The 251,125-nt window shown below is 40.6% G+C and overlaps 6 protein-coding genes and 2 long non-coding RNA genes across 11 annotated transcripts in view; 5 read left to right on the forward strand and 3 right to left on the reverse strand.

The window, feature by feature from the left end:
• si:dkey-32e6.6 (extracellular matrix protein 2) overlaps nucleotides 1-24,388 on the forward strand; it is a 25,658-nt gene extending 1,270 nt beyond the window's left edge. Inside the window, exons 3-7 of the mRNA XM_034695227.1 lie at nucleotides 13,087-13,219; nucleotides 13,304-13,461; nucleotides 13,579-13,718; nucleotides 22,606-22,932; nucleotides 24,060-24,388. Of these exons, the coding sequence (XP_034551118.1) occupies nucleotides 13,174-13,219; nucleotides 13,304-13,461; nucleotides 13,579-13,718; nucleotides 22,606-22,932; nucleotides 24,060-24,228 (840 nt within the window). The 5' untranslated portion in view covers nucleotides 13,087-13,173 and the 3' untranslated portion in view covers nucleotides 24,229-24,388. The remainder of the gene's footprint in view (nucleotides 1-13,086; nucleotides 13,220-13,303; nucleotides 13,462-13,578; nucleotides 13,719-22,605; nucleotides 22,933-24,059) is intronic.
• A 7,542-nt stretch (nucleotides 24,389-31,930) lies between these two features.
• On the forward strand, nucleotides 31,931-49,102 carry bgnb (biglycan b). Of its 2 annotated transcripts, none has more exons than XM_034696344.1 (8): nucleotides 31,931-32,197; nucleotides 41,069-41,331; nucleotides 43,984-44,096; nucleotides 44,727-44,940; nucleotides 45,097-45,207; nucleotides 46,866-46,959; nucleotides 47,456-47,594; nucleotides 47,675-49,102. In XM_034696344.1, the coding sequence occupies exons 2-8, from the start codon at nucleotides 41,082-41,084 to the stop codon at nucleotides 47,870-47,872; spliced, it is 1,119 nt and encodes a 372-aa protein (XP_034552235.1). In that variant the 5' UTR covers nucleotides 31,931-32,197; nucleotides 41,069-41,081; the 3' UTR covers nucleotides 47,873-49,102. The 2 variants fall into 2 exon arrangements, with proteins under 2 accessions (XP_034552235.1, XP_034552236.1); XM_034696345.1 differs by lacking the exon at nucleotides 31,931-32,197 and adding an exon at nucleotides 40,301-40,372.
• A 1,944-nt stretch (nucleotides 49,103-51,046) lies between these two features.
• b4galt3 (UDP-Gal:betaGlcNAc beta 1,4- galactosyltransferase, polypeptide 3) lies at nucleotides 51,047-59,543 on the forward strand. 2 transcript variants are annotated; one of them, XM_034696342.1, is made up of 8 exons: nucleotides 51,047-51,381; nucleotides 51,950-52,043; nucleotides 52,143-52,701; nucleotides 52,787-53,022; nucleotides 53,142-53,332; nucleotides 53,413-53,535; nucleotides 54,327-54,431; nucleotides 55,330-59,543. In XM_034696342.1, the coding sequence occupies exons 3-8, from the start codon at nucleotides 52,419-52,421 to the stop codon at nucleotides 55,679-55,681; spliced, it is 1,290 nt and encodes a 429-aa protein (XP_034552233.1). In that variant the 5' UTR covers nucleotides 51,047-51,381; nucleotides 51,950-52,043; nucleotides 52,143-52,418; the 3' UTR covers nucleotides 55,682-59,543. The 2 variants fall into 2 exon arrangements, with proteins under 2 accessions (XP_034552233.1, XP_034552234.1); XM_034696343.1 differs by having other exon boundaries at nucleotides 52,148-52,701.
• A 4,904-nt stretch (nucleotides 59,544-64,447) lies between these two features.
• On the forward strand, nucleotides 64,448-79,248 carry atp6ap1lb (ATPase H+ transporting accessory protein 1 like b). The gene is made up of 7 exons (XM_034695102.1): nucleotides 64,448-64,670; nucleotides 74,015-74,052; nucleotides 74,722-74,804; nucleotides 76,016-76,254; nucleotides 76,355-76,405; nucleotides 76,522-76,765; nucleotides 77,105-79,248. Exons 1-7 carry the CDS (start codon nucleotides 64,537-64,539, stop codon nucleotides 77,339-77,341), a joined length of 1,026 nt encoding a protein of 341 aa, XP_034550993.1. The 5' UTR covers nucleotides 64,448-64,536; the 3' UTR covers nucleotides 77,342-79,248.
• Nucleotides 79,249-99,148: 19,900 nt separating this feature from the next.
• Nucleotides 99,149-241,844, forward strand: cacna2d3a (calcium channel, voltage-dependent, alpha 2/delta subunit 3a). 2 transcript variants are annotated; one of them, XM_034696830.1, is made up of 36 exons: nucleotides 99,149-99,571; nucleotides 99,870-99,951; nucleotides 125,814-125,930; nucleotides 140,911-140,970; nucleotides 158,413-158,575; nucleotides 166,072-166,203; nucleotides 167,087-167,298; nucleotides 168,472-168,546; nucleotides 172,480-172,569; nucleotides 177,595-177,708; nucleotides 185,217-185,295; nucleotides 189,390-189,523; nucleotides 195,782-195,853; nucleotides 196,196-196,276; nucleotides 197,559-197,633; nucleotides 201,144-201,227; nucleotides 201,302-201,373; nucleotides 202,132-202,193; nucleotides 202,321-202,388; nucleotides 204,386-204,431; nucleotides 204,848-204,945; nucleotides 205,051-205,144; nucleotides 205,353-205,448; nucleotides 205,571-205,692; nucleotides 206,481-206,558; nucleotides 223,379-223,440; nucleotides 224,187-224,231; nucleotides 224,328-224,390; nucleotides 226,959-227,029; nucleotides 229,171-229,246; nucleotides 229,348-229,400; nucleotides 230,853-230,908; nucleotides 233,397-233,511; nucleotides 239,580-239,692; nucleotides 240,764-240,846; nucleotides 240,963-241,844. In XM_034696830.1, the coding sequence occupies exons 1-36, from the start codon at nucleotides 99,456-99,458 to the stop codon at nucleotides 241,053-241,055; spliced, it is 3,252 nt and encodes a 1,083-aa protein (XP_034552721.1). In that variant the 5' UTR covers nucleotides 99,149-99,455; the 3' UTR covers nucleotides 241,056-241,844. The 2 variants fall into 2 exon arrangements, with proteins under 2 accessions (XP_034552721.1, XP_034552722.1); XM_034696831.1 differs by lacking the exons at nucleotides 239,580-239,692; nucleotides 240,764-240,846; nucleotides 240,963-241,844 and adding an exon at nucleotides 234,725-235,087.
• On the reverse strand, nucleotides 127,952-130,103 carry LOC117822161. Its single transcript, XR_004633134.1, has 2 exons — nucleotides 130,015-130,103; nucleotides 127,952-128,141 (listed from the first exon to the last, which is right to left on the reverse strand). It is a non-coding gene; the product is annotated as an uncharacterized LOC117822161 (long non-coding RNA).
• Nucleotides 130,103-134,318, reverse strand: LOC117822160. The gene is made up of 3 exons (XR_004633133.1): nucleotides 134,187-134,318; nucleotides 133,758-133,857; nucleotides 130,103-130,180 (listed from the first exon to the last, which is right to left on the reverse strand). It is a non-coding gene; the product is annotated as an uncharacterized LOC117822160 (long non-coding RNA).
• On the reverse strand, nucleotides 211,629-217,634 carry LOC117822159 (leucine-rich repeat and transmembrane domain-containing protein 1). Its single transcript, XM_034696832.1, has 4 exons — nucleotides 217,598-217,634; nucleotides 214,992-215,376; nucleotides 214,686-214,891; nucleotides 211,629-213,004 (listed from the first exon to the last, which is right to left on the reverse strand). Exons 1-4 carry the CDS (start codon nucleotides 217,632-217,634, stop codon nucleotides 212,451-212,453), a joined length of 1,182 nt encoding a protein of 393 aa, XP_034552723.1. The 3' UTR covers nucleotides 211,629-212,450.
• Nucleotides 241,845-251,125: the final 9,281 nt, after the last annotated feature.

The following is a 251,125-nucleotide window of genomic DNA, read 5'->3' on the forward strand; positions in this document are numbered from 1 at the left end:
GTAATTTTAATCCAATAGCATAATTGAAAAAATAATCTTAACCAGAGCTTTGAATTGTTCCATTAGAAATGCATAATGACCTTCTGTGACCTTTTTTCATGACCCTGTTCTTCTGGGACTGATTCTTCCCATGACTTTTATAAAGCTCTGAAATCTAAGCTCATTTATTATGATCTGACTGCAGAGCTGCTGTGATGGTAACATTCTCAAACCTAAAGCCAAACCTGTAAGACTGTTCCAGCAGGCTCTACCTGCAGGCAACAATCCTCACTGTAGTTTATTTCTAATTTGTGTGTGTATTGTGCCTATATATATATATATTTTTTACTCTATACAAGCTAACTGTAGAGTATACTTTAAAAAAAAGAATTATGATGAAACCAGATGAAGTATTATCAAGAGGTTGTATTTTCCCATTGTACTAGTGCAAAGAGGAAGTAATAGTCGGCATTGCCTTTATTTGTCTTAAAAAGAAAAAAAAAGTAGGAGCGGTAGAGCCAGGAGGAACACAAATAACACAAACAAAAATTTGCATTTCAGTTACTAAGTTCTAACTGACTGTAACAATACACCCAGTATAGTAAAAAAACTAGTTAAACCTTAATCTACAAGAGGATTAGATAATATGTTGATTTATACACCAACGCAGCTGCGCTCCTAATTTCATTGTATGCAAGTCACGCAATGACAATAAAGGCATTCTATTCTATTCTATTCTATTCTATAAACTTCACTACTTATACGGGATGTTTGACTGATTAACCCTCCTCTAATGTTTGTTTTTCTGGAACAGCAATAATCTTCCTGGGTCAATTTGACCCAGGGCATATTCAATTATCCAAAAGTGTCAGAACCCCAAAAAATCCAAATACACATTTTTTTAAATCTAACTTTTAACTCCATTACTAACCATTTAAATCAAGATTTGGTCCATTGGTGTTCTTTAACTCTCACAGATCATGGTTCAATGAGGATAACTCACTCATTTTTCATTAAAATTCATGTTAAAACTTTTTTAATGTACGTTGGAAAGCCTTAAATATAAATACATTACTTTGACATGACATTGATTTTTGTTTATTTTATTTTGAATTTTGAATTTATGAAGTTATGTTGATAAATTAACATGACTCCCTTTCTGTCACATGCTGCCCAGATTTTTATGCTGCATTTAGCTGGTTTGGAAGGCATATATCTCCTAAAATAGACTTTTAAAAGGGTCAATTTGACCAGCAACATAACAGGAGGGTTAAAAAAAGCATCACTGAGTAATTCAGCATGCAAAACAGGCTAAATGATGGAGCAAACAGAATAAAATGATCACTGTAGTAACTATCACTGCCTGCAGGTGGTGCTAATGTTTTAATTACAAAGCTCTTTTTCAGAAGGAGGCAACACCCACAACCCTAAACCAGCAGGTTCAAACTGCAGCAAATCATTTCATATCCAATGTAGGGCACAGATGATCATGTGAAAATTGGTATGATATTGAAGTATCTCATGTTTACTCAATTTTGTCCAACAGAATGTGTTACGACACAGTGGCTCCGGGTGTCTCTAAGGAGGGCTTAAAAAAAGATCACCTTTGACCTAGGCAAATATATGGTTGACAATGACAGCTGACTTCTCTGTCAAATACTCAGAACAAGGCGCTCATAAAAAGAGTCAAATAGCAGCTAATGTTAAACTTGTGTTGAAGAGTCCATATTTAGGGGTGTTAGGAAAACACCCTCATTCTAATTTGAGTACACCTTCATAGTATTTAAGCCAGCACGTGAAGATAGAAGCGAGGCGACTTCATCTGGCCCGGTCGTCCTCCAAGCAGTCGCGATGCTTGTTACTGATGCTGATGCTGTTTGATTGTAATAAATCTGATTACTATCCAAGATGGCCAGTGTCACGAAGTTCATTCTACATCTACACATCACGGGCTGTTAAGATACGACAAATTGGCGTCATGAGACAGGATCAGTTGTGACCTCCAGGCGGATGCTGCAATTCCAGCACTGACAGGTAAATGTTTTTCATTTCTGGTCTTGGTGCTGGGGCTGTTGTATTCAACTGTTTGGTTGCACTGCAAAAATTACCTTGTGTAGACATACTGTGATGTGTTGATGTTTGAAGAATAACTTCGTCTAAATTATTTAAATAAGGAAATAAAGAAAGAATAGATGTAATGATAAAATATCAAAAGAATAAGAGAAATAAAGAAGAAGTTATAAGGATAATAAAGAGAATAAAGAAAGGAAAAATGATTGTAGCATAAAAACTAGTAATTAATAGTTGACTAAGAAACAATGCAAAGTTAATTGAAGACAGGGCCCAAGTCTTATTAATAGTAAGTCATGTGTATAGTAGCAATGAAAAGGTGAACGTTTAAGCTACAAAAGAGTCTAATTAGTGATTAAAAATTAAAAAAGGAATTATAACCTTGAGCTCAAGGAAATTGACAGACTAACCGGTAGGAAAAGAGATAAAAGAGAAACTAGTGAAATGACCATCCAGCCTTTGGCCTTTGGAAAGGCTGGACCAAAGTAACTATGTTTTGTAAAAGAGATAAGGATAAAGAGTAAAAAGAGAATAGGCTGAGTATGCCTAAGAAACAAGTGAAATGTTCACCCAGCCTTTGGCCTTTGGAAAGGCTGGGCCAAAGTAACTATGTTTTGTAAAAGGGAAATAGAGAAAAAAAAGTTAACTTAAACAGTAGAATATTATAATATAAGGTAAGAGATAGATATAATTCACGTGAAAAGGATCCAAGAAGAAGCATGCTAGGAATTTTGTTTGTGCACATATATCATGGGTGTTTGTTAGTCGTAAAACGACGTAAAATCTCTCTCTCTCTCTCTCTCTCCCTCTCTCTCTCTCTCTCTCTCTCTCCCTCTCTCTCTCTCTCTCTCTCTCTCTCCCACTCTCCTAGTGTCTTGTGTAAAATTAAGAAATTGTTGTGTTAAAGTTAGAATTAGATTGTATATGAATGTTTAAATTTAGGAAAGTTACCCAGGATTTTTGTCTCTAAATAAGTCATTATTCAAGGAAGAAAAAAAAAAGGGAAAGTTTGTCCTATGTGTGTTTGTGTTGAGTATAAATGTTGGGAAATGTTTTTGAATGAATGTAATTGATACATTGATATCTTATTAAATAATACATATAGATTATGATTACATATAAGACATAATTAATAGTTGATGAAGAGAGACATATTTGCCTCTTTAATATTAAAATATATAAGCCTCTAAGAATGAAGAGGACGTTTTTAAAGTTTAAACAAAATGAGCCTCCTATAAGTCAGAGGACGTTTGTATACTTTAAATAAGTCTTTACTAAAGAATAAGGAATAAAGAGATAAGCATAGAAACACTTTCTGTTTACATAAACATGAATAAAGATGTGTAAGTAAGAATGGGAAGAAATTTCTTTGCTGAATAATGTTTCTCGTTCTAAAACTACGAAGAGATTTGCAGGGTTGGTGTGTGGTTCACTCCCCCACCCCCCCTTTTTTCTTTTCTTCTCCATGCCTGTGAAGTGCATGTGTGCTCCCCTCAGCTGAATGACAGAAGGGAGGGCATTTGAGTGCCCACTTTAAAATAACCTTTTTTAGATTTTGAAAAGATAAATCATTCGTAGAAAAATAAAAAAATAAAGTATAATAAAATAAATAAAATAAAAAAGAAACTAAGAAATATAAGGAGAGTAATATCATAGATTTGTTTCTGTTTTAATACAGAAAAAATATCAAATATAAATAATATGTGAAATTTTTCATAAAATTGTTTAATGATCTAGATGATAATAATTTGCTGAACTTTTGTTTTGTCTTGTTCTGTGATGTATGAGAATTGGGGACGATTCAGGAGATGGGATCTGGATCCTCAAACAACAGACGAAAAGAGAGTTGACTGTGCTTCACACTGCAGGGGCTTGCGGATGAAAGGCTCATCGCGTCCGGAATTCAACTAAACAGGCTAGTGCGGTTTTGTCTACAAACTCTTGCAAACACATGTCTGCGTTACCTATTTGTGCATACACTCATTAATAGTTGATACACATTTGGCCTATTTTGCGCAGATGGGCTATAGGTGTCTTTTTCTGTTTGATGTTGCAATAAGTGGGATCCTTTCTTTGCTTTGAGTCAATAAAATGTGTTTGTATCACTTAAAGAGGAAGCTTGGCAATGGACTGATCGATTAAATTGTTTGATTGATTGATAAAGCAATATCGACCTAATTGATCATTTATGGTTTGTTGTGGTGTTGGTTTAGTCTGATTTTAGTTGACTTGGATTTGAACGTTAGAGTTGTTTGTTATGTCTAGAGTGATCTGATTTTCTTTAAAGTTGGCAAATTTATTAGGTTCTTGATTGTTTGTGACTTTATAGTGATTTATAAATAAATTGTGTTGATTTATAAAGGGGGGTATAAGGGAAGTAATATTAAGTCAAAAATGGACTCTAAAATCTCAAAAATCATTACCCCAGTTGATGTAGTTCAGAAAAACAATCCTCTTATAAAAGACATTGTAAAGATCTCTAAAAAATGGAGTAAGCGCTGGCCTGACATAGACCAGCCATGGCCAGTGGAAGGTACTCTCAATCCAGATGTAGTTAGAACCATGCATGTACTTGTGTCTACTTACAGGACAGGACAAAGAACAGGCAAAAAGGGACAGAAACGCAAGGAAAAAAGACAAATAGAACTAGGCATTCTACAATTGTTTGAACAAGAGGGACAGAAATTACTTAAAGCTCAAAAGGAACGCAGGGAAAGAACCAAAGAAGAAATAGCAAAAAATCTCAAGGAAACGGAAAAATTAATGGATAAAGTAAATACACCCTTCTCGCATACAGCTCCAGTAAAAGGACCCCCACCTTATGAAAAAGAGTTAAATTTTGCTGATGTTTATCCCCAGCTTCCAGTGATTTTACAGGAAGGAGATTATCACATTAGAGATGAGGACGAGCGCGTAATAGAGACAGGGAAAGCTAGAACAACCATAAGAATGTACCCAAGCTCTAAAAGTAAAAAGAAAACATCTCGTCTGACTAGTAAAAGCGAACAAAACTATAGAAAAATAACAATGGGAGATAGTCGGAATAAACAGGCTGAAGCCTGTGGAGGTTATGACCCAACAGTTAGACAGATAATCGCCAATGCGGAGAAAAAAGGAGATTACTCACGGAGCGGGAACGATACTGAAGAAAGCGAAAATGGAGACAGTGATTCAGACTCTGAGAGTGAGGGCCGTTCATATTCTGATCCAGTAGCATTCAGTACTGATATTAAGCATAAAAAATGGAAGGTTCTGAGTGAAATTGATGCAACTATAGATAAATATTCTACAGAAATGGATGAATCTACCTCTCAAGAACGACGCAGTGAATTATGGGAAAAAATAGAAACATTACAGTTAGAGAGACACAACATGAAGGGTAAAAAATTAGAAAAACCAGACACCTCAGAATATGCATTACGCTCAAGAAAGGAAGGAAAAGCACCCAGTAAGACGTGTCCAGTAATTGTCCGAGGACAAAATTTGGAGTATAAACCTTTGCAGAGCACTGATATGTCAGATATCCTTGAAAAATTACCCACTCTCCAGGATGGAGCACATCCTTGGATATCAAAATTAGAAGAAATCATGATTGGTTGGCAGCCAGCTATGGGAGATATTAAGAGACTTTTAGCTAACCTCTTAGGGGTTCCAGCTATGGAAGAGATTCTACAGAGGGCAGGACTTCATCGATATATATTAACAGCAGTAAATGATCCAGAATTGTTTGCTGCAAGCAGAGGTAGAATGTGGAGATCATTGAGGGATACCTTCCCAACAAATGTACATCCTGATAACATTTTCATTGAGCCATTAGGGCCACAGGAGAACCCAAGAGCTTATGTGTCAAGAGCTCATCAAGTGTGGAGAAACGTTACAGGAAATGATCCAGGTCTGCATCAAATGGAACAATCAATTTTGCGAGCAAAAATACAGAAGGGACTGCCACAGCCAGTGAGAAGTAAACTGGCAGAGGTGGTTGGTCTAGGAAGCATGACAACAAGCATATACACAGATCACATAGCTCACCAAGTTGAACTATATAGGAAAAAGGAGAATGATCAAAAGGAACAGGATCAGGAAACCCTTAGAAAACTTAATCAAATACAACTGGTAGATAACAGAAAGAAAGAAAAGAAACAGGCTGTAGTTATGCAGAGTCAACCGCAACCTAATCAATCAGTTCCACAACTACAGCAGGAACAGAATCAGATTCAACCACCTCAGCTAATATCAGTTCCCACTACTACTCCCTACACACAACCAGTTTTTGATAGATGGCAAACATGGAGAGGAAGAGGTCAAGGAAATTTGGGAAGAGGCAGAGGAATGAATCTTAATCCAAATTATCAACAATCTTCAGAGGTGTGTTATAATTGTGGACAGCTGGGCCATTTTGCTCGTGAATGTTACAGGTCAGGAGGGAATTTTGTCAGGGGAAATTTCAGAGGAGGTTTCAGAGGAGACTCTAGAGGGACATTCAGGGGACAGTCATGCCCACCCAGGGGACCGTTAAACCCTTACCGGGGCCCGGAAGTAGGATACTAGGGGTGCCCAGAAAACCTAGAAGGGGGGTGTCAGCTGGTAGTGTCAGGGCCAGAGCAAGATCCAACATTAATGGTAAAAATAAATGATAAACCATTAAAAGTGATGGCAGATTGTGGAGCTGCTTTCACCTGTGTTCGGCCTGATGATGCTATACATCTCCCCATGTCTGACCAATTGGTGCGGACTATAGGGTTCGAGGGCATAAAACAGCTGATTCCTCTCACAAAACCAATTGAGCTCAGTTATAAACACCGGAAGATTACATTACCTATATTAGTATCAGAACATACGCCCATTGCACTTATGGGAAGGGATGCCTTGTGTAAATTAAACTGTACAATACGGTGTACACCAGACGGCTGTCTGGTGGACGTACCAAGAGATAGTTTGCATCAACTATTTATGACAGCAGAGACTGAAGCTTCTGCAGTGTTTTGGATTGGAAACATCAGTCCGGAACTTTTGAAACCAGCAAAGCTTTGGGAAAAGTTCATCATAGCAAACATGCCTGATGCTAAGCTCCCTGATTATCCACTCCATTGTACGCTAAAATATTTTGAGAATGCTGTTCAGTCAAATTCAACAGAATGGTTGAAGCATCAACCAGAGCAAGTACAGCTTAGCTCAAGCTGTATAATTTTGGGACCTCAAGGAGTAGCTATAAAGCTAAACAATAATGAGTATTTTGAAAAAGAACGTGATATCAAAACTAGTATTCCACACATAACATTAATGATAGCTGAGGATTATGAGCAACAGCATGTGGGGTCAATGATGTTAGAAGCAGAAAAAGCAGTTTTTGCACCAATACAGGGTAACCTCGCCATCTGGAAGAGCGAGGATCAGCGGTTTTTAAAAATAATGATCTCAGCTCAAGGACAAGGACGACCACAAACTGTTCAAATGACACACGAATCAATTCTTAGTGTTGAGTTGAGCCCAGATAGTGCAAAAGAGGAGATGCTGCGACAGGTTCCAGACTGTTTGTGGTCCCAACATAGTACTGATATTGGACTTGTAAAATCAGCTCAACCAGTGAGGGTTGATCTTCGACCAGGATCCAAACTTCCCTGGAAGAATCAGTACCCATTAAAGCAGGAGGCCATCCAAGGGATTGGTCCACAAATTGAAGGATTGTTGCAAGCAGGTGTTTTGGGGATAAGTTTGAATCCCCAGTGCAACACACCTTTGTTGCCTGTAAAGAAGCCAGATGATACTTATCGCCTGGTACATGATTTAAGAGCAGTAAATGAAGTAGTGGCTGATTTTCCAGCCGACGTACCCGATCCCCATACCTTGTTAGCTCAAATTCCACCTGATGCTACTCACTTTACGGTGCTGGATTTGTGTGGAGCTTTTTTCAGTGTTCCACTCAGCTCAGAAAGTCGAGGCTTATTTGGGTTTACATATAAAGGACAATCTTATAAATACAAGAGACTACCACAAGGATTCAAACACAGCCCTCACATTTTCAATAAAGTATTGAAAGATGATTTGGCAGGAATAGACCAGATTTTGAATAGTATTGTGGTCCAATATGTTGACGACATTATCATTTGTTCACCTGATAAAGAAACATGTCATGCAGACTCAATTAAATTATTGCAGATCTTGGCAGATAAAGGACATAAAGCTTCACAGAAAAAGTTGCAGTATTGTCAGGAGAAGGTAGTGTATCTGGGTCAGATAATAACTCAGGGACACAGAAGTATCTCTGACAGTCACTTAGAAGCTATTCAAAAGGCTCCAAAGCCTAGAACAGTTAGGGAAATGATGACATTTTTAGGAATCACTGGGTATTCTTCAGCATGGGTTGAGAATTATGCTAGTCTAACAGGACCCTTGAGAGCTATGATTAAAGACACTGAGAATGCCAACCTCCATTGTAATCTTACCTGGACGCAGGAAGGTTTGATGGCATTTGAAACAATTAAGCAACGACTACAGGAGTCTCCGGCGCTGACGCTCCCGGACTACTCAAAAAACTTTTTGTTGTATGTTTCCACTTCCATAGGAGGTAAATATGCGTGTGCAGTTCTTTGTCAACCAACAGGCACGGGAACGGGTCCTCAACCCATTTCCTATTATTCTACTGCCTACTCAGACGTAGAATTGGGGTTACCACTGTGCTTTAGAGCAATGGTGGGAGTTTATTTAATGTATGACAAGGCATCATCTGTAACCATGGGATATCCAGTGACAATTCTTACTCATCATAGTCTCAGAAATCTTTTGAACTATGGTAAATATACATTGACTATGCCAAGACTTAGAGACTATCATAGGCTCTTGGAACAAGAAGATGTTACTTTGGCTAAATGTAATACAATAAATCCAGCTGAGAATTTACCAACTCCAGAAGACGGAGAGCCACACGACTGCGTAATGGAAGCTGAGAAATATTCAAGACTCAGGTCTGATTTGCAAGCCCTTCCGTTGCGGGAATCAGACTTGGAGTATTGGACCGACGGATCCTGTTATCGGATAGGAGACAAATTGAGTGCGGGATATGCAGTGGTGAAAGCCCAAGATGGTGATTTTGTTGTTGAAAAAGCAGAAATAATACCACAGCCTGCATCTGCTCAGCTTGCTGAACTTGTAGGGCTGACTGAAGCATGTTTGTTGGCTAAAGGTATGCGAGTAACCATATATACAGACTCTGCTTACGCACATAATGTTTGTCACTTGTTCGGATCGGTGTGGAAAAATCGAGGATTTAAAAAAGCAGATGGTTCACCTATACAACATCATGCCCAGATAATGAAGTTGTTACATGCAATGATGCAGCCTAAGGAAATAGCAATAGCTAAATGTGCAGCACACAAAGTAGACATGTCAAGAGTTACATTAGGTAACAGAGCGGCCGACGAGGCTGCAAAAGCCGTCACAGGAGCAGACAAACCAGGAAAGGTTCTTCTAGTCACCCATGAAGTGGAATTGGAAGACAAAATCACTTTTAGAGACGTGATCTCAATGCAAGAAGCTGCTTCTACAATGGATAAACAGTTATGGCAAAATCGAGGTGCCACTCAGGATTCTACGGGTCTGTGGCGCAATCATGAAGGATTGATGATTGCACCCCCAGACTTGTTGGGTCTGATGATACAAGAAGCTCATGGTCTAGCCCATGTAGCAAGGGGGGAGGTTAAGAGAAAAATCACGGAGGAATATGGCTTTTGGGCACCGTATTTGCTTGAACAAATTGATTATGTCATAGGCAGATGCATAATCTGTCTAAAAAACAATGTTCGGAGAGGTGTAATGGTTCCTCCTGGTTATATTCCAACTCCAACAGGTCCTATGCGTGAGTTAGTCGTGGATTTTGTCGATATGATAAGACCAATTGGAGGCAAAAGATACTTGTTGGTCGTAGTAGACAGGTTTTCAAGATGGCCTGAAGCTTGTCCAACCAAGCGGAAGGATGCTCAGTCTGTTGCCAAGTTTTTGTGTTGTGAAGTCATAAGCAGGTGGGGACTTCCAGATCGTATATCCTCGGATAATGGAAAAGAGTTTGTGGATAAAACGGTTAGATTGATCTTACAAAAATTAGGAATTAAACAACGTCTAGGAGCCGTGTATCATCCGCAGAGCCAAGGTATTTGTGAAAAAATGAATGGCGTAATAAAAAATCGACTTGTAAAAATCTGTCAGCATACAGGTTTAAACTGGGTAGCGGCACTTCCATTGGCTTTAATGGCATGTCGTTCAAGCGAACTACGTGATCTACGTTTGACACCTCATGAGTTGGCTACAGGTAGGCGAATGCCTACACCTTGCCTGCGAACAAGCGGAAAGGGCCCAAGTTTAGCCCTTTTGGAAGATGAAATGCGAGCATATATCAAATATATGGTTGCTTTACACAAAAGAATATCTACATATATTTCTGACAGACAAAAGCAGGAAGAAGAAGAAGAAAGACGTGCTGAACAAAACCGGAATACAGTACAACCTGGAGACAAGGTGTTCGTGAAGGTGTTTAGGAGAAAATGGTTTAACGAACGCCGCCAAGGACCATTTGAAGTTGTTCGCAGTACTGGAACTGCGGTTCAAGTTAAAGGGTCTCCAACGTGGTATCATTTATCACATTGCGTTAAAGCACCAATAGAAGGAGCGCCACGCTCACAAAACAGATATGATGAAACTTCTGGAGAACCAGAAGAAACAGCGGAAGAAGCAGAAGTACCAGAGTACCTCAGAGATAAAAATGAAAAAAAAGGGTTTGACTATGATGTGGACAGTCATGATGATTTTGAGCACACTTTTAATGATGCCGGAGATGACTTCCCAATCAATGAACAAGAAAGAACATTCGGAAATGTTGACTTACAACACGTCCCAGAAACAGAAGAGTCTGTTTCCTTGGAGCGTGAGTCATCCAAGACCCCAGAGAGATGTGATGTCTCTCCAAAAGGATTCACAGACCAGACCGGACCAAGGGATCCAAGACCAGTCAGAAAGAAAGCCAAACCAACACGGTATGACAGCATTTGAAAATTGTTGTTTTTGCAAAGATACTGGTTGTTGATTTGTCTTTCCAGGAAAGCATCTGACGAGGAGGCCTACTTGTCCAGGGGTCCTACAACATACATGAACCCAGATATTCGATCATGGATGGCGGACCCCGAACAACAGTCAAAATGGACAAGAGGACCCTCCATGAGAACATTGTGTGTGACCCTTTGTTTTGAAATATCATTAAGGGCACGCAACTAGTAGCTCATGTTGTTGAGGAGTAATGAGTTTAGGTTTTTGTGTTAAATATTATGCATGGAAAAAGTACTTTTTATGGACTTTTTGGTTATATTTTTTGCAAGATGTGTTATCTTGGTTTTATTTAAACTTGCATTAGCCATACTTTGGTTTTTCTAACGGGGGAATATGGATAGTAAAAAGTAAATATATTGGGATCTTAGGTTTTGTTTCTTTCTCGGTGCCTAGGGCCAGTACTGCTAGGCAGGGCAAGGTCCATTGAAAGGTCAGATGGGATGACCAGCCTGACTTTGGACATGTTTTATTTTTATTTTTGAAGGTCCCACCTATATTTGCCTTTGTCTTGTTCCCCGTAGTCTTAGATTTCTTTTCTTTTCTTTTCTGATCAAATGGAGTACCATGTGTGGTTGCCTAAGGCAGAGGGGCCGTGAGTGACTTTTTCCTGTCTTGATTGATTGATGGATATTGACGAATTGTTTACTGTCTGACAGGTTTTTCAGCTCTCACACTCCATGACTTGGCCGCAGTGCCAAGATGTGTTGAATCAGAAGTTTGCATTGAATTATTTTTGTGTATGTTGTTAAGTTTCTTTATGCATCCCTTTGGTATCATCATTTTTTTGGAGACTCTGTGTCGTCTCCAAGGGGGGAATATGAAGTATCTCATGTTTACTCAATTTTGTCCAACAGAATGTGTTACGACACAGTGGCTCCGGGTGTCTCTAAGGAGGGCTTAAAAAAAGATCACCTTTGACCTAGGCAAATATATGGTTGACAATGACAGCTGACTTCTCTGTCAAATACTCAGAACAAGGCGCTCATAAAAAGAGTCAAATAGCAGCTAATGTTAAACTTGTGTTGAAGAGTCCATATTTAGGGGTGTTAGGAAAACACCCTCATTCTAATTTGAGTACACCTTCATAGTATTTAAGCCAGCACGTGAAGATAGAAGCGAGGCGACTTCATCTGGCCCGGTCGTCCTCCAAGCAGTCGCGATGCTTGTTACTGATGCTGATGCTGTTTGATTGTAATAAATCTGATTACTATCCAAGATGGCCAGTGTCACGAAGTTCATTCTACATCTACACATCACGGGCTGTTAAGATACGACAATATGAACCTGAAAAGCTTCAGTTTGTGACAAAACTGCAACCAGCTTCATGTGAATGAGTGAGATGGAGAGTTACAAGGAAGTTTTATAACTTACTTTGCATCTAATTAAGACAAAAAGCTGGCGGCATCCTGTATCATTACGGTAATAAAAGAGCACAGAGGTTGCATTAACTAATCCCTCCTAAGAATAACCTCCTGGTCTAACCTCTAAATGACCACACACATATTTCAGATCCTTAACCAGACTGTGACCAATCATTACTCCCCACCATTGGCATGCTCGCACGGGATTGGTAGGCTGAACCTGTTGGAAAGAAGCTGAAACCAATGGCGTGTAAAATAAAAGGAGGTTATTTATAGTGGAAGATTTGTCCTTACTTTCTGCTAAATTCTCAGTAATAACAGAGGGCTGATGGACTGGTTTGATGGATACTGCACAAGATTCAGTCCACTGCTTTTACTTTACACACATCAACCACTCCAGCTTTCAATGAGGAGCCTCGCAAAGCAGCTTCAATTCAATTATAGCATGATAGATGGCATTAAAGAGATGGACACATCTGACATCCTCTAATTTCTTGTATTTCTGTGAATCTAAAAAAATGGAAGAAGACATGTTTCCACACTGTTTATTTTATCTTTACTTCTTTTTATGCTGCACTTGTAGAACTTGATCTTCCTGAAGAAGCTGAACTTGGATGACAACCAGCTTACAAGGGTCCCAGCTCTGCCTCCATCCTTGGAGGAGCTCAAGATGAACAAGAACAAAATCACTACACTCACACCTCTTTGTTTCCAAGGTAGGACTTCATCTACAGTTTGTCCATGGAAGAGAGTTATGTTGTGTGAAAGTACTTCTAATACCCAAAACGTATCTCTTTAAGGATTGATACATCTGTTGAATCTGGAGCTTGAGGAGAACATACTACATGAGGGGAGCTTGTCACCACTTGCCTTCAAACCACTGCAGAGTCTTGTTGACCTCCAGCTGGATAACAACCGCTTCCGTACCCTCCCAGCAGGCCTTCCTCCCTCTCTTCAGGTGCACTGATTTTATATAATTAGCAAAGAGGCCAAGTGTGATCCATTGCTACTGATGTGAAGACAAGAACAAAGCACTAAATCAGTCCCTCTTGTCTGTGATTTTATTTTCATAAAGGAGCTGGAGATGAAGGAAAATCAGATCATGGAGGTGACATCAGAGGCACTGAGGAGTTGTGTTCATCTGAGACTGCTGGACCTGAGTCACAACCTGCTGCATGAGCAACGCATTGAAACAAACGCATGGACCCGCCTCAAGTATGTCCATCCATCCCTCTGTTTATCCATCCATCTGCCTGTTTATTCATCCATCCATCCCTCTGTTTATCCATCCATCCCTCTGTTTATCCATCCATCCATCCCTCTGTTTATCCATCCACCCACCTGTTTATCCATCCATCCATCCCTCTGTTTATCCATACATACGCCTGTTTATCCATCCAGTCGTCTGTTTATCCATATATCAATCAATCTGTTTATCTGTTTATCTGTCCATCAATATAACAAAATAACTATACCCATCCATCCATCCATCCATCCATCCATCCATCCATCCATCCATCCATCCATCCATCCATCCATCCATCCATCCATCCGTCCGTCCGTCCATCCATCCATCCATCCATCCATCCATCCATCCTTATGTTTATCCATCCATCCATCCATCCTTATGTTTATCCATCCATTAATCTGTTTATCCATCCATCCATCCATATATCCAACATAAATTAATCCATCCATCCATCCATCCATCCACCCGTCCATATGTTTATCCATCCATCAATCTGTTCATCCATCCATCCATATATCCAACATAAATTAATCCATCCATCCATCCATCCATCCATCCATCCACCCGTCCATGTTTATCCATCCATCCTTATGCTTATCCATCCATCAATCTGTTCATCCATCCATCCATATATCCAACATAAATGAATCCATCCATCCATCCATCCATCCATCCATCCATCCATCCATCCATCCATCCATCCATCCATCCATATATCCAACATAAATGAATCCATCCATCCATCCATCCATCCATCCATCCATCCATCCATCCATCCATCCATCCATCCATTCATTGATGTTTATTCATCCCATTCATTCATTCATTCATTCATTCATTCATTCATTCATTCATTCATTCATTCATTCATTCATTCATTCACTCATTCATTCATTCATCCATCCATCCATCCATCCATCCATCAGTCCATCCATCTGTTTATCCATCCATCTGTTTATCCATCAGCCAGCCAGTGCTTTGAACCAAAAATATACACGTTGTCCAGTTCCATCCATCTGCCACAAGAGGGCAGACTGGAGGTCTTTGACATTTTGAGATGTTTCTATGTTCAAGCAAATATTGTATCTGTCAAAAGATGGTAGCACTTAAAATATTTCAAATAACATACCTCCAATAGTTGATTGATATTGTGAGAGATAAGGTTGTATCGATATCAACAGATTAGCTGAGTGCTTTAATTTACTCCTGAAAATTCACACTAAGGCACACGTACGACCCACATCAGTTCTTTTTGTTACTTTACTGTTTCTCACTTTTTAAGTCTTAAATGTATGATCTGACTGATTCACAGAGAGAGGGATTCATATTTTCTTCTCTTATTTCTTCTTTCTCACACATTCACACACGTCGCATGCATCAACATATCAAAGAAGTTATGACAGCTGACATTGTTTACTTAGATGAGCGGGCGTGTGAGGGACGTGCCTGCATGTGTGTTTATGTAAGTCTCTATGATATGTGTGTGTGTGTGTGTGTGTGTGTGTGTGTGTGTGTGTGTGTGTGTGTGTGTGTGTGTTGTTTAAATACAGTGAATTCCAGTGGGTTTTTCTTTGCTCCCTGGGATCCTTGTGAACCACGGTGGTAGCTTCAGGGAGAACGGAGGAGAGGGAAGTACTATAGAAAGAAAGAAAGACAGGACAGGGCAATCTGAGAGACTTTAGATTATATTTGGAAACTGAATGATAACATTAAAAAGTAAAGTTTCCAATTGAGAAAATATTTAAGATAAATTTCTACAGCTATCAAGAGGATGCAGGGGAGGGACAGTTTTGAATGAATCTAAAATGGAGAAAATTAACCAAGGATTGCACTCGGAGCCTTCTTTTGACCTCTGACCCCAATGTATTTGACTCCTGACACCTGACCTCATTAGTGGTGAGAGCAGCACTCTTCCCATCGGCACAGCAGGATTATTAGCTGCTCCTCTATTTTAAAAGCCCTCTTCAGCATTGCATGGGCACCATAGTGAGAACAAATTCAACTTGAACTTAAGCCCACCTACACGGCGGGAGCTGAACCCTTTAGGGCAGAGGTCTGAAACAAGAGCCCTTCCTGTAGTTGGATGTTAGGTTGGTCTGAAGCCTATTGTAATTACATCAACCTTGACGTAGTCATGGAGGAAAGTAATAATCATGTCAAATTTGCTGTCGTGTGTGGATAAATAGACAAAGAGGGATTGATAAAAAATTGGAAAACAGAATCAAAAATATAAATTGCTTCATATTAAAACAAAGTATACCATGCTGGTTCTGATTAGTGGAGCGCCTCTGCTCCATGTCATGTAGTCAGAGTAATTGGTGAGTCCAGTGGGAGGCTCAGTGATTGGAGGCTACTGTGTAGAAACTTGAGGGAGGTTACAAGAAGCTGGGGAGGGTGGTTTGGATCTGGGATCAGTCCAAGGCTGACCAGACTGAGTGCCAGCACCTTTCCTCATTATCTACTTGTTAATACATCTTGTCTATGGTCAGTATAAACAGCATTTATATTGACACTGCCTGTTCTCACACCCAATTTGTTATCCGGTTTATTAATCCCAGAACTGTCTCTTGTTTGTGTCATTAGTTTCAATGTTTTGACAACACTTTAAGTATCCACAAATGGTTACCAGCCACTGTTGGAAATGATTAGACTTATCTAACAAAAACTGTTGACAGACTGTTTTATTTTAGTTAAGCATTAAATTATGCAATATTTTTGCTCATGCTACATTTCAGGGGAATCATTTAATCTATTATTATCTTTACCATACTTCTGATTTGGTTATTAGTGTCAAAGATATAGATTAGGAGGTTGGCAGTTCAGTCTCCAGATCCTCTTGTGCAGGAGTGTGTCAAGACCTTCTGACTGCGGTGGCCCAACTCACACAGGGGGGGCATGAAGTATGAACTCTTTCTATCCCCTTTAACCATATCAGCATAACTATCGACATTAACATTTTACACAGAAGTTGTATTACTTAAAAAGGCCCCAAAAAGGAGAGTGTAAGCATGTAAATCTGTCTCGTTTAATTCCTCAGGGAATAAAAAAGAAAATCGATTTCCAAAGCCACTTTTTAGTACTAACAAATAGAAATGTGCTACTTTAAAGTGTAACTAAACCCCAAACCACTTCTTTTTTTTTTTTAGCTGAGAACATATTTATATAGGGATTGTGTAGTGCTGTTAATCAATGTGGGTCTTGATCCCAGCAGTTAAGCACAAAGTATTAAAATTCCTCAAATTGTGTTGAAAATGTGTGTAGAGACTGCCATCTGCAGGATGCCTGACTACTGCAATGGAGTTTTTCTAATGGCTGGCTGAGTTCACAGTGACATCATTTGGTACTTGAGTCTGTCACCATACCCTATATAAACTACCTCACCACATTCCACAAACTCCAGCCCTGTCCAAATTTATACATTGACGTTCCAATGGCATTTTTTGAAATTCCTGGGTAGATGCTCTTCAGCCGAAACTCGGGGTTTAGTTAACCTTTAAAATGAAAAGACATCAGCTAATAGCCAATCGCCACATAACCTAGATAATTCATTTTAACATAGATCCTGCATCGGTTAAGGCAATTAGCCAGTCATATAGTTTCGGACTTTGGGGTGCCACCAAGCGGCAACCTCCGGTCTAAAAATATGAGTCAATGCGGAAGTGTTAAAAGCTGCAGTTCATCGAGGATCCGCTTGAGGCTGGCTCCGGAAGTACCGGAAGTCACATACACATGAATGGGGAAAAGACGATCTTTGCAGCATTAATAAACATGTTTACAGCCTGGTACAAAAGATGAGTGTAGTCTGAATAGCTAATTTCTCGACGTCCTCTCACTGTGAGGGGGGTGAATTTTTTTCTAATTCAGCAATTTTGAAGATATTGAGATTACCAGTCTTCCAATGAGAGGCACAGCTGCCTGTGGGAACACTGCAGCTGTTGGCTAGGAGGCTCAAAGCCCGCCTCTTTACGTCACACTGGCTCGACAGAAGCAATATGGCTGCCGCAGCCGATTGGTCTCAAAACAGCTCTTCAGAAACAGATGGGTGACGTCACGGATACTACGTCCATATTTTTTACAGTCTATGGGTGCCACCAAACGTGACCTTTCATATCAAAGAAGGGGGTGGGGCTTCCCTCTTACCACTTAATTTGTAATTTCAGATTTTGAGTACAAAGAAAAACTATTTGGAATAAAGTCTAACATATGAAAAAATACTCTATGCATTGGAAGTGATTAAGTAATACCTTGTCTACCTTGTCAGGACACACACACACACACACACACACACACACACACACACACACACACAAACACAGACACGGACACACGCTTGCTTTTCAGGAATCTGTCACCTCAAATCACATCCTTAATTGCCTCCATATCCACTCTTCCTGTAGTCGATCAAAACTCGGAGCTGCCGGCAAACCTGACCTGACTCCAAGCTCTAAATGTTCACTGACAGACCATGACAAGTTCTAAATTATTCCCACAGATTAAAGCTACATAAACATGACTCATTCCAAAAATCCCCAACAATAGAGTAATCTGTTTTCAATCGCAGTTTTATTAAGTGCCATCAAACATTTTCATTGGGAACATGATCATTATCTGGAGTTTCCTTTTGAAATATTGCTTAACACTACAGGGCGTTCTGCAGCTGAGCGAGATAGATACATTTTCCAGAAATGCTACACTTGAAGAAATATGTCACAACAAAGAAGTGTTGTCTTATTCTATTTTATTGAATAAGCACAGAGTTGTTTTGTAATCTGCTTGCATAAATGGGAAAACAACACGCACACATGCACACACCACCAAACAAAAACACAACAGCTGTGTTAAAGCATTACAGATGTCTAAAAAACTCCTCTTGAGTAGTTTTTGGTTCTTATATAAAGTTTTTCTTTCCATTCGCTAAATGTATTTAGTTTTAATTAAATGTCTGAAAAGTATTTATACTACACATACATACAAATATTTGAAATATATGAACAGCATACATTCAAACGTGCACACTCATGGTCCCTTTCTGTAAATAATTAGAGCCATATTCTATATTTAAGTGAATCCAAATGTGCCTCAGTCTGGTTTCAGCAGATGTGACAAATGGCTCAAAATGCTCCCAGAGATCAGCTGCACAGAAGCCTGCAAGTTACTGACATTTGTAGTTGAAGCCATGTGCTGCCATCATCCATCCATCCATCAAACTATGTCTTTAAGCCTGGTTTTAAATCTATCAGGCCTGCTGGTCACAGCTGTTTCGCCTGGCTGCATGATGTATCGTGGTTAGATAGCCAAAGTTTGAAAGCCAGATTTTTTTCCCCGCTTTGCATGGGCAGGGCTGGCAGTGCATAGTTTGACAGTATATATTGAAGTATTGCACTTTTTACGTGTGTTTCTGCATCTGAATGTGTTGAAGGGAGGGGAATGAGCCCCCCTCTGCGTGCTGGTTCTCATTAAAACCAAACTCCCAGAGGAAGAGCAGACCTTCAGATTGATTTCTCCTGGATATGTTTGTGGTAAAACTTGGACACACACTTTTATGCACACAAACACATTTGGTTTTATGTAAGTGCTGTGTGCCACTCTATAAATACTAGTAAAAGAAGTAATGAAATTGGGTCAAGTGGGCATGCTTTCAAGTGTTTGAATACTTATATAGTATTTAATGCCAGCATTTTCAAAATCATAGATTCATGCTAAAAGATGGATTTTCTTGGTTGAAGCATCTTTATTTTTTTGTCTGTTTATTAGTGTTTCTTATCAACATCATGTCATATCAACGCTTGCTTACGTGTTAGTGTATGTGTCTTTGTGTAGGTGCCAGTGGGTGGGAGTGTGTGTGTGTATGTGTAGAGGGAGGAAGACTCCAAGAAGAGAGGACTGTGTGTCCCTCCACTCATTAATACCATGTGGAGCTCCGAGCAGCAGCGGACTGCTGCTGGGCTTCCTGGCAAAGATTTAGAATACAAATTAGCAGTGCACAACTGGTCTGAACTGGAACACAGAAATGTGATATAAATATAAGAGGGTTTAACTATCAAAGATAAATTATGTTTTCATAGTGATCCGTAACTGACACAGCAAATATAAGTTAAAAAGAAAGCCTGCCATGTGTTGGCTGGTGTTTCTGTGTTATGTGACAGTACTTGGTTTTCAGAAAAATTTAGATTGTCTTATAAATGTGATTTCTAATTACACTTCTGATGATCAAAAAGCATGAGTGTCTTTAAATGAGCTAACTACAGAAAAATCATCAAAAGTGTCAAAGTTTTAACTGACACTTGCAGTATTTTACCCACTTTTACTTCTTACCCATAATCTATCTTAGAGAGGCCATAACCACTACCCTTGTTCTCCACATAACAAACTCTCATAGTAACCAGTAAGTTGTAAAGTCCAAGGGGAGAGAGATAATGCAGTCACCTTTATGAGAAGCAGATATATTGAGGCACTGAACATCAGTCAGACAGATGCCAGGCCAAAAGTCTCCCACTCTCCACTCTCATTCTCCTCATTGGTCCCCATTTCCCTCCACTGTGTGGTCATCAGTCTGGACCCATTTGCTGTTGAGTGGGTTCTATGAACGGTGGCAGGACAGGAAATGAGGTTCTCCTCCTGCTGGGAGCAGTTCTGTAAACTCACAACAGCTGTGCAGGATTTTCTAACAAAAACACAGAACCCCTGTACTACATTTTTGCTTAAGAACCCCCCAAAAATGTATTCTTCTCCTTCTATGGCTGTCCATTCTTTCCTGCAAAACGAACATTTTCATCTCCTTTATCTCCCAATCAAGCACAAAATTTCCCTCATGTGCCACGCTCTCTCACGCTGTACCCCCCTGGCCCCATTAATTTCTCCCTCCCGCTGCTGCCCATATATCCCCAGCAGTCTACCCTCCCACTCTGCACTCCTGCCTCCCCAACAGCGCTTTGTAGGAGTCCAGTAACTATAAAATACAAAATCTGCAGGGAAAAGCCTTGCAATGGGGGAGGAAATAGGCATCCATCAACCTATTAAATCTAGAGCTCTATAAAACATCAGCAAAGTTAGCAATGATGTTAAGTTTGACGTGTCCACGGGTCAGCATTTGTCACTTGGCACCAACTACAAAGTACATCTAACGCTGATGGGAATGGATTAGATCATCCCTTTGCCATTAACCCAATAATGGGACAAATGTGAATTCAGTCACTCCCATCAAAAGGATGTATTATTTGCATGCATAAATTATATTTAGCAGTATTGCTATATTCTGGGAGCTCCCTGCCCTTCCATGTGCCCACATGGAATGCCAAAGCCTGTGATGGGGAGCGCACACCTCCCCTCTCTTTCTTGTGCATGAAAAGCCAAGGCAGGGAGAGCAGCAAAGGCCTCCTTGGGCACAAAGCAGAACAGAGTAGGAATCAGTGACAATACACATGACACTGGTACAATTAGAAACAGCATAAAGGAGGAGCTGGGGTGGTGGTGGGTTGCAAAGAGGTTTGAGGGGAAGCAGAAAGAATAGGCAGGCTAAAGCATTTTAAATAGATCGTTCATTTTGCTATTTGCTAATTGGGTGCGTAGATGTAATTAGCTGAGCTGTCAGCTGATGGGGCTGGCATAAAGAGCAGCTGATGTACAGTGGGCCGAGCTTGACTTCCTGGCTTGCCTGAACTAACGCTCTGCTCAATTAGATGAAAATCCAGGGGAGCAACAAACTTGTTATACTTTATCCTGACGGGTATATAACTGGGTGGGCATCCATCAATGAGTTGTTGAGAAAATTCACAAAACCAAAAAGTTCACTGGACAACCCACATCACTCCGATTCTATCTTCCCTACATTGGCTTCCAGTTAAATTTAGAATTCATTTTAAGGTTCTTGTTTTTGTGTATAGAGCTCTGGCAGGTCAGGCTCCTGAATATATTGCTGACCTGCTCCACCCCTACCTCACCAGTAGGTCACTCAGGTCTTCTGACCAGGGCTTGCTGGTTGTCCCTCGAGCTTGTCTAAGGACAAAAAGTGACCATGCTTTTAAAGTGGTGGCACCAACATTGTGGAACGCTCTTCCTGTAAATATTCATTCAGCTGTCTCTGTTGTCACCTGTAAAAAACTCTTAGAGACACATTTATTTAAACAGACCTTCGACTCACTTTGTACGGACTAATGTTTTAATTATGCTATTATCTGTTTCTTTTAATGTTTTATGATTTTCTGTGAAGCACTTTGTGATTTTGAAAGGTGCTATACTTAATAAAATTGACTTACTTACTTACTTACTTACTTACTTACTTACTTACTTACTTACTTACTTACTTACTTACTTACTTACCTTATGTTTTGGTAAAAGAAAAAAAGAAAAGTGGAGATCACTGAAGTCTTCAAGATACTAGAAGCACATCTAACCCAAATAATCCATCAGGGTATCACAAAAGTTGTCACAATTCATCCAGACAGGTACATGAATGGGCATGCCAAAGGTCATAGCAATCCATCGAATATTCTTTGAGATATTTCAATCCAACCACATCATTCATTCTCATGTTAGCTAGAATGCTGTCAAATGTCAAATGTTGTGCTTGTCCGTCAAGTAGATTTTTATAGGGTTGGTCAACAAATGCTATCCTGTTGGTTCTAGAAGAAAAGTAATTGGATCAACAAATATATTAAAAGATCAAACCAGGACTTTCAAGAGAAAATTTCATGGTCCTCCATCAAAAAGTTGTTGATAAGTTTCAGTCTGGACCAAAATAGATTTCCCATCAACAACATCTTGGTTCTTTGGATGGTTGTTTTACTATTGACTCTAAAATAAGTTCTTCAAAATATCTGATAGAGATTCATGGTTCTTCATCTTGTTTCTCAGATCACTGGAAGCCTTGGACCTGTCCCACAACCAATTCACCACTGTCCCAATGAATCTGCCTCGCCCTCTCCGGAAGCTTGACCTCCAACACAACAGCATCAGTCACGTCCCAGCCTTAGCGTTCCGGCACCTGAAGCCCGGCCTGCAGTCCCTCCGTCTATCCCACAATGCATTGAGCAATGAGGGGACAGAAAGAGCCTCTTTTGTTGGGACATACCGATCACTAAGTGAGCTCCTGTTGGACAATAATCGTCTGAAGGAGGTTCCTCGAAGCGTTCGACAGTTCAAGAGCTTGCAGGCGCTCAGATTAGACAACAACCAGATCAGGTAGGACTTAAAGTTTTTGGTTTTAGAGTCAATAAGTACCAAATTGGGTTTCCATAACTATTAACAATAACAGTTGTTTGTTTGTTAACCAGTCCTATTCTACTACAATCAGTTCTACTGCAACTCCCTTTGCTCTAAGGTGCTCGACTGTCCCCAGTGGCATAAAAGAGAAGACAATAACTCTTGTTGTCACAACAATTTCTTGTCTCTATCTATGAACAGTACCAGATTGTGTATCCTATTTTATCCAACAAGGTATCACTGTAGACCAAAGCGACAAACCAGTACATCAGTCAAAACTGATCATGGTCACCAGCCAGACCAAATGCATATACCTACTCTAGAACAGTGTCAGTGTTTTGAGTTCTTCAAAAAATTGTCCAAAGTTGTGAAAGACAAATCACTTTGCAAAGTTGAATGTCGGAAGTCTTATTTTTCATATCAGCAAGGATGTACATATTGAGCTAATTGCATAATTACTGAAATATCATGCCTATACTCTCTCTCTTCATCTCACTCTATCCTTCTTTCAAACACGGTCTCAGCAGATGTGTGTCTAACATGAGTCTGGTCCTGCTGGAGGTTTCTGCCTGTTTAAAGGAAGTTTGTCCTTGCCACTGAAATTTGCTAAACGGTGCAAAGTGCTCTGCTAATGGTGGATTAAGATGAGATGAGACTAAGTCTTGCCTTTAATATTAGACTGGATCTTATACTGTCTTGATGTCGGGTCTTTGTTAATAATAGAACATAGACGTGCTCTGTCTGTCTTGGGACAACATTTGCTGTGATTTGGCGCTATATAAATAAAGATTGACTGTTTGATGGAGTGTTCGCTATCAAAAAATGCTAGAATGATTTTCATGGTTATCATAGCAAAACAAGTTAGCATCCAGACATTCAGTAATTGGCACAAAAAATATAACATGTGACCGTTGAGATGAGAGAACACTGTGGCTCTACTAGAGTCTTAACTATTAGGGTATCAGGGTATTCTATGCCATTAATTTACCATGTTTCTGGGTTATAACAGGGCGTAATGGACAACAACAAATAAACATGATGTTGATGGCTGCAGAATCAGTTGTTGAAGATCTTAATTTAATAGTTTGTGTATGTTGTGTTTGCAGGTTTGTGAGGCAGTGGGGGGTGTGCCATCCCCGTAACTCTGGCTCTGCTCTGGCTTCGGTCCACTTGGAAAACAATCTGTTGGAGGTGGACAGGATTCCCCCGAATGCTTTCTCCTGTCTCGTCGATGCTCAGGGACTCATCCTCTATCCACAGCAGCAGCATTCATAGAGCAGCTGGACCACATTGTGGGACAGACATACTGTACATGAACAGATACATACCCACAGAACACACATGTGTATTATCATCACATACAGCCACTTATTTCTGTCTGGGGTTTTTCAGTATCATGTAGTTTGCTTAGTCAGTCATTTCAACAACTCTAAAGCCACCCTTTCCTTCATATGTAGTTTTTATTGAAGAACATAAATGAAATGGTTTTGTTTGTAAGAGAGTAAATGTGAAATGCTCATATTAATAACATAAAATATTATCGCTCAAAAGAAAATGTACATAGTATTACAGATGTAACAGCTCCTCTTTTACTTTGAGTGTTTGCAGGGCTTGCACAGAGACAGGTGGATATAAAAAAGGTAAATCAGATGTGACTCGGATACCAAGCTACAGGGGTCATGAAGCACTCAAATATTTTCCCTGCTGCATGGAGGTCCCTAAGGGAGAGGGAAAATGTCTGGTGACACAGTGTGAACCTAAGCGGCCAATTAGGAAGGGAAACATAAACATCACGCAGGTTTTCTATCACCAGACCAGTTCCAACATAAACATCCACCACCAGCCAGGCAGCAAAATATAAAGAGTGAGTCTGCCTGTGGGCCTGTGGACTGGGGCCCACAGTCAGGGCCTCCATACGTGTAACAGGTGACGTCAGTCTCTGTAGGATTATACACAGTTATTGCGGTGCAGGTATTTGTGTGCGTGAGAGAAGTGGGGCACCCATTATTTGGGTTAGCAATTTGAAAAAATGCAACAAGCTTGGACAAAACAAAAGCTGACTGTAGGATACAATAGAGAGATTATTCTAAGAAAGAGTCTAAGGTGGTCAGTGAAAGATGATAGGAGCTGGAGTTCAGTCCAGTTGAATCTAATAAGACTTGGTTAAACGGAGATTCAAAACAGAGAAGGGTCGAGGGCCGAAAGCTGGGGCACATTTCCACACGTTTCCCCATCCGGGATCTTAAGCCACAGGAGCTCTGGCGGCCTGCCAATCTCACAGACAGTGACTTCCAGGATCTTAATGTTCTCTTTTTCTCTTTTCTTATGTATCAATGTCCTCTGTATCACAGTCTGTCTCCTGCCATTTCTCCATCTCCCTAAGCCTTTTTCTCTCTCATCTCCTCCCGCACAGTAAAATACAAAAAAAGCTAACAATGCCCCATTCTTCTTTCAGAGTTGCTTTAAAGTCTGTGACGTGAATAAGAGCCTTGCTCTGAACATTTCTGGACTGGGGACCCATAAAGTGGTCTTGGTGAGAACATTGCACAGCCAGAGGAAAAAGCACAACCCCGGTTGCACTTGGTTTTGTTTTCTCTGAGGCAAATACTCTCACCCTTTCAATCCTATCACCCTGTTTTATTATCCGAACTAAGTTCAGGAACACAGTCTGACTCACAGAAAGATAGCGAACTAAACATTTGATGATGTCTTTATGAGTAACTAATATCATTAAAACAATAAAATGTGGATTTGTCTCGGTGTATGAAGTCGTTATTTACTGGAAGTGCACTTGCTGCGGCTCCTGGTGTAACTTTTCAGCAGAGAGCCGCGTTTCTGCAGCTCTAAATGAAGACCAGAAGGTCCCCTGCAGACGCTAGGGTTACATGAGAGAGAGAGAATGAGAGAGGGAGGGAGAGTTAATCAGAGAGAGAATGAGGCTGGGTTATTCAGAGGCAAACAGATGACAAAGATAACAAGATTATGAAAGCAGAGTACATGCATGGTCTGAATACTCAATACGGATACACACAAATACACACATTTTCACTCTCTCAGCCTGGGCATGTAATCACACGTTACATTTCTGCTTTCAGTCTTGCGCATGTGGTGCAGTCTCCATAATTGTACAGTCATTTTACAAACAGCACATTACTGTCTAAGAAACTACACATTCCCATTATACTGCAGTTCCTACACGTACAGGCAGAGCCGAAGCTTTGCTTAAAAAACCCAAACTGCGTCAGCTCTCTTTCAGCAGTTTGTCCATCTTTGTAGTTTTGCACAGATGGATGCCTCAGCTTTGATCTTAAATCCTTAAAGCTTCCCTCCATGCAAAGCTTATCACATGGGGTTGCTTTTAAATTTGACAGGCTTGCCACTTCAGTGCCGTCCGTCACGTTGCGTGTGACACGACTACACTGTTAAACCGACATGCCATCACGCCCAACAGATGTTTCGCATCCCGCCGAGCCGAGGCCAGAGCCTGTTGACCATAGAGCGGAGAATTGCTTTTCTTCTCCCATGCTCTGTCTGTTCTACCCGGCGACAGCAGCTTCCTGTGTTTGTTATTGGAGGAGTGGGGGATTGCTGGCTGATAAAATAAAAAGCACAGTGCACACAGAGAGAAGCAGCCAAAGAATCCCTTTTTCCTCAACTTTCCTGTCAGAAACAAGCCGATAAAGCGAGGATGGCTGAGTAAGGAATGATGTTTGCTTGAACATGAGATTGGGTTGCAGTGTTAAAGGGTCAACTATTTGGGGTCAACAAGAATGTGCTTACTGCTGCATGCAGGACAAGTAATTGCTCTGCCTTCATCCTCGATGAGATACCCAGAAATATTAATGACTATGAAGTAAACATTCATAGATCTGAATTCCAAAACTAGTGATATAGAATCAACACTTTGCTGTACAATTCACCATTTGCACACTGTGGCCATTTTTTGCAATAAAGTCACACTTTAAAAGTCTAAAATGTTACAGTAAGTCGTTTGCTCTGTTCAAGGTCTGCGTATCATACAAATATAGGAACTAACAAATTATTATTCAGAGTTGATCACCATCTGAAAAGTCAATCGCTCATGAAAGTCTGGAGGGACACTGGGCCATATGAGAGTCCTCACCCAGGAACATTTTGAGCATTGAAGACTTTATTCCTTGTGTTCTTGTGAATATTTGTGTGACCATTTGTGTTGGAGAATAAATTATGTTTGATGTGTTATTTTTCACATGTTCATTTTAAAACTGAGCAGTTTCATAAAATCAAATAGTACTGTTGAAACGCTGAAATGAAAAAAGACCTCCTGAGCTGTTAAACTGAACTCACAACCTGCACATGACAACCATACATGTAAAGTAATGGTGCATTACCAGTAGAGCCCATTATCACATTTATCATCTAAAAGGGAATCCAGACATTACTTTTTGTGACTCCAATGGAAAGACATCCAGAGGGCAGGTTTTTGTATTCAATCCACTTGAATGACACCCAGAGGGCACTTTTAAATATTGTATCCACTGGAAGGACAACCAGAGGGCATTTTTAAATATTTGATCCACTGGAAGGGCATCAAGAGGTCAGTTTTAAATATTTGATCCACTGGAATGACACCCAGAGGGCACTTTTAAATATTGTATCCACTTGAATGACACCCAGAGGGCACTTTTAAATATTGTATCCACTGGAAGGACAACCAGAGGGCACTTATAAATATTGTATCCACTTGAATGACACCCAGAGGTCACTTTCAAATATTGTATCCACTTGAAGGACACCCAGAAGTCACTTTCAAATATTGTATCCACTTGAAGGACACCCAGAGGGCACTTTTAAATATTGAATCCACTAGAAGGGCACTCAGAGGGTACTTTTTTTTTTTTTTACATTCAACTCACTGAGGGTACTTCATTACATTTTTCCACTTGAAGGGGACCAGAAAAGGCATTCTGTAATGTTTTATTTACCAAGACGCAGCCTGTTTTTGGTGTTTCCCAGAGGGAGAAAAGGTTTTAACAGTCTCCCTACGTGTTGATTGTGTTCATAACAGTTGAAGGTAAAGTGTGTTTTCAACCTGTTCTTTCTAGCACCATCTGTTTTCACAATGTGGAGTTTGCAATCTTGCTAGCGACCAGTGCAACAAGTCAGCCAATGGTAACATGAATTGTGCCACCCAGCTTCATTTGTCTCACATATCATCTTAAATTAAGGAGTCTTTTTAATCAAACCAACACTCCTACAAGGTTTGTGTACTTAATTATACCACTGTTGTATTTGAATGCATGATTGTGACCTAAAGATGGGGGGGGAAAAAAGCTGTAAAAAAGAATGCTACTGTCAGAGTAACATACTGTGAAACAATAATAGCCTCTCTCTGCATTGCTCTCAGGTAAATTGGTCTCACTGGTGTATAGGACAGAACACAATTTTTGGATGACAAGTGAGCTGCAATTAAAACTGAATTTTACGGCAGCTTAAGAGTAATGCATTTTAGCCACTGTTGTGTCGGTTATGTGGCTTTAAGTATATCAACAGCAGTGCAAAACAGCTCACAGTATGTTAGCTAACAAAAATACAATTAAGCTTGAAGTAAAGTTAGCTAGGAATTGGTTGAATGCAAACAAAAGCTGTGTGGCTAATAGTAGTATTCTCAACTCTGGATAAAAATGCATTAAATTAAAACATTTGTGCTTCTCCACTCGAGAGGAAAATAGCCACTGTGTGAATATGGTGAATATATCTCTCTCCTCCACACTCACTCACTCACTGCATGGCAGCACCCATGCAAGAGCTAACAAGTGGGTGCGCTAATCTCTGGAGACACGTTAGCTGAACACTGGTAGGACAAAAAGAGTTTAATTTGGATGCCAAGCCCTCGAGCTACAGACCAACACCATAATCAAGTAAACCACAGTGAGAGGGAGAGAGAGAGAGGCAGGCAGACAGGGAAATGAAGAGTGAGAAACAGAGAGAGACTGAATCTACAAAACAAGGGAGAGAGAGATAGAGAGAGAGAGGAAGCAGAGAAAAGAGGTATGTTATGTGCAAAGACCTTTATCAAAACTCTGTCCCCTGCCAACATCCCTGCAGGGCATTGATCTAGTCTGGGAGACTTTCACAGCAGTGTGGAGGCTGCTGAGAGCTATTTCTCCAACACAAATACAGACAGTATAGTCAGTCTGCTTCTGCTGAAATGGATGAAGAAGAAAATTACTTTGATTTGATACTTGTAGTCCTGAAAATTGAGCTCATGGATATTGTGATAATTATTATATCTCTGTGTGGCCAACTCTGCATGAGGTGGGAACAGTTCCCACATGGTGTGGCTTGCAAAAATTGCTGCCTCTTTCTGGGCGCTGGTGATTTGTCGAGGTAATCAGATATTCAGTGAGAAAACACTTCATCCTGTCAGTGGAAATTTTAAAGGAAAGCGTGAGAAGACACAAAATCATATGTTTTATAAACACAGTCCTAGAAATACTTTCTCTACGTGATTTTGGTGGGGCCCGTGTGCTCTCAGTACTAATCAAGGAGAAATGTGTTAACCAGTGTTGGGCAGTTATGGAGTTGATTTATAAGAAACAAGTTAACGATGACTCAGCAAAGTTTATACAAATCTTGAGATGTTCTAATGAAATGTTTTCCTGCCAGACAGTGATTCTAGTTTCTGGACTCGAGTATCGTGTGATAAAAGTAGACAAAATATTGGTGAAAAACTAGTGACTGCTGACATTTTGTTTGCTTTATGCTGGATGTTTTATCAGCTTAATGACAACCTCTGTTACACTACTGAGGTTTATTACTGAAACACAATAACATGAAACCAATGTATCTATGTATTGAGTAACTGGCTATGGTATCAGATTAGTACATTAACCCTCCTGTTATGTTACGGGTCAAATTGACCCTTTTTAAAAGTGTATTTTAGGCAAAATATGCCTCCCAAAGCAGCTAAATGCAGCATAAAAATCTGGGCAGCATATGACAGAAGAGGAGTCATGTTAATCTATTAACATCACTTCTTAAAAATATATATATATATATATATATTTCTTTTTTTTAAATAAAATAAACAAAATCTATGTCATGCAAAATTGTTGTATTTATATTTAGGGCTACCCAGTGTACATTAAAAAAAAAGTTTTAACATTAATTTTAATGTAGAACAAGTGAGTTATCCTCATTGAACTATGATCTGTGAGAATTGAAGAACAGCATTGCACCAAATCTTGATTTAAATGGTTAGTAATGGAGTTAAAAATTAGATTTAAAAAAATGTGTATTGGGATTTTTGGGGTTCTGTCACTTTTGGATAATTGAATATGCCCCGGGTCAAATTGACCCAGGTACATTATTGTCGTTTCAGAGAAACGAACATAACAGGAGGGTTAAGGGGAACACTCACCCATACCTAGTACCACATTCGATACAATATTATAGGCCGATACAGATTGTGGTACAGATACTGGTCCTGTCCATATCAGAACATCTTTACAAAAAACACCTAACATTGTCAGATTGATGATAAGAGCTAAAATGTGACTTTACCAAACAACATAAGAATAAAAGACAAGAAATTATATTTCAACACAATTAAAGTTTTCTGACATTTTTCTTGAAATAATGATGGTGTTAAGGTAAACTTTTCGTGGTTCAAATTCAAATTCAAATTCAAAACCTTTATTTATTCTCAAAAAGACATTGAGGTTTCCCTCATTCCCAATGTTGTCGAGATCACAGGCACATTAGAAACAGCAAACAAACACACACAATCATGATAATGAATCATAATAATATATTAATTAAAACAGATACAGTTTGAGACACAGTGGTCAGAGATCAAAGTCTTAAATTCTGCAAAAGAGGGAATGGATGTCAGCTTTAAAGTCTGTTGGAGGGTATTCCATGATTTAGGGGCATCAATGGAAAATGCTGATCGACCCAGTTCAGAGTTAACTCGAGGGACTTTCAGAATGAGCCAGTCAATCAGAAGAGTGAGTCCCGTAGGATACATAATTCTATTCCAACAAGTCTGTAAGGTAGGCGGGGAGCTTTCCAACAAGCGCTTTAAAAATATACAAAAGCCAGTGTTTGTTTGTTTGTTCATTTAAGTATTTGCTCAATAGAGGGCCAACCAACCTTCTCATACAGGACACAGTGATGGGTATAATATCTGTCACCAGTGATGAATCTGAGAGCAGAGTGGTAAACAGAGACCAAGGGTTTTAGTGTTGCAGCTGCAGCATGTTTATAAATCACATCACCATAATCTAAAACAGATAAAAACACTGCTTCAACAACTCTCTTTCTACAAGACAGGGGGAAGCTGGATTTATTTCTGTATAACAAACCAACTTTCTGTCTTAACTTGGTGGAAAGAGTGTTTATATGGCTTTTGAATGTTAGAGTCTCATCACGCCATATTCCAAGGTATTTAAAATCAGTGACTCTTTCAACTTTAACAGTATTTAAAGTGGACGTGCACATTCTCATAGTCTATGTTAACCGCCATGAAACTTCTTTTATGAACAACTTGTTTTATGACTGCATAAAGACACATTTCTGTCATTCTTTACTTTTATATTTCATGCAAGAGACACAATAACATCTCATTGTTGTAATTTTGAAGTCTGAGACTTTTCAGACAATGCCAGGTTCTAACTTGTGTTTTAAGTGGCAGTTTTACAATTACTGTCTTTTATTTAAATTACCTACAAAAGCAATTAATTACAGACCTCAGACACAAAGTTCAAACCCAATACAGTGTTTCCTTCACCTTTCCTTTTTTTTCTCCAAGTTTTTTCATTGTTATTTTTTTATATAGCCTATTTATTTTTGGTGCCAGTTGTCATAATGGCACAGAATTACTTTATTCAAGCCTCCCACTCCTCCTCCTCCTGCTCCTTCCTCCATCCAAAAAGGGGAGAAAGGAGGCTGGCTTGTTAACTTTTATGGGCCTGACCCCCCTTGCTCTCCTCAGTCATTTCCTCGGTCTGGGCTGAGAGGAGCCCACACGGTGCCCTGACACAGTTTGCATCGCAGTGGCACAGGGTGCAGGCGGAGGAGCTGCGGCTGGATGTTAAAGGGGCGCGGGGAAATACTGCAATAATCCCTCAATGTGATGAAAATATAGAACAACTGTTTTAAAAATTATCTCCAGGATAATCTGACGCACTGAGGGAAAAACTGCCATCGAGCAATTTTTTTGTTTGGAATTCGGAATTAATATCTATTTCCGTCAAACAAGGTAGGGAGATTGGTTACTTGATTAAATGCGCAGTTTTAAGAAATTGTCACATTTCCCCTCCTGGGCTGATTTTCACCTGATAAATGTTTAATTACAGATACTGGGCTTGCATGAGGAATTATAAAGTTTAAGTGATTTATGAATAGTTTGTAAATGTAGCCTTCTTTTAACTAGTAACATCAAGACTTGTCCATTTGCTTTGAAACTTATCTTCTGTAATCTTTCTTTTACTATTTACACATTTCTTATTCTACTTTTTTATTATCAATACAGATATATCTGCATGCCGTTTATTGTCAGCACCACAAACTGTATCAAATGTGTATCATTTTTCCCTCTCACTGTTATCATACCAAGCATAGTCAAATCAAATCCAACCTGTTGCACGACGCTCCTGATGCTCTTACTTTCCTGACAGCTGTTACTCTAGACTTCCACTAGATGGCGCAGCGAGTCTCTAAAGACTTCTCAAAAAGAGCAGTCATTACAGTGGACGCTTTAATAATGAAGTTTCTTCTCTTTCCACTCACTGAACCCTCGAATCTGTGAACTCTTATTCTATATTAAGAACGTGAACGTAGCACAGAGCAATTAAAGCGGCTCACTTCATTCCGCTCCTGCATCGTCATTTAGGGAGAACAATTATAGTGAAACGTGCCAATCAAGTCACCCAGTTTGGTGAACATAAGCCTGCACTGCCCTCAAATCTCTGCTCTGTGTACTCACAGTGTTCTGATTAAAATGTGTTGAGGGGACTTTATGTTGCTGGGAGGTGATTATAGCTTACTCTTTCCTCGTTTTATTTTGGCACAAAGTAATATACAAACAAGTGTGCAGTCCTGGAAACACTCATCTGTTGTCGGGTTCTGTCCAAGCAGCAACATCCGGTCTCAAATTATGAAGCCCATGCAGAAGTGTTAAAAACTGCAATTCATCGAGCATCCGCTTGAGGCTGGCTGCAGAAACACCAGAAACCACATAGACACCAATTCAAATAAGACGATCTTTGCAGCATTAATAAATATGTTTACAGCCTGGTACAAAAAACGGCTTGGCTCTACGTAGTTAATTTCTCTATCAGCACACACTGTACGGGGGGTGAATGTTTTTGTAACACAACGGTTCAGAAGATATTAAGATTACAAGTTTTTGCCCAAATAAGGACATAACTGACTTGACTGACAGGCGGGAACCATAGACTACAAATTAAAATGGACAGCGTTGCTCCGCCTCTTCTCGTTGTACGGTTCTGAAGCCAAAAAATCCTGCTCCTGGGCGCAGCCATTGTGCAGCCAGAGCCTGTGAAGCCACTGTAACAAGCTCCGCCCTACAGCGTAGGGTCACAAGACGCTGTGTGTCCTGTGAAGTTTCGTTCTACGGCGGCTGTGAATCAAAGCAAACCTGGAAGTAAAACCCCATTTTTTAAACTTTAATAACTAACGAAAAAGAAACTTTTCAGAAAAAAAGAGGCCTTGAACACAAAACAGTCAAATACTAACTACATATCACCACAGCATACGGATGTGAGAAACGTTCGTACAACGTGTATTTATTTTTTAAAGTTTGACTGCTCCTCCATTCAAATGAAAGGGGGAGACGGATTTTTTGACTAATACTGCAGCCAGCCACCAGGGGGCAGACACACTGCTGAAAGCTTCACCACCTTGACGGGAACCATAGACTGTATAAAATATGGACGTATTATCCGTGACGTCACCAGCTGCAGCCAGCCTCAAGCGGATTTTTGATGTATTGCAGTTTATAGCACTTCCGCATGGGCTTCATTGTTTGAGACCAGAGGTTGCCGCTTGGCGGGAACACATAGCTGTTGGCTACGATGCTCAAACCCCGCCTATTTAAGTCAAACTATGACTGGTTGGCTGTTTTCAAAACCTGCTACATACTACCTACCAATGTAGCAGGCAGTAGCTACAGCCTGCTACACTGCATTTGAATTTAGTATGTAGCATGACTGTTCTGTTCATCTGTTCTGCAGTATGCTGATCCAGACGTCACTGAATTTCCGGTTTCGGAAAGCAGAAGTAAACAACAGCCAAGCTGAAAGAGAAACTACTTCTTTAGCATCACTTATGATTTAAAAAGTTAGGAAGTGGTTTATATGGAATTTAATAATTTTCACAGCACCTAAAAACTGAGTGCCCCCCGTCGAAGAAAGAAAAGAGAGAAAAAGTGGAACGAGCGCCGTGCATTGTGGGAAACAGTACGCGAGGCAGACTGGTCCGATGCATACTGTGAAATTTTCCCAAATCAGTCAACATCCTGGGAGTTTTGGCATACTGCAGATTTTGCTCTTTTTCACATACTCCATACTACATACTGAATTTTGGCCAAATAAGAACATACTGCTAGTATAGTAGGCGGTTTGGAAAACAGCCGTTGAGTTCAGCATGACCAATATGGCTGCCGCCGATGATTGGCTTCCAAAGAGCATTCAGCTTCAACGCCATGTCCTGCCATGGTTGACTATTGTGCATGAGACATTTGTACTGGGCAAAGCTTGCTGTACACAGACAAACAAAGCAGTGCTCGGCTGTGGAGTCTAAATGATGGTCTGAATCAGACTGTAACCTGACTTTATGGCCTGAGTGCCTATTAGCTGGCCAGTGGGCTGACCACCCCGGACCTGCTACACTGTCTGCTCTGCCTGTCTCTGCAGCACTCTGTGTTTAATGTTAGCCTATAGTCACATCTCTGTGGCTTCATACTTTCTTCTATCTTCTACCCTACTCAAAGTTAATGCAAAATCACTGATGTATTGTTTCCAGTCTCTATTCATAGCTCACTTAAAACTGGACAAAACCTTGGAATAGTCCACATACTTTGAATGAGGCTCCTCTGCCCGCAGGCATGGATGTTCAGGTCAGCTGTCCCCCTGCTGTTGATTGATTTTGCCCTTTTTTTTGTCTTCCTGTATCGTTCTGCTCTCTGTGTTTCTCGGCTAGGCCCTCGTCTTCTGCACGGTCGAGCAGCTTGCCACCACATCCAAGCTTGGCGGCAACAGAGAAGCTGCCAAACAGTTCCTTTTTTTAGGGATAGCAGTCACCAAATTACAGCCGCTGGGGCAGTTAACTCCACCCGAGCCCTCCTACCAGACCCGCCTAGCATCAACTAGAACACATGAATTTGTGTGCGTGTGCGTGCATGTGTGTGTTTGTGTTCGTGTGTGCGTGTGTGTTTGTGTGCATGTGTGCATGTGTGTGTGTGTGTGTGTGTTTGTGTGCATGTGCCAGTCTGTGTGTTTTCATGTGTGTGGAGGGAAGGAGACATAGGCATAAGGAAATGAGGGAGGTCAGGCAAATGACCAGATCAATCTGGAGTTGGGTTTTGGATTTTGGGAGCAAAATACATAGTTCAGTATGTCTATGGGTAAGTGTGTGTGTGTGTGTGTGTGTGGGTGTGTGTGTGTGTGTGTGCATCATACCTTGGTCAGTGTGTGTGTGTGTGTGTGTGTGTGGGTCAGCTTGCTGTCCCACAAACAAACATTTATGTGAGTTTAACATGGTGGGTTGTTTGTAGGTCTAAGATTTTATTACAGCTTGAAAAAACACAAAACTTAACTTTATTTTAGTGAATAACAAAAAAACTTCCTATGAAGAAAAAATACATTTATTTTTATCCTCTGCCACACAATCCTAAGACAATTCAGATATTTAACTCTCTGTCAGCACTCTGATCTCTTTTAGGGACCACGTTTAGTTAATGAGAACTGAGTGTTGACGTGGCGGCAGCCAATACACCAGCGATGTGGCGCCAGCTGGCACACTTGTTGAGCTCTGTGCCCCACCTTAGCTCTGCTGACACTCTGCCAGGAGAGACCAAGGAGCAGAGCTGTTGCTCTTATGTAGACAAAGTTAAATGAGCCAGCACTTTACGAATTGATTGATAATGTGAGCCATGATGGATTTTGTAGGTTTATGGGGATGCCAAATGGACCTTCTTGAAGACATAAACAGGAACAACATCCTGTTAGTGTATACAATGTGATGATTTTAATGCCATTTAATTGTATCTCTCTCTGATGGTTGCATGCATCACTGGATGGGAGGATAAAGTGGTGCCTTCTCGCCTGTGGTCATGGGAGACAAACTTGAGAGTTGTTTCTTTGGTGCACAATTATTCTTGGCAACCCAAAGAGCATAAGCTTAAACATACGTTTGTTTAGCTTGACAAGGACGAAGGCCGCCTCGTGGGAACTCTCCTCACATCAAAGTAATTGCGGTGGATGTGAGGCCTGACAAGCACCCAGCACTTGATGGATAGAGCATATAGGAAATGTAAAGCTAATCTCCAACAAAGGCTGTGGGAAAATCAAACAACTGATGCTCTTTGGTTGATTGTCACCAGATGGTGCGTTCAGGAACACCACAGCACTGAATTTTCAGCTGGCATCTATTTATCCATACATCAATCTCAGAATGTTGTCTGATATCTCCTCTGGTTTTCTGTCTCCCTTTTTCACCTTGAGTAAAAGTAAACCACTGGAATTCACTTTTTTACAAAGGTGTCTGTCTTTTAGTGCCTGTTATGACAGATTTAACTACCTTTGGGAGTTTATTATAAGTGTGTGTGTGTGTGTGTGTGTGTGTGTGTGTGTGTGAGTGTGAGTGTGTGTGCATGAACCAACACACCTTAGACATAGAACGGGAATTTCCTTCTGTGTTCTTTGTTTGCCGCAGAGGCGAAAAACTTAATCTTGTTACATTTCAAATTCAAGGAAAGGCAGCTTTTTGTAGGATTTTCTTCAACTTGGCTGCATTGAATTATTCCCTTTTGGATCCTCAGTAGAGCAGAGCAATAATAATAAGTGATATGGCTTTCAAAATTATACAAACGCTAACAGATACTTTACTTAAACAATTTCAGTTGGTCTAAACAACACAAACAGGGACAAAGGCAGTGAACGAGACAAGAATAGTCGCCTGTCCAGCCGTCCTCTTAACCACCCTTGGCTTTTGGATGCAGCCAAGGAAACAACAATTAAGATTTGAGCCCTTGTTTGTCTTTGTCTCAGACCGGATGTGTGACTGCTCACAGCTTAACTAGAAGGAGAGTAATTCAAACATACACACACACACACGAGGGCCTGATAAAAGTAGTTGTTACAGCCAGAGAGGGAGCTTTATTGAGGGATATAGTTCAGTCTTATCGTCAAGTTGTGTTTAGAGAAGCCTTACACGCTTTTCCAGGATGAAGTTAGTCTGCCCCTGTTCCTGTCTACCTCTTTTTTTAACATCATCTCCATCTGCCACATCTCTGTGGCTGGCTGACAGAGCATCGGTTTGACCGATAAAAAATGGCCCCACAGATTGGAGCATGGGTGCCACATTTTTAGATTTACGATGAATGTTTACCTCCCACATTGTCGCAAAAGCACAGTTTTCAGAAATTGTAGGTGTATAAATACGCCCCGGTGGTGTCCCCTGTGTATATCCAGCTCATTTGTGTGTTTGCATGTCATTGTGTGAAGCTGACTATATATGCCCTCGCTGTGTCCTTTTGGCTGCATTCTTCTGGCCAAGCCAAGGCCAGTGGTGTTTTTTCTTCTGTGCAAAAATGGTATAATTTGGCAGCTATTTTTGTTGCAGAGAGCAGACTGCAGGGGCCAGTTTTTCATGCTCCCAGGACAGGTCCACCATGCAAGGGCTCTTTGTTTTGCTGATTTTAATTTCCCTGAATAATCAGACTTTAATGTCACTGAGTAGACTCAAACAGCCTGGAGTTGCACTGGATTGCATAAGCAACCTCACATAAGAGACAACCATAGAGAAATACTTTTTTTTTTTCATGCTGTCTTTTATGATTCAGAACATTTTGTGTATAACATGTGTGGTTATATAAAAAAATATCTGACAGTGTCAAAGTTGAACTGATAAGATCCGCCCCCTCATGCTGGGATGTACATTCTTTGCTCTCATACTGGGACTTTTCTGTGTTTTTGTTTAGGCTCTACTTTTGTAATTTAAAGGATCAGTATCCGTTTAGAGAACATTTTTCATGGATTGTGGAATGAGAAGCATTTCCTCTGGCATTAAAAAACCCTTAAAACTTTATTTTTGCAGCCTCCCTTTAAGCCATCCAAAGCCTTGTGAACAGTCAGTGAGTCTAGAAATACCCCAGGATACAAAGTGAAGGCCAAAGATAAAGGGAACTGTTTAAACGTATTGACTCACTGTAAGATTTACTGTAAGTTTCTCTAAGTACAAAATTCTCCCTGAACCTTCCCTCCTTTTATTTGTTATTCATTCCTCTCCTCCTCATTTTTCAACTTCTTCTTTTGATCAATCTCCAGGTCCTGTTAATGCTAACAGCCAAGATTTTACTTTCTTATCCAAGGAAAAACACAGTATTGTTCCTCTAGGATCCTTCAACTTCCCTGGAAATTGTATTTGCACGTTAAACGTTGGCATCATGACTTGCTAGCTTCAGGGTTATGGAGCTGGAGTCACAGAAGGATTTAACACAAGGTTAGAGATTACAAGGTTTTAGGTCACCCTAGGGTCCTGTGTAGAAATGGGCTGCAGTTCATAAGATTAGTTGCAGGTTAAGGGTCACAGCTTCCTGCAGTAATGATCAATTAGCCTAGTGATAATTTGTTTTTGTTGGAGTGAGATATTAGGTTGAGCAGCTGAAGCGTTAGTCAGGTCAGTTCATGCAGGATTAAGAAAGAAAACAAACAGACACGCACATGCTAGCATGTCTGGTGACCTCAATTAGCAGCTATGACATCATGGAGTCTGTGTTTCATGACATGCAGGCACATGTACATGAAACACAGACGTGCTCCCACAACCAGTTTTTTCCTCTAAATGAATGGTGGCTTTGTGTGAATGCTCAGCTGCAGGAATAAAGTTTTCCAGCGCTGAGGTGATGGTCTCGACACTATCTGATTGGCCGGTGAGGAGGGACTCACTCTCCTGGGGTGTGCAGGAAGCAGACAGTGACATTTTGTCACTTGTGGTTTAAGTGACTTTCTTTCCCACAGTTGGATCCTGGAAAGTTTCCTCAGGGGGAATGAGTCCATTTCTCCTCCTCACAGGCCTGCAGCTCCTGCTCTGCCTGTGAGAGAGCCGTGGTTTATACAGTAGGGCTGTGGAATCGAGAGGAGGCAGACCGTTTCATAATATTCCAATGTCAAATTATCACTGACCACTAGCCTAAACTCATTTCTCATGCACGTGGCTAGACTAACCTGTCAGGGAGTCCATGTAGGGGCAGAAGTTTGCTGTTATGTCCCGACGCTCTTCCTTCTATGCTTGACCACCTGCTCTCAGGCTGTTTGAGTACCTGTCAGTATGCCGCCATTTAAATCACTCCATGGACTGTACATAACAACTGATGTCACACAACTGGGAACCCTTTTTTTGATGCCACACGTTTAGCATTTTAGCCTTTGCCATCTTAGATCTTTGGTAATAGAATCAAACATTTTGATGACCATGTTAAAGCTTCCTTACGTCGCTATTGTTGTTGACAGCGAGCCAAAGTTATGGCGCCCTGAGTCATAGCCTTTTTTTTTTACTTGTAGCTGAATTTAAAGGAAAGATTATTGTCAAAATGAACATCACAGTGTTGAGGAACACCTCAGGAATCACCTGAGAAGTTGGGTATTTTGGTCAAATGGTTTCATACAATCAGACTGATTTTTGCAACTAGTGGAGTGTACCCCATTTACTTATAAACATGGATGTAGCCTCTGTAACGTCATCCATCGGTTTCTGTAGAGGCATTCTGAAGCCATGAGACGGCAGTCGCCATATTGACAATGTTGACCCAAATCAAACTTTGGATAAATCTTGACACTTCAAAGAGACCTCCTGGCAAGCAGCTACAACAGGCCCACCTGCACGTCAGTCAGCCTACCATGCCTTGAAATATGTTCATTTATGCACAACTCTATACCTTCATGTAATACAAAAAAAAAGAGTAACAAATTAAAATTCCTAAAATTAATGTAATTAAAATTAATGTTTTTATGAATGAAGAAATGATCTGCTGACACCAAAGTTGTTTTTTATACCAGGCTTTAAACATGTTTAATCTTGCTGTGTATTTTAACTTGGGGCTTAATGGGGACTCCTTGGCTTTTGGAGACAGCTTCAAGTGGACACTCGAGGAACTGCAGGTTTTTTGCACATCTACTGGCTTCTCTTTTTCGTAAGTTGCCGTTTAGTGTACCCCTACTGGTCATCAGAGAGACTGCAGGTTTAAGACACTCCCAATTGACTTCACCTTTAAAACTAGAGGCATCATCCAATTTTTATAATATGAATATAGTGCATGGATTGAACACAACTTGAACAGGGATACGCACCATTATAAACTACTTTGTATAGTAGTAAAGCTCTAAAAATAAGTTCCACACTGCCCACTGTTGTTGTTGTTAATCCAAAAATCGTAGTACTTAATGACAGTCATAGTGGAGCCTTGGTTCTGGGCTCAGAGCAGTCACATACTTTGTCTGAATTTTGCTTTCCCATTTTTTGCCGAACTTGAAATGGGGAGAACGGATGTTAAAATTCTCTCACTGTGACACAACTCAAAGTGAAAAATATGAGCTGGCCCACAAGGGAAATCATACTGAAATGGCCTTGAAGATATATATGAGAAAAAATGGCCTTCAACTTGAAGAAGGAAACAAGTTCAGAAACAAATAAAATCCATATCCACTTAATCACAATGGAAGTTTTCAGGCCCAACTGTGTTTTTGTCAGTGCCTTCTCCAACTAACATTATAATAATCTTTCTGTAGAATTTAATGCCCTTTATTCATTTTTTCTCATCTTGTAAAATGGCTGTTGATTAAATGCATGTATAACTAATCAAACAGAGCTGTCCTTGTTGTGTTCGCAGGTGTGTATTCAAGATGTTACCACACTGTTGCTTCCTGTTGTTGCTCTGCGTGGCCCGGCTGCTCTCCCCTTCCTCGGCCTTACCCTTCGAGCAGAGAGGCTTCTGGGATTTTGCCATGGACAGTATGGACAGCGATAAGATGATGACGATGATGAGGGACGAGGAAGAAGGCTCGGCCGTGGAGGAGATCTTACCCCCTGACGTACACATGTGCCCCTTCGGCTGCCACTGTCAGCTCCGGGTCGTCCAGTGCTCCGACCTCGGTCAGTCAGAGTGTCTGATGCTTTGTCATCATTTCAAAGTTTGAGTGTGTGTGTGTGTCAAGAGGTTCTGACAGGAAAGCAAATGAGTGAGCATGACCCGAGCTTTGCGTGACTCTCATAGCTCGGGGGAATAAAGTCCCCCTTTTGGGGAGAGAGAAATTTCTATCTTGAGATAATGCTGGTGTGTTTTGACAGGGAAAGGCATGCCTTTGAGGGATTTTGTGTTCCAGACTTTGTGTGTAGATACTACGAAGGAGAGGGGAGATGGTCTTAGAAGACAAGAGACCCAGGAGAATGAAGGTGGGAGAGAAAAACAAAGAGACCAAAGGGGACAAGAGGATGGCAGGAGGGACGATAGAGAAGGATACAGTAGCAAACAAACAGAGAGACTATTTAGTAGAAGGGGATGTAAAGTTAATCATTTCCAAGCTGTCTTTAAGGAGCTGTTTCATGTTGCTTTGGGACGCGGTCAGGATGTTGGAAACCCAAAACAGGAAGGCAGGATGGAGGAATGAATGAGTTAGTTTGAAGGGGTTTTACGATGAAGGAGAGGATTAAAAGTAAAGGATATAATTTATGTTAACCTGTACGGCTGTCTTTTTTATGTCAGGATAAGGAAGGAGGGATTATAGACACAAGATTTTCAGTTCAAGTTGAAATTCTAGTAAAAATGATAAATGTTAAAAATCAAGTAACAAAGTGCTTTATATTCTCTCTAAAATTAAACCATCCAATGTGTTTTAAAAATGTTTTTACTGTCTGCCTTGAACTTAATTTTATCAATTTTTCCATATGAGTAGACGCTATAATTTCCCCACTGTGTGGGTATTAAAAGTGCTTGCTACCTCAGTCTGATTCAACAGGACCAACAGAAACAGGCATTCAGTCATATTTATGGATCTACATCTTCACATCATACTGCCTGTATGACTCTAATAGGCTGTCTGTGTTTAGACATATTGGTTTTGTCGAATCATCATTTTACAAGCTCTATATATTTACTGTCTCTGGTCTTACTGCAGTGGGTAAATGTGGAAGCATATAATTTCCGCGATGTCAAGTGCTTATTTAGAACAGATGTATTTTAGCAGTGGCGTCTGTCTCCTCTCAGTGTACATCCCTGCATTATGTTGGGTTTATGTGTTGAGGGGTGCTGGGGTTATGGAGGGTGCTTGTTTTCTCAGTTTGTGGTACAGGCTTTAAGATTTGTGGCAGATACGGTTGAAGTGCTGTGGTTTTGGGGTTTTAGCGGGTTAAGAGATTCAGATAATCAGGGTGTTGGTGGACGTTCTTGCAGGTTTCTTTTCATGTGTGCTGCAGGGGTACAAATTTGAAAACTGGCAGGATGCATGTGGAAAGCTGCAGCTGTTGGCTGCCAGGTGAATATTTCCTACCACATGAATGCACCTGGTAACATCCTGGAGCTCTCACAGCAGCTGTAATAACTTTATTACTTGGAGGAGGAAATCATAGTGATGATAGAGAGTATGGTTTATAATTTTCAAAATTATACCTAAGATTAAACCTTTCATCTACAACTTTAATTAATTCATAGCTGCTCCCAGACAGCATAATCCGGCCTCATATCTCAGTTAAAGTTCCTCTTCAGCACTGTGTGGACGTGGTTTGGACAGAATGTCACAGCGAGTTGCTAAGGGTCTGATCCTGTGTGGTGACATGGAGGGTGTGGCCCAGTACAGCCAAAGCCATATATCTAAACTTAACTCTGGATGGACAGCTCTGGGTAGAGTCCTGCGGGTCAGATGTGGTTTGGTGGCAAACTGGATCCCAGTGGGACAGCTGGCGCTTTCTCTCTCACCAGAGGCTCTGGTTGCATCATGGTCGCAGTCCAGATGAGGTTACGGGATTCGCTTACAGTGGCCTGTCTGCTCCAGTGACCACTTCAAATACACTGGTCCACGTGGCTCTGTGATGTGGTGTCGTTAATGATCTCTGGTTTCTGGGTCAGTGCGTGTGCTGAGTCACTTTTTCAGAGAGAGTGGAACAACGCAGGTGGATTTCTTAGCATTGTGCCTTTTTTCACCCCATCGGCAAATTCTCACTAATTTACTTTTATGTCAAAATACAAAATTAAGACACTTGCACTTCTTAGAAGCAAGTGTACGCTTCAGCACTCACAATTACACACACAGCTTGTGTTTCTCTGTATTGTACAGTATGTGTCAGCGTTGTGCCAGACTCCCTTCATTTAATGTGTGATTTTGCCCGTGGTATTTAACGCACATCCTTTGTGACTTCTGTGTAATAGAAACCAGATGGAAAACATCTGGTGTCCCCATCTGTGAGTGGAATTTGTGAGTGTGTATATGTGTGTCTGTGTGTCCTTGTCAGTGACAAACCCGCCATGCTGGTTATGTGCCGCTTTGACGTCTCTTTGTGACCTCCACAGTTGTGTGTACATCCACCTCTCATTAAAATAATAGATGTGGAAGCCCACAGTGCTCATTTGAGACTGTGTGGGAGTGTGATTCGGTCGATTTTTAGACCTCGATGACGGTTTTAAAACACACACTGACTATTTATTTTCCAACGTCTATGTGTGACGAAGATATCCCGAAGTGTTCCCATTCAGGGTGTTGGTTCACAGTCACCCATGCAGTCATTTCATGGAGTATGATTCCTTTTCTTCAGGTCTGACTGAGGTGCCGAAGAATATTCCTCTGGACACCAAGTTCCTGGACCTGCAGAACAACCGTATCACCGAGCTGAAAGAGAATGACTTCAAAGGCCTCACTAACCTATATGTAAGAGACACACACACTCTCTCTGGTCACATTTATAATGTCGCTCTCAGCATTAAATCAGCACCTCTTAAGAGTGTGTTAGCTCAGCTTGTATTGGCTGAAGTAGTGTGAAATATCATTATGACTCCCCGTTTCCTCTGGAGGTTTATTTCCTTTCTTTTTTCTCCATCCACCGCCCAGCGCTCTGAGAGCTTTAATTGTATTAAGTGAGAGCCTGAGGCCAAAAGGGAGTATTCAAGCTCACATCCTCGCCTCACTTAGTCAGAAAGGCTTTTCTCACTCTTGACCTGCATTCAAGAGTGCTGACCAAGAGCAATATTAAGTCTGGCAGCTGAGGAAACTCAGGCATGACATTAGACAACAACACCTCTATTGATGGCTGTTTATTTTAGCTTACGTCTGTCTCCATTTCTCATTCGGCACAGGTGAACAGACAGCTTGTTTTTGCAGAATCTGTTTTATTTCACTCAAACACATCCAGTAGAGACAGAGGATGCAAAAACAAACTCTTGTCTGTTTGTGTATGGCTTTATTTCTTTCCTTTTTCCAAATATATAGTTGACATGCTTTCAAATAAATCAAATTAAGTGGACGCTGAATTTTGCCTCTCCATGTTTACTTTTCTTTCAGGGTCTGTCTCTTAGGAATAACCATATTTCTAAAGTCCACCCCAGAACATTTGCGCCTCTGAAGCACTTGCAAAAGCTTTACTTCTCTAAAAACCAGCTCACCACTATCCCCAAGAACTTGCCTTCCTCTCTGGTCGAGATGAGGATCCACGAGAACCGCATCAAAAAGGTGGCAGCTGGGACGTTCGCAGGACTGGGCAGCATGAACTGCATAGGTTAGAAATTCTGATGACTTCATCAAATCCATCACATCCAGGCTTTTATAATGTGGTGCTCACCACTGCCTTTGCCTCTGTACACGCCTGGCATTTCAGCTTGAAGATTAAAGAGACTGTTTATTTCATGCCACAAATATCTCCTTCATCTTGCAGAAATGGGAGCAAACCCCATCCAGAACAGTGGTTTTGAGCCTGGTGCCTTCAAGGGACTGAAACTGAACTATCTGCGTATATCAGAGGCCAAACTGACAGGAGTGCCAAAAGGTAACAAGTCAAGACAAGTACATCACACTGATATCTTATCTGTCTGTATGGATTAGTGTGCCATCTTAGCCAAGTTCTGATTCACTTCATCAAGTCTACACATTCAATATGAAACCAGCAGCCAATTAGCTTTTGTAGAAACGAAGAGTTCATTTGCAAAAACAGATATCTCCATTTTTGTGAATTTTCAAATCAAATTCCTTTTTATATAAATGTTTAATAAAGATAGATTTTTAAGATACCGCTAACTAGTAATGTCATTTTGACTTCGTGAAAGCCACCAAACACCAATAGATTGATAATACCTAAAGCTAGTAATAGAAAAAATATGTTTTTTGAAACATTTTTTTAATTTATTAAAAGTGAGTTATCTGTTTTTGCAAATGAAGTCTTCAAAAATCTAGCAGGGCTCTGTCCCAAGGAAAAATAATCTGCCTACTCACATGAAAATTGTAGTTTCTTTTCAAGGGGATTATCTAATGTGACAATTTAAAATACAAAAAATTTAATCATGCATAATTTGGAGCATGCCATCTTTGAGAGACCAGTAATTTCTGCTAGCTCACGTGAATTTTTACTTTCAATCCAATCCAATCCATTTTGTTTATATAGCACATTTTAAAAACAACAAGGTTACCAAAGTGCCGCACAACAAATAAAAACAGTAGAAATAAATAATAGTAAAATTTAAAATACAGTAAATTAAAAGACAAACAGAGACCAACATAAACTCTCATGCTGTATTAAAAGCCAAGGAGTAACAATGGGTTTTAAGACGTGATTTAAAAGTATCCAGGGTGGGGGCCATTTTGACTTGGGTGGGTAGCTCAATACAAAGTTTAGGAGCTACCACTGAAAAAGCTTGGTCACCCCTCGTGTTTTGTCGGCTTTTTGTCACGACGAGACACATCTGATGAGCAAACCTCAGTACTCTGGAGGGGGTGTAGATGTTTATGAGGTCAGAGATGTACTGAGGTGCCAGACCATGTAGTGATACCTGTAAGCGAGCGAGGGAGGCCTGGTTAATGCCCGTGTAAAGTGCATTGCAGTAGTCCAAACGGGTCGAGATACATGCATCATGATGGCTGATATTTTACAGTAAGGTCTGTTTATTTTGGATTATTACAGCTGCATTAGGCTAGACTTGCTCGATAAAATGAAGGCACCACTCACAGCAGACTGATGGACAGGCGCACTACAGCTGAAATGCAGCACATGTTGTTGGAGTCCATTCAAGAAATTCTGGAACTGGTCTGAGCCTTACCTCACCGAGCTAACATCAAACAGTCAAATGACAACTTGTCAGTGACAAGTAGCTGCAGTGACAGTGGAGTTTATCCAGACACAGTCCCCTGTAGGGGACAGTTTAAGTTTCTGCCTCCTGGTAATGATGGTTGTCCAACATCATGGAAAGGAGGAGTAAGCATAAAGCGCCTTCAACCCATATGAGGCTGTTTTCTTCATTTTTGGATTATGCCTCACCTTAAGAGAACTTCTAAAGTCATGTCATAAAATGTTGAACTACTCCTTTAGGTGCCTCCATGAAATAAATTAGAGGACAGAAAAAAAGTAATGTTAAAACCATACCTTCATCAGGTATGACACTAGAGGAAATCAGATTCAAGTGAAGCCTTATGGATATTGTGTTTGAATTTCAGATCTCCCAGACAGTCTCCATGAGCTTCATCTGGACCACAACCAGATCCAGGCTGTGGAACTGGAGGACCTGAGCCGTTACAAAAACCTGTACAGGTACAGCAGGTTTCACATATCATTATTATACTCATTTCTTGCACCCCAGGGAGATTTTCTTCCATATTTGTGAGGAATTATTCTTTGGTTTTACAGAATAAATCCCAAGTCAGCAGTGCCCCTCAGGGGTAATGATGTGAATTTCAATGACATATCACAGAAAAGCAGGATAACTGTTATTTTATGCTTACTCCAGTCTCTACTTGTGTACCTTTCTCTTAATAGGTCTTCACCACACAGACCTCTTTCCTCCTCTGTTCCTTTATTTAACTCCAGTCTATGTTTAACGTCTTTTAACACCTCTTGAAGGATAATTTATTGTCACAGGCGAGTTGCCAGGCTACTTTGGATTTAAATCTCACTCCTTTAATATTTCTTTCTTATAAACATATTTATCACGGAATTTGCAGTTTAGTTTAAAAGCTTAATGTACCATGCAGTGGCCTGTTTTCTGCCTATTTGACGTCTCTCTCCTCATTCTCCTCACTTTTTCCAGGTTGGGCCTTGGCTTTAATCACATTCGTAACATTGAGAACGGCAGCCTGTCCTTCCTCCCCAGGCTGAGAGAGCTGCATCTGGACAACAATCGCCTCACACGTGTTCCCAAAGGCCTCCCAGAAATGAAATACTTGCAGGTGAGTCTAATAACATTTTGTCTGACATTTTACACTTACTGCTCTAGTTACCGCTTACTTCATCACTTCTGCTTTCCAAGGTGGTGTATCTCCACTCCAACAACATCAACCAGGTGAGTGTGGACGACTTCTGCCCTCGAGGATTTGGGATGAAGAGGACTTTCTATAACGGCATCAGCCTGTTCGGAAACCCCGTCAACTACTGGGAGGTGCAGCCTGCGACGTTCCGCTGTGTCAACGATCGGCTGGCCATTCAGTTCGGCAACTACAAAAAGTAAAGACGGGGGGGAAACTGAGTGATGAAGAGAGTGGTGGGGCATGTTGGAGGGGGAGATAATTTAAATAATTAATAGAACCGGGGAGAGTTTTTGGATATAGCTTGAGTAGGACTGATGAAAAAGAAAGAGAAGTGAATTTTACAATCACATGACTTGAAGGGAGTGGAAAGCAAAGCGCTTGCAGTACTTTGCCTGAGTTTTCACATTCTTGAATTTTTAAAGTCTTGAAAGTTTTGGTAACAGAAATGGATCAAACAGACGAGACAGTCTGACAAGAATGTTTTCCCCAGGCTATAATCGACAAAAAAAACGAGTGCTGAAAACTTGTGAAGCATTTCATTCCAAATTTTATACACACATAGCGCTTTACTTGATAGAAATCCTTTTTTGTTTCATTAACATATTTTAGATTACAAGTAAGAAGATAGAAAAAAAATGCATTATAGATTTTTTTATATATACATAAAAAGGTGTTCTGTATGACTTTATGTGTGTGTTCATTTGGGAGGTACGTCACATTGTGCCTGTTTGGCCCTCAAACTGTGATTAAACTCACTTTTTAAAAAAACTACTCACAGATTTGGGGCCAGAATTTACAAACATATAAATGGTATAAAACATTGAATCAATTATACAAGTTTTGCAGTTTGGAAACATTTTGTATATACCATGACAGTTGAGTGATTAAAATTGCAATATGTACATTTGTTTAAATTCCCCTCATCCGTGCTGAACATCTCTTTTTTCTTTATTGATCTGAGGAAAGTGAACCACCGGCGTGCCTTTGTAAGGATTCTGTTCTGTGTCTGTACTAATGCTGCCTGTATGATACTCAATGCAGTATTCCTTGAGGGGACACTGAGTTAGTGGGGGTTTGCCCCAGTTAGAGAAAACACACAACTGCATCGCTTTGACACAATGAAGGCAGTGTGTTTACATAGTGCTACATACTAAAGTAGTGTTGTTGCATTGTTTTGCACAGATTTTCAGCTATGCTTTATCTGCTTCAGGGTTATTGGAGGGTTAGTCTGTTTACATTAGTAAATCTATGAGGATCTGTTTTAGCCATTTCTGTTTTAGTACTCTGTCCTGTCTCTGTTCTCTAATCGGACCAGCTACTGCTGCATGTGAATTAAGACTTTTTCTTAAAGCCTGCTGCATAAAGCCAGAGAACAAATAATGCCCTTAGGTTGGATGCTGTGTGAGAAATAAAGAAATTTCACTTGTATAGAGAAATTTTGAGTCCACGCTTTATGATGCAAACACAAGAAGCTCACATACATTCCATGAATAAAAACTGATTCTGTGAACAATCTGGAGAATATTGGAGAAAGAGGGGGTTTTGTGGAAAGGTCATCAGGTCATGAAAAGGCCTTAAAGTGTCTCAAATCAAATCAACTGATATCTGAAGCCATGAATTTGAATTAAATATGATTCCACATGCTGGTTTCAACTGGAACATTTCATCTGATACCATCTGAAGGAAAATAAAGTCAGAATAGGGATTTTTTTTCTGGGTCAGTGTGGCATTTTTGCACTAGAGTACACATATGCTACTTCAAAACACTTATTTCATTGATGAAAAGAATGACATGAACTGTGTGTTTTACTGATGTTCTGTAGATTATATAGTTTTGTGTCTGATTTTATTTCCACAAATATTATTTGACTTGTTCTTACCCCACTGTGAGAATTATTTGTCTATTCAATCCCTCATTTTCATGCCCTTCCAGAGTCCAAGCACATTCCCACTAGACATACTTGAGCACTAAAATGTACAACAATACAAACAGATACTAATACAAGGAAGAATAAAGGTAAAGGGGAAATCTATCAAACTTTACTATAATATATCTTTATGAGGCCCACTGTATCCTGTATAAGCCACCTTTTTTTTAATTCCACTGTGACAAAATGACACAACCAGAGCAATATTGGGTCGTATATGAACTGATGTATGATGTAACTTTTAACTACCATACCTTAACTAATGATGTATTAAACACGTTGTCAATACATGAAGTCATAGGGTCATTAGTTCATGGTGAACAACAGGAATTATTTTATTAATTCATACAGAAATTCATCAGGAGTCATGCATTACTTCAACATGAATTAAGCATTATTTCGCTAAGAAAACTGTTCCATTATTGTAAAGTGTAATCCAATATTGTTTCAGCTGAGCTTCTATGTCCTCCATGACCTCCATAACACACGGTTATATATTTGAAATGTATGGGTTTAAATGCTGTGTAGTTTCCAGTGGTGGACAGTAACAAAGTAAATTTACTTGAGTACTGTACTTAAGTACATTTTTAGAGTATCTGTACTTCACTTGAGTATTCTTTTTTGGGGGAACTTATTACTTTTACTCCACTACATTTGAAAGACAAATATTATATTTTTTGACTCCACTACATTTCTATCAGTGCTCTAGTTATTTCTCATTACTTTTGCTTTGAAGTCAGCTGAAGAATTCTCTTTTCTGAAATCAAATCTAAAAGACAGTAAACTTTGCAGGTACTTGCATGTAGTTTGTCCAATTGCAAACGTTATTCACATCAGTCCGTTCATTTAGTCGTGGTGATGATGGCTATGGCTGAGAAGGATTCTGATTCTCTACCTGACCACCACCATATTTCAAACCCACGTTTGATGTTTTTGAAATAAAGAAAGATTGGTATTGTTGTCAATTTCTGATCTGTTTACCACACAATTCATCACAGCCTACAAAACATCACCACCTGAGAAAGCATGTGGAGCTAACACGCTTGTTTTATTCCAGATGAACATTTTAAACTTTTCTGTGCTTATATTTCATGGTATACTTTTTAGATATGAAATAATGTTTTTTATATACACATAACATAGCAGAATGTACACCCATGTATTCTTGACTGCACTCATGCTTTGTGAAAATAAATAGTGTTGAGATATTTTTTTAAAAGTACTTTGAATACCAAAGTATTTTTAAAAGCAAGTGCTCCAGTACTTTAACTCAAGTAATAATCTGACAGAGCAACTTTCACTTGTATTGGAGTAATATTTGACCTGGAGTATCTATACTTTCATTTAAGTCAGAAAGCTGTTTACTTTGTCCACCACTGCAGATATCAAAATTACGCATTTTAAATAGACCGCTCTTGGCGTCACCGCGGTGCGCCGCAGCCCCTCTGAATCCACGCTTCAGTGACAGCTGATGAGGCAGAGACTCGCACTTGCCTGTGTTGACACTGGACCGATATGCGGCGATGCTCTTGCGTGTGAAAGCGTTTGCAGCGGTCTCTAAGCAGCTACAGAGAGATTTCGCCTCGGATGAGAGATTAGGAGCTGGTGGTGGTGGAGGAGGAGAAAAGGGAGGAGGAGGAAGAGGAGGAAAAGCAACCAGCAGCATCAGGAGGAAAAAACACTGGTATCTTTTGGTCCACCGCGTCTCTTCTGTGGCAGCAGGCCCGTCGACTGTGAGAGGAAGCCGGGGGCTGGATTTAAAATGTCGCAGGGATGTGCTGGTGAGTCGGCTGGTGCTGCACAGCTTACATGATGACAAGGAAAAAATACAAATGAAGAATCATGGGATGTGGTCGACAGGAGGTTGCATGCAGGGGTGTATTGTCGAATAATGTTACTGAGACATTTGATCGCTTATACTGTACTTGGTGCTTGCACAGGCCTTTTCGATAGATGCAGATAGGCTAATCAGCTGCACCTGCTATCTGGAGGCTACTGATAATAACCACGGCGCTATTTCTGCTGCTTATCCATCCAACAACAAAAACAGCGATGCATTCTTCCTGTTTCAGTAAATTGTATCAACTTCTTGCAATGAACTCTGTAATTGTATTTTTTTGTGTTTACCAGGGCACCACTGTGTTATTTTGATCAACAAATGTGCAAGCACTCATCTCTCCCCATTAACGCCCCATTGAAATGTCACAGCTGAGAATAGGCCATTCTAAATAAAGAAGCTTGCATGGTATTGTTTGTAGCTGCTTATTTTAGCTTACAGTAGACTGCTACTGAGATAAATCCGCTGCTGATGCTTTTTTTTATCACTCTTGTTTTTTTTTAATTTGGTAGAAGGCTTGATGATGAAAGGAGGAAGAGGAGGAGAGAGTGGAGTGACCGCTTCCTGGTTCAACACAGGTTGTAATTAGACCCCTTGCAAAGCCAGGTACCGCAATTCTACAGTATTCAATGTTATTATTTAAAAAAAATAAGAAAGAAATGTCATCAACTCATAATTTTCTTGTTTTTTCTTGTGTTTTCTTAGCACAGTCTGTGGTCAGGAGGTGATGGCAGTGCTCACTGAGCCTCACCACCACTACAACCCATTCCTAAAGATGGACACCCCCCTCCTTCTCGCCTGAGCCTGACCTCAGCGCTGCCTCCTTCCCCTCCTTTCCTTCTGCCTCCCCTCATTCATTTCCCTCCTTCCTCTATCTCCTCATCCTAAAGCACTTGCCCCCTTAAATGCACCTACCCCTTCCCTCCATCTATTACCCCCTCATTGAATACACATTGAGTACCTCCACGATCTCTCTTGATAATGGCGTGCTTTGGTCGCTCTCTGGACTCCCCGTGCACACTGGCCTTGCTGGTGGGCTTTCAGTTTGCCTTTGTTCTCTACTTCTCCCTCGGGGGCTTCAGAGGCTTGGTGTCGGTATTGGTGCACACCACAGAGCCGGAGTTTGATTACTCTCGACCTCACGACGTCTATACAAACCTCAGTCATCTGGGAGTACCTCCTCCCCCACCCCGCAACTCTGGCACTGGACCACCTGCTACAGGACCACCACTGAAAGACTGCCAGATCCCTTCCCCGCTGCTCGGTAAAGGAGTGTGAAGGGTTATATATGAACTGAAATATGTAAATGCCAAGATTATCAATAAGACTTTCTTATTTCTTTCCTCTAGTGGGACCTGTTTCAGTCCATCTTGCAGCCCCTCTTTCTATGGAGGAGATCAGACAGAGGAACCCCTTAGTGTCTCTAGGCGGACACTACCGTCCTCCAGACTGTGAACCCCGCCACCACACAGCGATAGTGGTACCATATCGGAATCGGCAGACTCACCTGCGTGCCCTCCTCTACCACCTGCACCCCTTCCTGCAACGACAGCAGATCCACTACAGCATCTATATTGTACAGCAGGTCAGGACATGTACAACTTGGGTATTTTAAAATGAAGCAAATACAGGTGAGCAGAGTGCTGGAGACGTGCTGTTTGTTTTAGACTGCTAACATTTCTGTCTCTGTGTCTGACCTTAAAGTGGGGGAACGGTACCTTTAACCGAGCCAAGCTGCTGAACGTTGGGGTGCGGGAGGCCCTCAGAGATGAAGACTGGAGCTGCATCTTCCTGCATGATGTAGACCTGCTGCCTGAGAACGACCACAACACCTACACCTGCCACAAGCAGTTCCCCACACACCTGTCTGTGGCCATGGACAAGTTCAGATACAGGTATTAAAAAGCAGCGTCTCATGTATGCGTGCGTGGCACTTCTATATAAGATGTTTCAATTGGTGATGTGTTCTTCTCAGGCTGCCATACCCACAGTATTTTGGTGGGGTGTCTGCGGTGACACCAGACCAGTACATGAAGATGAACGGCTTTCCTAACCAGTACTGGGGATGGGGTGGAGAGGATGATGACATCGCTGCAAGGTGAGGATGGTGAAAGAGGCAGAGGTCCATGTCCCACATAATGACGGAGTGAACTGTGTGTTTACACGTGTGTTCAGCATCAGAACTACATGCATGGCTATTTCAGCCTCTCCGCCTTTTGTACTTTTGCTCCACTCATTCATCTTTTTCTTTTATATTTACATTTCCATACCACATGTTTTCTTTTTCTTTTCTTTTCTGCCTTCTAACGTCATCTTTCATCTTCACCTCCCCTCCCTCTTCTGTGGCTTTGCTGTGTATCTCTCTTGCAGTGGGCTCAGTGAGTATGTTCACATGGAGTAGCTTGCAGATTTAGGCTGGACTGCGTGTTTTGAGAGTTTACAGGCTCATCTCCTTTTTTCTACGCTTGCGGTACCCTCTCTCCACTCTTTTTTCCCATTCTGGTTTACAACTTAAAATAAATATCATATACTGGACATCCACAACATTACTTACTCCATTTCTGAGATAGCTGGGGTGGTACAGCAGCACCAGAGATGGAAAGAGGGAACCGCAGTGTTTTCCACCGCCTGTAGACCATAAAAGTGTGTTATTCCCATACGTCACCCACAATTCTATGTTTCCTTTCCTTATTTCCTGCCTTTAAATGTATCCCTCAAAGACTGGACGTTCTCTTTCTGTTGTTATGAATTATAGAAAATAGCGTGAGGGTAAAGTTCCAGGCTGCGTAGATCTTATGTTATCCTAACTCTGAGATGCAGTACCCCACTTTTACGCTTCTAAATGAGAATCCGCTGTTCCTGTTGACCCCTGCTGTGCTGTCTATCCAGAGTGCGCCTGTCTGGCATGAAGATCATGCGCCCCCCAGTGGCCATTGGTCATTACAAGATGATCAAGCATAAAGGAGACAGAGGCAATGAGCAAAACCCACGCAGGTAGGAATGTAAAAACACATATCTCACAGGGCTGTTTGTATGATTTAAACGAAGTACTTTCACTATCTTTTCTTTGTGCCATTGTTATTTATCACGGCTTCATTGCTCGGGATAGGAATCTGAATTATGCTATCTTCTGTTTTATTATCCCTTTTCCTTGTCATGTTGAGTTTGAACAAAAATGGCAGTTTCATTTTTGTAGACACACTGCTTTGTGTGGCGTTGGCATTTTTCTCTGCTCGCTCCGTTGAGCCAACTATTTCTGCTGCCTCAGGCAGCATTCTCATTTGTTTTCCAATTTAAAAAGAACATTTCCTTTTTCTAGCCCATGATGCTCCAGAAAGATTTTCTTCATTATAGAAACAAGTCCCTGCAAATTTGCTGTAAAGCCACAAGACATATTCACCTATATTGCCTCAAACATAAATTAGAGAAATCGCTTTGCATCAGGAGTACTTTATTATACCTAATTACCTTTTATTGTGACAAGGATGTTTTGATGATACATGATTTGATGGTTTCTTGCAGAGGATTACAGGGAGAGATTGATGACACTCTCATATCCAAGGGTTAAATATAAAGCTGAGGCAAGTGGGTATTTAGCCTAGCTTTGTGTCAAGACTTGACAGAGTTTGGAAACAGCTGGCCTAGCTCTGTCCAAAGGTAACACTTGCCAACACCTTTAGGGCTCCACTTATATCTCTATAATGAATCTGTTCAAAACTGGAGTGTTTTGATTACAAGTTGAGGTTTTACATGGAGAAACTATTTCTCTCCAGGTTCCTCTCTGTCTGTCTATTCATCTGAATTTAACTAAAACACCTGTGATGTTAAACTATTCCCCCAAGTTTGACCCCAAGACGTATCCAACCTTGCAATTCTGTATTCACTTTTCTAGATTTGACCTCCTGAAAAGGACCAGACTCAACTGGCGCTCCGATGGCCTCAACTCTCTGACCTACGAGCTTCTTTCTAGACAGCTGGAGCCTCTCTACACCAACCTCACTGTCAACATTGGAGAGGATCCCCGTCTCCCACTGGGGAAAGCACCTCTCCTTTTGAAAGAAACAACCCCGGTTCACCAACGTAGCATCATCAGCAGCAAGAGCGGGAGCCCGGCCAAACAGGAAAACAGAGAGGTGGAGGCAGCGAATGTGACCGCGCTCAAGTCAGTTGGTGACAAGACAGAACCTGCTCAGTCAAAGACAGAAAATCAAACACACCGGGAGAAGACAGGTGTGATGAAGTAGGATGAGGTGTGTCAAACAGGGGCTGCATCACATCTGTAGCGTAAAGCAGTGTTGGGTTTGTGGAACTCAGAATACACCAGCTTTTTGTGCTCAGAGCAGGTTATGCAATGGGTGGAAGGAAGAAGCTACTACAGGGATGCATTCAGCAACGCCACTGAGTCATCTCTTGGTTTATCATCTACTGAATGTGACTCTACTGACTGACATGAGTCTTCCGCTCCGGAGCCAAAGAGAACAGTGGCGCAGGACTCGGTCAAACCACGCAGAGGTCCAAAAGCAGCTGAATGAAAATGAGACAGCGCATATATAAATCTCTGCTCTTTTCCAGACATCGCAAACTGTAAGCAACCCATCTGCTGTCATTCGCAGACCTGCAGTTTCATCCAGTTTGCTCCTGAAAAACTGCTGCTGTCAGTCCATCCCACTTCATGGTGGGTTTGTGTTTCTGTGCCTTCTCTCTTTTAATGCGCATTTTATAGACTGGTAGAGTTGCTTCTAGACGCTGATCTGGGGTTCATTTTTTCCTTCTCCTGCAAATGTTAGAAAAGCAGGGAGGCTCGAGCTGATCCTAGACCAGAACCAATGATTTGTTCCAGGACTGCCGTTTTATATTTGTGTGCATCGATCTAGCGCTGACCGAGCCGAGTCAAACATAGTTATCGGACAATTCTAGAGTTTATATTTATATCCAGAGACTTCTTTATTTATTTGTTTACTGATTTGTCCCCTTCCCTTACTGTCTGGTGCCTCTCTGACATTTAGTTTCTAGACAATCAAATCAAATGGGAAGATAATTATGTATCCAAACATACACTCATAACAAAGTGAGGAAATATTATCATGACTATCTTTACATAAACGTGGCATGATAGTTGTTGTCTAGCTTGACTATACTCTCGATACATGGATAGACCTGTGCTTCTGATATTATCCGTACTTCAGTATTTTCTTTTAGAATATAGTCAGAAATGGAAAAAAGTAAGTGCAGACAATATTGTAGGCCCGTGGCTGCACATTTGCCAATGTCAGATAGTATGTCCAAAAATTACAAATAGTTACAATAAAGCACTGTGTGTAGAGCTTGGTTGGCTAAAACAGCCTGACATCTTCAGAGTGGGTCTTTTGGTGTATTATGAAAGACCGTGGTAACTCTAACAAATAGAAACAAGCCTCTCCTTGTTCTTTTTTTGCTAGATGAAGCTTCTGTGGACACAAGGAGAGGAAATGCGTGTTAGGCAGAGGATTAAATAGTTTCACTTTTAGGCCTGCCCAAATTAGGACGTGCATGTAAGTTATTTGTGTAAACAAATCCACTACTATCATCTTTTTTCTCTGTAGTCAAAGCCACTACATCTCTTAGATCCTGTTTGTTTTCCATATCAGCCATGTGGAATGTATGGTCTAAGTCGTCATCAGGTGAGCTTATTTCGAGGACAGGGACTTCAATTTGAGAACTCACAAGGTTTAGGATTTCTTGCTGCTATTTGACTAGAGAAAAGGTGACTTGTATTATTAACCACTCGTTTTGGGACTGTGTTTTATCATAACAACAGGTAATGTATTGCTCATGTGTTGAAGTTGAATGTATTTAATTTATTGTTTTATTTATTGACTCACTGGTAGAGCTAAACTCTGACTTCTACTGCTGTAGGGGTCTCCATTGTCACCATATTTATACAATATCTCCATGTTCCTTATGTTAACATTGTGCCTCATACTACTGGGGGGGATCCAAGACATTTTTCTGGGTTACATGTGAGCGCCCTCAAGTGGCTCAGTCTGGCATAGCGCCAGCCAAGAGGAACCAAGGACTGAATGAAACTGCAATGTTGTGACTTGAATGTGAAATATTAACGTCCGCCATTCACAGGTTTCAGCCAATCAAATCTTTGCATCGCTCTGTTTGGAGGGTTTCTCGTGTGCGTGGTATCACATGATTGATCCTGCTGAGCTTAAAGGTGTAGAGCAACTCTCCCCTAATTTTGCTGGTTAATGGAACCAAAAAAACGTACATTCTAAGTGTTTTATGAATGGATCTAGTTTTATAGAAGGAGTCTATGTTTATATATGTCCAGACAATACAAAGAGTGCAGTACAAGCAGATTATACTGACACACGGAGATGTAATGAGGCCTAATTTCCAAGCTTTATACTACATAAGAGTTTAGTTGCATAACAATAGATAATATATCCTCCATTTATTATATTGCCTGTGACGATGCCTGTATGACATGATGCAGTGACACACTGAAAGCTTTGAAGGACGTTATGTAATCTCAGAGTAATCGGCAAACTGTGTGCATACCTGGAGATTGTTCTATATTTAATAAATAGGCTAGTTTTTATAAAGGTTAAGTGTTGGAAATATATACAGTGTAGTTGAATGCAAATTCAGTGAACTGGCTTTGGGATTTCTTGGTAAGACTTTTTATTTAAAGGGGTCATTATATCACAAGTTGGTTTTGCCCATAAACAAACACGTGTGAGAAGAGCTGTTGAGAACATTCAAATGAGACATATCTAATACATCACACCATTTATTATGAAGAAGCCTGATTGCATAACTACTGAAGCGTATTGCATTCACATGAGGAAATAAATTCTGCTCTGTTTTTCTGAATTAATGAGTTAATTATCTCGGAATTACATGAAGAGTGTTTTGTACAGTGTTCCCGCCTGTCAATCAGGTCAGCTGTGCCTCTCATTGGAAGACTTGTAATCTCAATATGTTTGAAATTGCCACGTTAGAAAAATTCACCCCCCTACAGTGTGTGCTGATTGAGAAATGAGCTATCCAGACTACACTTGTCTTTTGTACCAGGCTGTAAACATGTTTATTTCTGCTGTAAAGATCGTCGTCTTTGAATTGGTGTGTATGTGGTTTCCGGTGCTCCCGGAGCCAGCCTCAAGCGGATCCTCGATTAACTGCAGTTTTTAGCACTTCTGCATTGGACTCATATTTTTAGATTGGAGGTTGCTGCTTGATTGAACCATGACGTTTTCCACTATCGTTCTTAACTGAAATTAGTCAGTGGAAACTGGTATTTTTAAAATTCACCAACACAGATTTTAAATTTTCTGAATAAATGATAATTTTAGATATTTTCAAAGAGAGATTATTTTAAAAATGCAAGTTTCCACTGACTAATTTCAGCTCCGACCAATAGTGGGAAAACATCATGGTTTAATCCTGTCAATCACAACTAGATCTGATGTTTCATTTCAAAATAAGACACTTGAAATTTAGCATAATTGCAAAGATTTATATTTTTAAATTATTTTAAAATTCCAGTTTCCATAGACTAATTTCAGTTCCAAAATTGTAAAATCTGTGTTTCCGCGCTATTACTGTAATGCCTGTTCTAAATGCACACAACAGAATACAGTGGAGGCTAGCTTGACTGCATAAAGCTTAGAGCTTTTGTTGACGTTCAGGTAGGCCACCCAACAACTTGTTAATTCGGAAAAACAGAGCGAATTTTCTTTTTAATTCACAAAAAAAGAACATGTTTCTCATAATTCTGAGATGATTAACTTGTTAATTCAGAAATTCCAAGATAACTTGTTCATTCAGAAAAACAGAGCAGAATTTTTTTTCCCAGGTGAATGCAATACGCTTCAGTACATAACGCAACGCAATGTACCTGTGGTTTTCTTAGGTCGCCTTATTTACTGACCTTGTTCTCAAGATGAGTAAGAGTGCCAGTGTGTGTGCTTGTGTGTGTGTGTGTGTGAGAGAGAGAGAGTGTGTGTGCTGGGTGTTTGTGAGCGAGGTCTCTAAAAAAGGCAACCGCAGCAGCCTGCTTTGATTGACTGTGTTTTGACAGAAAGCAAATGTCCATCAATAAAAACTCATCGTCAATTAAAGTGTCCCTTTCTATATTTTTTATCAAAACTCACCAAACACACTTATGCAATGCCTTACATGTGGAGCAGAGAAGACACTTAAATAAACACTGTACTATAAATACATTTAAATACTCACAATGATGCACTTACTCCCCCACAACACCCCAGGCCTTTTAATGAACACAAGCTTTAGCATTTTGATTAATGCTGCTACAACGTTGAAGAGATCAGATGTCCATGCTATCTGGCAGATTAAACAGTAATATATCATCATCAACACATACTGAAGAGTTATCTAAAACAGCACAAACCTGTTACATCACCCTTGTGTGTCGCAGGCCTGGCTGTTCTATGTGGGCATAAAGAGCAGGATTAAAAAGTTGGATATGAGATCATACCTATAAATAGACAGTAACCCCCAGCGCTGTATGTTCGATCTGTTTCATAATCTAAAATGCTGCATGACTCACTAGGAGAGGGAAAACAAAACCTCAAGAACTGGGTGGCCAAAAAGAGAGCACCTTGTAACCAATCACAGCACAACACCAGAATAGACTCCAGCCTCACATGGGACCATGGAGTCAAAACAGCTGATAGTGTCAGCAGTATTACAGCCGTATCAAAAATGTGGCATGCTGCTGTTTTTGCTTAGCCTTTGTAGTTGGTAAAACTTCAACAGGTTTTGTTTTGTTTTGTCCACCTGACTGCATAATACAAGATGTTACTTGCAGGTAAACTTTAGGTTAGTTTTTATTATCAGATCAACTTTTCATTTCTGAGAAGAAGACTACGTTATATTTTCAAGTAACATTGTCCCATAATAATGAATAATGAGGCTGATTTCTTGCAAAACATTGTACCATACGTACATACAGTTGTGCTCATAAGTTCACATACCCTGGCAGAATTTGTGATTTTTTTTGGCAATTTTTCAGAGAATATGAATGATAAGAGAAAACCTTTTTTTCTCTCATGGTTAGGGGTTGGGTGAAGCCATTTATTGTCAAACAACTATGTTTACTCTTTTTATATCATAATGACAACAGAAACTACCTAAGAAACATGTCACACCCCCTCCAGGAGACCATAACAACACTAAGTAGCTCGTTCAGTGACAGACTTCGTCACCTGCGGTGTCTCACGGAGAGATATCGCAGGTCTTTTCTTCCTGCAGTGGTCAGACTATATAACCATACATGTTGTAAGATATGCTTATTTTTTACCTCTTTAATTTTAATTTTAATTGCTATTAACTTTTTAATAATTGATACTTGATAGGCTATTGTTTGCTTTATATATATATACATTTTTTATTTTTATTTTTTTTTATATATTTTTTTTTTGCACGGTCTACTTTGCTACTGTGACACTTGAATTTCCCCATTGTGGGACGAGTAAAGAACTATCTATCTATCTATCTATCTATCTATCTATCTATCTATCTATCTATCTATCTATCTATCTATCTATCTATCTATCTATCTATCTATCTAAATCATAAATTCTGCCAGGGTATGTAAACTTATGAGCACAACTGTATGTAGCATTTTTCTTACGTCTGGACTTCAATTTGCTGGTTTTAATTAAGTTAACTTTCTTCATATTGTACCTCTCACTCACAGACCAAGGTGTGTCATACAGGAACAAACAAAGACCTAAAACATCATAATAAACAATAAATAGAGAGAAATCAATACATGAAAATCTGCTTAATGTTAATAAAAGTAACACCAGGGATAAAGGTCACAGATGCATGGGTAAAGCTTGGATTAACATTACATTAGGGGTGCTGGTGGCCTGGCGGTCTAAGCGCCCCACATACATACAGTAAGTGCCACAGTCCGTGTCATAGGGGTCGCCGGTTCGATTCTCGGCTGGTCGACCATTTCCTGCATGTCTCCCCCGCTCTCTACTCCCCACGTTTCCTGTCTCTCTTCAGCTGTCCTATCAAATAAAGGCAAAAAGGACAAAAATATAATAATAATAAAAAAAAAACCAGTACATTATTACTCAGCATGTTATTGTTTGGTCTGACAATTTTTTTTTTTAAATGCTTTAAAAAAACAAACCTCAAAAAGAATATCCAAACAGAAACAAACAGATTTTTTTGTAACTACCCATAATGGCTTTTATGTATATCTCTTGCATTAATGTCATGACACAATATTGCAATGTACTGGCCTTTTTTAACAACACCTGAACATTTCTCTGTGGGACATTCTGTGATGCTGTCACTCTGGGATGGCAGCAGTGACAGGCTACTTTGCACTTTCCCTCCAGCAGACTGACACACTGGCCCGCTGCAGTGAGTGTGGCAGGCAGACGCAGAGGGCTGAGGCAGCCTTTAGTCACCTCAAGTTACTGTATGGCCCTACAAGACATAGCTGACCTCTCACACCCTCAGCGATGCTTACGCCCTCTTAGCAAACACACAAACACATGCAGACAGACTGATATTCCACGAGTGATTGCACAAGGATGCTCGTTATAACTGTGGTGCTTCGTCAAACAAAAATAGATGCACAGAAAAACAGGGAAAGAAGAGAAAGTTGCCCGATGGTGTTTCGTGTGCATTACATTAGAGAATAAAATGCACCTGTCCCACAGGCAGGTGAACATTAGAAAGGCATATTTTGGAGTGGGCTAGCAGGATATGCGCTTTCACAAGCATCTGCATTCATTTCAAAACAAAGAAAGAAGTGATACTAGATAACAGAACAACACATGCAGCATTTTAATAAAGTAGTGTCGGAGGCTTTACATTATACATGTAACAAAACTTAATGATATGATACAATGCAATGTGAAGACGATAAGATAACGATTAAAAAACAAAATGATACGATATGATGCGATACAAATGATACAATACCATTGGATACAATATGATAACATTTATACAATTATACAATACCATACTATACCATACCCCTGATATGATATGATATGATATGATATGATATATGATATAAAATTAAACGGTATGATACAATACTAAATTGTAGGATAAGATATGATAAGTTATGAAATGAAATTATACCATATGTTATGGTACGATACGATACGATACAATATGAAATGATAAAATATGCTACACTATGAAATAATAATAACACAAATAATAATAATAATAATAATGATATTATTATTCATAATAACAATAATAATAATAATTATTATTATTATAATAATAACAATTATGACAATAATAATAATAATAATAATAATAAATACAATAATGACAATCATAATGTTAATAGTAATAATAATAATAATAATAATAATAATGACTATAATAATAGTAATAACAATAATGACAATAATAATAATAATGATGATGATGATGATGATGATGATGATGATGATGATATTGATAATACTTATAAAGCACTTTTCTGGGTACTCAAAGTCATTTTACAGAAAGTGCGAAAAATAAAGTGAATCAATAACAGAGCATAGACAGAGGTTATTTGTTGTAGGCTGTTTTGATATTATACAATACAGCACGAAACAATATGATACAACAGTATATGATGTGATATAAATGATACAATACTGTACAATATAACATAATAAGATACAAAACAATACGCATTTTTTTTTCATACAGTACCATAAGATAAAATGCAACACAGTATGATACAATACCATATGATACTATACTATACAAGGCAATGTAATTCCATACTGTACAGTAATGTTTCTTATGGGAAGACAAAACAATATAAACAAGTTTGCACAACCCAAATGGCCTAAAGTAAAGTGTATTTTAAGTACTAAAACAAATTAAAATGGTCTGTGGGGTGGAAACTTTATGTCCAATTTATCAAAAAAATGAAAGAAATCTCAGATTTAGCATCCATTTAGGTCACAAGAACTTATAAGAAATGTCAAGCTGGAAAGAAGTGACTCTTTTTCTTTGGCTTCAGTATGTATCTCGAAAGAAAAGTTATGATATGAGTTCAAAAGTGTCTTTGTAGAGACAAAGAACTGACAGGAGGAATCTAAAATATTGTCTCTGCAGTCACTCTTTTAGTTTATATAGCTGCCATGCATCCATGTGAATATCCATGATAGTAGGTCAAAACATTCGGTTATATAACCACTCATGGTGTTCTGCTCTAAAAATCATCAAATCATCTGATATGGGGGCAAGAAAGATCTGAGAGGATGTATCAAGATCCTGAGGCATCACACGCATGGGGGGCTAAATAATGAGAAGGAAACGGGATCAGCCGTCAGGGTCATCAGGGTTGGGCTCTCGTTCCTGTCTCATCCCACGGCTGCTCAGCTGTTCCTGTCATCCATATTTGCAGCCTCAGTGGACAATTTCCTCAGCCGCGGGCCCTCTCAGTGCTCACAACAACACATAGATCAAGTGAATTAATTCTGCTTTTGTGGCAGCGGGCTGGAGATCTAGGTCACACAGTCATGGCTCTTTTTTTGTTGCCACCTAAAGTCATGTCAATATCTTCCTATCCTCCTACACAATCTGACCTTGACTTTCCCAGGTGATTTTCCACAGAGGTGTGTGTGTCTGTGAGAGACAGTCTGCTTGTGTGTCCAGGCTGGTGTGTCATTGTGTCTGAGGCTACATGTATGTGTGTGTAAGCAGACCTGTGTGTACTCATACTATTCATAGGTAACATAGGTATGATGGGACGTGCTATGAAAAAAAAAAGCCCCACTGTCTATACTTAGGGCTGGCCTGCGGCTATGTGTGCATGTAGGAGACGATAGAGAGAGCACAGGAGTGGATGTGGGAGGGTGAGCGGAGTGAGAGAAGCAGAGGGAGGATGACAGAGAAGGGAGTAGGGTGGGAGGGAGGGGAGAAGAGGAGAGAAGAAGAGGAGGGAGGGGGGGACTGTGACGCACGCTGATCGCCTCTGCTCGCTGCCGATTGGCCACTGCCGCTGCCAGTTAGAAGGAGCTGTGAGTCAGGCAATGCTAGGAGAGCAGATTATGAAGCGGAGCTCAACCAGCGGCAGTCTCCTTTCATTGTCTCAATGGCTGCACACGCATTCCTCCTCTGCTCCCTCGCCTTGCTGTCTGTCCTCAGCCGGCCTGGGCTCTCCTTAATGGAGGAAGAGTTGCAGGTGGGACTCACCTATGACGAAGTGCCTGAAATCCTGGACCGAAGGTAAAAAATTCTGCTCACAGTGGAAATGGGGTGTAGAGGAGGAGGGGGGGAGGGGTAAGGGGGAGATGCAGGCAAGGATGCTGGGATGCTGATGTGTTCTCTGGGGGTCTTTCTTTCCTCCCTTTCTTCTGTCTCTCCATCTCACCTTGGCTGTAGCATGTGCGGTGTATGCAGGCAGTGTTGGTGTATCAGACAGAGGGCTAAGCTGCAAGGCTTTGTTTGTCTCAGTGTTGGGGACTGCATCAGACGCTGCTCATCGATCATGGATGGGGCTGTTGTCTCTATACAGTAGTGTTGGTCTGGCAGGAGGGAGCTGAATAAAGCTGGGGCAGTGGGCCTGCAGAAGAGGAACAGAGAGAGAGGAGAGGAGAGGGGAGAGGAAAGGAGAAGGTATGAGGTAAGGTAAACAAGGATGGGACGTGGAGAAGAGGAGAGGATGCATCAGGGATGGTCTGCTGGGGTCTGTTTACTGATGCAGTCATTGAGAGAGAGAGAGAGAGAGAGGGAGGGAGAGAGGGAGGAAAAAAGAGAGAGGGGAGAGAGGGAATTCTAGCCGTCCATGTCTGCATAATGCACATGCAGTCCTGCAGGTCAAATCTGGATAAAATATTCAGTGCTCAAACCTGGAGGTGCTCACAGCAGTGTCACAGGGGGACAGGACTGAGCAGGCAGCCAGGACCTTTGCCTCAGCACCAGTTTCTGCCTGCTTACAGAGACATCAGGGCAAAGAGCAGTGATACTGTGCCAAAGCCATGTAAGGCTCTTGAAACTGTGCCATGCATGGCAGCTCACACAATCCTCCATAGGGCAAATGGTTCAAAGCTATAGTGTGCTGCAGTATCTGACACAATGTCCCTTAATCACTGTCAAACAATTTGCTTGTTGTGGCACTTTCAGGACAGTCCCACACTCTTGGGAATGACAGATTATTACTGTCATGCTTTCATTTGTTACACAAACAATCCTATCTGTGTGTAAGACACAGATAACTTGGATTTACAATTCAATATACAAAGTCTCATAGGACTTCTCTCAATTCCAGCTCAATCTTGTGTTGGTAGATCCCTGACAGATCCCTATCTTAACTTTTCACCGCAGTCACTCCAACACAGAACGGCAACGGTAATTTCTCTGGGGAGCTTCGAGCCTATATCCCCTGGATCAAACTTTGCACGTAAGTCTGCAACGTAACAGTTGCAGTCCCCAGTCACAGCGCCTGTTCTCAGCTCTGACACACTCCAAGATGCTGTTATATAAGAGCAGTCTTTCATTTGAGAGGCCTTACTGGGTGCATATCACGTAGAAGGAAAGGTATAAGTGAGTTACAAGCCTCTGGTGCCAATAGGCATGTGATCAGGGGAAGATAATGACAGTCAGATGTCAGAAATTGTGACTCTCTTTTCTGTGCTCTGACAGTTAATGCAGCTGGACAAATATTAAAAGCTGAAAGTTGTGCAAAATTATTAAAAACAGTAGTCAGAAAGGTTCAAAAGTTCAGTTATGTATTCCCCTGCCTTAGTATCTCCATTTGGCTTTATCCAACTACTTTCTAGGAAATGTGTTAGAAGTACTTAGATGTCTTTCCAGGAAAATTTTGCCAGGTTAAAAACTAAAAAATTGCAGCTCAAGAGGTCGTGAATAACACATTTTTATGTAATCGTTATAATCTGCATAGTTGTAACATTTATAAAACTATCAAAGCGTAACACATTTCTGCTGATGAATAGAAACATGATCCAAAAAAAGGGCACAGATTAGAAGCCCTAAGTCTGAGTTGTCATTTTGGAAATGACCTCTTCAATCATCCGCTCTGAGACTATCAACAGGAAAAGATAGATAATCAGAGGAACAGAGTTTAGGGTTGTTTTCAAATGAAAAATGTCGATGTTGTGGGGAAGTTTTTTTCTACTTTTTTATATAAGACTGAACGGCAACAAAAACAAAATGGATATTATGCAAAGCTGTTTACAAATGTTGTAATGAGTTGCATGAATATTCAAAAGCCTAGATGGCAAAGATTCAGGGGCCAGGATTACTGGATAACATAGTGACACACACAGCTTTTGATGTAACACTTCAGAACATGTCAGTCCAATAAAACGAATCAGGGGCAGAAATCTAGAAATCAGAACAAAATCTCAAAATATCCTTTTAGGGTTCTAATAGCAATAAAATCTGTAACCAGCTACCAGTATCCACTTAACCTTATAGGGTACATTTCTCACATAATTTTACTAAATTAAATGTTGGAATTTCTAGAATCACATACAAGGCATGCAAACTGAGACCTAAAGAGGTCAAACCTGTGCTCAACCATCAGTAAAAAATGTTTTAAGGCCACAAACAGGATTACAAGACAAGCACGATTGTCTTTGTTTATGATAAGCAGTGTGAGATAGTGACACAGGGCTAAGTCAAGTGTCTGTTTAATTGAGCATTTTGTTTGTAGCTTTAGAGGTCTAGCAGTCACAGTGTGTTGTCAACCTGTTCATATATTTACCCCCTTAAAACTGTTAAACACAGACAGAAATAACCAAATATAGACACAGATTAGAGGTCAAGTATTGGATTTCCAGTAGACGATTGATGAGTGATCCCCTTACAAAGAAAGCTTAAAGGGTTAAAAGACAGCTGCTTTAACAGCCTTCTATGAAATATACATGTGCAGTTGTTTTCTTTAAAAGAGAGGACAGATCAAGTCAAAGGAAAATCATAATGATTAGAAACAAGTGTGCAATTCCCTGTTTGACTGTGGTTATGTTAGGGTGCACAAACCACCACTGATGCATCTGATCTCAGAGGAAAAGAAAGACTCAGACGACTCCAGCACTTGACCTGAGGTCAGACACGCTGAAGATTCTCTGGAATGGCAGCAGGGCTCTGAGCAGCATCTTAGTAAACTCCTAGAGCTTAATCTGCACTAATAAATCTATTAATAGGCTAGCACCTGCAGAGCGTGGGATAAGGACACGTTTACCTGCCTTGTCAGGGATGCAATAATTTAGCTAACCATTCAGTACTTTTAAATGGAGGGAATTAGAAAATACTACCTAAACAACTCCCAAAATTACACTCTAAGATTAACGTTAATGCACAGTAGGAGTTCAAACTGTTTCATGAAATACTATTATAGCTGAGTTGAATTACAAGTAAGCATATTGCAAAGAAACATGAGCACAGGAGCACATCAGTGTAGTCACTCTATTGATAAGTACAATGACTGTGGTTCTGCACCTCAAAACACCCCATTTTTAGACGCCTTTTTTTGTTACTTTTTTGAGGAAATATTTTAAAAGCACAGCAGACTACAAGAAACTAGTTTTGCATTTTACTCCGTGAAAATGAAAACGTCGTTATTTCTCATGCATACTATTTGTAGTAGTATGTAGAGGCTTGGACGTGGTGTACAGAGTCTGAGTGCAGTGGCTCAGCACTCTGTGGAAGCAGAGGCGAAGAGGATTTGTTTACAAGTTTAGAGTGCAGGAACCACACCTTCTCTCTGCGCAGCAGCACCGTCACAGATGACGGACAATAAACAGCCATCCATTCACTGGCTTGAATAACGAGGTCCAGTGGATTTGTATTGATCCACATACCATAAGTAGCATAAATGATTCCCATTAGTTAATATTTAAAGGCAGTCTGATACTCTTACAAGACTAATTGTAATCATAATAGAAAAAAAATCAACATTCAAGATAATCATGTTCCAGTACTTTGAATACATGCTGTTTGCAAACTAGCATGCATACATATTTAAGAAGAATACATGCAGAGAGAGTGAGGTGAGCCAAGGAGGGGCTCTGGCATGGCTTTGATTATATAAAGGGCCTGTTCAGCACCAAGGCTCCGTGTGACAGGCTGAACCAATGATGGGGCCGCAGCAGTCCTGGGTTGCTGACCTCGCGAAACTGGCACAGGAATAAACGGCTGGGCTTTAGTTAGCACTCACACACTCATGCTTGCACTGACTCCTCTGGCTCCTTTTCGTCCAGATGAGGCCTGGGAAGGTGCAGAGGAAGGAGTGCTAATTCACTAGCATTTGGGGATGGGCTGTGGTGCAAATGTAGCCTGATTGCAATGACACAGGACGACTGTTGCTGTGCACATGTACAGTAATGTATAGATATGTAAATCAGAAGAAAAAGGATCTTGAAGTTGACGCTTGTTAACCTTTCTGCAGCAATTTCACATATCAGTGCAGTTAATAAGTGAGCAGCAGCCAAGTAACTTTTATGCTACTGAGGTTTCAGTCACAGCTGCCAGCTGCCAAAGCTGTAGTGCTTTCTGCAGCTCTTTCATATACAGCATGCTTACCCAGCATTCACCTGGGCGAATGTAAATATTGAGTAAACTGTCATTTTGTTACCCATGAAACAATGAGAGCAGACATTACATAAAAGTCAGCTCATTGGAAGGTCTGGATGCTTGATAGCGTGGTTTACATAGACACAAAGACACACCGCTGTCCCAGGAAGTCTAATTTAGCCAATTATGATGCTGACCTGGACAAATGCACCAGAATGTAGGTTGTGGAGCTGGTACACAGGAAGAGACAGCATGGTAGCTCCCTGTTAATCATATAGATGCTTAAACTCTGCAGACAATATCATGCATTCATCATTAATTGTTTAGCCGCACAGAAGCTGCACTCATTTCATTAGGTTTAATGGGAAAACCCTGCTGATTACTCTACAGCTGGTGATCAGTCAAAATCAATGCTGTGCAACGTAATAGAAGCCTGCTTCTACTATTGCATACCATCAGCTTCTCTTACTGCAGAATCTGATCCTGTGGATGACACCATCTTTTCCTTACCTCCTTCTTTGTCTTACTCACTCACTGAGAACATTTTGTACTTTTACCAAAGAAAAATCCCAGCAACTGATTATTAACAATCTATAGGAAGAAAGAGGAGAATGTTGTAACTGTATAAACTAATGCTGCATATCATTTTGACATGATGAGATTATTCTGATATCCAAGAATATAGATCAAAGGTTTTATTTATGGCAGGATAACATTCACACTAATTTAATCCGGTACTGTCAATCTGCCCCATTGGTCTGTCAAAGTTCAAAATTACTGGATAGGTATGCAGTAATCCAGGATGTGGAGGGTTAGTTCAAATATATTAATTAGCATTTGAACTGTCCAAAGCACTGTCAGCTGTGACATCACGCCTTAATCCCTTCATCTCGTTCAGGGACTACGTCTCTCCATATTTAGGCTCCAAACAGACCTGGCCGGTGCTTACTGCTAATCCTAATCCATTTGGCACTAAACTAAATAATATTACCCAGGTGGGAACCGCACCAGATGGGTAGATAACTACTGCAGACTGCTAGGAATGATATGTCTGGCAGCCTACCCTAAACCTATCAGACACAGGACCTCCTAATACCTTATTATGTGTTTGCTGCCACCAAAGTCTGCTGACAATGTTTGGGTGTTTGGACCATTGAGGAAAAATGAGTTACATTTTAAAACAGGTAGAAAGGACCAGAAAAAAGGTGCTTAATTTCAACTAATATGAAAAAAAGATGTAGACAGCTGTGTCAGAAATATTGTGCATGGCATCCATAAATGGCACGGATGAACGAGCCAACAATACAGCCCTTGAGCCAATCAGGGAAAATGTCACAGTGACGTGATACATCGTCTCCTTGAATCTGGCAAAAATCCAGTCCAACAGTTTGAGATTTTGAGCATGAAAGCCCCATACTCTTGTCACATCATGGAAAAATGGACATGAGAATAATGGCTGCTTCCCACACCAAAAATGACTTCCATGCAACACGCAACTTTGCATCACTAATTAAAATCAAGAGTCCACTCTGTGGCATGAAAAGGTAGTATAGTGTAGTTTTTCACTGATTGTAAAGCTACTATAAGGAAATATTAAGATGCTATAAAACAGGCTGAAACTGAAAAAGATGCTTTTTAATGAGCTACAAAAGCAAAAAGAGAACATGATTGATTAGATCATTTTTTTCTACATTGTCATTATTGATGTCTGGATTTTAATTATTACTGAGAGATGAGGCAACTAACACCACCAAACAGAAACAGCCTTTTGAAACTTTTTTCCATTACAAATATTCACATTGGTTGAGACGCTTGACTGCCATCTTTTAAAATCAATAAACACAACTCACTCATGGAAAGGAGCCTTTGAAATTTAAACACATTAAATGCAGCCAGTGGTTGTGTTTACACATAAATTCTCTTATAGGCAAGTTAAACTCCTTAAGTCAAGACTCTTAACACCTCATGTCCAATTAGACATGTCAGGTTAGGGAGGAGGTGCATTATTTTCACCTGATATAACTGTTAGCTAGCTTTGTCTTATAACTGTTAGCTGTATTTTATATAAAAATAATAAAGACAGTCTGAGTGCATAACCATAGCAGAGTAACATTACTCAGACACAAGTTATTTCTAACCATACAAACTCACTTTAAAATCAACATGCAACTGTTAGCTAGCTTTACAGAAGCTAAACTCCTTAAGTAAAGATTCTTAACACCTCGTGTCCAATTAGATGTTGGGTTAGGAAGGAGGTGCATTATTTTCAGCTGGATAAAAACCTGATTAAAACGAACTGCAGACATGGAGAAGAGGATAGTTTTGTCTGATAACTGTGAGCTGTAATTTATATGAAACTAATAAAGACAGTCTGAATGTATAACCCTATATTAAATAGTTAGAGGAGAGAGGTTAAAAAAAAGTACTGCTTTGACCACAGTGGGTGCCAACATTAGCATAATCCATACGTTTCTTGCACAAGCTTTAAGCAGCTAGAATTTCCTTATCTAGCCTTTTTACTTCCAACCATTTCAGCTTACACCTTGTTTCCAATTACAAATGTAATTGGAGGTGGATATGATATCAAGTGTACCTATAAAACTCCTCTCCTCTGCAATAGCTCGGTCTAGAATTTTGTGCGGTGGATTTTGGAGAGAGCATGTGATAGTGTGCTAGCTTAGCTAAAAGGCAGCTCACTAGCTAACATTTGCATGTTGATTTTAAAGTGAGTTTGTATGATTAGAAATAACTTGTTTATTTAGTTTTGTGTGTCTGAGTAATGTTACTCTGCTATGGTTATACACTCAGACTGTCTTTATTATTTTTATATATAATACAGCTCACAGTTATCAGTCAAAATGCAGCCAGTAGTTGTGTTTACACATGGTTTCTCTTATAGGCAAGTTGAACTCCTTAAGTAAAGACTCTTAACACCTTGTGTCCAATTAGGCATGTCAGGTTAGTGAGGAGGTGCATTATTTTCACCTGATTAAAAACTAGCTAGCTTTGCCTGATAACTGTTAGCTGTATTTTATGTAAACATAATAAAGACAGTCTGAGTATAACCATAGCAGAGTAACATTACTCAGACACAAGTTATTTCTAATCATACAAACTCACTTTAAAATCAACATGCAAATGTTAGATAGTGAGCTGCCTTTTAGCTAAGCTAGCACACTATCACATGCTCTCTCCAAAATCCACCGCACAAAATTCTGGACCGAGATATTACAGAGGAGAGGAGTTTCCTAGGCACACTTGATATCATATCCATCTCCAATTACATATGTAAGTGGAAACAAGGTGTAAGCTGAAATGGTTGGAAGTAAAATGGCTAGATAAGGAAAATTCTAGCTGCTTAAAGCTTGTGCGCGAAACGTATGGATTATGCTAATTTTGGCACCCACTGTGGTCAAAGCAGTATTTTTTTTAAATCTCTATTCTGTAACTAACTAAAATAGGCCAGGGTTATACATTCTTTATTATTTTTATATAAAATACAGCTAACGGTTATCAGACAAAACTAGCTAGTTTTTATCAGGCTCTTATCCAGCTGAATATAATGCACCTCCTCGCTCACCCGACATATCTAATTGGACACAAGGTGTTAAGAGTCTTTACTTAAGGAGTTTAACTTGCCTATAAGAGAAACCATGTGTAAACACAACTACTGGCTGCATTTAGTGTGTTTAAATTTCATAGGCTGCATGTTCAGGTCATTCTCAGTCTACCCAGTGTATCTCCCCAAAAAGGCTTTTCCTACCAGAGCACAGCTTTTCAACTCAAGTAAAGAAAACAAACACAGTATCAATCACGGATGAAGGCCACACAGACACTGGCTTTTGTTGTGCTGCTTTTCCTAAAGTGAATGAAACAAACAGACTGAAATAATACATGGTGATGTCTCACAAAAGCAGATGTCGTGCTTGCTCTCACAGATCTTAGGATTTGCCTTCAACAAGCCCATTATAAGTGGCTATTGTGTGGAGATTAGTGAGCCAACCACCAAGATCATTACAGACAGAGGAAGACAGCCCGCACAGTCAGAACTCTGGATTTGACCACCACAACAAGCAAAACTGGCCATGTCAGCACCGCTAAGTAAGCCCATTGCTAGAGTATTATGTCTCTGATTAGACGGTTAAAGGGATCAGGATTAGCTTAAAGAAGTCCAAGGCTACCTAAGGTTTGGTTAGACAGAGAGGTTGACGGCTAGAACACGTGGAGGAAAAGAAAATGGTCTGTCATCTGTCTCTTGTGCACTATGTAGGCCAGTCCTACATTAAGGATCAGCCATTTAGTAAAAGCACCACACCATACAAAGACTGAAACACTGCAATGCAAAACCTATTTACTAGAAAAATCTGGGGGTAGAAATTTCTGAGTATTCTGAATATGTGCAATGTGCTGTCCAGACTCTGGATTAAATTTATTAAAGCGTGTTGTATGTATTGAAAAATTATAAATACTTTCATACATATTTCATACAGAATATACTGAAATAGCTTTACATGTCAAAAATGGTTGGTATACTTGGGTTTAATTGCACATTAGTGAACTATAATGATATGTAAATATATGTTATGAAGTGGGCATCATCATTTTTTTTTTTTTAAGTTATATTTTTGGCCCTTTTGCCTTTATTTTATAGGACAGCTGAAGAGAGACAGGATATGTGGGGAGTGGAGAGTGGGGGAAGACATGCAGGAGATGGTTGACCGGCCGGGAATCGAGCCGGCGACCCCTGCGACGAGGACTGTGGTCTCTGTATATGGGGCGCTAAGACCGCTAGGCCACCAGCGCCCCTTGGGCATTATCATTTTTTGCATTTTGTTGGATTACGAAAAAAATATGGTCACTTTTAATGTACCTAAACCTGTTTGCTTCATGGTCCCTGTGTTTGTTGCAGCTGCATTAGTATACAGTATAATGATTCTATATAAGCATCCTGTACACGTTTAAAAACCCTTTAACATTCTTCTGCTTTCCTGCAATCACAACACCTTTTTTTGTCTTCTCTTTTTTTTTCTCCACAGCAAAGCGAACCCCAAACATGCAACAAGAGTCACATCAAGTAAGTAACAAACGTGGTGTGACACCAGGCCTGATTCAATCAAACCTGCCATGGTCATTTTGATGCTGATGTGCTGGATAGATGCTCCTGACAACTGCTTTTTCCGCTCTTAATGCAGGAGACATCTTAGCCACATTTTAACACAAACAGATTTTGAAGTGTGGCGTGTGTGTGATGCAAACACCTCAGTGGCAGTTCGGAAGCGTGTGTGTGTGTGTGTGTGTGTGTGTGTGTGTGTGTGTGTGTGTGTTTGTGGCTATATTTAGTCCCTCTAACAAAAAGGCAGACAAAAAAGATGGAGACGTTCCTTTAATTTATATGGCAGCAAATTATATGTTGCTGGAACAAGATAAGGAGTATTTGTAAACACTGAATAATGCTACCTTAACCGGGAAATAAACTGCTGATGAGTCACTGTGATGACGCAAAACAACTGGAAATAGAGAGGAGCCTGAGCACCGAGGTGTATGCAGAATCGAGTTGTGCTTTTTTTGTGTGTGTGTGTGTGTGTGTGTGTGTGTGCGCGTGTCTCTGGCGTGTGTGGAATGGGCTGAACTTCATGATTATGTTGCAATCTGCAATGCAGCATTGCAATCAGCTTAAAATGTACACTGATATAATCTTTCATGGTGCAGTAAGTAATGTATGTATGTATGCATGTGTTTCCAGGTCAAGATGGTGGGTACGGATTACAGAGTGAAGAGGTTATTTTGACGCCTGAAGATGAAAACCCTCTCAGGAGAATACTGCAGGTACACACACACACTCTTTGTCTTTCCCTAACTATATCCAACACTGGGCTTCTATCTTTATCTGCACAAACACACACACACTCACACAAACACACACACTAGCAAAACAGAGCACTCAGCTGTGCTGCTTGACCTTGGTTGAGGGAATAGAGTTGGTCTCACATTCACATGAGGTTAAACATACTTACCACTCACACATACAGGGCCCACTGGAATGGAAAATTCACCTTATTATGTTGTACCAGCTGATGCATCCAGGCACAGTTACATCTGTTTCATAGAGATTAAGTCATTCCTTGCAACAACCTCTGCTGAACTAGAGTAGCCAGTTAGTGCAACCTAATAATAAACACGAAAATATATCATCTGTTAAATCGAACTCTACATTTCAAATAATTAATAACGTACACAAAAGAATAAATGTGCAATCCGTTTCATAGCTGCTGTACATTTCTTGTAAAACAGTGCTGGATTAGCCCAAATTCTCTCCAATGAGATACTGCCCTTTGAGCACAGAGATTAGAAAGCTTGAGGGGGCTGTTTGTATCTACATAGTGCAGAAATGCAGTCAGCTACAACACTTTTATGCAAATGTAGAAAGCTCCAGAGTTTCAGAGAGAAGATAAAAAAGCTGCCTGCTTGTTTGAGATTCAACAAGGGTTAATGCACTGGTATATTCAAATGTATTTTATGGTAAAAATGAGTAGCTTACTTTAAAATAAATAAATAAAAAGCTTCAGAGGGAGGCCTAGGAGGAAGTGCACCAAAGCAAGCTTGTGTTGAATGCAGATCTTATGTTGTAGAATATCTGACTGAAATGGTTGATGGTTATTGAGGCACTGGATTACTTGAATGTTGGCTCTACCGCCTTGTCCCAGTTCAGCGGCTGCATCTGAGACACGCACGCTAGTTTACCAGTGTACCACTCTTTTAAGTCGACTGGCCGTAACACAGTTTGGCTACATTTTGAGGTCAACTTCCTGGTGATTAACAGCCGATGAGACAGCACACGTGCACTATTTGTTTTGGCCGGGGAGCTCTGCTGGAACGGGGCACAGCTTATGATTTGTCTTTGTATAAAAAATCTGATATCCCCCCAAGAGGACAGAGCCACAGAATGCAAACCTATTTCTGCTCAGTCTTTGTTTGCTCAGTAACTACAGGTTCTTTATTTCTCCTTCACTGAAATCTTTGTCTTTGTCTGTTTACAGCCTTTTAAATGGCATCATGCAGGGATGTCTCACAGTAAGAGGAAGCTGCTGCAGTCTCTGATGGGGCCTTATGGGCCGCTAAGCGTGTCTTATAATGGGAAGACCTGCATTCTGTTTAAGGCGAAGCGTCTGGCAATCCGGTATAGGAACCATACCTTTATTGACTTGACTGAGAGGGTCTTCAACCCCAACTCACCTGTAGACACTAAAGGCTCTGTCTGCACCAAAGAGAAAGCGACGTAAGTCAATGTGTGAACAGAAAGCATGTTTTTGCATGGACAGAGAATTTATCTAGGTGATCAGACGTGTAATTTTATATGTGGTTTTGCTTTGCTACAGGCTTTCATTAAAGTTTGGTGATGTGGAGGATCTGCGAGGTCTAGTAATCAGGTAAAATGTATTACTTTCTTTTTATATTCATCACTTATAGCAGTCCATAATAGCATCAGAATATTGACTAAGCAGGTTTGTGAACTGTGTGCATCTAACACTGTCTCCTCTGCCAGGCTTCAGATGTCCAACACCTTTTACGAGGCAGCTGGTCAGAACTGGTTCACACTAGACAGCGTTCACATCCACTACAACTGGACGCAGGAGGCTACGTTCAACGCCAGCGAGGTCTACGCTCCTGCCACATCATCCTACCATTGCCAGCACGTCAGCAGCCTGCACAAATATGACACCCTGCTAGTGCCCAGCTCCCACACTGACACATCAGCGAACTGGCACATCACTTTCACTGATTTCCAGGTACGCTATCGCACAACTGGCCGCAGCCTTTCTTGTGCATATTTACTGTGGTATCATTGTCCAGTCTCTCCCTGTGTCCTTTGTGTGTGCATGTCTCTGTATGTTAGCCAGCCATTTCCTTTTGTGTTCCTTCTGTTTGCCTGTCTGTCTCTCTGTCTGTCTCTTACCGTCTGTTTGGCAGCCTGTCAATCTGTCTGCACACTCTGTTTAGCCATCTGCTAGGCTTTCTCAACCTGTCCATCTGCCCAGTGTCTCTGTGCTTGGTAAGCCCAATAAGAGCCAGTTGTCCTCTTTACTTCAACCTAATCTCATCTTTCCGCCTTCTCTGTGCCCTTTCAGATCCAGGCCTTCAATGTGCAGTCTGATAAGTTTGCGTCGGCCAGTGACTGTGCTACTTTCCTGACGCCGGCCATCCTGATGGGCTTGGTGACCTCTCTGATCCTGCTCCTAGTCTTAGCCTACGCCCTGCATATGGTGGTACACCTCAAGCACATCGACCGCTATGAGGAGCACAAAGCCACCGTCTACTTCCCCCGCAGTCCGGAGGCTGAGTTGCCTGACAAAAACAGCCTGTGAAGGAGAAGAAGAGCAGGAGGACAACAGGGGGGAGAGAGGGAGAGAGAGGAAGAGACAGACAAAGAGAGAGAGAGAAAGAAAGCTGTGAAGCAAAGATGGGGGGATTGCAAGTGACGACAAGAGTAAAAAAGTATCCTCCACAGAATATTTGTTCAACAAAAGACAACTTTGCCTGTTCGTATGAAAACCTTTTAAGTCTAAACTACTTTAAGTAAATGCAGACTTTGGTTGGATACTTTTTCTTCTTCTTTCCTCATTGATCTGCATCTTGGCATCCATATTTATAATAAGGCCTTTGGATGTTCAAGCCCCTCCCAGAGAGATGTCAAATGTCAAAGGTCAAGTGCGGCCCCAGGGCCCTGAGGGGCAACAGCATTTACAGGCCTTTACCCCAGTCAGCCATTAAAACCACAAAAGACTAGCACTTGTAGCTAATACAGCTAACATTAGATGCTCCTGATAATATGTATGTATTACACTGCTCTCAAGTGTCAAATTACAAGCGTCTATCACACACATTGTCTTTTCAGCTTTCATTACAGTGTACTTTGTCTAATACTGCTGCAAGAAATATACGCTTCAAACGGCCAGCTTCATAGCTGAAATAGCCGTATTAGCTGCATGCTATAAAAGGCTGGTCTATCTTGGCTAGCACAGTGTTTCCTGATGAACTGGACTATAGAGGGTTTTGCATGAGTTGCAGTTTAAAACAAAACTATGGAGCACAGTGGAAGGAGCTTGAAAAGCTTTGGAAGATGAAAAAAAAGGAAAATATTGGGAACCACTGCGCTAGCATCTGGCTGGAGTGAATGGACTCGCTCGCACTTCTGGCCCTTCAGAGCCTCTGGTGTCTCTCACCCCACCCCTGAATAAGACTGCTGCTTGGGACTTAACTGTGAAACGGCCTTTTTACAGACCAGCCAGACAAAGGGGGTTCTACAAACTAGCACAACATTGGTTAGCTGCGAAAGCACTAACAAACAAACTATCAAAGACTTAAACAAGGAACTATGCTGCACATGACTGCCCGAGTCTGAGGGCATGGCAGGAATGAGAGTCTTGTGATGACTGGTCTCTCTGAGAGTCAAGTGTTGGGACAAGAGGAGGCCGTGGGTCTTCCATCCACACCACTGGGTTTGACTGCCAAAGTGAAGCTTCACAGGAGTTGCCATAAAATATGGTGAGAGACGGAGTGAGACAATGTGAAAATGAGAGCTAACCGTTACAGCTATGTACAAAACAAAAACACATACATGTACAGAAGTGTCACTCTGCGGAGGTCTTTTTTTATATACAATGTAATCATAAAATACTATTAGGTACAGGATGACTATGCTAATCCTCATAACCAAAAGGATATTCAAAGCTGTAGATACCATTAAGATCTCTATACGATCATAGCTGTTTACTATCTTCAAATATTGCACAACTAAAAAACATAGGTACAAGTAAGACATTGTTCTATGAGGATTGGTGAAAGTATCAATGCATATGATTTTTTCTACAAAGTATTAACGTATTTCACTGTCTGTCTATTTGTTTTAACCTGGGCCAGACAATGTGCGGTCCAGTTCCATCTAACTGTAAATTACAGTACAAATTCCTACCATAGAAGGACAATACTATGGAATGCCGTCCACCCATTGGGACTTATAGATGCCATTATTATGCCAGAAGCCACACTAGCAGCAGTAACAGCATCAGTAAGTCACTACTACTGATAAAAACACTCAGCATGACAGTAAATAGATATCTTAACATTCGATATGGCAGTTCTGTCAATCTGTAGCAGTGTGAAATGTGTTCTTTGGTCATAAATGTATCCTACAAACTATGAAATGAGTGGAGGCGGTTTGTCCAAGGACGGACTGATGTAGATTGAACAATAAATGATATTCAGAGGAAAAGGAGTGCTGTGTTTATATGTTAACTGAATGTATTGTACTGAATTAAGGACCACATGAATCCCATTGCCTACTTTGCCTCGGGTTTCCTTTTAGTAAGTACAATCAAACCAACATCAAACCTGCCAAACCTAACCTCTGCAGCCAGCTCTATGTCCCCTCCTGAGTGCCATCTGCTCTGTCCTCTCACCTCTCTCTGACCTAAAATGTCTGTGCCCCTTACTAGGACAGTTTACCTTCCACACCTATCAAGTCAACAATTTCATACTTCACAGGCTATTATGATACTTTGAAAAATTGTCGGCCAAATCTCAAACCAGAGATCCAGTATCTTCTTTTTTTATAAGTCATAACTTATCATTCCAAGACCCTGACAAATATGACTTCTATCTATGCATTGCCATACAGTTCTTGCTCCAGCTGAAGTAATAGCAAACACTATTTATTGATAGTATAAACTCTGCAGGTGAACTTTGCCTGGCTGAAACATCAAACAAACCAAAATGTCATTAAGGTTTGAAACCCTCAAATAACATTTTCAGCCTCAAGTTTATAGAGTTTTTTCTAAATCACAGAGGTTAATTGAATGAAATTGAAAGTATATATAGACAGTGTCTTCAATACCCAGGGAAGTTCAAGATAGCAGGTTCATTTCTGAATGCCCTTGTTATCCCAGTTAGTTATCAGGTCTGTGGGGCCATATCTGTGTACTTTGCTGACATCTAGTGGTCACTGTTAGTCCCAGCAACTGATACTGGGCAGTATTTGGCTAGCAGCTATTACTTTTGCAAGGGATTGAAATTCAAAGGCAAGGCAAGGTAACTTTATTTGTATAGCGCATTTCATACACGGTGGCAACTCAATGTGCTTTACATTAAAACATTAAAAGCTCTGGAAAAATTCAGACAAGCATAAAAGAGCACAATTAAAATGACAAATATAACAAAACAAAGAAAAGAAAAGGAAAATTACAAATATATTCAGGATAAAATTTAAATTTGTATTTAAAGCAAGTTAAAATAAGCTAAGATAGGAAGGCAGTGGCAAATAAAAAAAGTCTTAATCTTTGATTCAAAAGAGGTGAGAGTTGGAGCGGATCCACAGCTTTCAGGGAGTTTGTTCCAGATATGTGGTTCATAATGACTGAACGCTGCTTCACCATGTTTCATTCTGACTCGGGACTGAAAGCAGACCGGTTCCTGATAACCTCAGAGGTTGAGATGGTTCATAAAGTAGCAGCAGATCAGCAGTGTATGTTGGGCCTGAACCATTCAGTGCTTTATAACCCATCAGCAGGATTTTAAAGTATCTTTGACTAGTAATGGGAAGTTCGGCTCTTTTTAGAGAGCCGGCTCTGTTGACTCGGCTCTCAAAGAAGAGCCGGCTCTTTCGACTCCCAAACAGCTCTTAATTTAGGATCTTTTGTAGCTGTATATTTTACCCTAACTTTGCAAAAACTAATGGTTTGTCTGTTAAAAACCCTTTTACATACACTGTCTTTATGAGAAGCCTTATAATTGCCTAGTTTTGTGAATTTTTTCTGTTACGAAACCATTCTTACCCTAACCCTAGGGTTAGGGTTGGGGTTAGGGTTAGGATTAGGGTTAGGGATAGGGTTAGGGTTAGGATTAGGATTAGGGTTAGGGATAGGGTTAGGGTTAGGATTAAGGTTAGGGTTAGGGATAGGGTTAGGATTAGGGTTATGATTGGGGTTAGGGTTAGGGTTAGGATTAGGGTTAGGGTTAGGGTCAGGGTTAGGATTAGGATTAGGGTTAGGGTTAGGATTAGGGTTAGGGTTAGGGTTAAGATTAGGGTTAGGGATAGGGTTAGGATTAGGGTTAGGGTTAGGGTCAGGGTCAGGGTCAGGGTTAGGATTAGGATTAGGGTTAGGGTTAGGATTGGGGTTAGGGTTAAGATTAGGGTTAGGGATAGGGATAGGGATAGGGTTATGATTAGGGTTAGGGTTAGTGTTATGATTAGGGTTAGGATTAGGGTTAGGGTTAGGATTAGGGTTATTATTAGGGTTAGGATTAGGGTTAGGGTTAAGATTAGGGTTAGGGTTAGGGTTATGATTTAGGGTTAGGGTTAGGGTTAAGATTAGGGTTAGGGTTAAGATTAGGGTTAGGGTTAGGGTTATGATTAGGGTTAGGGTTAGGGTTAAGATTAGGGTTATGATTAGGGTTAGGGTTATGATTAGGGTTAGGGTTAGGATTAGGGTTAGGATTAGGGTTAGGGTTAGGATTAGGGTTAGGGCTAAGATTAGGGTTAGGGTTAAGATAAGGGTTAGGGTTAAGATTAGGGTTAGGATTAGGGTTAGGGTTAAGATTAGGGTTAGGTTTAAGATTAGGGTTAGGGTTAAGATTAGGGTTAGGGTTAAGATTAGGGTTAGGGTTAGGATTAGGGTTAGGGTTAAGATTAGGATTAGGGTTAGGGTTAGGTTTAAGATTAGGGTTAGGGTTAGGGTTAGGGTTAAGATTAGGGTTAGGGTTAAGATTAGGGTTAGGGTTAGGGTTATGATTAGGGTTAGGATTAGGGTTAGGGTTAAGATTAGGGTTAGGGTTAGGGTTATGATTAGGGTTAGGGTTAAGATTAGGGTTAGGGTTAAGATTAGGGTTAGGGTTAGGGTTAGGGTTAGGATTAGGGTTAGGGTTAAGATTAGGGTTAGGGTTAAGATTAGGGTTAGGGTTATGATTAGGGTTAGGGTTAGGGTTAAGATTAGGGTTAGGGTTAAGATTAGGGTTAGGGTTATGATTAGGGTTAGGGTTAGGATTAGGGTTATGATTAGGGTTAGGGTTATGATTAGGGTTAGGGTTAGGGTTAGGGTTATAATTAGGGTTAGGGTTAGGGTTAGGGTTATGATTAGGGTTAGGGTTAGGGTTATGATTAGGCTAAGGGTTAGGGTTAGGGTTATGATTAGGGTTAGGGTTAGGGTTAGGTTCTTGGGTTAGAACCAGAACCAAACTCAAGCAAACAGAACCAGAAACAAACTCAAGCAAACAGAACCAGAACCAAACCAGAACCAGAACCGAACCAGAACCAAACCTGAACCGATCCAGTACCGAACCAGAACCGAACCAGAACCGAATCGGAACCGAACCGGAACCAGAACCAAACTCAAGCAAACAGAACCAAAACCAAACTCAAGCAAACAGAACCAGAACCGAACCAGAACCAGAACCTGAACCGACCCGGAAACCGAAGCAGAACCGAACCAGAACCGAATCGGAACCGAACCAGAACCGACCCGGAACCGAACCGGAACCGAACTCAAGCAAACAGAACCAGAACCGAACCAGAACCAAAGCAGAACCGAACCTGAACCGATCCAGAACCGAATCGAAACCGAACCGGAACCGAATCGGAACTGAACCGGAACCAGAACTGAACTCAAGCAAACAGAACCAGAACCAGAACCAAACTCAAGCAAACAGAACCAGGAACAAACTCAAGAAAACAGAACCAGGAACAAACTCAAGCAAACATTATTAATGTCCTCAGTGCGGGTTGGCATTGCGAAAAATCAGATGCCTCAGCTTGGATGGGCTGAACCGATTTTTCCCCTCAGAGAGTATTTGCCCTGTCTTTGATAAAACTCTGTCTGAAGGAACAGATGTAGCCTCGATACACACCCTCCCCTCCATCACCTATAAACTATATCCTCATATTTGATTGGCCTCATGGCCGCCATGCTGACCAATCAAAACAAAGTTCTGTCGTGAGGCTGAGCTGGGGCTGAGCACTGTGAGAGCTATGCGAAACGAAAAAACTGCGAGCCGCCTCTTCTGATTCACTGTAAAGCATCGTCTCTCAGAGCCCCAGCTTTTGATCATGACACATGACAGACAGGAAGCCAGTGTGAGGATCTAAGAACTGGAGTGATATGATCTACTTTTTTGGTCCTTGTTAGGACTCGAGCAGCAGCATTGTGTGACCTGCGGTAGTCTGATGGACTTTTTAGGGAGTCCTGTAAAGACAGTGTTACAGTAGTCTGCTAAAGATAAATGCATGGACTAGTTTGCTGCATCCTGCTGAGACATAAGATCTTTAAACCTTGATATATTCTTAAGAATATACTCAGAATCAATTTCAAAATCCTCCTTTACACATTCAAGGCCATCCACAACCTCTCCCCCCCGTATCTGTCTGATCTCCTCCACATCGTGACCCCCTCTCGCTCCCTCAGGTCTTCCTCCTCTCTCCACCTCTTTGTGCCCCCTGCCCGTCTCAGCACCATGGGGAGCAGAGCTTTCAGTCGCTCTGCTCCCCAACTCTGGAACTCACTCCCACCAGACATCCGAAACTCTGACTCACTACCCCTCTTCAAATCAAAACTCAAAACCCATCTGTTTCAAACTGCATTCTCTGTTTAATTTCCACTGCTTCATTTTTAACTTGGTGTTACTTTGCTTGTTGTTTTTATTTATTTTATCGTGTTGTTTTATTTATTGTGTTTTAATCTGTCTGTAAAGCGACCTTGAGTGATTTGAAAGGCGCTTCATAATAAAATGTATTACTATTATTATTATTATTATTAAGGTGATAGTAGGCTGACTTTGTAATTGTCTCAATGTGGCTGCTGAAATAAGGCCCGAGTGAAAAATGAAATTATACTTTGCCAATTCCAGTATCCTCTGAATCTCGACGTAAGTCACGGTTATTTGCCTTGCACTGTGTCACGCTGGCAGCTGCTGATCAATGACTGGAAATGAAAGCAGTGACAGCTTCAACTCTTTGATGACGCAGACCGGAAGTACGAACACCAGAACGCGGGAAACGTCTACAGGTAACTAGAATTGATCAGCTGCCTGCTACTGCTGTCCAAGAAAGAGTTATTTAACATTTAAAGAAAAGCTTCTACTTATCATCAGAGTTATCTGTAAACTGCGGGTTTCCCTGTGATAAGAGACTATCATTACTGTTAGACTCATACTACCCCACCCCAAGCTACATTTGGTGGGACCAGGGTCTGAAGGGTTTCTGGAGACGCGTACCTTAGAAAACTAGAGACAGAATGCTGACAACTTTATTTATATAGCATTTTTTATACATATAAACATGCAGCCCAAAGTGCTTCACAAAATAACAAAAGGACAGGAAACATCAGCAATGGTAAAATTAAAAAAGGCAGGATTATAAATAAATTACTTAAAGATAAAATAAAACAAAATCAATACAGTAAAGTTATTAAAATAAGTAAGAGTGGATAGAAAAGTTAAAAATAAGTTAGCGTTAACAAGATCAGAAGAATACAAGAAATAAATAGATAAATACAAAATTAAATAAGATAAATACATGTTAAAGCAATGATTAAAATAATAATGCAGTCCAGGGGTAAAAATGAATTACTCCAAATTAAAAGCCAGATTAAAAAGGTAAGTCTCAAGTTTACGTTTAAAAACACTCAGAGAGCTTGTGGTTTTGATGTCCAGAGGCAGAGTTCCACAGTTTAGGGGCATAAAAACAGAAAGCTGTCTGGCCGGTGCTTGTGTGAGACACACATGGAACATTTAAAAGGGAAGCATTCGGACCTCAGTAAAACCACTCCCAGGTTTGTGACCTAATAAGCAAAATTCATAAAAATGTGGTCATCAATGTTTGCTTGCTTGTGAATCTCACAGTGATAGTGCATGCACAACATATCACAAATGTTCATATTTGTAGCTACTATTGAAATAGTGGGGGTTCATACAAATATTATTGATCCTATAGAGACCATGATATCCATTTTTGTCTGGTTAACACATTGATGGTTGAAATACATTGCTGTAAATTTGCAGCAGACACACAAGCCCAAGCAGATAACAACATACATGAATCACAAGCTTCAACTGCATCAATTTGACTTTAAAATTATACTCAGAATTAGAATAAAGGGAGCATACCTACCTGAATGGAAAAGACATCTTTTAGACACTGTTAGATGCATCTCTTTATTTAAAAGGTGTTCCATTGCAAACAGACATGTCATATTGACTGCTGCCACAGAAGTGCAGGGTTCTGCTGTGATAACTTGTTTGACGCTAATAGATGCATTGGAATGTAATTTAATTATACATCCACTAGAGGTCAGGATAGTTTTAATGAGTAATGTTCTATGCAGTGATGACTATAACTTGAGGGGGTGTAGCTATTTTGCTTACAGGTGGTCATATATGGTGGCATTTCCCTTATAAAGCATGGCCAGGTGTCTTTTGTGATTTCATTTACTGACATAGCACCTGTGAAAAAATGCAGAAAAATAATTGTAGTAGCACTTTGGTGTCAGATTTAATACAAAAGCCATACACACAACTCGGACACAAATTGTGCTATTTAAGAATGCCATGTGTTGTATTGTTGTCAGAGGTTTATGGATCCTTAAAAGGCTGAGAAGTACGGTGGCCCTGAAGGACAAAACAAATTTACAAAAGATGAAACACTTTTATAAAGTTGGAGACAAATTTACATTTTGGAGAACATTTTTACATTTTATAAAACAAAATTACATCAGCAAAACACTTTTACCAATGCCAAAACATATTTACATTTAAGGAAACAATTTTACAAACGACGGAACACTTTTACCGTTTAGTCTGACTCCGTTTAGACTGAGGCTATGTGGTCTGAGGCTATTTCATCTGAATTCTGACACACGATGAAGCTTTTCCGGAGACATGATGCTTTTTCATCTGAGGTCTGACACCTCTCTCTGAGACCCGAGGATGTCCTAATATGTAACCCATGTCCATCTCCGTTTGGTTTCTCTCCATCAAAACAAACGAAATGACCCCTCACTCGATCACTTCCAGATCACTTCCGGTATTTGGTACATTCCCTTTCCGTAAAAATGAAATGTTAATTTGTTTAAGAAATGGTAAAAGTGTTCCGTCGTTTGTAAAATTGTTTTCTTAAATGTAAATTTCTTTTGTTCTTGGTAAAAGTTTTGCTGACGTAGTTTTTTTTTTTTTTTATAAAATGTAAAAATATTTTCCAAAATGATATTGAAAATGAAAATAAGTTTGTCTCCAACTTTGTAAAAGTGTGTCATCTTGTGTAAATTTGTTTTGTCCTTCGGGGCCACCGTAGAGAAGAGTTCAATCTTATAATGAAAAAGCCACGTTTTGTAGGCCTGAATGTGCCTTAAGAAGTTATCTTCAGCTTTGCCTTACATTTGTTCATAATTGTTGTACCTTCACTTATCATGCTCTAGATGGCAGTATTTACTTGGTCACTTTTTTGCTGCCACTGGATGTGCTGTAAATCCCTATAAATTCATAATTAATCATTAAGAACTGCACACACTGACAAATTATGAGAGCCAAAGTAGTGACAAAATAGTAAATGGTGTTGAAGTGTTTCATAGGGTTTCATGGGCAGTGTTGGTGACCGACTGCTGTAAAAGTAACTGGAATCATGGCAGCATCAGAGCATCATAAATAACTGAATGGATGAAAGATTTATAAAGAATAAAGGAGGTTTCACAAAAGCTTAGATTAACAGGGTTAAAGATTCTTTGTGTTGGCTTTGAAGATGGAGATATTTGTGTGACCAAACTTTCCTCAGTGGTCCATAATTTTCCCTCCTTCCGAGACACGAACAGAAGAGTTATGTTTAGTGTTTGTTGTTCATCTCTCCCTGTGCAGAACTCTAGAGCGAGGATCCTCTGAGTGTTCCAAGCTGGGGATTCGGACTTTGTGGCCGCAGCCTGTGCAGAGACAGATAGGCCCGCCTGTTTTATATGTAAAGCTTCCAGCCAGAAAGCGCAGGCCCGCAGGGTTCTCCGCACAACTCCTTTGTTGCAGCCAAACTGTCACGGGGTCCCACTGTCTAAGCTGCTTTGCATTCTGGGAGCACAAGAGATGGGAAGGACAGGAAGCATGTAAGGTGGGTAAAAGCTGGACCTTTTCAGGAATACATGTTCACATGATTTTAGACAAAGTTGGCCTGGGCCTGGATGACAGCATTGTGTTCAATGGGAATCCTTCGAAAGACAAGACCTTAATCTTCCTCTAACAGGCTTCAACCTCTTTCAACCTCTTCGCTCCTTCAGTTCCTCTTTTTTGACTCCTTGTTTGGTGTGACCACTGTGGTAAACAGTTAAGAGATAATGTTGCTCAGCTCTTCAGTTGCTGGGGATTATTTGGCACTGTCAATCATCGATTTGGCCCAATGGTGCACTTTGATGTACGTGTGGACTCGCTGAGTCGACTATTAATTGAAGCTCACAGTCAAGCCAATCACAGGCTCCCAGCTCCTCATCCTCTATCAGCAGAGCCGCAGTGAGCGGCCTCATTTTAGCCTCTTGGGTATGTTATCATTGCAAATGAGCTGGTTATCAACAAGACAGCATAGACTACACAAATAAACAGTGCAAGAGTGGATTAGAGGAGTTTCCTTGTGTGCTTCTCTACTGTAGTTCAGTCATTTTGTTTAAAGATGTCTGGGTCGTTTTATGAATATGTTTAGCTTGTCTTTTTTTCACAGAATGGATTGAATGACATAGAAACATGTTTGGTGTTATAAAAAGATTGAAAAAAAGTTCTTGTGCTTTGGCTGCATTTCTGTATATTGTAAAACAATTGATTATTTATTGTAATGTCTGGAGTAAACAGAGTGGGGTCTCTTGATTTGCAGCTGTTGTCAGACTAATACAATACTGAGACTGCAAGAAAGAGAGGTGGACTATCTGCTTGTGCTCAGTCTCGCTGTAATTTCCTGTAACATGGGGCACGGCTGTGGTTCTTTCAGCAAACAGTTCGCCTTTGAAGAATGATTTGAAAATATACATTTTAATAAGGTGCACTGAGGCCCAGCCAACGAGACACAAGAAAAAGATAAAAAGGAGATTGCATATGGAAGATGAGGAACATGGGAGAGAGGAAGGGAGGAGAAAAATAAAGGCTAGACGGAAAATAATGGGGGTAAGGAGAGGACTTGTAACAGTAAGGTGCTTTTTCTTTAATTGAAGTGGCTGGGGAATGTAAAATGGGATTGCATGCTCTGGGCAAAGCAATTTGAACATGTTGTGAATTTAGAGTGCTTTAGCTGCATTTTTAATCTGCTGCACAAAATAATGCAAATATGACAGACGTCTTTGCCGGCTGCCTGTTATTCCTCCACATAATGAAGCCACCTCTTCCATCAAGTTTTTTACTTTCAGGCAATCAGGCAGCTGCTCCAGTCATTTCACTCTGTTTGTTTGAAGATAGACAGCAAAATTGACAAGTTTACTCATAATATAAAAGTCAGACATCCCCTCATCCCTCTGTAACTCCCCTCTGCCTTTCTCCCATTTCTCACTCATCTCTTGTTTCCGTTCTCTCTCAGTCCAACCCGTCTATTTTTAGGAGGAGTGTCTTTAATTATGCATGTTGTCATTGTGCTTTTAGCATTAGTGTCAGTTAAAAAGATGTGTGTCTGTGCATAAATCTTACACAGATACAGAGCACTGTCCCTGCTTCCTGGAGATTTACCTGGCTTGCTTTGCATCTGATAGCAACCTTTAGATTCCAACCTACGGCCCTTTACCACATGTCATTCCCTGATCACTCCACCAGTGTGTCACTCTATTCACTGGCCTGTCCTCCCAAGAATTTGTTCATGATCAGAATCAGAAATACTTTATTTATCCCAGGGGGAAATTCAGTCATTACAGTTGCTCCTATACACAATAAGTAAGAATATCAAATAATATTAATAGAATAAATTAATTAATAATCTATAAATGGAATACGATGAAATAATGATAATAAAAGTATGTACAAAAGACATGATAAGCTATGTAGAAAATACATGGTTGAAGTCCCCGGAGATCAAGAAGAGGGCACTCTGGTGGTCTGTCTGGAGTCTGGCTATGGCAGCGTTGAGAACGTTGGACGCCGTAGTCGGGTTGGCAGAGGGGGGATGTAAACAGCTATCAGCACGACATGTGAGATCTCCCAGCGCAGACAACATGGTCGGAGGTCCACAGCGCTCTCGTGCTGTCCCGGTCCATCAGACAGTCAGGAGACGTGGTCGGGAAAATCCAGATGCGGCCACGTTTCTGTGAAGCACACCATGCTAAATTCACGAAACTCCATCTGACTCCTGGCTAGTCCTGTAAGGCCTGGGTAGCAGTTTGTCCACAGGGGGCGCCAAAATCAACAAACTGCCAAAGTTCCTCATTGTAGCTTTATGGTACATCCGATTCTTTAATGTTCAACCCTGATTCACCTTGAAATGCATTTTTCAATGACAAGAAAAGCATGAGTGTGGTCACATGATGCCAATGTTAGAGAAGTCATCACCCAATTTTTAAATTTATATGCGAAATATTTGCGTATAGGATTAAGTGTGCGCCTTGCGACAGACAAGGTATTTTATTTATTCCACAACCAAAAATCATGTAGACCCATTTTGATTTGACACTAGAGTGACACCCACTTATTGCCAACAAGACACACTCTAAACATCAAATTATAAGGCCTCTCTTTCTATACCTCTGTCACACCGCGCTCCAGTTGCTTTCAATTTACTGGCCTGTCTCTCTGTCGCACCGTCTTCTTTCTTTCATTAATGCTTTGGCCTTTTAAGAGCACATGGCTTCCTCCTGTCTCTTCCAGTCTCAGGCTGTGTCATCCTTACACCGTGTTCTCCGGTTCAATTGTTTTTTTCATCTCCTCGTCCGTCCTCGATTCCCCCCTTTTTCTTAGTTAAACTCTACCCAACCCTCATCTCCTCATGCTTCTTTCATCTCCTCTCCGACCATCTCCGTCCCCGCTCGCCCGAGTGCTTCTTTGTTTTGATATATGACCTAATTACTCAGCTAATTGAGGTTCTTGTAGCTGCTACACTGTTGGTGGAGGGGAATTGTATCTGGTTGCCTTTACAGTACATGTAAAGGTCAGAGCCGGTGTGATCAGTCGCCAAACACCCTCTCTTCCTGCTCACCCAAAGGTACTAATACTGTCTGAGCACACAGGGAAATACTTTGGAATAACATAAAAGGCACACAGATTATCCTGAACATGGCTGTATTTTTTGGTTTCATGCTGTTCTTTTGTCAACTACTACACAGAGGGTCATTAATACCACTGTTACCCCGGTCACAATGGGACTTGCAGTCTTCCATCAGCTAATTTCCCTTTCCTAAATGGCTTTAACTTCTGATTCTTATCTCCTTGCAAAGAAATTGACTGCTGTAAAATTGCTTTTAAAGACAATTAGGTTCACTAATATGCATCCCATTTTGCAGATTCTTTCAATGACAAATTAATCTCTGGTGTCCTTTTAAAAGAACCAGGAGCTCTCATTCCTCTCTCTCCTCCTTTCCACTTTCTCTTTTTCATTGGATATTTTCCACTCTATTTCCAACTCTTTTCTTTTGCTGAACAAGCTGTTTCTTTCTTTCACTGTATTGACTTCTCGTTGAACACTGCAGCTGTCAGACTGTATCTCCTCCTCATCTGACTGCTGTGCGGAGGCATTTCTTTACTAACTTAGCTTAACTTACTGATTAAGCTGATCAAAACAGTCTTGATGATCTTTAAAACTTACCCTTGTAGTTATAGCGATCTTGAAGTTCTTCCAATTTCAAAACTCATCAGCTATCATCTGACAATAATAAAGCCTCTGGGAATGTCAACTTTATAGACATTACAGCGTATCCAGTGGTTAGCAACATGACTTCATTTCCCATGCCTGGCACTGTTTACAGTCCAGTTTGCAACTTAAGAAGTGGCAATGTGTTCAGATCAAGCGGCAACCTCCAGTCTCAGAAGATATTGAGATTACGAGTTTTTGCCCAAATAAGGACATGACTGACTTGACACCCGGGCGGGAACACAGCTGTTGGCTAGGAGGCTCAAACTCCGCCTCTTTACATCACACTATGCCTGGTTGAGTTCTGCATTTCCAATATGGCTGCCGCCGTCAATTGGCTTCAAAACAGAACTCAGGAACAGATGGGTGATGTCACGGATACTACATCTATATTTTATACAGTCTATGGTTCAGATGAAGTAAAATAAACACATACAGATGAGTGCAAAAAAAAAGACATTTTTTTTTATTAATTACATTCCCCGGAGCAATATCCATTTGTCAATTTCTGGTGAGTCTCAGTTTTACTCAGTTTTAAATAGTAAGTCGAGGCTTCACTCTGGCTTACTTCAGATGTTCAAAAACAAAAAAAATTTTTAGGATTTGCTTGCTTAATGGTTTTGTAAAAAATAGAAATTCAAGCTTTGTCCTCAGGAGGAGAGGAAAACAATTTTTTAAATCTTTGTTTGTTGAATTGATATCTGATCAATATTTTTTAATGCATTCCTGGTCATTTGGAAAAGCTAAACACCGATTGACTTTTGAGTAGCATCAAGCTAATTTTGCTGTGATTAAAATGTGTAAACTAGGACAGATTTGTAGTTGCACTTGCATGCAACTAACTGTGTACAGAGATTGATAAATCATCCCAAGATTAACATCAATGGGAGCCAGGATGTCATTGCAACAGATTGCGCTCCTGTTTTGCCCTCAGACTATTTCTCCTGCATACACTGCAACCAGCTGATACATGATGGGTGAATACTTGACTGCAAACTTTCCACAAAAGCAAACCAGAATGCTTTCATACTAAAATCCAGACTCCAACCTACTGATTCTTTACCTTCATTTAAAGTCTCTGAATAGAGATTAAATTTATTGAGATGTAGCACAGCCTTCAAAGTAAGTGCTGCTGTCACCCCTGCTTGACTTCCGATCTAAAACAATATCTGTTTTGTGAAGTTCACAAAAGTGCAAACATACATATTAAAAAAAAAGGATTATTAATTCAAATGCTTTAATTATTTAAAAACCTAAGTAGATTATTTTAAGTTTATGATTTACTCCTGCAGGCCTTGAAGCCCTACAGCAGCTGCTAACTGTATCCTGGCTCTGCCTTACACCAGCTGTGCAGATAATCTCAGGTGAAAGTTTGAGGGAAAATGGGAACATTAGCTTTTATTGATAGTCCCTTGTTCCATGTTTCAAGGAGGAATTGTTAAACTTTTACCGCCAAGGAACTACTTTTTGCCTTAGAAACCAGAATGCCTATTAAATGCATTTTTTACAGATAAGGTTATTAAATATTGCTGAGTTGTAGATGTTAGATTCCATGTGAAAAGTACTGAGCAGTTTGTGCAGTATGACTGGATGGTGTCATGTGGGGAAAAACTTTCTCTCTTTTTTCAAAAATGCGTTGAAATGGCATCAAAACATCCTAAGCAATTTTGACAAGAAGTGATGCCAGCCTGTAAAAAAATTAGGCTACCTTTCAGCAGCACCGGAGGAATCTCTCAAGAGTCCAAGCAAATCTCTGAGCGTTAGCTTTTTTAATCAGCTATTCAATCTAGTCTAGTGTGTACTGACTGCTACTATTGAAGATGATTTCTCCCAAAAGCCTTTCGTTCACTTTCCATCTGCTTTAACATTCCTTTTCAAAGAACTTCCGCGTACAATCACAGCCCCTGCCAACATTAGAGATCAAATGTTTGGTTCAAGGACACAGTTGCCAGTAAAGGAGGACAGCCCAGTAATCATTTATTTTCCCTATCCTGATTTCAAAGGTGACACACACGGGATAAGCTCACCTCCATCACATCGAGGCTTCCACCGCCCCCTGCTGTTCATCCTGGCAAAGCTTGCTGCCGTTTGTCCTTGTTCTCTGAAGCCATGAATCCTGCATGGGATGGATATTTTGATCCATGACAGTGCATCTTTCACAGACTGCAAGCCGTGTTCCATCTCATCAAACACAGTCGTCTGTTTCTCTGCCGGTGCTGATGGAGGAAAAGTCTTTGGCATCTCATTATTAATTGAATTAAGGGAAGTATTTCGGGCGCAAGGTGAATTCTGGGCATAGTAACAAAGAATTATTTATAGTGTGCTTTGAAAATTCCCATACTCTAATGGGACTTAGACCATCACTGTCTTTGTGGATAAGAACATTGGTGCTCACACATGGAAACAAATCTCCTGCCTTCTAATACGAACCAGCCTGGGCAGAGATGCTTTGGCTCTGGGATAGCTCCATAAAACCTGACAATAAAATCACATTATTTTCACATCAAATGGATGATAAATGCCTCGACATTTTACAGGAACTGAATAGATCTATTATTTGGTACTGTCTGGACAAAACCTGTATTGTTGAGAAGCAACCAAGATCTAGAAATTAAGCTCATTTGAGTTATCAGCACATTAAGTTGTATCATGCCACTACACTGCCTACTTTCCACTAGTCCGTCATTCTTTTTCACTATGCAGAGTTGACCTTGATAGCTCTTAGCCCCCGCCCTTTTAAAACTAGAGGCAACGGGAAAGGAAACATGACCAAGATGATGAAGCTTTCACACTGAGAGTATCATGTATCATCATATTTCTTAGAATTTCAAGATTTTTCCTTTTATTTTTAAGAAAAACTCTTTGTAGTGTAACCATGAACAGTCTTCCGCATTTCAGCCCCAATGGTTGAGCTTGTTGACTGTATGCTTGGATGAATTATGCATCTCCACCTCCTCCTGCTGTTCAAAAGATCTTACTGACATCTTGTGCTAGAGATGACACTGGAGCCAGAGTCTGCGCAGTAAGGATTAGATAGTGGAGCCAAGGTATTGACGTCCCCATCCCTCCCTTGAACCAGATCACAAATGACAAAGATCCTTCAGGTCAGTCTAGTGCATGGCAGATTCTTGAGGCACTCACGGTTATGGAAGGTTGAATGACTCTTTTAAAAATGTTTTGACCCATATCTCATGTTAACATGGAGGGGGCAGGTTTTATGACCATGGCCAGTCAATAGGTGGAGCTCCGGATGTCTTGGCTTTAGTTTTGGAGAACTGTCATGTCGTCTCTTACTGTGACATGCTTATAACTGACTGATATGTGCATTAGATACTCCTCTTTGCACAGAGCCTTATTTTGCCTGCAGATAACCACAAATACAAAAGATGACCAATTTCTAGGAATAAGATCTGCAAACTTTCACTTTCTCAGAATTAGAAGAATATTTATAGTTAATGTACCACAATAGAAGCATAAGAAAAATTATAACCTCCACAGTTTCTGACTTATTTATGCAGCTTGGTAAGACAAGGCATCAGGGACCATTGTGAATTAGAAGGTATTAAAATGTAGAAACAAAAAACTCAAGTGTAACTGACAAAACTGCATCGCTACCTGGAGTCCTGGCTTACACGTGTCTCCCTGTTGCATCGAGAGCAAACATCCACTCGTGAGCCATTATGTTGTAAAAACTAAAACAACTTTATTTTGATTCTCCATCAGTGTCACAAATTCAAAAATGTAGCAGATGATGCAGGATTCCATGATAATAAACAAAATTCTAGCAGACACGGTAAAAAAAAAACGTGTGACTGACTCCAAACCAGTCTAGATTCCAATGACTCCTCCTACTGTCTGTGCCACACACAAACCTATATTAAAGATACAGTGTCTTCTCATCAAAAAAGGAACTGAAATAGCATAAAGAACAACCAATTCCAATTATACTTTTTACATGCTTTACCACAACAATTTTCAACTATATATACTTACGTTAAATAAATCTATAAATAGTCATTAATAACCTAAAACACTACTTTGCCCCATACATCAGTAAACAGTAAACATGTTGGAAGAAATTAGTTTAGAAAAAGATTTTTGTCATGTATAAAAACTACAGGTTTTACAGGAGAGAGACATGAGAGAAGCTGAAAGCTACCTATATTGGATGTAAAAAGAGAGTTCTCCCTTTAGATATGATAATGTTTCTTCTTCTCTCATGGCTGGTACAGCCCAGCTACCACCAGCTTAGGTACACTCTGCTCTCCAAAATCAAATGTGATTACAGCACTGAGAATGGATGAAATGGAGGGTTAGTGGAGAAACAAGAGGGGTTGTAGGCGTGTGAAGATGGAGAGGAGTACTGGGTCATTAGTCTTTGATGTTTTTTTTCCCCCTCTGATGTGACCCATGACTAATTCTCCTCCACATGTTTCACATGTAGGGTGTCTGTGCAGGACTTTGTTATCTATGAATATATTAATAAAAGTGATTTATTAGTGCATTATTTTGTTTATGTCCTCAAGTCTTCCTTCGGGTCTTGCTCACCCAAATTAAAAATCCTTCACCCCAATGGGAACTGCATGCTAAGCACTGGTTTCAAGGTTTACTATACTGTGTAGAAATCCCTTGCTAATCCAGACTTTAGCTTCTTCCCTCAACCCTCATCCATCTACAAAATCTCTTGGGACATGCCTTCACCTTGTGTGCTTGAATCTATCATTCCATTTTATGTAGAAAAGTGCTCAGCTCCGTGCGATGAACCAGAACTCATACTTTTTATGTCTATGAATTATATCAGTGGAGCAATGTCATTCTCTAACTAGCTGTGTTTTGGGACATGGCTACAAGCTATTATAACAATAAAACAGAGATCATGAGGGACTAATGGGATGGTACATTGGGTCTCATGGGACTTGCTGGGTAATGCACTGGGAATGTAATACAAAGCCTAGGGTGTAGATAAGGAATAAGTGCACCGTATGTTCAAAATCCCTATTATAATCTCACTTTTGTTTACTTCGAATGTCAAGTATTTGTTCAGCTTAGAAATCAGCTACATACAAATGTTTGCAAGTAGATAAATAGTGATCCAGTGCAGATGCCTTTATTCTATAACTTTGTATGTAATAGACATTACCTCTTTGTGAAAACAGTGGATAATTCCCTGATTTTAAAGCGGAAATATAGAGTGAACATCTGCAAAAGCACTAGGAGGGCATGTGACAAATGATTCAGTTAGAATTCACAAAATAACTCCTTCTAATCCTACCATGCTTGAAGCCAAAGATTGCACATTTCCCCTGACTGCAAAGATATTTGTCTCAACATTGGCTTTTATTGGGCCATTCACTCCTAAGTGTTTCTATTTAAACCAGAAAGTGCTGTCAGTAATAAAACCTCATATTCAGTTCTTCTGCCAATGCTGATCATTTTTTTTTTCCATTTTGTGGGTTCCCAGAAGTAAATAGTCTACATGCAGAATGTTTGCTGTATGTCATCTCTTTACCTCAGGGAAGATGATGTGCAACCAGTAGTTGACTCTGCAGTCCTTTCATCATACCGTCTGGCTGCCATCAGGCAACAGCAGATACAGCAGAAACATGCTGAAACAGAAAAAAGAAGGTAACATCGTAAAAGTTGTTCATTTCACTTGGAACTTTTTTAATATTACTAAACCCTGTCGACATGTTTGTGTACTCCAGCATGATCACAGCATATTTTACTTCCTTTGCCTTTTCTCTGCTGACATGTTATTAAAAGTTCAAACCACCAAGATACCAGCATATACAGAGCATTCTCTTTGACCTTTGGTTATTTTCAAGGTTGAGCCCCACATTGTGTGAAACTCCTGTAGCACAGACTAGATATTTAATTAATTACTAAGTGTCCTACTCTACGTAAATAGAAATTACATTTTGAATCGTTATACCAAGTGGCAACCTCTGGTCTGAAACTATGAGTCCAATGCGGAAGTGCTAAAAACTGCAGTTCATCAAGGATCCACTAGAGGCTGGCTCTGGAAGTACCGGAAACCACATACACACCAATTCAAAAAAGCAGATCTTTACAGCAGAAATAAACATGTTTACAGCCTGGTACAAAAAACGAGTGTAGTCTGGATAGCTTTTCTCGATCGGCAAACACTGTAAGGGGGGTGAATTTTTTTCTAACGCAGCAATTTCGAAGATATTTAGATTATGAGTCTTCCAATGAGAGGCACAGCTGACTTGATTGGCAGGCGAGAACACTGTAGCTGTTGACTAGGAGGCTCAAAGACCGCCTCTTTATGTCACAATATGGCTGCCGCTGCCGACTGGCCACAAAACAGCGCTTCAGAAACAGATGGGTGACGTCACGGATACTACGTCCATATTTTATACAGTCTATGGGTTATACTTAATAACTGCACTGTTTGTTTAAATCAGCAGAAAGTGAATTGTTGGCAATGTTTCACGTTAATAACAGATTACTGAAGAAGTGCCAAAGTATTTTGCCAATTAAAAGTGAAAAACATGTATTTACACTGACATGGACCAAGTTCACAGTGCCCCTTTTTAGCAGCTTCTCACCCTGATTGTGTCACAATCATCCATCTTAATCTAACTGTGATATGCTGTTATGTAATGCAATCTTGCAGGGAGGAGTTTGAAATGACAAGGTGATAAATTGCATGCAGTGGGTCCACATAGAAGGACTTTTTTATGTTAAAAATAACCCCATTATTACAACTCAATAGATTAATTGTATCTCTGTTTTATTTTAGTGTGCTTCATTATTTTTGTGCTTCAATATACATTTTTACTTAGTTTGTAAGCAGGTTTGTCAGTTCTTCCGTGAGTCTTTAATGTGATTTTGACTCTGTAGTTGCCGAAAGACTCTTGTAACAGGTCAAACTCTTGTTCTGCAGACTTGACAAGACTATTGATGACTTCAAGTTGGGCCTGTCATCAACTTGGCACCACTTCTGCTGCAGTACAGAGATAATCTATTCAGTCCATGTTGATCCCTTCCAGTGTTTTTCCAGAATCCTTCATAGCTCTCTGTGAAAGGCGATCCATCGCATGGGGTCTTCGCCTGGAGCCTCTCATCCTCTTTCACATCCCATATGCCCACCCACTGCCAGTGCCACATCACAAAGTGCATTTAATTGACATGCTTTTATGCAGCATAACTGACTTATCATCTGGCCTTCCCCTCCCTCCTCCCATTTACACTTTCTTTCCTCTCCTCTCTGTTTTCTGTCTTTTGTTAACCCTTTAGCTGTAATTCCTGCTTCACTGGACTTGGGATAAAGTGCATGATTTGATCCGACATGACAGCTAAAGGCTAACTATTAGAGATGTGACGTTCGCGAACCAGTCGGTCTTTTGAGTGAACGATGAGAACTGATTTGCATTTGCGAGCCGTTCATTTGGGAGCCGTTTTTATATGCAGGTTGCCCATGCTGCCTTCACATGTCACCTGCGTGCCCCATGAATCTTCTGTTCACATTTATTGTCTACACTTTGTTATTGTTTACATTGATTTGATGTGGATTCGAGTCAAGAAGCTGAGCTCCTGTTTGTAAAGTAGTTCAGGTGTAGAAACACCAGGTGGGGTAGTACCATTTTGCATTCACATTTTTATAAAGTCCTAATTTTTATTCTAGTTGTATTTATATATTTTTATTTACATATATATTTATTCTTATTCATTATTTTAATATTTTTTTCTTTATTGTTAAAATGTTTTTGCGTGGAACATTTTACAGTAAAGTTGTTTTGCATGGAAGTTATCTGTAGCCTGTGTAGTTTTTATAGTGCCACAAAGTTTTTTGGGTGAGGGAAAATTCAAAATATGATCTCACTGTCGAAGCATGGGGACATGGCACCATCTTATAGAATGTTTACAATGCCAAATTAAATTATAATCAATATTTCAGAATAATTCCCACCAATAGAGTATATATATATTGGTCGGATGTGTAAGTTTGAAATATTCTGATCCAAAGAGCCAGTCTTTTGAACGGCTCTTTGAAACGAACGGCTCCTCAAGATCCGGTTCCCTTCAAAGAGCCATAAATCCCATCTCTACTAACTATTGAAGCCTATAAGAGGGGGAAAAGAGAGAGAAAGAGGGGTGCAGAAGTATGGTGTAATTCAACAACAATAACAGCATCCTCAGTAGCCTATCCTCAGCTTCTTAGAGTGAGGAGGAGAGAAAGTGAGGGAGAGAGACTGAGGGAGAGAGAAAGTGAGGGAGAGGGAGAGAGGGAGGGTGTGAGAGAGGAGGCTAGTCGCATCACTCGCGGGGACTAGGCGTGCTCTTCACTCGGTGCTCTCGGTGGGAGAGGTCTGTAAAAATCAAAGACAAGGCGACTAACGGGCGGACTTTCCCTGCCTGGAGGGGTCGAGCCCAGCTGAGCCGTGAACGTCGCACCGGTGAGCGGGACCACGCAGCGGCACTTTGGAGAAGTAACACAGCTGAGGAAGGAACCTGCTGTTTTTCCAACACATTACCATGAATGACTTAGTCAGCCAGCACAGGTGACTTTTTTATTCCCACCCTTTCATTTCCTTCTCTGGTGGGGAAATTTCACGGTGGCAGCATAAAGCCCAAACTCGCACTGTGCCCGTGAGGAGGGTCTTTTTAAATTTTTTTCGCGCAAGATGCAGGTGGATCGGAGCTGTGTGGTTTCCAGCGTGTGCTTTCTCTTACTTTTCTCAACTCTCAGCACCAGGATCACCGGAGTGGGAGGAACCCATCAGAGCATCCCTCCGTCCGTGTAAGTAGACGAGTGTTTCTTTATTCTGTCAATTACAAATCAGAACTTTATCCATACAAATCCCACCTGTGTGGATGTCACAAAAAATACTTGAAGACGTCTATGCATTCAACTGCTGGTTATTAAGGGTGCATTGTATTCATTATGTCTCTTTACTTACCCCAAAATTTAAATTCGCAGGGTTGCAAAATCAGCTTCACACATAATTATTAAGTCACTGTTTAAACTGCTTGCTGTTCTTGAAGGCTGTATGTGCATTAGTTATATTTTCTCATACATGTCTGTCTAATGTCTGCAGGGTGAAGCTTTGGGCTTCAGCTTTTGGAGGGGAGATGAAGTCCATCTCTGCAAAGTACTCTGGCTCCCAGCTGCTGCAGAAGGTGAGCAGTTTTACTGTCAACCGTCCAAAACTGTTTAAATACTATTCAAATGTCCACATAACCGACCTGGAACTGAGTTTTCATGTGGGTGGTTTGACTCTCACAAAATATTTAGGAGAGGAGAGGAGAGGAGAGGAGAAAAAGAGCTCTCCTGTACTTGAAAAGTGTGTTGTTTTTTTAGATTTTTTATTTTACCAGCCTGCCGTGTAAGTACACTCTTTGACACACACATTTTTACACTTTTTTTCCCCCGCAAAGCTGAAATGATTTGATACCGTGAGTAAAGAAACAGTTTAATTAAAGGTGTGAATATACCCTTTTGAGAGACTTTCACAAATTGCAGTGTGGATGCAAAAGACAGGCTTATGAGATGCAATGACTGCTGCTGAGTTATTTTTTAGAGTTGAGAGAAATGTCACTCTTCATCTCTCACTCTGCAGGACCAGCGCTTTTTAGCCACTTGAGAATCAGTAATGCATGTCGACTAGGTAGGCACCGATTTAAAAGCTTATTCCAAACATGTGCCTTTTAAATGGCTGTCCAATTGTAAAGCACTCTTACAGATACGTTCACTCACACACATACACACACATACACATGCACTCTGGGAAGTGCTTTTTTAACTGTATGTTCCTCACATTTCGAACAACCCCTTACTTCCTCCTTCTCCTCTCTGATTTGTGTTATTAATGCAGGAATTGAGTGTGATGGAATGCAAATTTTCCTAATGGAGGGTCAGTTGATGAAGCAGGAGTTAAAAGTTGCTAATGGATGGCGGGTGGAGAAAAGGCCAGGCTGATGCTAACCTCTCAGCGGGTGCACACACACAATGTTGTGCTCGGGGCTCTGGCGGTTTGCAGACACCAACTGTGGTGTGCCTGCAGGTGTCACACAAGCCACATTAGAGATGTGTTGTGACACGCAACCGGAACCTGAAACAGACTCCTGCACAAACTGGCTCTCACAGAAAGCTAGTAACGCACGCGACCACAGAGTGCATATTCACGTGCGCTCACATAGACACACACGGGCCTATGGCGTGGATTTCATCAAGAGCTCAGAAGCCAGAGCTGCAGTGTTATCTCTCTAACAGGATAAAAACTGTTCCCCCTTCTCATCTTTTTCTGCCTCCAAAAAGCAGATAACCCTCCCACGGAGCGACGACCTCTTTATGAAATGCAAATGAAGGCCGCAGGGTTAATTGTGCAAAGGAAAAGACTGGAGACCTCTTTTGTTGGAAAAGTGCATCTTTCACAGCAAACTGGTGTGTTGCAGGATCACAAGGATATCCCCAGATGTCAGGGGTGTTTCAATGCACACATGGACTGGGTTGTCCTGGTTGCTGTGCTTTAGAGTGGATCTGGAACAGTCTATGTACCTCTTGTCCAGAGAAGCTGAGGAGGGACCACAGCTCCCCTTAGGGCACATATGCTTTTAAATGGGCTGAAAGAATAAGGATGCACACTGTTGTTCATAGAGAGAGAGGAGGATGGTGCTGAAGAGAAAGGACCCAGGCATTTGTGTTTGTGCTTGTGTGTTTGTGTGTGTGTGTATGTGTGTGTTCCCCCTGGGCAGGGAACAGATGGACTCAGTCTCTCTCTTAAGTTATCTCTCTGACCCTAGCGTAACAAAACTCCTCTGGAAACAGTGATACCTCTGTATCAATCTTACGCACACACACATACACACAAATACACAAAAATGCAGGTTAGCCTGAGTCATGCAGCACTGAGAATTTCTTTGAAAGTACAGCTGCTTTTTTTTGATGTGATATATTTAAAAAATGTTTTGCACCATCACACCAAAACACTAAGTAACACAATTCATATGCATCGCCCCCTTTTTTTTTACACGCATTCTTTTGCTCAAACTTAATTGCATATCTCTTATGGTAACCTTAAGAGTTGAGAAACAGAACCAAGCATGCTGTGAGTTACACTTCAGAGCTGCCTGACGTTGATACAGTGAGCAAAACCACAGAAGTACCATCAGGACATAACACTGCTCATTGTGTTTAAATGATTTTAAAGTTCTAATGTTGCTCATGCTGCTGCTCCGCGTTCCACATTCAAATGTTGCAGTCTAAATTTGATACACCATGTGTGTTAACACTGCTATAATTTGATGCCTGATTTGATTTCAAATTTAATCATCTTCAGAGTTAGTCATAAAAAGTGCAGATTTGTGGTAAATCATAATTATGAACATAAAAGCATGCTGTTAATTGACTTTAGTTGAATTGATTTACCGCCTTAATCCTAAGACATTAGTAGATGAGTTCTGTTTATTCATTTGAATATATTATTTATTAATGTGGTTTTAGTCATTTCAGAAAATAGAACAGTTTGTAGAGTCAAGTTGGACAGATTATGACTTTTAATAGTCAGTGAAATCACTGTGTTGCAGTAATACTTATTTGGGGAACTCCTGAAAGGTCCAAATGTTCAGGTATTCTGTTATTATTTCAAATCAAATAAACAGATGTGTTCCTGTTTTCAGACACATAAATCAAAATCTTGCACCTTTTCAAAAATCTAGGTAAGATGGGTCTAGTTTTATTATTCCTTATTTTATTTAGTGTATTCCAGATAGTATTGAACCAGTTGGACGTGTTTAGTTCTGTTCTCCATCCCCCAGTCCTCTTTCTACTCCTGTCCTACCCACGCCAGGGCCTGCTTCCTGTATCCATCGGAAACAGCTCCTGTTTCAAGGTTATACCAGTCAGGGCATAAGTGTGTGTGTGTGTGTGTGTGTGTGTGTGTGTGTGTGTGTGTGTGTGTGTGTGTGTGTGTGTGTGTATGTGTGTGTGTATGTATGTGTGTGTGTGTGTACTTGTGTGTGCCCCTGAAGAAGAAGGAGAAGGAAGCGTGATCAAAAATGTCTTCAAATTGTTACACAAACCAGATGTTAGCTGTATTTTCACCACTGTAGATATGATTACATGCAAAGTTATGTTGCTGCAAACGGCTTACACACAATGTACAGTGTGTGTTTGTGCAGTGATTGTGTATATACACACACACGCACACACACACACACCATACAAAGGAAAGGAGACTTGTGGTTGAGACACATTAGCCATCTCCCACTGATAGTTGGAATTAGCTCTGTGTGTTTTACCCTCTTCGCTGCTATTCTGTTGAAATCTTTAATTTCATGTATCATTGAGCAACCTGTCTATATGAGCCAGACTGGCTGTTATGGCTCTGTGTGCTTGTGTGTGTGTGTGTGTTTGTGTCGATGGCTGGACTAGTTTTCACCTTACTGATGTTATGGTTCTCTGGAATAAAGGTAAATGGGACATTATTCTCCATAGATATGACTTCTTGTGATAGAAGTCATAAGATGAATGATGTTCCTGCAAGAAAGTCTGAAAGTTGACCCCGCACGTCGGATTTTCTATTTTGAAAAGCGTAAGCAGGACCTCAGGTTGAGGACCTGGCAGCAGGTGTATGTGTGTTAAGTTTGCATACCAAGTTATAGCATGCCCAGTCATACACAGACCCTGCTTCCTGCTAACTCAGGGGTGCATATAGAGCAGAGGATGATAGGAAGGTGTAATGATGTGTGACAGGTGTATGCTGGAATCGATTTGCCGGGGTGGGGAGGAGAAGGCTGTGTCAGAGTGCCGTGCATGAGAGTGCTGGCATACCGCTCTGCTTTACTGCAGCAGGACACTGACATGTCTGCAGACAATGTATTGTTAAAGTTAGAGCCAATGAAGACAAAGTACGGAGGTTCTTTGAACATGGCAGTAAATTAAAAATATACAACAGAATTAAAGTTGTTCAGTGAAATGAGGAGGTAAAAGCTGAGACGGATGCAACATGTGCACGCTGAGTTTATGGAGGAAAGAGGAAAGAGTAAGGGAGCAGAAGAGGAGATGTGCTTCATTTGAACCCTGTGATCAAGCTAGAATTGCAATTTTATCAATGGATAACTTACATCAAATACAAGTATCACGTAATATATGGTTATTCGTCTTTCCCTCTTCATTTCTCTATCTTAATACACCTTACAGATTATGCAGGGTATCTTATCACAGTGAGAAAGATAACTGAAACATGGGATCACCTTTTTCAAAACAACCTTATTTCCTCAGTCAGAGATTTTAGTGCAAATATCTTATTTTTGTGGGCTGCCAGCAGTTGGCTTGATACTCCTTTAAATTGAATTATCCAATTGGCTCTCTTCAAGAATCTTATAGCCTGAAGAGATCAGTGAATTCTTTTGCTTCCTATATGTTCAGTGATTTACACTCCACTAGACTACTCTAACAGAGAAAAAAACATGAAATAAATCTACTAAAAGCAGTTTCATGTTGGTCTTTTTATGTTTAAAAAAAGATCTATTTTTGTTCTGAATATGTATTTTAGTCACGCCAACCAGATTTAAGAGCATGACTAATTATCTAATTTTCAAGTGAAAGCAATTATGCATTTCAGTTTTTCCACGTTCATTTAAAATTAATTACATATTTGGATGACAACAGTTGAAGAATGAGTCATGCTATGTGTTTAGAACTGCGGTATGAGTTTTTATCCACAGAGGACACTAATTAAACAGCACTTTAAATGTTAATTTGATTTAACATTTCTTTTTTTGATTTGGAAATGTTACATGTTCATACTCGTCGAAAATAAATGAATGTAAGTGAGTTATTTCTAACACAGAGGACCCTAAAAAATGTGTTAAGACAATCTTTTGATCAAGTTAGCCTCATCTTATGTGTTCACATTGTTTTTTACCAACTTAAAGCTCCTGTCAGGGATTTGTATCCAGTTGAAGAACTGACTGAAATTGAAATAGATGCCTCTTCATGACCGACATGAGCAACACAGATCATCAGCATAACAACTGACCATTGCAGCACACCTGTTGTTAATTGTAACGTCTTAAGCTGCTAGCAGGGGTCGGTGTTGGTCGATATTGATAAACTGCACACAACCAAAACAGCCTTTCACATTTTGTATGGCAGATACTTCAAATTAGTGATATATTTAAGTTTTAAAATAAAGCAAAGTAAGATTTTTCATTCAAAAACACTATTTCGTGGAATACAGGACGAAAGCAGCAAGGACAAAAGAGGTACCCCCTTTGTCCACAAGGGGGCGTCCAAATCAACACAAACACAAGTTGCTCACAGGAGCTTTAAAAGTAGATTTCCATTTTCAGAACAAATATAAAACATCCACCTACACTGCTATGGCGGTCCCACAGAGAGAAAATATATTTCCTGTTTGCCTGTTTCTTTTGGTCTTTGCTTCCTTATCCTCCATCGGACATCGACAATGGACATGATCCCTCTCTCCTGTACTCTTCTTTTTGTTGTTTGTGTAAACTTTGCTTTGGTTTTTTGGATGTCTCTGTTGTACAAAATTATAATAAAAAATGTATCACGAAAAAAACTAAAAACATCCACCTACACAAACAGGTACTTAGTAGTGTCTGGGATAATAATGTAACTTTTTATAGGGATGTAAAAAAAAATCGACAAACAATTTAATATTGCTCAACAAATATTGATTTTAGCACTAGGACAGCTCTGGTGACTATTTTGGGTCCAAAGAGAATTTTGTTGATCTCAGTGTTTCTAACTTCCTGAGACAGTTTCTGTGTTACAGCCTGGTGGAAGAAAAACATGGTATATATATAAGAGCTTTAGTATCAATGAAGCCTTTGACCAAAATAATTTAAACAAATTCAGTTTTTTCCCCGTCATTTTAAAATTTAAAATTCATTTTTTTTAAACTCATCTGAAAGTAGTTTTACCTATTCCCGTGTCGCCCTCTATTTGCCTTTCTTGCCCCATGAATCACATTTGTGTATATTTGGTTCTCTGTGTGTATATGTGTGTGTGTGTCTTGAGTGTGTATATATGAGGAAGTGCAGGGGGAAAGTATGTGTTATGGTGCCAATCTGCTGCCAGGGGTGTGTGATGGTTGAGGCGTTCCAGTGTAACAGTGTGTCAGTGCGGGGGAGACTGCTGCAGATTAGATTTAGCTTTGGGAAAATTGAATAGCTGTCAGGTTCGGTTCAGCACGGCTGACGATGAGGTGGGGTGGTGGTGGTGAGGGGTGTGGAGGGGTGTGTACTGACGACTGTCCCTCTTCCTCCTAACCTCCCCTTCACCCTCCCATCTCTTCTCCTACTTCCTGTTCCCGCCCCTCTCTTGTTCTCATTGTGCTGAATTTAATTCCTGTGCTACACATGGAAGAGAGAGAGAGAAGTGTGTGTTTGCAAGAGACAGGGAAAGAGAGGAAAATACAGGAGGGATGTAGTGTCACAGAGTTAATTACAGCTTTTGCAAGCGGGAGTTTGCAGCCTGTACTGCTCTCCTTTAATGTTCTCGCAGGCCAGCTTTAGCCAACACAGCCACTCACTCATACTGCAATTAGTGCTTTGTTGGTGAAAAAAAGCATGAGAAAAGCCACTGTGAATCAAACACCCCGCCTTTGCTGCGAAGGGCTCAGGAGCAAGGAGCGCGGACCCTTTGCTACCGGATTAAAGAACTTAAATTCTTAAAGAGCACAACTGCTGACGCTGTGTTTGTGGGCTTAGAAAATCAAGTGTCTTTTGATGATTTGTAGTGCGGCTCACCTCTTTGATTCATCCCCTGTAAGTCCAATTTCCAGCCAGAAAAACGTTCGATTTAGTAGCTAATTCATGCTTATAAGGAAGTACATTTTTCTTTGCTGTTTCTAAACTTCCAGCAGACATGCGCACACAGAAAAGTGTGTGTAACACCGTCTGCTTTGTGCTGTTTGGATGATAAATGTGAACACTGAAGAAAAATATCCACTGTCATCTGTCATCGGCTGCTCAGGTCTGACTCTGCCTCTGTTGGCCTGCAGATAAAGAGCACCTTACTGAAGCTGCATCGGACATTAATAGACACGCATTTGAGCATTAACACACACACACCGACACACACACAGACACACTCTTACAGATTCCTGTAATTATGACAGATTGTTCGCCCGATGTGCTCCAGACTCGACTGCATGCAGAGAGTAAACATTCGGCAACTCGCAAAAGGGGCGGGTCTAGTGCTATTAAGCACATTAACGTGTGCGGTATTGTGTGAAGGACTGTCTGTGACTTGATGATGTCCACATCAATCATCCTGCAGCTTGTCTGGGTCCAGACTGTGTGTGCTGTAGGTAAAGATGGCTGACATAGAGCAAAACACTGACTAGAAGACAGGTGACCAGAACCCTTACAGCCAATCCATCAATCACATACCTGAAAATATGACCTGAACCTCTTCACGCTCCAAAATTAAATTAATTTTTCTTTAGTTTTCACTTTCTTCCTTTTCCCTTATTCACTCTTCCCTCTGTCAATTGTTTCATCCAGGTGTTTTGGCACTGTGTGCCTCACCCAAATTATGTTTCTCTCCTTCCCCCCTTCCCTCTTACATCTTCTCTCTAAGTTTCTCCTCCTCCCCTTCCTTCCCTCGGCTTAAATAATGGATAGGATGCAGCTAGGGCACTGAAGAATACATGGGAGGGGATCCTGGGACATGCCCAGTGTTGGTGCCTAAACCTTCAAAAAAAAAAAAAAGTGTTCTCGCACGAAGTTGTGCACTCCCTGCACTCTTGGACGCCCTCAATACTTGTCCCAAGTCACCCCGTCTGCCTCTGCATCAACTCTGCCAACTTTCACACACACACACACACACACACACACACACACACACACACACACACACACACACACACACACACACACACGCACACACACACACGCACACTCACACACGCGCACGGTTTGGCTGACTTTATGGAGTCCTGCACTGCGCCTCATTTGCACAACTCTTCACACAGACTGAGAGAGTGCTGCCAAAATCCAGCTGAGAGGGACAGCAGTGACCCCTCCCCTTGACGACCTTCACCTGCACTTGCCATCACACACACACACACACACACACACACACACACACACACACACACACACACACACACACACACACACACACACACACACACACACACACACACACACACTTCCCAAGACAATGTGAAGGGGTTCATTCTCACTAAACACACACTACAGCACATTATCACAATCTATCAGTGTTGATTTATTTCAGATACTTAAAAAACAAATCTCCTTTAAGTGCTGTGTACAACATTTGTTGGCTAATGTGCAGATGACACTGTGGTAATCCTGAGCACTGAGTAAGTGACAGATGATTACTTAGACACCGAGGATCAGTATGGATCAATGCTAAGCTGTATCGATTACATGGTGTTGTCAGGATGTGCAGTTACAAAGACAGATACTGTGTGCAAAGTGGGAGCTCTGCATCAAGTCGACACAGAACAGGTTGACATTTATTGTACCCATGTAGCCTAGCTTCCAACTTCAGAATGATCATTGTCAATTTTATGTTACGTTATGTTAAAGTATGGGGGCCGGGATGTCTATGACCTATATAATGGTCACAACATGGTGTTGTAGGTTGATCAGTCAATCCCCTTTAAAAAATCATTACTGGTATCCATCTACGTTGTATGAGTGTGTGGAGAAGATTTGAGTTATTCCAGATCAAATTTTTTCATTTGAAGCAGTTGTAAGCCTTGACAGTTGGACTCATGTAAAAAGCAAGAGGTGTGAAGGTAACACATATAGGATGGGATGGTTCATATCAGTGAGATGAGTCAATTAATCAATCTTTACTTATATAGCGCCAAATCGCATAAAATGTTTTCTCAAGACGCTTCACAAATGGAGCAGGTCACAACTATCTTCTATGTTCTATTATTAACAAAGACCCTACATCAAGACAGGATAAGATCCAGTCCCATCCTACAGACAGGACTCAGTCTGATCTCATCTTAATCCACCATGAGCAGAGCACTTTGCATCATTTAGCAAGTTACAGTGGCAAGACAGACTTCCTTTAACAGGCACAAACCTCCAGCAGGACCAGACTCATGTTAGACACACATCTGCTGAGACCTAGTTGGGGTTGGAAAGAGGGATAGAGGGAGATGAAGTTGTAGTCGCTTGAATCTGGCTATCAACTGCAGCAATCTAGAGGAACCTACGGGACAAGGGAGCTCAGGGACTCTAAAGATCTATGGTTCGTAACTTTAATGGGACAAGAAGACTCAAAGTAAGCGACAGGCAGACAGAGAGGAGAGAGGGAAAGACATGATACCAGTGTGCCTGTTCCCCCGGCAGTCTAAGCCTATAGCAGCATAAGTCTAAACCTGACCCGGCCCTAACTATAAGCTTTGTCACTAGTTGACAGTCCTTCTTCTATCAATTCCTGGGTAGGTAACAAAGAGGGAGTCAGGGAGAGGTAACAGACAGAGCTAATACCTTTATCTAAAGGATCATTTTCAGTGAGAGGGTGTTTATGGGAAATAGAATCCCAAAGAGGGAAACATGACCCCGACATGAAGCAGAGGTCTGTCCATCCTGAGGATGTTTTGGTTTTCGCCCATATCTTTGCAATCATGCAGAAGTAGCTCTTACATACTTTCAAAACAAGAAGACATTTGTTACCAAAACAGGAAGTAAAGTAAGTAGGTATAGGGCAGTAAAAATAATATTTTTAGAGAGAGACAGGAAATGTGGGGAGTAGAGAGTGGGAGAGGACATGCAGCAAACGACCAGGGTCGGGAGTCAAGCTAGCGTCGAGGACCATACCCTCTGTACATGAGACATGTGGTTAAACTGCTTGGCCAACCAGCGCCCCATCATACGCCAGTTTAACCAGACACAGTTTTCCTACAAATTTATCTCCAGTTTTTAGATCAAGATATTTCCAAACCTCACTATGGGCTGTGGATAGAGTGTGAAACAGTGTGCAAAGGACCAAATTAGGAGTGGAGACGACAGCCGCTCTTTACATAAGGTGCAATTTTACCATTAAGCCAAACCGACCCCACTGTGAAACTTACAGACGCTGTTTATCCTAAGTTGAGTATACTAAGCTTTATTTTGAGTTTACTTGAATGCCATTATCTGGACTTGTTTCTTGCATTCATAAGTTTAGCTCAACTTCACAAAGTCTTCTGATGAATGTTTTGCAGATCTCAAAAGTGCTCTCCATCTCTTTTGTTGAGTTTTCAAAGCAAACTTAAATGAAATTGCATCCCCCCCAAAAGTGCAACTTCCCCTAATAAATCTCCGCTTGCAAAGGATGAATTTTAGCTTTATACTGCAGCCACCACAATGTTTTGCTCTCTCCTTCTACTTTCACACTGGCTGCTGCTAGAATCAATTTGAGACTGTGAGAATGTATGGCGGGGAATGGGGAAGCAGCGGGGCTGCATTGTGCGTGCTGCTAAGCATGAAAAATGTTTCCCACAACTCTGCTAAAACCAACTGAATGCAGGCAACTACAGATAGAGTGTGGACTATTAATCAGTTCCGTGTCAACAGATTAGACCTGCTCTTGGTGCCATTATGTTTTTAAAAGTGAATTATAGCTGTACGAATGAAAAAGTGGAGGGAGGCTACTTCATGTTCCAGCTTCTTAACTTTTGAAAGGGAAAGTCTGCTTTTAGTGTGGATTGCTTCTCATGCTGGCTTACATGATGTCAGCCTCATCCCTTTAAAAGTTTGTGTTTGTGTGTGTGTGTATGTGTAGGTGGGGGGCACAACATGATGGCGAGGCATGCGAGGACATTGAAAGATGGCGGTCATTAGACAGAGCAGGGATTTGGCACCCACTCTGAGGGGCAATGGTGCATACCCAACAGACGCAGTGCACCCTGGGACAAACTCCTGAGTGTGGCCACCAGCTATGCCATAAGGGCCCTCTATGTGTGTGTGTGCGTGTGTATGTGTGTGTGTGTATGTGTGTGTGTATGTGTGTGTGTACAGCTGTTATTTCACTGTTCCTCTCAATAGCCCTCAGGCAGCCTTTAAACACTCGATCACTGCAGAAGCACTTTCACACACTCACACACTCACACACTCACACACACACTCACAGACACATGCACACGCTCTCACACAGTTATGAGCTGTGGGTGGATGAGTAGAGTTGAGGAGCGAAATGATTGAGGTGTGAAAGTGATTTGCATACTTCTGTGCAGCACGGCTTGTAAGGGGTTAAATGGTTGTCGGCAGTAATGTTTCATTAAGTGACGAACACTGACAGAAGAAATGACCGTAAAATTCAGTGGAAAGATGCAATTTTGACACTATTTTTCAATCTAAAGAGTAGGTTGCCTCCATACCAATGAGACCAATATGCCTGTTCAATATGCAGAGAGGGGTATCTTTTTGTTCTGTGCTATTTTACACAGATGGCGCTATACTAGCTAAAGCTTCGTCACAGACATGTGACTCTAAGTGCTGCCACCACCCATAGCATAGGACCTCAAACACATATGAAGTTTCACCCCCCACTCATTATGTACTGCAAGCTGCTTCGCTGTGTAAAGCATGCTGGGAGACGTAGCAACATGGATCAGGCTGGCAACACAGCTTTTCCTCCGTGGTATATTAAATTATGCATTTAAAGAAAATGGTGTAATACTATGATGTACGTACATAAACTGAAAAGACCCGTCAAGTTAAGACAAAAAGCAACCAGTGGAGATACGTGGTGCATATATAATCTATTTAGTTGCAAGTGGTGTGTCCATACTTCCCAACATTCAAAGCTGCCATTGGCTGAGATCAGCTACTGCACTGGAAGCCAGCAGCATTGCAAACTCTGCATGGTGAAAACAGATGGTACTAAAAAACAGCTCCACATCTGCACTGTAACTGCATGTTGTGGACCACTAATGTGGTTTACATAACTTTTTAAAGTGGCCAAAATGATGTGGTACTCATTGCCCTGTCTGCAGATGTACATAGCTTAGCTTCTCTGTAAGAACTGTGGCCAGCTTCTCCTAACAGGTGCCATGCTGATCATATCTACAGTACACTTATGGCCCTTTTCTACCGGCCCGTCTTAGCCCTACTCTACTCGACTTGACTCGACTCTACTCAGTTTGTGTTGCGTTTCCACGGGCGCGGTATCTCGTGTCAGATACCAGTTTTTCATACCTGCTCTGCTCTGCTTCCAAGTGAGCTGAGCCGATACTAAAAGGCGACATCGACAGACTACCAGCCACTGATTGGTCAGAGAATGTCGTCACCGAAGAGTCATGAGCATGACGCCAAACACATGAATCAAACCCGCCATTTAAAAAACAACAACATCGGCACTGTATAATGTCTGCACGCAAAGTTTCTCCGTGGCCCGTTGACGAGGTTAGGGTTAGCAAGTACACCATTGCCTCCATGTCCTCCATTGTTTGTGATTGTTGTGTTTGTGTCGCGTTCAAAATGACTTGAACGCAGTTTCGCGCAGCAGTTTCGCGCAGCTGTGTTATGATGACCCACCATGAGCTGGTACTCGGGCCGGTGGAAAAGGTAACCAAACCGATTAGAGTCCAGTCAAGTAGAGCTGGAGCTGTGTAGTGGAAAAGGGCCATTAGACTCAGTAAGTACCTCAAACAACCCCTCTTCAAAAAATCAGAGCAACCCTTTCAAGGCTCAAAAGTTGAGAAGTGGATGTGGGATTGAAGTCAGTTTCAAAATCTTCTCATTGCAATTGAACAATCAGTGTCTGATTGAGTTCTGTGTATACAGGGGAGTAGTTGTGTTATTGAAAAGCTTCCCTCCCAAAGATTATGAATGTGTTTTTTTCATTCTCTCCCAGACTCCCTGCTAAGTCCCACATTTACTTGCAAATGAAACTATTTACTCTTTTCAACAGTCACTTTTGATTTGAGCTTATCTGATGATAACAGATTTACAGCTGCTGTCACTGCTGTCAACACAGTAAAGAATGGGGAAAGCAGCATGTAACAGTGATGATAAAGAAAGACTGGGAGGGTCATTACTTAGCTGTTGTTATCTGTCTGTGCTTTGTGGAGTGCTAATCAATCAAGAGCCAAGACATAACAGATCCTAAAAGATAGTTATTATGCTTGACACAAGGCAGAATTAACTTATCATTCATTGAAATCTATCTTCCTTTGGTAATGAGTATTCATAAAAATACAATACTGTGCATTCAACAGGTGTTTTATGACGCCTTCAGATGTGAGAAGAAAAAAATGAGGTATTTTATAAGCATTAAACTGAGGAAGAATCTGCATTCTTGATTGTTGCACTTTCCTCACCCTCAGACACTGACTCACTTTTTACGACACAGTCTATTTCCTGGAGCTGCCCTCTTCAAATGGTATGATTGAGTGGTCTGTCAAAGCTTTGTGTGCGCGCATGTGTTCTCACGGTCCTCCCCATCCATTCAGCGAGCATTGATCTGTCCATGAGATGCCCTGTGTTATGATCAATACTACGCCCAACTGATAGATTACATTGTGGTGAATGGAGCGGTGATGAAGGTGTGGCTGGTCAGGCTGGGAGAGTTTATGATCCTTGAGGTTGAAGATGTCTTGTTTTTACAGCAGTGTGATTAGCATTTACCAAAGTGTTTGATTTACATTTTGTCAGAGTGTGTGTGTGTGTGTTTGTGAGCGTGTGTGTGTTTGTGTGTGTGTTTGGTGTGTGTGTGCGTGTACAATCGGCAAGGAGTGTCTCTATGCCACCAGATACTGGACTCAGACCAACATGCTTTTGAGGAAGGGAGGACAAGCGTGAAATTAATTGTTCCACTTCATCTCCGGCCAGCGCTGCTCTTTTGAGGGAACAATTTGTCGGCTGGCATACAACAGGAGGGTATGAAAAGTGGAGGGCATGGCGTGATTTTTGCATTTCTAGGAGATTGTGTAATCCAGCTGTGATTTCCTGTTGCCGATTTGGGCTGATGCTGCTGTCCCCTTACCCAAGGATCTCACTCTGAGTGTTTCACAGTCAGTAGAACGCAAGATCAGTCAGAGGGCAGTTTTTTCCAGGCAGTACCTCACCCTCATTCTCTGTTCCTTTCCTTCATTACACGTATATGCAGTATTGGCCCAGTGACATTATGGCAGGAAGCAGAATTAACTTCATCCACGTGATGCCCCTGGGTGCTCCCTCTTCTCTTTCTCCTTCCTCACCACCTCTCTGGTCTCTCATCTCTACACCTCTGCTCCTCTTGTCCTCCATCAGCCTGGTTGTCTGTAATTACAAACATGGCTTTGGGGAATCTAAGGCCCTTTTTTGTGAAATGATGACACTGCAAGACATTTATTCACCTACACGTTTTAAGAGAATATGAGCCTTCACTCTGCAGACTCAATGATGTGGCTTGCATTATAGAACACTTCCAAAGCAAGTACACACATACACAGAGCACAGAAGGAAAAGACTCTGGATTAGGTTAAGAAATTATTCAGGGTCTATCACCGAGATGTTTAATGATTTTTTATATCATGGTCTTGTCAGAAAGGGTGGAAATATTCTCAATCCTTGTCATGACATCCTCAGCACTCCAAAAATACTCAGAGCTAAAAATCTATCTAAAAAAAAAATCATGCTTGAGTAAACATACTGTACATTGTACTGTAAAATAATTAAGTTTTTATTACCGAATGAGGCATAAAACAGTGTTGTTGTCCATCATTCAAGTGTTATGTTAACTACTTGACTCTGATTGGTCAATACTCCATAGCAACAGTCTGTTATTTCCATAGACTGTATAAATAATGGATGTAGTATCCGTGACGTCGCTCATCTGTTCCTGAGCGCAGCCATATTGGAAATGCGGAACTCAATCAGGCAGAGTGTGATGTAAAGAGGCGGAGTTTGAGCCTCCTAGCCAACAGCTATGTGTTCCCGCCCGGGAGTCAAGTCAGTCATGTCCTTATTTGGGCAAAAACATGTAATCTTAATATCTTCTGAACCGTCGCGTTAGACAATAATTCCACCCCCCCTACAGTGTGTGCTGATAGATAAATTAGCTACGTAGACCCAAGCCATTTTTTGAACCAGGCTGTAAACATGTTTATTAATGCTGCAAAGATCGTCTCTTTTGAATTGGTGTGTATGTGGTTTCTGATGTTTCTGCAGCCAGCCTCAAGCTGATCCTCAATGAATTGCAGTTTATAACACTTCCGCATGGGCTTCATATTTTGAGACCGGAGGTGGCTGCTTGGTTATTTCTCAATAGTACACCATGGCAACAGAAATTATGAAAACCCTTCAGCTTTGTGTTAAAGTGTTGCTCACCCTGTCAGGATTTTAATGCGGTTAATAATCATGCCGTGTAAAATACTTGATTCTGATTGGTCAGAACTCCATAACAATAATCATTCATTCTCATCAGCAAAAGTAATGCTAGGAACATATCGAATCAATCCGCAGATAGCCTGTTTTGCCTGTTAACACTGTGGCAAAAATGACAGTTTTCGTCTCAGGTCGGTCTTGACAGTCGGAAATTAATGACAGTAGCTGGGTGCAGATGTGGGAGGAGCTACTTTGATTGAATTGGTTGCTGGGTAATGAGTGGGATAGTGTATAGTGAGCTTGGGGTTATGCAAACTAGAACCACTTTAGGGTCAAATTAGACCCCTCTTTTACATGTCGAGGTCCTGCTCACCTTCCAATTCACTATAACAACCCGCTCACTATACATTGTCCCTTAACAAAACTGTATTATTGGATTGTTACTTCTATGGAATACATGTGTTTGAAGTATTATGTTCTTTCTGGTTTGGCTAACTTTAATTCCTGACCACACTTGTTTTCTTTCTATAAATACTGTTGTAAACAACTGCTTAATTGTGGTTTTGAAAATACACTTTTCTACAGAATAATTACAGAATCCTCATCATGCTTTTAGTGGTTAACATGTATTTTTTGCTTGACCTTGTTTACCACGTTTTATTCAGTATCATAAAAATATCAGATGCTTACCCTTGATATTGATCGCCAATAGTGGGTACTGAATTGAGCATCATGTTTCATTCTCCCGCTCTCTGTTGTTCGAGGTTGTCATCTACTTCAAATGCAAATTGTTTTTTCAAGTTCTAATATAAAAGCTTTTCATGCATTCCAGGAACATTCCTGTGTGTGCCTCATGCTCATTTCAGGGTCTCAGCACGCAAGAGAGACTTCTTTTTGGCTTACTTATTTCTCCCTGTGATGTCTCTCTCTCAATCACAAACACCCGTAAAGTCGCTCAAACTTCTGTGCTGTGTCTGGCAGCGGAAGACACAACAAACAAGGCAGCTTGTTGTGAAAGAAAACCAAACAACCCACACTTTAAAGTTATATTTTTGGGTGATTTGCCTTTATGATGGGACAGCTGAAGAGAGACGTGGGGAGAGAGGGGGAAGACATGCAGTACATGGTGGCGGTCGGGAGTTGAACCGGCAACCTCTGCGACAAGGACTATAGCCTCTGTATGTGGGGCGCTTAGACTGCTAGGCCACCAGTGTCCCAACCCACACTTAAAATGAGACAGGATATCATAACACAGAGACTTTTAATGTCTGAGAGTAGTATGCTTTGCGTTTGACTCCGCTGTCTCCTGTGACTTTTTAGTTTCATCAAGTATGCCTGAGAACAAGCTAACTAAATCAATGGCACCATTTATTTTTGTCTTCCAGTCATTAACTTTCTGATTGCTTGTTTCGTGATTTCATGAAGGAAGGTATGAATCAAAATTTGTTGCTTTGCAATTTTACAGTCTTTCACACATTTTTTAGAAGAGAAAAAAAAAGAAATCAATACTTTTTGGTTTGTGTTTGAACAACCCGATGGTGTGTGTGTGTGTGTGTGTGTGTGTGTGTGTGTGTGTGTGTGTGTGTGTGTGTATGTGTGTCTGTGTGTGTGTGTGTGTGTGTGTGTGTGTGTGTGAGGGAGAGAAATAGGAACGAGAGAGAGGAGGGATTCAAACAGCTGTGAGATTGTGTGAGAGTGGGCCAAGGCAAAAGTGGGCTCTGCTGGTGCGTAAAATGAGCTGGGATTTGGGGGATTGGGGTTCGGTCTTGGTGTGAAATGAAGTTTCTCCTCTTCATTAATCACTTTATTGTCAAACCCAAAGGAAATAATAATACATAGATACTTACAAATACAGAAATATGTCATCCAAACTACACTCAAATACACCCGGATAAAGAACAACCAACAAAAACAAACAGTGCCCAGACACCTGTAATGTTGTCTATGGAAAATGCAAGAACTTTCTTCCTCTTTATTAAGCTTTTAATTTCCTTATTAATTGGGATTGTGAGTGAAACCTGTAAGCTTGCATGTGTTTTTTGTTTGTTTGCTGAAGTGCAGTCTGGACATGCAGCCTGTGGCCTCTGGTTGTCATCCCACAGCCAGAGTGCTCTGTGTAGGAGAGAGATTAGCTGCATCGACTCATTCATGTGATGCAGCACAGCAGAGGGGTGAGGGAGGAGAGAAAGAGAGGGATTGAGCTACCACAGACCGTAGAATATGTGTCACCAGCACTGGTCTCTGTCTCCACCATAGCTGAGACTACACTTGTTAGCTTTAGTAGCCCATTATTTATGTGCAAAGGGAGAAATGTATTACTAACATTTGAGTACTTCCCTCTTAATCTGTTGTCAATCACCTACTGTGATAAAATAATATAAAATAAACCATCTACCAATGGTCAGCAAGCTGTTATAAAAAAGTGAAGTAATAAATCACAAGCATTGGCTGTATATTAAATGGAGGGTGTGCTTCAATCTTCCCATTGTGACAAGTGAAGCCAAAATATTGCTTCAATGGGCGCTGATATACTGCACTGAAGTCAGCCTTTTGTTTTTTGCACAGAGCTAACTGAGGAAAAATACGTTCACATGTATTTTAATTTTCAAGTTTGACCCATGTTTCATGTTATAGTAGGCTGACTTTAAGACCTTTACAGCAGCCAGTCACCAGGGGAAGCTCAAAAGTTTTGGCTTCACTTTGAATAGCTAATGTTCCTCCATGTTTTTATACAGTCCATAGTCACAATTTGTGTTTGTAATACCCATGGGCCCCCTACAGTGTGTGCTGATCGAGAAATGAGCTGTCCAGACTACACTCATTTTTTGTACCAGGCTGTGAACATGTTTATTTCTGCTGTAAGTATAGGCTTTTTTGAATTGGTGTGTATGTGGTTTCTGGTACTTCCGGAGCCAGCCTCAAGCGGATCCTCGATGAACTGCAGTTTTTAGCACTTCTGGATTGGACTCATATTTTTAGACCAGAGGTTGCCGCTTGGTGTAAATAGATAAAATAAATATATGGATCAGTAAAAGAGGTTTTCAGAGTAAGAGGACGACATCACATCCAGAAAATTAGTAAAAGTGAAAATGATAAATTAGGAACATTAAAATAATAAATGAGAAATATAACAATAATAATAAATTGAAACAATAAATAATAAAATAACTAATGTAAGACAATTAATTAGTTTGATAAAAACTAAAATTAATAATAAAATAGAAGTAAAAGCGGTTAGAAAGATGAAGTCACGTAAAAGCAAGTTTGTAAAAATGGGTTTTAAGAAGAGATTTAAAAGATGTCCCTGATACGCCTTATCTCCGCAGGGAGGTGGTTCCAAAGTCTAGGGGCTCTGACGGAGAAAGCACGATCCCCTTTGGATTTGAGCCTCGACTTTGGATTGACCAAAAATGCCACACCTGATGATGTAAGGCCGCGAGATGGCTCATAATTTATTAGCATTTCTGCATTGTAGCCCGGGGCAAGACACAGGCGAGCTTTAAAAGTGGTCAGTAAAATCTTAAAATCTTAAACACACAGGAAGCCAGTGGAGAGAAGCGAGGACAGGAGTGATGTGATGTCGTCTGTTAAAACCATAGACTGTAAATAAAAATGGACAGCGTTGCTCCGCCTCTTCCTGTTGTCCTGAAGCCAAAAAATCCCTCTCCTGGGCGCCGCCATTGTGCAGCCAGAGCCTGTGAAGCCACTTTAATAAGCTCCGCCCTACAGCGTAGCGTCATAAGAGTGTGTGTGTCCCATAGACTGTATAAATTATGGACGTAGTATCCGTGACGTCACCCATCTGTTCCTGAAAGCTGTTTGGAAGCAAATCGACGGCAGCAGCCATATTGGTAATGCGGAACTCAACTAGGCAGAGTGTGACGTAGTGTGAGCCTCTTAGCCAATGGCTGTGTGTTCTCGACCGGGAGTCACGTCAGTCATGTCCTTATTTGGGCAAAACTCGTAATCTTAATATCTTCTTAACCGTCATGTTAGAAAAAAATTCACCCCCCCGTACAGTGTGTGCCGATAGAGAGATTAGCTTTGTAGGGCCAAGCCGTTTTTTGAACCAGGCTGTAAACATGTTTATTAATGCTGCAAAGATCGTCTTTTTCCCATTCATATCTATGTGGTTTCTGATGTTTCTGCAGCCAGCCTCAAGCGGAATTTCGATGTATTGCAGTTTATAGCACTTCCGCATGGGCTTCATCGTTTGAGACCAGAGTTTGCCGCTTGCTGTGTCCTTTGAAGTTTCATTCTACGGCAGCTGTGAATCAAAGGAAACCCGGAAGTAAAACCCCGTTTTTCAAACTCTAATAACTAACAAAAAATAAACTTTTCAGAAAAAAGAGGACTTGAACACAAAACAGTCAAATACTAACTACATATCACCACAGCATACGGATGTGAGAAACATTCGTACAACGTGTATTTATTTATAAGTTTGACTGCTCCCCCATTCAAATTAATGGGGGAGACGGATTCTTTGACCTATACTGCAGCCAGCCACCAGGGGGCAGTCACACTGCTGAAAGCCTCACCACCAGGGCCGTGTCTGGCACACTTGGTTAAAACCAGTTAGAAGCCGAGCTGCTGCGTTCTGGACCAGTTGGAGGCGAGAGAGTGATTTATTGGTAATACCGGGGAGGAGGGATGAGTAGGTGAATGACTTTTTCCAGGTTGGCTTGTGACAGAATTGATTTCATTTTGGAGATGGATCTTAAATGAAGGAAACGGGACTGGACAGTTTCCTTGATGTGGTGATTGAAAGTTAATTCTGAGTGGAAAATAACTCCTAGGTTTCTGGCAGTTGGTGTGATGTTTGATGACAGTGGGCCAAGGGCGCTTTCAGTCTGAGCAGTGTGAGAGTGTGGACAGTTGAACTGTATGATTTCTGATTTGGAGTCGTTGAGTTGCAAGGACACTCCAACAGGAACATATAAAAGCAGGAATCCTCTGCTTGTCTTCGTCATCCATCCTCCTGTTCGAGTTGTAGAAGCTGACTTCTCCTGGGAAATGTAGGTTCTGGATGTATGTCAGTTGGCCTCCCTGTGAAGATGATGTGATGTGAGGGAGGATAGCTTTGGGCTAATTAGGCTTGCTCTGCCGTGGTCAGCCTGACTGAACAAAGCGCTGCGGACAGCCTGTGGTCAGCTGGACGCTCCTAGCCTTTCACCGACCACACAGACGTGATCGCAAACACATAAACACTTCGATTCAGGCCGTGGGCACAAACTGCTTTCCTTCTGCCATGTTGAATTAGCTGTCAGTTCTGCGCCAGTTTCATGGACGAGGATTTAGTGGAGCTGTAGACAAAAATATACTGGATTCAGTAGAAAAGACTTAGGAACTGTCATTAGAGAGAATAATTCTTAGCTATGACTGTGTCCATGAAGTCAGCTCATTCATTTTTATAATTAGAAAAGAAGTGGGTGCAGGGGAAAAGAAGACAGAGGAGCGAGGAAAGCAGATTGGGAGACAAATGCAGTGGAGAAAGAAAGAAAGAAAGAATTGATGAGGAAACCAGTCAATCCAGTTCAGGTTTGAGCCACCACTGACCTGTCCGCTTAACAGCCAAACGCCTCCTGGATCTGGGTTTTCTGTCCCTCTGACGAACTGCTGTTGTCAGTCAGCCAGTGGGATTAGTGCTGTGATTTTTGTATGGTTCCGGTTGCTGTGATTTGGCTTCTGAGTCATCAGCCAGTCACTTTGATTTGCCACAGAGAAGGCTATATGAGGCTGCAATTAATTAGAAGAGAAGAAGAAGGTTTTTTAAAAATAACAGGTATAAGTTTCGAAGGAAGTTGTTCTGAAAAGTTCCAAGAAAGAATTTATTATTAAGAATGAAATCAAAGTTCACTCAGGTGCTCCAACATATTGACAATATCGTTTTCTTTCTTTCTTTCTTTCTTTCTTTCTTTCTTTCTTTCTTTCTTTCTTTCTTTCTTTCTTTCTTTCTTTCTCTCATCCTTTCTTTCCTCCTTTCTTTCATCCTTTTCTACATAAAACAGGTGGTCTCTGTTCTTTAGTGTGGACGACTCAGTGTTCGTGATTTCTAAAAGGAAAGTCACATTTTCAATAATTGGACCCCAGGACAGTTTTCCACCTCAGTCCGTCAGAAACGGGCTCAGGCTGAGGTCACTAGCGTTTTTGAATAATGGTTATAAATATGAACATTTCCATTTCTAATGAAGTGAGGGCGTGAACAGGGATGAAAGAATCACTACAGTACCTGGTTGAGGTTTTCTGCTGTGACACTGTCAGAGCCTGTTGACATTACATATAGATATATCAGCCTCTAAACACGTCTGTAGCTCATGTAGAGTTATTTTTTTCCTACAGTAAAAATGCTGATATCAGGTGTACTGGATGTCTTTTGTTTAGTAATGCTGCGATCAGAAATGAATATTCAACCCAGATGTGTAATTAAAACAACATAAATGATATTCTGTACAAGGCAAAGTGTGCATGTATTCAGACCAGTTAGTTCTGAGTGGAATTCTTTCTTTCTTTCTTTCTTTCTTTCTTTCTTTCTTTCTTTCTTTCTTTCTTTCTTTCTTTCTTTCTTTCTTTCTTTCTTTCCTTTCTTTTTTTCTTCCTTCTGTAGTACATTGTTTGTTCTTTCATCCTTCCATCCCTCTTTTTCTTCCTTCCTTCTTTCCTTCCTTGGTTCATTCCTCTTTTGTCTTTATTTTCATCATTTTCTTTCTTTCTTTCTTTCTTTCTTTCTTTCTTTCTTTCTTTCTTTCTTTCTTTCTTTCTTTCTTCTATCTTTCTTGAACTTCCTTACATTCCCCTGACATTTCCTTCCGTCCTTCGTACCTTCCTTCCTTCCTTCCTTCCTGCCTTCTTCCATCCCTTTTTTTCTTGTCTTCTGCATTCCTTCCTTTCATCTGTTATTTCCTTCCTTCCTTCCTTCCTTCCTTCCTTCCTTCCTTCCTTCCTTCCTTCCTTCCTTCCTTCCTTCCTTCCTTCCTTCCTTCCTTCCTTCCTTCCTTCCTTCCTTCCTTCCTTCCTTCCTTCCTTCCTTCCTTCCTTCCTTCCTTCCTTCCTTCCTTCCTTCCTTCCTTCCTTCCCTTCTGTCATATTTTCATTCTTTCTTCCTTCCTTCCTTCCTTCCTTCCTTCCTTCCTTCCTTCCTTCCTTACTATCTTTCATTCCATCTTTCTTTCTTTCTTTCTTTCCTTCTTTCGTTCCTTCTTTCTTTCCCTATTTTGCTCATCCTGCAGATTTCTGGGTCTTCCTATCCTCCATCATACATGTTTGTTTGCCTTCTTAAATTTGTTTTCCCCTTTTTCTTTCCTTCCCCCTTTATGTTTCCATCTTCTCTTCTTTTTGTTTGTTTGTCTGTCATTTTCTCTTTCTTTTGTTGTTTATTTTTTTCTGTATTCCCATCCTCGTATCTTTTTTTCAATGTTTGCCAAACAGACGCTCTCTTTGGACAGCTGCTTTAGGTTTTTAGGAGAATTTTGATTCTCCAAACTGTTTCGCCGGGACATGCAAATGAACCTGGCAGTGAAGGCACCGCATCGGCATCATTTCAAAGACACACTTACAGCTCAGTGTTGTGTCTGTGAACGCAGCACTGATGCTGTGATATGGAGAAAAGAATGACACAGCAAGTGTTTTTCTATAGGAGGGTTATTTTGATTCCACATTCTCTGGCCTCTTCCTGTCTGTGGCTCTTTTCTGTTTCTCTCCCTGCTTGTTGACTTTGAGTCTCTCTCCTGGCTTCTGAGAGAAGTTGAAGAACTTTTCCACTTTTCATTTCCGCAAATTAACACACTCAATTTTGGTCACTCGTCTCTTCAAAAAGTACCTTGATGAATCAGTCCCTCTTTCCTCTAATCACTTTGATTGCTATAAAAAAAATAGCAAATCCTTTTAACCTCAGCTCTTATTTCAGTTCTTTCCCGAGCTCTTACACACTCATTCTGCCTTCACAGGAGGTTTGTACCTGAAGGCTCTGGCCCTTGAACTCCTTATAATTGGTTGCTTGCGATGATGCATGCAGTAATCAACAGATCTGAAGTTAATATACTGCCTTGTACAATCTTTATGCTTTTTATTTATGGCCCAAAATATCAAGTTGAATGTTAGCGATTTAAACCTGCATCTCTCTGTTTTTGCCTACCTGCTGCTCTGCAAACACAGACGGCATTTTACGCCCTACTCTGACCTCCCACTTCTGTATCATCTTTGCATACTCTTTCTATTCATCCATCATCCTATTCCTCCGCTTTCTACCTTCACTTTTCACCTTAAATAATCCCCTCACCCTCCCTTTTTCTTCTTCTTCCCACCTGTTTTTGCATCTCATAAATCCCTTTGCACCCACACAGTGTTGCTCTGCCTCTTACACTCTTATCTCTCTGTCTCCCTTTATTTCTCTTTTTTCCTCTCTTTCGTTTCTTATCTGTCCGGCTTTGTCTTTCCTCTGAGATAAAAGGAATGCAAGAAGGCTGTATTGTCTTACACACTCAGGTGGAGAAAGCAATGAACCTTTTTTATTGTAACAAGATTACGATCAAGGATCAAGTCCAGTTTCCCTGTTTCCCGTTATTATGAATGATTCCTTTTCAGTGGACTTACAATAAAGTGACTCGGTTACCACTGAAGAATTCTCCCTTATCAAAAGTTTTAAGCAAGGGAAAATGTTCCTCCCTGTTTGACGATGTCCTGCAGTTCTTCAGATGATTGCCTAAATCCAAAAGCTGCTGCCTGAGTGTCTGAATCCGTCCCTGTTCCTCCTCCCACAGTGTCCCCCCCACACCTCTCTCTTTCTATCTCTCTATATCTCTCTCCCCCTTCTCTCTCGTGTGTTGCTGTACAGGAGCAGCTAAGAGCATGCGTCTCAGCAGGTTGGCATAACATTAGAGAGGGCATGCTATTTGATATGGCGGTAATCTTCTGTTAAATCCCCCCAGAGTGAAACACAGCCGCCTGCAGCTTTGCACTGATTCCAAAAATGGTTTTCTTTCTTCCTCTTTTTATTTATTTCTCTCTCTACAAGTATACCCACTTGCTAAGATCAGCTCTGCATATATATATATATATATATATATATATATATATATATATATATATATATATATAAATATATAAATGTGTGTGTGATAGTGCGTGTTTGTGTGTGTGTGGCATGTATGGGTGTGGAATTAGCGAGACTTAATGTCACTGTCCCCGGTTAAGGCGCTGGTTAAGCTGAGCTGCCTGGTATTGGTTTAAACAGAATAATGTGATTTAGTGTTGTGCAGACACTGAGGGCAGCTGTGTGTCATCGATGGAATAATGTGCGGTTGGTGAAACTCAAAGGTGGCTGATTATACTCTTGGCTGAGCTGATCGGTTTTGTCTATATAAGATTACTTTGAAGAAGTAACTTCTAAGCTCTTTCCACGTTTGAACCTGCGATAAAGAACTCTTAATACCTTGTAGCATTGCGATGGGGCCTTGTTATATGTTGTTATGTTTCACCTCAATGTATTACACCAGCACCACTGTTACAAAAAGCTACTTAGTATACTTATCTTCATGTTTCCTCCATATATATTAATCAGAACCAGTGGTGCCTACCCCAGATATGTAAGCTACCCATGCCATGGGTGCTAATGTATCCCTCTATTCATTTTTAAATTTGGAACAAAGTTCATGGTACAAAAAAATGAACTTTTTCAAATTCACCCTCGGTAACTCTTGCTGCCTCCAGAGTCAAGGACGTTCCCGTTCATGAGCTACGAACTGAGCGGTTCAAATCATCACGAGCAGTGCCCATCCCTCTTTCCTCCCTTCCGTCCTCCCTTCCTTCATTCCTTTGTCAATCCCTCTTTCCTTTCTTCCTCCCTTCTTTCATTCCTTTGTCAATCCCTATTTCCTTCCTTCCTTCCCTTCCTTCCTATTTTTTATTCTTTCCTTTCACCCTTTCTTTCACCCTTTCTTTCATCCTTTGTCCATCACTCTCCTTTCTTTCTTTCTTTCTTTCTTTCTTTCTTTCTTTCTTTCTTTCTTTCTTTCTTTCTTTCTTTTTTCTTTCTTTCTGTCTTTCTTTCTTCTTTCTTTCTCACTTTCTTTCTTTCTCTCATCCTTTCTTTCAATCTACTTTTCTTTCTTTCATCCTTTCTTTCCGTCTTTCCTCCTTTCTTTCATCCTTTTCTACATAAAACAGGTGGTCTCTGTTCTTTAGTGTGGACGACTCAGTGTTCGTGATTTCTAAAAGGAAAGTCACATTTTCAATAATTGGACCCCAGGACAGTTTTCCACCTCAGTCCGTCAGAAACGGGCTCAGGCTGAGGTCACTAACGTTTTTGAATCATGGTTATAAATATGAACATTTCCATTTCTAATGAAGTGAGGGCGTGAACAGGGATGAAAGAATCACTACAGTACCTGGTTGAGGTTTTCTGCTGTGACACTGTCAGAGCCTGTTGACATTACATATAGATATATCAGCCTCTAAACACGTCTGTAGCTCATGTAGAGTTATTTTTTTCCTACAGTAAAAATGCTGATATCAGGTGTACTGGATGTCTTTTGTTTAGTAATGCTGCGATCAGAAATGAATATTCAACCCAGATGTGTAATTAAAACAACATAAATGATATTCTCTACAAGGCAAAGTGTGCATGTATTCAGACCAGTTAGTTCTGAGTGGAATTAAACACATTGTGAAGTGATTAAACTGTAGCAATATTTGTAATCTGATAACATGTACTTGTGGTTTTCTTTCAGAAATACAAGGAGTTTGAGCGGGCGGTGCGGGTGGAGGAGATTGATGGGCTGCGGCTGGTAAAGAGGCTGGCAGAGGACATGGAGGAGATGTTTCACAAGAAAGCCGAGGCCATGAAGGTACCTGTTTGAACTTCAATCTTCATCACTATCACATAAACCTCAACCTTCCCTTTAAATGTTACCAAAAACAGTCACATTCGAATGATACTGAATCTAATGAAAAGTTTTCTAAATGAATCAGGACATCGATTCCTGGCAGATTCTGGAAATGAAAAAACAGAGTGAGCTCAGTGAACTACCTCTCAGTAAAGTATTTATTTCTGACCACTCTGCTGACCGGATTGAATGTCTGAAGATGTGCTGTGGTGTTACATTACAGCAGTGATACCGGACACATCGTAGGTCTGCTGTGTGTGTGATGGATATGTGCTGTGAAAGGTTGTAGGTGTGGTCACAGACGAGGAGGCTGTCGTCTCTGTGTCACCTTATTGATCTGCTCAGACCAAACGTCAGAATCTCCTGTAGGAGGTCACTTCAGGACAGAGCTCGAAACTTTGAGTCTGACTTCTGAATATTTTGGGTGTAGAGGGTGCCTTCTGTTTTTTCAACACACTTTGATTGGATAGGGATTCTTTAATACAACAGTACTTGACAATAGTTCACTAGCAGATCTCCCTGCATAGCACATGATGTGCTCATTAAATATGCATTTAATGTTTCAGTTGTGGATACAGTCATGGTCAGAGCAGAGGCAGAATGTTTTTGAAACATTAATCCAACCCAATCGGTGAAGGCAATACCTCTGGAACAACTGGAAAGAATCATATCTAGAGAAAACATCCACTTCCAGCCAATGGTGACTGATTTGTATGTGGTAGTGAAAGGATGGCGTCACTGTGATCTCACTAAACAACTGAAAACGTCTGTAAATAGAATGATCAGGTGATCACTTTTTACATCAAAAAGTTTTAAAGGTACGATGTGTAGAAATGGGAATATTCAGCGATATCTAGCCATCAGATTCTGAATTTAAAACCACAGACTGTATAATTAATGGAAGTAATATCTGTGGCGTCACTTGTCATCTGTTTCTGAAGCGGTGTTTTGAAGCCAATCGCCGGTGGTAGCCATATTGGAAACGCTGAACTCAACCTAACTGCTGTCGAGCTAGTGTGACGTAAAGAGGCAGGCTTTTAGCCTCCGAGCCAACAGCTACAGTGTTCCCGCCTGTCAATCAAGTTAGCTGTGCCTCTCATAATGGAAAACTGGTATGTGGTTTCCAGAGCTGGACACTCGAGAAACTGCAGTTTTCAACACTTCTGCATTGGCTTCAATTCTCGCGGCCTCTTCCGTCGCTGAAGCGATAGTGGCCTTTGAGGACATGAAGATGCTGTAATGCATGATAAATGTGATCCTCCATTTATCATCCATTTTACCCTCTAAAACGTATACCACTACAAATTCTCTAGCGCACAATCACACTCTTCTTCTTCATCTTACAACCGATGCATTACATTCGGCCACACACTAAATAAAAAAACGCATATCTTTCTTCTTTGTCTGTTCTGTGCTACAGTATTTTACAGTTTAGGCTATTTCTCAGGACTGTGTGGGCGTGTCCGCTAACTCTTTGATTGACAGCTTAAGAGAGAGTTCACAGCCTGCATGTTTGAGCCGTCTGACTCTGAATCTAAAGACATAAAAACTCCAGAATCTGAAATGTATTCATTTCAAATGGTCTCTGATTGCTGAGTTACAAAATACTTCAGAATCAGAAATTCAAAAAAATCAAAATTCTATATACTGTACCTTTAAGTAACTACAAGCCTTTCTGTGTATCCTCTCTTATTCGACATAAGAAGAGCCTTCCACGGAGTAAAGCTAGAATGTAAAAAAAAAGAATAGCTATGAAGCTCCTCTCTTCGCCCCCTCTTCTGTTTTCTAAGGGACTCATCCAGCCCCACCAATGTGTCAGTGAGTGTCCATGTGTTTGTGGCTAACATTTTTCTGGTTTGACATTTTCAAAATCCTGTTTTCTGTAGCTGTTTTTTCTTTCTCCGTAGCTTCATGTACCAGTGTTACCCCCTCTTCTGTATGGTGTGAACACTTATGTCTTCATAACTGCGAGGTCACTCCTATAAAGCCATGAATACATTTATGTGTGTGTGTGTTGTCAGTGTTGTAACAGATGCAGTTCATGATGTGTCCGCCATGCTCTGCCTCTCTCTGGCTGCAGCTCTAGCTCCAGGTGATAGATCCTATCAGGACAACATGGTGCTGTTAACAGAAATTGGATTTCTCTCTGAGAGTCTGGTCCAGGGATACAAGCTGCAAGGAAAGCATGAGAGAGAGAGAGTCAGAGAGAGAGAGAGAGAGAGAGAGAGAGAGAGAGAGAGAGAGAGAGAGAGAGAGAGAGAGAGAGAGAGGTGCACAGACAATTACAAACCATTTCCATGCTCTAGCTTTACTTGTACATGTGTTATTATGCTTTTGCATGATACCTTTGCCTGGTTGGATTGCGTGACCATGCCCACTTCGGAGCGTTATATTCACTTTGAAAGCTTTTACATTCCCAGTGCAGCACATGCACAACAGAGGAGATACAGTATGCAATGCCTATGTGACTCATCTGGCATTTCCGAAATATAACTCCTACTCTTGTACAATGATTGTTGACATTAAAGCGAGGTTCTAATTGAATTAAAGTTGCCTGTTATGTTAGCAGCTCACTGAGCAGGAAACAGTGGACTCAATCAGTACCGAACACTGTTTTGGAACTAAGCCAATGATGTTTTAACAGCTTAATGCTGTCGTTGCAGAGTGTTTTCTAAACTAGTTATCAGGTTGAAGAGTAGTTCTTGTTAATCTATGAGAGTGGATTTATTGAACTTACATATGTGTGTGTGTTATACCCTCCTGAGTGTGTTGAACCCCTGGAGGATACTAGGTTAGGTAGTATCTTCTCCTGAGCAGCTTGGTGCCTGATAATTGTTGATCTTATAAGGGGTTTGTGTGCCATTGAGTGTTCATATGTGTGGAGTTCAGGTGATAACAGGTGTATTAGAAGGAGTACTGTCCACTTGGCTGATGGAGTTATGAATGAGAGCCGTCATGAAAAGCAGAGGATTGAAAAATGAAGACCTCCCTGCACACATCCAGGAAGAATTCAACCCTCAGCAGCTGCCAGCACTTCACCACCACCTTCTCATTCTGAACACTGACAGCCTGCTCTGTGATGAATTGTTAGTTTTGAACATACAATGGCACCTTTTCCCCTCCTCTCCTTCTCCATCTCTCTTTGCTTTTATTACCTAAACTCTCATCTGTCTTCTTTCTCTGCCATCCCGCTGCCTTTCCTATCATCCCATGCTCCTTTGTCTGTCTCTCCGCTCTCCCCCTCCTCCGCCTCTTCCCATCTTTCTGCCTTTTGCCAAAGTATACGCAGCGCTTCAGCGATTCAATTTCCGTGCAGACGCCCTCCCCTGTCCGTCAGCGCGGTTTTATCTCATCGTCTCCATGTTGATTCCCCCTCTTTATCGCTCACCGCACCTGCAGGGAGACATGGGTGCTGCTACTGCTGTAAAAGGGTGCACCTGTACATATAAATATGTGTTTACTCGCTGATGTCATCCTTTTAGGAGTGTTTGAGTGAGAGAGGGTCTGTGCTGTCATTTGTGTGTTAAGATAATGGTTTGATTTGGAAGAAGAAGATGACATGGTATGAGAACAAGCTTAATTTATAGAATTAAAGCTTTTGCATGTTGAGTGTGAAGTGTTTTTGTGTGCAGGTTAAAGGTGAGTGACAAAGTAGGTATGTGTGTTATTGCACTTAGAGGAATTATTGCAATGAAACGCCAACTCTATCTACTCCCTCTTATCACCTCTACATTATACATACTTATTTTTCAGGCTCAGTCGCCTTATTGTCTGACAAAAAAATAAATTTTGTGCTGGATAATTTTTTTCTTTTCAGCTGCATCAGCTAATTTGATTGCAACTCCAATAATGGAGATACGGTTTAAAAACGATGTTGCAATGTAAACTGGAGCTGAGGACAGTGTGTGGGGCTGTATGTGTTTGTTTGTGTGTCCTTGTTTGTCATATTTTTGTGAGTTTTGTGGATCTATATGTGTATTGTTGTGCTTATTCCTAGACGAAGCAAGCCTCTTAGCTTGTCATTGTTGTTTTTAATTGCTATTACCTTCATCAGTGTCTGAGATGATGGGATATTATCATCGTCTAGCAGCTCCTTCTCTTCCCTACTCCTCTCCTCTCCTCTCCTCTCCTCTCCTCTCCTCTCCTCTCCTCTCCTCTCCTCTCCTCTCCTCTCCTTATCTCAATTCAAGAAAGTTTTGTCTGCTGGCTTGCTGAAAAAAAAAAGGGTGGCAACAGCCGTCGGTTAAAGAAACAGTGTGTTCGTGTTGTTATCAAAGTTGAAAGGCGTGGAGCTATTGTAATGCCCTCTTTGAAGTCAAGCACGGCTGTGTTTCATGTGACAAATGCACTTCAAAGCAGAGTGGATGCGTGCTGCTAGGGCTGTTTCTCCTGTAATGGCATTCGGTATCATTTACCTGTGGCAGCTACGCCTCTGTAGCCCCAACATGATTGCCTGTGTAGAGCAAGGGGGAAGTCTGCACAAGTGTATGTTCAAAATAAAAGGCGCACACAGCATTTTAAATAAAATGCCTTCTGCTAGCAAAACAGCCTATGATCTTTAATTTTCATTTGTTGGGATGCAGAGTGAATTTTAAACACAAGCATAGCATTTCAGCAAAGTGGCACAACTAGTCACCTGCAGGAGAAGATTTGAATTAAGATGAATATGTTTTTTTGTCTGGACTGTCATTTCTGTTGGTAATAAAATTATAACTCTGCAATTTTTATTTGCTGAGCACAGTGAGACAAAGCTTGAAAATGTCTGGCAGAGAAGGAAGCACCAGTGTACACATTAAAGCCCCAATGATGGCCAAACTTATTTGGTACAAACAAAAACAAATAGGGTGGAAAAACACACAAATGAATTGAATATCACATATTCAATATTTAGTTTATCCTACAGAACTTTCAAAGTTTCTCCCACAAACAATTTTTGCTCCACCTCTTCATCTGTTGCTAGTTTGACCAAAAGTTAGTTTGAGTCAGAATTTCCAATATGGCGTCCGCCATCTTTGGGTTTCATAACACCTTTTCAGAAACAAATAAGTGACATCACTGAAACTGCGTCCATGTCTAAGTTTTTGACCTCCTTTGGTCCTATAGACTGTATAAAAAATGGACGTAGTATCCGTGACGTCACCCATCTGTTCTTGAGCGCTGTTCTGAAGCCAATCATCGGCGGGTGCCATATTGAAATGCTGAACACAACCTTACTTAGTATGAGCTAGTGTGAGGTAAAGAAGCAGTCCTTTAGCCTTTTAGCTAACAGCTATAGGGTGCTCACCTGTCAATCAAGTCAGCCATGTCCTTATGTGAGCAAAACTAGTAAGTTTAATATCTTCAAAAATACTGGGTAAAAAAAATGAATCACCCCTAGTGCAGTGTGTGCAGATAGAAAAAATAGCTATTCAGACCAGGCTGTAAACATGTTTATTAATGCTGCAGATATCAGCTTTTTTGAATGAGTGTCTATGTGGTTTCCGGTGTTTCTGCAGCCAGCCTCAAGCGGACGCTCGATGAACTCCAGATTTTAGCACTTCTGCATCAACTTCATATTTTAAGACCAGGGGTTGCCCCTTGATTGGTCCCTATCATTCTCTTCTCTTTGAGGAGTAGATGAGGGGTCATTGTTGATGCACATTATTATTTGTTTCAAATGTTTTTGTTATATATTTGTAACATTTTCTATCTACATTGTCAAAGCTCAAACTTATTATTTGCTATTTCATCAATTTATTTTGCTTTCTAAAGAGGCTTTTTTCTAAATGCTTATAAGCATATTACCAATACCACTTTTTGTACAGTATGAAAAATTTCCTCTTTATTATTTAAAGAAATGATAGCCAAACTATCCAATTCAAGAGTCTCTATTCGTAGTTGCATGTTCATTAGTCCTGGTGGGATTACAAAGGTGGTCCCCTCTCCTCCTGTCTTCCCTCTTCACTGACACACACACGCACGCACGCACGCACGCACGCACGCACGCACGCACGCACGCACGCACGCACGCACGCACGCACGCACGCACGCACGCACACACACACACACACACACACACACTTAGCTCACAGTACAGCTCCCGTCATTTCCCTCATTTCACTGGCTGTCCTCAGTCTCAGCTCATTGCCACATCAGTGTGTGTCTGTATGTGTGAGAGTCTGTTTAGAGTGATGGCTCCTAATGACAGAGCAGACACAGCCAGTGAAGATCAAGATAGCAACAACCTCTCCTTTCTCCTTCTGTGTGTTTTTTTTCTGTCACTGTGAAGGCGATGGGATTGTTTTTTGGACTGATGAAATGGAGATGAATATGTAGGAAGATGGGGAAGGTAAATGTCAGAAAAAGGAGAAGTCAAGAGTTCAGTCGAAGCGTGAAATAAAAGCGAAAAAGAGGGAATATAAGACAAAAGAGAGGGGGAGTGCTGGGTAGAGTGCTTCAGATTCCCTTTCAGTCAGCAGAACTGCTCAGAACTTGTCAAGTATTGATTATTGGGACCTGATGTATCAAAGCACACTCCACCCCTCCCCTTTTTCTTTACCCCTCTCTTTCACTTTCTCTTTGTATCCGTCTCTCCACCAATGCTCTGTCTACTTGGCTCTTGCCCAATCTAAATGTGCAAAACAGAGGAAGCAAAGTGTCACAGAGCACTTTTTACATTTTGTTGATGCTGCAACTCTTCTCCCACTGCTTTGACAATATTAATTGCTGTCCCTTGGTGATATTGATGGGCTGACCCAAGCTAATCCCGCTCAGCCCAGCCCGGGTCTCGATGGATTGGGCTTCTGGCAGAACTAAGACCCGTAGGACCTGCCCTGATCCAGTAGGCCAGGGCTTAGTTAGCATTTTCTCTTACAACTGAGGAACAGCAATACATCTGGCCATGCAGAAACAAGCTTAATACATGTGTACTTGATTCTTATTAGGCTGTCCATCTTTACTCCTAAAGAAAATAAAATAAAAGTTAAGTCTGAATTCAAAGTTGAGATGCATGATCATGTGTTGGAGGTTTTTTTTGGTGGGGGAGGGAAGTCTATTTAGATCCGTGGTCTTATTCTTTGGTACCTTGGGAGAACATTTAGATTCAGGCCACTGCCCTCACCTCCCTTCGGTGCAGGGAATGTGCCGAGGCAAGCCTTAATGCACTGCTAAAAAAGAATCCAAGACTTCCGCTAGCAGTCAATAATGCATGTGACCCTGCATCCACCTCTCTCCTGCTGCTCTGACGGCAGTCGGTAGCATTACTCAGTTGTAGATGACAGCTTCTGCCAACTATCACAGCTTCAGTGTTGCAATCATTATGAAAAGGCATTCTGTGAAGGTCAGGGGCTCCTACCATCAGGAAACCCTCTGCTGAGCAAGTACGACGCAAGAACAATAGTCCAATCAAGCTGACAGCTAAATGAGGGGGATCGTTTATGAACTTTTGAAAGTGTAAACAAGCTGAAGCCATTGTCGGGCAAATCATAATCACAGGATGACGGATAATGAAAGGGGGTAGATGAGTGCAAATGTCAGAGAAATGGACTGGGAGGGAGGAAAGGGGCAGGCTGAAAAATGATGAAAAGGGAATGGAAGTTAAGTTGATTGAAGGGAAAGACATTGCTTTGGCTTTTTACTACAGAACAAGGCAAAGATTTGGAAAACTAGATTTTTTTCAGGCTCATAAATACTGGGTCCAACCAGACAGAAGAAAAGATGATTACAAGAGACAAAACCATCTAAACCCAAATATTTATCAAGGCATATGAAACCAAAATCACTCATCTATTAAACACACAAATGTCTTACTGTGATTGCTGACACCAATTTCCTCCAAAGTGAAGATTTTTCTCTAAGTGGCCATATGCCCACTTTCAGCTAGTTACTGTCAGTCATCCTAATGTTTGACCTATATCACATACCAAAAAAATCAACAGACAAGTTAGTGTGTATCTGTGTACCTTTCCGACTTACGACACAGTAGAGGCAAAGCATGACGTGCAAACTGTGGAGCATACGCAAGTCAAGTCAACTTTATTTATATAGCACATTTAAAAAACAACCACAGTTGGCCAAAGTGCTGTACAAGCTTAAAAAACACAATCAATAAAGACAAATAGTATTTAAAAAGAACAGATATTAAAAACACAATAGATAACAAGAAATTATTGCAGAATTATTGGTCCAATTTAGAGCATAATTCTAAAGCATAATTTGGGCATAAACAGTCATTCCCACCTGCATTATCTAGGTATGTTTGTCTGACTTCGAGGAATTCAACATAGTGCAATTTCAGTCACACTAACACAATGAATCTATTTTTTTTTCAAGATGCAAGATTCAGATAAAAATAAACAGAATTGTCGTTCACATAGGGACAAGGGCTCAAACAACAACAAAAAATCATTCACATCCATTAGACAAATAAAATAACACCAGAAGTTCCATAAATTAGTAAAAGCATGTCTGCAAAGCACATTAATTGTAGTGTCTATGTAGCCTTGTTTAAAATGCATATTGCAATGGGAACAAAAGAGTTAGTTAGTTCTTTTTTAAGTCAAAGGTAGAAAATTTGTTTTACGCTTTGTCACCAATTGATGTTTCGATTCCCTAACTTTCTGGAATGCTTCAGAAATAATCGATCCAGTCTTCATTCAAAAACAAGCATTTTAAATGTGGTATATTCTTCTCTTGAGGACAGACCTAGAGAAAATGTGTGCTTTTTACTGGCTCATACTGCGAAAGTAAGCCAGAGAAAAGCCTCAGTGTAAGTTTCTATTAACAGTGAAACTGAAACTCAGGAAACTCAGGAGCAGGTGAACAGGTGCTTCTCTTGGGATGTAACAAAGAAGGAAATGACAGTGTTTATTTTGCAGATATATCTGATGGGGTAAACTTCACTTCCCTTTTAACCTGTGTACATGACTGCTTCTGACATTGTTAATTAGACTGTAAAAAATACCATGCATGGAAAAGGAGGTCCTAGCTTGAAGTTGTTTATTGTTTATCACTTGCTACACTGGAATGTCCGAAAAGTGAACCCCCAGAGGCTGTATTGTTTTGTTGAAATAGCTGTTGGGTTCAGAGAATGACAAAATCCCAATCAATATGTATCTTAAACAAGTCCTTCTATTATAACAGAAGGCTTATTTTTCTGTCTCTACACTCCACTTCTTTTTTCATTTGGATAAATTTTGTGTCACCTCAGGAAACCTGACAGCTTTAGAGGATTCCAAAAGTTCTGGCAAAGCAACAGAGGCTAGATAAGAGCTTGTTAACCCAATACCTAATTTCCTTTGGTTTGAAACAAATTAACATATCAAATGAGCTTGAAGGAATTAAGAAACAATCAAGGCTGACCTGAAGCAGAGCAGTATCTAACTAAATCAGGTCTTCACTTAAAAAAAGCAAAGCTCTGTGGTGATCACAGAGACCTGTGGAAACACATCAGGGAGCTATAATCAGACTCTCCCTCTTATGCATCAAATCCAGACACCACAGTGAGCCTTGTTAACTCCATGTGTTCAGCTTTTACCCTGTCAGCTGCAGTGAAGGCTTGCGTGTATGAGTGTGTGTGTGTGTTTTCAGGAAGACTGTGTCAGTTTAATTATTGCTGTCATCACGTACCAAGCCCGGGTTCTCACCAGAGCGTCTTTAGGAAGAAAAAGTAATTTCCTCTCTCTTATTCAAACTGCACCGTACTCTCTGGCAGGACCACCTATTGATAAAAAAGACATGGCAAGCTCATTTAAGTTTGTGCCAGACAAAGACACTTCCAAATAATTATTGCACACATTCTTGCGCACAGCAAGCTCACAGAAGACACATGGAGTATTCATCTTGGTTATATGCAGATATTGAAATTCACAGGAGTTGTTTCACCTACTTGTCACTAACCTGCTTTCTCAATCAAAAAAACACTTTGCTGCTGTGCAAATAAGATGTACCTCAAAGCTTCAGCTCTGCAAAGTAAGGTGCCCCCCATGAAATATATGCCAGATTAGATATCTTTGCAGGTTAAATGGGAAGTGTTTAAATGTTCAGCAGTAGATACTGAATTGTTATTTCCAGCGTGTAATGTAATGCACATTTTCAAACTGAATGACGGACTACAGATTTCATCAAGCGCACACTGACACTCTTGCATACTCTCCTATTAAATGACTGGCATTTGCAAGATTGCCTGCAAGACAGGAAAGGTCAAAGGTCTAAAATCTTAACATGTGTTAGCTGAGAAACCCATTAACACTCTCACGTGCACACAGGCCCACACCATCACCTGCGAACAAAAGCTTGAAAGTGTGTTTCCATCAACACATGCTTCACAGGAAGCGTCTGACATTTTCGTAGGGAATGTGAGGCTAAGCGTTCAGACCTTTAGAGAGTGTTATTCTTTCGTTCCTCTCTTATCCTCCTTTTATCCCACCATCCTTTTCTTTGTTTGTTCCGAAAGCATGCTTTACAGCAGGTTCACCTAGCGGAGGATTTTCTGGTGCCTCACAGTGCCCTGATATAGCCTCATGCAGTAGCACGCATGCTCTTACATGTACATGTAGAATTGTTTCTTATGATTAAAAAATTAATAATAAATAAAGAGAAGATCTAAAAAGTTCAGCTCAGAGAAGAACACGGGCATCTGTTGGTTCAAGGGAATATAATTGAAAAATTGTACACAAGAATTGATAACTGAAAGGAATCAAGCACAGAATGCATACAGTATACAACAATATGCAGTGGCCAGGTCTGTTGCTATGGTGAAGAAAATAATTGGCTGAGCTCTAGATTACAGAGTTCACTTTCAAAAACAGCCTGCCCGCATACACACAGCAGCAGCAGTGACACACACACACAACCACACACATGGCTCAGCTGAAATAAGCTGGCTGATTGCAGTAGTTTTACGGGTACAGTAAGTAAGTAAGTAAGTAAGTAAGTAAGTAAGTAAGTAAGTAAGTAAGTAAGTAAGTAAGTAAGTAAGTAAGTAAGTAAGTAAGTAAGTAAGTAAGTAAGTAAACTTTATTTAGTATAACACCTTTCACAGAGCATAGTCACAAAGTGCCTCACAGAGTTTCAATATCGACAAGACAAATACAATGTGCAATAAATAAGACAATAATGCATGCAGACAAAATAACAACAAATCACATAAGATGGTCTAAAGCCATGGCAAACAAGTGTGTCTTCAGGTGCTTTTTAAAAGTCTCAGTGGAATCAGCACAACGCACTTGGGGTGGAAGATGGTTCCACAGCGTTGGAGCCACATGCTCAAAGGCACGGTCACCTTTAGTTTTCAGCCTCACACGAGGCACAGCAAGCAGACCCTGGTCAAGGGGCGCTCCCAGTGATACCCTCCCATCTCCTGAGTCTGTCTATTAAAATACTGTGATCTACAGTATCGAAGGTCGAGCTAAGGTCCAGGAGGACCAGTATTTACAGAGGGAATACGTTTTGTTTTTCTCGGTGCAACTCTGTCTAAAATAAGGGAACAGTGCATGTTAAAAGAGTTGGCAAGACAGTCAACATCAGTAAGGGGGGACAATGCAGTACTAGTGTTGAAAGCTGCAAGTAATTTACAGTTTGACAGCAGCTTTCCCGTTTAGTGGGCGGTGGATCAACAATAAAAGACATCTGGAATAAGACACACTGGTGACCTGACACTTGCAGGTCTTACAGATAAATCGAATCAATGTTTAAGCCAAGACTAAAAACAAGGTCCAGGGTGTGACCCATTATATGTGTTGGGCCAGACACATGCAGGATGAAGTTAAAAGACTCAGTGATGTCAAAAAAATTAGCAGCAAAGCTGCGTCATCAATGTGAATATTAAAATCACCAGCCATAACTATTTTGTCCAACTTCATGACAGAGAAGAAAAAATCTGAAAATTCAGAAATAAGACAAGAATTAAAACCTGGAGAGTGTTAAATTAAAACATAATAGAAATTATTTAAATAACCCAGTTTTGTGAACTGTAATTCAAATGAGGAGTAGGTCTCTGCGGTGACCATTTGACTGGGAAGGCGATTTCTGCTTACCACAGCAAGACCCCCTCCCCGTCCAGAAGACCTGGGCTTACCAACAAAATTACAGTCAGGAGGGCAGAGTTCAAAAAGAGAGGTGTATTCCATTGGCCTCTGCCAAGTTTCCGTCAAACACATTAGGTCCAAACCCTGGTGGAGAAACGGTGTTCCATATGAATGATTTGTTATTTATGGAGCGAGCATTTAACAAGGCCATCTTGAGGGGCACAGACACTGCTCTCAGCAGCAGAGGCCCTGGCCAGAGGGTGCAGGTGACGCGTCATTTCTCTGCCATGTACAGTCAACAGCCTTGCACAGCGGGAGGCACCATCTGTAATAACAGTCTGAATATGATGAGTTGGTGATGGTGATAATGACGGAGGCAATCGGCTGGGGGGGCTAGTGAATGAAACAGTAGCCTGAGATGACCCCGGAGAGACAGGAGGCAGAGAATGATCCGGGATGGGGGTGTGGCAGATATTCATACATGATAACACTTAAACAAATTTGCCAGCCCACAATCATTTTTCTCTCTGCGCCCCTGCTCTTTCAACAGATCAACAAAGCCATGACATGCTTTGCATTTGTAATAGCAAATGACATTGATCAGTTCATTCTACTTTTCACAGTCTCCATTGTGGTTGCAGATACACCACTTTGAAATAGAGAAGAGCTCACAATGGGAGGAGCTTTACCCCCTCGTCCGCGGTAGCTTTAATGGCATTGTTGACTCTAGGTATATCTGTGTGAGTGCATATATAAGTACAGATTGCCTCAGGCAAGGGGTTGAACGTGCATGTGTGCAGCATGTGTGACCACGTGTATACACAGCATGTTACGTAAATCTGTATGTCTCTGTGTGGACATGTACAAGCTGAAGAAACAAATCTCCCCTCAGGACAGCAAAGACTATCAACTGTATCTGACACACATGCAATCTCACATATTAACGCACACAGCACATCACAGTTTGCAGTTTAAAAGTCACTCTGTTGATTTAAATGTGATGTAGTGACATTAGTGTGAAGCACTTAACCCTCCTGTTCTGTTGGTTTCTCAGGAACAGCAATTATGTGCCTGGGTCAATTTGACCCGGGGTACATTTAATTATCCAAAAGTGTCAGAATTCCCAAAAAACTCCCAATAAAGATTTTTTAAATCTCATCATTAGCTCCATTACTAACCATTTAAATTAATATTTGGTGCAATGGTGTTCTTTAATTCTCACAGATCATGGTTCAATGAGGATAACTCACTCGTTTCTAATGAAAATTCACATTAAAACTTTTTTAAATGTACATTGGAAAGACCTAAATATAAATACAATAGTTTTACATGACAAAGATTTTTTATTTTTTTTATTTTAAATTTTTCTTATTTTTTTCTTTATGAAGTGATGTTGATCAATCACGTGCTGTTCAGATTTTTAGGCTGTTTTTATCTGGTTTGGATGGCATATATTGCCTAAAATGTGAAATTAACCATTTTAATTTTATATGTTGATTTCACCTATTAAGCCAAGCAAACACGTTTCATACTGAAAAAACACTTAAACATTTTTTTTTTTAGATTCTTGAACTTTATTAAGGGTCAATTTGACCCGCAACATAACAGGAGGGTTAAAGAAGCACTTCTTGGACAATACAAAGACATTTTTTTATTGTAATTATTATTAGGCTACTACAGGGGCACATTTATCCACAGGTAGGAAAAATAATTATTGTACCAACAAAAATGGTTAATATTCGGCCGCTTGATCTGTATGCTGAAGATATACTGCTCTTCAATATGAACATTTATTTGATTTAACTTATTTCTGACCCACTGTTTTTTTTTAACGTTTTTAATACACTCAGCCAGCATCACAAAACAACAATGCAGCCATCAGACTCAGAGACAAAAAAAAAATCCAAGATTTTCGAAAACACCTAGTCCATAGTCCAAAAGTAAAGATAAATGAATAAATAAATCGATAGTAAACAATTAAAAATAAGTAAATACAAACATACAAAATAATAATAATATTAAGATTGTAATGATTAACAAAAAAGTTAAAAATAGTAACAATAATAACAACAATAAATATAAATAATTGTATATGACCCACTGTTAATGTAGATTTGTCATTCTAAATAATGATATATTATATGTATCTATTAAGTCATGATAGATAAATTCATATTGAAATTAATAACAATTTCAGCGCTGACAGTCTCTGTAAGTTACGCATATAAAACACACATGACGTAATTGCAAACACACCGATTCATTTGTGCAAAAAATCCCAATTGTCTTGATATCCTGATTCTTGAATGACATGTGCGTCTCAAGCAAAAGCTGTAAATAAATGATAAGCCTGGATTTTAATTCATATTAGACAGATACATTTCTCTCCCTGCCTCCTCTCTCCTCCGTATATACAGAAGCAGGGACTATGCAACCTACGTCTCTTGATCTTAGAATGAAGACGGTGACATGTTCCCTGCTTTAGACAAAAAGTGATTCCTCTCCACCCTACAGGCACACACAGCAGACAAAACCAGCGAGAGGGTGATGAGAGTGTGTATATGTTTATGTGTGTGACAGTGTGTGTGCGTGTGTAAAACAGCGTGGAGTGCTGATGGAGTTTGTTGTGGTAGTGTCCAAAGAACCTGAGGCAATCATTACCTCTGCTGTTGAACCATTTAGGAAAACAGCCTCTTTCACGAGATGCCACATGTCTGTCCGCTGCCTCTATCTGTATGAGGGTGTGTGTGTTGTATGTGTGTGTCCTGAAGTGTTGCTCTAGTGCTTAGGGGTACTTATAAAGGCTGTTGTAAAGCCGCAGTCTGTATGGATGTTTTTCTGCCTATTATTTTTCACCCTCTAATCGATTCACTTTTGTGCTAAAACTATTATATTTCTCCCCCCCTCCCTCTTCCTTTCCTCTCCTCCTCCTCTAGAGGCTGGTGGAGGCGGCAGAGGAGGCCCACCTACAGCACGAGGAGGACCCAGACCTGCAGGTGTGTGTTACACTTGTCCAATCTCCTCTGTATTATGAGCACACAAACATTATCACAATCGACATGCTCATTCCCTGTTTGTGTAACCTCATTAATTCAACCCCGCTGAAAATAATTTATCACTGAGATGGCCGTGCTCCTGAGAGAGGACCTCACAATGACCAGGGCCTCTGTGAACACAGGAGGGGAGAGACGAGGAATCTTGCTCTGCAGTCTCTTTCACTTGGCTTGGTTTGCAGTCCTTTGAAAGTGTGTAACTCCACATCCTTCTATATTTATTAAATCAGCTGTTTTACTGGTCTTAATTTACATTCATACAAAACCTTTTACAATGATTGTATGTAGGGATGGGCGATATTATCGGCCAATATTGACTTAAAAATGTTATATCGGGAATTATCGGTATCAGGTTTTTATAACTGATGCCTACCGAACAAATGTTTGTTCGGTAGGCTTTAGCAATTCCGAGCCTGCATGAACGCAGCATGGGACGTTTACAGGCCCACAATTGATGACGTATAACAACAACAACAACACGCTAGACTTGCGGGTTGCTAACCGTGGCTAACAAGCTTGCTCGCCCGGTGCATGAGATGTCCATGGTTTGGAACTATTTCCAAGTGTCACCTACGAGTCGTAAATTTGCAATTTGCAATGACTGCAAAGCGTTGGTTATGAGAGGAGGAAACAAGGCATCTTCCTTTAATACATCAAATTTGATCTCCCAGCTCAGAAATTTTGCCAAGAATTTGTCTTGTTTTTCTTTGCACTATTCTGAGAGAGCAGTGTGGAGGAGCCCAGTTTATAATTCAATGATTGTATCATTTGCCAAGTTATGGCCATTTCCTCATTCATTGATCTTGGGATAAAGATGTTGTTCACTACTCTTGACTGAAGATATGCATCTTCCTTGTTTTGATATTATCGGTAGTGTTGTTTGAGCTTATCAGTTATGCTATCGAGTCCTGTGAGTGATGTAACATTATAAGTCGAGTCAAGTCAGGTCAGGTCATTTAAATCCAACCCCAAACATTTCCCACTGTGACCCCCAAAATATAGGTGCCAAAGACTTGATACCCCCACGGTCCCTCAAAGTTTCCTAAATGTTGCTTCACACTTCATTTAGCTGGTCTGCAGAAACTTAGCCTACCTACATGCACATGCGGCTGTGTTTCCTGTGCTGTTATGAATTTACCTCATGCTACTGATGCTTCTATTAATTAACTGTAAACTATAACCCTAACCTTTACCTAAGAGACATCTGGCAACAAGGAAAAGCAGAAAATGAATGAAACATTTGTATCTGCAAGGTTTTATTTCAAATTTAACGACTATTTTTAGTCCATATTTTTACAATAACGGGTAGAATAAGCAAATTCAGGAAGACATCTCCCAATCCCTCAGGTGGTCTAAACCCACACTTTAGGAACCCCTGGTCTAAAAGAGTTTTTGAATTAAACTGCCAGCTAACAGCGAATAAACTACACAAAGAAGAATTCTGGTGGTAATACATTTCACCACAGCAAAAGATAAGGAGGAAGCAAAAGGCAATTTATGGTGCAAAATCATTTCTTGCGAGGAGAGGCCTTCACAGCCAGGCACATCAGCATTGTGCATCAAATTAAGCAAAATGCAAAACCTTCCACTGACTTCAGGTTGAAAGAATTATTTTACTTCTGCTGCTGCTGTTCTGGGTCGGTCATCCTCCTCCTCCACCCTAAGCAGACATGTTAATAGCACCCAGAGTGTTGTTAATTAAAACAGTTGTCCAATGCTGAAATCTGTGTTGAAATCACAGGATAAAAGACAGTTAGCTAACTGAACAAGGTGGCAGAAGGTAACGCAATGATGTGTTCAAGGTTGAGTCGTTAAAATGAATATCAGGCGAAGGTAAAGACTGTTATCATAAAAGCGATACCATTTCTGTTAAAATCTTGTTTCATCACCATATAGTAAAAATAATATGTAGCGATAGTGGAATCCATAATGACTCAGATTGTTATCTCTGCAATGGTAACAATTAGGGATGCAAATTTCAAGTATTTTCCGTGATCGATCTTTGGAAATGTTAATGATCAATCATCGATTAATCATTTGAAAAATGTAAAAGTTTTCCATGTCATAAACAAAGCCAAATGCTTTTTTCTTCTTCCCTGAATCAAATCTTCCTTCACGCCACAATGTATATAAATGACAGTATTAAACAGCTACGGATTGTATTGAGTTGTTCAAAATGTTAAACACACTGAATGTCAACGTGTGGAGCAGGCTCATAATCTCTGCGGACATACAGTCATAAAAGTGAAGGCTCAGACTTCAACAAGGGAACTGAACAGAAACATATTTTAGACTCACAGTGTCCAGTTTTCTGTCTACTCGTTCTTATTGAGAAAAATAATGTAAACGCGGTCGGGTGTAAAGCCGGGAGTGCAAACAGGTCATAAATAATCAGTCCAGCAGCGAAAAAAAGAAGAACAGAAGAAAAAAAGCGCTCATGGAGACCTGTCACTCAGCCGCAGCTCCCAGCTGAGCGTCTCCGCTGTGCGCAACACCTTCAGTCAGCTGATTCACATCGAAACATGCCTTAATGCTAAATGTCTCAGTTCAGTTGTATGACCTGTGTCAGTAGCCTTTTTGACATTGCCAGGTCAAGGTCCGGTATATTTATACCCCAGTTATGTCATGCCCTCAATATGACTATGACACTAAAGAGTTATTTAACTGGTTTCCACCTGTTAGTTAATTTCTAATCATTAAAAATGTCAGCATAGGCTCAATCTTATATTATGTCAGACTTTTATATCCTTCTGCTGTGTTAACATAATCCTAGAAAACACCCATCTGTCGACGACAAATATGTGCCTGTTGGTTGTTAGGATCTCTGATATTTGGTAGCAGAGAGACGTGACAGGTGCCGGCGTCACATCTGAAAAGAATGTTTAAAGTCATGTTTTTTATTCATATTCTTACCTCTAGAAGACATTCTTTTTTCCATACAAACTAAAACTTACCCACTCTTTAACACTCTGGTTTAAACTTTTGACTCTACATTCAAGTCTGAATTATAAATCATGAATTATTTAAGGTATTATATCGCTGTCAAATTCCTACTGAGAAAGTAAACAAATTCTAAAGTATTCCCCGTGACTTCCACTTTCAGCTCTGCAGACTTCAGAAAATGCATTCAGCTAATCATATCTGCATACACACCCCCAAACCCAGCCTCTGCTTGCTGGTTCTGCCTCAAATCCATTTGAGCAGCTTTAATTTTTAGAGTGCAGCTTTATATAGTGTGTGTATGTGTGTGTATGAGCCAGAGAGAGAGAGAGAGAGAGAGAGAGAGAGAGAGAGAGAGAGAGAGAGAGAGAGAGAGAGAGAGAGAGATAGTGCACTTGTGATGTTTCGCCTAAGTCTGCTGAGCATCATGTGCATCTCGGAACAGAGTTTATGAAAGTAGGAGGAGCAGCAACAGAGAGTTGAGTTTTGAAGAGGAAATATGATGCTAAGCCGTCTTGGAAGTATTTGCTGCTAAACTACTTATAAACTCTAGTGTGTGTGTGTGTGTGTGTGCGTGTGTGTGCATGTGTGTGTGTGCATGTGTGTGTGTGCATGTGTGTGTGTGTGTGTGTGTGTGTGTGTGTGTGTGTGCGTGTGTGTGTGTGTTTTACATGTGTGTGTTATGTGTCTCTGCCTGTGGCGATGAGTGTATGTTTACTCTGTCAGCTCTTTAAGGCATTACAAGGAATACCCAGACGTTTTCTGCTGTCATGGATCATTAAGGAGGATCAATTATTAAATTCAACCACTGACTGCTGTCTAGCTCCAGCTCTGGATCTCATGGAACCTCTTCCCCTCTTTTCTATTTGTTTGACAAACAGTTGACGCCTCCTCACAATTTAAAGGAATAAAACTATTTATTAAACTCCTTAATAATGCTTTAAAGATGAGACTTTAACATCTGTGGGGCCATTTGGATCAGGGCAGATCATTTTTTGGGAACTCAATGAATTGTTTCAACTTTTCTAAGGAAAAACTAAAATATTCTCACTTTGCAGTTGTCAGAATAAACCCCTTATTTATTTTTAAGCATTTTAATCCAATTTTATGACTTTATTTAAAAATCAATCATGATAAAAAAACAGGCACGTCAACTGATAATCAAAGTAACCACTGAAGAACATTTTGTGTAGTTCTAGTTGTTTTTGATGTGAGAAAAAATAAAGCTACAGTACTTAACATACAGATTAAGCTCCTATGAATCATCAAGTGTGCCTGTCAAGAATCGCAGCTCTGCCTGGAAAGTAAGAGCTCCAAATTTAGACCGAAATCCAGCACAGACAGCTGAAGCAACAGATACACCAGGAGATCAGCCAATGCAGAGAAGTGCACACATTCATGGCAGCATTCAATATGTAGCATACTAACAAATCACCCTTTAAAGGTACTTACGTGTGTCGAGCAACCGCATATCTATCACAGCACTTTATCACATTTCTGTGGACATATGTTTGTGTATCTTCATCAGTGTGTCATTTGTAGACGCTTGTCTGTGTGTGTTTGTGATTCCTCATATGCTGCTGGAGGGGCAGCCACACTGTGTGGGCTCTCAGCAGTACTTTATGCCAGTAATTACTTGGCGGGGATGAGATGAGCCCAGCGAAGTCAGTGTCCTTTTGTTTCAGCTTTAATGACACAGCTTCAGCACAGAAGTGATGATGACTGATAGTGAGAATGTAGAGTTTCACAATGTATAGGACATAGTGAGATACCATTATCATATCAAACTACCATTTATATAAGAAGATTTATTACCCGTCTTTCTTACTGATATTCCGCTTGTGTGAAAAGCTTGATTCTGATTGGTCAAAACCCCTTGACAGCAGTTATTAACTTTCACTAACATGGGCAACACCAGAGGCAAACTGATCACACGTCATGTCAAATCAATCTGCTGAAAAGAGTTCCTGCACATTTAGCTTATGTTTGTTGACACCATAGACCGTAAGGTGAGGTAGAACCGTTAGCTTCTGTTAGCATGCTAAATCGGCAGGATACGGACGTTTACATTTTGGATCCTGTCCAGCAATATTAGCAACGGCAGCGAAGTAGGTGTGAGCCACTTTACAACTTTACGGTACTGGTCTCAACAAAGAAACTTAAACCATGGGCGGTGGTGATGATAGCAGCAGGGTTCAAAGTTGTGATATTTGTTTATTTTTAAAGGTGTGTGAACCGCAGAGCTCAGAGAAGAAGCATGAGGACAGTTTCATGATAAATCCACCACAACAGGCAGATAAGAATACATTGCCATGGAACACTAACTGCAGTCGAATCCCTGGGATATTTAAAAAAAAAAACTGTTTACATAAATCATTTAATATCAATAAAATAATGTTTTAATCAATGTTTCTTGACAACGTGTTTTTATTTTTAGTTAGTAGCCGGGTAACAAGTTTTGCCCAAATAAGGAAATGGCTCACTTGATTGGCAGATGGGCACCTTGTACCTGTTAACGTAAAGGCCCACCTCTTTACCTCACAACTAGCTCGGACAAAGTTTGGTTGTCTGTGAAGGTTCTCAGTCATCCAGGTCCTGGTAATCCAAAGCTTGATCCGTAAGGCTGACAGTCGTTAGGTTGATGGGTCCCACAGATGACCCATCACCCTAACGACTGTCAGGAACTAGGTTAACGACTGTCAGGAACTAGGTTAATGACTGCCAGGAGTTACTGAACGACTGTCAGGTGATAGGAGAACAACTGCCAGGAACTAGACTAACGACCCTACTTAGGACCCTATTATGACTACCTGGACACACCCATGACTGTTAGAGGCTTATATTTTCGAGCTCTTCCCCAGTATGGTCAGAACTAAAGAAGCCTTTTGGAGGAGAGGTGAAACATCTTCAAGAATTTCTACCAGTCCAGTTGCCTTACGGTCAAGCTTTGGACAAAGTTTGGTTATGTTCAAAATTTCCAATATGGCACCCGCTGACGGTTGGCTTCAAAACAACGCTTCAGGAACAGATTGGTGACGTCACGGATACTCTGTCCATTATTTATACAGTCTATGGTTGATATCCTACACTACATTTTACACAGTCTGAGGTTAACACTGATCCTGCTGATGTTATCTGAATAACTTTAGCAAAAAGAGTCATGGAAGGCCACAGATCCCATAGGCGAGGACCTACAAGATTCTGTTAGCCACACTTTTATTTGGACTAGGCACAAATTTGCACTTTCTTAGCTGAAGGTCTTCTTGCAATATTACATATTATCACTATTTTAACTCTGAGTCACCTTTAACACCTTTTTTCAAATACGTATGTGACTGATGTTTGTAGACCTGTAAATATACTCATGGTGCCTTTAGTGTCCAACGCAATTAAATGCAGCACATGAACGGGAGGGATGTACTGTTGGACCTCTCTCTGATCACCTGCAGAGCCTGTATGAGGCTCAGTGAGCAACCATGGGTTGTCTCTGTCACCGATCTTATAAGATTATTATTATTATTTTTTTAAATGATCAGCTTGAGACTTAGGTGGCCCGCCCAGGTATCGCCTATGTGTGCAAAACACTGTATGCTTGCCTTAGTTTTCACTCAACGTGATGCTCCTACTTCGTCATCCAGCTCCTCCTCATTTAAGCCAACCGCACCAGTGCATCCCCACCCTGCTGATTCACCATTGCAGGTTTGGCGTGCCCAAAGTTTATTGTGGGTAAAGTTGAGCTGTCTTGTGCAATGTAAAAGGAAAACCAATGAGAGACACAGGAAGAACATCAGGACCCCATGAGATTTATCATTTACAGATTTTTTTATAGTAAGTTCTTCTAAAGGCTGGAGGTTCTGCAACTTTTTCCAACATCTGTCGCTAATGAATACCAGATTTATGCTATGAGAGTGTGTTAGTTTTTATCCTTAGTTAAGCAGGTTCTTATTCACCTCTTGGCAAATTATGTTTTAACCATTATTATTTTCTTTTGGTATTGTGTTCTGAGTTGCCCTGGCACAAAATAAAATGCTCCATCTGTCTTCAGCCATGATCGCAAACTAGTGTTGATTTTTTTTGTTGATGTTTCCAGGGCAGAAATATTAATATACAAGCACTGTTTGTGGGCGCTTTCCGCGCACACCTGTGTGCATGTGTTTGTGATTATACCCCATTTACTGCAGAACATGGCGAATAGATGGTAATTATCGCCAGCTCTGCTAAAAATACCACATCAACGCTGTAGGGTGAAACCTCCTCCATCACTATTCGGGGTTTATTATAAAATGTTTGTGTTTTTTTTTGCCATGGGATACATATTTGGCTGGCAGCAGTTTGATAGGAATTTCCTTATCTATCCTTTCCAGAGCTCTTCTGCTTCCATGTGAAATTGGCACAGTAATCTGCTGCGATTTTCCTCCCTTGCTCTTTTACCCGCAATGCTCACGTAGTTGAAATGGGAAAGCGGAGAGCAGTCTCCCATGCCCTCTACAGCCAAATCCTTCCTTGGAGGTTGGAGACAAACCGCCAATTGCCAGGCTTGATGTTGACTAAATTTGTAGCCTTAGTCTGGAGGGAGCAATGGGTGAGAAATGCTTAATCTTTTTTCTCCCCCTCCTTTGTTCTTGTACCCCTCTCTCTAAGGTATTATCATAGAGTGCAAAGAGGTGGCAGCATGCTTGTTGATTGGCCAATTTGCCTTTCTACTACCTGCAAAATGTGTTTGACCTTACGTGTGTGAGCGAGAGCATCCTCTACTTTACTGTCCATCACATCCAGCACCTTAGATGCAAAGGTGGGTTTCATTCCAAAAGCCATTTCTTGAAGACTTGGCCATGACTGAACAACGTATAATGCTCAGATGTACCACACGGTATACACGCCACTTCTTCTTTATCCACATGCATAATACAGTATGTCTCACCTGCGTTACATCTCCAGACTCAAAGCATTTCACGGTAAAGGGCTCAAAAAGGTTCACTACAGAGAGATAAGGTGTCTCCTCCAAACACTGAGTCGACAAGCCTCTGTGAAGCTTCTTTGAAAGAAATAGTCTCAGAATGAAAGAGTTCTTTGACTGAAGGAAAAGAAACAAACACTGTCCTCACTTGCATTTATTTTTTTTAATGCACCAATGCTTATAGAATTCTTAATAAGCAGGAATTAGAGAAAAATAAAATCAATACTCTCAAGATTAAAAAAGAGGACTTAAATAATTTACCCTTGTGGCATTTAAATGCTTACACTTAGTTTCTCTCACTTGCAGCAAACCCAAAACTACAAACACTGCACTTTCTAGAAAAGTGAGCAGACAAGCAGATATAACTTTGGCATCAAAAAGCTATGGCGCATCACGCAACAAGCATTAACTGTTTAACCTTATCTAATGCATTTTACACAATCAATGTAGAAGCACCGATAAGACAAGTGAGGGTACAGGTTAGAGTAAGTTTGTTTCCACTTACATGAGTGTCCTCACAACTCATTCATGTGTGTACAGAGAGTGTGAAAGTACAAATACCTGATTATTAAATTAATTATTTATTTCCTCTGGACACTGGATGGTTGCATAGAGATTTGTTGAAAAAAGCTTAAACAGCATTCAACTTTTCCCTAGCTTACTTTCTGCAGGTTTCAGTTTCATTAAGTCTTTAGGTATTACTTTTAATATCTTGAATACAACTCTGAAATGAAACAGTGTAACACTGATAACAGTTTTCTTCACACACACCGCTGCCTTAGAATTGTTCTTAGGTGTGTAATGAGCATTGTAGCCTTGGGTTGCTGCTATAGATTTTAGTCATGTTTCCCTCAGAGTGGGTGTGCACGAAAGTCGGAAATGCATGACGAAGGATTCGAATCACGGTTTGCGAACCCCAACTTGGCCTCTCCTCCCAGTTATTTACTCAATGTGCTGTCTTGTTTGCTCACTGATTACCTGTATCCGTGCCCTGTGGTTGTTTTCCAGTCACATTTCCACTCTCTGGGAGTGCTCCCCATCCCCCCCATCCCCTTATTTCCCCCACCGTGGAGAAAGAGCGTGGGGAGGATGGTGAATAAAAGAGGGGAGCTGAAGTGGAGATGAGAGTCAAAAGTGAACACCAGAGGGTGGAGCGTCACGGTCAACCCACTGCATCACATTTGGCCTCCTCTCTGACTCCTCGTTCTCTCTTTCCCCCTGGAGGATGTTGACTCACTGTTGTGCTTTTTTTCACTGAGAGTATTTATGAAAATCAACAGGGTTGTGGATTGTTGGGTTGTTTGTGAGCATGTGCGTATTGGTCACAGACTTATATTTTATACGTGCATGACAAGGTGTGTGCAGAGGTGCTACACACCCACGCACGACACACACACACACACACACACACACACATGCGCACACGCACGCTTCAAAATAATTTTTCTTTGAATTAGATACTGCAGCAGCTTACATTATGGAAATCATTCAATGATTTAACACTAAATCAATTTTCCACAGGCTTGAAATCAGTGTGGAAAAAAAGGCAGCCACTCAATTCTATGATTGCAGGGGAACAGTGGTGTTAAAAGTGTGTGCCTCAATGTAATACATTACTTCACCCAGCTCACACAACACTCACAACAAGATACTGACTCTTATGTGATAAAAGGAGAGAGATTTTACAGAGTAGAGTTATTACTACAAGAACATTCCTACCAAGGGGGTTGAGTTATATGATTTAACTTTATTTTTTTCAGAAGTTTTATTATATCTGTATTTAAAGAGCACTTTTTGAAATCCAGTTTACATAGTGCTTTACAACAACAGTAAAATAAACAGGTGGGTCATAGAATCATAAGCACAGCAAGGATGAGGAATAAACATTTTGAAAGACGTCAAATGATGCCAAAATCAACACAAACAGACATTTTTCACAGAAGCTTCATGAGTATGTTTTAAAAAGGGATTTAAAAGAGATCACTGACTCAGCTGACCTGTGAGCAGATCATTCTGGAGTCTTGTAGTCCTCACAGAATTCACAGAATGTCCCTTTAAGTTTTCACTCTGGTATGTGGAACACGAAGAGGACCTCTGCCTGAGGATCTCAATGTTCGTGTTGGCTCATACAGCGCCAAAAACTCTGATATGTAGCTGAGAGAAAGGCCATAGGGGAAGAGCTTTAAAAGTAGTCAGTGAAATGTTGGGATCAACTCTAGAGCACACTGGCAGTCAGTGTAAAGTGGCTGAAACAGTCAAGGTTTTTAGTTCTGGTTAAAAACATTGCAGCTGAATTCTGAACAGTCTGGAGTGGATTAATTGATTTTTGGTCTAGGCTGGTGAAAATCTGCAACTTACATGAAATATAATGTGTTAAAAAAAGACATTTCACATAAAATGAATTGTTGGAATGAACAGAGAATATTCAAGAAATTCAACTAAGTGGAAAGCCAAATATGAGAGACAAAAAAATTCAAGTTATTAAAAAACCCAACTGAAATCACAGAAGAGAGTGATAAGAAAGTGCTGGTCCAATCTAGTTTGGTCTGAAAATAATGGCTTTTACCTTTTAATAAAATGAATACATCAACTCTCCTTAACATATCAGAAGAGAGTCATCTGCATAACAAAAATTCTGGTAATTCCAGGTGAGATCTTCACATTTCCCTTTTTGTCTAGCTAACAGCCGAAAACCCTCAGCCTTAATCTTTCTTGTTATTCATAACTAAGAAAAGCTGCAGTCCTGGAAGAAGCATACATTTGACTAAATCATTACTAATTTATCCGTAAGTAGACATATTGGACTTTGTGTTTCTGTTCAGTGATTGAACTTACTCACACCAGAACTTTGAAATAATTAGGCTTTTTAAGGCCGGATCAAAATCTATGTGTGACACTTTAAAACTTTATCTTTAAATTGTGCTGTTTCTATGTAATAACCAAGCGGCAACCTCCGGTCTTAAAATATGAAGCCCATGCTTCAGAAGTGTGAGAAACTGCAATTCATCGAGAATCAGCTTGAGGCTGGCTGCAGAAACACCGGCAACCAAATACACACCGATTCAAAAAAGACGATCTTTGCAGCATTAATAAACATGTTTACAGCGTGGTTCAAAAAATGGCTTGGCTCTACGTAGCTAATTTCTCTATCGGCACACACTGTACGGGGGTGAATTTATTTCTAACCCGACAGTTCAGAAGATATTAAGATTACAAGTTTTTGTCCAAATAAGGACATGACTGACTTGACTTACAGGCGGGAACACATAGCTGTTGGCTAGGAGGCTCAAACTCCACTTCTTTACCTCACACTAAGTTTGGATGAGTTCCGCATTTCCAATATGGCTGCCGCCAATGATTGGCTTCAAAACAGCTCTCAGGAACAGATGGGTAATATCACAGATACTACGTCCATTATTTATACAGTCTATGGTAATAACTGTGTAATTAATGTAATTAATATATAGTCCTTCCCTTTTTCTCATTTAACACTTTGTTTGGATGCAAAAAAAAGAAGACTAATTAACTTAGAAATAAAGCAAAGAAAAGGAAACGATTAAACGATATTAGTTAAATTGAATCCATGATGATAAATCTGTCCGCGTAGATATTTCGATGTGTAAATGACACATATCCCACCTTGAATTTACCTTTTTTTGGGGGGTTATTTTTTGCATCCGGGAACTGAAATATGCTCCAGTATTTACCTCCTGTAACCCCTCCTCATCCTCTCCCCCTCTGTCTGCTGCACACTGAGTGAGTGGGTGCTGATAGCACATGTGCGATCTCTCAGCGTAATGCACTACAGTGTTAAAGATCAGGTTGTTAACACCATGATCAGGGACTGCATTAGTGGCACCGGGCACTCCTCCACTGTAATGCTGGAGCTGCATAATTGACTTACTCAACACACACACACACAACCACATTTCCACACATTACTGTACACACACACACACACGCACACACGCACACACACACACACACACACACACACACACACACACACACACACACACACACACACACAGCCACAAAATGATGCACAGCTGCACACACAAACACACACATCCTCACCCTCCACGATCTGCCCCCTTCATCCACTCCCACTCCCACTCTCACTCCCACGGTGTTGAAACTCAAAAGCTTATGGGTGCGATTTTAATCAAAATTAAAGCCCACATGCTGTGAATTTAAATAAGTCTATTAGCAGACTCATTAACTGTTGTTTGTTTTACTTCTTTTTTTTTTTTTGACTTTATATTCTGTGTACTTTTAACAGCTCGTGCCTCCGGTGGCGTTTCGCCTTTTCTCTCACTGTCTTTATAGACACTTCCTTCGAGCACAGAGCCACAGCATCTGCACAACTCTAATTGTTTTGTGAATCGAGTCATTAGTCACTGTGGGGTCCTGCTTTGGATTTGTCACTGTAGAACTCGGCTCTCCATGTGTGTGTTTGCGTGTCTCTCCATGTGTGTCTGCCCAATATACATGTGTACATATACTTTCAAACTTTCCTCAAACGTTACACTGTCTGCGTTTGACCAAAAAACAAAGAGCTTCAGTTTTGGGAAATTAATATCAAAACTAAGATCCATCTAATTTGGTGTCCCAACTTTGATGAGACAGAGAGGAAATATGGAGCACAGCCAGTGGGACACAAACAAGAACATAGACAGAGACAACCTGGCAGCTGCAACAATGGTCTCACAGATAGAGCCGATAGTAGCCAATGAGAGCTGGAGGTGCGTTTGAGTTGAATACCAGGAGGAGACAGCGGGTGGTGAGGAGCTTGATGAGGTTTGCAACCAGACAGTGAACAATGGATGGGAGGAAAGAAGCTGAGCCAGAAAAAGGGGAGAGATGAATCAGGCTGTGGAGAGAAAGTGAAGAAGTGAGAGTAAGGATGATAGGACAGGTACTAATGAGACAACGGGAAAGAGGGAACAGGGGACACAATGAGGCCTCGTCTGCAGCAGGTGCAGTTTGCTCTGCGTCTGTATACCATGTTTGGTTCTGTGTCAGTGTGCGTACACTTGGTGCAAAACTCCAGTTTTTAAGTATGCCAGCTCTTGTCTAAAGTCACTCAAGATGTTAGGCTAGGGCCAATTTTGTGGTTCTCCAGGAAGACTTCGCCATTTGCTTTTTTAAGCTCTAAAATTGTGTTTGCTATGCCAACAACAGTGATCTGATTTATGATTCTTTACAGATTCCTGCAGCTCCATTATGCTCATTACAAAAACTACAGGAGATAATTTATGTTTGTTGAGACAGTGGAATTATTCATTGAAATACAACCGATATTTTGGCTCACAGTTGCTTGTTCACACTTGTTCATCACAGCATGAAGTCTTGCTTGTCAAACCAGGGAGCACAATGATTCTAGGGAGGCAGGACGTTACATAAGAAGCATCCTACAGAAAGTTAACAACATGACGGTGCAAAAAAGCAACAAATACCTTTGCTCTGTTCCAGTCTTCAAAATGATTCTCCTGCTTCAACCTCAGATGTTTTTATTCATCCTGTTACGTGTTGCTTTTCCAAGGTCTTTCTTCTGACCTACAAAGCTCTTATTGGTCAGGGACCTTCGTATCTTAAAGAACTCATAGTGCCCTATTACCCCTCTAGAACTCTACGCTCCCAGCATGCAGGCCTGCTTGTCATACCTAAAATCTTAAAAAGTAGTATGGGAGGTAGAGCCTTCAGTTATCAGGTACCTCTCCTTTGGAATCCTCTACAAGTCAGGGTCTGGGAGGCAGACACCCTCTCTACTTTTAAGATTAGGCTTAAAACTTTACTTTTTGATAAAGCTCAGGCTTGGACTAGCTCTTAGTTTTGCTGCTATAAGCTTAGACTGCCGGGGGACCTGGCACATTGACACACTGGGATCATATCTCTCATAGAGTATGGTCTAGACCTGCTACGTTCTTATTTCTTGGGGAAACTTTACTAGGGAGACTGGTTGGAAAAAAGTCTGGTTAAAGTTGGGTTGAAAATTTAATTCAAACTTGCCGCCTGCCAGACAATTTGGGGAAGTTTTCAGGATTTCTGTGCATGTGTGAATACAGCTTCTGATAAATAAAAAAAAAAAGAACTCAAATATTTTTTTCAGAAGTTCTGATTCCCATTTATTCTTTGCAAAATGCTTTGTGTAAATGACTTTGGCCTGGAGGACAACACTGTGAAAAATCCCTGGAGAGGTTGTGAAGGTGGCAATCAGGTGTCTATCTCAGGACACCACGCTCCTCCTTGGCAGGAAGTAAGGGTATAGTTGGCAGAGGGAGGGAGGTCAGATAGGTGAACAGGACGTAAGCAAATCTCCGCATTGAGAAACCGTGCCAGAGTTTCCAATCGCTCAAAGGTCCTTGATCCTGCAACCTCACCAGATTTTATGTGGCACTCTCTCAAATCCAAATCCTGGAATATTATTTACTTTAAGTTGTTACCTGCCTATTTGCATATTTAGCTCATTCAGGGCAGCTTATACGTCTGAAGATACAGACCAAAAATGAACCAAAACAAATAATAACGAGCTGAAAGACAATAAAAATCTCTGTGTAGCTATTAATCATGTAATCCACTACCAATATAGCAGTTTTAGTTATAGCTGCTCAAAGTTGCAAAGTATATAATTACTGCAGCTGATACAGCAGTTTGACCCCTGTCTGACCTCTTACAGGTTCCACCTCCTTCTATGTAATGTCTTTTCTCACTTTGCTCTGTCATTTCAGCTTGTTTTTATTATATCCTTGTATTTTCCCCTCCTGTCCTGTTCAGTCTTATCGTATGACATCCTGCCCTCATGCCTGTTCTCTGTTTTGTGTCCTTTCTTTATTCTTCCAAGTCTCTCACAATGACTTCTCGTCTTTATCTTTTGCTTTGTTTTCTGTAATTAAAGATCGGCTACAGAGACAGAAAATTTTTCAGCAGATTTTCCGCCCTTATCTTGATGCGTTCTGTTTTCTTGTTACTTGTTTTTGTTGTGAATTTCCTGTTTAATGCCATTATGTGAAGCACTATGTTTTGATTTAAAAAAGTGCCATAAAATACATCTTCACTTGCTTACTGTGAGTCTTCCTCTTAGAGCTGACCTTACAGGTTTAAAGCAGATATTTTGAAAATGCCTTTGTTGTTCATTTTGCTTTAAAAGCACAAGGTTGCTTTTTTTCCATAAAGCATCAGAGCAAATCTCAAATAAAAAAAAGTCCTTGTCAAAGTCAGCTCATTTGGATTCTGTTCATCCTGTTACACTAGAAAAATGAGTACCATACTGCTCGTAGAAAATGGCTGCTATCCCAAACATTGTAAAGGTCAATGGAGATCTGATTTTCACAATTTGCGGGTCAAGACCCAGAAGTGAGTGGCATACTAATGTTGTGGTACTGACACAGCTAAATGCTGACTGAAGAAACCTGTGTTCCACACTGACTGGCATAATAGGAAAGCTTTTCAGTTGTTTGTATAGTGACTCTCACTAAGGCTCAGCACCCTTCAGCTTTTCTAACCTGTTGAATTTGAAGAATTTAAAGTAGTTTGCTTTGACCACACTTCACAAAAAAAGCTAGAAGGTTTCTTCTTTTGAAAACACAAAGTGATGTTTTGTGTCCTAACAGGAGTAAACAGAGTCAGAAGAACAAGGCGAGGGAAAATAAAGGCAGAAATATGCACCCCTCACCTTGAAATGGCAGCGTTCCCCTTGATAAAGGGCTAATAGACCTAATCAGGGCTGATTAATTACATTGATAGGCACTGCGTTTGCCAGCCTAATTGATGGCTTTATCTGTGTTCTGCACTGGGCTGAGGGGATGATGATGTTCCTCAGGAGGAGCTGGAAAGATTTCGCCCACATGAAGGTTACTGGTGCCGGAATAGACAATGAGATACGGCGAACATCTGAGTGCTTGTGTTAGGTTTGGTGATGCATATTTCAAGTATGATGGCATTTAAATGTGTCTGCTTTTCTTCTCTGTGCGGATCAACCCTTTTTTACTTTCTCCTGCAGTCTTGTCAGTCTCTTAAATAAAAGTCCAGACATTGTGTGTCCCCCTCTGAATGATAACACATGTACCGAGGCTTTGTATTGGACTCTTGAGAATGGCAATTCATTCTCCTCAGAGGCCCTTTTCAAATCCCATTCTCTTGGCCATTACAAGAGAAATCAATGTGGCCTTAAGCCATGTAATCGCCAGCGCTCACCTGTGCAAGGGATTGAACCACTGCTGCAGCTGCCATTGGCAGTGACTGTATGACCAGTAAAATACATTTCTGTTTAAGAAAGAAATAAAGGCTTTTGTGTCAGCTAATGGACAGCAGTTATTTTAACTGCCAACATGATTGGAAAATGATTCAAGATAGGAATTATGTCAACTATTTAAGACTGCATCAAAGAAAAATGTTAAAAAAGCAGGAGTATTTAAAAAAAAACTTAGCTTGTGATGTGGGCAAAACTACATTAGAGCCCAAGTAATAAAGAATGAATGCAGCGCACTTTTATTCCAAATGACTAACTGTTATAATAAATAATAATAAAGTTTATTTATAAAGCACTTATCAAAACAGACGTTACAAAGTGCTTTACATCATAAAAACCCACAATAAAGAGAACAAAGCATGGGGGGGGGGGGTATATGGGCTGACAAGACAATTTAAGAGGAACAGCTGAAAAAAGAGTAAAAGAGAAACTACTAAAGGCAATTAAAACAATAAAACAAATAGAACAATGAGTGAATAAAAGAAAACCATGAATATAAATATAAATGTGTTTTCAGCTGTTATTTAAAAGAAGATACTGATGCAGCTTGCAAAAACCTGTCCTCCTAAGACTTATGATAGATGTAATTGACAGATGGCATACTAAAAAGTCATGATAAGTTCCCTGGGTTAAGCTTGAATTAAAATAATTCAAGTGTTATACTGCCTGTGTTTAAATTTGCATTCAAATGTACTAAAAAGGATCCCTTTACTCTCAATGACAAGCTTTCTCTTCACCTGCTTCCATGTCAGTTTTTTTGTTGCGTCCGCAATAGCCTTTGCAGGGTCTGCTGCCGCTGTGTGGTTCCTCAGACTACAGCCCCTTTGAGTTGCAGTGTGCCATGTGCTCTATATTTATCTAGCTCTATGATTTATTAATAGTCTCCCCAGTATGCGCAGTACTAAAAATACAGTAGCAGCACAGCACCACATGCAGCATCGTGCTAGGAAGTGAGAGCTGGAGCTAAGGGGGGATTTGTCAACTCAGCAGCTTTCCACTGTAACAACATGCACGACTGGGATGATCCAGGGATTCAGGTTACCTCAGTACGCCAACTCAACTCTGACTCAGCACTAAATTGACCCAGCCGTTCTATTCAGCAATAAATCAGCAAGACGAACACATTGGAAACTGAGGTGCACGGTTCTGAATGAAACAAAAAGTGTGTTTAATTGTACATGAAACCTCATCATTGTCTTTTTGTTCTGTCCCTTTATCTCTTTCTTTTCATCTCCAGTATGAATACTTCAATGCAGTGCTGATCAATGAGGTGGATGAGGAGGGGAACAGTGTGGAGCTGGGAGGGGAGTTCCTTCTGCAACCCAACGACCACTTTAACAACCTGTCAGTCAACCTGAGCCTCAGCGTGGTGCAGGTGCCAACCAACATGTACAACAAAGGTGAGAGTCCTGATCATTTATGGCCCAAAACAGTGCAAAAAAGGGAGTTAATTCAAACATCAGTGCTTGCTTAAAAAAGGACATTATGTATATCCACCAGTTGTATAAAAGTGAGGCCAGAGAAGAATGGACAATTTCTTCCCCTGAAAATGGGTTTTTTGTTGATCTTCTCTGAGTCACACTGGTACCGCCCGCCATGTTTATTGTTGTTTATGCGCTGTATGCATGCATAATTTGAATTTGTTGGATAGGGGTTTTCCAGGAAGTTCCCTGGACATATGACGTTTTGCCCCAGCCTCGCTTTCATGGCACAATTAGTTAGCTGGACAATTATTTGCAGTAGTGCATGCGGCTAACGCTACGGCCGAATGGGCCGTTCCATAACGGTACGTTAAGACTAATGGTCCCGTTTGTGTAATGGCTGGACGTGCATACAGGCCCTGGTATTGACATTCCACTCCTTTCGCTAATCAAAACTACCGTGACTGTTTGTTTACAATGTCAAAGATTCCTGGCACAACAGTCTACAGCTTCACACACTCTGATTGAAGCGCATATAAAAAAAAAATCAATGACTTTTGTGTAAATGTTTTCTCTCGGCATTCATCCACCACCCTTCTAATTCAGAACACTCAGCGCCACAGGGGCCTCATTTGCCAACAGAGCTGTCAGTCATGACTTTAAAACCCCCTTCATAGCATTAAATAAATAATGTAAGCTTAACCTCTCAGAAAAATGCACACTTGGAAATAAATCAGCATGAAAGGAACTAGCTTTGATAACAGAAAATGTGTAGTTTGCCTCATGTCCTATATGGTAACACGAAGGGGAGGGGTTTAGGATATGAATTTTAAATTATAAAATTGTGCTGTGTCATTAAAAACATCATATATACAGATGAGGACCATTTGCGCCAATGAAACCAGCATATTGTGCCTATTGCTCCCACCCTAGTTAGCTTTGGGCAAATAGAAACTGATATTACTGTGGCACATCACATCATCTGTCACGTATCACTCATGGAGCCATTTCTAAATCAGTTTACATCGTCAAGTGATGCTAAGCCCAAGCTAGCTAAATTAAGACAATATGACGACAGGTATATAGAGTTTGGTTTTATTGAGAAGAGCGACGGGAGACCAAAATGCGTCATGTGTCTTCAGGTGCTAGTGAATGACGCTATGAATTCAGCCAAGCTAAAGCGACATCTGATCACACAGAATATAAGGACAAAACTTAACACTTTTTTCCAGCAAAAAAATCGAGGAATACATCCGCCAGAAAACACAGATGGTGAAGTGTTTACTGTTTATCACTATGGAACAGGTCTGAAGTATTTAGATTGATACGTTTTACAATTCAAATAGCTCCAAGGGCATCTAAGAGTGCAAATGGTAGTAAGCATGTGCTTAATCTATGTTACAATTATGAGGGGGTCCTTGGAAAATGTTCTCACCTGTAAGGGGTCCCTGGCCTCCCAAAAAGTTTGAGAACCCCTGGAGTAGAGCGCTGGGGAGCTGTCATGTCATCCTTTGCCATCGCATTGCAGGGGAATTCACTGGCCACCAAGTCACCTGGGCAGTAAGTCTTCAGTAGGGCAGAATTTAAAAGGCTAAGACAGAATTAATTGTTTTTAAGTTTGTTAACTATTTCTTTGGGGAGAAAAAAACAGAGATTATTAGCTTTTTTGTGTGTTTCTTTCTCCTTGTAGAAAACAAAATACCTGCGCTTTATCCAGCCCAGACACAACTGTATGTGTGATTGATTACCCTCGTATCACAAGTAGCCAAACTTATGAGTTCTTCTATACAAAAGCATAAATAAAGACTTCAATATACTTAACAGTGGGACCGTTGTTGCCCAACTTAATCACATATGAATGAAATGATTAGATATATGATAATCATGTATGACTAAACACAGTGATTAGCATCAACAGGCATAGAAAACTACCGTGTACACCTCTCAATTATTTTTTTAATTGAAGCTCTGATGTCGAGATGAACATAAAGTACGTGCAACCATGAACATGGATGTACTCCTGTGTCCACACATGGATTTGACTTCATTAACTGTAACTCTTTCGATCATCCCTACCACACACTGACTTAATTAGCAGTTAAATAATCAGACATTCAGTCAATTTAACATCCACTCAAGTCCAGCACAGTGAAGTCATGGCCTTGTATAAAAGCTCAGTGGACACAGGGAATGTCATGTCGGCTTAGCCCAGCTACCACAGGCAAAGAAATTATATGGAGAGAGAGAGAGAGAGACAGGAGAAGAGGGAGGGAGTAAATGAGAAAGAAAGTAGGTTAAGTCAGACTGATGGAAGGTCTGAGCAACAGATTAATTACAGTGAGGTGGAAAAAAGGAGAAGAAGCAAGTGAGAGTGACAGGAGGAGAGAGATTGAAATGGGAAGAAATTGAATGAAAGAGCCAGGAGAGTGAGGCTGGCAGACTGGCGGGCCGATATACGGAGAGGAAGAGTAATTTTGATTTGATTCACAGGCAAATGAGTAGAATCACACACACATACACTCACACACACACACATTGAGAAAGGCAGAGAGATGAGAGAAAGAGAGCGCTGTAAGGGTTTTAGATCTGCAGGCTTTGTTCGCTGCTGCTGATAACGTTGATGTGTCGGCTGGGACTGCAGGCAGCTCGTTGGTGGGCAAAGAATCCCGGCTCAGTAAAAAAAGACAGAGGGAGAGGCTTGAGGGAAGCAAACAGTTTGTGAATGATTCTTTTAGAGACTTTTGGGGGCGTTTTAAAATTGTTCTTTTAGTAATGAATTTGCATTAAGTTTGTATGCCTTTTAATATTGCACAATCTGCCGAGAGGTTTGCAGGTGTTCTGAAAAAAAAAATGCATTCTGCTAAATGAGAGGTTAGACATTGCAGTTATTTGTGTGTGTGAAGTTACCACAGGTCCAGGTGATGAGATTAAAGCAACACTTTCTCACTTGTCAGAACATATTTTTTTAAAAAGGTTAAATGTGCTTTAAAACAGATACAAAAAGGAACTGAAAGTCTTAAAGAAATCATATCATAAGAATACTTATGATATGAACAGGGATTTTTCTATAAAGATATGTTTTCAGAAGGCTCTTGAAACAGTACAGAGAGAGAGAGTCCAGCAGATCTCATTGGTTATGGATAATGATCCATATATTGGGGGGCTTAACCGCAAAGGCACACGACAAGGCTTTGTCTGTTTGTTTTTAAATTCTGTTGAGATGTTAGAATGAACAATCTTAAGTTAATTCAAGGTACTAAAACTGCTTATTAAGGTGAAGGAGAGAGATCATGATTTGTGTTAAAAAAAGGTACGAACGTATGTGTACAAGTAAGGTATGATGATGCTACAGAGCTCATACACTTGACATTACATGTCTAGTGAATTACTCGGAAAGAAATGAAAAATCCTAAAAGCAGCCTTCATCCAGTTTCAGATGAGAATTGAACCTGAACTTTCATGCTACTCATAAGATATGATATGATATGATTCTTTATGACATGACAGGATATGATAGGCTGCGATGCGGCACATGATATGATATGATTTGATACCATACAATACGCCACAGTCTGATTTGATACAATATGATATGGCACAGCATGACACGACACGATATGATAGATACGATCAGATAAGTTACGGTATGATATGATACAAAACTATAAAACACCATACCACACGATACCATATGATATGATCAGTACTATAGGACACCACACCACACCTTACCACACAACATGATATGATACTATACTTTACCATACCACAACACACGATATGATGCAATACGGTACAATTTAATATGATATGGTTTGGTATAGTATGATACTATACAATACCACACCACACAAAACAATACAATAAGATATGATATGATATGATACAATACGATGAGGCTCAAACTCCACCCCTTTACGTCACTCTCTGCCTGGTTGACTTCCGTATTTCCAATATGGCTGCCGCCGTTGATTGGCTTCAAAACAGCTCTCAGGAACAGATGGGTGACGCCACGGATACTACGTCCATATTTTATACAGTCTATGGGTACAATATGATAGTTCAGGACACCACCACACCAAGTAGGGCACCTATCAAGGTGCCATTTTCACTACCTGTGAGTAAGATAGGATGAAATGTTATCCAGCAATTAATCTGTCAGAAGACATAAATATAAAGGTGTAGCAGATTGTTTGTCCTTGCACAGCAGCACAAGATCTTGCAGCTGTGTTTAGTTATAGTCAGAACAATCAGGCAAAAGACACGGTACATTTCATACAGTAATCTACCTTTAAGCTGTTCTTAACTTTATTTGGTTGCAATGCAGTCACTACTTAATATCGCATTGCTTACCAGTTGTAGTAAGGCACAGTTTACCTTTTTTTTTAAAATAAAGGAACGTGTTCAGTCAAACTGTGCTTTTTTTCCATCCTCATTTGGCTCACCTCTGCAACCTTAGCGTCCACTACTAGCCGGTTACTGTCATCTGAACCTGTTTGTCATGCCGCTGAAGGGCCGGCTGTTTCCTGTGCACTTCATAAATGGTTTGGTGGCAGCAGTGATGAATTAGGGGTTAAGTCCATGATAGCAGAGAGCCGCATGCCTGTGGAGATTAATCGCAGGAGGAACACACCACGTCAAACATCCATCTTCCAAACTCACAACACGAGCCACACCATCATACTTAATACGGCTACATGACAGGAACATGTAACACGGATGCAGTCAAGCCATGCACCCATTCACAGCAGATCGATACACTCTCATGTCCGCACACTAACCTTTATTCTCTTTGAGGAAAGGGATGACTCCTCTCTGCTCTTGTTAAAATCTCCCTTCTTGTTTGAAGTGACATAAGATAGAGTTGATTTCATACTGAAGGGTGCAGAGGGAGACCCACACAATTCCACTTCTTAATCCGAGTCCACACTCACATGTGAATATACAGAATCATGGGAGCTCCTTTGATCAGATTGAATCACGGAGTGCATTAGTTGAGATGAATTGAAATGACAGCTTAGGGGGAAAGTAGCGCCCGTACTCTCTCCCTCATCATGACGAGTTGAGACTGTAATAGACTCTCAAACTGCTCCAGAAGTGACCGTATTGTTGTGTAAATGGAGCCTGGATCAAATCCAGCCTCCACTCCATCGAGGTGGATGGGTGTTTACTATCAAGAGAGGGGGCTTTAGTGTGCTAGCTTCCAGAAGGCTAATTCAATCATGGCTTATTGGCATGACTGTTGACAGCAGAACAATGTTGCCAGCATAGGGGATGATGGGAAATCTGTTATCTGCTTTTCTGTCTCGCTGTCCATTAGGTACTTGTCTGTCTGACTGTCTTGCCGTCATTTTTAGCCTCCCTTCCTTGCTCTCTTTTTTGTCTCTCTTTAAAGGCTTTTGTGTACGTGTGTTACTGTAAAAAGTGTCTCTCTGCCGGTTCATCTTTTCCTGCTCCCAGCTCCCCCCGCCCTGCCTCTTAACCAAGCTAAGTCAGGGTAGCAAGCGGCTAAAACCAGCTTAGGCGTCTGGTAGCTAACCAGTTACAGTGATGACGCTCTTAGTCTGTAAATTGAAAATAAGCTGCAGTTTTTGTGTAAAAGCAAATGGGCATACTTGCAGAGACACATAACATATGTGCCACATGGAGACACAATAATAATGCACTGAAAGAGGCAACTACAATAACAAGGGATTTGGAAAAGCTGCGGGGCAGGCAGACTGTTGACTTTAGGACTATGTCACACATCTGTTGGGCGGATTATTTAATCCTCATAATTATTGACACAGAACTTACATGATATTTTTGTTCATCTTTATGAAATGCAAGGTGAAAATGCATTTCAAGTTATTTTGATTATATTCTATTTCACTGCTTGATTCAAGAAAACAAATGTCATGGAGTAGTCTGTAGTAATCAAACAAATCAAATCATATGTTTTCTATCATTATTGATGTTGAAATCAATACAATAAATTGATTTACTATCAATAGTTTCAAATATGTGATTGCACCTTCTTAGTTCTACTGTGCTGCTTCTTCAGGTTAGCATGAGTTATCTTACTGACTGTTCTTTATCATATCTGGATTTAGCTGTTGCCTCATTATACTGTGTGGAATAATGTGCTGGATAATGAACATGTCTGTTCATGAATATTGATATTCTGCAGATACTAGCAATAGTGTGCAAAATGATGACTTGAAGATCATAGCTAGAGAACAAATATTTTAAAAACAGCTAGCTTTAGTTGAGTTTACCCATCTTGTAGTGACTTGACAAAACTCTGCCATAGACAGCTGGCCAACTAGAGCACTGATGAAACAGAGATTAACAGTGTGTGTCAATATCTCTAAGTGAAAGTTCACTTGTTCTAGCCAATAAAGATAAACAAACAAACAAACTAGTTTGGGTTGCTGGTTTGGCTTAGCAGTTAAACCCTGCACCCCATGTAAAGAGACTATACCCTTCAAAGAAGGCGGCCTGGGTTTAATTCCAACCAGTGGCCCTTGGTCTCATGTCATTTCCCACTCTCTTCTCAGTTTCCCACTCTATCCACCATCCTATCTCACTAAACGAAGGCACAAAGCCCCCCAAAAATAAACAAAACAAAAAAACAAAAACATATGTGAGGTTTGATTTAGCTAATCTTTCCATTTTCATATCATGAAACAGCTCAAGTAGATTCAGATTTAGCTCTTCACTCAATGTTACTATAATTGCAGCTGTGGCAGTTTTACCTTGTAAGACAGAATAGTCTACAACTTATCTCTCTTTTATCTCTTCTCTCTCTCTTTTCCTTTATCTTTCTGTGATACTAAGCCCTAACAGTGATCTGTGTAGGTACATTTTATGATAGGATTCCAGTACACTGCAAGGCCGTCAAATCTTACAGGTGTATTAGTATTTGGTCAATATTTCTCATTACACTTAATATAAGCCACATTGACTTGAGAAGTTCAAATATGAAATTAATTTCAAGGTATGACAAGCCAAAAATTAGGAATTAATGGATTGTAGTGGGTAAAAATGGCTGCCAATACAGCAAGCAAAATATTCTGTGTACTGAAGAAAAAGTTTCATGTCTTGTTTCGAGAAAATTTGGATTGCTCCATTGGCCATTTTTACTCATTAAAATCAATGAATTCCTTATTTCTGCCTAATTCCTTATTTCTAAATTGGCTTGAACTAAGATTTCCATCTGGACTTGTTTGGTGAATGTGGTTTATGTTAAGTGTAATGAGATGTTTGGACATGTTATAAGAAGAATAAACTTGTTAATATTTGAAATTTTGCAGTGTAGTTGAATTGGCTCTATAAAATGCCAGTTCCAACCTCCAGGACTGTAAAACACACAGTTGAACTTTTACTTAAATAATGTTTTTTTTTCTCTCCAAGTGTGTTTCTCTTTTTTCTTTTCTTTTGCTTTTTTTCCATGCTTACTATTGTCCTCCCTCCTTTTACATTCCAACTTGCAGACTCTGCAATAGTCAACGGAGTGTACTGGTCGGAGGCCTTGAACAAAGTGTTCGTGGACAACTTCGAGAGAGACCCATCGCTCATATGGCAGTACTTTGGCAGTGCCAAAGGCTTCTTCAGGCAGTATCCAGGTAAGTGTGTTTTTGTTTGTGAGGGTGGATGTGGGTTATTGTTGCTCTGATTGTGTGTGTGTGAGTGTTTGTAATTAAGCGGCCGTCTCCTTAAAGCAGAGGCAGGGGTGTATGATAATCTTTGGTCACTGACAAGTGGCGACTGGAGGCAAGGAGGGTGAGATAGGAGAGAGTAGACAGAAGAAGAGAGAGGTGGGTGATAAAGAGAGACAAGATGAGAGAGTGGGAGAAGTATATGGAAAAAAAAATCACATTCTCAGGTGGAGTGGAGTGAATAAGAACAGAAGCTATATAATTAAGTAGAGTAGTCTATCGTAGGGAATTGGTTATGTGCTCGATATAAGAAAATAAATGAAAGGGCTTTTTCTTTTTTATGTTTTTATCTTCTGACCTCTTGAACCTGCATAAAGTGTTTTAATTAAGATGTGTAATATCATAATTCTCAGTCTTCTTCTGGCCTTTAGATTCTGTGCAGCTCTGCCTATCAAAAGTTCTCCTCCACCGTCCATTATAAGGTTTCTGACCTGGGCCCTCCAAAGTTATTGCAGCATAAAGACTGTAAGATTAGGGCTGAATGAATTCTTTTGTATACCTCCACCTTAACCAAAATGTGAGAGAAATATGCTGAATAAAAACAGTGTTCTATGAATTATTCAGTGTCATTTGGACATATGAAAAGTATTTAATGCTAAATATTTCAGTATGACTTTCCACTACTCTGAGCACAGTCCCTCCTCTATACTGGGTTGGCAGCTAACATATTAAATCCTCATCTGCAATGCCAACTGGTGAAAGAAAGAGGTGCAAAAGTATGCCTTTTTGCCATTTTCCTTTCATTTAATCAATTTTTCTTGACTTGTGATGCCAAATTTCTCTCTTCAAGGGATCAAGTGGAAGCCAGATGAACACGGGGTCATTGCTTTTGACTGCCGTAACAGGAAGTGGTACATCCAAGCTGCCACCTCTCCAAAGGACGTGGTCATCCTGGTGGATGTGAGTGGCAGCATGAAAGGCCTCAGGCTGACCATCGCCAGGCAGACTGTCTCCTCCATACTGGACACTCTCGGAGACGACGACTTTTTTAACATCATCGCTGTGAGTCCGCACAGATGTGAACACAGCTGCGGGGGGTTACACAGAATACTTAACCCCCCCTCCCACACACACAGACACACACACACAGGCACACACACAGACACACACACACACACACACACACACACACACACACACACACACACACACACACACACACACACACACACAAACACAAACACACACTTCCACATCCTCGCCTCCTCAGATCAGAGGAAACGCTGGAACAAATCAGCTTTCTCTCCTGTCACGCTCACAACCAATTAGCAGTTAGCTGAATGAAGATTTGAATTGCAAAAGCGACAGTTGTGATTGGAGCCCGCCTCAGGCAGCAAAACCATTGTTATCGCAACTCAGTCTGATGAAACTCCATAAGCTTGTGTGTGTGTGTGTGTGTGTGTGTGTGTGTGTGTGTGTGTGTGTGTTTGTGTGTGTGTGAGGTGTGTGTGTGCTTAGATTTGTGTGTGTGTCTGATGATATTTCACATCAAAACGTAGCTAGCCCTCATCCTCTTTCTCAACACAACAAAGTCCTCATTATCATTTGATACCCTAATCATGTTATTTTGAAAATGATTCTTTTGAAAAGTAGAGAAAAGGAGGATTTAAGCAATCAGGCGGAAACATATTGTTTTCACCGAACACTCTCTAAATGGATGTGTCACTTTGACTCAGCTGTTTCTTCTTTCTTCTTTTCATTTGTGCAACTTTCCCTGCTTCACCGTCTGAATACATGAAGGAATTTCTCCGATAAAGTTGTCATTAATTGTGTCTGGAGTATCTGCGAGAAGAGAAAAGTCGAGGAAGTCTGAGAAAAGTCTATCTTTCACAGCGCTGTTGTTAGTGCACATGCACACGTCTCTGTCTCTGTGGGTATAAAAATTCGTACATTTGAAAAATGCTGCCTCTGGAGGAACACACTTCCTTTCTCTTTCATGAACTTTGAAGTCTAATTCAAACTCATGCATTAAAAAGCAAGTATTATCACCAACTAGCAGGCAGCGGGTACATTGTGTACTGTGCAGTTTAAGGAGTGTGCGTGTGTGCTTTTCATCAAGATGAGTGAAGCTCTTAAAATATTCAGTTTAGCATTCATAAACATAAGATTACACTTTCAAGCATAAATAAAGAGACAGAATTAATTATTTGATTTTCTCTTTTTGTATTGTTTCAGTACAATGAGGAGCTGCATTATGTGGAGCCATGTCTCAATGGAACTCTGGTCCAAGCAGATGTCACTAACAAAGATGTAAGTTTCTCCTTTCTTCTCTCTATTTGTCTGCCACTGCTTCTTCTCTTCTTTTTTTACCCATTACAATCACTGAGATATCATTTGAAAGGTTTGTAAATAGCATCATGGTCAGGTTCAGGCGTTGTAGGAAAAGAGGAGTGCTGTGTGTTTAAGAGAGAGCCTGCAGAAAGGAGCTGTTTCTGGGTGGGCTTGTACAAGTGATGATGCTTCAGTAGTGATTTTCAGCTTGCAGGGGAGAGAGACAGAGGGTTGGGCCTGATCTAAAAAAAAAAGACACTCTACCAATTCCAGTCTCTGGAGTTCTATCCCATATTTGCTACAGTTTTTATAGAAGCTTTTGTTGCTCTTAAGTTTCAGATAGGAAGGATGGATTGCCTCTAATGTCACTAGAGGCATTGTTGGTTAGGAACATTGATTATATATTAATTTGAACAGTGCACCTCCATCTCCTCCTGTTGTAAAAAGTGAAGCCAGAATGTCGCCTTAATGAGTGCTGACATATTGCGCTGGTGACGTACTTTGAGACCAAGGCATGCCCAGAAGCAATCTGACTGGAGGAGCCGCAGGACTGACGTCCCAACCCTTCTGCTAACATTAACTCGCCTTTCACTTTCCGATCCTGCAGGAGCCGGGGTTTTGCTAACAGAGCTGTCAATCATGACACATAACAAATTAAGACACGACTTCCAGAAAAATGTACACTGGGCACTGAGGATCATGTACCCCTCACAGGCAGACACGCACTTGCACGTGCGCACACACACAGACACACACAGACACACACAGACACAGACACACACACACACACACACACACACACACACACACACACACACACACACACACACACACACACACACACACACACACACACACACACACAGGCAATCGTTAGCTAGCTGCTCAACTTGTTTAGCTTTTTTGAAAAAGCTACTTATAATCGGGACATTTCTTTTGTTTTTTTGTTGTCTTTTTCTTTTTGTTTCTTTCTCTTCGCCGCTCCGCTGGGCTTTTGGATGTCCATTTTCTGTCACTTGGCGAGTTTTCCTGCACTTCTTTCTCATACATTTTTTAAAACTTTAATTAGGCTACACAAGATTGGTTCGCTAGGCTGTTGCTGAGCACAGTTATGCTTCAACAACATCCTCTTTTACTCTAACACACATTCACACATCTTAAGTGATAGTGGGACAGGTAAAATGAATTACATTTTTAATACAGACTTTTCATGAGAAACATATTTATTACAACATATAAAGTGCATTGAAGTTTGCTAATTAGTCATCACTTTTTTTTTGCCATCTGATAGGATGGAAATGCACCTTTTTTTCCTCCACTACCATCGCAGAGGGCCCTTACGTGCTCAGGGGCCCCTGCGCACGTGCCCATATTGCCCATATAGTCGATCCGGGGCTGCGTAAGTGAGATGTTGTTGCTAGCTTGATCTTGTGATTAAAAGCATTGGTGCGAAAGTCTGTGTTTTAACCCTTTCCTTTCTGTAAGCTGCATAACATGAACAGTAAACAGTTCAATTAAAAAAGTATCCATTTAATATCCTAATTAAAGCTTTCACTACACGACAACATGCATGTAAATGATGAAAGTCCTGTTCTTGTGTTTAGTGGTGCTCCATTAACCACTACTACCGTCACACAGCCAAATCTCTCACCTATCTGTCTGTAGTCAAGATGTTTTGTTAGTAATGTCGGCGGCAGGCACTTCTCAGAGGAAGAATCTAAAAAAAAAATAATGTTTGCATTTTTGACTATGTGTGTATGCCTGTATTCATGTTAGACACATTAAACAAGTCTTGTTTTACAAGAATGGCTTATCTTTGCTAGTGCTGTATGCGTGACTCTCCTCTTGATCTCTGAGTCACCTGTCTGTCTGTGGGCACAGTACCGGCTCCATTTCCAGGTACCCAATTAGATTTCCATCTCATCCAAATTTTTCACAGTCTCATTAAGAGACTCAATTTTAAATTCAATAACCACTATTACCTCTAATCCAGGCCACAGTTGGGACTTAGCTGTTTTTTGATGAATGAATGGAGGACTTTCCATTCAGCACATGTAAGTGCTGTAGACCTGTGTGTGTATCTGTCCACGTTTAACTTGATTTATGTTTATTTCTAAGTGAGTGTACACTTATGCATATGTATTAGCATTATGTGTTTCATTCCAGATGGTAGTTCAATGTTGTGTGAGTCAGCCATGCTAAGAGGGGAATGCAGTCTGCAGTGGTAGATAAGGCCAATGTATTTAACCTCAGCTGGGGGCAGAGTGACTGTCACACTGGAGACTTAAATATACTCATCTGTCTGTAAGAACTCTTATATTCCATACCAACCACCTGGGTGATAAATAGTTGTTTTCCAACTGATATTTCTCAACAAATTGGGTTACTTGTCAAACTACACATATCCCAAGACATCAGAAGCAGTGGGATCGATCTTGTCAGATTTTTTATTTTAATTTTACTTTATCTCCGAACAGGCTTAGACTCACATGCTCCCTTTGTTAATTTGAACAGAGACAAAAAAAAAATTTGACAATTACCAATTAGGAAAGCATTAATACTAACCAGAAAGCAACATACAGAATCTTGTTCAAGCAGTGATGCTGTTGCAAGTTCTATCTGCGCTTCATTTTCAACTTATTATGCACAATCCTAACCTGTATGTACTTTCCACAAGTGTTTTCTGAATATATTTAAACAAGGCCGCGTAAATTAATGATTGAAGATTTTAATAAGTGCAACACAGAGGCTTGAATATGACTTAGAAACATGATTATCCTAATATGTCTTAATTTTATGCTGAAACAAGCCAATCTTACTCCCATCCTTACTCTCAGTACTCCTTATTTTTTCTTAGAGAACAAACTTTTCTCCCCCTCTCTCTCTTCAGTTTATTTATCAGAATTGCACCTGCCTCTACACTGCCATAAATAACCCGCCATAAGATCAAAACCTCAGGCTTCAGCAAGCTGCACTTTAAGATAATCTTGTTCCGCCGTTAATATGACCCTATGGCCAGACTTCATTCAGCCGACTGCTGTGATAATTTCTGAATAGCCAGATGTACATATCAGTGAGTAGTAAAGGTAAGAGGTTGGCTAATTTCAGAACTGCAGTCACACATGTGCACACTTTCTGAAATGTTCCACTTAAGTACACGGCTTCAGCAGGGATTGAACATAGCCTGCTGTGCTGAGACAAATCACTTCGATCTTAACACACACGCACATACACACACACACACACACACACACATACACTCACTCTTATGCACTGAGTGAAGATTGCTGTGCTCCAGGGTACGGCCTTTTGTTGGAACCGATTAACCTTTTTATCCACATCAAAGAAAAGGTTGTGTCTTTTTACCGTTAGGTGGGGTTGTCTGGGATGCTGGAGGTTGTTTTTGTACACAGATGTAGTTGTATATTGCTGGTGCTAACGCCTGTGTGTGTGTGTGTGTGTATACAGTATGTGTGTGTGTGTTTGCCCCCAAGTGAGCAAGCTTTTATACGGCCTTTTGCCGCTTTGGCTCCCTGCTGTGTGTTGAGAGACTTTCCTCCTTCCATCAGTAAAGAGCAGAAGACTGGAGGAGATGAATGTCGAGTGAGGCGAGAAATGTGCTAAAAAAATTAAGAAGCACGGCAGATGAAGGTTGGCTTTAAGGTGTGAGATACACAGAGATAATATACCCACTATGGCATGATCACGTCTAAAAACAGACACACTTAGGCATAATTATACACTTGATTTTACATTTGTCAGCCCAAAAGGAGCAAAGAAAACAGTCAAAGAATGATATTCGGATGAGACAGTTTTACACTGTCACCTCTTTTTTCTCTCCAAAGATCAATAATGACCTCGAGTTCTGTCACCACGATCCTAATCTTTTCTCCTCAAACTTTATTTTTACAGCATTTCCGGGTGCACCTCGACAAGCTGTTTGCTCAAGGTATCGGCATGTTGGACATAGCTCTGACTGAGGCCTTCAATCTTCTCAGTGACGTGAGTACTACCCATATGCATGACAACACACACACATACATAAGAGTAACAAATGCGTGCACAACATTAATCAACCCCAGCGTAATTACAGTATTTCTCAAATGCTTAAACACATTTCTTGACATCCACCGTGCTTTCCAAAACACTGTAAGCGCAAAACCCAATTTTCAAACTACATTCACCAAACCTCTGACTCTTCCTGCAAAACCAAACAATGTTGTCAGATCATACCCCGAGTCAATCAAAATTAAAACAATACTGAGCATTCATAACACACTACATCAAAAAACTGAAAACACAATGCTCAGGACATGAAGCTGTAGAAATAATGTTTATTGTTCACAGAAGGCTAAATTAGTTTTGCAAAAAAAAAAAAATCCTCTACAAATAGACTTAAAAAATATATAAATGAGAAGAACATGGTCTATCACAGTAGCTCGGATTTCATCAGAACCTACTTTTCTTTGTCCTTCTTACCCGCGCTCTTCCTCTGCCTCTAAGATTACAGTATTTCTCAAATGCTGAAACACAGATATAGCTCACCTGTGGCGGTTTCGGGTGGCACATGCGTACGCTGCGACTGGCAGTGAGAGTTTTGGCATCCTTGTGTTGTTTTATATCTGTTATATTTGTTGTTTTATGGGCCCGGTCTTTCGACTGATCGTCTGTCTACTGTAAATATTTTAAGCGTGCTTAGTGCCGTCTTTTCCTAACCCAAAAATGGACCTTCTTCGCCCTATTTTGTGGTTCTTGTTACTTCTCCTGCTTACCCTGGATGTCAATGAGGCTACCAGCGGTGCCAGGCCCAGGATGCAATACAGCAGAAATTAGCTCCTACAACTATACCTTCAGAGGTTGGCTGGCGTGACAGATATCATGGCACAGCTACTGGATTTTATCTTTAGAGACTGTGGCAGAACCACACATGGAACAAGGGAGAAGAAAAGAAGGAAGAGGGGAAAACAAGGCGGCGTGAGACTGCGCCTGAGGAAGCAGCAGCTAAATCGGGTTCCACTGCCTTCAATGATCCTGGGGGACGTTCAGTCTCTGAGGAATAATGTGGACGAACTTCAGGGAAATGTCTGCTTTTAGAAGGACGCGGTAGACTGCTGCATCATGGCCTTCACAGAGACGTGGCTCACCGAGCGTGACCAGGACGCCGACCTTCTCTTAGATGGCATTGGAGCTTCTCACCGGTGGATCGGAACGCTGGGGTGACCCAGGGAGGTGGGGTATTCCTCTACACCAACCAACAGTTCTGTAGCTCTGTGACTGTCAGAGAGCGGATTTGTGCTCCAGATGTGGAACTGTTATCAGTGTCGTTAAGTCCTCTCTACCTTCCTCGTGAGTTTCCTCAACTTTTTATTACAGTTGTTTACATTCACCAGAAGGCCAACGCTGCCTAGGCCTGCACAAGACTTCATCCTAGGTGATTTTAATCATGTCTCCCTTTAAAAAATCACTCCCCAACTTCCACCAATATTTATCCTTTCCAACCAGGCGGGATAAAACTCTTGACCTTTGTTATGGGTCCATAAAAGAGGCATATAAATCCCTCCCACTATGTCCCCAGGGCTCTGGGGATCACAATTGTGTGCACCTACTGCCTACATACAGGACTGTTGAAGAGGGAGAAAGCACAGATCAAGGACATTCAAGTCTGGACAGAGGAGTCTGTGTCTTGCCTGCAGGAGTGCTATGAGTGTACTGACCTGGGACATGTTTATAGAGTCGTGTGGAGAGGACCTGGATGAACATGCAGATGTCACATGCTGATATGCCGCCTTCTGAAGAGACATGATTATCCCATGTTAAAATGTTCCCTAATGATAAGCCATGGGTCGACAAGTCTGTCAAGTCTAGTATACAGGCTAAGAAAGTTCCTTTTAAACAAGGAGCAACACCTGAGCTTCAATCTGCCAACAAGGAGACGAAAATTGCAATTCTGAGAGCAAAACAAAATTACAAATTAAAGTTGGAGAGCAAGATGGCTTCAAACAACCTTGGGCCAGCCTGGTCAAGTATGAAAGCCATCGCAGGTCTCAGGACCTCAAAAACCAGCAGCACTGTCACGTTGAACGGTTTTGACTCAGATATAGATTTTGCAAATGCTCTTAATTGTTTTTATTCTCGTTTTGATACTTTTGATTTTAGCAAAGAAATTCAGGAAGTGAGTCAAACAATTGAACGATTGCTGATCGTAAAGTGACGATCAGCACTTTAATATCGACCAAAAGAACATTGAAAATGCCTTCTCTTCTCTTAGAACTAATAAGATTCATGGTCCTGATAACAATTGTGGTCGCCTCCTCAATTCTTGTGCAAAACAACTGTGTTTTATATTTCATCACATATTTAACCAGTCTTTGAAAATGCAGCACGTACCTGAAGTCTGGAAGGATGCTGTGGTTGTCCCTGTACCCAAAATCAGCCACACCAAAAACTCTTAATGATTTCAGACCTATTGCACTGACATCAATCATAATGAAAACCTTTGAGAAACTGGTGAGGTCTGAGATTTTACAGAGAACCAAGCACGACTTGGATCCTATGCAGTTTGCCTATAGGTCACGCAGAGGGGTGGAGGATGCCACAGTCACTTTAATTAACTTGCTTTTTAAACACTTGGAAGGGAAAGGGACACATGCCAGACTTTTATTTATTGATTTCTCATCTGCATTTAATACAATTCAACCCCACATTTTAACAAAGAGGCTTTTAGAACACTTTGACTTAAGTAACAACCTTGTTGGCTGGATCTTAAGTATTTTAACTAACAGGACCGCAAAGAGTGAGCGTGAACAGAACCCTGTCTGATCAGGCCTGTTCCTCCACCGGTTCTCCACAAGGATGTGTACTATCACCTCTCTTGCTCATCCTCTACACAAATATGTGCTGCAGCAGTAGAGAGGATAGAACCATTTTAAAGCACGCAGATGATTCTGTCGTTGTAAGTCTGCTGCAGGACAAAGAGACCAGTCATGATCCGGTCATCAGGGACTTTGTCAGTGGTGTGAGGACTCTTTCCTTCAAATCAAAATCTCTAAAACTAAAGATATGATTATTGATTTTTGACATGCCCACAAACAGGAAGTCAAACATACCTTGGGACTTTAATTGACAGTAAATTGAATTTCAAAACAAATTGTGAAGCTGTATGTAAAAAGGGACATCAGCGACTGTTCTGTCTGAGAAAACTGTCAGCCTTCCACATTGATAAAACCTTGATGATCGTATTTTATCCTGCTTTTACTGAATCTGTTTTATCTTTCTGTCTTGTGTCATGGTTTAGGAACCTGTCTGTGAAAAACAAGAATATCTTTAAATCAGATTGTGAAATGGTCCAGCAGGCTGATCGGGGAGTCACAGCTTTACCCAGAATCCCTGTATACCCGACAGTTACAGAGGATGGCTGGCTCAATTTTAAACAGTGACTCCCACCCATTGAACCATGAATTTCAGCTCCTCCCATCGCTTGGTGGTATAAGGTCCCAGCATGCTCCACCAAGCGACATAAAAGCAGCTTTGTCCCAGCAGCCATCAGTATCATAAACAAGTCACAGTAATACTATCAAGTTCTCCACTATTTATTGAGTATTTATGGACCATTTTATCTTGTTTTTTACTGGTGGCACTTTCTTTCTTTTTATCTTGTTTTTATTAACCGATGATTGATTTTATGTCTATCTTGTTTTTATTGATTTTGCTCTTATTGATTGCTCATTTCCTGTTTTTATTGTTTTAATTAACAGTTACCTCCTAAGCACTAAGCACTTTGTGACTTTGTATTGAATCAATCACTCTTTTGGCAAAACCATAAGCACTTTTCACCTGGTTAGACACAACTTGCAAACACATTCTCACTCACTAAAACACATGTTGCACTGTGATGCACTTGTGTTGCATAATGGTAAGCACAGGAAGCAAAAGTTGAACACATTTGAAGCACAGATGTCACAGCTTAAACACAAACACTCAAATTTGATCACACTTGTGGCTAATGATGTGAGGAAACCAATATAAGCCAGTTCAGAGAGCACTGGTTGTTGAAGGTTGTACAATGGACAGAAATAATCCGAGAGGCAGAGGAAGAGTGGAAGTAAGAGGTGGTCGAGGAGAAAGAGGAGGCCAGGGAGAATGTGGCCTGACCCAGCACGTAGACCTGATGCTGTGGCTGAATGATTGTAGATACTGTAAATACTTGATTTTGTGGATTACACTGTAATGTTCTTCTCATTCTTATTTGATTTTACTTTATTTTTACTGTATACAGGCGCTAAATTCAAAGAGGATTTTAATTTTTTTGCAAAATTCATTTAGCCTACTGTGAACAATAGACATTATTTCTACAGCTTCATGTCCTGAGCATTGTGTTTTAAATGTTTTGATGTAGTGTGTAATGACTGCTCAGTATTGTTTTAATTTTGATTGACTTGGGGTATGATCTGACAACATTGTTTGGTTTTGCAGGAAGAGTCAGAGGTTTGGTGAATGTAGTTTGAAAATTGGGTTTTGTGCTTATAGTGTTTTGAAAAGCACGGTGGATGTTGAGAAATGTGTTTAAGCAAATGAGAAATACTGTAATAGCTAAATCAACAGAATCATGCAGAAAAAACAAGTAAACAAGGCACTTGATGACTCAGGATTGGTTCAACACCTCCTCATTATGAGCGAGCAATTAATCAAACATTCAGCACGCGCACACGCATCAAAGTGTTGACTACAATGACATGTGTCTCCATCTTGTTTAATGACTCCTCTTAATGAATCTCAGGGGGGCGTAATGCACTCTGAAGGTGGTTAGCGTGCATGTTTATTATTATTCCATTAGCTTTTAAAACACAGATAGCTTTTATGATTTGCAAATGAGTCATGTAGAGGTACGAAAATAATCAGCTGTGCTTTTATTTGAAAAAAGTATTTTGTTACTTTTTTTCAGATTGGAGGGGGGCTTTATATTAATTTTATTCAACCTGCATTAACTCTCTGCTCCCTCCATCTCTCCCTCTCTTTTTCCACTTTCAGTTCAATGAGACTGGGAGAGGCAGTGAATGCAGCCAGGCCATCATGCTGGTGACGGACGGTGCAGTGGACACGTATGATGCCATCTTCGCCAAGTACAACTGGCCAGACAGGAAGGTAATGTACCAAACTAACACATCACAGTTTTACACAGTTGTAGCTCAGAGCCTTTCAAGGCAGGATGAGTTCATAACTGTGGACTAATGTTGTCCTGTGGCTATGAGCAGCTTTATTTGAAGAAAGTGCATCACCTTAATATGTGGAGTTACAGAGTAGATCCATTTGAGGTCTGATCGAAGGATCGAAATAGAAAAGCGTCACTGCCTTTCAAAAGGAAACACTGTTTTGTTGTTGTCACAAGCCTGTTTTTGCCAAGTATTGCTATTTGACTTGTTAGAGACCGTTTTTGACAAGGAAAAGGTATAGAGCGGCCTCACTATGTGGTCCTTTCAGGGGGCTTTAAAACGGAGCTAAGTAGGGCTCTGTCTCTGAGGACCGAGCTGTCTTTCTGCTGTCCTGCAAGGTAATTGTGGTGCTCTTCTGACAGGGGCATGAAATGAAATGGGAGGAGAGAGGGAGAGAGGAGAAGGAGGGGAAGAAAAAGGGTTATTCTTGGGTCATTTTCTCCTGTATAAGAAAGCCCACAGGGTCTTTACCCACCCTCAAAAGGTTGCGAATAGAAGTGCTACACTAAAGGCAACTGCAGATGCATTCATCCTAAACATGAACAATACACATGCATGTGAATATGACTGTACAGTGGGAACAAATTTTGCCTCTAGATATGAATTATTAGCCAATTTACAAGTGCAATCAGTTTTAGTGTATGTTTTCATGCATTTATATAGGTGCCAATTTGTCACCATAAGGGCTGCACTTGTTTTGTCATGTGTTTGTACGTGTCTCACGGCCCCCCGTTAAAACTGCTCACACCCCCCCACCGCTCCCTTTTCTCACTCCTGCCTCAAGGCTGAACAGCAGCGAGCGGAGAGGGGGACAAGGCTGCTAGATAGTTCCATTTAGAAGAAACCCTGCTGATAATAGAAGTCTTCGGTCTCTGTCACTCTCCAGTCTCTCTCTCTCTCTCTCTCTCTCTCTCTCTCTCTCTCTCTCTCTCTCTGTCTCTCTCTCTCTCTCTTCTCTCTTCGGTTTTAATGCCTTGCTTCCAACCAGCCGTAGAGTTTCACCACCGTATAGCGATAGCGTCACACTGAGAATGCTTGCTCGCTTTTGGAATAACTGAATGTAAATTAGTGACAGAACATCTCTATGTGGATGGAGTTGTTTCCAAAAAGAGCTGATCAAATCACAAGACAATGAAGAAAGTATTGCTATGAAAAAGGGAGCCAATAGATTAAAAGTCTAGAATAATAAAAAACTTGAAACACAACTCATAATGACTTCCTTTCATGTTACACCAGTGATTATTTTCAGAGATATTGTCACACAGTTCTTGTAATTTCCTTTGAAGATAGAGAACGTTTTAGAAGTGTTTCTTTACTTTAGAAGCGTGACCTCTAGACGAATAATGTACTTAATGAAACGCAAAACAAAGACCTGACTTTTTGAACTCCAAAAACCCATTAACAGTGTTTTTTTGATAAAATTGAACTCCCTGACAATCAGGGTAACTGAAGGCTGTGTTTTATTCATCTGAATAATTGAGTTTCAAATTATCAGACACGTATTACACACCATGTTCACGTCCCAATTGTCATATTTGCAGTACCGTCTACACAAACATACCAGCACATAAAGCATACATCTAAAACACATCCCTCCTTACAGACATATTTGCACAATCACTCACACATACATCCAAACACATATAGGCTATAATCATAGCTTGCTGTGCTTGAATTATGGGTAATGACGTTCAACCCAGCATGTTGTCTATATGTGTTCACATTGTGTCTCATTCATGATTCATCAGTATCCTTTTCATGCTAGTTTTAATCTACAGTTAGGAGTTTGACTGCTTAAACTGTGGCTGCTCAGTTGTCAGTTAATTGTTTGTCATTTCATGTCAGGGGTTTTGTTTTGGTGGTTTCGTGTCAGTTCAGAGCTTTTTTTCTAAGTCTCACTTGGTGTCACATTATCTATTTAGGTTGTTGTTTTGCTAAGCAGAACAATACAGAGCTATTCAACACAGGGCATAACAGAAAAGGCTCTGATGCTGTAAACACGTAGAGAATAATGAATTAAAGAGCACCTGGCATTTTATCATATGCGTTTCAAGTCAAGTCAAGTCGCAGGTCTTCCGTATTCAAGTCTTAGTTGGCAAAGAAAAGTCAAAGTCCACATTACTTGAGTCAGAATATAATTGGAGTCCTTATTATGAATATTATTAATTGTATGGAGGACTGTTTTACTCCATAATAGTCAATGTATGAACTTTGGCTGACTGTGGGACCTTTTAGATGTGTAGAAAACACATTCATTATGGCTGACCCTGTTGGCGGGTCTAGAGATTTAAAGGAAGTTACAGTGCTGTGTATTGTGTGTAAATGCAATGCAAGTGAACACACATTCCAGCCTTTGCCAAAACAGAATAGATTATTATGACCTTTAATGATAAATAAAAAAAAACAGAACATTTAAACAGCCTTTATCAGTAAATTAGGTTTAAGCCCCCTTCTCCGTCTTCCAAGTCTTTTGAGAATATAGACTAAGTTCGAATCTGACTCCAAGTCCTATGTACTTCAGGCCAAATCAAATCACGAGTTGGGAAAATCAGGACTTGAGTTGGACGATCAGACCCAGCTCACACCTAATCCAGGCCTCTTTGCTAACTAAAAAACATTTTCTGATTGATTCACTTCTGATAAAATACCCATTCATCTTAATTGTAGCAAGTTTTGGAGTGAAGATCGGTAGCACAACACAAAATGCCTAATAGAACTTTAGCAGTGTCTTACATGTACATCTTAAAAAGAGTAATAAGCCAATGTTTATTTTTTTATTTTATCACATTTTAAAGCTAGGGTTGTTAGACACGGAAATCTAGCATGAATTTGAATGTAGCGTCTAACCCACCCCCCCTCCCCTCGGAGCTCCTCCAAAACGACTCCCCGCTCACGTGCACGAGCGCTGCTGATTCGCGACTGATTCAAAACCTTTATGTTGCCATTGCAACATAAAGATCACTTTAATCAGTATAACAAAAAATGTATCTAAATCTGACTACCAACCCCAGCTTTAAAGTGTTAATTAATAAAACAGTAAAAGTTAAACACATGTTTGATGTAATTTAAGTTTAAAACTTTATTTTGCTGATGTCACAGCCAGGCCTGCCTTTTAAAATAGATTCTGTACCTCAGCAGGAATATTCCTGTTTAAACAAAGGTAAATAGATATAAATAAATCAATCAGCAGTCTCCCCTGAAACAAAATACTGACCATTTCCTGTCTGTAGTGGTGCCAAATTCCTTCAACCACCTGAGAGTGTAGCCTGCTGGACTGTCCCCAGACATCTGATCTTCTCACAGATTGTCTGTGTTTGGCGCACAGACCTGCCTCGGGGGACAAAAACATGTGATGCGCCATCATTCTATTTTGATAAATCTGGATGCCATTTTGCAAGATGGCTCAGATTCATAACAGCTTAAGTGGCTCATTCTGTATGCACTCTAACAAAAGTTCTTCAAGCCATTCTACAGCCCCATGCTTGTATCTTTTTCTGACTTTGTCGAACAAAAAAAGAGCTTATTCTTTTTTTTTTTTTTAACTTACTGCACATCATGGCTCAAGATGTAATTATTTGTAACACTCAGTACATCTCTTTTAAAAATATTTTTACACCATTATTTCAGTAATAGGGCAAAAATTAGGGTCAGAGTAAATCATGTGACTCTCCTGTGTAGACTGGACTGATGTTGGGGCTTGTAGTTTACCAATAGCTGCGTTTGTGGAGTACCTACAAACATAAGGGGAAGTTAGACAACCCAGGCAATCGAAGAAAGATGCAGCTTTCTGTCTGCCCTTGTCAATGGGGGGCTTACCTTGAACCTGAAGGGTTTTTAAAAAAAAAGACAGACTGTGCTACACAGAAAGAGATTGATATGCAGGGTAACATGCATCCTTGCCCACACCTGCTAGTGCCCTCTACTTTCTACTCTGCTTATACCTTATCTCCCACCTCTATAGGCCTTAATGTCATTTTCTATTATTGTTTCTATTCCACCAAGAGGAAATCTCTTACCATAACTGCCTTGAGATGACTGGAGACTACTCTGCAGCACTTCAGCCTATAAAGGGGATAAGGCCTACTCCCACATTTGGGGCACAGTTGCATAGTAAGCAATTGTAGTAGGGCCAAAAGAACTGCAATGACTTGTTATATCATGAGCCCCGAGAGTCTGAGTCACAGTCTCCAGGAGTTTGTTCAGGCTGCAAGAAAATCTGATTTGTTCCTCAAAGTTATAAGAGTCGTGCGACTAAACAAGCCATCTACATAAGTTGCTGGTTGCAGCGTAGGTGTAGGCGTCAGTACCTGAGAATATAGCAATAGGCTTCCATTAAAGGAGACAGGAGAAGTAGAGATCAATCATTAATCTCTCTGTCAAGTTGTGGTGCAGAACTTTTCTCATGAAGCCAGTAAACACTGCAAATCTGCTTGAAAGTCTGACGCACTTCGTCTTCTTACTCTGTATTTGAAGTCCTCATTGTGTGCTGTGAAGAAGACACTTTAAATTCCAATTTAGCAGTGAGGCATCAGGGCTAAGACTCATCTGTAAAAAAACTGATTGGATCCGCATTCTGAAGCCATCTTCAAATGTGTATTGGATTAGCAGAAATCGCATTACATGTGTGTTTCTGCTGTCCAGAATTTCTGAAATTAGACTGGATACCATGTTGGTGTGCCAAAAAAACGGATTCTGGTTTTACAAGACTGCTCTTGTCTCAGATCCCAACTTGAACTGTCAGAGGTACGGACTGAGCCTGATCTGCCTTTTCCATGTTAGATCATGTAGTTCAACCATTAATCCACTAATATTCCCAGACACCATTTTCAAACAGTCATAAAAATTTCTCTACAGTGCTAAAAATACCAAATTGATTTTCAGATAATTATTATGAGAGTGCAAAGAAAGTGATTAGAAATGATCCATTACTGAATATTTGTCAAGACAAATTAGAGCTTAGCCTCCACTCATTAAAAGGTTTTGGGTCACCTGCTTGTAGAAGAACTTACATTACATTAAAGAGAAAGGATGGATTAAGAAAATTGTTAATGGAGGAGGCAAAATGAGCTGTAAATTTTAGGAAATTTGGCACAAGGTTATCAGGGAGACTCAAGCCTTCTGCTTTGAATCTACATTAGGAATGATTCTTATTTTCTTCATGTCAGAGTCCTGCTCACAAAACAAATCATGCTCTAAAAATATCGGATTAAATCCTGCCTTATGCAGTTTAGTTCAGGCTTTCTTGTTAAAATTAGGATTTATTGTGTCTTTAAAGCGGATTGTGTTCTGCTTTCTTTTGCTCTCCATACTGACTGCTTTTGTCTGCATCAACATAGTTGTTTCATTAGTTTTCTGTCTTTCTTTGTTGCCAGATGGCTCCTAAGGTTATATATCTTGGTTGCTGTGTCAGGTCAAAACCTCAAGCCGACCTACATTTCAAACCAGCTGAGGTTTTATAACAAGCAGTATGTCTGTCCGCTCCTAGATAAAGCTACATATTGCATGAGAACATGAAGCATTTAGTGTGCTGCCACTGCAGTGTGAAATGTACATGTGTGTTCTGAATGTTAAAGCACATGTAGCCTTACGGACATACATACACTCAAGAAACACTTGTGTTAATGTTTACACTGGATAACACAACAATTGACTCGTAATAAAGTACTAGATATATTATGGAGGGGTGTTGACACATTCCTGCGTAAGTGGAGAGACGCCTGTGAGCCAGTTCAGGCTGATTTCACATATGCCAGACGTCAGTCTTACAATCATCTGACAAATGCATCCTCCCAATTAAGCTGCATTATTTAATACCACCGCTGCCCTTGCACCAGTTCTGCACTCAAATGTTCTGCCCCGCCACCTCTCCAGCTTCCACCTGTCAGCTCTGACTATGGGGGGTATGATATGAACTCATCACCCCTCAATTTCTGTAAGGGAAGCTCATCAGCGAGGAGTGATGAGGCTGGAGCTAAGTCAAAAAAACGTTACGCTGCTGTAGTAAAGATTTAACCAATTCAAGATGAGCACACTGACTGAAGTGTGCACTCATGTTGTAATACAGTGTTTGCATTTACCTGAGCACATGTGATTATCTTATATGTGAGTGTCTGAATGTGCCTGAATACATACAGATGTGTTTACTAGCATGTCTGCTTTTTTTTGTCCATGCATGCATGTGTTCTTTTATTCCTGGCTATGTAAAATTTGTGCAGTCAAGTAGCTTAGAGATTGCATGCTGGAGCTTTTTATCTCCACTGCTCTTAACTCAGCTGTACCTCGTCCATATTTAATAACCAGCCTGCTGGAGTTTGGCTTCAGTATTGGCTACCAGTAAAGGGGAAAACACATAACCGAAAATAAAAAAAAGAACCACTCTGGCACCTCTTACTCACACACATGTGTTTTGTTTCCTTTCACAGTGTCATTCAAATGGCTCAGGTTTGTATGAATAGTGGATGATTATTGTCTCGATAATGAGGGCTGCTTTAAAGTGACAATCTGACAACTCTACTGATCCACAGTGAAAGTAATTACAGCTGACAAAAGACAGAAAAATATCAAAGCAAGAAAATCAGAGTCTAAAATGATCAGTCTATGGTTTGTATTTTTGTCAACTAAAGCTGTTGTAATCAATATGAAAGGAGTGCCTCTTTGACACACTGCAGTGACAATGAAACAAATACAATTTAACATGATTTACAAATAAGTTAATTCGCAACAGTGTTGTGCAGTTTCAAGAACCTTCTGTTGAGTGAAGTCATCAGAAATCAGATAAAGCCCCGCACATGTAGACGTGCTCACACACAAACACCAACAGACACAGGCTGAGGCAGTGAGACAGTGAAAAATGCAGGCAGGGGAGCCATGGCAGCTGTGCCCCCAGAGGCTTGCATCTGGTCCAATCTGGCAACCTGCTCCTCTCACATACACATACATAAACACACACACACCTGCCAACTACACCGGCAGTGCTGCTTGAGCCAACTGAGCACTGCCGGGCCAAAATGGGCTTGGCAGCAGAGAGTTTAGAAGATTCTCTGGATTGAGCACCATATAACTATGATTTGGCATTTTTCAGCTCAAAATATTTACATCACGGTTTATCATTTGTATTCATTCAAACTGCAGATTCTTTAGGTACTTATCTTAATTTTGAAACCCCCATATCTACAAATCCTTAATTGTTTGGTTTCTTGAGTTTATAGAGATTATTTATACAATGTGAACTTTAAATGAAGTCTAAAATGCAAGTTTGAGACTTCTATGAGACCATAATCGACTCTATTAAACAGGAGAAAGGGCCGGCTAATCTCTGCCAGATAAAGGATGAGCCTTCTGTCTGCCTTTCACACTGTTATCTTCCATATGCTGGTGTGGTGGACCCTATCAAAATGCGATTAAAATGACTGACGGAGGCTATCTGCTCTCTCTCCACAGGTACGCATCTTCCCTTACCTCATTGGTCGAGAGTCAGCCTTCGCAGATAATCTCAAATGGATGGCATGTGCTAACAAAGGTGGGATCCGACAACACATTCATACACCCCTGTACTTATTTTTCTCCTCTCAATCTGTTTTACTGAAGCAAGTTGTTGCATCCTGCTCGATGACAGGCAAAAAAAATGAATATGTCATGGAGTTCAAGATTTTGTAGTTCTGTTTGTTTGCGTGCATGTAGCTGCACAAACATGTGCTTGTCAGGGCAAATCCAAATTAGCATGTGCGTGTGTGACAGCTAGTCTCTAGCGCCAGTTGCACTGACAAGATATATGTTCCTTTTAGCTTGAAGTCCAAGTGATACACCACTTTTCAGCTGCTTTATGTGTGGTCATGGTTGTCTCAGCTAGTAGAGCTCTTCCCCTCAGGTTTCTAAATTTAGCTTAGAGGTGGGTGACAGAGACAGTCTGGCTCCATTTCCTCAGGCTGCCGTAGATAAGACAGGCAAGCCATAGGTCACTCTGGGGGTGTGCGTGTGTTTTTAGCTCTGTGTTAGTGTATATGTGTGGAGATAAGAAAGCAAGGACCTCCGCAGTCTTAGTTGAAAGTGATACCAGAGAACTGGTCCAGTCAGTTTGATAGTGTTAGTGGAAATGATGAGAGCCTTAAAAAGTGTTTGTGTGTCATGCGACATAAGTGTGTGTTTGTATGCTGTGTGATGATTCAGGTTTCTGACACTGACATCCTCCGTCAGCCTGTGGGAGGTGTGTAGTGAAGTCTTCTCTCTGCTCCCCAGGCGCAACATCTCTATTCAGCAACAGCACAAGATTTGGTTTCATGTCTCCTTTGTTTGAGAAGTAATCTCAGGAGGAATAGAGTTATCTTGTCTGACCTAACACTGTAGGCTATTATGTCCAAATCACCCTATTTGCTTTGAGTGGAGCAAATTATTTTGTTCAGATTCAGGAGATGCTACAGAACACAGAACAGGTAGTACTAAGATGTGTGAATGATTTTAATACCTTCGGGCCGGAAAGCTGTTCCTGCCACTGTACAGGCAACATGTATGAAAAAATGCCTTTGGTTTCATATACATAAGAGAAGGATGCTTCATGAAAGCCCCGATGATCAGCGGACTCCATCTACTGGGCCCAGCTAGATAAGTCTAGTCTGGTCTTCTTCTTGTCTTATATTTTGTGTAATCATTGGCTGTATCCAAAATCACATACTACTGTCTATACAAAGAGTAACATTAAGTAGTGTTGTCCTAATGTTTTATGATAATTATGTTCTGTACTCAAAATGACTTACAGTGCATTGTGAAAAGTTGTGTTATTGACTTAATTATCACAGAGAAAATAAGTCCAGTGGTCTTCTAAAGCAGGGGTTCCCAAAATGTGGGTCAGCACCCCCTGGAGGGTCGCAAAACACTAATGCTCAGTCACATGATGTCATCCTAATTCTTTTTTTTTTTTTTTAACAATCTAAAATGGCATATTTTACCTATTATAGTAAAAATGTTGACAACCGTCATATTACTGTTGATGGGAGGAGGGTGTCATTACAGCAGATTGTGTTCTGCATTCTTTTGCTCTCCATACTGACTGTTTTCTTAGTTGTTTCATTATCTTTCTTTCATTCTTTGTTGCCAGATGACTCTTAACCCTCCTGTTATGTTGCGGGTCAAATTGACCCTTTTTAAAGTTCAAAAATCTAAATAAAATGTTAAAGCTATTTTTTTATCATGAAACTTCTTCTGCTTGGCTTAATTAGTGTAAGCAACATATACAATAAAAATGGCTCATTTCACACATTGGCAAACCCCTGCATGTTTATATTACATAGATTGGTCAATTTGACCCGGCAGTCAAAGTGCAGGCTAAAAGGGGTCAGAAGTGTCAAATACTAAATGTTTCTTTGCAACTGTGTTCATAAAAAAACGACTGAGTTACTTCAATGAACCATGATCTGTGAGAATTAACGAACACCATTGCACTAAATATGTATTTAAATGGTTAGTAATGGAGTTAATAATGACATTAAAAAAATATATATTGGGAATTTTTTGGGTTCTGACACTTATGGATCATTAAATATGCCCCGGGTCAAGTTGACCCAGGAACATTATTGCTGTTCCTGAGAAACAAACATAACAGGAGGGTTAAGGTTAGGGTCTGTTGACAGTTAATTAACAAAAGCATCAGGGGGCAGTGAGGGTTCTTTGGCATCTATATTTTGGGGTTCGTGGGATGAAAAGTTTCGGAACCCCTGTCTTTAAGTGTTTTCTTTATTTTTTCTCTGAGTTTACCCTGCAGTCCAATTTAAGACACAACAATTGTCTTGACCTCTTGCTTTCAGTTACATGAAATACATCCATCGCTCTAAGACCACAGTGTACCCATTTAATATCTGCTACTTCCTGCAGGTTAACCCACCATGCTACACGGTTAACATCATTTCAAAATCAGTTCCTTGAACAGGAAAATGATTCCACTATTCTCCAATGGCTTCCTCAGTTACGAGATCTCAATCCAATAGAGCTCCTTTGGGATGTAGTGGAAGAGTAGATCATGGATGTTCAGTCAAAGAGGGAACTACATTATTTAGTCAATATAAAACAAAATGTGTGTGGGATGTTCCCGGCACCTTGTTGAATCAATGTCTGTATAATTTGGACTTCCTCTCTTAACCCTATACAGGCATATATGAGGGTATTCACAAACTTGTAATGCAACTTTGCTGAGCTTTATGACTCTTATCACCTTTACTTAATTCATCCATTATTTTCGTGTATCAGGACACCCTCTCCTGTATCTCTGGCGCACATATAACCCAAGCCAAGGTCCTTTGGAAATATGTTAATGCCCTCACCTTGACCAGACCATGCTGTGGCTGTCCTGTCCTGTATGTACGACAGGTGTACCGTGTCACTGAGAGCCAGGAGCATTCTTTTTTTTTTCTCCCCGACTCATCTCCCCAGCCCCTGGTGGCTCGGCCCGAAGGACGCCCTCAGCCTTCCAGGGGGAGCAGTCATTCTTCACTCACAGTGTGATGAACGATGCCGTTAGACTGAGGCAGCTTGCTTTTGTGTGTGAAACCAGTTTGTATGTGTGTGTTGTCATTGTACTGTTTGCTGGAATAATAGCTGGACCTGAGTGTCTCTGAGGATGAAAAGGATGAATCTGTCAAGGTTCACTTCCAGGTCAAGTTCAGGGGCAAGTGCATTCTTTCTGCTTCAAGTCAACACGTGGTTTAACTGTGAAAATATGAGGTTTAGCCCTTTTTCTTTATAATTTTAGAATTCAAAAGTAGATAATCAGGATATATCCGATCCATGCCCTTAATTATTTGGGGGTTACTTGGCATCCCTCATTGATCTGTGGATTGTGTCTAGACTCCTTCCTCCCTGTGGAGTAAAGGTCTTTGCCGGGAACGATGACCCCGAAATCTGTTTCCTCCAGCTATGATTTTCTCCTTGACTGCCTCACGGTGATGGAGGCAGTTTGCTGTTTTTACGGTTGGCTGGAAATGTGCCGGTCTTTCTCTCTCTTCTCCCTCTTATCATCTGTGTCACTTCTTCTCCTTCTCTCCCTTTCTCCCCTCTGTCTCACGGTTGTCCTGATTCCCTCTCTTCTTCCTCTCCTCCCTTTTCTGTCCCCTGCTGAGATAACAGTAAATTCCCTCCTGCACATGCACATTAGCATCATAATGGCAGCATTACCATCCAAGGAAATGGCGACACATTTGGTTTAACTGAAATCGCTTTTACATTTACATACCACTTACCCATTCACAAACCCATGCTGCTTTGCTCTCACTTGTACATCACTGCAGGGAATTCTCAAGCTATTACTCAGACATGACTCTAGATTTCCATCTGCTTCATCAAGCAAATATCTGCCGCCTGCTGTATTGTATTCCAGATGTAATTCCGCAGATTTGATACAAAGGTATATGGCGAGGTGGCGATGTCTTGAAAAAGATTATATAGCCAAGCTGATATTGAACATGACATTTGCTGCCATGTGAAACCATTTCAGAGGCTTGGATACCGTCCCTCTTATCTCTGTTTCTGGGGACTAGCATAGAAGACAGAAGCAGCTCTTTCTCTATTGTTTGAGTGAATCTCAGTTGTATGATTCATCTAGTTCTTGTTCTTCTCTCTGTCCAACAGGCTACTTCACTCAGATTTCCACTTTGGCAGATGTGCAGGAGAATGTGATGGAGTATCTCCATGTGCTAAGTCGTCCCAAGGTGATTGACCAGGAGCACGATACAGTGTGGACGGAGGCCTACATTGATAGCACTGTGAGTACAGGACTTCAGTTCCCACATTACAAGATGATTTCACACACCTAATGGAGTATTTTTTGTCATAAAACTTATTCCATAATGCACACTGAATAAGTTTATGGTCTAGAAAATGTGAAACTGTGACCGTATTCTATTTGTGTTGTTTTGTGTGCTTGTGGGTTGAAACCTATTTTGTGCTGCCGTCTTGGCCAGGTCACTCTTGAAAAAGAGGGTTTAAATCTCAATGAGTCTTTTACCTGGTTAAATAAATAAAGAAAAGAAAAGTACATTAAAATGTCAAGGATCTGACCTGAATGATTGCAGTACAATGCTAGCAGGGGCTTGGTGTTGTGTTGTGTTTGACTGTGTGTGTGTGTGTGTGTGTGTGTGTGTGTGTGTGTGTGTGTGTGTGTGTGTGTGTGTGTGTGTGTATGTGTATGTGTGCGCAGCAGATGGAACCATTAAACCAATGAGCCTCCTGTGTCTGTTTGGAAGCTGTGTAGCTTTAGTACAACATAAAGAGGGGGTTAGTCACTAATATCACAACCTCACACCCTGGCCAAACACACACAGATACAAACAACTTGGAATGGCAGTGAATAACCTTACACACTTGTTTTTGCTTATGTGGGAACCCATCAGCAATCGTCTGATGTTGATATGTGCCTCTGGGAATGATGGACGACTCTTCTGTATGTTTTGTAAAGCTAGGTGTCAGGAGTAACAACATTAGGTCAAGACTTCTTCCTTTGCGCGCCGCATGGTTTACAGTCCACTTAGCTACCTTGAGAAGTGACCGTGTGTTCAGATCAAAGAAAGCTCAATTTGACCCTACAGATAGAGGGTCTCAGTTGCACTGTAAAAAGTAGGTTGCTGAGTACAAAGAGGCCTAATTTAGGCATACTTCAGCAATATGAACTCAAATAAAAAAATCTATTTTCTTGGGATTTACATGCAGTTAATGGGTTTAAAAGGTAAAACACAAGCTTGGTCAGGCCTATCCAGACAACTTTGGAAATGCTTGTTTTTGAATCAAGGTTAGATTGGTCGTGTCTGATGTATTCCAGGACGTCGGGAAATCTAAACACTGATTTACTATCATGACATTGTTGATTTTTTTTTTTTCTGAGAGCAGATTGTTAGCTGCATGGGCATCCAGTACCTGTTTATTAAAGAGATTAATGAATCATTGTCAGATTACTGCTGATGGGAGCATGATGTCATTACAGCGGATTTTGTTCCACTTGCTTTTGCTCTCCATACTGACTGTGTCTGGTAGGTGATTGGTCTGTACATCTTGGACTACATGCATCCTACAAACAGAAACCAGAAAACTTCCCATACTAAAAACTAGACCCCAGGTGACAGATACTACATAATGCCTCACCTACAGTACAATAAGTTCTTCTGCTATCTATGAAATACACAATGCGCTGTAGTATTCATACATTGGAAATGGCTCTCTTTTGTTCAAGTGTATGACTATGTAAAGAATGAGCAGCAGCAATTTGTTCCAGACAATTCCTGCAAAGATAAGGAGCAAGAGGTTTAAAAATGTAAGGAGACAAAAGCAACAAAAAAAGCACTCTTGCAGAAATACACAGGGGCCCTCAGCACTGCTTGGAAGTGGACTCCTCTCAGTGATCCTCTTCATATCCTCATGCTTTACTTTTTCTGTCTTCCTTGCTTATTTCTTCCTCTTTGCCCTCATTATCCTCCTCCATTTATCACAGCCAGAGTACATTCAGCCAACACTGACTCAACAATAACAGCTTAAGTGTTGTTTCCTCTGCTGTGACCCTCCCAGCTATAAAGTCCTCCTCTCTTGACACCTGCACTCTTTTAAAAGTCGCAGTCAAAGTCGATGTCAGTGGATTTTACGTGCCCACTGGTGCTCGCAATGTGGAAACTGCATTGAAAGGCTTTTGCAGACTTCTACCCACAGACATATTGACCCTTTCTCTCCTCCCCTCCTCCTTAATCTGCTCTCTTTAGCTCCCACAAGCACAAAAGGTAAAAAAAAAATCTGATATGCGGTCATCGCCGTGTTGTGCTGTGTCGAGGCCTGGTTTGTGTTCATGTGTATTTCATGTGCATGTGGTCTCTGATGTCTGCAGGATGACACGTTTTGGGTGAACTAACCACCATATTGACCCATGGCATATTTTTGTGTGTCATTGTCTTCTGTGGCTCAACAACCTTGTAAACCATGCATTCTAGTGGTCATTGGTTACGCCGACTGCTCTCTCTTCTGCACATCTGATCAAACACGTACACGCACACGCACGTCTGTGCACACGCTCACACTCATTGATCATTGGTGATGCTCTGTTGGCCGTGCATTGCCAGTCTCTCTGGCGCTGGCAGTGTGACCATGTGTGTAAATGTGAGGCTACATTTCTGCTCTTTCGCCTCTTTCGTCCTTTTTGGTGTGAAAACAAGATTGCCTGTGTTATTTGTTGTGCTAGAAATCTCCAGAATAAGCTGTTTTGTTATCTTCCGGGTGAAAATCCCATAGCCTATAATGACTGGCGGGATGATCTGTTCTGATGCCTTTTTATGGTTTTCAGCGTTTTATTTTTCAGTGTTTTATGCATCATGTGTGGGTTGAGATAAGCAGCTCTATGATAATAACAATGATGATGGTGGAACAGAAAAGAGCTGCCCCCCCCTCTTCAGAATGGGCAGTCACATTAGACAGCTGGCAGGCCATATGTCAGACATCGTACTGTTGGTGTGATACACCCGAGCTTATTGACATTGGAGCAGCTAAGCAGAAAACAGAAATAGATATGATATTGTCAGACTCGATAATTGGGATTAGCAAGGAGTCTGCACTGCTTCTTTGCATGTAATCAGTCAGCACAGCTCTGGTCTGGATGCTCAGATAGTAAAACAGACAGTGACAGAAACACACACACACATACACACACTCTGCATGGTGATGGTGTCTGATAAGAAGTTAGCAAAACTCCCGGGATTGGCTCAGAAAGTGATGAGCATCCGCTATTTGTGTTCCAGGGCTGATGTGTATCATCTTTTCAGATGCGCCCTTCATCCTATCTTCTCCCTCTTGTCTCCATCCCTCCCAATATTTTTTTTTCCACAGCATATCTCCTCTTTCCTCCTTTTTTTTCACTTCTCCACCGCCCTCCAACCCCGCCCCACCCACCCCCACCTGTCTTCTTCCCCTCTTCCCCTGCTCCCTCTACCCTCTCCCTCCTCGCCACCATCTCACCAGCTTCATCCATCATTCTCTGGCTCATTTGGCATTGTTTCCCTCTCTGTCGGATGAACTGACACTGGAGCTTGGGAGGAGGAGTAGTGGCGGTGTCGGGAGGAGGAGGAGGAGGGGGGGTATCTGAGGGCAAGTGTAGGAGAAGAGAGAGGATGTGAGTGAAAGTTTGGAAGAGAATGTAAAGACGGATGCGGGGTCGAGAGAAGGTTTTTTGCGCTAAAGTTCAAAGGAAAAGGCTGATATTTTGTAAAGCATGTTGACAGAAAAAGGGAAATCTAGGAGCCTTTTTAGGTGACAAACTGAAGCAATAAGCTCTTCAAAAAGGTTTAACAGCGAAATATAAACCTCACTTTAAAGTAGTTGTGTTAATATTGATTGAGGTATGTGAGAGCTTTCAAAATATTTCCCTCAAAAAAGCTGTGCATCACAAAAATCGTGTGCCAGGGTCCTTTTCCAGCTCCTCTCTCCACAGGGTTTGAGTTGTTTTCCCACAGGAGCCCACTAGGGGCTTTGTCTCCCAGCTTACACATACCTACACCTTTAAAACTCTGTCTCCAAGGAAACAAGGGTCACCCTGTCCACCAGAACACTATTTGTCACCACAACCTAGATCAGGAGGCATCCTGTGAGACACCAAACATGAGGCAGGGGTGTGTGTGTGTTTGAGACCCTCTGAGGGGTGTATGTGTGTGTATGTGTGGGTATTTGTGTCAGTAGGGAGTGAGTGTATTCAGGTCCAGAGGGGTTCTTTTTTATTCTCTGACCCACAGCAGGGGAAAGGACTTACACAGCCCATTAGCTCTGACTGATGCCGATAAAATCACAAAGGCAGTGATGACGTACGTTTGGCCCAAATGTGTGTTGAATTCTAACCTTGGATTAGAAGTTGCAGGTTATGTTTGATAACTCAAAGTCTGGATACAGCACATTCCTTTAGGGACTTGGGGCATGGTCACGTTGAAGGACGCTCATTTTGGGTTCAAGGTTTTTTTCCTCTTGGCTTTGAATCCAACTCATACTGTTGCTTGCTGCCTTTTTCCATGCAGCTCTTGTGTATTCTTTGTGCTTAATTACAGTGTGTTATTCCCAGAGCAGACAGGCCAGGGGCGTGTCCACACTTTTTGACTGGGGCACTGACTTATGCAGGGTTGGCATAAAGTAGCTGTGTGAAACCATACATGTATGAATAAGGGCTCAAAAAGAAGATGTAACACCAAAGGTCATTAAACCCCCCCCCCCCCCAAAAAAAAATCATGTGGAGCAGATCACAGCTGCCGTAGTGCCAGTGACGTCACCCATCTGTTCCTGAAGCGCTGTTTTAAAGACAATCATCGGCGGGAGCCACATTGAAATGCTGAACACAACCTAACCACGTCTGAGCTAGTGTGAGGTAAAGAGGCAGGCCTTTAGCCTTTTCGCCTGTAAATCAAGTCAGACATGCCCTTATTTGGGCAAAACCTGCAAGTTTAATGTCTTCAAAGAGAGTTCCAGCAGCCTGTTGCAACCCAGTGGCAATCTCCTGTGCAAAAAAACTGCAGTTCCTCAAGTGGCCACTTGAGACTGGCTCCAGAATCAGAGGAATGCCCATTAACGTCCATGTTCATATTTTTATACAGTCATTAGTTGGTCCACCTCTCACTGGGAAAATAGTCAACCAAAGTGTAGAGTTGTAGGGAGGCACCTTAAATGGGAAATTAAATACAGGTGAGCCAGTGCTACCCCAGGCCCCCTCCTGGACATGCCCCTGTACTACACATCTAAATGTTTAGAAATACAGAAAAACACAAGAGTGTTGAAGTGCAAAGAGTGCACATTTTATCGGATTGTTCACCTGCAGTTTATTGAGACAAACAATAAAAGTCAATCCATACGTTTAGAGAGCATTGATATATGACCCTATACATCTTAGCCTGGAAATAGATTTTATATTTTTAGATGAGCGTCTGCCCCTTTCCCCGTCCTCTCATCGATCCTGTTCTCCAGCAGCACAGCCATTCGTTGTTACAGCAGCTGTACTTATGTGTGCTTTGTTCTCTCTTTGATGTCTAATACTACATCCTGGATTGCTATTACCAGCTATCTGAGCTCAGGTCACCGATTCCCCTTTTCCTCAGAGTCTGAGAGAGAGAGAGAAAGAGAGAGTGAATGGATGCTAGTGGTTTGCTGTCATTACCTGTTATTACGTGAAGTAAAAAGGGGGGCTTAGGAGGGGAGGAAATAGAATGAATAAGGGGATGTGTTTTCAGTCATCTAAGTCAACCATACAGGATAACTCTTTATTGATTGCTGCATCCAAAACAGATCACATCTGACATGATTTATGTTATACACAGCTAATTCAAAAAAACTGTGGATTTTGTTCTGGGATTTGTACTGCACTTAACGCACCAATTACTTTCAATGACTTACACCTAAACGGCATAATTGACTGCCACCATCTGCATTCTGAGTGGACGAGGTCAGACCCTTTTATTTCAAAGTGTGAAGCCTCACTCCAGTATCTTCATAACAGTGTGGAGCTTTCATCTCTAATGGATCATCGTCAGATACAGACAGCCGCTGGAAAGATAAATATCATAATTATTCCAGCGGTCTTTAGGGAGGGAAGATACCCAGACTCAAACTAGAAGCGCTGCCTTTGGATAAGCTTATTCTCGCAAGACATCAAAGGCAGCCTGTGATTGAAGACGTTTTAAGGCAAATAAAAAAACATGAATAAAACATGTCATGGAAGTTTTTCTTGGTCCCACAAGAAGATAATATGACGAGGTCTGCTGCAGGGTTCCTATCAGGTTCTTTACTTAAGGAACGTGTGTTATGCAGCTGGAGATAATCACTCACTGAGCGTCACCAAGCAAGAGGATTCATTTAATGTGCATGACGCCATGCAATGTGCTGTGTAGTTACGTTTCTTCTGTATAATGTTTCATCATTAGCTCCTTTCTTCTCCCTCTCCTCCCTCCCTCTCTCTCTCTCTGTCTGTTTTTTTTCCCATTTAAATTGCTTCTGCTGCTCTTCTCTCATGACTCACTCAGTTGGATGATGGTCAAGGTCCGGTTCTGATGACCACAGTGGCCATGCCGGTCTTCAGCACCAAGAACGAGACTGTAAGTGCACAAACGCTCAATTCATTCATTTTTCTCCAGCTTGTTCTCTCCAATAAATTAACAGTTTAAAAAAATATGTTTTTCCTAACTCAGAATGAATTAGGATTCGGGACCAGACACACAAACTGTGAAATAATAGCTTTTTTTTTTTTTTCTATTTAACAGACACTAATTTCAGTTTAATTAAAGCTGCTAAATTGGGATACAGCCAATCATCACTAATTTAATAAATATATAGAATGACATTTCATTTTTCACAAACTGTGGATCTGTAAGCACATGAGTTATGCAAGTAACCTTTTAAATACCGCCAAACAAAAATTGCTGTATGCATTCTTGCAGAGAAACCGTGGTATCCTTCTTGGCGTAGTTGGTACGGACGTGCCTGTCTCTGAGCTGCTCAAGACCATCCCCAAATATAAGGTACAGCTCTCAACACCATTCTGTTGTATCTTTAAAAATGTCAAATGGTTATAAAAGATAGAATAGAATAGAATAAAATAGAATAGAATAGAATAGAATATATCTTCATTGTCATTGTACATTGTACAAAGAAATTGAGGTGCAACCCCTTTCAGTGCAAAATATGCAGAAAAGAACAGGAGTAATAGAAAATAAAAAAATCATAAAAACCATAAAAACAGTGGACAAACATAACTAAATGAATACAAATCTGTGTCACTCGTATGTATTTGCACTCTACCTCTGCCTCTGAAGCTCTGAGTGACTTCCACAATGCACTAGCTTGTTTTTCAAGTAATAATCAACTATTTCTGTGTGATCTTGCTTTCCCTTATGTATTTAAATGATATTGCTGTTTTTTCTGTTTACCTCTTATTAATGTCAGTATGAATGTGAGGTGTGTGTGAAGTGATCAATGTTCTGGGGTGGGTGGGATCTTAAGGGTGTTTTATAACATCATCCACAGAACTCTGTTCCAACTACTACGTGTCACAAAACCTACTGTGTGTTTGTTTGTCCATAAAAAAACAATAAAGAAACTTTGGAATAAGAGTACCAGAGTTACCCTTTAAAAAAAGAATAATAATAAAAATAAAAATAAAAATAAAAATAAATGAATACAAACACGAGACACATCCAGCATTCAACAGGCAGGCATTCAGTGAACAGGAAGATTGCACAGTCCCATTTTACATTGTATTATTTGGCATTTAGTGCACTTATTGCTCTGGGATGAAAACTGTTTTATAGCCCTCTGCACAAAAAAACAACTTCTATTCGCACAACCTTACTTGGATATCTTTGGAGTCGCTTGATAGTTTTTGTGACTCACCTTCAGAGCCAAAAAGAAGAGAAAAACATTAAGTTACATGAACCGGAAGGATTCATATCTCTGCTTATGCCAGTTCAACTCTCCAGTGCGCTAATTAAATGCTCAACCTAGCTCGGTAGCAAACAAAATGTAGGTATTGTTAACATTTTGATTATCATTATTCACAGCTCCCTCCTCCTCAATTCAAACAATGACAGGCAAATTATCCCTGACGGGCACTAATGCATTCGGATAGCATCCCCAAACCACTTCCCCAGAGCTGATTTCTTTCACTTGTAGATGTGTTAGTTCCAGCTCAAAGACAAAGATTCAGGCAGTAAAAATTACAAAGAGCTTGATTATCCCTGTCTCACAATTAAGCACAGATTTCACATGTATTCATTCTGTGTGTGTGTATGTGTGTCCTTCCAGCTGGGCATTCACGGCTACGCCTTTGCAATCACCAACAACGGCTACATCCTAACCCATCCTGATCTACGGCCACTTGTGAGTACCACCTCCAGCGCCGCTCACACACACTTCCTAACAAGTTAACTGAACCTTGTTATCAAAACAATTCGGAGATTGAAGTTCAAATGTATTAATTTATTTTGTACACGCGACTGAGGAATACTAACACTTGAGTTCATGTCAAGACAATTACTGACGTCTAGTCACATTGAGATGCCGACTGACGTGGAAAATTGGTGTGGGGGTGTGTGGGTGCTCCGTGCGCCATGAGGTGTGCGCGTGTGTTGGCTGCGAGGTGGTATGTAGATGAGAGGAGTGTGTTCCAGGCCTCCGCTGTGCTGTGAATAGAAAGAGATACAGCTACTGAATGGCTGTGATTAACTCCATTGTACTCACTCACTCCTCTCACAAGAGGATGAGGGGAGAGAGTGCAGAGAGAGTGAGAGAGAGAGGGAGGAGAGTAAGGAACCTGCTTAACAGCAGAAAAAAGGTGCAGGGTGACAAAGCAGGTTGCAACTGTGGATGGAAATGGAGAGAGATGGAGGGATGAGAGGAGAGCAGACATGGAGGTCAAGAGAGAAGAGAGAACAGGCAGTGAGACAGACAGACAGACAGATGGTTTAATAGTGGGCTAATTAAAGACGTTAATGAACAGTGCTTCACAGCTAATGAGGGGAGGGAGGCTGTCCTCGCTGACAGATGAATGAAGAGGGGGACTCACAAGTACCCACATACAATAAACACAAAGATAGTTACACATGTAACACACGTTAATAAGCTCAATACATGGCCACTGTTGTCATTCTTCAGTTTCTATTAAACAGAGTTAGCCAGGTTGCTGGAAGTGGTTAACTGCTAACATGCTAATATTTTACTATGGACAAGGAAACCTCTTTAACACTTGCACTGTTTGACAATCCTATGTGAAACAAACACCAAGTGTGTTTATTTTCACTCTCAAAAATGGGCAGATACATTATGTTTGGCACAACCTTACCAGATCAAAAACAAAGTAACACCCGTGCAGGGTTTCCCCCTCATACAAAAGAGGGAGATGGCTGCCCCCCGGTCCTTATCAGAGTCTGATGGTGTTTCCTCTGTTTTGTTTTCATCTGCAGTTGTGGCGTTACACCCATGTAGTGGCAGCGCTGTATCAAAATCAGTCCAGTGCGGTGGGGAAGGCACTGCCAAAACTGCAGAATAGGATTTAATTAAAAGAAGAAAAAAAAAAGGTTCCACTTATACACCACAGGCGAGGGCATCCCTTCCGACCAGCATTGTGCAAGTTCACACTAAAAAGGAACTAGCTCAAAGTTCAGTTCACACAGGTTAAAATGAACTCATCCACTTTCATTCATTAAACATTTTAAATTTAAAGCTAAGTTCTTGGTCCAAAAAATGAACCACTTCACGTTCATATTTTCTACTTTCAGTTCACTGTTACTAAAATATGAATTCATTCAATGAACACGTTTATCTTAGCATGTTAATAAACTAAAATCCAACAGGAGAGAACACATCACACCCATTTTAAAAATCGCTTCACTGGCTCCTAGTCCATTTTAGAATTAATTTTAAAATGATGGTGTTGACTTTTAAAGCTCGTAGGGAGTCAGCCACAGACTACATTGCTGACTTCTTGACCCCCTACGAGCCTTCATGTAACCTCAGATCCTCCGGTATGTCATTACTAACTATACCAAAAACAAAATAACAAAAGGCGATTGAGCATTTTCTGTTCGGGCCCCTAAGCTGTGGAATGACCCGCCAGAGGATATCAGGGAAGCTAACACACTGTCGTCTTTTAAGTCACTTTTAAAAACTCACTATTTTAGACTTTTCATTGATTTTATGGTTTATTGCTTTGATGATTGTTGTATTACTATTGCTGGATAATGACATGTTCTTAATTACTTCCTACTGCTTTTTAAAAATTGTTTGTAAAGTGCTTTGTAATTTGTTTTGAAAAGCACTATATAAATGAATGTATTATTATTATTATTAAAATGTAACGTGCTGACCTCTGAATGCATGTTCAACCTGTGGAGGGATTATTCACAAGACTGCTGTCATCGTTTGTCTCTGCTAACAGAGACTCCAGACTGCAGTGTATTACATACACTCAGAGACATCATAGTTATACACAGGAACACCAGACTCTATGGTCAAATACTACGTTTTCGATTTCCGACTGCACTTAAGTTCATATTCACATTCCATGTTTAAGTCTGTCTTTTGCACTCTCCCTCTCTCTGGCATCATTAGAGATAGATAAATAAATATGGCACATTTATTCATTTATTCAATAAATAATTAGCAGCCTCGTGTCTTGATTACAGTGTGGTGGTGTTATCAAAAAGCTCCAACATGCATAAGTATTGTAGAGGAACAGATATTGAAAATAAAACAAATACATTTAAATTTGTAATTGCCGCAAATATTAACTAATGTAGAGAGACACAGAGGTCAGAGTTCATAATAGCTTACACACAGGGCATGTAAACAGCTTGACATATCACTAACTGTATTGCAGCCCTGGAAAAGGGTATTGAAAAATTAAAATGTCCATAATGGATAAACTTACTAAATGTTTTTGCAACTGTAGTAGACTATTTTGTGTAAATCTGATAATTCATAGTTCTATACATCTTAGCTGATCAAATGAACTTCCCTTTGTCTTTCATGTGCATCATCAAACTAACATGTGAATGACTTTCATCCAGGAAGTACCAGAAATGTTAAATTTAGAGGAAAGAAATCCCTATTTATAAAAGACAGTTTCATTAATAACAATAAATTAATATTCAATAATAATAAAAAATAAACCAGAATACAAATTATACGTATGGTGTCCTAAGCTTTCTGGGGTTGGACCCCTAAAATTAATGAATGCTTAATAATCTAGACACCATGACTATTATTCAAGTTGTAATCATCCCACCAAATTCTGTAATCATTACATCTCAAGTTGCAAGCCTGGCTGCATGACCTTAACTGCAGCGAGTCAGTAGGCGAAGCTCCAAGTGTTTGGCTGCACTTTTGGGAAGCTGTCATGTTGTCAATATTTAGTTTGTGTATTTATGTTTGTGTATTTTGTGTATTTAGGATTTTAAAAAATGGTAAAAGTGAGCTTCAAGGTGGAATCAGAAAGATTGTATTTTTTGCTTTGCACAGAGCAGTGCTGCCTCCCTGACTTCTATTCCTCTGTCCTGACAGAAAATAAATTACTTGTGTCTGTTATCAATTGTTATTTATTTTTCTGCTTTTAGCTTCAAAAATCAAGGTGTATATCCTTGTAAAGTAAATATTGCTGGTCTTTGAACAAAACAAACAAATTGAGAATGCAACCTTGGGCTGTTGGAAAATATGATAACACCTTTCCTTATTATTATTATTATTTTTGACATTTTAGAGCTCAATATAAAAAAAACACTGAATTTACAGGGAAAATAGTTAGTAGTTTGGGCAGCAGATGGGTGCATGCTTTCTTAATTTTTTTGGTATCTATCTGTGCATGTGTGTGTTTACATGGGTTTGTGTGTGCAGTATGGAGATGGCAAGAAGCGAAGGAAGCCAAACTACAGCAGTGTGGATCTGTCTGAGGTGGAATGGGAGGACAAGGAGGACGCGGTAAGTCCTAAACTTCATAAAGCACGATTATTACACTCTTCACCCAAGATTTACTTTGTGCTTCTTGCTTCCAGCTGAGAAACGCCATGGTCAACAGGAAGACAGGGACCTTCTCCATGGAGGTGAAGAAGAGTGTCGATAAAGGGGTGAGGAATCTTAATTATCAGACACGCACGAGCACACACAAACAAGAACTTTTGGTCCCCAAAGGATGTGCCAGAGAAAGCAGTCAGCAGGGAGAATCCACTCTGCCAGGGGTTGTTGCACTTGGCACAGTGATGTACAGGATTGACTTGGGGATTTTGTTTTCAGATTTTGTTTGCTCTGCATGCATGGGTGTGTGTCTGTGTGTATGTGTGTGTGTGTGAGTCCCTTATCTCCACAGAGCACATGTTGCTGAATACGGGGGAGAGACAGCAGCCCAGTGATTCTCTTTTACTACTTGCAAATCTAACAGAGAGAGAGAGAGAGAGAGAGAGAGAGAGAGAGAGAGAGAGAGAGAGAGAGAGAGAGAGGCATTCAGGTGCATGCATGAGTGTGTGTGCAATTTCAAAGCTTAGTAAAAATCATTTTACATAACCCTGGTTGGTAAGCATCAATATGTAAATGCACATCTGCACACGCACACACACACACACACAAACACACTCACACACGCTATCACACTGTCACACAGTCAAATGAGCACACATGCATATTCACAATCCTTATCCAAATACTCACACGCTGCAAAAACACATCCATCTGCACAGCCAGGGTGACAGACTGACAACCCAAGCAGGAACTCCCTTCACCACTAGATGGAGCCAGAGTGCAGGGAATGGCATCAGATAACTGCTGTCAGACCATCTGCTGCTTTCTGTAGCATGTAATAGAATGCATTAATCTCTTTTTTTAATTTCAGAAACGTGTCCTGGTGTTGCATAATGATTACTACTACACAGACATCCAGGGGACTCCTTTCAGGTGAGACAACAGCAGACATTTCTGTGCGTGGTGAAAACAAGTCTTAAATGTTTCGGTTTTCCTTCCATGACAAAGCAATGTTGAACCTAAAGTTGTCTTTTGTTAAAAAAAAAACATCCTTTTTTAGTCTCGGGGTAGCTCTCTCCAGAGGCCATGGGAAGTTTTTCTTCAGAGGGAATGTCACAGTGGAGGAAGGTAAAAATCCTCCCTTTTCTGTCTCTGCTTTACTTGCTTTCACTTGTTCACTGTTTGTGTGTGTGTTTGCTTCTAACTCAGCTAACACAGTGAGCCGGTTAGATATATTGACTAGAATATTTATAATTTAAAGACTGAATTTAAAGACACATATTGTGGATAGGTTTTTAACATTAATTGTCATGCTACAGAGTTTTCTTATGTATAAATACCAAGGCATTACTGTATGTGCTTGTTAGAGGGATCTCTAAAAGATCCATATTTAATTAATATTTTCTTGTATTTAATTCAACCTTGCTAAGCAGCTCTGTAGCTGAATTACTGGATTCTTAATTAGTGACTGCAGTCAGCTCTGTCTTTTTAATACCCATGTAAATGTAAAACAATTTGTCTACTCTTGTTAGTTCATTTAAAGCTTGGAGAGCACACAAGCTTTTAATGTGCTCATAGTGCTAAACTTGTGAAGTGTGTGGCCTTTTGTATTTGTATTTTGAAATGCAGGAAGTTTAAAACAATTGAATTAAAAAGAGAGTTTTGTTTAAGAATGCATCAAGCCTAAGATGCTATGACTTCATTTGAAGTTTTCAGGATATACAGTAGATGAAGCCAAGTCAGAAGAGAGTAGTTTTTATTCTAGGGTTTTGCTAGAAAACCTGTTTTAAACCAAGTGGCAACCCTCAAACTATGAAGCCCATGCGGAAGTGTTATAAACTGCAATTCATCAAGAATCCACTTGAGGCTGGCTGCAGAAACACCGGAAACCACATAGACACCAATTCAAAAAAGAGGATCTTTGCAGCATTAATAAACATGTTTACAGCCTGGTTCAAAAAACGGCTTGGCCCTACGTAGCTAATTTCTCTATCAGCACAAACTGTACGGGGGGTGAATTTTTTTGTAACGCGACTGTTCAGAAGATATTAAGATTACTAGTTTTTGACAGACTTGACTCCCAGGCGGGAACACATAGCTGTTGGCTAGGAGGCTCAAACTCTGCCTCTTTACATCACACTCTGCCTGGTTGAGTTCCGCATTTCCAATATGGCTGCCGCCGTCGATTGGCTTCAAAACAGCGCTCAGGAACAGATGGGTGACGTCATGGATACTACGTCCATATTTTATACAGTCTATGTTTTAAACCTATAATTTCAGACTGGATTCACAATGTCTCCTCTCCAAAAACAACATAGCTTATTGTTAAACATACCTATTCTTTCACACAACACATTAAGTTTAGGACGGTGTGTACTGATGCATTGACATGTAAGCTAAATAACATTTTAGTAGCTGGTTGAGCAGTAACTTCATCTCATTTATATTCTTTGAGGTATTTTAAATGAGCAAAAATGTATCACTTTAAATTCTTTCATGTAAATGTTAAATCTTCAAAGTAACTTGTAGCTGTAACTTTAAAATACTGTTAACTTCTAAAAGTAAAATCACCTCTAAAGTATGTTAAACATATGTTAAGTATGGAACAGTGTTTCTTTTTCTTTCTCTTTATTGCTCAAAAGCAGGCACAGGTGTGCACACACAAACAAACACATTCAATAGTAATAAAGTGAAAATGAACCTGGAAACCACAATTGTACAGGAAGTTAAATATTTCTTTAGTGGCTCCTTGTACTTCTTAACGTCTTGACAGTGTGTGTATGTCAGCGCCGGCCTCTGTGTGCCTCTGTGTGTACATGTGTCTATTTTTCTTGTCCAGTCTCATGCATGTTAATATTCATGTGGTGGTCGGTGTGTGTGTGTGTGTCTGTGTGTTTCTCGAAACATGTCCATCATATAGAGACCTCTGAGCATGACTTGGCTCTTCCTGATCTAATCAGACCTGTCACATTCATTCAAAAAACACATTTCTCAACCTTAGTGTGGGTGTGTGTTTTCGAGAGTGTGTGCATTTGAGGTGTAGATGCCTTACCCTATTATTAGGAGTTCATATTGAATGCCTTTGCTTATTCAGTCTGATATATACAGTTCTTATTTTATTACAGGACTTCATGACTTGGAGCATCCGGATGTAGCACTGGCAGACGAATGGTGAGAGATATCCACGCTGCTTTCTTTCCTTGATCTAACTCATCATCATCATCATCATCATCATCATCATCATCAACATCATCGTTTATGCAGACGACAATGTGATCCAAACTAGTTCCAAAAGACCTCCCTGTGTATGAAATCAAATGATATTTTCATGATACAGAAGCAGAATGAGAGGTATTAGATATGTAGGACTTTGTCTTGATGGTTAATGTCACTTAATGACTTGTGGTCACCATGACTCAAAGCCAACACTCGAACACATTGAATGCAACACTTTTCAAACTCATAACTTGTCAAACTAAAAAACGTCTTTTTTGGACTTCAAATTTCATTCATCATGGACGCATTGCAATTCAGAGCTGGCTGAAAGCAACTTGATTATGACATTGTGTGTTGTCGTTGTATTTCAGGACTTACTGCAACACAGACGAGCACCCAGAGCACCGCTACCTGTCCCAGATAGAGGCGATCAAAATGTACCTCAACGGACACGAACCCCACCTACAATGTTAGTTTCACTCATCCCCAAAGTCCAAATCCTCTTGCTCATTGAACAAAGTATTTCTGTGATGTGTTGTTGGTGACAGAAAAATAAATACATTTGTCCTTTTAGGTGACAAGGAGCTGGTTCAGGAGGTCCTATTTGATGCAGTGGTGACCGCCCCTTTGGAGGCCTACTGGACAAGCCTCGTGCTCAATAAGTCTGAGTACGTCATCCCTTCTTCTTTTCCATGTTCTTATCCAAAATCTTAATTCATAGACTGACTTTTAGGGGTAAAGTTAATACTTTCTGAAAGGCTGTTGCGGTGAAAATGCTGCAGACATTAAATGTTAATAACTCCAATAAAAAATCATCGAGGGAAACTAAAAATAGACTGCTCGTAAAGTTGTGTATTTTTTTGACACATTAAACAGGAACTCTGATAAAGGGGTGGAGATAGCCTACCTGGGCACAAGAACAGGCCTCTCCAGAATCAACCTGTTTGTGGTGCCTGATGAGCTTACGAACCAGTAAGACTGCTCAATGCATGATCTATTTTCCTTTTTCTGTATGATTCCATTAATTAAACATGCAACTATTTGTGTTTGCATCCTCTTTGTAATCAACTCCTCTGTTTCTTCTTTGCTTCAAGTGACTTCCTGACAGCCGAAGACAAAGAGGGGGTGTTCAACGCCGATCACTTTCCCCTGTGGTACAAGAGAGCAGCAGAACAAGTCCCTGGAACCTTTGTGTACTCTCTCCCTTTTAACATAGGTTGGTTGTTCATTCAGTTTTCAAGAGGTTATGAAGTCACTTATTACTTTTTCATTCTTTTAGTCGTCTCAGTCGCACTCATAAAAGAAGAGAACAAAATGTCTGTAAGTGAATTGAAATAGAAAGTTGAAAGGAGGCTGTAAATAAAATAAACTCAACACTCACTTGTAATAGAAAGACATATTACAGATTTCCATCACCCCCCTTTTTTCTCTTTCACCCATGTTTCGGTGTGTTTTTTTCTCACGTTGCATCTCTACCTCCCTTTCCTCGCTTATTAATTCTGGGCTGTGTTCTTGTGGACAGGACTGATTGCTGTGGGTTGAAATCAGATATGTTAGCAAAAGGTTCAGCCCTTTCCATAGTGACTTGGCAAGCACACACACACTGACACACATATATGCACACTCACAAAAAGACACACACACACACACAGGCACCTCTAGCATGTGCAGTTTAACTATGTCTCTAAAAAATGGTTCCACCCCCAAAGGGAGAATGTGTTCTCATCCGTCCTCAGCCTCAGGCTTTCCATTAGTGCCGGCTAATACAAGTGATCTGAAAGCCTCTTATTTACTCAGAGGACTTGCCTTGGATGCACTTTTCCTCCCAGGACTGTGGCAGTTAGCTGCAGCCATGAAAAACTACTCTGTGGTATTTTATGTGCTGTATTTCTCTCTCCAACTATCTTGTGGTCAGTTCAGAACTAATATAAAGAATTGTGATATGACTGTGATGTGAACTCTGTGTGCCTGTGTGTGTTTTGTACTTTCATGTGTGTGGCTTAGGATCAGAAAACAAGAGTGTCGTATTGGCCAGCACTGCCATTCAGCTTCTGGATGAGAGGAAATCACCCATAGCTGCGGGTAAGTGGGGACTGGAGTGGCTCTCTTTTTTCTTGCACACTTCTGCACTGACAGGGAGTTAAATATTCTCCTCCTGACGCTGCTATGTGGGCTTTGTTTTCCTGGTCTCAAGCTGTCTGCCCCTCCTGCATTTCTTTTCATTGAAGCATTGAAACATTCACTGCCCCCGTACGCCGACTGTGCTGCTTCTTTTTTTTTTAAATCTATGCCCTTTGCATGAATGCATGCTCAGAAAAAAGGAAAGAGGGGAACAACTGCAGTGTTAATGCCTAAGTATATATTATTAGAAGCCAGTTTCATAAGCACTTTTCATTTTATTTTACCTCTGTGTATATTTAAGGCATATGTGGCCTGGAGGGTTTCATTGTGGTCTGCCTCTTCTCACGTTATGGTGACTCAGAAGCCCGACAATGTCACACCCATATAATGCAACTTGGTGCAATCAGCAAATCGAGGGAAACTGTGCAGCCATTGTTCTGTTAGCCATCAGCTTAGTCGAAAACGAAAGATAAACTGCAAAAAGAATGAAAATGTGAGAAGGATAGTGATATATTTGTATTGTTTTGGAGTTGTCATGGTATTATCTTTAGGAAGATTGGAATATGACATCAATTATATAACACCCAGCTCTCCTGAGGGGCATAAGATGACTTCCAGTAATCATTTATTCCCATTATGTAACTATTGAAATAGTACAGATAAATTCGACAAGTCAAGAAATAGGGTTTTGCTTTTAATTCCCTTGAAGTACGGTGGAAGCAGCTATTTTTGAAGAAATTGGATCATTTGTTACTTCTTGTAATGTGTAAAAATAGGGCTTTTAAATTATCTTTAAATTTCTACTAATTAAATTTTTTATTGCATGTTTGAAACTACATTATTTTTCATTTAAAAACAGTTTTTAAGTCCACATTAACAATATACAGCAACTCTTGCCAGTGTCTTGATTTGAGAATTGTCATACAAATAAATGTTACACCTGCAGTCTGAAACCATGACTTACCATTGAAGACAGCTTCACAGTGCTTGTTCTGTGAAATACTGAATGAGCATCTTCACATTGCACTTCTATGCTTAGCTCGTAGATGGTACCTCAAACTCAAAGCATCTGAATTCTGTCTGTCTGACTTGTCAACTGAGTTGTGTTTGAGTGAAATGTGCCTATCTGAAGAACTGTGGTGTTGTGATTTTCTATTATGGCGGCAGCAGGAAGCAGGAAGACACTGTGGCAGCTGAAGTACAGTGTGCTGAAATGGACAACATAGCACACAATTAAAAAAAAAAAAGTTAGTTTCTGGCTGTGAATGATTAATGCATTAATGCTGACATTTTCTGTAAAATGATATCATATGCACTGGGTTATAGCATATTAAGTGATTATGATATGCAGGAATGTACACTGTAGGTTTGCAGCCAAGTGCTCATCCTCAGGTAGCTCTGCTTCAAGGAAATAATATGTTTGTTGATGTTAGATATTTGTTCAATCATCATTTTTTAGATCTGATCTGCAACTTTCCACCCATGAACTATTTCAGTGGCATATCCTTATTTACAAGGCAACTTGCTTCCCTCAAACTCAAGTACTTGTATTTATCTGAAAGGGTTGGAAGACAGACTTTGCTCTGTGACCCTCTGTGAAGACCCTCAAATTGCATCTTGAAATGGGGTAAGGAGTTTTCGGTAGTTTTGGATTGGCTTTGAAATCTGCTTCAAGAGGATTTGAGGCAGGAGGAGATGCTGTCTTTACATCTTTTTAGAAGTAGATTGAAGGCATTGAAGGAAGATGCAAGAAGTTGTCGAAGTTTTGACTAATGAATCTCCTCTGTGACTGATGTTGGGATGTTGGGATGTCGACCAGTGATGGTGATTGTTATGTGTTGTATGTTTTTCGCTTTGTTTAAATGCGCTGCTGCCTGTCTTGCTGCCTGACACTCCTGCAAAACAGATTCTTAATCTCAGTGAGGCTTTTCTGAGTTGCATAAGTTTTATAGGAAATAGAAAAATATATATATTTCTACATTGATTTAGTAATCACACATAGAAAATGTCTTGAAATGCATTTAAGTAATTTGACTCTGGTTCAGCATATCTCATGAAGAGTATTGCAATCCTTCCTCCACCCAAAACAGGATAATTGTCAAGCACAATTTTTTACTACAATTTTAAAACTCCCTCTGATTAGTGTCTTTGTTAGAGCTTCAGTCAAAAGATGGCAGCTGGTGATGCCACTAGAGAATTTGGGGAATACATCATCTGCACAGAGGAAAGGAAACACGGTGAAAGGTGAAAGAGGAGAATCTTGTGGAAACAGCGATTGTATGAGAGAAGAAATAAAAGGGCACAGAGAGAGAAATTATTTCACGGTGCCTGGATGCGTTGACATGAAAGCACTGCATTGTGGGTACTCTTGGCCTGGGGGAAACCACTGGAGCAGAAGGACAGAGATGGGAGAATCTGTGCAGTGCCACTGCACACATACCCACAGATTATGCATCAGATTTGTATCAGCGTGGTACACAAGCAGCCCACAGTTTACACCAGCCCACAGAATTATTGGACCCCTCTGACTTGATGACTTTTGTTAGAATTATTCTCTTAAACCCTGTTGAGCAGCAATCCAGATGACTAAAGAATATCTTATCAATTCATTGGTTGCTGATATACAGTAATGATGATCACGCTCATCAGATCAGGGGATGTCAGTAAGGATGATTTTATATAAGAGAGTCAGATGGGAGGAGAGATGTAGGCTGGAATGCAAATTTAGCGTGGGCCGGTTAGGGCCAGTTTTCACTGCCCTGCGCTCCACTGAGCTGTAGACTTGTGAATACGCTAATACACTAACTTAACAGGACAGGCTGATGACATCACACACCATGGGCCCTGCAGACATCTCTTGAGTCACAATGTTGCTGTGTGTGCACGGACAAGCACGCGTGTGTGTGTCAGTGTTTGTAGTCACATCCTGAGCCGCGTGCAGAATGTCTGCTGCAGTAAACACACAGAAATTAAACTCAGGTCAGGGATTAAGACCATAGGCATCTGTTTACATTTATGTGCATCCAGACTGCACAGATTAAGATACAGATCACTGCTGATGGCAAATTATTGACACATTATTAATTATAATAACGGATGTTTGTTATGGACACAGCGAGTTACATTTTTTAATGTAGTCTGGAATATTACCAGAATCTTGTCTATGATAATTCACCTACAAGAGACACATATCAGGTTCATCATTCATTTGACAGTGTGCTGTGCAATATGCTAGAATGATCTTATTATAGCACAATTAATCCACATGAAAACAATTTTAAAAATCAATGACATTTGTTCCATACAAATGACAATATGCTGTCATAGATACAAAAATATGTTAAAATGATTCACAAGTGTGCAGGGGCATGTCCAGGCTTGTTTGACTGAATTATGCAGGGGTGGCATGAAGTCTGAATACACACACCAAGAAATAGATTGTATTTACCATTTCAAAAGTTATATTTTTTGGTGGCATTTTCACTTTTTATTGATAGGAGAGACAGGACATGAAGGGAGTAGAGAGCGGAGGAAGACATGCAGCAAGTGTTCAAGGCCGGGAGTCGAACCCGCTGGGATGAGGACTATAGCCTCTGTATATGAGGAGGAAGCTTAGACTGCTAGCCCAATGGTGCCTGTTTTCATTTTTTCCCCACTAATCATATCTATGTTAACCACTGTTATTGTAGTTTAAAACTATATGACACATATGTTATATTCTACAATTCTACCATTTCATTTAGCAGACGCTTTTGTCCAAAGCGACGTACAACACAAGCAAGAATTTAGACTGGAGGGAAAAACCTTTGTAAGAGCGACAAAGTGCTTCAAGTTGATTGGCCACAGGTTCTGCTATCTAGTGCCAGAAGAAGTGCCAGTTTTTTTTAATGTAGCCACAGCTAATCATAACAAATAATTCAAGTCAACAATATCGTTCAACATTCAACAGAATTCAATATTCAGGGCTAGATATTCAATAACAGCTGGGTTTTTAGACCTTCTGATGAATTCAACCCCTGAGGAAAAAGATGAGAAGGGTCAGGTTAAGTGCCTAAGTGTTCCCTGAACAGTTGAGTCTTCAGACGTCTCTTAAAAGTAGAAATGGACTCTGCTGATCGTAAGGAGTATTATGGTGAAATATGTATTTTATTTCACCAAAATATCTCATCAGGTCATTTTCAATGTTGATAGAAATATTCCTATGTTTAGTTTTTAACTTTCAAAAATGACACAACAGAAAAGCAACATATCAATCTTTAAGGGTTCACAAAGATGAAAAATGCCCAAAGAATGGACAAAAGAAGCAATAGATGTATAGACAACTTTTCTGTAACATTGCCAATAAAGGTATTTTTGACAGACGGACAGTGCACAGTATGCTTGAAATATCTAATGGACTGATGCCTTTACACACCTGTCTTTAGAAATAGATGTGCAGTGTATTTTTCTGTCATTTAAAGTAGCAGCACAAGAAAAAGTTTACATTTAAATGTAAAAGAAAGCTCCTTGCGACACAGTCCAAATAGTTGATTTTAACATTAGTCCTGCCTCTGACATCCTTGAAGACTTTGGAGTGGCACTGGTGGTGGCCACTCAGATTTCTAAAGGTGACCCATGCAACCCCTGCCCACTCCTCTGGACATGCCCCTGCAGGTGTAACATTATTTGAGGAATTAAGTATTTCCTATGATATCCCAATAGAAATATGTGTTTTATTTCACCAAAATATCTCATCAGGTCATTTTCAATGTTGATAGCAACTTATAGACATTTTAATTTAAATCCCTGACCTTTTTCTTCTCTCATCCCAGAAATTGTAAGACTGCAGAAAACGAAATCAGTCACAAACTGAGTTGATATTTATATTCGTTTTGGTTTAAATGTCACCCCACGGTGGAAAAATGCATATTCCAAGTACTTTTGTAGAAAGGTTTTTTGTCTTTCACAAATACTTCCTCCATTTCAGGTCAACTGTTTTCTTTTATTTTATATAATACATACTGAAGGACAAGACTACCATAAGTTGTCAGCATTAAATCACAAACAAGACTCTCAAAAACTGTAGATCTAAAAGTGACTGTGTGGTTGTGTGCAGCAGGATGGTAATTCAGACTTGCTTACCTGTAAAGTCATAGAAAAAAACAACAAGGCAGAGTCCAGGCTTTTGCTGTTGTTTTCTTTTTTAGTTTGTTTCATTATTGCTTCAGCGAATATCCCGTCTTCTCTTCAGCCATCACAAAAATATCCTTTAAGAAAAACATATTTCCTCTTCAAAACTATATCACATTATTAGGCACGAACTCTTAAAATCTCTATAAATATGTGCTTACAGTAAACATTTCCCAACACACAAAATGAATCACGGACACAAACACTCAAGACTGCTCTCATTCTCTCCAACAATGATACAGAAAGTTAGACAGAACTTAACTGACAGCAGCTGCCAACTATGAGTTTTCAAAATGACCTCAAAAGACAACCAAACGTGGAAATATAATTTTCTAAATAGAGCTTCACTATTAGACCTACAAAGACACAGTTATAAATATATAGCAATTTGTTCATATCTGTGATATGCATTTCTCAGACAAAACGGAATTGATTCCTTTTGGATTCTTTGGCCTGTCCCTTGAACCCGCATACAGCAGAGGATACTCTTCATATCAATGCATAGTCAAATACCTGTGGAAGTTAGCTACCAGAGTCTCAGACAGGAGGTGAACACGCACACACACTCACTCATGTAAAGAATCTCACTCTCTCTGACTCACAAACACACACATGGCATCCACAGAGGAAAAGGTTAAAGGGTTGAGGCCCAGGTTGTAAGTCAAGGGTCCTTGTTATCGTCTCCTAAGCGATAGCATTCTCCAGTGGTTCCTTCTCATCAGCTTTGTTATGACCCGCCCCCCGTGCTGCTGCTGCCAACTCCTCGTTCTTCTTCAGCTCCCGCTGGTATTTGGCCATGATCGCTGCGTAGGCACAGCCGTACACTGCTGCAGCCAGCATCATCAGACACACAATCCCACACACCACGCCCGTGATAATCACTGTGGCGATGGCGTGGCGCAGGTTGACAGGCCGAGGCCTCTGTTTAGGTTCACACTCTGGCAAACCCCCTCCACCTCCTATTCCTACTCCTCCGCCTCCTCCTCCTCCTCCTACTCCACCGGTGAAACCCTCCCCCATTGCTATGGGGACGTGGAGAGCGTGGCTGGAGGGGTGAGCATGGTTGCCATGGGTGTGGCCTCTCAGCAGCCTCTCAGACTCCAGGTGGTGGATGTTAGCGAACAGGTAGTGGTAGCTTGTGGTCATGCAGGCATGGAAGAGCTGATAGGGGACTTTCTGCAGGTCTCTGTCTCTCATATCTTCAGGCTGCGAGCAGAGCACCTCATCCACCACTCCTCCTTGGGATCAGAGTTATATATCTTAGTTAGATCAGAGAGGATGGTTCAAAAATAGACTGGGTTAGGATGGATAAGGGATGGGAGGTTGCGCAATAAATCGCAGTTTCACCCTTATAGCAATTTGAGCATTCACATAAATCTGAATAAATCACAATGAATAAGAAAAATTAGAAGCATGCTCTCTCTCTCACTCATCATTGGTTCACTTTCACTTTCAGGTAGGGGCCTTGTTGTAATGGCCATGCTTTCATTCTATAAAGTGATGCAGTCAGATGAAGCTCAAGCTAACTTTAGCTACCCTCAGATTAGTGGGTGAAAAGAAGCTTTATGGATTTGTTTCATGGAGGGACATGTCGCCTGTACACACCTGTATCATGTAAACCATGAAGAACAGCAGGCAGATATGGAAACTGTGAGTCATGGCTGATATAATCTCTTAAGTATAGGTTTGTTTATCAGACTTCATATCCTTATTGTGACATTAAACAATGTAATTGGATAACGCATATTTTTCTCTTACTCTCTGGGTCTAACAGGGGGCAACTACCTGCTTGCTTCTACTGTTAGAGGCCATAACGTTAAGTCTAAGCTAAGCCATTACTTAAGATAAGGTGTAGCAGTTTTTTTTAAATGTTCTGTATAAGTCAGGGTGATTAAAACAGTTCTATAAACAAACACTGAGCCTTAACTTTCTGCTTCATAGCTGCACTCTTTGTCATGTTAACACCTTTATTATTCTTCTCTCTTGATTTCCTTGGTAAGCTGTGTCTCTTTTTCCCTGCTTGATTAATCACTGGCTCTCTAGTAAGCACACATCCTTTTATCTGAGTCCATTGTTCTGTTTCGCAGTAATTAGAATTTTCAGCCTCCAAGACGAAAGCCGTGTCAGAGTACCACGGGCATGTAGGCGGGCCAGCCAACTCCAAGCGAGCCTAGCTTTCAGTGTACAGTGGTTATTTGTTATCTAATGCTGGGGTTGGTCTTGCATGGAAAATTATGTAGCTTGCAATTTAACTCTAAATTGCCTGACTACAATTTATATCTGTGGCTGTAGAGAACACTACAGTTTTTATAGCAAAGAATGTTTAAGATAAACATTTTCTGGCGATTTTTATGACAACATTTTTATTTTTGCTAGGCTTTGAGATCAGGCGATGTCAGAAACCAACAGTCACATTAAATACTTATATTAATATTGAAAGCCAGACATCATTTTATACAGGTTTAGCATGTGTGTGGTCACCCTTAAAATAGAATTCATCCAATGTTACCCGTTGTATAACATCCAAAATAACCTACATTCCTTCTAAAGCTATAGAGAAAATAACATGGGACACACACACACACTCGTTCCACCATCTTTAATAACTGGACAGACCTTTAAGCCAGGTCTTAACTCCACTCTGTCAATCTCTTTGAGGTCAAAATATTTAAACATTAAATCAATTTGGGGTTAGTGTATTTTAATCTCTGAAAGAAGCTCCACTTTCATTGTATAAACTGGCCGCACAGTCCTGCCATTTCTATTCTTGTACGCAACTGGGTTATTTACTTGTTTTAAAAGGTCAATATTATCATAATAAAACATCACCAGAATTTAATACACAGCAGGATAGGTTTGGAGTTGGATGAATATTTGAATGTTAGAGCGCTCTGCAGCCAAAGGTACTAGAGGTCTTACCTTTAAAGAGGTATGTCTCCATCCAGAGTTTGAGGCCTATTAACTGGCAGTCACACCTCCAGGGGTTGCCTCGTAGTGTGAGGCTGTCCAGGCGAGTCAGGGCCTCCAACAGGGAGCGGTCTATTCGTGTTAGCCTGTTGTGCGCCAGCCCTAGGTGGCTAAGGTTCCTTAAACTGTCCCCCATGGATGCAGACAAACCCCACAGGCTGGAGTGAAGGATACGGTATGGAAACAAGACAAAACAAATTGAGTTATGTGTGATGAGGGAAGAATAAACGTAATCTAGTTACAGTTTTGTGTCCTAACCTGTTATGCGAGAGGTCGAGGTGTGAAAGCGAGCGAATAGGTCCGAGCAACCGCTTGTCGAGCTCTCTAAGGCTGTTGTGGGCCAGGCTGAGGCGCTGTAGACTTCGAAGACCCAACAGAGCAGTCGGTGAAACTGATGTTATAGAGTTATTAGACAGATCAAGAACACGAACTAGCGGTATTTCTCGGAAAGCCATGGATCCCAGACCCCTGATGCGGTTATCTTGAAGATGCAGTTCTTGGGTGTCTGGATGCAGTCGTCGAGGGATGTCATATAGGCCTCGACCCCGGCAGTCCACTACTTTAGTGTTGCTGTTACAGCTACACTCCTTTGGACAGGCATGTAATGAAGGCAAGAGGGAGAGGAGGGCACACACCAGTACCGCTGTGAAGACAGGGAGACAGAATGTTGGATCAGATACACATGATAAATGTTGTTCTTCTAAAGAGCACTTCTTTCAACTGTCACAGTCTTCTACTATCATCATGATCGCGAAAAAATAATGTGACTCAAAATTTGAGGTACTCTGGTACTAATATCAGAACAGTGTCTGATATCTTTACTTCTTTATTTATTAGGATCCCCATTAGCTTCCACAGTGTGGTTGCTAGTCTTCCTGGGGACCACACAACAAAACTATTATTTAAAATCACACATTATCCACAAAACAAAGATGCAATAGCAGCCAATTATAAAAAACAAGAATTAAAAATGAAAAATAAACTAAGTATCTGAGCAAATAATCGATGAGTAGCATTAAACTACAAAATAATCGAAACAAAAACAAAATTGTCACAAACACATGGCACCAAAAATTAATAAAACAAAGACTTTCAAAACAGTGATTATATAATAACATCTATGAGGAATTCATCAGCATTTTTTTAAGTGACTTTTTAAAAGAAAATCTGTTTGATTGATTGATACAGACATCATTAATGACATTGGCTTTCAAAACAGTAGAATGATGTTTGGTAAGTTCAGTGCTCAATGCATTGATCAGATACCAATTAGCCACCAAAATCAACAGATTAGAAGTTAATAATGACACGCTACAAACATGTGTTAGCTTATGTTAGCCAGAGCTAGCAAAAATAACAGTATTATGTACGTTTCTTTGTACATATTGTTTGACCAATCCTTTGTTTAGCAAATAAAAAGTACAAGAAAAAAAGTGTTTAAAAAGAGTTCTTGCAGTTGACTCAGTTGGTGCTTTTCTTCATCTAACAAACAAGAAAGTAAACTTTTCTAATATGCCGACTCCCACCTCCCACCCTCCCTTAGACAGTGGCCCCTGGTGACTCCACCAGAGCCTCATAACCCTTCACCCACACTCCACCCACACATAAATCCATATACAGCAGAAATTGGGTGTCTGATTCCCTTTGAGATGACTCCACATGTCCATTTCTCCTGGAACATTACAGCAGTATTTATAGCACTGGCTGGACTGGCTCGAGGCTGGATGAAATGAATCTCAGACCCGAGCCTGCTCATGCAACTAGCTGGCTGGTTACGCATAGATCTTGAGCACATAGATTAAGCTACAGCATGTGCATCTTCATAGGCACAGCTACAGCGTTAAGCTAATTGTCCTAATTAAGAATGTTTGAATTTTCGTTCTTATTGAGCAGCGTACAAGATTCTGCCTAAGTTATGCCTTTGTGAAAAGGCACTTGTTATGATTATATAAGCCTATTTCTTGAATCATAATAGAACTTTGCAGCTAATACTGATCATAAAACTGTTAATGCCTCATGACAGCGTTATTTTATTGTAGGCAGGATTGAATTCATGAATATCTCAACTCACATATGCTGTTTTTGCAGTGTATTCTGATGTTCAGGTTTAGAAATAATCACACACAGCTGCTCCCAGGTCTAAGCTCAGGTGCTGGTTTGGTACTTTGGCAGTGTTGTTTTTATAAAATCATGTTGCTCAGTTTAACAAAAAAACATAAGCACATGGCTTGGTTGAGATTCAGTGCACTGCATTCAACGCTCTGAGCTAATTCCATCTTTTTGAGTGAATAAGAGTGTGTGTATGCAAGGATGCCTTCAATCACGTGCTCGCACATGTGTGCACTTACTAATATACGTACAACGCTTACATGGACGCATATGATCAGTAGAGCGTTGCAACAGCAGCTCTAGAACGAGGTCAACACAGGGGAATAGCTCGTTCTCTGATGTGTCTCTCTAGCTCGAAGTACACACGGAGAAGCTTGTAAGGACGTGCGCACACACAACCTACTGCAAGTGCCACTTAGAGTCAGCATTGTACCAGTGTCAATGACACCCAGAGGGAAAGCTCATGCGCAGCCATGAACATAAAAGTCTGAGTGTTAAGCTGACATGTATGTTGCATTTAAGTGTTATAAATCAGAAAAAGAACTGCAGCTTTTGAATCTTAGTTATACAACAGTTTCAACACCATAACAGCCTCAGCAGCTGATGCCATCCCACCCAACCTTCTATATCTACACACACACACACACACACACACACACACACACACACACACACACACACACACACACACACACACACACACACTCACACAAATGCACTCTTGTTTATATTCTTCCCAGCAGTAGATCTCATACCTCTCATTTCTGCCAGTCGTCTTTTGGCCACTCTCATTCAATCTCTTTGTAGCTTCCTTCTTGGATTCTAGTGGCTGTCATTGGTTGATGATCCATCAGCCATCAGTGAGGTTGAGTTGTCCTGGCTCTCACGGTCATAGGTCACAGAAATACAAGAGGCCAAATCAGCAGCAGCAGAAACCTGTGATGCCTTCAGGATCCCAAACCCTGCCTGCACAGTCAAGAAACCCCATCAGAGCGAGCCGATCAGAGCACAGAGCTTACTGCCTGCCAGCCAGCCAGTGTGGGAATCACTGGAGTTAGGAAGCTCTGCCTTTCTCTCTCTCTCTCTCTTTCTTTTTTTCCTCTCTCTCTCCCTCTCACTATCTCTCTATCTAGCCCTCTCAGTGTCTCTCAACCCTCTCTTGTATTTTTCTCCATGCTGTTTTTCTTCTGCATATTCTCTTCCTTTATTGTATTTTATGTCTAATCCTTTGTCAAATCCCAAAACAACACCCTGACCTCTCTGTATATCTCCCTCTATCTCTCTCTCTCTCTTTCTGTTTTGCTTGTTCGCTCTCCCTGTCCCCAGTTGTATTTAGTGAGTGTGACGGTGTGTCATCTCCCAGCGGACAGCTGTGCCTCTTAAATCACACACATACACGTTAGCTGACACTCACGTTCCCCTTCTATCGCTCTGCCAAGGCGGTTAAACAAGAAGACAAAATTAGATCTGGATAGCGATGTGTCTACACAAGTACGCAAACACTTCGACTCGCAGCGTGGACGCCCCTCGCTGTGGCATGCATTGATGATATTATTCATGAGCTGCAGGGCTGAAGGGCTGGCAGAACACGCCCCCAGCACAGCAACACGGAACGCACGAATGCACATATACACAAGCACACACGCACACAGTAGGATATTAAGCTGTTGCAGTGAATATACATGGTTTTATTTTTTCCTTGCCCGTAAATGGATTGACTGTTAAGCTTATATGAGCTCATGGGTCATTTGAAGGAGAAGCAAAAAATGAACAAAGCAAGAGACCGAGAGAAATTAATGATCGAATCATTCTTAACGATAGGTATGATTACGCTTACAAGTCGACCTTGGCTTGTTGTACCCTGTCTTGAGTTTGCCCTCCTGTCCATTCATATTTATATCCTTTCTTCTGCTGAAGGGCATGACAATTATTTTCATTCTGTCATACACAGCAAGAGCTGCAGTCAATACATGTCACCAGTTTAGATTTAAAAGACTCATTGTAGTAATTGTGTGAAGAGATCAGCCTTGAGCAATGAATGCCACATCAAGGTGCTTTAACTGCACACACAGGGGCATGCACCTGCACTCACACACTAACATAGACACACTCACATGCACGTACACCTACATAGGCGATTGCATCCTTAAATGTGTGATAACGCCTCTGTGTTTGCTGAAGGCCCATATGGCTGATGTGAACTGACGGTCTGTTGTGTTTGTGATGCAACGTCTAAAAATGTTAAGCATCAAGTTACCAAAAAGAGAGAGAAAACATGCTCCACTATTCCTCCTCTTACCAGACTGTCATGTTTTATCAACATGTGCATCTCCTGTGACGCATTTAGAGTTTGTAGCATTATGGCCTTAAGGGCATGATTTGCATATGATCTTTTCTTTTTGTTCAAAGAGCTTCTACAGAGAAACATCCTTGGAGAATAACTCCAATCACTAAATTTTGCACCAGTGATAAGTCATGCTGAAGTTTTGTCTTGACTAAATCACACAGGATGGAGAGAGGTCAGCAGACTGAGACTCGTAGACTGCTGGCATCCTTAACAACAGCTCGTCCTCTGAATGTTGCTCAGCTTCTTGGCGTGCTCAGCCACTGCAAAATGCACCAACACATGTTCAAACTACTACATCTCCCATACAGCCATGTGGGTATGTGACACTTGTGTGTGAACTAATTCTTGTCCCAGAGGGTTGAGTTGTTGTTGTTTTTTTTTTGCTGTCGTTGGATTTCAAGATGTGCCTACAAACTTAAATCCACACCTACACACTATGTGCTCACCCTTGATACTGTCCATACACAAGCTCATACACACACACACATGCTCTGATGGTTGTACACGCTTGTACAATCCTTATTACAATCCCAAATACCTGTAGGATTTAAAGGGGTTGTCATCTCTCCCTGCCTGGATTGGACTGATAGCAGATTGGTGATGGGGTGGATTTGGAGAGGATTTTATGTCTCCTCATCTTTGGACTCATAAACCCGGCTCAGAGCATAAATAGCCCCAAGTTCTTAAATCATACCTAGGGAAATTAAATGTTCCCCCATAGTACAGAAAATTCCAGAGCATTAGAGAGACAGATTTGGGCTTTTGTCTTTTCATACTGAGCCCTCTCCCAGTTAGCAGCCAACATCAGTGCACTTTTAACCTCTTACATCCCTGAACTGCTCATATTGGAATTATATTTCCATTATTTTTTTCCCATGCTGAACAGATATTCTATCCTGCATGAGAATATTATTTGTTTTATTGAAATGTTTAAACAGCTGGAACATTTTGTGTTTTAGATCAGCTGTGTTGTCTAATTTTTGATTTTTGATTTATTGGAAAAGGTCATATTTCCAAACACACACTTGACATCTTAGTTTTGACATCCTCCATCTTTTCCCTCATAATCCATTACTTCCTTTCTTCAGCCTTTGCATACCAGATAATCCTGTATCTTTTCTTATCTTAATGATCTAGGCTCTCCCTGGTTTTGCACCATGTGTGTTTCCATTGCTGTTGCCCAGCATCTTAAATTAGCCCGTCCTCCTCTGGGTTTCCATGTGGGTGTAGAAATGGTGGGCTGCTGAAAGGATCTGGCAAAGCTTATGACGGGATAATCTGCACCTGTTCCTCTGGGCAAGGGCTAAAACAGGCCACAGCAGTACCCCTCTGCACTTTAACCATCACGCAAATGCACAATCACACAGAAAGAAGAGTAATCCAGTCAAATATTTCTCACTGATTATGCATTTTGTTTTTTAGATCTAGTGCTAAGATTGAAGTGCCGAGTTCTATTTGATTTAAATCTCCATGTGCACTCACTTTCCTGTAAGGCTTACTGTAACTCGTCACCGCCTTTCTCTGTGTCTGTGTCAGATTACAGTTACTGCCAGCACTAGCATTACAACAAATACTACTGGAGCAGACCTGTACATAAACAATAAATTCCTACTCTTTGCTCTTTGGTAGATGAAAATATTTTCAAGTCCCCCCTTCTGCATGAACATGGAATGAAATCACACGCACCCTTTGCAAAAAATATTCCTGCATCTTTGGAATTCTTTGGCAATGAATTGCAACCTTATAGTGTGACATTGAACTGAAAAAGTCACATGCCGATTTTGGAAAGGAGCAAGTGAAAGTGACGCTAAAACTACGGTGGGTACACAAACTGCTTGTTGCAGATCAAGCCTGGGTGAGGTATGACTGGTCTCAATTTCCTGTCATTGCTTTTGGTAGTTGTAACGTTTGGTGTCAATCATTGCTAGCCTTCACAAAAGTTATCTATGCTTTGCTAGCGGCGCAGAACTGTGCACACTGTTTTTATCAAGCCTGGCTCCCCTCATCATAACCCGGGGCCCCAAATTCGAGAATCACTGCAGTATACTGCCAGTACAATGAACTGTTTGGGTCCATGTATGCATGGTCTTCAGTATTTTCACATAAAATCAACATTTTTCAAAATAACAATAATTGTTGCAATGAAAGATGGCTTCTATCTATCTATCTATCTATCTATCTATCTATCTATCTATCTATCTATCTATCTATCTATCTATCTATCTATCTATCTATCTATCTATCTATCTATCTATCTATCTATCTATCTATCTATCTATCAATCAATCAATCAATCAACCAATCAATCTTTATTTGTACAGCGCCATATCACAACAAAGGTTATCTCAAGACACTTTTACAAACATAGCAGGTCTAGACCGTACTCCATGTTGAATTATTAACAAAGGCCCAACATCAAGACCGAATCAGATCCAGTCCCCTCTTACTGACAGGAATCAATCTTATCTCATCTCAATCCACCATTAGCACTGCACCGTGCAGTATTTAGCAAGTTACAGCGGCAAGGAAAAACTTCCTTTTAACAGGCAGGTACCTCGAGCAGAACCAGACTCATGTTAGGCAGACATCTGCCTCGACCAAGTTGGGGTTGGAAAGAGGGATAGAGGAGAATAAGAGAGAGAGTCAGCGAGGAAGTAGTAGTAGTTGTTGCGGCTGGGGTCTGGGAAGTCCACAGCAGCAGGCCGTCTAAGGCACAACTCAGAGGAACCTGGGAGACAACTACTTTTTTATACCAATAACCAATAACAAATTATTGAACTGCAGATACAAATCTGATCAAATCTGTTACCAGCTGCCATGTACTGAAGAATAACAAGATTTCCACTCTCAAATGCATGATGCATATTTTTTTGAATATTCAGTCCAAACACCATGAATGAACAAATCTATTTTTGGAGCCGATATTTTCTTGTTCAGCTGTGAAGCATCCATTTGGGAAATGTCTGGCTCCATACTTGGCACTGTGTGGAGCCAGAACCGAGATTCTCTTTTTATAGTCGAGGCATCACATTTTCAGCTTCAAAAACAGGCTTTGTCATGGAGCGTGATAAAATCTATGACTTTCATTGTTATCAACTTTGTTTTGTTGCAGTCTGGAGGCAGTTTTTTCCCAATGCACTGGCACACCTTTTGTTTTGCATGCATACAGCTCCATCACTTGCTTCTGTGAAGTTCTGTCCCTCGGGTGCTTATAACAGTGTGATTTCTGAACACTTTTTCTTCTGTCTCTTTGAATTTCCCTTCCTTAAATGTAAAAATACCTTCAAACATTTGATGTAAACACAACATTAGATTGTTTTTATTGCACTCACTGTATTTTTTTTTATCTCATAACTGGCCTAATACGTTAAGTTGAAAAAATCTACTTAGTCCCAACAGTATATCATCCTTACTGTAGTTTAATTTCTCTTTTATTAAATCCACCCCAAAGCCCTTCTCTCTTGCATTCAGTACCTGAGGCGTCTGCATTTTCGATGAAGCTGGTAGTTTTGCTCCCAGGGAGATTTACAGACCCCAAAAATCATAGCAAACCCCCACAGAGACAAAGCTAGGGCCCTCTTTATCTTAGTAGTGGTGGTTAGAGTGGAGGAAGAATGAGGAGCAGAGGAGCCCTTGGTGCTAGAGCCTGTGGTGAATGTGTCAATCTTTCCTCAGCTGACTCTGAAAAAGCTGACACGTTGAATGTCAGGGACTGGGATTTTTCCAGGCACGGAATTCTGGTCAGATCCTCAGATCCGTGCATTTAAGGACCTGCTGTGATGAGGCTTATAGACGTAAGAGAGGCTCTGTGTACGGCCTGGAAATGGCTGCTGGGAAAACAACAGGGAGGCAGACTGAGGAATGGATGGATTTCATGGGGGTACAGGGAAAGAGGTTTGCTTTAGAATCGTGTGAAACTACATTCTGTGGTTAACAACAACTGTATGAGAGCAGAGAGTACAGTATAACATCAAAGCCATAAGCCCTCTATAATAAAACGGACACATATATATGATGGAGGGTGTGATCGCCCCTTTTGACCATTTGTTTGGCAGGAGTTTTCTGTGATGTAACTGTATGTGTTAGGATTAATAACAAAACTTATAAAGACCTCACTTGCACTTAAAAACAGAGAACCTACTGTATGTTTTGTTGCCCTGTCTAAGTGACTGTGTTGTGTTTTTTTCAGCTGTGGGCATCCAGATGAAACTGGAGTTCTTTCAGAAGAAGTTCTGGACAGCCAGCAGACAGGTGTGTATGCACAAACACATGTATGAGGTATAAAAAGACAAATTCTAGTATCTGTAAAGTCTGTCCTTACTTTTTTTCTAATTCTAAAATATTTTCTAACCTTATGAATTTTAGTTATAATTATGCAGCAAACTTTTTTTATTGAGCAACCACTGAATTAGGATGACTTTATGAATTTGCATTTGATCTCTTTAATATTTTAAAAAGTGAAAAGATAATTTCCAATCACATTTATTCATTTATTTTCTTACTTACTGTCCTAGTTTCTTATTTATTTATTTATTTATTTATTTATTTATTTATTTATTTATTCACTTACTTACTTACCTTCTTATTTGCTTACTTATTTATTTATTTATTTATTTACTTACCTACTGTCTTAGTTTCTTACTTACTTACTTACGTATTTACGTATTTATTTATTTATTTATTTATTTATTTATTTATTCAATGATTCACTCACTTACTTACTTACCTTCTTATTTATCTATTTATTTTTTATTTTAAAAATATATATATTATTTTAGAAATATTATATTTAGAAAAAAAAAATCTTCCTTTTCACCTTTTCATCCTAATAGATTTAGACACCTACAAGTCACTTAAGTCAACCTAACATTATATACAGTATAGCACTTTTCATCTAAACATATATAAAGCTCAATTATAGAGAGTCAGAAAATCAAAACAAAAAAATGACTTAAGAAAAATGAATTAAGAAACAAAACATGTTCTTTTTTTCTCAGTGTGCAGCCTTAGATGGAAAATGCTCCATAAGCTGTGACGACGAGGTCAGTCAGCATTTATATTCTCATTATATACTATTACATCATTTTGTTAGTCTTACTTTTTAAAACTGCTTTAACACTTTATTTTCTATTTGACAGAACATCAACTGCTACCTTATCGACAACAACGGCTTTATTCTGGTGGCAGAGGACTATACTCTGGTAGGACATCCAATGGCAAAGAGAGGCATATGTAACTCTAAAGCCAGGAAATAGTTAAAACCAGTGAAAAGGCTGCATTCTTCTTAAGTGGTTATACTTAAAATCAACACATCGATGCAAGCAGAAAACAAGCAGAAAATTGAAATCTTGAGCCTTGCCTTCAAGCTTAATACCAGCATCCTCGGGATACATTAGGAAACACAGCTGTTTTTATGCCAAGTGTGTGTTTACAATTTATATGAAGTCAAGATAGAAATGACATACCATATCTAGCACATACATTGGTCTTCCTATTATATAATAGTCTCCTGTGTCTCATGAATACTGTTTGGACTGAGTACAATGAGACATGCTGCTGTCCTAGCATATACCCTCTGCTTAGCTGTCACCAGACATGCTGTCACTCCAGCTTTGGCTCATCTAAGGAGTCAGTCCGCTGGCTGTCACTGCCCTTCCCTCGCCCTGCATGTTCTTTTCACGTGCCTCTCACTGGTTGGTGCCCGATTTCCATTTGATAAGGTTTTTTGTCAGGTTTTTGTCATCTTAAGTTCTGCTTTATAGTGCAACATTCATCAAGTGACCAGATAATGTTCATAACTGATTAAATTTTTATCTACAAAGCAGAACAACAGTTATATCACAACGTTGTAAATAAAGAGCAAGATTATTTATTTTGACCTAGCCAGGGGTGAAAGTAGGCCGGTACAGTCTGGTACCACTGAAAGATTTAGTTTGTGATACATGATGAAAGAGTGCAAAACTACTGCCTGCCAAAACCCATATTCAAAAACAGTCATGTTTGCACTTTGGTAAGAAAGCACATCTGCCTAAGTTATGACATCTGAAACCACACTTCACACTTTATTAATAATTACTTGCTTCCAAGTCAACCCAACTTGCTTCTGAACCGTCCATGCTGTGTTTTGATCTGTGCTGTATGGAGCCCAGCTGCCTTTCAGTGCTGCTGGTTAACTAGACCATGAACTACCATCAGCATGCTGCAGCTGACTGATATCAAGTGCTGTGGGGTTTTGGCAGGCATATGTTTGTTGCAAAATCTCCCAGGTAAAATAGGTAAGAGAATAAGTTTTGATGATTCATGACGTTCTGTTTTATTCCAACAGCACAAATAGAAACTTCGACATGCTGGGAGTGAGGTGACAATAACTCTGCTCACTGGGACGCAACTGTGCTTGCGTGTCTGTCTTTATTTCCCAAACACAGTACCAATGAAAGGGTGTGTTTGATTTATTGTTCTGGGACAAGACAAATAACAAATGATTCCAACAAAATTCCAAACATTCTCGTGGTTTGCTGAGACACTGTCAACAAGTTTTAGATATCTGTGATTCATTTTTAGATATATCTGTACGAAAAGCAGGGATAAATGTCAAAGTAACTGTCTTTTTGGGAGAATGCCAAGAACATACAAACTAACAAACAACAAATAGACCAAAATAGACTAATGCAGAAAAACAGTTTTCGAATGTCTCTGTGTTTAATAGCTTTCTACTTTTAAAACTAGTCTTACCTCTGAGCCTAATAATAATAATCCTGTATTAGCAAGCACTGGGCGAACGTGGTGAGAAAACCCACACTTCAACAGGCAGAAACCCTGAGTAGAACCACACTCTTTGGTGGACAGCCTACTGCCATGACTTGTTTGGTAGAGAAAGTGCTAGAGAGGGAGAGGACAGGCATACAGACAGACACATGAGATTCCTAAAAACTTATAATTTTACGAGGGGTCTTGAGTTGGTCTACCCAGGTCAGCACATTCACACAATTTAGGAACTGCCTCCTATGTGCACGGGCGCAGCCAGACTCTTTTGACAAGGGTGGCCGATGTGGTAAACATTAGGAGCTTACCGTAAACTTGGGATGGTTATCTCCAATAATCTCATCTACTTTTACTTCTAGTGTAAAACAATTTAAAAAATGTTGTATTCATGCATTTAATGTTTAACTTTGAAAGGTAGCTTAACAGAGTGGCAACATCCCAGACCCCCCCAAAAAAAGCAATGACATCATTTAAAGTACAAAAAATAAAACAGTTCAACATTGAAATGCAGCATGCAGTTGAACACACCACAAATAGTTGATTTCTATAGAAGTGCTGCTTTGACAAGGCAAATGTCAACTCATTGTTTAGGATTGCAGAGTGGACAATGTGGTAGCCAATCATATTTAATGTCTCCAGCCCTGCCTATGTGTCATCCTTCCAATCATACAAAACGTAGTGGGTCATATGTGAAGATTTCATCCTTATGTCCCTTAAAAGGTAGTCATTGTGTTGAATTGTTACTTTCTTCTTCCTCTTTTTTATTTTGTCCACCTGGTAAAATCTAAGCAAGGACTCCCAAAACAACCTAGCAATGCTTGGAAACACATGAGGCCTTATGCTTTAGGGTTTTGTAAGTGATGGTGCCTCTCATCCAATCTGATCTGGACTCAGCAAATGTCAAGCTTTTAACATTATAAAAACAAAGGTTTTACTAGATGTGACGACTAAATGTGCATTTTCATATCTTGTTTCATCAAATAAAGTCTATTTCACTTCTCTCTCAGACGGGGAAGTTTTTCGGAGAAGCAGAGGGACCTGTAATGAGTAAGCTTCTGCAGATGGGCTCGTTCAAGAGGTAAGATTTCAAACTGCATGTGTGTATAGTGTGTGTGTGATTCTTCATGCCAGCACAAGTGCTTGTAAGTGTACAGTATGTGTGTAAATGTATGTGCATATCATCAAGCAGGGCCGCAGAATGAGAACACGTCTCCGAGTGTGATGACAGCTCTTAACTCGGCCAATCGTGTTGAGCTATTCAGCGCTGAACTCCGACCCCTCGCTCAGTAGAGTTCCCCATTTGGGGATTACAGCAAATCTTTCTCCTGAAATGAAGGCATTAGGAGGAACTCGAAGTCACACACACATGTAGACATACTCAGGCATATGCTGCTTGTCGTAGAGCTGTGCCTCGTGGAAAAGGCCAGGAGCAGTGGGTGGCATCTTTCTGCGATTAATTTGGAAATTTAACCCAGGAGGATAACTTTTCCTCGGGTGAGCAGAAACACAGACACGCTGACACATATTGAAGTTTCACTGGGGAGTCAAAACTGTACGATGAAACATTTGTCTCTCAAAAACGTATTGCACAGTTTTTCATTTAACTGCGTATTGACTCACAACCACATTTCCAAGACTGTATCAGGACCTTACCCAGCATTCCTCTCTGCCATTGGGATGTGGTTGAAGAGATTTTTAGGCCAATGTCTCAGTGCATAAAAATCGTGGTGACAAATCATAGCACAAGTAGACAACCACGCCTGTTTATCATAGGGATGAACCTCAAAAATCTGACAGCTTATGTTTTACAGTTCCACTCATAAAAACAAAGAGGCCTTCAAGTGCTTTCACTGTCTTTAAAGTAGGATGATGGGGGATTATTTCAAATTAAGCGCGACACATGATGAATGAATAATATTTCTTGTGTCAGTGAAGTAATAGGGCTTCTCGATCTTAACTCTAATGAATCCAGTGCGATCTGTCGTAGCGCAGTGCCATCTGTGGAGAATTAATGCGCGTAGTTACAGCATAGTTTTTTTGTGTCATGATTAAAAATCATTAAAGGAGTTTTTTTTAAACTGCAGCACTTAAAGTCCAAACAGGCTGCCAGCTCGAATTTATGAGTCAGCGTTGAGGCCGCAGATGAAGACAAATGCAGACAAATTATTCTGTGTTTTTTTTTTGGATTATCCATCTTTTAAAACGAGCAATAGAGAGGGGAATCAATAAAAAGGGGCTGAATGTGATGTTATGCTCCCATGAAAACAGCAAATGAAGGGCTCACTCACACACCCAGACGTGTTTTCAGTAATCACACATCTGTGCAAACACACGCGCACACCAAGCACACACACACAAAAACACACACACTCACACACACACAAATATTACATTGGTCTAAGTTTGCTGCTAACACCATTACTTGGCTCGGCTTAGCACTAATTGGTTCCTGTCGGTGTGTTTTGGAGCTGTGTGTCACCGTTGCTGTGACAGAGGTTTGAACACCGCCCAGGGCTGCGGATAGTCTGAACCCACTCACACGACACACACACACACACACACACACACACACACACACACACACACACACACACACACACACACACACACACACACACACACACACACACACACAAAGTATTGTCAAGTATAAAGGGAACTTGTCCACAGGCTATGTGAAAGAGTGTCCAGTGTGTAGACGTGTGTGTGGGTGTACGTGTGTATTAGGAACCCCTTCAATAACCTCACCCAGACAGAGCCAGACCTCACACCCTCAGGGTCTGCTAAGCCCTTAAATCCTCCGATATCCCCTCCAATATCCCCAAATCATCTACACTCACACACACACCCACCTTCCTACATCGCTTTGAGGAACCTCTGGGGAAGCTCTCGGCTTTCACTTGCTTTCCTTTTCCCGTTCTCGCCACATCCATCCAATATATTATCCGCAGGTAAAGCGGCGGTTAAAGCAGAGGTGGGATCTTTCCTTCCTGCTCCCACACAGCTGTGGAGCAGTCCCCGCAGGCATGTAATAGTAGAGATAAAGTGTGAATCAAGGCTTGTATCACCTTATCTAGGCTATATCTGCCTGTCAAGTGTATTACCTTTGAGAAGTTAAATCGATATAAAGCAGTCTGTCTACCTTTACCTCCTTTTATCTCTATTTCTGATCTGTGTGTCTCACCCTCTGTACTCGCGTTTCTATCTTTATCTACCCAGGGTCACTCTGTATGACTACCAGGCTCTGTGCTGGGTTTACTCTGAGAGTAGTGACAGTGGACACACACTGTTGGATGTGAGTACTGCATTTTTTCCTCACATGCTGATTTCTGACTACATCTTGTGTTTTTGCAGCGTCTAAATTCTATTTTTTCTCTCCTTGTTTCTCTTTTCTAGCCCTACTTTGCGGTCTTCTCAGCCATGAAGTGGCTCCTGACTGAGCTCGTCATGTAAGACTTGTGTGTTTGTGTGTGCCGGTGTGTGTGCCGGTGTGTGTGAGTGTCTTCTATCTCTTCATAAATGAACACGCTCCCTTCATACATGTGCGTTTGTTGACTCGTATGGTGGCCTCTGAGGTTGTGATTGTGACTATATGTAAGCTGTATGTTTGTTTACGAGTGTCTCCACATGCATGCTGTTCTGATCGTCAGTGATCATGAGCAGTAATGGCGACCTGATGTTTCCTGTGATGCCAAGTTGTGGTTTTAGAATCTGTCTGGGTGGTCTGTTGTCGCCATGGTGCATCATGGGAACACTGAGTTGTCAGAGCTAATTTTAAAGACTGTCAGTTTTTTTCCGCCTCGAGGTATTGCACATCTTGTTTATGTTTTTTGTTTTAGATTGATGCTTTACTTGAGAATTTCTAAGTTAACAAAAACTGCACTTATCATTTAGCGTCCTACAAAATCAGGCAAGCCACATCCTTGTCCTCTTTTAAATCTCTTTTAAAAACACACTTTTTTAAACGTGCTTTTATTTCTTAACTCATCACTGACTGTTTAATTTCTGCATGTTTTTTTAGTATTGATTTTACTTAACTAATTTTAGCTCTCCTTACCTTTATTATGTATTTTAGTGTTTTCACTCGCTATGTCTTGCACTCTTTAAAGCACTTTGTAAACATGTTTTTAAAAGGTGCTATATAAATAAAATGTATTATTATTATTATTATTAGAAATTGGGAATACCAACTTTAAAACCATATTTTCGGTACATCCAGGATTTCTTTTACATTTTGTATATTAAGAACATTCTGTAAAATTATTATTTTTCTCAGATCAAATCTTATTTTGCGTTGAGTTATTTCCCAAATTGGACCTTAGAAATTCAGTATCACAGTGAGCATTTTTTTAACACCTGTGTTCATTCAGAACTAAAAGAAAGCATTCGACCAAATCACCTGTAAAATCACATTTTTATTACGAGATTAACAAACCACACAACCTGTTTTACAAAGTGATACTTTTACAAGCATGACTGACTAACCAAAAACTGAAGAGGAGGAAAAGTTTGGAGATGATTTACCACTTCACTCATATGAAAAGAGTCAGATTCTGCCCCAGCTTGCAAAGTCTTTGTAAATATTTAACTGTGCATTCTGGAGAGATTTCCATGATTTATTCGCTTGAAATACTCTGCGGCATAAGACGCAAATAAATAAGACGAAACTGTGACTAGGATACCTGCCAGTAAGCAAAGATTCCTATCTGTGCCATGGTACCTTTTGAAGCTAAGTCAATCATCTGTTGTGTAAATAAACAGTTTGCCCAACTGTGGCTCTTGAGAAACTTTTATCCTGTGTGGAAAAATGGTTGGAATGCAGTGGAGAGTGTTGAAGTTTGTGTTGTATAAGCGTGACAGAGTGCGTTGTTATGACTAAGCGTCTTCTTCTTCATATTTAGATTCCTGGTGGAGTTTAACTTGTACAGCTGGTGGTACTCTGACCTCACAGCTAAAGGTAAGGACACACTTGTCTGTGGCCTGCTTGTCACAAACACATGCTCAAGTAAGTATATAAATATTTTACAATCACAATACAGCCCATATTGTGTTTTTAAAATAGAAAAAAAATATAATTTTTCACAAGTCTTTTTTGCATGCACACAAGACTGTTTGGTATTTAGTGTAAAAGCTGCTTAAACGGCTCGCCTGTGTTATTTTAATGTCTGCCGAAGTTGAGAAGAAGACTTTCTGTCGGGATGCTTAAGTGATGAATAATTCAGATCCTCAACAGTAATCAACCACCAATAATTACAATGCATCTTGACAAAAACACGTAGCTATTATGAGCACTGCATGTAACAAAATTAATGTACATATTTGTACAAGTTTGATGCGCTTTGTCAGAATTAGAAGCATCTTGGGAATCTACTTTTTAACCTCCACAGCAGCTGCCTTTACAGACTTGTATATCATTTTATGTGGATCTCAGTCATTTCATTACATTTTATATTCATGATCTGAAGTGTCACATTTAATACAAGAATATTTTGTTTCTTTCGGAAAAAAACAACATTCTTTTTTGAAGTACAAACTTTACAAACTCAAGCAGGAAAAAACACCAAAACCAACCAAAAAAACCCAGCTTAGTCTTTTTCACTTGGAAACTTACAAGTTTTTTATAAGAATTGCATCATTTGTGGACATGAGTTATTTTGACCGGTTCTCAAGGACATTCTAGTTCCCAAACACCAAATATTTCTTCAGTTGTTTTTGAATGAATAAGTCTCACCTCAAGGCTTACACTTCACAATAAATATGTTTAAAAAAGCAATTCTTGTAAATCATATTTGTGTGTTAAACTTGTATTTCTCACAGAGAAGACAAAACATATCAAACCATTCGTTTTCATTTTTTACTGTCCAACAAAAATCATTCTAAATTACAGAAATAAAATGCAATTTTGATGCTTTTATCTCTGCATCTAAATAAATAATCCAAAAACCAAAGCAAACACCAATACTGCGTCTGTTTTTCGTCCTCTTACACACAGAATAAACACGCAGTGTCCTCAGCACTGACCTCCTCTCTGTCCTCACCATCTCTCCTCCACTTCCTCTCGCTCTGAGTCAGTGTGACCGCTGCTGGAAAAACAGAATAAAGATACATAATCCAAAACCTAAAAGTAAAAATGGCAGAACATGAGATTGCCTCGAGTGACCCCAGTGTGTGCATGTGTGTGTGAGTGTATTGTGTGTATCTGCTTGTGTGTCCAGAGGGGGTTATATACTTGATGGTTTTATGATCTTTAGGGATGTGTGTCATATTGGTAGTGGTGGGAAGCAATATCCGCTTTCTAACAGGAGAAAAAGGCCTCTCTCTCTCTCTCTCTCTCTCTCTCTCTCTCTCTCTTTCTCATTCTTTTTCTCAACCACTGTATCTATCTTTCTCTCCTTCTCTCGGTTCATGTCTCTCCTTTCTTTTTCGGTCTCACTTTCTCCCACAGATAGACGCACATTCTCATATTTTTTCAAAGCCAAGCTCTGCATGCTGTGACTCCTTGCACCTTATTAAGTCCCAAATACTGTTTGCCTATCTGCAATTAAAGCCTCACTAAGCAGCATCACATTTTGGTATTAATTTTCACCAAAACCAAAATGAAAATATTTTATTTGTGAGCTTAGAGAGAGGACAGAAAGAGAGGGAGAGAGAAAGAACCACAAAATGAAAGTCTATGAAATGTTTTCCTTGCACACTCTTATCCAGAACGAAGCGAAGCCGGGCATCGTTGCTTGCCAAGCATTTGAGACAATTTCACAGCTGGCTGGCCTCAGGTCTTAGCAGCACTTTCTCTATCTTTGTACAATAGAGACACAGGCCTGTGACACACTGCTGAAACACCCCAAATTAGCAGCCCGTAACTCAATCTACACAGTCTCTCAACTTGAACCAATCCCAGACGTTTTTACATGTAAGTTACATAGTTGTGTGCATATTTACAACCATATATACACACGTTTTTTTCACACAGTAACATTGCTCTGCTGAGATCTAGTAATAATACTTCTACATTGAAGCCCCACACATCACCTGACATCTTTAGGAATCTGTGTGTGGGAGAAAATGTGCCAAAAAAGCTGAAAAAGAATTCAATTTTTGTATTTATTGTGCTAATTAGAATATATAAGCTTCTGCGTTAATAAGCCTGCTTTGACTCGAGTAGATTCTCTCTCATTTTGTAGTTTTTTCTCAAACCTCTGGGTGGCAGGAGAGTTCAAGCAATGCTGCCTACAACAAGGTGGCCCAGATTTACACTGGAAATGTCTCAGAGCAGGACAAGAGAATCGCTGCTTTATTTCAAACTTGTATATTTGCAAGGATGTGGTGTGTTTGCTTACATATCAATTTGCATGGCTATTTTTAATACATATTTGAGTTCGAAATGAACATTCCATGACTTGCTCACTCATTTTTTTGCCTTTTTCACCCTCTTTCTCTCTCCACAGCTCAGAGGATGGGTCGCACCATGCAGGTCCCGTGCGACACAGAGTACCCAGCCTTCATCTCTGAGAGAACCATCAAAGAGAACACGGGCAACCTGGACTGTGATGGATGCATCAAGTATGAGACACACACACAAACATAGATAGAACCATGAGCACACAACAAGACACAGGAGAAACTGTCTAAGTATCTGTTTGAATGAAACACCTCTGAGATCAGATGGCTACTGCACTTCATAAACAAGGCACACAATGAAAAAGGATTAATCCTGTTAACTCTCACCATGAGGAGATATTTTTATCTGCTAAATGCCTCATAATAGGGAACACATTTAAATCATTTGTTGTCTGGTGAAACACTTTTATCCCAGCAATCCATCAGAAACACACCCACACATACACACACACACACAAACACAAGCGGACACTCACTCTGTCCTGCGGCAGTTTGAAATACGAGGCATTTAAATGAGGGAGAGGTGGAAAAAAAAGCTTCCTCTAAAAATGGGAAAATGAGTGTGGTCCCCATTAACAATTTGGGCTTTTCTGTCAGGCAATTGTGGGGTGTTCTCTGTATCCCTCTGATGGGCCCTTCATTGCTCCCAGCTGTGGAGCTGCCAGGGAAGCTCAGAACCCTCCCTGTGTGTCTGCGTGTGTTTGTTTTCCCGGTGTGTCTGCTGTCGATACAGCGCCACAAGGTCAGCAGGGTAACCACTGCCCTGGGTGTTAGGATGGAAATGCGGTTAGGGATGGAGTCAGACCCCAAATATACACACATACAACTATGTACACTCGTTACAGCTTCTTCTCACCCACTAACAGCACACATGCACATAACGGAAGCGCGCACTTCAGAGAAGAATGGCCTCATCCCCGATGATGACACCAGAGCTGGGATTAGTGGGCAGGGCTGCGTGCTCCGAGCAACATGCCTTTGAGTAAATCTTTTTTAGTGCTCTATGAATTTGACAAAGTAGAATAGAGTTTTTATTTGGGGTATGTGGAATTTTATTGCGCATATTAGCAATAGAGCATATCGGTGATAAACATCTGTTTCCCGTTACAGGCTGACTGAAGCCTCCTCTCATATTTTCGTCAGGAAACGTGTGTGTGCTTTATGCTTCAGGAAATAAAACCCTAAGCTCTGTCCTGTTAAACCTCATTTTACTGCATTATGACTATATGTGTGCATGATATCATTTGTGTTTGTCCATTGCCTCCTGATGGTCGAGACAAAGTGACAGAGCTTAGAAACAATGAAATCTTACAGATGGTATAACGCCTGAAAAGATCTCTATAGGATGATTTAATCTCCATTTATGCCCTGCCAGCCTCTCTCCACTGTAACATGAGATCCAGGACAAAGAGTGTGTCACGTCTCTAACCACAGAAGGTCTTCAAGGGGACTATTAGCGACAATACTACGGTCGTATATCTTCCAGCTCCAAATGCTCTTTTTCTTTCTCTGGACCGTCCCAGATGATCTGCGTCCTGAAAGAAAGACGTTCAAAGCTGCAGTCTGACACATACATAGACGTGCTTTCATCTGTTAGCGATGCCTGAAATGCATTGGTTACTATGTGCATTCCAGAAACAAAGGTTCTGTTTTAGTAGTTGCTCTTATTACATCGACGCATAAGGCTGAAATTGAATGCTTCGAAAACAACTTGTTAAAAGGATTCAAATGTAGTTGCACAATCAAATTGCATTTGAGAAAATAAAGCATTTGACATCAGCAATAAAACAGAAAGCATTGTGTCATGGTCTGTGTGGAGCAGGCTTTTAGAATATTTCATAGGGACTTAATAAAGTAGATTTGTATCTGAATATCAGTTATATTATCTGGCAGTTGTATGTATTACATTACCTGTTCTTTAAGTTCGAATCAGCTTGCAATTTAAAATTCTAAAGTAAGTTGAATGAATGTTATTGAACCTAGTGCGTATTTCTGCCAGTGAGTTCAAACTGGGATTTCATGGTCATTTTTAGACATCAGAGACCTAATTCAAATCATTTTTCAAGCGGTGAAAATCTGATGTTAACATGAAAGTGTCTCAAAATATAATCTTGTCTTTCATCTCCATTAACTTTATTCATTGTAGTGTTATTGTTTGAGTATTTTCCAGTGATGTGCAAATACTATGTCCTTTTAACTTCTATGCTTACGCACAACTAGAGTTCTACAGAACCTGATAGCTGACTGCAGTGAGTATCAGTTTGGCATGTAGACATATGTCTGTGAAGGTTCTCAGTCATCCAGGTCATGGTAATCCAAAGCTTGATCCGTAAATCAACTAGACTGGTAGAAATTCTTGAAGACGTTTCACCTCTCCTCCGAAAGGCTTCTTCAGTTCTGCCATTCGGAGGAGGGGTGAAACGTCTTCAAGAATTTCTACCAGTCCAGTTGCCTTGCGGATCAAGCTTTGGACATGTAGACATAGTCCAGGTCGTACACAAGTTTTTGGGTGGCGACTGTGATACCCTGCTCACCTGTACAGTCAATTCAGCCTCTATTTCAATTCCCTCATTGCTGTTGTGGTTGTCGAGACCGCATGCACTTCAGAGAATCAGAATCAGCTTTATTGGCCAGGTATGCTTGAACACAAGGAATTTGTCTTGGTAGACTGTGCTCTCTTTGTACAAAGGCATGAGAATAAGGCATACAAATAAAAATATAAATATAATAATAATAAAATCAACTATAAACACAAAAGAACAACAAGAACAACAAATAGGCATGGCATATGATAATAGTGCAGTGGTGAGTAGTGCAGAGGTAGTTTTACATTTTTATACACAGTCTACACAGAGTATTGATCCATGTTTATTTCACGGCGACAGGTATGACACTGTTATGGTTTAGTGTTCATCAGAGTGACAGCCTGGGGGAAGAAACTCTTCTTATGGTGGGTTGTTTTGGTGCACAGTGATTTGTAGCGCCTGCCGGAGGGAAGGAGTTTGAAAAATTTGTGTCTAGGGTGTGAGGGTTCTGCGGTGATACTTCCTGCCTGTTTCCGGGACCGGGACCGGTACAAGTCCTGGATGGGGGGCAGGTCAAACAAGAACAAGACAAGAACAAGAACAAACACATATAATCATTCACAAAACAAAAGATCAATTAAAACAGATACAATATGAGACACATTAATCACAGACCAAATCTTAAACTCTGCAAAAGAGGTGATAGATATCATCTTTAAAGACTCTAGGAGGGTATGCTTACCTACCGAGTTCAGTGTAAACTCGAAACAGACTTTGCTGTGAAATATGATCTAATCATGGATGTGGAATCAATGTCTAATGAAAGTTAAAAAACGTTTTTCAGTTGTTGCTTCAACAGAGAAATACTCACTTGGCTCTGTTGAAAAAGATGTCTACAAAAATATATTTTTGTTCTTTAAAAGTATTTTTTAAGACTATGTTTCACCAGGAAATCTGCGTATGTTTAACGTGTGTGCATCACATGTTCACACACATTAACAAGGATTATAAGTTGAATACTATGGTTACACAAAACAATAAAAAATAAGGGAAAAAAATCAATGACTGAAGCTGAATTTAATTTTGGATTCATAGCCCAAGTGCGTTTATATACGGCGGGGATGGGGAATGTTTAAAACTACTTTTTTTCTGCCATGTTTGTGATTTTTTGTATGACAATTAAACATGTTGAAAATGGGTTTTTGAATAGACGCTATTTCAACTACAGCTGGAAAACTATCATGGAGAAAAACTGTTGCAACAGTCATTTCCTTCCTTCCTCCTTTCACCCAAAATAGAAGTTGTTAAACAAAAATGTGTTTTCCATCACGTTAGTGTCTTCACCATAATTTTACTGGTTGAAAACTGGTAGAGGTCATGGCTCAGACATTCTGCCTGATTTAATCCAACGCTGAAGTCCCAGTTGGTGCTCACTGAGAAGTTTTAGATCGAGCAAATAGTCCCTCTTTGACATTTTTAATCACAATTTATTTGCTTGATGACATATGTTTTTTATTTATTCTGAAACATCTCATGACTCTTGTTACTCACCCTGTATCTTTTGTCATAAGTGTTTAGCTGCATTTGCAACAAATCAAATCTCTCCTAGAGTTCCTCTGAAATCACATAAAAGTGTCAAAAACATTACAAAAAACCATCCTGGGATCACGCTGCTTGTTTTCCTCAGGAGTACAGAGAAATGGAAATAAAATGACAGCATCACACTGAAAACCCGCGAGTGTGTTTGTTGAGGTTTAACTGGAGCGATCTCAGCTCGGTGAATTAGTAATTGTTAAATTATACACAGTAATTACTGGTCAAATTTCCTAACTGTGATGACAGATACTTCTGAAAACCATACAGTGTGTGCAGTTATTGTGCAGTTATGGTTAGTTATGCAATGATTAAATCATTGGAAAAACGTGAAAACTCACGACAGGACCAAGACAAATATTACATTTAGCTGAAACTGAGCACAGAGTGATTTAACCATGAAAGATAGATACATGTTGCCGCTGATCTGCTTGAAAGCAAAGCGTAATGAATTCTGAAATATGATCATATTATCTCAGCTCTTAAAATGAGCTAAAGGGAAAGAGCTGACACTTGATATGTCAGGCTTTTAATTCATCTCAAAACAGTGCTGATAAGCTGTATTAATTTTTAGAAGCTCCAGCTGCAGATTGTGATGTTTGGTGACAGGACTTTCAGAAGACCATGCTCCCTTTTTGTGTCTCATCCCAACAATTAACATTGAGTTAGCGCTGAATTTCTTCTTTATTAGTGCTATCTTCTCTCTTTGTGGATCTCTTCCCCTTTCTTCTATCCTCTTCTATCTTTTCTCTGAGAAACAACTGCATGTTTTCTTCTGTATACATTTGTTAGTCACTCTGTGGGTGAGCCGAGCACTTGAAGCCTCAGCAACAGGACGCCACGTCAAGAAGAAAGCACAGTCTTTGCCCTTTTTGCAAGAGAGGGAGAATGCATGAATATCTGTGTCTGTGTATTCGTGTCCAAGTATGCATGTATGTATGTGCGGTGTAGTGCTCCCTTTCCCAGCACCGGGTATGTTCAAGGCCAGCAGCTGTGCTGTCAGGATGTGTTTAAGTCTTTGCTCCAAGAACACTTGCTCTGCTTTCTATCAGCGGGCTGAGCTGGGCCGGCATGGCGCTGTGCAGGGGTGAGCACAGATTATTAAACATCAGCGGATACTAATTCACCCTGATTGGAACTGGCTTGGTGTATTTGCTGGTCTGGTTTGGTGGGGTATGGTTGGTCACAGCGGGATAACTGTATTAGAGTGCGGTGGGTCGGTGCTACTCAGGGATTGGAGGCAGTTTGTGGTCAGATTAAATTGGTCATAATATTGAATTAGTAAGAATTGAGATGTTCCTGTAGTTTCTTGGTCTGTTTTGAACTATCAGGCCTCTCCTTCTTTGTCTAAGCTCCTGTTCTACTTCATAAAAGTTTAGTGCGTGTGTGTACAGTTTCTCTGCTTGTGTGTGTGTTCGCCCTGTCGCTCGTGCAAGTCCTCAAATGTGTCTGATAAATGCCTCACAGTGAACTTGGTAAATCACCCAGCTGCTGCGCAGGAGAGGGAGGGGAGGGGAGGAGGAAAGAGATAAAGAAAGAAAGGGTGACAGAAAGAAGAGATCATCTTTACGACCTCTCTTCTTCATAAAGCTTATCCGCGCTCATAAATCACTGGCCAGGAGGCCAAGGCGGGCCCTGATCCCTCAGGCCAGTAAAACACAGTCATGGGAAGCTGTGAGCACAAAAGTGTGGTTCCCATTTGTCTCCCTTTGGAGTGTTTTATATTCGCAACACTTCATTGGCGCTTGCTTCGGATGGTATATAACAAAGACGAAAGAGAAGGAAGGAAAAGGAATGAGGAAGAAGAGTGAGTCAGAGGAGTTTGTGTGTGGTTTTATCTTTGTGTGTGTATGTGTGTTAGTGTGAGTCTGTCTCTTTATGTTTATTGACAGCTGGCAGCGAGTCAAGTCGTCTTCTTGACATGCATCCAGAGTATCTCCTCTATGATGGGGGAGAATGTGAACACTCATAACACAGATCCTCTGACACACATGGAAATTAACATCATACCCATGCACCTTGTCTGCTTGCCAACAAAACTCTCTTCCTCTCTTCTCCCTTCCTCATCTTTTTTTTTTATCTCTTTCTGGCTGTCTGTGCTGTGATTGACAGGTCCTTTGTGATCCAGCAGATCCCCAGCAGTAATCTCTTCATGGTGGTGGTAGACAACAAGTGCGACTGCGGCATGTTTGAGCCAATCACCATGGACCCCATCGAAATCATGTATATCCTTCACTGGCCAAAGACATGAGGAGTGGTTATGACTTTGCAAAAGAGTGTAATTTTTTCTTTGAAGCCTGAATGAGTGGAATTGGCACCGGGGTGAATTGGAATTCAATAAAGGGGGCTACATTTCACAGGGCTTTGCGAAAACGGGATTAAAAGCCACAAAAATAGTAATAATTGTCACGGCTCAAATTTCAAATTGATGTGGAAATTTGCAATAAACCGACTCCAGAGAAAATGAAAAACAGAATGAGTGAAAAAATGGGTTTTGAGGGCAACTTGAATGTGCTTTACAGCTGGTGTGTCACAGGCTGTTGCCCCCCCACTGAGAAGAATAACAGTATCACCTTATAATGTTTTTCTTTTGTGGATAAATGTAGTTCCTTCCTTCATAAGTTCATGTGCCACAATAACATAGCTTTAGCCTTTGTTTATTGATATTTTGAGACGTTAAAGGCATTGAGCGTTTTAATTTTTGCGGAGGTTTGTTTGCCTTCTCTCCCCCCCTCAGTGGATAAAATAGATGACACTTCTGTGCCGAAGCTCCAAGACAGCCCTCTATGAGACATCTGCCTCGGTGCATTGTGCATATGTGAGTGTGTATATGTGTGTAAGTATTTGAACTCCATTACACAACAGTCTCTCTGTGATGGGAAACTGATCAATAACAGACACACAGCTCAGACTCCAGTCAAACTCAAAAGAGCTTAGCGCGTCACCACATACATGAGCGAGTTACTCCTGCAATGTGTGTTCCCCTGAAACTTTATACAGTCCAGTCATGCTGTATATACATGTCTGCCACTGTTTATTTTGTTGCAGAGTGCTTACTGTAGAATAAAGCCTGCTTTTCTGTTGCTATGAGACAAAAGAAAATTCATCAAACACAAGCTCTGGGTCTACTTTCTTTGTCTTGCATGCTTTGGCTGAAAGTATTACTTCTTCCATAAGAACCTCTTTCAACAGTGCTCCTTGAATGTATGCATGCCTGTCCATTATAAACAAAGACAGCAGGAAAACACCCTGCAGTGGGTACACGTTGTCTGTTGTTGCCTTAACTTCAGCTGCACATAATGAATCTCTCAAGTGTGAGAGGTTGAAGATGCAAAAGGACAGGAGGCGCCCGGATAGCTGTCACCCTTTTCACCCGGAGGTATCAGCCAGACTCACACAGAGATCACACAAAATACATACTCCTTTATCCCCCCTTGTATCTGACATTCTGTTATTAAATATTCCACATGTCCTTGTGTCTTTTCCCTCCTTTAGGAGAACTCAATGGAGTGCGGAGGAGCCACAGGTCTCTCCCCGTCTCTCACAGCAACACTGCTGTGCGTCCTCCTAGCGCTGATCCCCAGGTGACCACAGCTGGCCACGCCTCCCCATCCAGCACTTGACTTGGATCGGCTTGGCTCGGAACGCAAAAGAATCGCAGCGATGCCACAGAAGAAAATACTCATGCCCCTTTTTACATTGCGCCCAATTCCAACTCACCACCTACAAAGCCCCTCGCCCTGAGGAACCCCCCCCCCCCTCCCCCTACCAGGCACTTATTTGAAAGGATTGAAAGTGGATAGCTGATCAAGTAAACGTCATTAAGGTGCTTTAGCAATACCACACAAGCTGCACAGAGAGATTTTTGTACGGAGACAAAGTTCTGAAGTAATAATACTTACAATGCACATAGTAGCTTATAAACTGCACAGGTGACACTCACACCATTATGTTCAGTCCTTTCAGGTAGCAGCTAAGGGCCGGGGTCCGTAGCGGGGCTTGGAACTGGGCATAAGAGCCACGTAACACCAACATGTGGAGAGAGACAGGTGCACCTCCCCCTGGCCCGCTCTGATTACTTAATGGACAACAATGATTCTGAGGATATAAAAAAATAACACTGAAGATGATTCTATGTGGCCAGGGTTGTAAAGAAATGTTTGTCTAATGATGTTTTTTTCATGATGAGATAAGAAATATGTCTATAAATGAAGAAAAAATAGTTTTATTTATGATTTGCAAGTGATACCCATAAACTGTGACTATGAGATTTTGAGTCCTCTGATGTGAGTGGTTGTTAATTTTTGAGCTTTGCCTTATTGAAGAATATTGGTCCTGTTTGTGTACTTTTGAAATAAAATGATGTTGCAAATCAAAGCAGTTGTTTAAAGGCTCTTGCTGGAGAACAATGGATTTAATACAATGAAAAAGTGCTCATCCCTATAGACTCTTCTATTGTTCTTGGCAGATTTGAAAGTTCCTGCTCTTATGTTTGGCTGACTTTTGGCTTCACATAAGCAAAGATGTGGCAGGCTTATGTGTGCATAAGCAGAAGCATGCATTTGTGTGTGTGAGTGTGTGTTTTGTTTTTCTGTCATTCATGAAGGCCCCCTACCCTGCAGGCCTCTCCCCCACACAAAGAGAGACAACAAAGACCCTGACACTGGAATCAAAGGCCAACCACAACAAACATCTGCATTTGCTTAGGAAATTGACACAAACTATGCTTTGACATTTTCTGACAAACAAACACATTTGTACATGCAAGAATAGGATTCTCATATGTTTGTGTGTGTGCAGATGAAAACAAGAAGTAAAACATGACAGAGGATTTCAGAAAGCCTGTCAGTGCTAGCAGGGGATCGCTTTGCTGTGGTCCTTGTGCTCAACAACAAACAAGTCTTTTTGCTGTCTCCTTCTTCACCTTCCAGCTAACCAGTCCCACAAACCCCCACTTCCTCCTCCTCTGATAAGGTAATTCACACAGTCCTTGTGGGTCTGATCTGTTCTCTACTGTTTCACTGATCTGGTCCCTTGAGCAACACTGTTTGACTCTAATCACTTCCAGTTCTCCTGCTCTTCCTTTCTCTGTGCTCAGCAGCCTCTCCGACTTGCTGGTGGCTCATTTATCACTGCATAATGGGAGTGAAGCTGTTTTGGGTCACGCATGCATCCAATCCAGTCTGTGATTCCTTCCTGTTTCCCAGATGACTTATGGGAAAGTGCATGCAATATGTGTACAAAAGGAAGACTCCAGGAAAGCAATCTTTTCTCTGGGAAAATGCCACACCAGCTAGCCTGGTTTCCACCTCGGGGGTGATGTGAGTGATAAATGCTCATCTCTGTTTTCTGTAAGCTGTTTTCCCTTCACACAAGCAGGGGAAACACTACCCGTGCAGATGCTAAAAGGCAGCCTTTTCCAAATATCCCACTGCACATTACTCTTATATGATAGATGTGCAGGTGAAAAGGGCTGTCAAACAGTAATGGATACTTTTGAACGCATTTAAAAACAATATGAAGGGGGAAAACAAAAACACGGTCCATCTCAAAAGTTACAAAAAAGTGTATTTAATTCACAAGATTAGTAAGGTAACTTGAAATATATTAGTTATGTTTAATGAATCTGGAAAATATTACATTTTCACTTTCCTAAATAACTTAGTATTTCACTTTTCCACAATATTCTAATTTATTTAGATGCGCTAGATCAAAAGACTAAAACTGCATGTCATCTTAGAAGACTTTCTTGTTGTTTTTGGAAACACAAATTTGTGTCACGCAAATGTTCCGAAGTGGAAAGATTAAAAAATTCTAAAACTTGGTTTCTGTTTTTATGTGAGGAGTTTTAGCTGGAGATTTTTCATTGTCTAAAGCAGGGGTTCCCAAAGTGTGGGTCGGGACCCTCTTCTGGGGCCGTGAGACACAAATGGGGGATCGTGAGATGTCTTCCAGAATAATTTTTTTTTGTAAGTTATCTAAAAAAAAGTACATTTTACCCATTCTAGTAAAAAATATGGACAAAAATAGGAGCTAAACTTGAAATAAAACCTTGAAAATATAAAATGTAATGAGTTTTCCGCCTTTCTTTGTTGCCAGATGACTCCTAAGTTTAGGGTTAGTGAACAGTTAATTATCAAAAGCATCAGTGGCAGTAGATCAATTCATGACAGCAGGTAGGGTACTGTAGGTAGCGTCACTTTTTGCAGACGTGCTAAATGAAGCCACATGAAATCACTTTGAATGACAGTGGGGCCCCGAGTCTTTGGCACGTATATGTTGGGGGTCATGGGCTGAAAAGTTTGGGAACCCCTGGATTTTTTCCTAGTCACTTTTTTATTCTTGTCACTGCTGCCACACAAAGTTACGGCTCACAGACCAAAGTTAATTTATTCACACTTTCTGAATAATAAAAAAAAAGTTCTGAATAAGTGAAATGTTTTTAAAGACAGCCGACATTTGACAAAATGAAAGTTTCCACAGAAACCTTCAGCATGTTTTTTTTAACATTTTTTTTATATATAATTTGTTATGAGTATATTTTTCCTGACAACTGTTTACTCTCAAGGGATGCTGGTTTAAATCAGTTGGTAGTGTATAAATCCTGGTTGAAGGAACACGTCCTGATCCTACATCTCATATTTAGTGCATAATATCATACCCATTTTCCAGTCTCCAGCGGTCCTATCAATATAAGGCATTATCTGGTTTCTATTTTCAAAATATACCTGGTCCTTCAAGTCAGATTTTAGCATAAGAAGAGGAGGGAGGAGGACCAGAGAGGACTGATCAGTTCTAAGCTGCAGTAGGTCAACATAAACACAAAATTCTCTGCAGGTTTTGTTTGAACATTTAGGGCACTGGAAACTTACTGGGATTAGTTGTATAAAAAAGCTTCTGTTGGGTTCTTTGTGTCTGTCTGTTTGTCCCTTTTTTGATAGTCCAAGATTTTGATGTGCAGCTTTTGTTTAGTCGGGAATCCGTTGTAATCGCAGTATACGCTCTTTAAAAAGGAACACAATCAAGTCTGTGGGTTTTGGGCGGGATGGCGGGCTCCTTTCTTTTCTCTCAGTTAATGTACATTTTAAAGAGATTTGTTGCCACAACTGTGTGATTTGTGACTGTATTGAAAAGATGAAAAGCAAACATTTATATTTTTTGCATTACCCTTTCTCCTTGAGCCTCTATTTTTAGCTTATTATTATTTTACTTTAAGTTAGAACTGTCAGTTTAACTGCCTTTCAAATTTAACTGGAGGTTCAGTGGAGGTTTGTGCTACTTTCATACTGTGTGTTGACTTGTTTTACCTTTACCTCAACAAGTCTTCTTTTTCCACTCACATATTTGCACTGAAGCTTGAGCAAAAAATACATGTTTATTTTTCCCACCTCAGCAAATGACAACATGGAATACACACCTATAACACTGAGCCTTCAAAAGAGACACACTCAAAAACAGAGCGATATATAGAGAAACATCACTGAAGGTTTTTCATGAGCGTCCACATTCCTTCTCAATGATCTGATCCGTGCTGCTGTTTGTGGTGGGAAGGAACCCCTGAGAGAGGAGTCACTGATCACTGGGACACAATGCCCTGAGGGGGCCCCGCAGCTCAAAACACCCCCATCCATCAGCACACACACCACTCTAACCCTGTTTGCTCGCCATTATCTTGCCTACATGAGAAATCTCCTCTGCTAATATGCCGGAAGATGGATGACAGTGAATCCCACACATATTCACACATTCAGGCATTTGTGCAAACACACAGCCTTTACAATACACGTATAGGAACACAACATCCACACACAGAGGCGGTCACACAGAGGGCAGAGCTTTTGGTGAAGCCTCCTCCAATGGAGTGGATAACATTGGTGGTTCGCATTGAGGACCACAGATATGTTTAAATGGAAATGATTCTGAGCAGCTGAACCACACCAGGACCACACCAGGACCACACACAGGCCGGGTGACCACAACACGCCACAGCTAAGACAAGCTGGGAAAACACACACGCGATTTTTGTCGGCATTCCAGAGTGAAACCTTACTGTGTGCATGTATTCGTATTATGTATATGTATTATTTGAGGATAGACTTACAGTAGTGAATATGTAAAGTTAGAGAAACAATGAGAGAGAGAAAAATGAACATTTGGTATTTGTTTTCATTCTGCACTTGCTGGTCTTTATTACATGGGTTAAACAACTGCATCATAACTGTTGTCCATTTGTTTTTGTTTTTCTGCAACATTTGGTCGTTATTTCTTCTCTTCCCTTCAGATCTACTTCCCTTTCTAACCTCCTTCACCTTTTTTTTCCTTCTGCTCTGGCCACACGATCGCTGGCTGCAGTGGTGATAATGACCAGACCTCTCAACTACCTCACCCACACATGCACGTACACGAACACACGTACACACACATACACACACCATCACATCAGAGACTAGAACTGAACCAAACCCCAAAGACAAATTTGTTACTGTGCGTGCCAGGAGACACGCTGCTGCCAAGGTTGAGAGGTGCCAGCTGAAAACATACACTCCTCACACACACACACTCATGCACAGAGTTAGTTTAGCACCCCATGCTGGGACAGGAAGAAAAGCCTCCAGTGCTTATGGACGTCTTGGTGAGCCTGAGGACCTGACACCCAGCTGTACTAATAATCTTTGTGCATGTGAGTGTCATGAGAGTTCCTTAAAAACTGTTCCCTATCATTTTTCTGCTTCGATAAGAACTAGCATGCAGCACAGAGCAAAAGAAGAGTCCTCCTAATGCACCAGCTTCATCAGTCTTCTTACAGACATTCAGCTCACACTCTGTTGCCAAATATCAAATAACAAAACCAGAACAAATCATAGGCATATATTTAGCATTCCATCCTGTGTTTGTGCAAACAAGCTGAGGGAGATTTTTCAGCTTTAACATATTCAGCGTAGTCTTTGTAGCTGCGATCTGAGCTCTGCCAGCCCCGCCGAGTCCATGAAAAAAGCCTCATTGGGTTACACATGGCAAGCCGAGCAATGGCCTGGAGGGGCATACATATTGGCTCCCTCAAACAGGAAGTGGCTAAATGGGGACCCAGGAGCCCCCCCCCCTGCCTCGCCTCGCCTCTGCCACTCAAATGCACCCAGGCTGTTTTTAGAGCAAAGGCAGGTTTTAACAGAATGAACAGTCAGGAGCGAAAGAAAGAGAAGAGAAGGGAGGGTAAAGAGGAGGAGGAAAGCTAGATTGGAGGTCAGGGAGGCAATGGAGGGAAATAGCGGACTGATTACGGCTGAGTAGGTGGTCTCATGGATGTAGCGAAAAGCGAGCAACACAATTGGCTCCTGGCCTTTTTACGTCCCCTGGTCTCTGCGCAGGATTGGGATTGAGAACCGCTATAAGTACTGTGAGCATTTAAGAGTTCCCTCGCATCACAGTTCATCAGCATCAGAGTGTTTGTCTTGGATGGAGGACCAATCAATCAGTTAGAGACTATTGGCTGCTGGCTCCCTCATGGCTGCTGTAAATTCTGCTGTTCTGATGAAGGCTGGATGTTGATGTGATTATTGATGCAGCGTTTTTTTTCATACATGGCGTCTCTGGGCATGGTGTGGTTACATCAAGATTTTTATAGAAGTCTGTGTGTACATGTGTATGTGTGTGTCAGTCTGTCTTGTTTGATTTGTATCTTTATACCCCAGCTGGAGAGCTGCTCCTGCTAACTCTCTATGAACTCAGTGTGGACAGAACTAAATGGTTGCTCTTATTGGCACATTAGTTTATGTGTGCGTGTGTGTGTGTGTGTGTGTGTGTGTGTGTGTGTGTGTCTGTCTGTCTGTCTGTCTGTCTGTCTGTCTGTCTGTTTTACTGGTTTGCGTTCTCATTCAGTGTGTACTGAACTAATAAACAGAAACAGTATATAATAAATCTACATTGTATATTCAGTAATGTCCAGTATCATATGTATTTGTATTGAATAACCGTGTGTCAGTGCTTTATCAAGAGTGTAAATGTTTCTAATTGTGTGTGTTTGTGTGTGTGTTTTCGTGCACATTTGGCCAGACCAATGAGCCGCATGTTCTGTATAAGCCTGGCTCTGGGATTTCGACGCCCTTCTTTTGCATAGCAGAGCGGTGAAAGGAAGGCTTCAGTTACAACCACAGGCCCTGACAGAAAAATCACTGCAGCAATGTGACATTTATATGCCCTAGTGTCCCCCATTCACCCCCTCTCTCACCCTTCCTTCACCCATCATTACCCTCTTGACCGTAAGAGAGCTCTTGACACCGACCACAGCCCTGTGCATCCTCCCACTCTCCCTCATGCTAACCACCATCACGCCCCTTTTCTGTATCTCTGATCTAATCTGCACTATCCTATCCAAGCATGTGTAAAACGTGCACTTATGTGTGTTTATTTCATACACATGTTTCTCCTGGTCTCCCTCACCCTAACTGTCTGCAGCATTTAAGAGGATATGACATCACAGTTGGGGTAATGTTGGGCGCTGATGTGTGTTTTGTGGTGGAGGCAAACTGGGCTGTGACGCCATCTGTTTGTTTTTTTAGATCCACAATCTCAGGGAAGGCCCAGGGAGCTTGCTGATTAGGGTTGCCGTTTATGTAACTGTTGCACTTTCACAGTTAGAGGCAATGTTGTAATTAAAAATAATCAGGGCCATAATATACAAGACATGATCTTGTCATGGCTCACAGGCAAACGAGTGCGTATGTGGGTATTTATGGCAGTTCTGTGGGTGGAAATATGAGCGTTTGTGATTCATAATGCTTATTAGTGGTGTGTGAAGTATTATTAATGAGCTGTGTAATCTAAAACGCCTGCAGTGTGTCATTACAAGGAACGGCAAGGAAAGGAAGAAGAAAGAATGAAAGAAAGAGAGAGACAGAAGGAGAGAGAGGGTTAAAAAGAAGAGACAGGGACAAGAGGAAGGGAGCAGAAGTGTGTGTTTGCGTGCATGTTTGTGTGTGTGTTTGTGTGTGTGAAAGATACACGTTACAGAGACAGCTTACTTGAGTGTAGAGAATTGCAGTAATCCTCCAGAAATGCTGTCATCTTTTAAGAAATGTGTTGAAAATGAGTGTAAACACACATTTTGGTGACCTTGACGTGTTACTGTAAGTAGGTCCCCTCCCTGGTCTAGTCCAGATCACAACATCTGCTTGTGTGGGTTTGCAGAGTCTTTCTCCAAATTACCTATAAGATTAAAAATGAGTCTTCTTGTTTATATTGTAACCTGTTTTTCTTCACATTCTCACTGGGCCATATTTTCTCCCTCCATTACTGGACCTTGAACTGGTGATCTGATCCAGTTTAGACCAGAGCTGTGAATGAGTAATTCAAACATCCCAAACCATCTTGTAATTATGATGATTCTCTTTTTGTCAAAGAAGAATACAAAACACAGATTTATCAATCCTTAGAGAGCCATATCGGGTTATAATGACCGCCCAAACTGCAGCCATTACTCTGAAGTCGTTGTACATTTGTGTTGCAGGTTGTATAAACTGATGCAATGAGTCAAAATTAGAATTAAATTTCTTCTTAATCGATTGGTAACTGAATGGAAAAAATATGTTGTAAAAAATGGAGGGAAATTTACCGTATATCTAGCAAAGGCAAATTTGCTAACCCATTAGCTAAGATCACATTAGCTTTAGTTTACTTGATAGACATTTTTCAGGCGACTTTTTGGGTCTTTTGTTGCTTCTTTTTCTTTCTTTTTTTTTAGAATAAGGCAGCTGAAGAGAGGCAGGACATGTTGGGAGTAGAGAGCAGGGGAAGACAGCAAAGGGTAGAGGCTAGGAATCAAATCAGCAACCACTGCCACAAAGACTGTAGCCATTGTATATTGCTGTGCGCTTTAACTGCTTAGCACAACCACTGCGCCCTTTGTAGCTTATTAGCCTTCACTAAGCTAGGTAGTGACTAAAATCTATTTTTAACATTTGACAAGTGCTATACAATAGGAAAGGCAGTTAACATTAGAATAGCTAACGTAATGTAAGCTAGGAAGTAGTTGAATGCTAATGCGCTGGTTGTGAAGTGTGGTACCATGTCGCTCCAGATTTTCACTACCTGTTGTCTTATGAGTTGATCATCAAAGAAATGAAATAATCATAGTTGCCACATAACCTTCTTTTATAAGACATACAGCCTGGAACACAACAGCCTGACTTAAAAGAAGCCTCGGAGCTTTTCACCCTGATCACTACATTAGTGGCTTCCATGTGAACAGGGTGGGGGAAAAAGTGGGACTGACTACCGAGGGCCCAAGTGGGGAGGAGGGCTTTCATGGGCCTGAAATAAAATGTTTTCTGCTATGCTTTTTTTTTTTTTTTTGTTCTAACTGCAATACGATTACAAAAATCGTTTGAATAAATAAACAAACATTCAGAATTTCTTTCTGGAAAAAAGGGGAGTCTCTCTTTACGTTTTGTTCGCAGCTGTCTGTCAACAGCAAGCAGCTCCTGGGGTTCTGAGTGGACAGCGGCTGCAGAACAGACCGTGAGCCTTGATCAATCAATGTGGGTGCGCGATTAATAAGTTAAAAACCCATTGACAATGGGCTATTAGTGTGATTTAAACAGTTGTCTATTCATAAAAACGCTTCTAATTGTCAGATTTTCATAGTATCAAATGTGGCTGAAAAACTGTAGGTTTTTAGAGTTTTGTTTTACATCATGAGGTTAGATTATACCAAACAATGCCCCCTTGTTGTTATTCAACAAGTCACTTGGATTCAAATAATCATGTTTAAAGAGGTGGACAGTCTGAAGGTCAATATTGTGCAATAACATGTGGAGAAATTGTAAAAATAAAAAAAAGAAATGATATGTAGCTTAGATTTGAGTCAGTTAACCAGGATAGCTTTAAGCATATATTTTGTAGGGTTGGCTGTGGTGATGGGGCCCACTGAGATATCTTTTCAGGGGGCCCAGAATTCCTGGCGACGCCCCTGCATGTGAATATAGCAAAGAAAAGGTACCCCTTACATACACACCCTCTAAAAGCTCATCACAGCACCTCTTGACTGCCTCCGTAAAGGGATGGAGTAAGATGCAGATCCTGCTCGATTCAGCACCTCCCAATCAGCTCAGTAGCCTGGAGCTGTTTATCTGTGAAAGTAATTCCATTGTAAACCATTCAGAGCAGCCCAGCCCAGTCTCACCATCCAAAATGCCTTGTATTGTGTTGATGGAGAAGAAATGGGCCTGATCCTAATAAGCCTTGTATTTATGCACTCAGGGTAACAAGTTGAGTCAGAATGGTAATTTTGGCCAGCAAATGTTTATGCGCTCTGTAACAATCTCCCTGCTGTAAACAATGTGTGTGGTTTGCTAGCGCTAAATGCCTGTTTCATTAAACAATCAACCCTCTGCTTCTTTTAAGGATCTGCAAAGTCCTACTGATAATCTGGTGTAACAGTTAAAACACATGTTAAATACATAAAGCTCGAGGAAAAACAGTGAAAGTATAGTTTAACAAGAATACACATGGTTGTAACAACAGAATCAAGGATTTCCTTCACAAAAGGAGATTTGGATTGGATGTGGATTCCATACACATAAATCCAAAATGCCAGTCTGGTAGATTTGACTATGGGTATCAGTTCAAGTCATTCCAAGCATGAGGGTTCTAGACTCTAGACC

Source organism: Notolabrus celidotus, chromosome 11, assembly GCF_009762535.1.
Source record: "Notolabrus celidotus isolate fNotCel1 chromosome 11, fNotCel1.pri, whole genome shotgun sequence".
Lineage (NCBI taxonomy): Eukaryota > Metazoa > Chordata > Actinopteri > Labriformes > Labridae > Notolabrus > Notolabrus celidotus.

Bases quoted from the DNA above. Each gene is read 5' to 3' on its own strand.
- bgnb (XM_034696344.1), top strand. From the start codon at position 41,082: ATGTTACCACACTGTTGCTTCCTGTTGTTGCTCTGCGTGGCCCGGCTG. The intron at 41,332-43,983 runs GTCAGTCAGAGT...CCTTTTCTTCAG, and splicing joins CGTCCAGTGCTCCGACCTCG to GTCTGACTGAGGTGCCGAAG. The intron at 44,097-44,726 runs GTAAGAGACACA...CTTTTCTTTCAG, and splicing joins AAGGCCTCACTAACCTATAT to GGTCTGTCTCTTAGGAATAA.
- b4galt3 (XM_034696342.1), top strand. From the start codon at position 52,419: ATGGCGTGCTTTGGTCGCTCTCTGGACTCCCCGTGCACACTGGCCTTG. The intron at 53,023-53,141 runs GTCAGGACATGT...CTGACCTTAAAG, and splicing joins GCATCTATATTGTACAGCAG to TGGGGGAACGGTACCTTTAA. The intron at 53,333-53,412 runs GTATTAAAAAGC...TGTTCTTCTCAG, and splicing joins ATGGACAAGTTCAGATACAG to GCTGCCATACCCACAGTATT.
- atp6ap1lb (XM_034695102.1), top strand. From the start codon at position 64,537: ATGGCTGCACACGCATTCCTCCTCTGCTCCCTCGCCTTGCTGTCTGTC. The intron at 76,406-76,521 runs GTAAAATGTATT...CTCCTCTGCCAG, and splicing joins CTGCGAGGTCTAGTAATCAG to GCTTCAGATGTCCAACACCT. The intron at 76,766-77,104 runs GTACGCTATCGC...GTGCCCTTTCAG, and splicing joins TCACTTTCACTGATTTCCAG to ATCCAGGCCTTCAATGTGCA.
- cacna2d3a (XM_034696830.1), top strand. From the start codon at position 99,456: ATGCAGGTGGATCGGAGCTGTGTGGTTTCCAGCGTGTGCTTTCTCTTA. The intron at 196,277-197,558 runs GTACAGCTCTCA...GTGTCCTTCCAG, and splicing joins AGACCATCCCCAAATATAAG to CTGGGCATTCACGGCTACGC. The intron at 202,389-204,385 runs GTAAAAATCCTC...ATTTTATTACAG, and splicing joins GAATGTCACAGTGGAGGAAG to GACTTCATGACTTGGAGCAT.
- LOC117822159 (XM_034696832.1), bottom strand. From the start codon at position 217,634: ATGAGAGTGGCCAAAAGACGACTGGCAGAAATGAGAG. The intron at 215,377-217,597 runs GTATGAGATCTA...CTGTCTTCACAG, and splicing joins ACGACTGGCAGAAATGAGAG to CGGTACTGGTGTGTGCCCTC. The intron at 213,005-214,685 runs GTAAGACCTCTA...TCTGATCCCAAG, and splicing joins GGAGACATACCTCTTTAAAG to GAGGAGTGGTGGATGAGGTG.